Source organism: Carassius carassius, chromosome 48 (genome assembly GCF_963082965.1).
Source record: "Carassius carassius chromosome 48, fCarCar2.1, whole genome shotgun sequence".
In the NCBI taxonomy this organism is placed as follows: domain Eukaryota; kingdom Metazoa; phylum Chordata; class Actinopteri; order Cypriniformes; family Cyprinidae; genus Carassius; species Carassius carassius.
In genome coordinates this window covers 8,280,905-8,531,888 of record NC_081802.1, presented here as the reverse complement: position 1 = coordinate 8,531,888, position 250,984 = coordinate 8,280,905, and the positions used below count along the sequence as shown (strand labels likewise).

At 38.0% G+C, this 250,984-nt stretch overlaps 3 protein-coding genes across 22 annotated transcripts in view; 2 read left to right on the top strand and 1 right to left on the bottom strand.

Moving 5' to 3' along the window:
* The first annotated feature begins 27,648 nt into the window (after positions 1 to 27,648).
* On the top strand, positions 27,649 to 177,671 carry LOC132131578 (nuclear factor 1 A-type). 6 transcript variants are annotated; one of them, XM_059543636.1, is made up of 12 exons: positions 27,649 to 27,814; positions 62,106 to 62,634; positions 131,900 to 131,965; positions 137,529 to 137,603; positions 143,529 to 143,646; positions 145,500 to 145,627; positions 146,678 to 146,728; positions 153,826 to 153,954; positions 160,861 to 161,039; positions 161,652 to 161,817; positions 162,057 to 162,148; positions 173,787 to 177,671. In XM_059543636.1, exons 1-12 carry the CDS (start codon positions 27,719 to 27,721, stop codon positions 173,799 to 173,801), a joined length of 1,644 nt encoding a protein of 547 aa, XP_059399619.1. In that variant the 5' UTR covers positions 27,649 to 27,718; the 3' UTR covers positions 173,802 to 177,671. The 6 variants fall into 6 exon arrangements, with proteins under 6 accessions (XP_059399619.1, XP_059399620.1, XP_059399622.1 ...); XM_059543638.1 differs by lacking the exon at positions 27,649 to 27,814 and adding an exon at positions 56,573 to 57,516; XM_059543637.1 differs by lacking the exon at positions 146,678 to 146,728 and having other exon boundaries at positions 27,650 to 27,814.
* Positions 177,672 to 203,829: 26,158 nt separating this feature from the next.
* tm2d1 (TM2 domain containing 1) lies at positions 203,830 to 214,332 on the bottom strand. 3 transcript variants are annotated; one of them, XM_059544024.1, is made up of 7 exons: positions 214,175 to 214,332; positions 213,647 to 213,720; positions 211,345 to 211,453; positions 211,153 to 211,244; positions 208,513 to 208,586; positions 205,800 to 205,919; positions 203,830 to 204,237 (listed from the first exon to the last, which is right to left on the bottom strand). In XM_059544024.1, the coding sequence occupies exons 1-6, from the start codon at positions 214,306 to 214,308 to the stop codon at positions 205,809 to 205,811; spliced, it is 594 nt and encodes a 197-aa protein (XP_059400007.1). In that variant the 5' UTR covers positions 214,309 to 214,332; the 3' UTR covers positions 203,830 to 204,237; positions 205,800 to 205,808. The 3 variants fall into 3 exon arrangements, with proteins under 3 accessions (XP_059400007.1, XP_059400006.1, XP_059400008.1); XM_059544023.1 differs by lacking the exon at positions 205,800 to 205,919; XM_059544025.1 differs by lacking the exon at positions 205,800 to 205,919 and having other exon boundaries at positions 213,647 to 213,727; positions 214,157 to 214,297.
* patj (PATJ crumbs cell polarity complex component) overlaps positions 214,274 to 250,984 on the top strand; it is a 106,633-nt gene continuing 69,922 nt past the window's right edge. For 9 of the 13 annotated variants that reach the window (XM_059544020.1, XM_059544019.1, XM_059544018.1 and 6 more), the window contains exons 1-28: positions 214,628 to 214,645; positions 214,919 to 215,078; positions 216,654 to 216,708; positions 216,813 to 216,991; positions 219,855 to 220,028; positions 220,171 to 220,310; positions 220,515 to 220,695; positions 224,673 to 224,801; positions 227,376 to 227,618; positions 228,371 to 228,473; positions 228,575 to 228,663; positions 228,925 to 229,066; positions 229,614 to 229,748; positions 232,100 to 232,179; positions 232,436 to 232,492; positions 233,051 to 233,185; positions 234,123 to 234,299; positions 234,458 to 234,526; positions 234,973 to 235,173; positions 241,015 to 241,224; positions 241,613 to 241,714; positions 243,722 to 244,024; positions 244,217 to 244,289; positions 244,377 to 244,452; positions 245,874 to 245,951; positions 246,060 to 246,131; positions 249,742 to 249,919; positions 250,274 to 250,384. In XM_059544020.1, the coding sequence (XP_059400003.1) occupies positions 216,687 to 216,708; positions 216,813 to 216,991; positions 219,855 to 220,028; positions 220,171 to 220,310; positions 220,515 to 220,695; positions 224,673 to 224,801; positions 227,376 to 227,618; positions 228,371 to 228,473; positions 228,575 to 228,663; positions 228,925 to 229,066; positions 229,614 to 229,748; positions 232,100 to 232,179; positions 232,436 to 232,492; positions 233,051 to 233,185; positions 234,123 to 234,299; positions 234,458 to 234,526; positions 234,973 to 235,173; positions 241,015 to 241,224; positions 241,613 to 241,714; positions 243,722 to 244,024; positions 244,217 to 244,289; positions 244,377 to 244,452; positions 245,874 to 245,951; positions 246,060 to 246,131; positions 249,742 to 249,919; positions 250,274 to 250,384 (3,459 nt within the window). In that variant the 5' untranslated portion in view covers positions 214,628 to 214,645; positions 214,919 to 215,078; positions 216,654 to 216,686. Of the gene's footprint in view, positions 214,378 to 214,434; positions 214,525 to 214,627; positions 214,646 to 214,918; positions 215,083 to 216,653; positions 216,709 to 216,812; positions 216,992 to 219,854; positions 220,029 to 220,170; positions 220,311 to 220,514; positions 220,696 to 224,672; positions 224,802 to 227,375; positions 227,619 to 228,370; positions 228,474 to 228,574; positions 228,664 to 228,924; positions 229,067 to 229,613; positions 229,749 to 232,099; positions 232,180 to 232,435; positions 232,493 to 233,050; positions 233,186 to 234,122; positions 234,300 to 234,457; positions 234,527 to 234,972; positions 235,174 to 241,014; positions 241,225 to 241,612; positions 241,715 to 243,721; positions 244,025 to 244,216; positions 244,290 to 244,376; positions 244,453 to 245,873; positions 245,952 to 246,059; positions 246,132 to 249,741; positions 249,920 to 250,273; positions 250,385 to 250,984 lie in introns of those variants that run through there. The other 4 variants (XM_059544011.1, XM_059544012.1, XM_059544022.1 and 1 more) reach the window with 4 other exon arrangements.

Here is a 250,984-nt window from a genome sequence, read left to right as displayed (position 1 = left end):
ATGGACAGCAACATACTCTTGGTTAAGACATGTAGATGGCGAAGCAGAGAGAGCTTTTTGCATTTTATGCAAAAGCAGTTTTTCTGTGGGACATGGTGGAGAAAACGACGTGAAGAGACATGGTTCATGTGAGTAACACAGAAAAAAAGCACATCATCAAGAAACATGCAAATCAGTGCAATCGTTTTTTCAGTAAACCAAATGACCCACAGGCTGACAAAGTTTCGGCAGCGGAAGTGACGAGCGTTTATCATGCCATACATCACACACATTCATATCACTCGACTGCAGTAACAAGTTAGCCCCAGTCATTTTTTCAGATTATGAAATAGCTAAGAAAAATGCTGTAGAAACTTTGGATGATATTTTGGGTCAGGTGGTGTCTTAATCTTTTAGTCAGTGGGTTTAAAAGGAAATATAGGCAATATATTACAGAAAGCTAATGTCTGGCCTACTTTTAAACGAAAATATTAAAATCAAAATAAATGGCTATTCTCTGATTATGTAATCCATATGAAATGTGCATTTCTCTCTGGCGTTCATGGCGAGTCCGCATCGTCAACTTCATCTTTGCAGTGACACAGAAAACACCAGTTTATTACTAAACAATTAAATGTCTCCTTGCTAATTTAGACACATTCATAATCATTACCGGTTCTTTGTGGCAAGCCTTATATGTGTGGTCATATCGCTTATTATCCTGTAGGCTATAGCCTTTGTAAGTAATTAAATTAATATACAGGGGCGACGCTTTTACTACTTAAAAAAACGCGAGTCTGGAAGCGGGTCATGAACAATATTTTCTTTTTCTTTTTTTGCGGTCCGAGTTGCGGGCGGGTTAGTTGAAAACATCGGTCGGGTGCGGGTTGTTTATACATTGACCTGCGCATCACTGGCCCAGACACAAAAAATGGCAACCGGCATTACTGGAAGGCCAGTGGAAGGTGGTAGAAACTCTGAAATTGCTGGGCTTGAGAGCCCTGAGATAACCCAGATGCCTGCCACTCGCACCAACATCAGTGGTGGGTCCGTCACACAGGATATCAGTCTCTGTTGCCTGGGCACTATCTTGGCATGGATCTGGTGTGGTGGCTACTGAGGAAAGTAGTGCATACTAGTTCCAGGGCATACTAGTGCAAGAATATTGTTTTAATAATCTTAATCTTACTAATAAAAAGCTATCATGCTAATATAATGTTTTAGTTATGAATGAATGGTAATACCATATTTTTGGATGTATACGCTATTATTCAACAGTTTTATGTTTGTAAGATAAGAAGGCTGCATTTGTTTGATCAAAAATACACTAAAAACAGTAATATTGCGAAATATTCTAATAATTAAATTTAAAATAACTATCATATTTTCCTTTGATGGCAAAGTAGACTTTTCAGCATCATTACTCTAGTCTTCAGTGTCACATGATCCTTCAGAAATCATTCTAATATGCTGCTCAAGAAATGTTTATTTTTATTATCATGATTGTTTTTTTCATGATTCATTGATGAATATAAATTTCAAACGAACAGCATTCATTTGAAATGGAAATTTCATGAAACTGTTCACTAAAAGGTTCTCTGTGGGACCCAAAATGGTTCTTCTACGGCACTGCTAAGAAAACCCTGCTTAGTTAATTTTTATGCACAGGCCATTAGATGAAGAATTACATGACTGTACTAAGTAAATGCATCTTACTAGCATATCAAACAAAAGCACTTGTACTATTAACACTAATTGGGGCTCTTTGAACGCTAACATCCACCTTGGGATTGTGGGATCTTACCGGGGTTACTCTAAGACAAGCCTAAAGTGTGAGTGCAAGTCTAAAGGCCACGAGAGGATAATTGACAAGCTCCTGCAGTGAGGACTTGTCAAATGTAATGTGCACTGATGAATCGTGTGTGATATGTGGAGGGATCAGGGATAAATGAAGAGTAAATCTGTAGAGGGGATGCCCACAGTCTTCCCTGAGGTATCAGGTAAGGGATTCTGCTGCATGCTGGGTATTAGAAGAGCAGTGTAAGAATTTTGAGATGTGAGGGGGTGGTGGTCTTGAGGAATCATGGGAGATGTTGACCATTGCTGGCAGTAAAAAGGGAGTAATCCCACAATTATGCAAATTAGTCTTGACTTTGATGCAAAAAGGCCCAGACTGGTCACTAATGTTCATGGCTCGTGAAAGGGCAATACTCCCTTGGTGAAATAACGCATGTTAGCTGAGTGGATGAGTAGAGAGAGAGAGAGAGAGAGAGATGTGGATTAGAGCAAGGAAACAATTAGGGTTACACAGACTCTTAATTAATCTTAGGCGACTCCTCCAGCACAATACATTATCATATTTCCACGTAATTAATTTTTTTTTCCACATGAAATGAAAAAGCGGGTTGACGGTGCATTCAGTGCTAGAGGGTTAAGATGGGGTAGCCACCCTGCATCCACCTTTTCCCTTAGAGATGAACTTTCACCCCACCAAATAACAACAACAACAACTCCCAACCTCCATTATCTGGCAAATGACATGTTCATATTTGGATAAATGTAATTAATGTACAGTGAGATCAAGTTTTCTCAGTTAAGGATCTCATGAATAGTGTATGCAGGCCAATCAGTTTGGGTGAGGGGCATTTTGAGAAGGTGAGAGTATATGTTAAAATGAGACATGAGCAGATGACTGCTGGCACTGTAGCTCTGTATCAAAACCCATGAGATCCCTCAGGGCTCTTGACTGGGAACGCTTTACTTTGAAGAAATTCACTCAAACTTTTCAGTTGAATTTAAGCAAAAAATCATAGTGTTTACTCTCAGAAATTACAAAAAAAAAAATTGCTAAATGGTCTTAAGGAACTTTTTACCCTCAAAAAAAATATACAAATAATAGTTATAAAAAAGGAAAAAGAAAAAACCTATTAAAACTCATATTAGTAGACTTAAAAAAAAGTTTTGTTATATTTTACTGCACATGGAGTGGGGCATCTCATGGGGTTGACATGCATTCAACTATGTATTGACAAAAGATGCAGCATAAGTCATGTGTTGTGTTCTGGATAAAGGTTTGACGTGACAGTCATGCACAGATTTACCAGCGGCTATGGTAGCCATGTGTCTTCTCTAGTGCGTGCTGAAGCAGCAGCGCAGTAACTTTGCATTAGAGAGAATGGCTGGAGTAAACTTGGCCACTGTCCTACTGTCGTGCCTCATTGCTTACTGCCTAAAGAGAATAGATGCTTCAGCCTCTGTTTAAATAGATCTCAATGAAACGCATAAAACTTCAAATGGTCTAAAATGTAGGCTGTTTGGCCTTATACTAATTGTATACATAGCCAAGTTGTAAGAATCTAGATCGATTTGTAGAGCAGTAGGTTTGTTTTTACAGATCACATTTACTCATGCAGTACATTGTAGTATGCAAATAAATATTATGGACACAGAATTGCATACAAAATGTACAGTTTATAAAGACAACTAATGCAATCACAGCCTTGATTGTGTACTGTGCATCCTCTCTCACTTCCTTTTTGTTGCAGACTTGGTCTCACCAGGGCTGGAGAATCTTGGCATTGTGGCTTGCATAGACAAGGGCAGCGTGGCGTTGGTCCAGAGCTCTGGCCACATCCCAGTTCAAGCTTAATCACAGTCTCTGGTCAGTACAAGGCCCTTTACCTTTCACAGCCAGCTGACATCAGAGTGATCTGGGGCAGGGGAGCAGAGCTGGCTGCTATCTGCGCTGCTCTGCCTCCATCCCTGACTGCTCACAGATGCCAGACAGGTGTGTAATCTTCAGTTGGAGATGATGGAGGATGGTAGGCATTTCAGATCTGCACACATAGCCCTGGCAAAGAGGGGGTCTGGGTGGAGTGGGGAGGAGGATGATTGGGAGGACCTGCCAAAAGCACGAGCACAGATTGCGTGGGAAAGCCAAGCCTGGGTGACCTAGTCACTATCTTTGTCCAGACGCCGGGTCTCTCAAGGTGTCAGGTGGCTTGTGTATTTGTGTACAATCAGAATGTAAATGCGTCTTAGGTTATGCTGTCCACGTAAAGCAAGGAGGCTGACTCATTCTGATTAAAACAGGGAGGACAATGTTATACAGACAGCACAAGCAGAATACGTCACATAACAGGGAACACAAGGTCAAAAATGCAATCTCATCAAAAGCCATTCCTCCACTTTCGGCATAATCAGTAGGGTAAGACGAGGGAAGATGCCCCCCTAAAAACAATATGGATTTACTTTTTAAATTGAAAAATTTAGATATAAGTGTAGGATGTTCACAATGATACATTAGTCAATGTTTTACTATAGGAAACATAAACATTTGATAATTTTGCTATTATAGCACAAAATGTAATATATTAAAATAGGTATAAGAAGGCTACCCTGGATACAATTTTACAGAACATATTAATAACTTTTGATATTGTTATTATTCATTTCTTTATTTTTACAGCATTCATGTAAAATACTAATTTAACTTAAAAATTTTATTTTTACACTATAAATTAATAACTAAATAACCAATGACAGACAATGCAGAATCCCAGTATAAGAGATTCATTTTAATCTTAAATTTATTCTATTACTTATGTACAAGCATACAAATATTTACATATTTAATAGCTCATATTTTATTTGAAGAAATGTCATAATAGCAACTCTATGAATACAAATTTAACCTCTAGGTTTTAATGAATGTTAAAATGTCTGAAACGTACATCTAATTCATGGAAATATTCATTATCCACCCCGAATGTCCATAAAATCCTTTATAGTTTCTTTATAGGTTCCAGTATCTGCATTAACTATTTTGATATCTATTACGTCCTGTGATGTAGGAAATGTTTCACTGTGACCCGCGTTATCGTTTCAAAGGACCCATTATAAACACTTAAGGTACCAGTGCTTTCATATGCTACAAATAATATGTGAGTAATACACATATATCATTATGATTATGATTACACCTATGAATGTCTGGTGTAAGCAAATAAATAAATAAATAGTCTGATGTGAAGGCCATGTATGCAAATGAGTAAAGAAATGTCAAATTTGCATACATTTTCAGTGAACCCATCGCTGTCTTCCTCCCAGCAAATGCTTCCATCTCCTCTGACAGCTCGGGCCATTGTCCTGACTCCTTGCTTTGAATACGGCCTGTCAGAGAGAGTGAGTCTGATGCAAGGTGACAGCAGATACAGCCCGAATGACTGACTGGCCACTGACATGCACACAGACACACGCCAAGGATGTGCTCTGGGCCTAGCTGAAGTCCTATAAGAAATACAGAATAAAAGCCACTCAATTATGCAAATGTTTCTGTTAACTTAATCAAATACAAGTTGACTGTACATCAAAAAAATTTACAAGTAACCTGAGGTCTCATATACAAAGAAGTGTTGACTGAAGCTAGAACAAGCAGACAAGAGCAGTCTTATAAGATAGAATGTGCATGGACAGTCGGTAAAAATCTTAAATCAAAAACTTTTTACAGACTAATATATGCACTTAATTAAATAAATAAAATAAATTAAACTCATAATATGAGTTAAAAATAAATACAGCTACCATAAAGCCATGCTTAAATGAACACACCTCGATTAAGGTGTATTGCATTTGGATTCCCTCTGCTGGACTTCATTGGCAATGCAGAAGGATGAATCCTTGCAATTGTGCTTAATTTATTCAGACCATCTCTTATAGTCTGACCCTGATTAAATAAACAAGAAAGCTACTCGGTTCACAACTAAGTTCTTTAAAATGCATGAAGGCTTGGTAATTGTAATTTAAATCTGCCTAAAGTAGGCTAGGATTTCGGATTTGCAAATTTGAAAACAATGGTTTGATCTGCACGATTAATATATTCATTTATGTTCTAGGTCCCCACCTTGCATTACGCTATTTAATTTGGATGGAGTCTTGCTTGGAGGTGATGAATTTTGTAAGCCAAATAAATCAGCGATAATATCAAAAGTCTGGTGGGCTGGTTGCCAGGAAAGAGAAAATGCAAAAAATAAATGGTTATATTTATTTTAGCTTTCAACACAGACTGCAAAATAATGGCTTTTATTTAATGCAAGCAAATCATATGCCATCATCTATATACCTTTTTAGCGATACTGTATAAAGTAATATACAATAAATACATTTAAATATTGATGTAAATGAAAAACCCTGATCATTAATAAACCTTATATTTAATATTTTTTGGTGTAATTTAATATTCATACTTTATTAACAAAAAATAAATAGTTGTTAACAATATTGTATAATGTATATTAATCTATGATTAAAATGTATAAGGTAGATTTTATAATATAAATTACAATCTAATAAAAACTGATCAAGTAAAATTAATATTTAATATTTTTATTACAAACAACAACTGAATGAAAGAAAATAAAGATTTTATAGAAGATATAAAGAAGTTTTTGGTGTAATTTAATGTTAATTTTTTTAATATCTATATATTAAATAGTTAATATTCATACTTTATCAACAAAAAATAAATTAAAGATATGTTTAACAATGTTGTATAATGTATATTTATGTATGATTTATGAGGTAGATATTATAAAATAACTTCTAAGATAAGAAATTATAATTAGATAAAAAACTGATCATTAAGTAAACTTAATATAGATTTTTTTTATTACAAACAACAATAGCATAGTTGCATATAAAGATTTTAAAGAAGATATAAAGACTTTTTTGGTGTAACTTAATATTCATATTTTTTAAGATCTATATATTTCTGAAGAAATGTGGGCATTAATTTTAAGTGTTAAAATTAAACTAATTTAAGATTTAAACATTTTAGTTTTACGTCAGGAATATTTCAAATCAGAAACCCGTTTTTAACATAGTCTAAAAGGTTTTGATTTATTTATTTAAATAAACATTGCATAGTTTTGTTTATGGTTCTGAGGGCAAATATGACAAATTTGTCTCCCTCTGCCAAATGACAAATTAATTTGTGTCAATATACTGTTAAGTTTGACTGGACACACATACACACAGCATTTTCATTTTGTGTTTTTCTGTTCCTGTTTCCTAGTAGTTATGGACTACAAGACATCTTGCAGACTTCTGCCAAGTGCTTCGGTCTCGACTCTCCAAATCTACAGAGGTGTGTGGAGCGGATATAATTTTATTTGACTGCTGCACAGGTCACCTGAGGCGTCAGCTGCTGCCTGACACGCTGAGAATTTAGGTAGCTATTATATATATACATGAAACCTAACTTGGCCACAAAGATCAGATGTTGCCAAAGACACAAGTTTTGTTGTCGGCTTAGTGCAGGGAATTGTATAAATAGGGCACATGGATGCCCGTACAAATTTATATGGCTTGCAAATGGACACATGTGCATAACACCCCATGCAGATCCAAGGCCCTGGATGAGATAAGAAACAGCAGCGAATGTGGCCGGACGGAGTGGGAACGGTTATATTAGCCACAGTTGAAGACCTGGCTGTGAGCTGTGTGGACAGGAAACAGATTTCCCTCCTCAAACACAGCCTTCCTCAGCCAGATCCAGACTGTGAGTTCGCTGCCAGCCACTGTTCACAACCAGCCTGGCCACAATTGCTGTGAAAACCCATTCTGTTTGTTGTGTCGACGTGCTGTACCAAAAAAGAATAAACAAAAAAGCTTAAGAGCCTAAAATGGGATAGCTAAGCGGGGTTGGGTTGCCCACATGGGACAGGATCCATCTCAAGCTGGACAGGTTCCCCATCATATGGCAGTCTTACACACAGCACATGGTTCTTGCTGAATATGACAGCCACAACATCTCTAAAGCCAAAGACACCGCGATAGTGCTCCGTGCCATTTTGGAACGCGCGGATGGCTTTTCTTCAGTTGATGACTCGAGATGGCATGCGGTGTCTTGATAGCGGATCCTTTGTCTGAATGTTTGTTGAGTCTTGAGTGCAGCCAAAGATACAACAAAAAGAACAAAGCTGTTTCTTTCGGAACTTATGGATTATAAATAATATTTCCGCTGCATGTGGTCACAATTTAAGAGTTAACGGCCCATAGGATAGTTTTTTTTTTTATTAGACCTTGTTGTAACTTAAAATAAACTCTTTCTCCTAGAGATGAAAAAGAAAAAAAAAAGAGCGTCACGTTGTGGTCCAGAGAAATCCAGTAATGATCTGGCCGGTTTCAAAAATGCCTCAAACTGCTCTTTTGAGCAAAGTCTATAATCAAAGATTCTCTCTGTATATTAATCTTGAACAGAATAAAGTATTTAACAATGAAAAAATAAATAAATAGGAAAACAGATTTTTGTTTTAAATAAATGTTACTTTCTATTTATCAAAAAATTCTTCAGGGTTTTCACACAAAAACATTAAGGAGCACAAGCATTTTCAACATTAATAATAATAAGACATTTTTCTTGAGCATCAAATTAAACTGGAGTAATGGCTGCTAAAAATGTAAATGTATTAATATTTTATTTAAGAGACTTCTTTCAAAAACATTTAAAAATCTCACTTGGAACAACAAATGTTCTTATCACAATCAGTCTGAGCTGCCCACATTCATTTTAAAGCTCTATACTCTTTCGCATTTCTATACATGTATGTCTTCAAGTCTCTTTGTATTTGTGCTTGTCCTAAGAAGTAATAATTCTAAGACTTATACTGACTAATACTATGTGAATCTTAAAAGAATATAAATCACTGGCTCTTCAGTGAATCTAAATTGTTGCAATAATCTCAGTATCACCAGGATGCTTGATATTTAATATACTTAATATGGTAATATGGAAAAACCTGCCAGTCAAAAAAAAACAAAAAAACAAAAACAAAGTTCAGTTTGTTAAAGTGTGCAATGTTATTGTCACTAACTATACTAATGCAAAAATAATGACTGTTATTGAACAGGTTTCCCAATCACTCGAACAGATAGCCCTGCCCCTCCCATGCTATCAGTCAATGCTGCTGTGTTGACCACAGTCGAGCCACAATATTTATACTTTTCTGAGCATTTTGTATTTATGATAGCCTTCTTAGAGTCACCTCTGTATACTAAATAAAGTATTTAATTTACCAAATTGCACACAAAAATATATCTTTTTTAAGAGAAGAACATTGCAAAAAAATTTACACATAAAACTACAGCATTTGGCAAGTAGGGAAACAACAAGAACAAAGCCAGTTGTTCATTTATTTTTTTTTCTAGGGGCCAAGGGCCAATTTCTAGCTCAAATGCCAAACCTAGAGGCAGGGAGAGGATGATGGGATTGCAGCAGTGGCCAGTTGGAAGCTGCATTCAAGTGGAGCTGCAGAAGCCTGATAGCGCTTCAGCCAGCAAAGGGTGACCAGGGCCAAAAAAAAAACGCTGGCCTTCACCTGACACAAAACTTCAAAGGTGACAACATGTTCTTACAACTTTATAAAAAGCAATATTAGGCTGATTCTGATGGTGGGTTGTACTGTCTAAACATCTGAACCTGAATCCTTTTTCTATCTGCCTGTCCAGACACTGCACCTTTCTGCACCAGATTGCCAGGCCCCCTCTCTCCGCCACACATCAGTACCCAGCCTGCTGCCTGCTCCCTGAAGGATGGACAAACACCTGCTGTTGGCAGGCATTGCCTCCCCCTTACTCATTTCCCAGTGCACCGTCTTCATGAGCTCCAGCGCTTCAGGGTGAGATATCATGGGGCAAGAGGAGGCTTTTCCGAAGAAGGAGGGGTTCATTGAGACCCTGCTTGCTTCGTTCAGTTGAACGGTCCAAGGTTCTTCCTCTTCATTGCCTGAAGCCCCTAGGGTTCTGTCCATATGGTTGTCGAATCTTTTATGATTTTTTTTTTGGGGCTTGGTGGAATTACTGGATGGTTGACCTGACCTGCATACATTTGGGATTAAGGGGTGAAACTAGCCAGAATAAAAGAACGTAGGAATAAATATAGCATGTGGTGAATACATAGTCATGCGCAAGAGTCAATGAGCCTCCATCCTCATTGATTAATGAGTCATATTATGGTGCATTAATCCTGCTTCACATTAATTCATGGCTATGGTTGTGTATTCAAGAGTTTGAACCAGAAAAATCTGGTTATAATTTGTATAAACTGCTATGCTTTTTTGGTAACCATAAGCTTTCATTGTATAAAAAAGGGTGAGCTAATTTATAAAACTAATTTCTACATTAAAAAAATTAAATAAAATTATATATATATATTAGTGGTGGGCATAGATTATTTTTTTTAATCTAGATTAATCTCACTGAGATCTAGAAATTAATCTAGATTAATCTAGATTAATCTAGATTAAAATGGCTCATTCGAATTCTGCCGAAGGCATTCAGAATATGTGTGTTACCCAAATAAAATTGACAAACAGTAAGTCTTTGAGAAGCGGTTTATCAAGCTAGCTGGTGCATTAGAAAAGGGGCTCATCTCCTGTTTCCAAAATGCATCACAAAGTGCTTGAAAAAGCTGTAAACTAATTCCACATTGCACAAGGTGCAAACAACCTTATGCCTGTTTCACACATACCCTGTCTGCAGTGCGTATGCGTTGCATATTTTTTTACGCACCCATGTTAACGGATTCCAGTTGCATTCCAGGAGTGTTGCGTCTGCAGCAGTGCAGCGATCGTTTACATACTGAGTAGCGGACTGCAAACGCGTCCTGTGTGAAAGCACATCGAGTCCGTGCTGCACCACATACGTTACACACGGACTGCATACGCACTGCAGACGGAGTATGGGTGAAACAGGCGTGAGCAGGGCCGTAGCTGGGGTCAGCGGGGACCCGGTGAAGGTTGTACCAGTGGGCCCTGTTTGAAATTGTTTAATTTGTATGTTCGTTTATTTTTATTTATTTGTGCTATTTACACAATGTTTAAGTTTTTTTCAAGTTTGTAGGTGTCAAGGTACAGAAACCAAATAATTAAATGTAAAATAGCACCGGATAGTCTTCAATGTAAAAATGAAATATACAATCAAACCTACATTTATTCAGACACCTTCAACATTTCTCACATTATTACAGTTTTGCTATATATATCAAAAATTATATCTGGTGTCTGAATAATTTTTGGTTTGACTGTTAAAACTACAAAGTAATTCAGTCAAGAGCAGTGAGTGATTTTCATTTTAATTCTCTTGGACTAACATTACAGCAGCTAGCAGCTAAATTAGACGCGGACGACGAACGCATCCAATATAATACACATCCCATTTTTTTCCTCAACTGTTTACTTTCACTTAAGAAATAACTGACAGTTTTTTCGAGCATAATTTCCAAGGTGGATATTTTGACATATTTTGTATGTATTTGTCGGCACAAGAGCAAAAATAAGCAAATTCGGTGTTCAAGCGTTTTGAGACGACTCTCTCTGCGTGAGCCCTGAACACCAGAACACCGCAAGTACTGAATTGGGCTCTTTCACATCTTTTTGTTTGTTCAAACTGCGATTTGTATTTGTTCGTTCAGGTGCAGGGGGGACTTCGAGGAGAACTTCGCAGAAGAGAGCTCGGTTCAGTGTCGCTGTCCGTGAGACGCGGCTCTCTCTCGTGCGCACCGAATACAGCGCGCGAGTAACCAGCTACTCTGTTCAGCTTTTCCGCGTCTTGTTTTTGGATGTTTTAATGTTTAAATCGACAAGCGGTAAGGCTTAAAAACATGTGAAAAAGATAAGCTTTCGTGACGAAGCACAGCAGTGGCCCGTCAACTGTCCTGAGCATCTTTTTAGGCTGGCCTCAGCCAGTCGGTTATATAAAATATCAAGGTGAAAGTCATCATAGCTTGCTTAGTATAGACCCAGCTCCCAACCCAACTTTGAGAATAGATTAACGGCGATATTTTTTTTATCGCCCGATAAGAGTCTCACGTTAACGCAGCACGTTAACGCAGCACGTTAACGCCGATAACGGCCCACCACTAATATATATATATATATATATATATATATATATATATATATAAAACTTCTAAAATACAAACAAATAAAATCATACAAAAATGTGAAGTAACAAAAAAAATTATAGTAAAATAAATAAATAAATAAAAAAGATTTTTCATTAATAAATCCTGAAATACATAAAAATTTAAATGTGAGCTAGAATAAACAAGGATATCTAGATATTCTGTGTCCAGGTCCAGTCTGAATTAGGGTTGGGAATCGTTAGAAATTTTCTGGTTCCGATTCCGGTTCCGGTTCCACCTAACGGTTCCAGTTCTGATTCCGGTTCCATTAAAATCTTTAAACAATTATTAAGAAATAGTGGTAAGGAAAAATACACAATACTCAACTACTCAATGCTCAATACTGTTTATTACTTACTGTCAACTTAATTTAAAGGTTGGCAATGTCAAAATGCAACATATATTACAGTGTACAGATCTTCATAAGTAGGGTGGGGTATTTTTTTAAATTTTCTGGTTCGGCTTCTGGTTTCATTTAAATGAATTATGTTTTTTTACTATTTTACCTTCACTGAATGTAGCGTTGCTGGAAGGTAGTAAGTAATGCTGAGTAATGCTAGTCCATCAATCAGCATGTGTTTCAAAGTTGATGTTTTTTACTCTATTAATAAAGTTTTGCTTTTCAAGCAGGAATAAGCTTGTTTGGCCGAATAGTCCCTGGAGGGCTGAGACACTTGTTAATTTCCCTTAATTAATGAAATATAAACGGTTAAACTTATACACACTCTCCATAAAGTCCCTATTTTACAAATAATAATGGAGTCAGGAGATGGTGTGATGCATTGAGTGGTTTCCACATTTTTAAACATTTAAAATGCATTAAAATAAATATTTTCTATTTCTTTGCTTATCACTCTTGAAATGACCTGTACACTAAATAATCTAACCCTCATACTTGCATAACAATAGCAGTCTATTTATTTAGTGGTCCAAGTTGAAGCCAGTATGTATATTAATGACAATATGGGACAAATATAATGTAATTTAGTGGCGGCAGGTGCAGCGCGCTGCTGTTAGATGTACAGTCAGACAAAACGATGTGCACAGTTATCAAAGGCGTACACATACAGTCGTGAGAAACAATGTGTGCAGCGTCTTTAAACATGGACAACTGTGACATCATATACCTCTGTAAATCAATACAATTTAAATTCACGTCTTTCACACTTAAATGCACTTTGATTGGAACATAGCTACGTTCACTTCGAAATGGAATCATGGCTGAATATCCTGTGATGTCCACTTCGCAGGGCACTTATGTTTGAATAGAACAAATGTCTGAAGCACCAAGAGAAACGTTCAAAATGTGCAGAGCAGTGCGGCATGAGGACTGCAACTGAGAACCGCTGCTTTACGGGAAACGCCGAATATTCAGAACACCGGCGCAAGGCTGCTCACAGCGCTTGGTCACGTCTTGCACCAGAACCGTTTTCGGAACCGAAACTTAGAAATTGCTCACAGTTCCGGTTCTTTTCAAAGAACAAAACCGGTTCTAAATAAGAACTGGTTTTCGGTTCCCATCCCTTGTCTGAATATTAAAATATTTGGGAGTGCAGTGACAAGATGGAATTTCAGCAGCCTTGGCTCAGTGTAAAGACAAAACATGAAACCTAATGAGACCAAACACAAATGTGAAAGTCCAGAGTTGTTGCCAAAAATAAAAAAAGAGAGAAAATTTAAATTAATTTTTTCCTCCTGAGGCAATATCTCAGAAAGGCCATTGAGCTCTTGCTAAGAGCATCTGCTGGCCTATGCTAATTTCAGGCCTGAATTTGTGAAGCCCAGTATGGAAGAGTCCTTTGGCTATATTTCATGCACGCATCTAGGTTAAAGGACAAGGGGAGGTTGAAATGACAGGGGACACAAAGGCCAATAGTGGCCCTGATCTTTAATCCCCACAAAGGGGAAACTAGGACATTGGATGGAGGAGCAAAATCTAATCAGTGTTGTATTAGTGTTTGTGTTCATACAGTAGTTCACATACAGTACAACCAAAAGAGTAAAAAATGTGAAAATTTGAGTCTTTACAAAAACATATAACCAATTAAGAACATGTACTAAGGAAGTTAACTAATGATGTTTCTGCTGACAGCTCTCCTTCATCATGTCATTTAACCACTTATTACCCACCATCTGTCTGAACGCAGTATAGAACAGCAGGAAAATTTGAACGAGAATATGTGACATCAGCCAATGTTGTTTCGGCTTGGAAAAATGCGAATCTGGTTATTGAAAAATCAGGCTTGATGTTCGTAAAAATCTTTTAAAAAGGGACTTGCATTTACTGGATAAGTTCCTCCCTACTATGCTAATGTTCAATAAAAAAAGTAAAATTTCCAAAAATTACATTTACTTTCAGTTAGCTTACTTTTATCATAATATCACAATTAGGTGAATAAAATAGTGAATTTTCCACGATGCACTTTAAAAAAAAAAAAAACTTTTTAAAGATATATTTCAGTAATTTACACTAATTTTCTTAATGCATTCCCTGGTTATACTTGTGAAATGTATCCACACAATTGAACACAATCAACTATTTTAATAAAAATTACAATAAATAATGTTTAAATGCTTGAGAATGACCACAGATTCATATATATATATATATATATATATATATATATATATATATATATTATAAAAAGACTTCCCATATCACAACAAGCACATCAATTTCCAAAACCGGATTGGAGGAATGACCCGAATACAATCACATGATCGCTTCGTGACTATGTGGAGCGTTTTGAGCAGAGGGAGCGGTTTAGACGCATAATTGAACATTTAAAGAGGACAAGCTTAGGGTAATTACGCTAATTAAGAGCAGTAACTAATGAAGTCATCCCTCCTGCGACAGAGTCACAGTCCCTCGTACCATTACTCACCATTAATCTTCCATAATCACCCATGTCGTACGTTAGGGACAATCAGCCACGAAGCAAAGCATTATGTGACAGCCAGCCAATGGGAGAAACATTTCAGTCCTCACAATGGTTTGTAATATTGTCCAACTGGACTAAAGTATTGTTTACAGGCCAGGCATACTAATTTAGTAATGTACTGTACTGCTCACTGCCAAATAAACTGGTACACACTGCCTCTTTCTAAAGTGATTTGAACTGTTTTACTGCAGGGCATTCTGGGCAGGGACCACCACTCTAAAACAACCCTCAGTGGCTGCCATCCAGCCTCCGCTACTTTCGAAACATATAAATGACAAAGCCAACAGTGTTTTACATAATAATGCACAGCAATTGAATGACAGCCTTAAAAAAAATGTATTTGACTATGCTAAAAATGTTCACGTTGTGAACATGGATACAAGTATAGAAGTACAATTATAGTCAGAGACATGTGAAAAATAAGAAACAGTTCAAATCAATGAAAAAAATCAGTTCAATAAGAAAGAGTGTAGAAAGAGAATCTAAAGGTAAGCTCTATAGGCATAAGTGGGGCCAGTTGAGGAGACTTTCAAATTTCGTCTCAGTCAAATGTGTTTTGTAGTTGTTGTCGTTTCAACTTTTAGCTAACAAGTTATCTTACAACAAGGTATCTGGTTCATCAAGCCAAGTCAAGTCACCTTTATTTACATGGCGCTTTATACAGTACTGTACAGGTTGTGTCAAAGCAGCCTTACGGTGTTAAACAGGAAAAACATGCTGTTAATGCAAGGGCACAATAGAAAGCAGTCAGTTTATCAGTTAAAGTCAGTTCATTGTTGATTCAGTGATGTCATTGTCCTGCTCATCTCTGTTATCTTTCAATAGTGTTGGTAACAGAAATGAAAAAAAAAGGACTGGATCTTGGTGGCTACGGTGACCTTGGAATAAGAATAAAACAGACTATTTTTAGCATAGATGCCATTCAACTTACAGTGTAACAGGTACATCGGGTGTTCAGTCTAGATTTAATCTAGATATAAACTGATAGAATCTGATGCAATACTGTGGCTGACAGCTACACGGTTAATAGTGTCGATCTTGGAAGTTATGAAGTTCATAAAGTCATTATTGCTGTGCTGTTGGGAAATGTCTGCACCTGCTGATGCTTTTTTATGTTAATTTAGCCACTGTATTGAATAAATACCAGGGGTTGTGTTTGTTTTCTTCTAAAAAAGACGAAAGGTAAGCAGCTCTAGCACTTTTTAGAGCTTTTCTGTATGTAGAAGTGCTTATAATTAGCTATATGGAGTATACATGAGACTAGACAATGATCTGAGATATCATTGCTCTGCTGAAGAATTTCAATACCAACGACATCAATTCATTGTGATAGTATTAAATCTAAAGAATGATTATGACAATGAGTACGTCCTGACACATGTTTTCTAACCCCAATAGAATTTAGAATGTCTATATATGCTGATCTAAATGCATTTTTTTAATTGTCTACACGGATATTTATCTGCTGCCAGCACTAGCTCAGATAGACAATCAACAAATTCTTTGATAAAGTCTTTATCGTGCCCTGGTGGCCTGTATACAGTAGCCAGTAAATATGTTTATCTCTGTTGTTAGTTTTGTATTTTTCCTTTGTATCTCATGTCCCTTTAGGGGCTCAGTAGAAACCTGTAGAAGTAGAAGGCTGTAGCTCAGCACTGATCTCAGACAGCGATGCTACCTATTAACATTTAAACCTGGTGGATGGCTGGATGTAAGAAGAATCACTTTACAGGCCAGTGGTGACAGACTTTAGGCCTTAACCCCGGTGTCCAAGTCCAGGCCTGTTCCAGCAGTCACCACCTGAGCCTGACACCAAACCTGAAGGCCTGCGGAGAGGTAACGGGTTGTGAGGGCAGCTTTCCAGGCAGACCAAACCAGCCAACTAGACTGAAAACAAATTAAAGCAGGTTTGTTTAGGCACTAAATATATCAGTTTATAACTTAAAACAATGAAGAAACTTGCATAACTCAACACAGACTGCAGGGAACACAAGATCAGAGCTAAAACACACTTCTGTCATCAAAGCAGAAAGGTTGTTTAAGAAATCTAACATCCTTTAGGTTTGTGAAAGGTGTTATTTCTGAACAATGGCAGTATCACAAAGTGCAGAGGCTTTTTTTTTAATGCCATCTCTGGGGGGGGCGGGTTGGTGTTGCCAGACAGCTCAGCTTGTCTGTTAATCTGCACTTGCTGTGAAAGGGGGGCAAGCGGACGGCTCTGCCAAACACGAGACACACTGCAGATGGCAACACTTCCATATTCTGTTTCTTTTCTGGCCGACTCTACTTCTCACCCGCCGTTATTCATATGTATGAATGTGCTGTGAAAAAGTGAGCCATCGCTTTCCCCATTTCCTGTTTCACTGTTTTCCCTGCAGAATCCTGCAGATTCTTGTGTATCAGATAACAATTTCACAATCTGCAATTTCATGTTTCCAAAATGTTAAGAGTAAATGTCTCAAACGAGCATGATGGAGATGTTACAACCAGAGTAAAGCATGCCCATGGCACACTAGCTCAAAGTGCTTGTGATGCCCGCATGCTTTTTCTGGGTTTGTGCCGCAGCACTGCGATGGACATCTGCTGGGGCTTGGTGAACATATGTTTCCACAGTGCTGAAAAACAAAATGTCTGTCCAATTAAATATGCAAAAACAAACACCTTTTTAACTAGCTCAAAAGACATTTTGTCATTTTTAAGTTTAATATTTTGATTTTATGACTCTTCGGGAACTTTTCTGAGATACACTGACAACTTTGAAGAGAGTTTCTAACAGGATATTACGAATTGAAGAGAAATTCAGCTGAACTTCCAGCCTTTTTAACAGTATTTTATTTCATAAAAACATTAAAAAATAAAATATTTGTGAAGTGAAAAGCTGTGTGTTTAACAAATCCATCAAGGCATTTTAACTTAAAACTGTTGCTTCTGGCCAAAATAACAGGCCATAATAACACTTTCTCCATTGAAAAATGTCCTGTCCTCTGTTGTCCTCTCGCATAAAAATACACCAACATATTTGTTTAGAACTGTTTTTGCTTTTAAACAGTGCTTGATCTGCGCATATTTCTCTCCTGATTCAGAGATACATTTTTTCACTTGACAATATTTTGTATAAAGGACTTGCATTTTAGCTAGAAGCAATGGTTTGAAGTTAAAAACATTTTAATTATGTATTTGTAATAAACAAATACGCTGCTTTTCACTTCACAAGACATTCATTGATGGATGAAAAGGTGTGGATTACTTGTGGATTATTGTGATGTTTTTATCAGCTGTTTGGACTCATTCTGATGGCACCCATTCACTGCAGAGGATCCACTGGTTAGCAAATGATGTAATGCCACATTTCTCCAAATCTGTTCCAATGAAGAGACAAACTCATCTACAGCTTGGATAGTTTGAGGGTGAGGAAATGTTTTTTATTTTTTGTGAAAGTCTTAAAATACAAATATCTTTCTTTTCAAATGAACATAAAATTAAAATGTAGCTATCGGTTTTTAAATGCAAACACATTGTATATACAATAGTTTAAATAAATAATTGTTATTTCTAATAACTATACAAAACTCATCACCACTAACGCAGTGTATTGTTATGATCCCGACGACGACAAAATTAATTGCATTGTTTGGTCCCAGCCAGTCCAGCGTGAAGTCTGTTGTTTGTCCAGTTAGCACATGGATATGATTAACTGTGGCAGGAGGCATGAAAGCACCGAGCCTTACTGTAGGCTGATCAAATTATTTATGCTAAATAGTAAAATTATATATAAATTTTAGGCTTTGTTGGCAGGGGATCACCTTCAGTAGCCCACTGTCCTTCTCCTCCCCTCCTCTACAGTTCCTTTCTCCATTTTTCCTCATTTACTCTCATTTTTCTCTCCACATCTTATTTTGCACACAAGGCCCTCCTTATGCACCTATAGTGACGATTTTCAATTAATGCCTTCATTCATCACTGTACAGTGATCTAATTCTGGATGTCCCTGTTCTAGGGGGAAGTGTGCTACGATTTGCCTGGGATACAGTAGCTCAGTTTACCCTGATGGACCTTTTTTAATTCCTGCGGATCTTTAAGATATACAATCATTTTATTATTTCCAGGTATTTATTCCTAATATTTGTAGTCACCCGAGGCAAAAACAGCAATTGTAATATTCTGTATGAAAAGATATGTTGTGGCTATTAGGGCTGGGCGATATATCTAACGATATGATCATGCGCATTTAGTCAGTAAACCTGGTTCCGTGATTAGCGCTAAATCGTCATCACCTGCATTCAAATGGAGCGGCATTTACAACCCGAATTCCGGAAAAGTTGGGACGTTTTTTAAATTTTAATAAAATGAAAACTAAAGGAATTTCAAATCACATGAGCCAATATTTTATTCACAATAGAACATAGATAATGTAGCAAATGTTTAAACTGAGAAATTTTACACTTTTATCCACTTAATTAGCTCATTTAAAATTTAATGCCTGCTACAGGTCTCAAAAAAGTTGGCACGGGGGCAACAAATGGCTAAAAAAGCAATCAGTTTTGAAAAGATTCAGCTGGGAGAACATCTAGTGATTAATTAAGTTAATTGATATCAGGTCTGTAACATGATTAGCTATAAAAGCTTTGTCTTAGAGAAGCAGAGTCTCTCAGAAGTAAAGATGGGCAGAGGCTCTCCAATCTGTGAAAGACTGCGTAAAAAAATTGTGGAAAACTTTCAAAACAATGTTCCTCAACGTCAAATTGCAAAGGCTTTGCAAATCTCATCATCTACAGTGCATAACATCATCAAAAGATTCAGAGAAACTGGAGAAATCTCTGTGCGTAAGGGACAAGGCCGGAGACCTTTATTGGATGCCCGTGGTCTTCGGGCTCTCAGACGACACTGCATCACTCATCGGCATGATTGTGTCAATGACATTACTAAATGGGCCCAGGAATACTTTCAGAAACCACTGTCGGTAAACACAATCCGCCGTGCCATCAGCAGATGCCAACTAAAGCTCTATCATGCAAAAAGGAAGCCATATGTGAACATGGTCCAGAAGCGCCGTCGTGTCCTGTGGGCCAAGGCTCATTTAAAATGGACTATTTCAAAGTGGAATAGTGTTTTATGGTCAGACGAGTCCAAATTTGACATTCTTGTTGGAAATCACGGACGCCGTGTCCTCCGGGCTAAAGAGGAGGGAGACCTTCCAGCATGTTATCAGCGTTCAGTTCAAAAGCCAGCATCTCTGATGGTATGGGGGTGCATAAGTGCATACGGTATGGGCAGCTTGCATGTTTTGGAAGGCTCTGTGAATGCTGAAAGGTATATAAAGGTTTTAGAGCAACATATGCTTCCCTCCAAACAACGTCTATTTCAGGGAAGGCCTTGTTTATTTCAGCAGGACAATGCAAAACCACAAACTGCAGCTATAACAACAGCATGGCTTCGTCGTAGAAGAGTCCGGGTGCTAACCTGGCCTGCCTGCAGTCCAGATCTTTCACCTATAGAGAACATTTGGCGCATCATTAAACGAAAAATACGTCAAAGACGACCACGAACTCTTCAGCAGCTGGAAATCTATATAAGGCAAGAATGGGACCAAATTCCAACAGCAAAACTCCAGCAACTCATAGCCTCAATGCCCAGACGTCTTCAAACTGTTTTGAAAAGAAAAGGAGATGCTACACCATGGTAAACATGCCCCGTCCCAACTATTTTGAGACCTGTAGCAGAAATCAAAATTGAAATGAGCTCATTTTGTGCATAAAATTGTAAACTTTCTCAGTTTAAACATTTGCTATGTTATCTATGTTCTATTGTGAATAAAATATTGGCTCATGTGATTTGAAAGTCTTTTAGTTTTCATTTTATTAAAATTTAAAAAACGTCCCAACTTTTCCGGAATTCGGGTTGTAATAGACAGAGCCGTAGATCACTGACAAGCTACGCAATTTTGCGTTCATTATCGAAGGCGATTCATCTGCAATAATGAACGCGATATTGCGTAGCTTGTCAGTGATCTACGATCGACATTTGTTTCCCGCAACAACCAAGTAGTTGCCAGTGAGAAAGAACTGTACCTAACTGTTGCAAAAAAAATTATTTCACTGTTCATTTACGAAACACGTTTCGATCACGTAACAATTTTACGCATTTTGTGAACTACAACCGTCACTTAAACTGAGGTATATGGCAAGCCAAAAGAGTCAGAAATACTCTATAGATAAATTGCATTTACATACAAAATGCTGTTTTTTTATGCCGTTTAAAACAGCATTAGCGCAGTCAAATATGTGATTTATCTATAGCATAATTCTGACTCTTTTTTTTTTGGCTTGCCATACGTTCCAGGAGCGCCGCATCTGCAGCAATGCAGCGATCATTTACACACCGAGTGTATTTTTGCTATGCTGCATGCTTTGTTGTGATAACTTTTAGATAAACAAGGCAACATAACAGATGCACTAGCAGAAGTAGAAAAACAAAGTTCTTTAAGACCAGCGGGATTGCTTGAAATAATAATTTAAATGCCAAAGAAAAGGCATGAGAGCCGACTGTTTCTGTCTGTGGTGAGTTTTAATTTAAAATGTTTTTAAAATGTTCGCTTTTAACAAGAAATGTAGGCTATATACTGATAAAATGTGTTGCCACTTGCTTGAGCAACTTATTACACCAACCTAGAAGTCAAATGCATGAATACTACATTGTTTATATTTGAGTTTAAACTAATGTCTATGAAAGATTGTTACTGTACTCCTGTGATAAAAAAGGATCACAATGCTGAAAAAGCTTTTTCAGTAACAATGTTTGGATTTGAATCAAAATAATAATGCAATAAATGTTGTGTTTGTGGCCTAACAAACAAGTCCTGTGTGAAAGCACAATGAGTCGGTGCTGCTTCTGCACCGCATACATAACGCACATGGACCGCATATGCACTGCAGACAGAGTATGTGTGAAACAGATATGATTTCGAGATGACAACATGTGACATTCTACTTGGAGCTGTTCACACCCTTGGACTCAGAGCTATCACACTATCAATGCCTAAACATAGCGCCTAATGAATCTGAGATGGTCAGGTAGTAGTGGTACAAGTTGTAGCTCTCAGAAAACTCCCAGTTCACAAGTTGTAATTAGGAGTTCTACGAGGACGTGAACAATTTTTACAAGTTTACAAGAATCTCGTATTCACAGTAATTATGATATGGTGTGAACGCACCTTTAGAGCATATTTGACACACACACACACACACACACACACACACATATACATATATATATATATATATATATATATATAGTAACTCAAATAATTATCTATCGATCTATCAATCTTTCTAATGGAAATAAAAATAAACAAGTTAATATAATTAATAATAATACTAATATATATATATATACATATATATATATATATATATATATATATATATATATATATATATATATATATAACATATATATAACATATTTATAACATATATATAACATATATATATATATATATGTTTTAATAAATGCTATTAATTTAACAGAACTGAAGAGCTGATGTAATGACTGGGTAGATGAGTGACGGTCAAGACAACAGTGCTGAGGATGCTGCTGGCTGACATGGGACATCTCAGTGACAGCTTTGGCCGCCATTCATTGCCATTCTCTGTGATTAAGTATGATGTGCCAGGATGGACATCACAGAGGCAGGTTATTGTAGGGCAAGATCCCTGCACCACGCAAACTGCCAATTGCCTTAAATGGCACCACATCTTGTTTTGGGTAGATGCAGCACTGTGGCATTTGGCATAGCTTATCAGCATTTGGCTGCCTTTCATAGTGTCTGCAGGGCTTATTTTCTTCCAGCGTCCCAGTTTTCGTATTCATGCAACATAGCAAATCCTTCAAAAGTTGTATGTTTTTCTTGACTCAGCCATCAACTTTCCTCTAACAAAATTGATGTATGCCTTCAAATGATCCATTATGGTATCCTTAAAGATTTGTGTGTATAAATAGCACTGAAGGACACTTCCAGAGAAAGGTTATCTGCCAACCAGTCATTAATCTGTTGTGAGGGGGTTAATTGTCTCTGAGCTTGTTCTCGTGTCAACATGTTAACAAAATGACCATCACTTTAAAGGCATTTATCAACTCCAATATTTACAGGAAAAGTTGCCTGGGTGTGATTATAATGAACATGAAGCTGATATAGCACATCTTGGCCACGTGTAGATGCTTGAAGCAGATGGTCCTCATGGCCGTAGCTCAAACCTCTTCTCTTTACCTGACTTTCTTTTCTCTGCCAGGCCCTTAGTCTCAGGCTGTGCGCTTCTGGCACCTGTCACGCACAATATTCTGTTTTTCACGCACACAGGCTGTATCGACCAGAAACACAAACAGATTTGTGCATATTGGGACCAGCTGTCTCTTTCGTTTCCCATTCTTTTATTTGAATAATTTTTCTGAATTGAAATTAGAACTTGCACCAATACTGTATATAAATCTCTATGAATAGCAACGGCCGTGTTTTTCCAGACACATGCTGTGCAGCTCCAGTAAATTGTTCTGGATTTCATTCTCATTGATTCCAGACAGGTTTTTTCCAACAATGGGTGCATTATTGGATGGTTTTCCCTGGCTTCCCTGGCTTCCTACCGCGCTATAGGGCAGACGACCATGCGGTGTGTTTCTAATTGGTGGAGTGCATTTGCAGCAGGTCCCTATTACTTTCTTTGTTTAGCATTTGTCTAGCAGGCGAAATCAAGCAGAAGGTTTCCACAGTGGCATTAGGCTTCTATTTCTCTCACATGAATGGCTTATTGGAAAGTATTTCTGTCATCGCTTGTCTGCAGTAGTTTAAGTGTTCATATCTTTGGTGTACTCGTCTTATACTGTTGCAGGCCTAGAGAATTTCTGCACGTGAAGACATTGTTGAGGTATCAGTCATAACAGCCGAGTAATATCTATGAAGAGGAACTGTTTATTTGGCTTCATGCAATTCCTTTACAGTTTAATAACCTGGAACATAATGGCATCTGTCAACGATCAGAAGGGAGACTGCATGGAAATAAACACTGGTGCTTCCTGGATTTGCTAGACATTTTTTTTTTTTTTTTTTTTTTTTTTTTTAGAAGGTTAAACTTTCAGAATATGCACAGGGATATTTTTTCAGATATTTTACTGAAAGAATTTAATAAATTCTGATTTGAATTTGGAATCATTTTTAACAGAATGAAAACTTTACATTTGGCATGAAATGATCATGCACTTTATCTTGTTATTCTTGGTATTTTTAATCAAATTTTTTTTAAACAACAAACTTCACATGACTTCTCAAGTCATTTTGTCTGCTTAAACCCTGTCCAAAGTGAAAGTTTGCATTCAGATCTGCCTCCATCCAACTAAAAACAATGGATAGAACGGTCTTTTTGATAATCCATTTTTGTGTGTGTGTGTGTGTGTGTGTGTGTGTGTGTGTGTGTGTGTGTGTGTGTGTGTGTGTGTGTGTGTGTGTGTGTGTGTGTGTGTGTGTGTGTGTGTGTGTGTGTGTGTGTGTGTGTGTGTGAGTGTGTGTGAGAGACATATCAAACGGGAGGTGTAGGTTGAAGTGTTAGCTAATTTCACCAAAACTTTTTTTTTTGTAAGTGTTACTTCCACCACTTCATTAGAACTTCACACCTTTCATAAATTAATACAATTGCTTCCGGATTTCATAAACATATATATAATTCAAAATTAATAATTTATGTAACAACTTATTTTTAAAGCCCCCCCCCCCACTCCCATTTTCTTTCTTTCCTATTTTTTAACCCTTAATTCATGTCATGTTTATTCCACAATTTCACATCTTTAACAGATATACATCTATTTGTTTTTATATTCATCCTTGACCTTATTTTTTATTTGTATTTATTTCTTTATTTTTATAATTCCTGTTTCCCTAAGTTCATATTGGCCTGCCAGGTAATAAAACCAGTGTGTTCAGCCTGTTGTTCGTTTTCGTGTTGGCCAAAATGTCGTAAACAAAAACATGAACATTATTAGAAAACACTTAGCATGTGGAAACGCTAAATGTGCATGAAGAGAATTATTTATTTAAGAAAAAAATGAATTTGTCATATTAGCAGTTTGAAAACAGTTAGTAATGTCAATGTAGTGTGGTTTCACGAGCATGTCGTTCAGGGTTTGCAGGCTTCCAGCTGGTGTTTTCTGAATTCGCAGCTGAACAGATCTTCATTGCAGCACTTGTAGAGCTCTAAACCTTGTAAAATTCCGACCTGTCTTTGATTTGCTAAGTTTCCAGTAATATTAATAACTGGGCATTGCTAGGTGGCAGAGTACTTTTCCATTGCAAAGCTTGTGCCAGGTGAAAGAACAAAAGAAAAACCAGATGTAGACAATCATGTTTTGGGGCATCTGAAGTAAAATAAGGTTAGTGAGAAGATGCCATACATACACGTGGTTACATTTTTGATTTTTCACATAGTTTAAAATAGACTTTCTAACCACTATATGAATGCACCCGGATTAGACAAGTCTTAAAAAAAATTTACTGCAAGCTTCTCTATAAGGTATTGACACCAAGATATTAAAAATGTAATATTTATGGCTTATGATGGAGATAGCAGTCATTAGAATGTCTAAACACTTTATTTTTTGTGAAAATCCATGTCATCATTGATGCTAATCCACAGTGTATGATAACATACTTGAATACAGTCCTTTCATTTTTGCTTTTTGATAAATAAGGAAAGGATAGCCAGCTATATATTCAAGTATGTTATTTTCAACGTCAGGAGAAAACTTATTAAGGTTAGATTATACTATAAAATGTTTATTCAAAGCTGATCGGTTCAGTGCAACAGTGCCTTCTACTGGGCAAAAGAGGAATGGGAGAATGATACCATCAATTTTCATTCTTAATTATTTGTGTTCAAAAGCATTTTGCACAAAAAAAAATACAAGTTGTTAATTTCATCATTAACATTTTTTTAATCATTCTAAAATATGAGTTTTTAATATAAATAAAAAAGCTAAATTCTATAGCCATTTAGTCGAATCTTTTTTTTTCATTTATAGTCGTTTTCTTAAAATTGTTATTTATTAAGAGAAATTAGTTTTTAACATGTAAATACATATTTTACACTCTTATAGGTTTGATCCAGTGCTTAACACACTCTTCATTTGAATGCATCTCTCCTCATTTATATACTATTTGGATCCTCAAAACTGTTCATAAGCAATAGACAGCATTGTTGAGATGATCACCCCCCCAAGCTTTCATAGTGAGAGGGCTGTAATTGCATTCCTGTGCAATGTTAGCCCTTTCTTTGGCTCTGTGTGGACCCTGATGACCTGAGAGATGTATATAGTAAACAGTACTTGCTGGCCGTATGGCACGGATCCCATTAAGGGCGAGTGTCCAGACCCCCGCTGTTCTGTTTCGTAAGATTATCTGCCGTCATTTCTCACCGAGCCCAGTCTTGCTGTGTCCGACCACCAGTTTTAACAGCCATGGGTTTTATTTAGAGTTCATACTGAGAGAATCTAAAACAGAAGAACTTAATAATAATAGTACAAAATATATTTAAATAATTAATATCGCTAATTAATTTAGTCATGTTGAATCTGATAAATGTTAAGGACATTGAGTATTTAAAACCTTACTTTCTAAGGAATTTTCTAGACGTGTGTTTTTAGTGTATTTTCAAAAGTCTAGGAGAAAAGAAAAATAGTGACCACCCATTGATCGCCCATTCTAGGTTTGCCACTCACTTTTGCGATTAGTGACCCAAACCTTCTGATAAGGGTTACCTGTGGTGCTCCACTTCTCCTTTCCCAACAATGCTTCTAATATCTCCAGCTAAATCGCATTCCTCAGCCATCGTCACAATGGGACAACTGTTTGATGCTTACTCTCTCCCCCTCTCGCCCATATCTCAGGTATTCCCCTTACTTAGGAACCTGAAGCTCCCAGACCTCTCATAACCTCCGTCGCTGTATAACTTTTGAGCTTAGAAGAAAAACAAAATATCGATTTTAGAAAAGAGAATATAAAATAAAAACGGGTGGCATTGTGTTTTAATAAAATCGTTTTCAAAAAGAAATTAAAAGTGCTTTATTTAAATTAGAAACTGCTACAGAAACTTAAATTGGTTATATTAAAGCCTCGCCGGAACTGATGTGATGGTCGGTGCCTCAACAACTGAATCATTTACAGCAGTATGGTTTCAACATCGTATAAGCAGTCAAATATTTTTGTTGGTGCGCTCTATGATTTCAAAACAAATTTGCCCCCCAAAAAGAATCATTTTCCGGCACAGGGGGATAAAGTCCAAAACAAAACATTGCATGATAGTCTTTAAGTAGTTCCATCTGTCCAGCCGAATTTCAGGCTAATAGCCTGTGGCGCATCAGTCCGTTCCCTTAACTCCCGCAACCTGACTCTGTCCTATTAAATCTCTCCACTCCTCCAAAAAAGAAAAAACAAGTGAATGAAGGAGAAAAAGATCTTGAGCAGACCTAAGTCAAGTAAATTGTGATAGTGATGATGATGACGGCTGTGATGAAGCGCAAGCCCTAATTAAGGAGAAAAAAGGACCTCGGGCACTCAGTGATGTGGGAAAAAGAGCTCATCATTGTAGTGTATTTTTTTTTAAAGACAGCTCGCTCTGTGAGCGGATGACTGCCGCTCACCTTGCCACGGGGTCTGCGTGAGATTGGTTCATTGTCAAGGATTTTTTTTTTACCCATGATTCCATATGGTATGGAGTGGGCTACATGTTGCCCAACATGCCAGTGCAAATGTTTTCTCAATTAGGTGTCTTATCTCCGGTGAGTGCACTAGCATCAGATGAAGCTTGCTGACAGCGTAATGGCAGCTAAAACCTCGGAAGGCTCCATCAAATGGCAGCTCTGCTACGACATCTCGGCCAGGACTTGGTGGATGGTAAGTTGGCAGTGACTGAACCTTTTTTCTTCTTCTTCTTCTCGTTCTTCTTTTACCTTTTTTTTTTAAAGTAAAACTTCCCTCTATTTTTTCCATGCAGAAAGAACACATGTTCTTTTCGTTTTATTGAAACGCCACTTTTCATTTTTACATCCAGCTGGTCGAAATTAGTGTTTTTTTTTGTAGTTTTGTTCCACTTAATAGCTCCTCTGTTGGTCCTGTCACATTCCTCGTCTTTGTTTGCTCTTTAATGTACTCCTCTTTTATTGTCCACTTTGTTAAAGATGTCAGATAACAACTGACTTGGTTTTTTTGTTACATCCACTTCGAAACAAAAGCTCTTTTTATCACCAAGTGACATTTCTCATTCATTCACTACTTTCCTGCTGTCAGTCCATATCCACAAACGAGACGTCCCATGTGTGTGTGTGTGTGTGTGTGTTTTCCCCTTCCTCGAGTCTTCTGCTTTCACTTGAAAGAAAAGTTTTGCGCAGGAGTCCAAAGAAGGAAAAACTGGACAGAAAGGTCTCGCATCGATTCTTTTAATCCCTTGTTTACACTGAGGTTTTGTGGTCCACGCGTGGTCGCTCTGTTCTCCGCTCCTCGGCTATGACACTCCGTCGCTGCAATTAAAGCATGGAGAGGAGACAAAAAAACAAAACCCTGAAGTGTTCTGGGACAAATCAGACTCTTGCCGGGGCAGATTAACTTGCTTGTTGTGGTCAGAGAGGCCAGACAACCTTTGACATAACTGCCGCTCCACCAGAAATGAGGAGAGGTGAAAGTGGGAGAGGAAAAAAAAAAAAAGACCGGTTTGTAGATCGCCGCGAGATGAGGAGGGGTAGGGATTCACAATAGTCTATTGTGGCCGGCAGTTACAAATGAGCCGGGTACATGAAAGGCTTTTGAGAGCGTCCTGGGTTCATTAGGCAATGATTCATTAGCCCGGCTTGAACTTAAACAGCATTATTGCCTTCATTATTATAATTGCTATTTTTTGAACATTTTTTTTTTTTTTGCACACACTCCTTATGTACAATGTAGGCTAGTTGTGTTGCACTGGGACAATAACTGTATTGTTTCCCAGTTAGGGGAGCATTAAACTCAGATGTCGGATTGTGTCTCCTCACTAACCCGGGTCACACAAGCTTGTCTCTCTGTGTGACTGCTGAGGAAGGTCGGTGAGAGAGAAACTAGTGTATTTGTCTTTTTTACTGCCTTTGTGGGACACTATTTGAGCGCCCGGATTAGAGGAATAGAAATGTTATATTCTGGTTTCAAGGGCTTAATGGGATTGCTGCCGTTTCTGTGCATGAAGTTGAGGGTGGTAATGTGTATGAATTCTTCTCTGCGGTACACACTGGGGCATTGTGGGAATGTGAGGACTTTTTTAAAACCATTTTAAGTTTTAAGATTTAAGTACCTTCTCATATTTGAGTTTTTAAAAATATAGATGTCCATTTTGCTAATATGTTTGTGTGCATTTGATTTTTTGTGTCGATCATAAATTGCAGTTTGTGTAATATCATATTAATTTGGATTGCAAAGGTAACAGAGCGAAGTATATTATATTAGAATAAATCTCAATATATTACACAGCCTTTTAAAACCTGAATGCTGATATTTGTATGATGTATATTAGAATAAATCTGTGTTTTCCTGTCTCTTTAAATAAAATGAGTTAATATGGTTCAAAATTCTGAAATCAAATTCTAAGTTTCAGTATGTTGGATGGTTTTTTTTGAAATATTGTAAGTTGAAATATATGTTATATATTCATATTGCCATCAGTTATAGTAGCAATGTTTGGATCAGTAGATTTTGTATGCATTTGTACCCATCTTATTATATTTTAACACATAGATTAAAAGTTGATTTTAAATGCAAAAAATCTGTGCCAAAAAATACATTTTAAATGGTATAAAATAGAATTTAATATTCAGTTTTCTTTTTTTTTTTGTGCTTACCATGTGTTTCTCTTCTTAAAAGTCTTAAAAACTCATAAACGTATCTCCTTCTGTTCTTATTCCTAATTTCATTTGATATTTTTATCTGATTAAATAAATAGTCTGCTTAGGAATTAATTTTTATTAGTTCAAGTGGTTGCTTTGTGTATTTGTAAAAGAAAATACTTTTTTTTTAAGTGAACATAAACAGTATTCATTTTTTTAAATTGTAGTTTATTGTAGTGACCTTCTCAGCCCACCTTTTCTTCGAGTTTTTATTCAAATGCAATTTCACTTTTCATTCGTTTGTAATGAAATCCTTCAGTTTTTTAGTTTTTTGTCTTTATTGGCAGTTACTCGGAAAATCGACATCCTGACATCCTCACATAAAAATAATCATCCATATATCTTAATAAAGCTTATTTAATTGCCGGCATGCGTGTAGACATTGTTTAAAAATTACCTGCTGCAATTAACGCCGCTTGTTCTCCTGTAATGCTTGAGGTTTTGGGGTAAAGAGGTGGAGCAGATCAGGGCTGATGTCCACTCACCAGTGCACTAATGCTGCTATGATGGGATCCCTTACCACCCGAGGGGCTAATGGGATTTTACCCTCTGTACAATTGGCACTTCTCTAATCTGCTTGTAAGAGAGCAGACACCCCCGAGAGGCACCACATTTGAGGTTGAGAGTCGGAGGCAATAGGTTGAGGATATAAAATCATTATGTTCTCTGCTGTCAGGGTCCACTGGTGTACACCGCCTGCAGCGCTATCGTCACAGATCAAATTAGGTTAAAAGAGAGACAAAAACACTGTCAGATTTCATAAGCCCTCCGTGTTAATTCTTTTCACACATGCCGTTTAAACATGTTCAGGGTTATTGCAACTTTTGAAGAGAACCTTATAATTATAGCATAATTGTGTGCAGCTTGTTAATTACAGGCTTAAGGCGACCTTGAGTGTATGCAATGGAAAATAAATGATTCATGATTTTGAGATGATTTTTTTTTTTTATTGGATTTCGATTATTATCACTTTTTTTTAAGACACTTAAAGATGAGCTATTAGGTTTGATTGCTTGCCCCTTTATTTATTTATTAATAAATCAAATGAAATACTGATAAATCATTGAACATTTGTCATTTAATTGTGTTTTTTTTATATATATATGTAGTAATAGAAACGTTCTTCCGTTTTATACTGAATAATGATTCACCAGTGAAATCAGCTGAATGTCATATAGTTTATTAAAACAACACACAGCTGGGGTTAATTGCATTAGGATGCTTGTTATAAAAGTAGTTCTGCTTTTAGGCTTAAATAAAGCGGTTTTATTTTATTACACACATTTGGCTTTAAAGCGCAAAGACCACATGACAAATCCTATCGCAAATCTATCGTGGCATTTTTGTTTTACACAGCGTCCCATTTTCGCCGCATGTTGTCCGGGCAGTGTGTGTGTGTCATGTCGGAGTGGAAGATGTTTCTAATTTGGCCTCCACCGTGCACTGCGGAGAAATGATTAGAGTGGAGGAAATTGGAGGATAAGAATTGTCTGCTTGAACTTCCTGAGCACTGCATGCTCTCTCAGTGTCTCTGCTCTGGGACGTCCAGGCCGAGCCCTGAAGCGAGGGAGCAGCTTCTCTATCGCACTCGCTCAGACCTCCAGAGCTGGGCTGGTGCTCAGGGCACACACTGAGAGGACAGCGACTCTCAATCTGTTCATGTGCGCCGCGTTACCAGCCCTGAATGACTCACCACCCACCTGAAGGACTGGGAATTAATTTGTCAATGGGTGACAGAGCAGCACCTTTAAAAGAGCAAATTAGAGCTATTACATGTTTGTTCTTCTATTTCATATCTCCCTTTATATATATGAACACATACTGTGTTTTGTCTAGATATTTATTGTTACTTTGAAGTCATTTTTAACTTTTAGAGACATTCTGCTTGACTTAAGCAAAGTCTCTAATATCCGTTCATATGTTTAATGTCTTTTGTCGAAAATGTGCCTGAGGGTGTCTTTGCCTCTTTTGTAATGTGATGTATATCTGCTTCATGAGCCTAGTGTTTTATGTCCAGTTTCAAGAGTTCATTTTGTTTTTATCTTCTGATTATATTTATGCATATATACCCCCCCCCCAAACACACATGCACAAACACCTATTGAAACTGCCAGAAGCTGTGAAATGCGTGTTTGAATAAATTAATGCAGTGATGGGCGCTGAGAATATTGACAGGTGAATTTTAGCATTCTCTGAAGCTCGCACTTGGCACGCGGCTGTGTTGTTGGCGTTTCATCAAGAGATGCGAAGAAACGAGGATCAGATTTGGATGTGGCTTTGTGTCCAAAAAAAAAAAGAGAGAGGAAAAAGAAAACAACAGAGGAAGTAAAGGAAGCTGAATTTGGAGTCAGTTCAAGATATTAACCGAGAACGCTTTGTGTCTTATCAAATATGCTGAACCGTTTTGCTGTGCTTTTTAAAAATAGGTGCTTCGTGTCGGATTCTCACTGTTGTTCCTTTTAAGAGCGACATACTTTCTCATGAAAGTTTTAGAAGAAATTACATAAATGATATTTCAATATTTTGACATGCCTTTAATATCTTGCTCTTTAATGCATTATACACATTATGCATATTACATGTATGATGTGCTACATTCCTCCATTATAGTGACACGGACAGGTTGATGGCTGTTCCCAGTGGCCGGGTTGTCACTGCTATGTGACACCTATACCCTTGCCAAGGCCAAATGGCCTTTTCTAAGCATATACTGTAGAGCGAGCGCAAAGACAATTTGGCTCAACTGCCACAAAATAGTCCTTCCGCAGATGCAAAGTGTCTGTGTTCGTCTATATTTGACCTGATGCTATCAAAGCTGTTTGTGAGACGGTTCGTCCCGTTGTCTCTCTTCTAGCTTCCCTGCCTCCCCCTCTTTTCGATCTAAGCTCGTCTCTGTGAGTCTGTGCTGTGGAATGAAAGGATCAATTGTGTGGAAGAGATGCGTGTGAAATCCCTGCTGTCTAGTGGGGGTTATGGTCGCTATGTGAGCAAAAGGACCCCTTTCTATTCCTGGCATGGCTCTGTGTGGAACGCCACTCTCGGCAGGGCAGCCCCCCTCCCCGTCTCTGTTGCTCTTTCACCCAAGTCCCTCACTTTTCTCCTACTCTTTCGCTCTCTATCTGCCCCTCTCTCTTTCGCTCCCTAGAGATCCGTGGCTAGTGGCCAAGACAGCTGGGTCTTTGGGCCAGTCTGGTGCCTTTTCTTGTCTTGTTTAGGACAAAAAGAGCGAAGATGCTCCGTTCAGATGCTTCTTTTAGGGAGTTTAGTTCTACTCTTAAAAATAACATTTCTTTATTGGTTAAATGGTTCTTCTAATCTATACCATCGCTATTAAAACATTGGAACATTTATTTTTAAGATTTATGATCAAGATCCCTCATTCTGCTTTAATCCAGTAGAAATTGTTCATACCAACAACTGTTTGGATTAATTTATTTATACCCAATTATGCGTAATGTAATATAAAATCCAGTGACATTTTCCAGTGCAGATCTCCCTTTTAGTACTTTTTCCATATACTTTATTTTTTACAGGCTTGATGTAATGCTGTAGAAAGGCTGATATCAGCATATTTGAGGACTTTTTAAACCAGGTATGGTATGGTATATTCATCTACCAATTATGGCCTCAACCAAACACTCTCATCTTTGCAGTTCGACGCACTTTTTTTTCCTCCTTGTCTGTTTTCTTGTTCGCCAAGCCGCAATCATCAGTTTGTTTATAAAGTTTTTGCTGTCATGTCTCACTTGATACTCATCTTTCCGTGAACGCAGCGGCGGTTGTATAGATCTGTACCCAAGTATGCAGAATGCTTGTTTCTTGGTGGGAGTTGTCTTTTTTTTTTGTCATGAAAAAAGAAACAGATTCCAAAAACACCATCTGGTATTTGGAAGGGTATTTTTGCGTCTGTGTGTACGTGTGTGTGTGTTGGTGGGGTGGGAACTGATTTTTCCTCTTGGTCTCCAGCCACCCATCGTTTTGCTGCCAAAAAAAGGTGTAAGTCGCCAATTGAAGCGGGGAACATGGGTAATATTTGTGGGTGCAGGGCTTCACTGGTATCACTGGATCACAGCCAGAGCTATTATCCCTTCTAGTCTCCAACAGCACCACTGCACTCACCTGCTCCAAAATATTTGATCTCCAAACATTCGGTTATTTGATTTATGAGCTTAGTTCATAGCCGCTGAGCCACACCTTCCTCTGTGTACGACTCAGTGCATGATGCTTACTTCCAGGACTAAACAGTCTTGAAATTGACTGAAATAAGTTGATATTTACCTGACATCACCATTTATCATACTGGCAATCATGCTGAAAAGTATTTGGACACTCGCATTGCATTTGATCATTTCAAGTGGTATTTGCAAAGAAGTTTTCTCAGAACTATATCAGTTTCTTTCATCAGCTTAATAAAATGCATTGTGACTTTTAGTGGATGTTTGAAAAAAAAATAAATAAATAAATAAAACATGGACATGTCCCACTATTATTTTACAACAGCAAAGTGTCACATTAATTTGTCAAGAATCTAAACCATACATCTGAGGTTTTGTTTATTTTATTTTAATTACTTATTTTTAGTCTAAAAATCTTTTTGGAAATGTTTTGCTTAAAGTGTCTGTACATTTACATTTATTTTCTTATTTTCAAGAAATACCACTTGTTTTGATATTTTTATAGAATGCAATGACATGCATGCAATTACATAATGTAAGCATCATTTAGATATAATATTATAATTCTTCGCATTCTCTGCATGTAAAACTATACATCTGGTGTTTTATTTTAATACACTTTTATTTACGCTTTAAATTAAATTATTTTTTTAACACATTTAATTTAGTTTCAATTCAAATGTAAATCATTTTTTAATTCTTTTGCTAAATGCATGTACTTAAAATATTTTTATAAAAATATATTAATAATAACACGATATAAAAAGAAACAAAGCAGTGTCAGTGCTTATTCGGTTAATATTATTAATAATTATTTAAAGCAATAATATCTAGACATTTTAAATTGTTGCTCAAGTGTCCAAATATGTAAATACAAATTTCCATTTCTCATTTTGGCACAATGAGTTCAGTCTTCACATCTCACATAATGCTTGATTGTGTCATAGTGTTCTACAGAATTGGTACTTTCCTCTTATTAAAAGCCAGTAAAGTCCTCAAACTGTGGCAGAAATTATTATGTGGGCTTTTCCACTTGACCTTAAGACTCATGCATAAAACCATGAAATATGAACTGCATTTGTAGGGTACACAGCTGGTTAAGCTGAGTGTAACACAATGCCAGTGTGTGAGAGCGTAAGAGGTTGATGCTTGTAGCAAAATTCAGCCTATAACTGCATTTGTTTTTCTTTGTAGTAGTGTAATGTCCCACATGTGTCCTACTTTAATTAGGACATGTTAGAAGAGTTTTAAACTCTAATTTAAATTTAATTTAAATCGCATATGTGTGATGTAGGGCCTGATTTTACAATCAATCAGATGAGTGGATGATTACTGAAAATCAAATCTAGATTGCAACTTAATTCATTAAAATTCATCTGAATGGATTAGGTGAGATTACTGTTCAGCAAACAATCAGATATGAGTGTGTTTGTTGGGTGACGATGCTGATGGAGACAGGACATACAGAGGACAGAGAGTGTGTCTGCATGTGTGAGAGAGGCGGTATGGACAGATGTCACTGAAATCAGGAGATTAAATATGATAAGACCACCACTGCAGACACTTCTGTGAAACACTTCTTGTTGCCAGATAATGAGAGAATTGGCCTACTTTCATAAAGTCAGAGATATGCCACTTGCACATAGTCTACCTGTTCAACCACTGTCCCCCGGAAATATTCAAGGGTGGATTGAATTAGAGGTTGCAAAGCTACAAAGACTTCCCTTTTCATTTTCATATTTTTTACATTTATTTATTTGTATTGTGTTTTATTTTATAGGTTACATTTCAGTTAAAAGTAAATATAGCAATAATTATATATACCATTACTACGATGTTGGTTGCATTTGTATTGTTTTTAGACATTCAACTTTGCACTGTGCTTAATAACATCCCTATAATGTGGAAATAATGCACAGTGTCTCATAGTTCATTGGTTTCTAATGGTGGAGGTGTTCTGTTCCGCCCATCTAATTAAATTGATTCAGAGCTGTGCTTTCCAAACAGGGAGGCCCCATTACTTATGTCTGCCTGGTGCAGGGCACCTCATGACCCCCCTGAGCCTGTCACCATGTTACACATGCTGCCAACAGGGGGTGCAGCTGACCCCATGACTCTGGGGAGGCTTAACAGCTGCTGGGGGCATCTCTGGGGCCCAGCATCCCTCCTACAGGAATCAAGAGTCTCATTTAGGTTGCTAAAGCAAGTAGAGGATCACCAAAAGCGATATCCACATGGGTGATCCTGTACGACACGCTGCATTCCTGCCTGGATCTCTTCCTCTCTCCCTCTCTCTGGGCAGATTAAAGTGGGAGCCAGCTGGAGCCAGGGGACAAGCTGCCATGGGCCTCTCCAAGGTGACCCCTGGCAAAGCTGCCAGCACATCTGTAGCCCTGATGCATCCAGGAACTCTGTCGACCCCTCTGTGTCCCAGGGATGCTGTCTGGGAAGGGCCACGCTGGAGGGCACGGGGCGAGAGCTGGAATATGCTTAAGTTATGGTACTCGTAAGTGCAGCATTTGGACTAGACCTGGTTGGACTTTCTGAGGTATAAACAGAGTTTTAGATTGCCAAGAGTGGCATTATAAAACTTTCATGTCATGTTTTATAGTAAAGTGAGGAGCAAACAAAGGTTCCCATCTGTCTGGATGAGCAAGGCCACAGTGGGCTCAAAAACAAATCCACACCGATTATCTCCTTTTCTTTAACTGGCAGACTTACAAACAAGGTTTGTAGCTTGAACTTTTTTTTTAATTTAGTGGGTCCTCCTTTAAAAAGTTGAATGGGTAAATCAGCAGTGTAGACTGGACAGCAATCCGACTCTTGTGTGGCAGCCAGACCCTTCATCCCGGAGTCTAAATGATGTGGTGTGGTCGGGAGAAGGTGAGGGCGTTGCCTTCCTAAGTGGAGACATCCTCTTGCAATCAGTTCGCCAAGCTGGAATCCTCCTCCAAATCCAAGCCATCCGCTGGCACACTCAGGTCCCATTTAACTCTAATTGTTTCCATCTTCCCGTGTCTAAATATGCTTCCCCTGACAAAGATCCTCTTCTTTTCCTCCCATACTCATTGACTTGGAATATTTTACCTATAGCCAGGGCTGCAGTTAGCAATTCTTGGACCTGGTACAAAACATTAATCACTTGCCTCCTAGAGTGATTGTTCAGTCGGCATCACAATCACTTTCTGGGCCCCCCTAAACCAGGGGCACGAGGCAAAGGTTTGTTAGTACTACCTGTGGCTCTTGTTAAATGTGTACTGTTAGCTTGGGCACTGGAAATAATATTTTTGTTTGTTTAATTAGAACTCATCCATTTCAGCTGCATGTTTTACACTTTGCTGCAGTGTCAGTTTCTTTTCATTCCACTATGATGGGGTGAAATACCCTTTGTTAAGACATAATTTCTTTACACTGGTGTTAAACGTGTGCAGAGCAGGTGATGGCACAGGTGCACCACTGTCGAGCGGTTGAAATCTGAGCTATCTGTGGGAGACTGGCCCTGATGGTCGACTGGGAGCGTTAATGAACCAGATTAGGTGTCCCAACAGAGAGTGGCCTTTCTGTCCGGACCAGATATTTTCAACCAATATCTAAACTCCGCATTACACTGACTTGTGCTAACATAAGGTGAAATGTTTTGAGAAGAATGGAGAGGTTTGTTAAATAACAGCGCAGTGAAATGTGAGAGCCAGTGAAGCTTCATCTGACCTGCGTCCAGTCCAGCTGGAGATCTCTGGTTGAGCGCTTGCTCACTCTGGCCAGAGCTGATTTGTGTGTCAGGTTGCTCTGGGCCTTGTCATCTGTAAATATGAATGTTTCATGCTGAGACATTTGGTACCCCCTACTGGTGCATAAGTGAACTTTGCCCGCTGTGCATACAGTATGAGAATCAGTTTCCTAAAACTTCTTTTTTCAAGAATAATTGTCATACATATGTATGTCTAAGCCCCTTATCCTTTAGGATAGTGGCATCATTATTACCTGACCTTTTCATGGCATGGCTTCTCTCCCAAATTGCAGAGTTTTGCCACTGAAACCTTTGCCAGATGGCGTCTTCGCTCACGACTCCATTGGCTGATTTGCTCTTCTCCTCTCCCCCTTGCTCAATGTGGTGTCAGGTAGACACTGTAAAAGAGGTGCAGGGGGATAGTTTTTCACCTGCTCCTTCTGTAAGACCCCTGCTGAGAGCAAGCTGTTGTCCCAGTGCCCTCCTTCAAAAGGCACCGGTGCACTGACACACCTGTCCTCCTCTTGTTCCTCTCCCTGTTTCCACATTTAAGGTATATGGACACATAATATTAAATGTTGTATTGAAAGACTATATAATATATGTGACCCTGGACCACAAAACCAGTAATAAGGGTCCATTTTATAAAAATTTAGATTTATACATCATCTAAAATCTGAATAAATAAGCTTAAGTGTGGTTTGGTAGGATATGACAATATTTGGCTGAGATGCAACTATTTGAAAATTTGGAATCTGAGTGTGAAAAAAAAAGAGAAAAAAAATCGATATTAAGAAAACCGCCTTTTAAAGTTGTCCAAATAAATTCTTAGCAATGCATATTACTGATCAAAAATTAAGTTTGAATATATTTACGGTAGGACATTTACAAAATATCTTCTTGGAACATGATCTTTACTTAATATCCTAATTATTTTTGGCATAAAAGAAAAATGTATCATTTTGACCCATACAATGTATTTTTGGCTATTGCTACAAATACACCCCAGCGATTTAAGACTGATTTTGTGACCAGGGTCACATATTATTTGCAAACCGAATCAGCATATTAAAATGATTTTTGAAGAATCGTGTAACACTGAAGACTGGAGTAATGATGCTTGAAATTCAGCTATTAAAATAGAAAACCGTTATTTTAATTGTAATAATATTTGAATGGTTTCATGTCACTTGTGTTTTTCCTTTTTTTTTTTTTTTTTTGGTGGCAATTTTTGGGGCTTGGTCTAGTTCTGGTTCACTTCACCTTTCGACTTCTGGTTTGGACGGACATGAGTGTGAGTAAACAATGACAGAATTTGGGGTGAACTGCTTTTAAGGTCTGGTTTTTGGGAAGGTAATAACACTTTTGCAGTGCATCAGCACTGATTAGTTGGCTGCTGTCTAAGCTGCACCTGGAGAACGTACGCCTGGAAGATCTCTTCAGAGAGTGGATGTTTAGGATTTCTACAGGCTTGTATTGAGCGGGGTAACATGTTCACGTGCAGGACTAAGAGAGAAAGGAGGGGAGCCAGTCATTGTTTAATATCTTTACAGGACTGTAGCTAATAAAACTAAACTGGACCTGAGGGGAAGCGGCTGAACTTCCTGTAGCGGTTGTATTTATTTATTCGGAGGGTCCGTTTCAGGTCCCTTGAGCAGCCAGTAAACAAAGAGCTTTCCTCTGCTCCAGATTGCCTATTTTATTCTTATTTATTTATGATTGCCCTGAAACCACTTTAAGTTGCAACTTGATAGCTCCTAGCTTGTGAAAACGCCGGTTTCATCGAGATCCCTCCCAAAAAAGACTAGCATGTCCTTTATTACTTTTGCGGTGTTTTAATTCCGGCCCCTGGCCACTCATGCAAATAAATACCTTTCTTCTTAAACATACATTGGGTAATTAATCTATCCCATCTGCTTTGGCGCTCCACATCACGTCCATGGCACATAAGTTTCCTGAAAGACACCATGAAGAAAACTGGAAAATAAATTTGAGCCGAATTCACTGTACAAATAAACACAACCTGATGCTTTCCTAGTTTTTACAATGCGTAAAAAGATGTCATTATTTATATTACACGAAGGAAAATGCTTCTAAAGTTACTTTTGCATTAAGCTATTTTTAAATCTTTATTTCAGATGAAAGGTCATTCCGAGTATTCCAAAATATGCCATTGTTTTCCTGTTGTTGAGAACAGATGACGCATCTGTGATCTTTGCACGTCTCTTGAGGAGCGGCAGGTTTCGCAGACAGTTGTTGCTGGCTGCTGGAACATCTGGTCGGCCAAATGAGGATTTGTCTTTATTCCCATCGGTAATGGGAGTGAACGGTACAGTTGTAATATTTAAAGGAATAGTTGTTTTTGGAACCTTATTTAACCCTGAAACAGTGTTTGGGAACTTGCTTTAGGGCTCGCAGTACAACATTCCCTGAACATGATCGAGATGCGTGAAAAAGATTATTCAAGGAAAAGGATGTTAACTCTATCCTTCCTGATGCATTATTTAATTTGCGCGGTTTCAAATGCTTCTATAGATGATTCATATAGCTTTTGCTTGATATAAGTATTAATATTAAATGTTATACATATTGTGTCTTTTGTAAAAGCTATAGGTGGGACTATGGAGCATATTCAGAAGCCTTAGGAAATGCTGTTGAACAGTTTCAGAAAATAACATGGAAATAAATGACAGAGAGGAACAGTTTAAGTATATATATCTGTCATCTCCTTCTCTCTTTTTGATATGCAGTCCTCCAGCAGAACCAGAAAGTTGCCTCGCACAACTGCTTCATCCAGAGGCTGGGCCTGAATATTCATGATGAGTGTATTCCCATGGCCCATTGGCTCCAGCTGTCCAGATATCAACCAACACACATGCAAACATGCATTTTCTTACTTGATCTGTATCACTATTAATGCCTCTTGGATTGCCAAGATTTGTTGTATGATTCCAATTTTTTTTTTTTTTTGTTATACTTTATACTTCACTTACACAGTCTTTAGATTTGAACAAATGTCCCTTTATGTCCCCTCCTTGTGAGGTCTTCTAAAGCCTTGCATCTGAAGGTGGTTTCTGCATCATGATTCATGCATGTCCTTCCATACCCACTCTGCCCTCTGCTGGGTCACGTAGCGTGTAGATAAGAGGCAGAGAGGGCTTGCAGGAGGCCTGTAACCTGCTTATGAGTGATTTTGCCAGGCTGACAGATGGTGCTGGAGCTGTAGTCAGATGTGCCACATCCTTCACCGGTTCCCTGGCCCTGTCATAACTCCTCCAGCAATACACTTGGCCTCTTTTGCTTGCCCGCATACATGCCTGCTCTTGCCGGGGACACAAGTCACTTCTTAAACAAGCAGCTTTCTGTTGGTCAGAATTGCAACCTGAATGCAAAACTCACCTGGAACCTCACACAAATCTCTTGACTCCCATTGAAATGACTGGAATTCGCCTGTTCGATTCTAAATGTGACCACCTTAAAATGGGACCATGGACGCCATATTCGGCGTTGCATTTTCTTCCCCTTCGTCTTTGTTTATAAGAGGAGGTAATGCTGTCTTATTGGGAATCGACAGCAATGCAGACGGACATATTTTTCACTTGGCATCGGCCTCTGGATTCAGGCGGTTTTGTGTTTTCTTTCGTCTGCTGCCTTCAGGGTTGAGCTTGGTTCATCATCCATCGAGAGCAGGAGTAAGTTTGGCAAGAGATGGATGAACCAGAGGGAGGAGGAGGTCTGCTAAAACAGGACCCGAGCCATGTGCTTTTCATTAACTTGCGCGGAAATAAGTGCTGACCCACTCCTTCGAGAGGGCACATCCATTTAATTCTGCAGTGAAGAAAATTCGATACAGAGTGCACTCAGGTAGCAGACAGCGCTAGAGATGGACCGTATGCGTGTACAGGGAACGGGTCAAACGCACACGTGGTGCGTCAGCTTTATTGAAAGTGAAGCTGAAAACTAAACACTTCCTTCGGAATTCCTCTCGAATTTGTCCAAGTTCTGTGTGGTCTGCCGGGCCCGTCACCTCCGAGTTTAGATCCTCGTATTATTTCGCCGTCATACTTCTCTCCTGCCGCATACAGTGAAGCTCACACTTCGTTTTAGCAGGTTGTGTGTCAAGAATCCATAAATCAGTTATAAAGCTGGTGGTGAATCACTAAAGATACATGTATCCAGTTGACAAAAAAATTATATTTCATATAAACCATATTTTGCACCCGGGGGTCACTGAACTTGAGATATGAGTACATCTGTCCCTCACAGCCTCTTAAAAACAATATGAATTTTATTATGTAATATGTTCATTATATAATTAGAATAGTTTTTTTTATTCATTCGTTTTTAATGTATTTATAATATATTTAGTATTAAATGTAATGTTTCAAAATTAACCATTTGTTAGAGCAGACTGCACTTATTTAGATAAGCATCTATCCACAGTCTCAGCTAAATTGTTGAATAATTGATTTCTTTGTTTGTTTGATCGTTTATTTACTTCATGAATATTATTATATTTTAATACAATCATTTAACATTTTTAATTATATAATATATTAACTGTAATGTTCCTACATTGAAATTATATATTTAATTAATTAATTAATTTTTACATTTTACAATATCAGTATTACAATAGACCATATTTTGGCGTCAGTTATACATCTAGCCTTCACATCCTCATTTTCATTCATTATTATTTAGTTTTTAGAATTCTTTTAATTTCTATTTAATTGACTATTTTGTATATCTACAAGTAATTTATATTTAATGTTGTTAAATAGTAGGATATATAAATATATAATAATCTTTACATTTTTTACAATTTTGCTTAGCTTCTCCTGCAGATGCTTTGATACAATATTTAAGCTCTTGCTGGACTCATACCAAAGAAGAGTATGAAATCGTCAACTAAGACTGGTATGAGACTGAAGCTGTGTAGATTTTTAGATGTGGAGACAGACTTGCCCTGTTGCTCCTTTCCCACCCCTCACTGAGCTGGGTGAAGTAAATGATGTTGTCCCAGTTCTCCACCTGTATCCTTCATCCAGAGCCGAAGTCTTTGTAGGTTATTACATCATTCTCCTGCATCAAAGAGTCACTTCATTCATTTACCTGGCCATCCACCTCTGCTCTCCAGGAGGCTTCAAAAGACAATAAAAAGTGATGTGGATAAACTTATAGGTACTCAAGTCACATATAGCTACTGATCTGACTTATATCTCATAGTGCAACATTTACAGTAAGGTAAACGTATGTAGTTTCTTGTGTGGAATGTCTAGGAATTAAAAGCTAGGGGAAAGAGAAGGGAAAGGAAGCACATATACTGTGTTTGAACATTAAACTGGAATTCCTCCTTACATATGAGCACATCTGTTCTCAGAACATAGAGCTTCTGTGTTCAAAGCGGTTGCTGGGAGTTTATTCTATGGGATTTATTCTAGAAGCCATGCAATCCTGGCTTGACCTAAGGAATAGTTTGAAGGAGAACCAGAAAAAGTAGAGAGAAAGCAAGTTCAAAATGTTTGTCATAGTTTGATTGATACACTGATACTTAATAATTATATATATATATATATATATTCTTTTTTTCTTGCATAGTTAATTTGCAGGCCTTTTTATAGTCAAAATTTTATGGTCAAATTCAATGACACAATTTTAATGCAATTACCATGATTGACCAATAGAGGGAGACATTGCTCTAAAACAGAAGTCAAAGCAATCTCCCGCAACTTTATGGCTCCACATACATATTTAACTAAAATAATAAATAACATTTATACATGATTGTAATTATTAGTGTATGTCTTTGTTTTACTTTATAATAACTATTACATATGATAAGATGTACTTATAAAATGAATGAACTGTAGAATTGTAATAATTGCTAAAGCTTTTTTCTGCTACCATTGTGCTTACTGGAGGCCTTTTTGTTGTTGTTGTTGGAGTTGTTGATCTGGTCGAATAAGAGATCAATAAATCTCATCAGCCATAACATAAAAATATAGGTGATATATACTGATAATATGATCTCCGATATTATAAATTCAATCATTTTATTTACTTATTAAAATGCTTAATTATGTATATGAATTTTGCATGCTTAAAATAATGTATATAAAAAAAATAATTCAGTGTGTGTATAGGTATGTGTGTGTGTGTATATATATATATATATATATATATATATATATATATACACACATACATACACACAGTATATAAACACACACACATATACACACAATACAGTATGTGATCACTGATCGATCAGTGTATGTGATGCATATAATAATGCCAGCTCAAAAAAACATTTTTTTCAAATAATCACAAATAAAGGCTTCAGTTGTGAACAGACTCGCACACACACAATATTAATATAATATTTCTATATTTTATTCTTTAGGTCAAATAAAAAAGGTCCAGTGTATTTTCACCCTCGATCCTCAAACTCAATGTTTTAAATGCTGCTGTTTTTCCCTCCCATCTGAGATCACCAGAAAAACAGCCCTGTCCTTTTTCACCCATTCCCTTCTCTCACCACATTAGTACATCACAGTATGAACCACACGTATCAAAAGAAAGAAATCCCTCTCCTCCAGTAACCAGAGATAGACAGATCCACACGGCAAATGAAGACATTACACACATAGCTGCGAAAAGTGGATTTCACGTTTCTCTTTTTTTATTTTCAGTGGGATATTGCCAGTGTGCGTTTGATAGAAGCACATGTTGTGGGAAGATAGTGAAGCCATAACAAAGGCAGTCTTCAGTGGAGGCAAGCAGCGGTGGTTCCCTTGGCAGAGCCGGGGCCGGGGCCCTCTTCTTCCCTGGCACTGTCGTCATGAGTTAGTCACACCGCAGGAGAGGCCCCTGAACGGCCTGTCTGTGGCAGATGGGCACAATAGACCTGGCACTGCCACACACATCTGATTGTATACACATGAAAGCCTAATGATCGCGCATCAGCTGCGTTACTCTCGAAAATCATTGACTGTGGAGTCTTTTCATGCGCCTTATCGAAATGACAAATGGCACTACGTTGGCGCGCGCCCTGTCTGAGTTGAAAGTTAGGTCATTCTCGCGTCATTTTTTCCTCTTTTGGTTCTTTACTAGAATGATATAATTGAGAAAAGCAGGAAACGATCGAAAAGAGAGGTCAGTTTTCAGCTGACGTAATCCGTGTCTGCTCTTCAACATTACTGTGATCAACAGAGTCTATTTGTATTGAATCATTTTCAGTGGTGTAATAAGGGAACTCATCCTTGTAGTTAATTTTCATCTCCGTCACCTGGCGGTTCCTGCATGCTGAGAGCTGGGCGTGTGTTTGTTGGGAGAGGGACTTGTTTCCATATCCAGCTGTGTGCTCCGAGCTGAAAATCGTTCCCTTTCCGTTTTTTTTTCTCTCCTCCAACCAGGAACAGCTGTCAGGTGTCTTGTAGTGTTTTTTAAAGTGTTTAGGGTGGGTAGGTTGCTTCACACATCTGGTTGTGTGTGTGCCTGATGCCTTTGCATTCTCACCGTGACTCTCTCCATTGATGTCTGTGTCTTTATGCGCACGTATCTGTGCTGAATGAACGCACGTATGCGATGAACAGTGAGCATGCGGTCTGGTGTGCTCCTGGCGGTCTGCGCCGCGATCAAACAGAAGGAATGAGGGGGTGGGTGAAAACGTGTTATATATACCCAGCATATGCCTAGCTATTGCAACAGCTTGTAGATGGACCGTACTTGCCTGAAGGCTTGTTTTTAAGAAAGATTCCCTGTGAGTTCTGGACATTGGCGCACATGTGTGGCATGATTTCTTAAAACTGATTTTTTGGGATTCCCACATATTCAGTTCAGGGATGCACAGATTTTTCAAATTTTTTTGTTATGGCCGATAATGTCAATATTATTAACTTCTGTTTTTATTTAATTCTGTATGACCATTTTATTTAATTCGAAAAAGAATTATGCATCTTTATGAGAAGTTTGCATGCCTATTTAAAGTACCTCAAAACAATAAAACAGATATTTTTAAAAAAGTTATTAATATTGATGTTAAATATAGACATTTTAATGTTCTGTGTACAATTCATGGTTTCCATATTTATGGAAAAATGGAAAGATCACATTTTTAAAGTGATTTTCCAAGCCTGGAAATACATTTAAATTAATTAAAATAATAATTTTTTATTTTCATTTAAATTAGTTATGGAAAGTCATTCAATTATATATTGAATATATATTTTATTATGCACAGCTATCAAATATTTAATCAGCTAGAAATTGCTCTGTGTGAGTGCAATCTCTGTTAACTATTAATTGATTTTTATAATCTAATAATAAAGTTTGTCATATAGATTTCCGATAGTTAATAGTAAATATATATGTGTGTATATATACATGTATATTTTTATTATTCTCAACTAAAATACACTAAAGTTTAAGATTTGTTGTTGTTTTCTTAATGTTTTTGAACATGATCAGTGTTGAAAACAATATTTTTGTTGTTGTTGTGGAAACTGTGAAACGTTGTTTTTCAGGGTTCTTTGATGAATATAAAGATCAGAAGAACATCATTTATTTAAAACAGAATTCTTTCTAACATTTTAAATGTCTTCAGTTCACTATTATTATTATTATTTTTGTAAAATCTTTCCGACACTACTGAGCAATAGTGTATAATTCACAAGAAATTGCCCTTTTTGAGTACATTCTATGATAATAATAATAATAATAATAATAATAATAAAAAACATTTTAAGTTTTGAAAAATGCATTTTTTCAATTGTTGCAGCAACCTTGATAAGCATTTAGTACTTGTTAAGTTTACTGATTAAATTGATAAAAATGAATCCTTACAACATTTGCTTGTAATTCCGACCTTATCTGCTAGCAAAAATAAGGACATTTTATTAATATTGTTAATAATTAATCATAAACCCTGTGCGTTTTTTTTTTTACAGAAGATGATTGCACACACACACACACACACACAGTCATTGAGTTACTCTTCGTAACTCCTCATGTGTGTGTTTCCTGTCTCCTCACACTATCGTAAGGCCCATCTGTCTCCTTTCACTCCTCTTTATTCTCTCGTCTTATCAAGGCCTCTGTCTGCAGCGCACCGCACTCATTAGAACCGGCGTAAGCACCACTCTTCATTAATCTACGCCCAATCTGTCTGAGTGAAAACAGGCCTTTAAACATCACATCACTCCTATTGTTCACAGTATTTGTGGCGCTTGGAAAAAAACTCACTTTATTTATCGAACAACACACAGCGAATGTGAGCGGAGTCATGCCTGTAAGCTTTGTGTTTGTGAATGAGGAGAGAGTGCACATCTCTCGTGTGTGTGTGTGTGTGTGTGTGTGTGTGTGTGTGAAGGGGGTAATACTGTGGGCCAATCCTGGCTGTTTTCCAGCGCTGGCATCTCAGTGGCAGCAGGTGGAGCCCACTGCTTCCAAACCAGCACCAGCACCAGCACCAGCACCAGCAACCCTCCCCCACCCGTCTCACCCTTACAAACACAAACACACACTGCAGCCCCCTGGACGCATTCTCTCAATGCTGATTTAACTCTAAAATACTGATTCTGAAGTCGTACAGGTCAAAATATGTAGAAAACTGGTTTATTTGAATGATTTGTGAAATGTTAAAGGAACATTCCAAGTTCAGGTTAAGCTAAGTTGACCGCATTTATGGAATGCAGTGTTGTTATCAGCTAAAACGATTATAAATCTAAAATCATTACAAAAGTAAATGTGAAATAAAATGATCATATGAAAATTTTTATTTAAGAGCTTAAATGACAATTAGAAAAGTTCCAGTAGTGAAATTATTAAAACTAAAACTAAATTAAAAATAAAGCTAAGCTCATTATAAGTAAAAATTGATAGCCTGAATGTACTGTAAGTCGCTTTGGATGAAAAGCATCTGGTAAATGCATAATTTTTTTATAAATATTTATATTAAAAATGTAAATTAAAGCAAATGGCAAAAGTACATAAAAAAAAATTAACACTAAAATTGAAATGAAAACTGAACATAAAAATTAAAATTCAAAATGCTAATAAACAGTATAGTAGTATATAAATAATACTAAAATAACACTGGTGACAATGTTGATAAATACGAAAAATATTCCGTCCCTTAAAAAAAAAACTCGAGGTTACATTGTAAAAAAAACAAAAAAAGTAATTTTCACAAAAAGATGACAGAAATAGCTCTGCTATTTATATTCAGCTACACTGAATTAAATATGGCATTTTGAAGTGAAAATCTGAAATAGTATTTTCTTTTAGAATCTGTTTTATTTACTATGAAAAATCTTTGTTTTTAGGCATTTGAGGGACTTTCAAAAAAAATTTAAATAGGGTTAAAATCTGAAATATGAATCTTATTTTATAAAACTACTTTGTGCATTAATTCTCTTAAAACGTATGTACAGTATTAATTGTAAAGCTGTTTTAAATAATTGTTTTTACAGTCATTCTAGGCTTAAATCATCTTAACATATAAATTGTTTGCATCTTGTGGTTATACATTAGACATATTCACCCCATTTACTTTCATTGTAGTGCCTCACTATAACAAAATCAACACCATACATGAACCAAAAGGTTAGAAAGTACAGTATTGATATTTTATTCTATAATCATGTAAACACTCAGTGTTTCTATAACCCATTATAATCAGATAATCGTTCTTGGAGATAATCAACATTATGCATTAACTACTGAACCTGGAATATACTTTTAAAAGTAAACCGCCGGTATTTCATACATGTTTTCCTCCTACGTTTAAAAGTCACCTGTCGTTTCTCAAGCATGCAGACTCTTGAGTGTATTAAAGCTTCGGCCTATTTAAAAGCACAATAGTGGTAGAGTAAGGAGATCCTCTGTTGTGTTTCTTGTTGTTTATTCATAAGGCTCGGCTTGGCAAAGCCCCGAAGGCAAGCTGCTGTGGCTCTGGATAATGTTATTACCCTCCGGCTGCCTAAGTAGAACTCTAACCCCAGATGCAGCGACTCCACACAATCCCCTCATCAGCCCCCATCCCACAAAACCCCTGCCCCTCAATGCCGACGCTCCAGGTGTGTCCCGTTTGAGCGTGGGACTCCTGAGCTTGAGTGGTATTTACATTTCGAGCAGGCAGAAGGCCACCTGGATAGAACAGCGTTTATTATTCCCAAACACGCATCTTTAAATCAGCTTCATTTGGCTGAACAAAGAGCGAAGTGTGCATGGCACGTCACCTCGGTTTAAATAAACGAGAAGAATGTCTTAATTTCCAGCTTTCCTTTATTGCAGTGCATGTGATATTTTACAACACTGACGGACAATGCATTCATGCTTAACTGAAGGGAGCTCAGCATTACAACCTCTCAGTCTGGAAATCAAAGGGGCTTCTGTATAGAAAGATCACCCTCTTGTGGCTTTTAATGGAATGCAGGGAAAAAGGTGAATTTAGTTACACATCTCCAGTTCACTCTGGTCTCCAGGTCTTTCAGGCTGAAGCCAAACATTACCTGTCATCAGCTTCTCATTACTAAAATACAGCAGTGTATTAGTAAAACAAGTCGTTGGACTGATGAAATGGTTTGAACAGGGCTTAACCAAAAGATTGACCATTTTCATTGTATGTACAGAATAATAGTTCTATCACAATTATCTGTAATTATTATTACTGACATTTTCCACAGTTTGCATAATAAGACTATGTGTGTTTCTTTAATGCAAATAAATAGTTTGCATAAAAAAACACCTAGTCCTATTATACAAACTATTTATGATTCTCCAAACAAGAATTTAACCTTTTTACCATTTAAAACATGCATAAGCATAGCATTTGTTATCTTAAATTACAGATCCATTTAAAATGAATTATGTTTTAACAAGTGTGTCCGAAAAGGTAAGAATGGCTTATTTTTATTACTTATTTCGTCTTTTTTAAGTATACAGTAAGACGTGTGGTGTCGGTTCAGATTGCAGCCTCTAGGTGGAGTCTCTACCTATATTTCATGGCTGACTGGTTAGAATGAGGAAAGACTTCGGGCTAAATTAATGAATTATGATGAGCATTGAGTCGATTATAATTTATAAATAATCATTTATATTCTAAATTATATTAATAATTACAATAACAGCTAATAATGAAATCCTTAATTATTTGTATGACACTATTACCATAACACAATGTTTCGGGATTATATGCATGAGGTAATACGTTTATTAATCTTTACTGTAATAATTAAATTATTATTGTTTAATATTATTATTATTATTATTATGTTGCACGATTAGTACTTATTTTTTTACTTCAATTTTAAGTAATATTCTCACATTTGGGTGTAAAAGGCATAAGCACTAGCCTATTTTAATCTTTTTTTATCTATATTTTAATTAGTTCTGCAAAACATTAGATGTTATATATTTTCACTCATCTTTTCAAAAACCTTAACTAAAAAGATTTTTCTTTCTTTCTCATTAAATGGCTTTTAATTAGTCATTAGACACGATAACAGTGAAAGCGGACATTTTTTCACATCAGAATAATTTAACTCTTTATTGGATTTGTGTTTCTTTTATTGCTAACACTTTCCTTTAAAATCACTTGGCATGTATGCGTGTGTTTTTTTTTTATGAGTATGATTATGAGCTGGAAATCATCATTTTACAATTAATTTTCAACTGACGCGTCCTGCATAAAGAGAGTGGGTGGATTTGACAAAGGATGCCTTTATGCAAACTACATTTATTTAAATATCAATATTTCAATATGTCAATATTTCGATTTGCTGCTTTAATTTATTTGCATCTAAATTAGGATACGTGCTTTATCTTGAGAATATGCGTTTCCAAAAGCACTATTTACACTCTTCGAATGTTTTTAAAGACAAGTTTTTTGACACTTAAGTATAATATTTAAAAATTTCGTTTTTTTCTTTATTCTTTAAGTAGCCTTAAATGGAAATTGTCATTCATGCGAAGTTATAAGTGCTAAAGAAATTATCTGTATCAGACTTTCTCAAGTTCAAGTCAGCTGCCTGTTTAAGTGATTTATAAAAAGAAATGGTTGCTTAATTGTTATTTTTGTTGGGTCCACTTAACAACATTAACCAAATGGATAACTTCCCTTAGGCCTATTTTATTTTTTTTACTTTTTTTTTTTTTTTTACTTCTCACACAATAAGATTTTAGTCACATTAAGGATAGTTTTTCATTAGATGGCGATGTTCATTGTAACTTCCGCGCGCACTTTTTCCTCTCCACACACACACACACACACACACACACACTGATAGATTTACACGAGAGGACTCGTCTGGCAGCGCTAAAGCCCGAACGGATTCTCAAATAAAACCTTGCAGATGTAGCCTATTCAGGGTTTTTTTTCTTTCTTTCTTCTGTGCTAATAATGAATAAATAGATTTGTACTCACGTGCACCACACAAGTTAGGAAGAAACTCTATCCAAGTGGGTCAAGTAGCCTACCTTACCTGATTTGATTTTTGCCACATTTAAAAATGAGCTGAGAATGAATAAAACCCAAATTAGGCTATAGTTTTTTTCGAAGAGTCCAGTCCCTGTAGTTCGCTCCGTTGTTCTAAACACACTGCAGTTTTTGCTTCGTCTTTGCCATTCTGCCTCTAAAAGCCTTGGCACAGTTGCCTTGGCATTCAGTGCCTTCTCGTAGAACTTGGCAGAATATACTATAAAGGCGTCTCTAACGTCTCCCACAATGAGACGAGACAAAATTATGTTATAAATGATAATGATTTTTTATTTGATTTTATCCGAGATGGTCGCTTGATGACATTCGTCTTGCTTCACGATTAAAGGGCAACAGAAAACAACCATGAATAAACGGTTTAAGTTTTGCTGCTCATTTTATTGTTAAGACAACACACAGCAATATATTTCATTTTTAACGTTTTTATTTCATAATAGCACGATTTGAATTAGGCCTACAGTCTAGAGTCTGATAAATTAATTATTATATTTAAGCCTAGTGTAAAAAAAAAACTGGGTCATTCAGATAACAACGTGCAATGACATTTATTTTTACATGTCAATTTCTGTTAAAAATTTCCCTAATCTATTCATTTGTCATTCTAGAAAAAAAAAAATTCTTAAAGTTTTCAGATGAGGCAGTTCACCTGACTCTTCCCTCAAACTTCTTTAAATGAACAGTTCGTCAGTAGTGGAAAAGAAAGTTTTTGTGTTTTTTTGAGAAATGCAAAAGCAGATTTTTCTTTGCTAAACTACTGTGTGTGTGTTTATGAACGATCTTTCCAATCAATGAATGCAACAACAACAACAACAACAAAAAAAATATTATTTGTAAAGCAAATGTCTTTCGATATTGGAAATGTTCTGTTAAAGATATTTAAGTTCTAGTATATTTGATTGTGCCATCTGAAGGTCAATTTAAGAAAATATATCATATATGGGCTATTCTGAAGTGACAGGTTTCAAGGTCAAGACAAAAGGAAGATATTTGAAAAAAACAAATACAAAGTAGTTGCTTTTATTTACATTAATTTGTCATTAATACATTAATCTGTCATCAAATGTGTCAGTTTTATAGTAGGCCACATCATAAAGTTTGAGACGACACATTTCAGCGTCGGGTCTGAAAGAACAAAGTGTTGCACATTTCGAGGCTTGCTTTCCCGTCAGGATGCCAGAACAACTCGAAAGTCTGATATAATGAAGAAAAGCGCTCTCTCTAGTCCCAATCTAATGTATTTACCGACAAACCGACTGTCTGAGGGAGCTCGTCTCGCGGCGTGCAGGAGTGGTTGCTGTCACATGCACATGTTTTGTCCAATCACAGAGTAGCTCGTGAAAACACCAGCGGGACGGACGTGCACCTGGAGCAAGTTAGTGTGACTGTGAGCATAATTAATATCCAGATTCCTATCTTTTCTATCATACAGTGTTTTGTGCAATCATCACCTATCTTAGATTTAACAAAACTCACCTTGATGTTTGTTTCGCGGGTTGATGCTCACACAAATGTTGATGCACATCAAATGCTTGACTTTATGGAACATAGTGTTCATTTTTTTCTCCGACAGACTGATATTTAATTTAGATCATCCTGTTTTTATGGAAAGCACTTTTCTGTGTGTGCTGAAATGAAGCCTGCACGTTGCCGTTTTCTAGGGGGCGCCCAACTGACTTACAGACGAGAGTAGATGTTAGCCAACCAAACTAATTACATGAACTAGGTTTGCTTATTAATGATGTTTGCACGTTCTGTACACGTGGTTAGAAACATAACATTGCATTTGGCAGTCGCTTTCTTATCCATCGGTGTCCATTTCTTACTTTTAAATCACCGAAGTTGGCTATTTCAGATTCATTTAACTGTTTTTTTATTTATTTATTTTTTTATGGTCTATTCCATTGGCTCTTTGAAATATCAAAATAAATATGAATAGGCATATGCTCATGTCAGCCGCACATCAGTATGAAACACTTTCAAGACGGGCCTCAGAAATGAAAGATGGTACACTGGTGCACATAACAGGCTTATAACAGTTTTTAAAATATTCTGAAACAATGTTCAGCACGTGAGGAAAGAAATGCTTTATGTGAAATAATTGGGTTTGGATAAACATACGTGAGCACAAGGAACAAATATAAGCAATCATTTATTTATTGCTTTTGTAGCAACCAAAACAATGCTTTTCTAGCGTTATAAACGATTTATCTTGCGATAATTCGTAACACAATGTTTTTTTGTAACGCAACGTTTTTGTCAGCTAATGCCTTTGCCGCTAAATGTTTTCAAACGTGCATTGCAGTCTACTTATTTTAAGTGAATCATAAACATTGCGCGAGCAGTATAGTCTGATTACCAAATGAATGACACTCTTTTTAGTGAATTTTAAACGTAAAGAGTGCCCCTGTGGCTCAAATGGTAGAGCATTGCTATAGCAGCGCAAGGTTGTGGGTTCGATTCCCAGGGAGCACATGTTAGGTAAAAATGTTAGCCTGAATGCACTGTAAGTCGCTTTGGATAAAAGCGTTTGCTAAATGTAAATGTAAAATGCAAAAAGTGTAGTCCGATTTTTACATGATTGACTCTTTTGAGTCGATTCTTTTAGTGAATCGACTGCACACAGCCTGACCATGCTTGTTCTGTTCCCCGAAGATTGACTCTTTTGAACCAGTTCATCAAATCATTAGCAATAAGTATGGATTTCACGCACAAACTAAAGTTATCACTTCAGATCTGACTCAAAATTAAGTATTGTGTTATGTTGCACTTAAAGGGTTAGTTCACCCAGATAGCAAAATTATGTAATTATTAACTTACCCTCATGTTGTTTCAAACCCGTAAGACCTCCGTTTATCTTTGGAACACAGTTTAAGATATTTTAGATTTAGTCCGAGAGCTCTCAGTCCCTCCATTGAAGCTGTGTGTACGGTATACTGTCCATGTCCAGAAAGGTAAGAAAAACATCATCAAAGTAGTCCATGTGACATCAAAGGGTCAGTTAGAATTTTTTGAAGCATCGAAAATACATTTTGGTCCAAAAATAGCAAGAACGACGACTTTATTCAGCATTGTCTTCTCTTCCATGTCTGTTGTGAGAGAGAGTTCAAAACAAAGCAGTCTGGATATCCGGTTCGCGAACGAATCATTCAGTTCATCAAATCGAACTGTATCACTTTAAACAGTTTGCATCTCTAATACGCATTAATCCACAAATGACTTAACTTAACTTTTTTAATGTGGCTGACACTCCCTCTGAGTTCAAACAAACCAATATCCCGGAGTAATTCATGTACTCAAACAGTACACTGACTGAACTGCTGTGAAGAGAGAACTAAAGATGAACACTGAGCCGAGCCAGAAAACGAACAATAGACTGACTCGTTCACGAAAAAATTCTAACCGACCCTCTGATGTCACATGGACTACTTTGATGATGTTTTTCTTACCTTTCTGGACATGGACAGTATACCATACACACAGTTTCAATAGGGCTTGGGCGTCGTGACGTCATTACTTGGCGTGGCCGCCACGTTGATGGCCTCCTTTACTGCTACTCGGACTACTGCGCAGTGTTTAGACATACTCCCTCTCATCTGTGTGTTTTAATTTGATTAATTAAAAATCTATTTCAACCATGGTAAACCGTTGATGTATTGTGGGGTATAATAGCGCAACACATAATCGCCATGGGGAAAATAAAATGGATTAACTTTACACCGCTTTCCTGCTTGGAGGCGTGACCACGGAGACCATAACATCTGAATATTAATTTATATAGCTTTAAGTCAACATTGAAAAAAAGGGAAATTTCTCTGGTTACTCATTCAAAATACGGGAAATTTCAACATTCATCTTTTTGTTGCTATCCCTCTGCTGACAGTAAAAATTCGTACTACAAAACTGCTGCATTAACTAACGTTAAGCGATTTGTGAAGCTAGGTCTAACATGACTTTAGTTACAGATTGGCGTGAAATCGTGCTCTCACAACAACCACGCTATCTTAAAAAGCCCAACATCACGCTAAGGTTGCTTTCAAGTAAGCAAAACGATGCTTTGAAAACATATGTTTCGCTGGAAGGGCAAGGAGTAGCAACAGGACAACAACACAGAGACTTGAAAGGTCCGATCGAAGGGCTAACGGGATATTTTACAGGAAAATACTAAAACGGGAAGACAGCGGGAAAAGAGCTCAAATACGTGAGAACCCCGGAAAAAGCGGGAGGGTTGACAGCTATTAACTACACTTTTGAAACACATTGTTAAAAGTCCATGTGTGAATCGTTGCTAGCACTAAGGGTTACTAAACTAGCAGCTAGATAGAGCGCAGCTTACCGGATTACTGTATACTGTTTGCCGCTGTTCCGGTTCTATGATTTGCAGCTCCTGAACCCATCCATTCGTGAAGTGTACATGAGACTTCAATGACTTGTAGCTTCGGAACTATTCTGAAGTGTAGGCGCTCACAAAACAAACAAGGTAGCCGAAGATATCTGTAATGCAAAAGTGCGGCAGCAAGACATCGTCGGTACTACACTCTTTGTTGGGAATTTCATATGGATCCAAACCATTAATAGTGCAGATTTTGTCCGCATACCGGTCCCTGGCATCCCTATTTAGCGTATCCCTATAAATCCCACAACCTTTTCGCGATTTTAACATCCTTTTTCTTTCTCCCAACTCTGCTCTTCTCGTTCAACTTGCTGTATGTTTACATTCACGAGGCTAGCAACATGGCCGCCACGTCCCAGAATGCAACTTGACGCCCAAGCCCTAGGAGGGACTGAGAGCTAAAATATCTTAAACTGTGTTCCAAAGATAAACGGAGGTCTTACGGGTTTGGAACAACATGAGCGTAAGGTATTGATTATATAATTTTTATATTTGGGTGAACTAACCCTTTAAGGCTTTTAAGACTTAAATCTTCTGTTCAAAGGACAACGCGTAGCCTATTTAATCAGCATTTTTTATAATCAGTGTTTTATTTATGTTGTATTATTATCAAATGTTACATTTGATTTAATATTTTAACGTATGCATATAAAATCAGTTGCACTTATGCTGCCTCTAAACATTCACGCGCGAACGCACCTTTCGCAAGAACTGCATTAAAATGATTGTTTATCATTCAATTATTATATTATTTAGCAACACACTACACACTAGGGGAGATACGGATGTCTTATTTTTCCAGCCGTTTATTTCTCAAAAGTACTGCTTTATTTATTCGTTTAAAAAGAAAATCATCGGCGCATAAGATATCAACTGCACGCTAAAGATGTAGGCTAAGTTAAATTCATCATCATGCTTTCTGCGTTACTATACTTGGTGTACACGAAGTGCAACGGCATTGGGAGTGCACATTGCTCTTGTCCCGTATGTGAATGGCTCTCGTGCCGATACTGAGGGCGCTGTGCTGATGGAAGAGCCCAAGAGTTTAAACGGCAAAAGTGAACGGGAGCTCGTCTCAGCGGAGTCGAATCTTGCACTTGCTTCACTTTTTTCCCCTCTGCCTCTCTCTCTCTCTCTTTCTCCCTCCTCTCTCAGGTCGAAACTAACCGCGACACAAGTGGCAGCTTTTGCAACAGGGGGTTTTAAGGATATTACAATCTTCCTAAGCATGCCGAGCCCTCCTCGCAGCTCGTAAATCCGCCTCAGTTTTGCTTCGCACTGCCACATGCCTCACGGCGGATGCCAGCGCGCAGCGCGGAGCGGAGAATGAACCAAGCGCGAGTTTTGTAACGCATCCGGACGACTTTTTCTATCCATCTTTTTCTATTCAAATGACCGCAAGATGAAATAATCGCTCCTCTCAGCGCTTCATCACCACAGTTTCACTCATGGCTCTGTGAAATCTCCGTGCGCTTCCATCCATCCGTCGTCGGGACTTTTTTTGTCTAAGGCTGCACTTAAAGATAATGCCGAAAGTTTGGATATACGGCTTTAACAGTACAGAAGGCTACAGTAGATGTGTGTAACTCGAGGCGGGGTTAAAGTTCAGCTCTATGGAGCGCTGAAGCGTCGCGCGCACTTCGCAGAGTTGGAAATGTGAAAGCAAGAAGCAAGGCTTTATTTTCCCTCTCTCCCTTCTTCTCTGTCTCTTTTTTTTCTCTTTTCATACACACATATACATACACACCCCATACATTCACATACACACACCCTCTCTCACACACGCACACACACACACACATACACACACACACACACACACACACACACAACATATACATCGCCAATTCAGGAGTTAAAACCGACAGATATGTATTCTCCGCTATGCCTAACACAGGTAAGTGACATTTTCGTCTATTATTAACTCTCTTTGTTGCGTTTTAGCGGTGTCTTTGGCCGGGACAGCACGGATAAGGACTAACCTTTGCTTAGGACAAGTAACTTAGTGTGCACTAACGCATTTCTACTCTGACAGAGCTAACTGAACTACCACATGGCGGATGGCGCCCACCTTATACACAAATGTTTCTTGTGCACATTTATGTACAGCTGAATTTGATTCTAGCGGCTTTCTGCATGGGGACGGACATTGATATTTAGCAAGCTGAGCGCTGTGCATGAAAGAAAGCGTTACACTGAGCTCGCAGAGTCAACGTTATGCACATTTGATCTTAAAATAACGTTTTTTAACGATTCAGCAGCGTAAGCTCTTCTTATTAGGTTGCTTTGTGGTTATTTGGAGATGAAAAAGTTCTTGACGTTGCATTTGTAGGGTTTTCACAGCACTCTGGGTTCTTTAAAGCACCAGAGCTCCAGGAGTACAACATAACAACTCTTTGCGTGACTTAAAAAGCTTCTGCTATGACACCAAGCTGTTTTGAGTTTAAAACGTCACATAAACGGGTGCACCTTTAAATACATTTTCGAGATCAGAATAGTCAGATTTATGTGCGTTTTGTTATTGCATATCAATACAGCTATGCGGTTTTCTGTGTTAACTTTAGTCTGAACCAGCTGCCGGTGTTCTGACAAATAATGCTACCTATCAGATTATGCTACCAACACTGTATTTATCATACTGTAAGGGTAGGTTTAGGGTTGGGGTAGGTGTACATGTTAATAAAGCCTCACACCTTATTAATATCATGCATGAAGCAAAATCTGATAGGTAACACTTTTCGCTATCGAATTATGCTACCATTGGTTTTAATGGGAGGTAGCATTTTTCGACAAGGCAGCACAAATCGACAGAACACCGGCAATAAAAAGCTTGTCTGCTGTTTACATGAGGCTTTTTTTTCAAGGCAGCAGAAACTCTTTGATTTTGTCTTTTGCAAACTTCACAGGCTCTATATTTCTGATATTTAGCAGTAGTTCTAAATGTTGACAAGTTGAATATATATATATATATATATATATATATATATATATATATATATATATATATATATATTATTTTATTTTTACTGTTAAAACTAGATTTGGTGCTGTCATGCTTAATAACTCACTTTATATTTTTGCTTATTGCACTTTTGTAATTAGCACAGAATAAAACTAAAGTTGGACACAACTGAAAGGGTTGAAGGAGGTTTAAAAAACGTTCATTGTGTGAATCATGGTGGCAGGTGAAGTGAGGTGACAGTTCTGGAAAAGCTGTAGCGTTACACTTTATTCTTGATGTGATTTTAAAATATTTAGTTAAGTGCGTTTTATTGAACGCATTAAAACAAAGGAGAAGGCCTCAGTATTGTGTCGCATAGGGACATTCTTTTGACCGTTAGTTAACAGTCTGTTTGGAGATACTGAAAAGGATTCATGCGAAATCAAGAAGAAAAATGTTCTCAAATTTCGAAGTCGTCTTTTCATCGTTTTGATAATGTAAGACTCGGATAAGATAGCAAAAAGTTCTTTTATAACTATTTATTTCTATTAAATCCATGCAAAACTGTGGGGAAGCTTTTTTAAATAATTTATCAGTCACAGTAAATTTAACAATATCACTAACTTAAAACCTCACATAAGAACTTAGATATAGTTCATATATTTCATGAGTACCAATATTTGTTGCTAAAAACAGTTCTTAAATTAAAAATAAATGACATTCAGATTTTTGAGCAATAATGCACTCTGATAAACAGCATACAGTCTTACAAAAAAATAAAAATGAAGCACTATTTCCTTTCTTTTAAATAAGCAATTTAACAGTAATATTATTAAATGTCTAAAAATCTTAGTTGCATTGATGATAATTGAGATGAGCAATTGATTTCCTCTCTGTTGCGGTGTTAAGGCAGTATGAGGTCTATTTGCTCTCTCTCTCTCTCTCTCTCTCTCTCTCTCTCTGTGTGTGTGTGTGTGTGTGTCATTTTTGAGGACTCAAAGAGTGCCAAAAATCACATCTGTACACTGCTTTAATTTTATAGTAAAATCCTGAAAATCCAAATAACACCTTTTCAACACATTTACGTATTTTAGTTTATGCATAAATATACACTGGCCTTTCTTTGTATTCGTGTCATATTAGGTGAACTGTGTATTTACATAGTCTGTTTTGCGTAAAAGTTTTGCATGTGTTAAAACTCTCTTGTCTCTTTTGGCCACGAGGCACTATTGTTCCATGCCGAGGCCTTCCTATAGGACAGCGAGGTTCAGCTTGAATCATTTTAGGAGTCTGAAAAAAACCTGACATGCTAACCAGACCCTATACTGACACTCAGGCACGCTCCAAAATGCGAAGAGCTGTTTGTTCTGCCGCTGCGAGCGTGTAGAATTCGGTTTTCATGAATTGCTAGAATTAAAACTAAAGAAGAAAACAAGCTTTGTGGACGCTCTCCTAATTCTAATTTGCACGTTAAATTATGCTCTGTTGTGTATCATCCACAAAATAATTCTAGCCATCGGTTGTTTTATTTAAAAACATAGCTAAAAGTTAACATTAGATTTTTTTACAGTAGAGAGCTTGATTCTCGTCTGGAGATTTTCCATATTGATTTTTTCCCCCCAAGCAATTTTACAAGAAGTCTAAGTGTAGACAAGTCTGCAACTAATCCTTTATATAAAGAAAGAAAGCAATAATAATAAAAGCACATAATGTATAAAAACTACAATAGACGATATCAGTAATTGAGGAACAACATTTTGCAGATTTTGGATTAAGTTACTTGGAAAGTCAGTGAAAGGAGATAAGGGAATTCATTCACTGGTTTGAATGCTGGATGAAACAATACAGTTTTTATGCCTCAGAGGCAAGGGAGTTTGATTCTTGATCAAGACAGGAAAGAAACAATATGATTAAACATATACTGTACGTTCTCACAGGAGACACACACACACATTGTGGCGTACTCTATAATAATGATATATGCTTATGCAAATCCTCGATTTCCTGTGGTGTAACAAAAGAGATATGACAATATGTATCCATATAAAGTCTGCTGTTGAGTCTGCAGCTATAATTAATATGACATGTAGTAATCTTACACAAACACTACATTTATTTCAATCTACAGCTTAATAAACCTCTATAATTATTAAACTATTTTTTTTTCTGTAATAAATATTTATATAATTTTGCTTGACGGCATATTGGGATTATTTTTAATTACCAGACAAACATTATCAGCAGTGCTTGAAATTGGCCTGAGAAATGAATTTAATTAATGTTCCTAAATTACGGCGAATTAATTGTTAAATTTCTAAAGGCACTAGTCCGAGGCCCAGCGCGTTATGTTCATATCTGAGCTTATTCAAATGAAATCTTCACTCAGTGTCTCACATAGTGCACTTTGCTTGCTCGCTGGCAGCTCTCTCATGCTCTCGCACGGTCGGTTTTGGGACGCGATGCAGGGCTATTGCTGTTTGTGGAAATGTTATTCCAGTGATTGGCAGTCTGCCATTATTCTCTCTATGTAATAAAAACCCTGAGTTATTTTCTGTGTAAAATCCCAAATTATTGCATATTAGAAACCGCACGTTATTTATTTGCCAAGTTGTTAGTGTGTGTCATTTTTTTAAGGCATTAAAGAAATGGAAATGCATTCCTACAAATACAGAAAATAATGTATAGGATATTTCATATTTTAATAGCCAAGGTTATGTACGGTATTAAAATGCTTCCAGTTTTATTCTAAAAAAAATCCTTTATTAACAGTTTACATACATTTTGCAGCTTTCATAAATAACTGCATTTCAGGTTATACAAGAATATTCTGTAAATATGAAAATATATTTCCTATTGTAGATAAGATAAAATTAAAATCCCTGCATTAATATATATACGGAAAAAAAATGTTTTAATTTCGTAGGCGATATTTCACGGATCTTTTTGGCATTGTATTTTAAATATTGATTTTCTGCCAGGATGTGCACCAGCGGCAGGTGAAGGGATCCCAAAACCCGGCACAATCTGCCCCGCACACACTCCTGTGTGAAAACAACACACTCCTCACTGATAGCGAATGAAGTAGATCCGTTTTTTGGAATCTTGTGTGCATTTTTATGTAGAACAGATAAAAATAGCCACTCTAATTTTCCTAGTCGGTTGCTGCTTTTTCTCGGCCCTGGCAGACCCCTACAGACCAGCATTCTTGCCAGAGAGCCAAGATATGTCCTAGACGAGCTTCACACACACACACACACACACACACACTGCCCTGCTTGGTTCACAGACACAGTCCTGCCGTTGAGGGCCATTTTTCAAAATAATCAAATGGGATTTTATTTAGACGTACATGTTTCGCTTTCATGGAGTCTGCTGTTATTTTTTAACTTTAGCTTGGGCTTTTTTGAAAAAATATTATTATTATTATTATTATTAAATTTATTTTTAACTTTGTTTATATTTTTAAAAGATATTTTTAAGGATGTTTCTAAAACTTGAAGTCTAGCCATACAGACTAATTTCTGCTCCCTTGTCCTTCTTCGCAGGATGAATTCCATCCTTTCATTGAAGCACTGCTGCCCCATGTGAAAGCGTTCGCCTACACTTGGTTCAACTTGCAGGCCCGCAAGAGAAAATACTTCAAGAAGCACGAGAAGCGTATGTCTAAGGAAGAGGAGCGAGCCGTGAAGGACGAACTGCTCAGCGAGAAGCCGGAGGTCAAGCAGAAATGGGCATCGCGGCTGCTGGCCAAACTCCGCAAGGACATCCGGCCGGAGTTCCGTGAGGATTTTGTGCTCACTGTCACCGGGAAGAAGCCCCCTTGCTGTGTGCTCTCCAACCCCGACCAAAAGGGCAAGATCAGGAGAATCGACTGCCTGCGTCAGGCGGACAAAGTGTGGCGCTTGGACCTGGTCATGGTGATTTTATTCAAAGGTATTCCGCTTGAAAGTACTGACGGCGAAAGGCTGGTTAAGTCTCCGCAGTGTTCGAATCCAGGGCTGTGCGTGCAGCCACATCACATAGGAGTTTCCGTAAAGGAGCTCGACCTGTACCTGGCATACTTTGTCCATGCAGGTAAGTCCCGTTTTGAATTCACTAAATCTGTTGAACGTATGCAAAATGTGTAATGCAAATTATCATAGTAGATTGCACTTCAATTCTTTTAGGATTTTACTGTTTACAATCCATCAGCAGTCAATAAGGCAGCTGGGAAGTATAGGATAAGTGCGTTGTATTCAACTCGAACCAAAAAAAAAATGTATATGTAAATGAGAGTGAATTGTCTGTTTAAATCAAACATATAATGTGATTTATTTGAAGCTGATTGCTAACTGCAAGAAGCTAACATGGAAAAGTCCAGTGCAAATGTCTAACGGAGAAACTGTTATTTGGCAGAAGGCGGTAGGGGATCCATCTTGCACTGACAGCGGGAAAAAAACACAAGCTTTCACTTGGAAGTCAAGAAGCGCACTTTGTTTCGCCAGGCAAACCTTAGCACCTTAATTACATTCATTTCCTCTCGCACAAATTGTGCCACTGAGCGAGTTGGCAGCGCGCGTATCTGCCGTTTCCTGCGTTCCGTACGGACGCGCGCTTTGATGAGGGACCGATAAAAGAGTGAAAACGCAGTGTAACCTGAAGACGGTGGAGATAAAGCTGTAAAATGTGAGCTTTAGCGCCACATCGGAAAAACGGGGTATCTGGCAGACGGCAGGTTGCAAAACGGGAGCGTGTGAATTACTTTGGCTTGGTGGGAACACAAAGGCCCGGAGCCTTTGAGCTTTTTGTGAGGATAAGCATAACACCATCACTGAAACACGGTTCCCCCGCGGCCCACTGAAATCCTTAGTTTTGATGTTCTGAAAGCCTATTCAGTGGGGAGCGTCCTGCTAACATCCTAATCGGCGAAGTTACCGTTTCTTTTTGATTCGATGGTGAATAAGAGACGTCCGCGAGAGAACAAGAGGAAGAAAGACGCGGGAGTCTCTCTCTCCTCATCTCTGACATGCATACGGGCCGATCAGGTTTCCTCCTCTGTCTTATTTAAAGCAGTGGAGCGTTGCTGGAGACCCCTTGATTAAAAGCCATCTGAAGAGAGCCTGACCTCATACACAGATGGCGAAAGTGGGGCTTCTGAGAGGAGCTAAAGTCAGTAATTAAATTTATCCTACAGTCTTGCCAGGGCAAAGGGGTGCAGGCCAAACACACCCACTTCATCTAGACAGTAATACAGCTACCTATCGATATTAGGGGAAATTTCTGGAAGAGAGGATTCAGTTCAGTCTAAGTAAACTGTAAACTCAAATACACTAGAGGAACAATTGAAATAAGTTACGAGTTTGACTTTTCAGTTTGTATTACTGGTGTAATTAGCTTTTTACCAATATTTTTCTTATAATATGTGAGCTTGTTTGTATTTCCAAATTCTTTCAATATATTTACATTTACATTTATGCATTTAGCAGACGCTTTTATCCAAAGCAACTTACAGTGCATTCAGGCTAACATTTTTTCCTTACATGTGTTCCCTGGGAATTGAACCCACAACCTTTTGCGCTGCTAACGCAATGCTCTACCACTATTTGCATGTTCAATATGTATAAATTTAGGTCGGTCCTTTTAACATTTTTAAATGTTTTTCCTAGAATATGTAAGTTTAAGTTTGGATTTCTCAGTTCTTTAAATATTTCTTTAATATTTTCACTAATGTTTCATAGTTTTTAAATATTTTTGTATTCTTATCATTTGCAAGGTTAATTTGCGTTTTAGTTATGTGAGCTTAGTTTTTCAGAAAAAAGATAAATTGTTCTACTGTAAGTTTAAGTTTGTATATCTCAGTTCTTTCCATATTGCAATATTTATCAGTCTTTTTAGACTGCTGATAGTTTTTCATATAACATGTTTAAGTTTAAGTAATTTTTCAGCATTCAATTTGTTATTTAATATATTCCCGTATTTTTGAAATTGATTTCGTAGAACATGTATTTAAAAAAAAACATTTTTCTAATCTCAGTAGTCACAGTAAATAATTGTGTTAAAGTTTATAATTTTAGTCAGATTCCATAAATCTCTTTGACAACATGAGAACAAGAAAAAGACACAAATGTGGTGTTCACTGATGTCTGAGGATGTGTATCCATGGCTAATTTACGACAGGAGCACTCCACACGTGGGAGAGGTCAGGGCTTAAGATGTTAGGGTCGTGACCCATCTTCAAGGCATTTGACCTTCTAGATAAACATCCACTCCCATTAGCAGCCAGTCAAGCGGAGGGCAAGCTTTGGTTTTGGGTTGCCCCCATGACCTCCTGTTAAAACAGGTGGTTTTGTTTGGGCCACAGAGTGGTGTACCATGTTAACCAGCCGAAAGGGGTTAATAGCCGTGGAGACCCAGACTAACATTACTCCAGTGACTGTTTCCTTTTTAAGAACATGAAAATCAGGCAGCTTGTTTCTTTGTTTTATTTGTGAAATCATAGTTACATTGCATTTAAGACTGAATGTTATTTATTTATTTATTTAAGTTATCAGCTCACAATCCTTCCCTTGCAATTTTAATTTAATTAATACATTTACTTTGGGGTATTTTATCGTATAAGATACCTTTAAAATATTTTTAAATATATATATTTTTAGCTATTCATTTTTAAAATCATTTCTTTAATTTTTTAAATCATCTTGATGTAAGATTAACATTCAGTTCCCATTCAAATTCAGGTTAAAGTCTAAATTATTTATTTTTAGGGGAAAAGGGATATTGTGTTGTCATAAAGAATTAAAAAGATGCATTAATAGGTACTTATTTTGCTGAAAAACTCAATTATAATTCTTATTATTATATATGTCAACTTCATGCAGTTTCACTTGCTGTGAACTGTAGTTGTGTCTTATTGCAGTGTTTTCAGTCTCACTACACAATTGAAGGATACCACTGGTGTAGATAGATAACAAACGCTTAACCAGGCCTGTGTGTACATTTCCAGCCAGGCTGATAGATATTTATACTGGACTTACCTTAATTGACCCGGAGCCGCGTTGAACAAACGGTTTGCGTGTATAATGTTTGTAAAGACGTCTGACCCACTTCCATGTGAGCTCTTAAACAGATTTACTGTACAGTGTGTCTTTCAAAACTAGTTAGCTTTGATGACGCATGCTCGAGGCGCACTGTCATAAGTTTTTGTAAATTCATATTAAGTTCTAGGAAAGTTTTTGCAAAAGCCAGTCAAAGGCTACAGCAAGCCGTCGATTCATATATCTTTGTTTTTTTTTTGCGCCAGTAACCGAATCTGCTGATATCTTCAGGCTGGCTTTTGGCACATCTTGTGTTACAGCCGTTTTATATTCCTCTTCCTTTCCACAGGCTGAGGAATAACAATAATTTGGATCTATTTAAGGCGATTGTGGGATAAACCACAGCCTTTGTTGTGGTTACTGCAGTACACATTGTGGGCTGGGATCTCCCTACCCCCTTGCACCCATCCTCCCCTGCTTTCTGCTCGCTAAATCCCACCGACCAGCCCTGTTACTGCAACAATGACCATGCCACTGTGCTCTTTCACACAGTACCATTCATTAAAAACGAGGTTGTCGGCCATTCATAAAAATACATCATGCAACAAGTTATCTTTTCTGCCCGGATTGTGCAAACGCCTCTTTGGCATGGACCCAGTGCTGAAGAACCAGCTCGGATCCAATGATGGGATACAGCACAGTCAGTTTTAATATCATTGCATTTGACCTCCTTTTGAACCATTTTTCTCCTGCTGCAATGTGATTGGATTAAATGAAGCAGATGGTTCTGGGACTGGAGAAACACTAAGATGTTTTGTTGCACAGCCACTTGCCTTCAGTGGGTGAATTTCTCTGAAACCTGATTGCGGGGCAAATTTGTGTAATCCGTTTAATGTGCATTGTCAGTGCCGATCTTTCCTTGCAGATTTGGACCACGTTAGTTGGCGCCCAACAAAGGGTCTCAACTGTGCATCGCTTTCATTGTTGTGGTTCAAAAACTATTATGTTTTTTTCTTTTCTGATGTGCAAAACATGCAAAATTTGTTTAAAATGCTGCTCATCACATTCATTTCCTCTCTGACATAACTGCGGCCTGGGGAGTGCAGTGAAGAGTTGAGAACATCGAGGCAGTGGGCAGTAATCTAGTGCCGGCGTGAGCGGTACACCTGTGCTCTGGGCTTACCGCTTTCACCCTGCGTAGTGAGGCAGGAAAAGGAATGAGGGGGGTTGGCACCAGTCAATTTTTGCTAATTAGTTTTTTATTAACTCCTCAGTCGTCCCAGCACACGGCCACTGAGAGAGAAACGGCCTCATGATGGGAGCTCGGCTATTTTTATTTTTATCCTCCTTTATTCCCACATTTATTTAATGCTTCTTGTGTTGGAGTTGCTACAGATGACTTTGCTGTGCTAGAGTGTGTTAAGTAGGCCCGTATGGAATACACGCTTTTTGCGCATACTTTGGGTTTAAAATATGTTAATTGCCGTTTATGTTGTTAAGTTAGCTCAAATATTTATTAAATGAACACACAAGTGTGTAAAACTTTGAATGACAAAAAAGATTTTAGTACTAATAGTAAAATAAGTTTTCTACTACTGCTGTGCTTCTAAAAAGATTTTCTTTTTTTCTTTTATAGAATTAGTCCTTATGCATGAATGTTAGCAGTAAAGAGAAACAGAAGAAAGGCATTGAAGAGTTTATCAGGTTTTGTTGTTTGAAGGCTTGCAGTTTGAGCATTTGCTTAAATGCCTTGTCGCAAGAAGTCTGCCGTCGAAGTGATTAAGGGAATAGTTCACACAAAAATAAAAATTTGCTGAAAATGTCGTAATGCTCAATTGGTTCCAAACCTCTATGAGTTTTTTTTTTCATCTGTTGACCATAGAAGACGATATATTGAATATGGGTAACCAAACAGTTAACAGTAGCCATTTACTACCATAGTATATTTTCCATACTATACAAGTCAATGGCTACCGTCAACTGTGGTTACCAACATTCTTCAAAATATCTTCAGAAGAAAGAAACTCATGTAGTTTTGGTAGATGACGGAGTAAATGATGACAGAATTTTCATTTTTGGAGAAAAGCCAATTGCGAAATTTTGAAAGAGATGACGCAATCCCTCCACACCGTTTAGCTTGCGATATTTGTTAGCGCATGAATGTTAGCAGTATAGACAAACAAAACAAAGGTTATGTTGTTTGTTGCTCCAAGTTTAACTGTTTACTGTTTCCTTTTATCCTCGTTTTTTTGTGAGCTTATTGCTGGTGTTGGGGAAGCGTACGCAGTGTCTGCTAACGGATCAGACTGCTTTAGACTTCCCGAGAGCAGACATCTCGTTCATTACAGAACAGCAACTTTGGCTAACTTCTGAGAATGGAGCCTTTGTGCTCGCATGCCATTCAACAAGAGTGCCGTTGTCTTAAGCCCCAGCCTGCAGTAAACGAGGCATTGCGAGGCCTTTCCTGGGAGAAACTTTGATTGTATTGATGAGGACTTCACAGGGAAATGTGTTTTTTTATTTTTTATTATTATTATTACTCAGGAACAACACCGTCAATTTGTCAACTAGGCTCAATGCAACACATTTGAGTTAAGATTTTATGTTTAATAAGCTGTTAACAGCATTTTAACAAAGGTAAAAGAAAGGTTACAGTAGAAGCCAGAAATGTCCATTCAGCTTCAAATGAATCCCAGCAAGCAAAAGCCTCTTAAATGGGGTTTAAACTGATGGACTGAATCTGCTTCATTGCTAAATCTCAGCTCAAACTGGATCTCTTCCTCATCACGTGGAGATCGATCTGCATTATAGTGTCCGATCGGTACATCACTGCCTATTGATCACTGTGTTTGCAGTGTTGAGCAATACACGTCTGGATCTTACAAACCAGCATGCTTTAGGTTCGTAAACCGTTTAATAAACACAAATTCAACTGTTTGCCCTAGCTGGCACCCTGGTATCATGAAAGGCCCACCTCCCACTGCCAAGAGAAGAATGCAGGCCCAGTGATTGAGGCACGGGGTGGCATTGTGCACCGGAATATAAAGGAGAGCACAGACATGAAACAAGACAGCTGTGAGTGTCTGTGGGGAGAAAGTTGCTACAGATGGTAAAAGAAGTGGAAAATAAACTACCGTATGGCTGGTAAAATATAAAAGAAAGGCTTGGGGTGTGTTGCCGTACAGGATCCTCTCATGTCATTGTTGTGTGCGTGTTTCTGGGATTTTATGTGTGTCTGTGTTAAAGGGCATATGTTACCGCAATTGTTTGTTTGTCCCAATACCCGTTATGCCCATCTGCTGCTGAGCAATGCAGAGATTTGGTCTGCGACTGACATGTGCTAGTCATGCAAAATCCCTGTTTTCATGGAATTTCATTACATTATATTTGTATTAGGGATATTAGCAGAGTTAAAGTGGATTTGAAGATTATTTTTTCATAATAATCTTTTTTGTGCAGCAACTTCTTATAATACAATTCCAACAGTAAAAACATTGGATAACTGATATAACTCTTTTTTCTGCCTTTTCGCAGTCACTTAAACCCCAAAAATAAAAGCATAATATGCATTACGAATATTTGAAAAATATATTATGAGGATGAAGATAATAATTTATTTGATTATTATTAATAATAATATTAATTAAATAAATAAATAAATAAATAAATAAATAAATAAATAAATATTATTATTATTATTATTATTATTATTAGTAGTAGTAGTAGTAGTAGTAGTATTCAATAAATTTTTATATTATGTCTGTTATGATTATTATTAGTGGTATTTGTTACAGCAGCAGTATTTTAAAACAAATAATGTATTTATTTATTTATAGCATGTATGGCTAAAGGTTGAATATTTTTTTTAAGTTCTTATACATATTATATGTTAAGAAATAATACAAGGAAAATACTTTACTCTAACATTTAGTAATATTTCTATTCAAAATCGTGGCAAAACATAAAATTCCAAGTATTTGATAAAATTATTTATAGCATGTATGACTAAAGGTTGAATAGTTTTTTTTTTCAAGTTTTCAAATTTAATATTATTATTTATCATTGTAGTACTATTGTGTCCTGCACACTAGTATACTACATTTATTTATTTGTTATGATATTATTTAGAGATAGTGGTACTAGATGGAATTTATCAGTTGAATCAGTATAGAAATACCGATTACATTTGTGAAAATATACTTTTGAGAACTTTTTAAAGTTTTTCAAGATCTCTCTCTATGTATTTATAAATAGCAAAACTTTCGAGTATTTTTCTGAGTATTATAGCACATTTGCCAGCAAGGCTTATGCTCTCTTAGCAAGATTATGTTTGGAATTTGTTGTGTTTTTTGCGTTCATATTGTCAGATGTTGTTTTTAATTATTGAATGCAGGGGGAGGGTGTTGGGCTAAGTATGGAATTGACTTTAAATTATTGAACTATTTATCTCCAGAACTTCCCTCGGTCCCTCCATCTGTCTGTTTTGCAGAAATATAAATAAATAATCAAATAAAGATAATAAAGCTATGGTACACTCCTAGCCAGACCCCAAGTTCTGGCACGATTCTGTTCCTTATTTCTGCGGCGCCCCTTTGGGGGAAAAAAATCCGAACACACTCCCAAAATTAGCCTGCTTTGGATTTGGATAGAATGTAAACATCATCCTTTTAGGGGCTTTTAAATGATCATGTTTGGAGGAAATTCCAGTGCCGTAATGAAAGAATGTCACAAATTTTAACCTCCAACCTGTTCCTTTCATTAGGCTGCAGTCCTTCCACTCCCAGGCCAACATGGGAAGGGATATTTTTCACCCCACCATGTGTTTGGTGATTTAAATAATGTACCTGAAATGATTTGTCTTCATTTATTCAGTGGAATACTAAAGATACTGTTTAATTAGCAGTGATTAGAGCAGGATCTCTAAATCTTTCCCTTCCATCTAGTCGCTCCAGGACTCGGCGTATGAGTGAGTATCACTCATTAAGAAAGAGTTTTAGGGGCATCGATCCATTAGTCATGCGTCTGAATTACACTAACACAGAAGTTTTTGTTTTCGCACCACCAAGGGATAGCCGAGACTCGTTAAATTGATCACGAAGCGCATATTCACCCACACATCCAAAACTGTTTTCACAGACAAAACAAAAGCACCACTTGATTAGCCGTGAACCATCTGGGAACAGGGAGCTGTGTGACCAAGCTAATTGGTTCGATTTGAAAAAGAATGGGACCGTCCCTCTTGTCGCATGCGTGTTTGAATGAGACCCCCTAACCGCAAGTTGCGTTCCACACTCCTCCCTCTTCACTTTTGTTATACGTTCCCCGTGATGAGCTCCGGTCTGGTGCGTCTGCGCTGGGAAACCTCCCGCTCCTGGGGATTGTGTTACTTCACAGTTGGGAAACAGCTGGCAGAGATGTGGTAGAATGTGGCACTGGGTTGTGAAATCCAGAATATTGTTTAGAGATTCTCTTGTCAGTGTTAGTCGAAGTTCATAGTGATATTAATTGGCCGACGGTAGTTGAAGGCACAGACCGTGTGAACTGTTGGTAAGTGGAGGGCTTAAATCTCAGTGCCACCTGTTGGCCGTGGTCTTAATCAATGCGTTAGTGATTTTACACAAATATAAATGATTCGGAATTCAGTTGGTATGTGAGCACAAGCCATGTATGCAAATAATTCGCAAAAACTATTCGTTAAGTAGTATTTAGTAGTATCCCGTTCTGTGTTCAAGACAATTAAATCATGTCAATAATAGACAATTATTGGAGCGGCAATGACTTTTTTGACCATCAAAGAATATATTTGGTAAAGGTTATTCAATCGTTGTTTATGTCGTACTTTTTTATACCAAAAAAGTACGATATTTTTATTTCTCCACTCATTTAGATTATTTTTGGCACACTTTTTTATATATATACTGTAGTTTTGCTGCAACTTTAGTATTAGTCAATCATCAACACTGGGATTGCATTATCCGTGGTAAAGGCTATCACTGTCTGCCACACTTGTTAAATACACATTTCAGTAGATAAAAGTCAATATTCCAAGAACTGGTACAGGTATGGAGCACTTCCTGTGGGAGACGCCAGACATGGGCCTCCCACTCACATTTGCTGCAGGCCATGCTTTGCCCCACAGTTGGGTTGGGAGGAGCCAATGTATGGTTCAAAGTCAGGAGCTCAGAGATAAGACAACATTCAGATTGAGGAACTGTGTACTGTAACCAGCCCGATTGCTCTTGTCGTGACCACACAGACAAAAATGAGCAATTAGGCTTTTTACCAACTAGATCTTCTACAAACTTGTCTTATACATATTATATGTTCAGAAATAATACAAGGAAAATACTTTACTCTAATGTTTAGTAAAAATTTTATTCAAAATCGTGGAAAAACATTAAATTCGAAGTCATTGATAAAATTGCCCAGCCTTAGTCATGAAACATAAACCTGATATTATAAAATACCCTTTCAGTCATTATAGCAGAAAATCGAGTTATATGATGAAACACAAATGACATATTATAGTAAAGTTTGAAGAATCTGAGCGAATTTTTCAGTCCCATGAAGTTTTTGATCATCTAGGAATTTTTTCATTAAAGGTGTCTCCATCATAGTTTTTGCCCATGTTCTTCTTTTCACAATTATCTGTGAATAACACGTTGTGTAGATTGTAAAATTATTGTCACACAACGACATGCTAACATGTTAAAAACATGTAAAATTATGCCATAAGAAACAAATCAGCACCTAAACGAGCTGTGATTTCACTTTTGATATTGTTAATAATAATATTTGTTTTGAACTGATCTGTGTATAATACATCAAACACCACAGTTGTGAAGTGTGTAGATTGTGAAATAATCTTCACACAACAACATGCTAACATGCTAAAAACATGCAAAATAGTGGCCTAAGGAAGAAATTATTGGCTAGACTGATCAGCTGTATTTCCCCTTTTGATATTGTTAATAATAATGTTTTTTTTTTCACAATTGTTTGTGGATAATACAGTGACCACCACGGTTGTTCTGTATAGTCTGAAATAATCTTCACCTAGTAACATGCTAAAAACACTCAAAATTATGCCATAAGCAACAAATGCTCATCTAGATTGTTCAGTTGTAATTCCATTTTTGATGTCCATTTTTGATATAATACAGTTATTGGTGAATAATACATTGTCCACCACAGTTGCAGCGCAAATCGTTAGCCTGATAGCGTCCTGTTGTCAGATCCTCTGTATGTCAGTGGCCGAGACACACACACAAACACAGGGACACACGCTGCTTCTCCGTTTCCTCTGCCCTGGGGATTCTTCAGGCCGTCGCTCTGCGGCTTCCTGCTAATTAAATTCCTACGCTGTCCATTAGATGGATAGAGTGAGCGCGCTGCTGACTCAACACAGGTAGGGCAGCGCACCGTAATGGGAAGAGGAGCTCGAGTGCCCAAGCAATTCATTTGGACCCCATTTTACACATCCCTGGGTCACCACATGCTTTCAAGGGTGGAGAGATTGAAGAGAGGCAGCGGAGGGGGCGCATAAGCTAATGTCTTCCAAACACTTTAATTCAGAAACAGACGCCACGCAAGGCTTTGTCCTCTAAAACATGCCGAGGTCGGAAACATCTTTGCTTGTATTTGTGTGCTCAGCGGTGTACGGCATTGTTTGTGTTTGACGTTAAACGCCACTAAAGGTTTAATCGAGCATAATAGCAGCTTTTAAAAAATGATTATTTTGGTTTTGCAGGCTGAAAACGGACCTTTTAACATTTATGTTCTGGATTAGCCAGGAGGAGGTCATGGAAAGGGCTTAAATGAAAAAACCCTGTGACCAGTAAGGGAGCAAGCGTCGAAATGAAGTCTGTAATTTGGTTGGTCAGAGTTTGGATGGAGTCCCAGACTTGACTTGGTTGGATGCGGTGCCGGATACTACGCCAGGCATGGAGGCAGGGCTGTCGATATGTCATATGCTTTTACACACTTTCATGTCAACAGGAGTGTTTGCTTTGCTCAGAAGCTGAGCTGACTGCATTAAAGGAACATGGGCTTGAAACTGAATTGTTAGAGTTGTGTTCGGCTAAAGCCTGAAATATCACCCTCTTCTAATTCTAGACACAGCCAGAATTATTTGGCTTTTGATAGCCAGTAAACATATTTTCTATCAGTTGCAGCTGTCAGAGATAAATACTATAAAAAAAAATATCAATGATCAATTGATATTTAATATTTAATAATTTTTTTGCATTGTTTTGGCTTGGGCCCGCAAGTACTAAAACTAAACTAATTTATTTAAATTAATTTATTTTATTATATCTTTAATTGCCCTAATTTAGTTTACATTTTACAAGTTGAGTGTATTAATGAATTTAACTGTAAATTAAATACAGACAGACATGCACATGCTCTATAGTAATTTCCAGTAGAATTTAGTGTTTTAATTAACCATTATTAATTAAAATCCTATCTGTAAGTTTTTGAATGGACAATAACTTTATTGGAACTACTAGAAAAGCACTTGATTTTAGTAACGTTGCTGTTAATACTTTAAACTGTTATAAGTTGCAGCATTAGTTTTAATTGATTTATGCATACCTTAAAACTTTTTGCCTTAACCAATAACAAGCTCTTTACTTTTAGCATTGTAATGACGCATATCCTCGTCCTTGTTCGTTTTTTTTTTTTGCACTTAAGCCGCATTTACGCATCCCTGTGAAAGTGTTAAATTAGAAAGCTGCGGTGAACAAAGCGCTGGTTGAGCGGGCAAGAAACATTGAAAAATTAGAGAAAAACAACAAAACTTTCCTTTTCCTCCTCTTTTCGCATTAGCATGTGAATCACCATTCATTCATTTATGTTCCATTATAACCTCATGAGTGGCCGTTTCTATAGGGCTTGCCCAGCGAGGGTTGCACACTAAGGCTTTGGCGAAGATTTAGTGTCAAGCGAAGAGAAGTGTCTTTTTCCGTGCACACCTTTTTCTCCCTTCAGCATCGGTCAGGCCGAGGTGACATTATGCATCAGGCTATCGCTCAGGCAAAAGCCACAATATGTCAGTGCCCTGCAGGGAGGCACAGGGTACAAGTGAAATGTCGGGGTGGGAGTTTGAAGAGGGAGGGGTACAGCTGGCTCACCCGGCCTCCCCATTCCCACACTCCCATTCCAATAGGCTGATTTGTACTGGTATATTCTAATTCACCATTTGCCTAATTAACATCTCATTTGCATAACTTGTTGCACCCCTCCACCACTTTTCCAAAACAATGCAGGCTGACTGAAGAGACCTAATCCTAAGCGTCTCTCATCAAGATAAAAGCAATCTGCAATTTTAACAACCCTTTTCTGCTCCACAATTAAAGCAGCCCATCAAAAACAGCCTGGTGTTCTTCATTAGGAAATGCACATATCTCATCTACAAGATGTAACATAATGTGTACTTACTAAACATCTTGGCATAATTTTGTATGTCACACTTAATGTAGAATGCTTTATCTTTACTCTCATACAACTAGACAGTCACTGTTTTATAGTACTTTCCTAGCTTGTTTTTATTTTTATTTTTACCTTTTAGTGCTCAACAGTAAAGATTATTTCCCCCCAGTTTAGCCAGTGGTTCATATTTCTTGTCCTGTCAACTTTTTCTTATTGTCTCCAACAGTTTTAGTTTGTTTTTGTTTTGTTGTGTTTTGTGCTTTTTGTTTTGTTTTTGGTGCTTTGCTGTATGTTTTGTTCTTTTTATGTTATGTTTTGGTTTTATTTTGTGTTTTTTAAGTTTTTATTTTATAAAAAAATAAATTATTACTATTATTATTATTATTATTATTTTGCCTGTGTTGTCTTTTTTTTTTGTTTAATTTATTTGTTTTTAAAGTATTTATTTAAAAAAATTGTTGAATCATTTAAAAATATTATATAAATATTATATTTATATTTTTTCCCCAGCCATGTAAATGTTTTTTGTTTTTTTTTGTCAGTGTTTTGTCTTTTCTTTCTTTCTTTCTTTCTTTCTTTCTCTTTCATTCTTTTTCTTTCTATAAAGTGTACTTTTTTAAATTTTTTTACTATTTCTGAAAAATTGCTTTACATGAAAAAATATATATATATAATATACCTTTTTTTTTTTTATTTTTTTTTTTACTATTTCTAAAAAAATGCATTACATGCCAAAATTTTATTGACTGGTTACTGGATAATTGTCAGCCCATTTTTATTTATGCTATCAAGACAAGTTCTTTCTGCAATTTTGACCAGATCTATATCACACATTTAACTAGAATTCACAAGAATAACTGCATCCAAACACTAAAGTTTGCAAGATATAAAACCGCAAAAATCCTCATTGTTGAGCCCTGCCTTCTATATTTAAACTTATCTTGGGTGTGAAACATGTGAAAAGACTAAAAAGAGCAAAACACAGCACTGTTCTGTCCGTTTAGTACCAAATGCTGGTTTGGCTGTGATAAGTATGGAATGTAAAAGAGGTTTGAGCATTCTCGTGATTTGAACCATATGCGAAGCCCTTCATTGCTGGCGTGCTGTCATATCCCACAATGATGCGACAGGACCACAGTGTTTCAGACTCCTTAAACTTCACATTCAAAAAATCCTCAACTTTTCTCCAAAAAATTGAGATGTTCATACTCTATAAAACTCATTTTTGGATGGCATATCTCGATGCGTAGGCCTCCGAGTGCTCAAGGTCTTGTTCGTGCATGCATGTATGTTTCATCAATCAGAAAGCCGAGAGCATCGCTCAGCTTAGCTAGACGTGTTTGTCTTCTGTTGCATTGAAATTTTGCGCTCGCTTTTTTCCCAATCCCACAGCTGCGGTTGTACCGGGGCGAATGCCACAGTAATATTTATACCCCAGAAACTGGGAGCAGATACATTTGTTCCTCTGGCTTCTCTTTACGAGTGTTGCACAAAGACTGGTGATGCTTGAGGTTTTGGAAATGAAAGGGAAATGAGAGGGGAGTGTTTCGGTCAGGCCAGTATATTTTCGCAGGCCTTCTGCACGAGGACTGCTGTGCTTCTCCGTGCTACCGCAAAACACATGAAGACAAGTGCTCGGTTCTACGCCCCGACATTTTCACAGTGATTCAGCATAAGGCCGTTTGGAGAAGTTACAAAGTTTAATAGTTCAAGTTTCTGCTTGGGGATGAAATGATAGGCCTCTAGGTTTGTCTTCTCAGGCCGCAGGTAGGAAAGCAAGACAATGAGTCCACGTGGACAGGCCTCACAACCATAATTCAGCTGGCTGCCTGTTTGTTTTTGTCCGTGGAGAGATAGCTTTGATTCCACAGTGTGCTTTCATGACACCAAAAGTTATTGCGCACTAGAAGCTGAGCTAAGCAGTCCAGCTTTGCGGTCTCAGCTTCAAGGGTTGCAGGAGAAGACGCTTTAGGTGCAGTAAGACCAATTAAGCAGTCTTTCATGACTAGCTTACGTAAACCTCCGAAAGCCTTTCTAGGGTCCAGCAGCTTTCTTTTTGTGGTGCTAATCAAACCTCAACACAAGCAGCTGAATGTTGTGATGTGTTTCACAATGGCACTTCATTCAGTTCCAACTACACAAGCTCAGGATTCGTTATAAACGTCTTAAATTCACATTTTGCACGATTCGCTTTCTTTTCAAGATAAGATGCATAAGCTTGATGGCTTCCAGTGTGCCAGGCCTTGATACGAGACTTTCTTTTTGGATTAATGGGATATGTGGGGTCTGTTCAAAGCAGTCAATGGAATGACTGTGTCTTTGTGTAATGTGAATTCATGTATTCAGTTATCAGAACAGCATGAGTCATTGATCTGTTTATGGCTATATGATTCGGGACGGTCGTCCTGGCGAGAGAGGATTGTACTGTAAATATCCGTCAGCTCAACTGGGAATATCCGAGGCAAATGCGTTCTTCCCCCCTCAGGGGTCCGGCCTGAGACTTGACTCTGTTTATGCACAGCTGGTGAGATGGTCGTGGCACCAGGATGACCGGTTCACCCCAGAGTGTTGAAGAATGCATACAGACAGAGGACTGTTTTGCTGGCTTGAAACATAATTGGTAGCTTCTTACGTCGACCTGCCTTAGTTTTGGATCCTTTTTATTTTTTTACCACTTTTAATTCCACAGAGACAGTAGAGAGAGATTGGAAATAAGGATAGAGGAGTGGTAACACTTCATTTGAACACATCAGTAGCTTTCTCCCACTGTGCCTGGCACTGTTTGCTAAAAATAAAAGCGTTTGTATAGGAAAGCCCATAAAGTGAAACATGAGGGCATGATTTGAGTCAGTGCGATGTCATTAGATTAAACTCCATAATTAAACCGAGTGCAGCAGTCGAGCACGCTGGGGATGTCACAGAGAACAGATCCGCAAAAAAACAACGGCGAGAGAGATAGAAAGACACCTCTCTGGAGTACAGGCCGTTGTCTGAGAAGATTCCGCCGTTGTCCCGCTCAATATTTTTGCGCTGTACAGAGGTCTGTATCATCTCAGCTCTCACCTTAATTTGCTTGGGAAACACAGAATTATCTCCTTTTCCCCCTACATCCCCCTGCGCAGCACATGATATTTAATCCGTCATCTTTGTTTTCAACAAACACTGCGCAAGCTGTTGCTGGCAGGCCATGAGGCTCAGGGCCCATCTGGAAAGCGGGCTGTGTGCAGGGGAATTAGAGGGGAATTTAAGTAGGGGTTTGCTTGGGAAAGCCTGATAACAGTGCGGTACCATGGCCCATTGGCATCGCAGTGGCTTCTTTCCACCCCCTTTCCCAGTCTGCAATGTATTATTGATGCTGGGAGTGGTTTGGGTGAGGGGTGTTGGGGGGGGGGGGTTGATAGAGTCTGCAGCCTTTTGTTTTTGTTTGTTGACATTGGCTTCGTCTTATTGTGTTGGGTTTACTGGTTTTCAATAGTGAGGGATGGCGGGGGAATCCCCTGGTTTCTCGTTCTCAAGATATGTTGAAGCTAAAGCGGCTTTGGTTAAAGTAGTACATGCGATCATTCAACGCGCATTAGATTTCCGTCCCTGTCTTTGTGCAGCAGTCGAGCATGTATCTCACCTGCAATTATTGCGACAGGCCGTGATGAATGGGCTCACACCAGTAATGCACGTATCAGCTGTAGCCGTTCCCATGACTCGAGACGCCTTTCGGTGCTCGATCAGCTGCCGCGATACAAGTTTCTCAATCTGTATCAAGATTAAATCGATAGAACATGCTGACGGTGGGCTCTTGAAGTCCGGGCTTTAGTTTGGATTCAAAGGATTAGCTTTTGATTTGTTGAAATTGATTGGAATTAGAAGCATTGTGACTCGGCGTGCAAATAAATATGGAGCTTGATTCTCACGGTTTAATCCGGGAGCGAGAGAGAAAGATTATAACGGTTTATTTGAACATCTGTTAGCAATGAGGTTTCGATAGTAACTAGATTTTTTACCTTATTATGAGAGAAATGCTGCAAGTGCCTATTAGGCGATTTATAATCTATGTTCTGACAGCTACATAATGCAGAAATTTATCTCAGGAGTGAAATTACTGGTTACTGGAGTGAAATTGGTTTCATAAAAAATTTATATAATTTAGCATTTTGTCAACTAAATTTATTTTTATTATTGCATGTAATTATATTTGTATTTATGTTGTATTTGTTTGATGCAGTTCTAGTGCCATTTAGAATAAAATTAACCTACAAATTGTAAATATCACAGGACGAAGTATTTAAATCTTACAATTAAATTTAAGATATTTACATCTGAAGACAAAAAAAAGACTAAATATATGCCCTGAATACTAAAGAAAAATACTAGAAAAGTTTTTGAAGAAAATTGTATTGGTTTATTTTGTAAGCGTATCCAGGGATTCATTTCTTGGTTGCTGGTTTGCCATTTCTACGCTTTCCGTGAGGTGCAAGAAATACCCATCATGTGTTAAATTTTTCTCTGCCTTGGGGCTCAAGCTACTTTTGTTCTTGTAGCACGCCATGCCAAGTTAACCCATCTGCATCATAGTGTTATCTCTGTTTTTCTGTCCTGAACCTTCTGGCATTGCCAGGTCATTAAACTGTATCTCCATGCAGCTGAGACTGTTCTTTAGCCATAATAAGCATCACAGCTATTTATTAGAGTGCATTTCTGCTTTATTTATCAGTAATTGGTTGTGAAGGTGCTAGCTCGAGTCTCACGGTAAAAGAGATCCATATGTAGCTCTCATTTTTCTGCTTGTTCAGTTCAGCTCAGCCTATAAAAGAGGCGTGTGAAGTGGTGGACGCTACGGTGAAGAGTCCTGCAGGCCTGTGAAACTTTAGAGGCATACGTGACAAATCCCCCAACCTTCTTCCCCCTTGTCTCATGCCCCTCCTTTTCCTTCCCTGCACTCTTTCACTCTAAGAGGGGATAAGTCTCTGATGAGAGCCAGCCCAGTTTAGATTTCCCCACCAGGAAAGCTTTTTTCCATCCTTCTTCTTCTCTATCTCATTGTGTCTTCCTTGTTTGTTCTTTCTTTTTTCACTCTTAAGGTGCCCATTTTTCAAGCAAAAAAAGGTCCAGTGTCTGTAGTCAATATTATAGTGATGTATAAAGCATTTTTCGGAAATCTTGATTGCGTGGATTTGTATTGGAATGACTGGATTTTGTCTTCGAAAATGTGCAGAACAACCATAAATATGACCAAACTAGGGCTGCACAATTAATCTGATTTTTAATCCCGATTACAATCATGGATGCCACAATTACCTAATTGTTCAAAGCGGCAATTAATCGTTCAAAGTCCACTTATGTTATTCTGCCTGCTTATCTTAAGTTTTTTTCCCATTATTTTAATTTTAGTTTTAGTATATAATTATAATAACATTCATATTTTAACTTTTTTATAATTTAAAGAAGAAACCAATCCGATGTATAATTGACACTTGAGGCTTAATACTATAGAAAAGCACTTAAAGTTTTTCAGTTAGTGTTTTCAACTTGTTTATTTTCATATAAAAATATGGCATACAGTTGCATCAAACAATGGTATAAACATTATTCAATGTAAATTGTGATAATCGTAATTAATAATCGCAATTACAGTTTCAAGGGAATAATCGACAATCACGATTTTTGTCATAATTGTGCACCCCTGGACCAAACCTTTATATTCATTAAAACTGTGTTTGAAGAAACTCTTTTCGTAAAGCCCAGGTTTTTTTATGTTGTGCTGTTTTAATCTTAAAAACATCCATACTTGTTTGTCTATGCATCCCACATCCACGGTTAATTTGTGTGTGCGGGAATAAATTTGACTTAAAGTCTTTACTTAAATATCATTGCACACTCCGGAAAAAACCTTCGCAAACATAGTCAATGTTTACAAAGAACATCTAGTTAAATCAGGGCTTGTAACTGGGTTCAACCAACCCTTATCGGATGCATTTATTAGGAGGGTGTTTATGTAAGACATATTGTTGCGTTCATTATTGCGCTATTTTCTTTACGTGATTCACCAAAACATGCATACATGTTTGTCTACGTATGTTTTTAACGTTGCGCATGTGAAGTCTTGGCTGAAATGTCTTTGCACATTCTCCAAAACAACCTTCGCAAACAAAGTGAATGTTTATAAAAAAACATCCAGTCAAATCAAGGCTTGTGTTTGGGTTCAGCTAACGTGGATTTATGTCAGACATGTTGCATTCAAAAACACTGAGGGTCTTTTGTGTTTACGTTGCACTATTTTTAATCTCATTTGAATGTGTATGTTAAGACTTAAGACTTGACTTTTCAGGGATTGAATACCAAATAAAAACTAAATCTAAATCTACATAAACTAGGTAATTGACTAGTCAGTTGTTGGACTAGCATAACCCGTCCCTATTTGGAAGTTCTCCGTTCAATGGCCATACATGGTTCCACTGGCAATTAGGAAATGAGAAGTCTTCTGAGCGTGTTTCCAGGCCATTTGGAGTCAAGATGATGCACTTTAGACACACTCTCAGACACCCATCGCTCACTGTAAATCCTAAGCACTTTAAGAATGCTCGCCCGTGGTGGGGGGTGGAAACATAAAAGCGGGATCAACAGAAGGGTTGCCTAGTAACAGTAGACGGCGGTCACAGTAGCTCATGGGAGCCCAGACGAGGAGCAGGGTCGACCCTGTGCCCTGACGTGACTCCCTACTGACTTCATACACTGAAAAACAGTTCATATCACAAACCTACAGGTTCAACATGACCTTATTACTACTAGCACTCTATTCAGCGGAATAATAAAAATATTCATTAAAATTTATATTTAAATCTTTTTATAGTGTTTATAGTATGGTGTACGATTTTTATTTATTAATAGTTTTAATGTGCATGTTAATTAATAATTTTTTTAGTTATTTTTGTTCAAGGAAATGTGTTTAATTTTATTTTCAATCATTTTCTATTGTTAATTAGCAAATTATAAGCCCTTATATTATATACAAAGGTTTAAATATACATTTCATTAAATATACATGAAAATAATAATGATTAATAATTTATCATTATACACATTTATTTATATACAGTTCTATAGTTTATTTACTTTTTAATTTTTATTTATTCAAATTGTGTTACTTTATATTTAGTTTTATTTGAATTATAATTATAAGTAAATTATTTATACAAATAATATACAAATAATTGTATTTATTTGATTAAAGTGAAAATATATATTAATTTATGTTGATTAATTTAATATATATATATATTAATAGTTCATTTAGATTTTTACATGTTTAAGCTTTGAATTGTCTAAATATAAGCCATTATTGTGAATAATTAAATTATATCATTATTTATTCAGTTTCAGTTTTTTTTTTCTTTATAGTTGTTTTAATTTAATTTTTAATTATTTTGTTCAAGTGGCTATATTAATTTATACTTATTTAATTTAGCATGAATTAGCAAAATTTTAGCTTGTTATAATATATTAGATATTTTATATTATTATTACTTTATTATTATTACCGGTGACATCTGCTTAGCCAAACCAAAGAAAATAATAATAATTGTTTATGAGGTGACTGTGACATTGGGCTTTTATTATAACATTTCTAGTGTGAGTCAGTGTCCTATAGGTACAGGTAGGGTTCTGGAGCTGCATGTGTGAAAGCCATGCACTGCAACAGCTGGCTGGCCAATATTAAAACCCCTATGTCTTCCACAGCACTGCTCTTCTCACAGCTGTGATTAGTGGCTGTCCGGTCTGTCCTGTAACCTTAAACTCAGAGACTGGACCTCTGTGGACAGGAAGTGCGACCAGCGAGTTAGTCCGAGACGATACACAGCAGGAGAAAAGAACACAGGGGAGAAAAAAAAGCAAAGCTGATTGATTTGATCATTTTTTATCATTGGCCTGGGGATCAGCATGCTGGCTGGTGCGGGTGGTGGAGGGGTGTAGCTGATCCACCCGGTAAGCTGATAAATATTTAAGAGCGTTTGGAGCCAGAGGATGGTACAGTTGGAGCTGCTCATCTGGGTTCTTTAATTAGGACGCATTCTGCTCCAGTGCCCTCTGCCTCCTGCATCCAGGGAGACGTGGGGTAGAGAGAGAGAGAGCGGGGCAGCAGGGCGGCTTGCCTGTACTCTCAACCAAGAGAGAGAGAGAGAATGAGAGAGAGGGTAAGTGAGAGAGAGAAAAGATCAGCACAACTCTGCCAACGTCTGCTGGGTGACATTAAACATCAACAGATGCTGTGCACATATTGCGGGCTGAGATGCGGCGCTTCCACAGAAGGCCCTCTTTTTTTTATGTGTCGTAATCACAACATCCGTTCAAACAAATGACGAGGAGCAAAGCCCTGGAGTAAACAATTAAAAAAATGCAACTGAATTGAAAAACAAAGGCATCGGCGACCACAGAAAACAAAACAAAAAATGTACAACCCTATCCAGCTGTGTCTTGCTCCCATCTATTTATTTGGCCCGGTTGGAGCCATGCTGGAAGTGTATGTCGGGCTGAGGCGGGGTGATGGATATGATATCTTGGCCCTGTGTAAGGATTGGTGGGGGTTTGGAGAGAGAGCTGAGCTCTGATGTATGGCGTCCCACCTGCTGCTGCTGTTGTCACAGACCTGCTTGATCACAGGGTTTGATTCTGCCCACAGATGGGCTGCTAGCTGGCCTGCTCTCCTGCCCCACACAATCTGTCTATCTATCTATCTATCTATCTATCTATCTATCTATCTATCTATCTATCTATCTATCTATCTATCTATCTATCTATCGTTCTATCTATTTATCGTTCTATCTATCTATCTATCTATCTATCTATCTATCTATCTATCTATCTATCTATCTATCTATCGTTCTATCTATCTATCGTTCTATCTATCTATCTATCTATCTATCTATCTATCTATCTATCTATCTATCTATCTATCTATCTATCTATCGTTCTATCTATCTATCTATCTATCTATCTATCTATCTATCTATCTATCTATCTATCTATCTATCTATCTATCGTTCTATCTATCTATCTATCTATCTATCTATCTTTCTATCTATCTATCTATCTATCTATCTATCTATCTATCTATCTATCTATCTATCTATCTATCTATCTATCTATCTATCTATCTATCATTCTATTTATTGTGCTGTTGTTCTATGATTCCATTTTTCGTTCTGTTTTATTATATGTATTGTTCTGTCATTCTGTCCATTGTTCTGTGGTTCTACTTATCATTCCATCCATCCATTTGTTGTTCTGTCTGTCCATCCCTTTGTCCGTATTCTATATAGATTTCAAGGCTTGTTAAAACAATTAAAAAAATGTTTTGCCAAGCGAAAATTTTACTTTTGTCTCGACAAACTTGCTTGTCTTTTAAAAAGTTCTTTTAATTTCCCTTCACTGCCGCCCCGCTGCAATGACCTCACACAGTCACTGCGACAGTCACTGCGCCTGTAAATAATACTGCTGCACATTGCTTTGAAATGACAGCGTCCCTCTGCGTCTCATAAATGATACTGTCACACGCCTTCCATTATTGAGGAGGCTTGCGGTACCACTGTCACCTGCGAGTGTACTGTCAGAGGTGGATGCTGTTGCATAAACTGTGTAAATCTCCTGGTTCCCTGCTTCTCGGCTCCTCGTTACAAGCCAGTGTGCATGGAGAGTCTTAGTAAGCCTGGAAGCGGCGTAACACACGGCCAGTAAAGCTATGGGATGTGTAATTAAACAGAAGCCAATACAAAGGGCCCGGGCAGTGTGTGTGCATGTGTGCGTGCCTCTTTGCCCCGCCACGGAGCTCAGGTGGGTGGCAGGGAGCACGGAGCTGCTAGAGGAGGCCAGGTTATGCTTGCATTACAACTCATGAATCTTTCAGATCACCCTGCTCAACAAGTGCATGCTTTCTCTTGCACACAAATATCGTTTTTTAAAAATAAATAACAGCTGAAAATGGAGGTATAGTAATTTAAGAACTTTCAGTAGGATCAGGGTGTTGTGCAAAAATGAGGAAAAGAAGGAAAGAAATAAATGCAAGCCGTATCCTTTGAGGTGTGCCCCTGACCTCCCTGCATCACTGTGGTCGTATTCACCGCCTCGACTGCTGCAATAAGGAGGCTTTATGTGCACTAAGCCCGGGGCCATAGCGTCAGGAGCTGAGGACCTCTGCACCAGGAAATGCTTTAGGGATCTGCTCTTTCGCACAGTCAGTCTCCCACGGACTCCGGGAGACCATTTTATCTCCAGTTGCTAGGATAACAACTCTAAGCTTCAAGCAGTCAGAAGGCCTGCTGGGCCTTTTTCTGTCAGACAGAAAGAATGCAACATTTTTTTTTTTTTTTGAAAGGGTTTGTTATTAAAAAAATGATCTTAGCAGTTCATCCCAGATCTGAGCTTTATTTATTTTTTTTCAAAATACATTTGTACCATTTTGGGGGGAGGGGTTACATTTTTTTAGATTAGTCCAAGATTGGGAGGAAAGTATTGTTTGGCAACCTAAAGAAATGCCTTTTTTATGGCTAGGGTTAAAAAGACAAGGAAATCAAGGTTCGGTGGGGCGAGGTACTAATGAACCAGATAAATGAGAAGTGTGAGAACCACAGCGACTGACTGACTGCGGCCCGCCAGGTTTAAGTGGACTCCTCCTGTTCCTTTTGTGCAGGTTCCCAGCAGCACAATTGGGTCCGAGTTGCAAGCAGAAGTGCTCCGCAAAAAGCCACACAGCAGCCACTTTGGTCTCCATTCTTAGGCCATGGCGAGACACGCCGGTCTGTTATTACAAGGCTCTTTCAGTCGCTCACAGACCCTTCACTCTGACCCAGACACCCTGACAACATCAGCCTGAGAGATACTGTCAAATTTTGGTTAAACAGTCACTATGCTGCTTTTATCAGACAACTGGTTTCTTTGGTCTTCATTCAAAGATGCAGCACACTAGATTTCAGGTTTGAAGAAACCAAGATTTGCGTTGAATTGGCCACATCCCACAGGAAGCTGAATTAGAACCCTTCTATTTAGCATTCTGTCTTTTGTTCTCTATCTATCTATCTATCTATCTATCTATCTATCTATCTATCTATCTATCTATCTATCGTTCTATCTATCGTTCTATCATTTCTGTCGTTTAATCTATAATTCTATTGTTCTGTATATCGTTCTATCTATTATTGTTTCTAATGCTCTGTTCTATCATTGTATCTGTTGTTCTATCTGTCATTCTGTTTGTCTGTCTATCTGTTGTTGTATCATTATGCCTATTTATCGTTCTTTCTAGTTGTCTGTTCTGTTCTCTATTAGTTGATCTTTCTTTTGTCTAGACATGACATGACTGTGTCTGTCGTTCTGTCTGTCATCCTGCCTGTCTGTCTGTTCTGTCTATCTTCTGTCATTCTCAATCTGTCGATCTTCCTGATATCTAGGTGTCAATCCCTCCATCTGTCTTTCTGGGGTGCGTTTCTCAAAGTTCTGTCGTTACTGATAGAGTTCAGTGGAACTTGCGAGCAGAGTTAGCTAACGATGCTTTTGGGAAACGCACCCTGTCTGTATGTCTTTTCTGTCTATTTCTGTGTTTCATTCTATTGTTTCATCTGTTCAAAAGGCCTGTAAACCTTTTTTTTTAAGCTTTAACAAAAGCTTTATCAAAATGGCCCACAACCCTGATATAAAGACTTTATGTTTGTTAGGAAAAGGGGCACTGGATCGTTTCGGGCACACATGAAAGCACAGCCCAGGTTAGTGTGTCACACAGCCTGTGCTCCAGGCTGCTTCCATGGCCTACTTCCCACCATGGTCAGTGGGTCGGCTGTCCCAGAGTGAACCCTTTCCACTCTGTACCCTTCCTCTGTCTAATGATACTTAGAGCTTAATCGCTCAGGACTTTCCAATTACGCCAAGGCTTTAGCGCGCTGCTTCTTTTGCAGCAGCAAAGCACTGGAGTTTTTCTTTCCCGCTTTAATCCAGGTGGTGAAAATGGAGCCATTGTTGCAGAGTTGTTGCAGTTATGTCAAATTTACAGTAGTAAAGTACATCCCTGATTGCTCAGCCTGTGGGCAGGGATTGTTCTCCCAAGAAAGAGGTGGAAAGGATGTGAGAGAGAAAGAAAGAGGCTGCTGTTGGCCCATAGGGACAGAGGGGTCGCGGCGGAGCAGACAAGAGGAACACACTTTTTTTGTGAGGGTGTTGTGTTGGTGGAGAGGGGGGTCAGTGCGAGGGCAGCGCTGAGGGAAGATGAAGGATACGCCACAGGCTGACAGCCACACAGGAAGTACATCACAGTCAAACCTAGCGAAGACCTCCCAAAGATCCTTTCTCCCATATATCGCCCCCAGCCCACTTTGGGATCTTCTCACCGTTGTGATCTCCACTCTGATGTGATGGGGAGACGGGGGTTCAGTCGAGGAAATCCAAAACACAACAGCAGGCATCATTGTCTCAGATGATGTTAGTGTATTTGTCAAACCAGCTAGAGACTTTAAACATAACTTTATGAAGAACAAAAGAGGTGTAGAAAAGCTCCTCACACAGCTAGACTCTTTATTTGGTGTTCATAGCATTGTGCTTTTTAAATTTATTTAATAAATGGTGATATAATAATTGATGATTTGGCACCTTGTGCAGCATTGAGAATTAAGTTTTTGAATTTGAGGATGCAAACGATAATTAAAATGTAGCTTAATATAATAGTTTTAATAAATAAAATAGCAGTTTTACAAGGCATGTGAAGGCCAGTTTTTAATTTTTAAACAATTAAAAAAAAATGTTTTTAAGAAGTCTTGCAGACAGATAAATCTGGTATCTTACAGAAATGTACTTAAATAATATTTTATTGTATCTTTTTAATTTTTGTAAATATTTTTATTTTCATTTAATATAATTTGTGTTAATTTCATTTTATCTGTATTGTATTGTATTATTTTATTTTTTCATTTGTATGTTTTTTATATTAATAATAATTTTGTTATGTATTACAAATGTAACCTATATATATATATAGAGAGAGAGAGAAAGAGTGAGTGCTTTATTTATTATATCATATTCAAAAACTTTATAAAAGTGCAGTTTATTATTGCTTTTCATGTTGATTTTTTTCTAAATCTAAATTTTATAAATATTTCTTAATGTAACTGAAAGAAGATTTTTTTCTAGTAATTTGTGTTTTAGTTTTTTTAGATGACTAGCAGTTACAACTGGAAGACTCAGAAACTGTTAGATAAAGATGTGGACTCTTTTTGTCTATAGCTGTTCTTCTTTCATTTCCCAAGTTCTTCTTTTTCAAAACCTGATTGTTTCAAGATCCAAACTCTTTTACTTATTGGTTTATTTATATAGAGTATAAAAGCTGTGGACCCTAAAATATCTCCTGAGGTTTGACACTTATTCACAATCACCCTTTGCATGCAGGGCCTCCTAGTGGAAGTGCTTTCTTGGTGTTCGGGTCACATTTTAACACCCAGGTCACAGGGGTCAGATGCGCCTGCTGTGGAGCAATCTGGGTCAGCGCGGCAGTGACGGAAAAAGAACAGGTGGCCCTCTTTGACACCACACTCAGTTAAGAGCGGGGCCGGGGGAACTGGAGTTTATGTCCAGTTCGGGACAGCTATTTTATCCAGCAGCAGGTCGTTTTCCAGCACACCTGCCTTTAGCTCGACAGGCTCATGTAGCTGTTTAGCCTTTATCACAGGCTGTGTAGTTAGTCTCTTTGCCTGGAGCTATTATTATTCACAGAGGGAGATCAGAGTGTGTAGGGAAGTGTTTGGGGGTGGGGGATGCTTGCAGGAGTCCGCTTTGGCTTGCAGATTAACAACAAACCAAATCTTGGAGCAAGCCACTGTCCGCAGCGAAGGGTTGTGGTTGATTCTGCACATTGGGCCGTGGAATATTTGATAGGGAGACTGGGAGGAAAGCCATGCCTGGTGTTGGCAGTCAACTTAAGAAGCCTGTAGGAAAGCGAGAGGGAGAAGGAAACAGTTGGCTTTCAGGAGCAGCTGTGATGTGACCCAAACTCACCCGTCTCTTCTGTACACCATTCAGTATGGCTTAATCAATTTGATTTATGAGCTCAGTTTGGTTTCTGATTCATAAACTTTTAGGTGTAATTTAGATTTAATTTTATTCTATTTGATTTAGATTTGTTAGGTAGGCCATGTTTCATCTCAGCATTGGCTGTGTATTCATTCTGATTCTTTTTTATTCTGACTCACAAGCTTGATTGATTTATATGTAATCTGATTCACATGTAGATTTGGTTCAGTTTCATTCTGATTCACAGACTTTTGATTTGATTCGGATTCATAAACAGATTCCAATTCTGAATAGATGCTGATTTTGCCTCATTATAATTAGTTATCAATAAAGAATTTTTAATTCGATTCAGATTCACAAGACTAAATCAATTTAATTTGATTTAGATTCATGAACCCTTGATTCCAGTTTCAATTCAGTTCAGATTCATTTACATGTATTTGATCTCAGTTTGGCTCTAAATCGTTTCTGATTAATTTTGATTCTGATTCTCACGCTTGATAGAATTGTTTCAATAGATTTGATTTATAAACTCGATTCAAAGAACTATTTGATTCTGATTAATTTGGGTATATTTTAGCTCAGAATGGCTCTTTATCAATTCAGATTTTGATTGATTCTGATCACAAGCTTGTTTCTATTAAATTGAATCTATAAAAAAAGATAATTCTATTAAAATGAATTAAATCTTATTCTTGTCCCAATTCATAAGCTTTCAGTTTGTTGCAATTCCGATTAACTTGGGTTTATTTGGGCTCAGTTTGGTTATCATTACAGGTTTCCTCATTTGACTGATTGTGATTAGCAAGCTCGGTTTTATCTGATTTGATTGAATTCCAATTAGTAACGTCCTGATTCTGATTTGATTTTGATCAATCTTGGTATACTATAATTGTAATGTTTTAATTCAAATTTTTATCTTCTAATTGTGTAAATTATAAAGTGCAGCCTTTCAGACTAATGCAAAAGTAACTCTATTCATTAAAGAACCGGGCTCACTGGAGTCCTTTCGTGAATCAGACAACTCTGCTTTCACAGTGTTTTTGATTCACTAAAAGGAATCAGTTCATAAGAGTCATTTCTCTCTGAATCATTTAGGCTACATTGGTTATGCTATATATTTCCCTAAAAAGAATCAGCTCAAATGAGTAACTTGTTCATCAATTGGGCTTCACTGTTCATCCTGTCTGTTTTGGGTTCAATGAAAAGAATCAGCTTAAAAGAATCATACACTTGCACTTCAGACTACTCTGGTAATGCAGTGCATTTGTGAGTCATTGAAAAGAATCAAAAACTCATGAGAGTTGTTTATCTTTCTGTTTTGTTGGCAAAGTCTCAACGCAATATAATATGGTCTTTATCACTTAATGTGCATTATACTTCAGACTCTGAGGCCAAATGTGAACGGAGATTCCTCTTGGTTAGGAAGAGATGTGGTACTGTCATGGCTGACAGCGGAGGATCAGTCAACAATCAGTTAACCTCATTTGCTCTGCTGAGGGATAATAAGACTGCTGTTTCTTCCATCTGAAACCTGAGCTCTTCTGCATTATATGGACTCACTTTTCAAAATTATTGCTCAGGTTTATTTTTGGGCCTGGTTTTTACTGGTTAATAAGGTATACAAACAATGGCCCATGTACACATAGCTGTGTAGAAGAACTTGTGCTGCTGGTGTAGCATTTGCTTCTTCAATAGCCAAAGTTTTTGTTTCGGATTACTTTGCCTCTTCCTGAAGGAGCTGCATTCTGGCGCAGTGAGAATTTGAAAGGTTCTTGAGCTGTGAGGAAGCCCCTTTCTATAGGCTCTGATCGTTAATGTGAGGTCGTCCCCCTTCCCAGCTTTTGGCCAGCATGTTATTTATTATTCAGTGAGAGCTATTACTGTGGATAAGAGGCTCCTCTCAGGCCTGTATCGATTGCTTTAATTGCTCCAAAACATTGTCAACTCTTAAGATAGATATTAAAGAAAGAGGCTTCTAGCATGCATGACAATAAGACACGGTAGAAGGAAGGGGCAAGTCAACGCCGTTCAAAAAATGTCCCTCGCCGCCGTGGTTCTCTGATAACGTAATCAATAACATCTTGTGAACATAAGCATTCGCTCATGCCGAGAGGAGACTGGAAGAGCCACATCCAGCGCCTTTCCATGCTGAATCGATACATTTCAGAAAAGAGAGCTACAGCAGCAAGGCCAATGACGTGAGCCGCTTTTGTAATGCATTTCTTCTAAATTACATTCTAAAGGCAATTGATTTAGAAAGTGATGTAAGAATGTACCTCTTCTTTGAGCATATTTATTTATTATAAATTGTTTTGTGGGGCATACATTTTTTTGGCTTTTTATGCCTAAAATATAAAGTGTACATTTTATAATGAATAATTATGTATAATTAATAAATATGTACCGAATTACAATTCATTTAATTTTTTTACAAAAATTGCATGCACTGGCATGTGTTCAAGATGTAAGAAAAATATGTTGATTACACCACATGTAACCCTGCATTACCTGTGGAGCCTCAAATCACCCAACATCTACCATCTCTAATCCAGACTGGCCATGCTTAGTCTGTAAACCCGAATGGAGTGGCACAAGCGTTTGTTGTCCATCATGGCTCTCTGATCTGATTTCCAAACCGAGCTGAGGTCAGCCGAGGCTACATGCCCAGCACGTTCTGTCGCTCTAATGCTGTAGCGCATCAGAAACAGAGACTCTCATGCCAACCAGCTCTGCTTACTCCATGACGTCCTCCTCGCTTGCTTTCCGTTGTGCATGCGCGTGTGGTGCTAATGGAATTCCAAGAGGAAGAGGGACGTTTTCAGAGCGAAGAGAAGGGAGACGAAGAATAAAAGTGTTTAAATAGAATGGAGGAGGTGGAGATTAACATTGAGCTTTAAACGTCTCCCAAGTAGCACAGAGAAGCTTAAAACTCTGGTCCGTCACACTTGCTGCCTGAACGATTTAAGAGCTGGAGAAGAAATGGTAGAAAACCAGTGGATTAAATGCACAAATTTCAACTAATGTAACTGTGACTAAATCCACACAGAAGTGTGTTGCTTTGATATGACTGTTGCCGTATTCAGTCGGGGACGCATGTCGAACTTTCAAGGCGAGACAAAGACCCCTTTGCGCACCGGATCTGTATGTTTAATAAATTTATTTATTTATTTTATTTTTATTTATGTTTAGACCTTGCGTTATCAACTGTGTTGTTTAATTGCATTACGTTCCTCAGAGGACCAGCCCTGATGGAACCCTGGCAGGCTGTGGTCCTTGATTAATCCCCAAGTTAAACACCGTCCACGTCCTGCCCATGTTTGGCTTCCAGCTGGACCCGTCCTGCTGCTCCTTCTGTCCTCGATTACCCACTTTGAGTTTGAGAGGAAGTGCACAGGTGCAATTTACTAAAGGAAATCCACGGGTAATCCAGCAATCCCATCTGATTAAAGCTATTAGCCTGGCTTCCCAAGACAGGACAAGATGGAGAGGCCAAACTCTGTTCCCCAACCCTAACCCCACAGGCTTCTGTGTGCACACGCTCTCAAAGGGTGGCCGTCTGAGGTGGCACGCCTGAACCCATCTGGTTGGCAGTGACCTCGCGCACACTTGGATTAGCGGACACAAAGCAGAGTTCCCTTGCCCCCCGATTGTTCTTACCATGCAGTGCCCCCTCCTATTAGTTCTCAATCATATGGTCCGTCGGTCATGTGATTAATAGCGGGTCAGCTGTCTCAAGGAGGGCCGGTCTTGTGGAATGTCAGAATAGTGGACTGTCCATGGGGGGTGAGCAGGTCTGGGACTCTCTCTCGCTTGCTTTGGCTCTCCGTTGCCTGGGGACAAAGTAAACTGGCGTGACTTACAGAGTTCACAAGTGTGCCATGGTCAAGTTTACAGACAGTTTAAACACTTTTAGTCTAGTCTAATGGCCATGTCACTGGCCTGAACTATAGTTCTTATAGCTCTGATTTTAAAGGAGCTTAGTTCCTAGTACAGAAGAAGCGAATATATCAATTTTGATGTGCTTGCAGGACGTCTTTCTGGTCTCCCACTATAATTTTGGATTTGAACTTCAAAGCTAAAAGTGACACAAATAGTGAGATCTTTCAACATCACTTACACTTTGAATTGTATTTGTTTTGGGGCAAAAATGATAGTGATGCACCGAAAAATGTATTGGATTTTAAAGTTTTAACAGTGTTTGTTTACGTTTTCAACCAAGGTTTTCATCTTTTTTATCTCTTTAAGCCAGAAACCCCAAAAATATGTCATTTTGCAGCCAAAATTTGGCTAAATGTAGAAAATACAGTCAGAACTTCCACACAGGTCCCATAAGCTGTTTCCTATCTCGAAACAGAATCACACCAAGAGGCTGTTTTCTTACATCTAGTAGCTCAGAAGTACACATCAGCGGTTTCCACCCACATGAACGCTTTTAACCATCGGTCCTACAATGTTCTCTTCACCCCACCATCCTCAGCGCTCGCTCTCCAAACCCAAAGCATCCGAAATATTCGAGAATGACCTTGTAGAGCTGCTTGTGAGAGTGCCTGGGATAATTTATATATAAAATGTGGGGTTTGAAAAATTGCCATTTCCATCTTTAGGTGGCCAGGGCTCTCCATTACCAAAATGGGCTGAGTCACCACACCATGTGAATCTTAATAAGCAGCCTGCCCACAGCCTGGACCGCCTTGTCTCTTTTTCCCCTCTCTCCCTCCCTCTCTTTCTCTCCCTCCCATCCTTTTCCAGATCAGATGAAGCTGACTAGCTACTTTTTCTTTTACTCCTTTTGATTAATAGTTTTACGGATATCTGGACAGAGCAAAGTTTCTCGAACAATGCCCGTTTCTGTTGGATCCGTTTTTGCGCATGTGCCATTGTTTCGCTTTCAATAATAGATTGCCTTTTGTCTTTTTATTAAGAGCCTTTTAAGAGTCAGAGAGTGCGATGTCAATGTTTAATGTCGATGTTTACTTTTTATTTAATGAAAAGACTAAAGAGCACTCTGCAAATTGCCGAGCTGGAGAAACGTGGCAGATTCCGATATGGTTTGAATTAGCATGTGTTTGTGTGTGTTTTCGAGTGCTTTGGTGTGTGTGTGTGTGTGTGCACATGGTAGAAGGCATCGCCCGAGAGAAAGGACTCTGGAAATGTGTCGAACACAAGCTGTGGTTTTCCCTCGTCTCCCACTTTCCCTTTCCCTCTCGCGGCTGCCTCCCTGACCACACATTTCCCCCGTCACCCCAGCCTAAGCCAGAGCCAAAAAGAAACAGCCCAGCTCGCACTGCTGCGCGTTTCCAGACTGATCGGATGTGGTCGAAAACGTATGTATTGTGAGCAGAATGCAGGGAATTCTCTCTCCATTCTCAGCCTAGACAGGAAAAGCAGTTTCAAATCCCCTCCATCAATAATGAGCCTAACATTGGCGCATCAGCCTCCTTATCCCAGCTAAGGTCATTAGCGTGCCGGAACAAGTCGTTTGCTGCACTGTAAGTACTTTACAAGGGAGAGCAGCTGTTCAACAAATCGTTGAAAGTATTTCTATCGTAGGTCTTTACTTAAATAAGATATTCGATGGATAAAGGAGGCCCTGTAATATCCGCAATTAATAGATAATTGCCATAATTTTCCTAGCAGTACTGCGTCATTCACATCTGCGTCCAACAGGCTCTCCAAATTCGGTTCTCCACCCTGGGAAGGCAGTTGCTTGCTGTGATTTCATATCTTTAGTACTTTGTATGTAATGCACATGTTTCCTTGGCGTAATCCTGCTTACGGAGATCGGCCATTCTGACTTTAAAGCAACAAGGGAGAGTGAACATATGCACAGTTAGCATACGTTTGCCCATTTCCTCCGTTTGCAATAATGATTTAGCACTAACCCAAAGGAGTACACTGGCACAAGAAGAGACAAAGCTGTAACCTTGCTTAAGGGCTGATGGTGCAGCCGAATGTGCTTTGTGGAGGTTCAAGAAAAAATATACCAAACAGAAAGATGCTGATTGTGAATCTTCACAGATAATTTACAATGCTTTATTACTCTATGTTCAGGACTTAATAGTCATATTAATTAAATCTGAAATGACTTTGAACTTGGAATGAGTGTAATGTTTAATCGGATGAGTAGTTACAATATGTGGCCGCTGCTTGCATTGTTTGAATACAGTGCAAGTATTTTAAATGAAACAACATTTCAAAATTAATAATAATTTAATTACATTGGGGAAAATATTATTATTAATAATTTATGATGTTGTATTACATTTAAAATACATATTTTAAAGTCAAATTGGTATTCTGGCTTCTCACTAAATATTGATGATATTAATCATTTTAATTAATAGCAGTTATATTGTTTGATTTGTATTTATTTACTTTTTTCTTATTCTCTCTATTTCTCGTTGGATCTCAATTATATATTATAAATTTTAATCAATAATAATTCTAATAAATTTTTTTAAGTCAAATTAATACACTTTCTGAAATTCATACAATTATTATTATTGATGTTTTTTTTAATTAAAATTACTTTATGATTTTCTGACTCCGTTATATATAATTTATCATTCTGATTGTTATTTATTTTTTTATTTATAAATGGCAAAATATTTAAGTTGAGATCTTACTGTAGCTCGATACTGCTGAATGTTTTTTATTTGACAATAATAAAATTATACTAATCTGTGTGCCACCATGTCACATCGTCAGTAACAGGGTCTCGAGCATGTTATTATCTGCTTGAGGTGGTCATAGCTCGGCGCAGGCTGTTATTGTCAGCTCCTGTTGTACAGATGCGGCTGCAGATGGGATTCCTGTACCTGCCTGCATAGCTAATGAATCCGAATGGCATTCCCCTTTATAAAGCATAAATATGTAATTTGTTCAGCTGTTGTAATGAAATATGTATGTGTGAAACAGCGATTGTTTGGGTCATTAACAGCATGCCACTGTGTATTAGCAACTTAGCAGGAAAAATATGTAATAGCTTGAAAATTCATCAGAGAGAATGCATTGTGGACGGGGAGACTGCATCCCCTTCTCCATCACGCTTTGGGTATTCTGTCTGAACTGAGGGCATGAGGAGGAAGACAGAGATCCCTCAATCAGATGCCATTACGTCTGCCGCAGAGGAAGATGACACTGATGTCTTTTGTGGAACAGCACCAACTTATGACTAGACTGAGCAGAGGTCCGGTATCTGCGTCTTCATTCACAGGTGTTTACCTGTTCATCGTCAAACCTGACCTACAGACGCATGGCAAAAGTTAAAGAGCAGAGGTGCGAGATCGTTTTATAAGAATCTATTTTTATAGCCGTGGACCTGTCGCGAGGCCGCACTGAAAGATAATCAGTTTGACCCGGCCCCTGCGGTTGGTGGAAGGGATCTATGGCAGGGTTAATTCCATCAGGCACAGGCCTCTGGGAAAAGAACATTCCACCGTGATCCTCTTTCATATGAGTCACTGATGCCTGGGAAGCCAGAAGACATGATGGGATTAACCCATGCACCTCTTTACGCGAGCGCCACTCGCCCAACAACAAAACAAACACCAAAAAAAAAAAAAGGTACCCTCCCAGCTGGCGTCTCTCACTCGGTTCACCTGACCTGGGCTAATGCCTCCAGCTGGTACTAGAAGTTGGCGTACAGATTGTGAATCAAATTAAGTCGCTATAAGTAATCGTAATCAGACTTTTCAAATCCTAATCTGCCTGCAGGTAGATTGCGTCAAGCTTTTAGGAAACCTAGCAAGGGCACTCGTGTCTGTCTGTCATGTGCTCGGAGGATTGTTTCATCTGTTCTCTCCGAACTTGTTTCTGAAATATGTCCAATATTGGCAGATGGATTGGCTTTCCTAAATCGTTGCATCGTTGTTTACCTGCCATAAATATCTATACTGCCATGGACGTGTCTATGTAAAAGAAATAATATTTCACGGCATGTATCATTGTGAATGTGACTTTGCAGACTTGATGTCTTTCTGTTGAACACAAAACAGCTTTTTAATGAATCTAAACATACAATTGATTCTTATGAACTGGTTTATTTTAGTAATACCAAAAACATACAGCATGACCAGTGCAGTCAGAATCAGTAACAAACAGCTTTTATTCACAAGCTCTCGATTCAGTTTGATTTGGGTATATCTAATGCAAGCTGGTAACCTGTCTTTTTGAAATAGTCATTTAAGAATTGATTCGTAAGGCCCATTTGACCCGGACAAGCATACAATGTGACCAGCGAAGTCAGATTCATGTTCACAAGAGTTGGTTCTTTTTGTGAATCAAAAACATAGAGCTCAACCAGTAAAGTCCCATTCCTGATCCTATTAACCAGTTCTTTTAATGAATCGTAAATATAGAGTGCAACCAGTGATTTACAAACAAATGACTCTCATGAACAAGTTTGTTTTAATGGGGAAACAATGCAGTGCAACCAGCATTGTCCAATCCAATAACAAATGATTCTTATGGTTCTTTTTAGCACTTTCAGTGTAGACTGATTCATAAACAAATGACTCATACAAACAGTTCTTTTTTAGTGAGACAAAAACGTAGAGTGCAATCAATGTAGCCTGATTCCCAAACAAATGACTCCCATGAACTAATTTGTTTTAGTGAAATACAAAAATAAAGTGTGACCGGTGGTCCGATTGTCAAAACTAATAACTCTAATGATGCCGTTCTTTTTAGCACCACCAGTGTAGCCTGATTCACAAGCAGATGATTCATATGAGCTGGTTCATTTGAATAAATCAGAAACATACAGCGAGGCCAGAGTAGCCTGATTCACAAACAAATGACACCTACGAACTGGTTCTCTTTAGTGAATTAAAACCATACAACATGACCAGAGAAGTCCAATTCATGATCCTGGTTCTTTTTAGCATGACCAGTGAAGTCTGAACTAATGAGACTCCTGAATAAATTCTTTGCGGGTTGCCAGCTTGCATTTCTCATAATAAATAACCAAATCAAACTGAATCAAAATAGGAGTCGAGGGCTTGTGAATTGCTATTGATACCTGATCCAACCAAAATGTTTCAGAGCCACCTGTTAGTGTATTTTTTTTTGTCTCTGTGCATGTTAGTGTGTCTGTTTTGGTCTAGATGTTGACGCAGCATCCGTCCCGAAGTCACCCCCTCTGGAGGGGGACTAAGCCTGTTAACGCTAGCGCTATGCTAATGCCAGCCAAAGGAAAGTGTCCTCCTTCCCCTCGGCAGCCTGCCGGACACAGCACAGTTAATGTTTTTTCCTGGCCCACTGTCAAAGTTTCCCCTTAACTGCCAGTACCAGCCAGTGCTCGACAAAAAAAAAACAAGCCCACTTCATCTGTTTTTACTCAAAGCTGTCTCTCATTCTTCTCTTTGCCGTCTTTTTTTTTGGATTAATAAAAGAGTCTTAAAGAAGTGTTTAAAAGAAAAAAGAGCATCAGGTTCGCTCCCTTTTTGGCAGACTTTTCCCCCCAGCCGCCATTTTAAGATTGGAGTAAGAGAGAAGCAGAGAAGGGAGGGAGGGAAGAGAGAATGTCGCTTCCAGCCCTCCTTACATGGCGGACGAATTTACTCTGCTTCCTGACCAATAGGAGATGGTCTTGATCACGTGATATGCCACGATAGCAAGGAGAGAGAGTCTCCATCTAGCACTTGGACTCTGTCCCGTGTGTCTCCCCTCCTCTCTTTCTCTCTCTTGTTTTGCTTCTCTTTTTTAAACACACTCAACCCACTCATTACTCTTGTCACAGTGCAATTAGATAAGATAGTTTTCGCCTAGAAGTTGGTAGTGATCCTTCCCGTGAGGCTGGCGGAAATTTTGTCCTGTTGTAGGGAAAGTTCAGTGCAGTCGCGCAGCTCTTTTGCCATTCGCATTCTTCATGTTTCATGGATTTCCCTTCCTGGCCTGCATCCAGAAAGCAAGGGATGGGGCTAAGGTGGAGAGATGAGTGAGAGAGAGAGAGTAATCCTCGATGGGACGACTTCAGAGGCCTTGAGACACCATTTATTTATATATTTTCTAGAATTGAAAGCTAAAATTGGGCGGTGAATCTTACGATTCTTTTTAGTCAATCAAAAGCATGCAGCGTGATCAGTGTAGTCCAATTCCTGAATAAATGGCTCTTATGAGCTGATTCATTTACACATACAGCACAATCAGTGTAGTCTGTTTCCTGAACAGTTGACTCTTATGAGCTGGTTTATTTTAGTGAAACAAATACTTTGTAACCAATACATTTTAAATCCCCAAACGATTGACTCTTATGATCCAGATTGTTTTGGTAAATCGAAAACATACAGCACCACCAGTTTGGTCTGATTCACAAACAAATGACTCTAATGATCCATTTCACTGCAACCAATTCAGCCTCATTCCCAAAATGTATGACTCTTATGAGACAGTTCTTTTTAGTGATAAAGGATCCAGTACAAATGGCACTATGCTCTCGGAACGAATGGGAAAAAAACGTTCTCGAAGTGCCGACTCGGGGGTTGAACACACAATCTCTTTTCCTCAACTTTCTTCCTTTATTTCTTCCTCTTTGTTTGCCTGCCAAGCTCCATCACCAGGATGGCTACGGATTTGTTTGGGAAACAAATTGGCTCTGTCTTTGGCTGGGAGGTGGAGATAACACAGGGTTAAGAAGTCAGACAGGGCACTCTAGTATTCCCCCGGAAAAAAAAGAAGAAGAGAAACATGATACACTGGGCCTGCAGATGTTTTGCTTCAATATCTGATCATCTCTAGTCCAATTGGCTATAATCTCTCTCTAATGTTCAATGAAGTATTGTGTGGCGAAAAAGCATTAGGATTGATTTTTAATGGAGTACGGAAGCGGATTGGAGTGGAACTGTCTGCGTCTTTTATCAATTTTAGCTTACTCTCATTTACTTCCCGTTTACAATTTCAAGTCTGTTGGATTGTTGCGTATGGCTGGCAAACTGCCGGTTCTTTTGCTGATCTTCAGCAGTGGCAACAAAGGGCTTTGTGGTTGTTTTTGTTTATGCATCGAATTTATTAAAAAAATATTATATTAAAAAAATTTCTGATCAGCCCTGTCTCTAGGCAACGGCACACGCAGATTCATTTTAAATGAAAATAAAACCAACTAACCTTGTTGTTGCCCACTTTACACATTGGGAGAGGCTTTTCATCATTCGGCTTCCAAATTTGTCGCTTGCCCAAAAACACGAACTGGGAACTTTTCCAAACTCACCATTTTCCGACCATTTTTCATGGAGCAGGAAAACGGAGGTGAGGAGATTACAAATCTGATGCCCCAGATGAAATTTTGGCAGCCTCTCTGGTCTCTCCCCTCCATCCTTACCTTTATAAGAAAAGCTTAACTAGAAATACCAATATGATCTCCCATGATCCTCTTCGATGGATAATCGGCCTCTGCAGTGACCGTCTCTGCAATCCTGCTACGGCCTGATTAGCAGCTAGCGGATGATCATCTACTTTGATCTGTTCGTTTTACCTCAGAGCTTATGGCCGGAGTCCTTTTGGGTTGTGTATGACAGAGTGGCCTGTCTGCAGATGCCTGAGGTGCTTTAATCGTGGAGCTGCTTTAAGAGGATTACAAAGCCACTCATTAATATGATCAAATTCAGGGATTGATGGATAAGCCAGTGATGAGCACCTGTCAGCGAGGAGTGCCTCGGATAATTGTAGCGTAGTAGTACGATAAAGTGATTTCATCGCTAAGCTGACTTTACTGTTTTATTGTTTTTGATAGATCTGATTTGTTGTACATGCAAATTTTCTGTGACAGGAATGAAAACAATCCTGTGAATTTATTTCTTTTTAAGTTATTGTTGTCTGAATTCGCGACATATTGAACTAACAGGATTTCTACCCTTCGTAGATTATTTATCTTTTTTGTCAAATTAAATATGGCATTATGTAGGGTTGGGTACAGTATAAGATAAAGATTTCCCAATTCCCAATTCAGTTCAACAAACCTTCAATTCAATTTGATTTTGACTCGGTTTTATTCCAATTCACAAGTTCTCGATTTAACTAGATTCATTTGGGTTTATGTTTTGATTTTGATTCTATTGTATTATGATTCACAAACTTACATCCTATTTGATTTAGATTTAGTTTGATTCCGATTTGCAAGCTCTTGATTTGATTTGTTTCCAGTTTTGATTCAGTTTGATTTGACTCATTTGGGTATATTTGTTTTATTCTGATTGTAATTAAGCATAATTCCAATTCACAAAACCTCCTTCTGATGATTCTATTTTTCATAAACCCTAGATTAGATTTGATTTAGATTTTTACAAAATTTTAGTTGATTCACTTACATAGTAGGTATTAGCTATTAGCTGTTATGTTTATTTTGATTACACATTAAATATATTTTCACCTAGCTAATTCGGGAAATTACACAGGAAACCATAATTAACCACATTCTAAGTTAAATATATATATATATTTAAATAAATTATTCTTTTAATTTCCATATATAAAAACCCTTATAAAAGAGTATGGAATGAATCTTAATTAGTCTATGAACCATGTTTATCCTTGCAATAATATATATATACATATATATATACATATATACATATATATATATATATATATATATATATATATATATATATTATTAAATATTAAAGTAAATTATATCTATGTAATTAATAAAACTAACAAGTCATCATCTACACTGCTGTGCTTTTAATAAGCCATATTGAAATGAAGATCTTGATTAACATGAAAATCAATCAAGGCTTTTTGTTAACATCGTACATATGTTATGCGTTGTGCCATGTGGAAGGTCCAAGTGTCAGTGGAGGCATTTTCAAACTCCCATGAAACACTGCTCATGGGTTCTGCCCACAGCCTTTCCTCTCGTTCCACATCTGGACCATTCCATTCTCAGTCTGTATTCCCATGCAAAATGTGGTTCCCAGGATTTAAACGAGGAGGAGGAGGAGGGTGAGGAAAAGAGGGAGAGCGCGAGAGTGATCTGTGGTCTAAACATGCCCAAACTCTTGAGTTTAGAGGCTGAGCTGCCTGGGCCAAAGCTGTGGAAACAGAAGCCAGGCCTGGCCAGCCTGAACACGAACATGCCGCCTGCGTGTGCGGATGGCTTGTGTTACTGTCATTCTCCAGCTCCATCCATAACCATGTCTAATAGCAACCACAGCTTTTTTGGCAAGTGAGAGTCGTCCTCCCAAAAAAACCAGACAAACGAAAGGGCTGCTTTTTTCTCCCCGCAGACATGAAATGAGACAGAGGAGCTTTGGGTAATGTAGAATTTCCTGAACGAAATATAGATTTTTGTACATCTTAAATATAAATTAATTAAAAGAAAAAGTTTAAGAGTCTCAAGCTCGCACACTTAAGTAGAGTTGGAGTAATGACTGTGGAAAGCTATTATTGGGCGCAAATGAGAGGGAGGGCTGGACCCAATTATGGATGGATGTGCTGCATATTTGCTGATTTATTTGTGAAATGGCAGACAGGGTAATGACTTCACCGAAGCCCTGGGCCTCTTCAGTACGATAATGATTGGGGTCCTCAGACAGATCACATTCTCCTTATCATTGGCCACACGCACATAAGACGAGCTACATGTGCTAATCACAGTTTGAAAAACACATTCCAACTCTCAAGAAAGAAAATCTCTTCGAGATGACTTCTACGTGACTTCTACTCAAGTATTTTTCGTCAAATTCATCACAGCCGAGCTCTCAAGATTGACATTTTGGCTAAATCTGGCAAATTTTGATTGCAGACTTTTGTATCTTGGTAAATATGAGCACAGTTGCTGAGACATTGCTGAGATCTGTTCCATGAAAAGCAATGCTTAGAATATTTAGTGTTTGTAAATTCAGTGAGAAATGTTGGAGTTCACACTGAAGTCTTTTTAGTGCAGACTTTGGTATCTTTGCAAATCTGAGCAGAGTTTGAGACATTGTTGAGATCTTTTTGTCGCAGATGTTATTGCCCAGATAAGAGTGCAAACGAGAACTTTGACCAATGAGAGGACAGTTTACTTGCACGTGACTTGCATGAACAATTTTGGTCCGTTTAGAGGTTTTTCTGTGTGAAAGCGAACCGCACCAAGAATAAAAAGCAACATTGTCACAATTTGCATTGCTGTTTTGGAACAAAGCAATCAATCTACAGGTGTGAAAGCACTCTATTATTTTGGTATCTTTGCAAATCTGAGCAGAATTTGAGACAATCTGCAATTCAAAAATTTCCGTATGACCTCAAATGTTTCTCATCGAATTTCTTCAAAAGAATTTGAAACACCTGAATCTTAAAGAAATCCATGTGGAACTCTTCTGGCCTATAAAAGACCATCCTTTGAGCAATAAAAAAACTAAATGTAAGCAATTCTAAGCACATATTGTAAGTCAAAACCTCATTTGCACAAGCTCGTTCGGTATCAGTTAACCCCACTAGACATACACAGCTTGACCCCACGTGTGTCTTGCAGATACGGCTCTCATTGATGAGGGATTAAGGAGTGTCGAGGAGAAAGTTTTCCGGTGGGCTTCGAGTCTGCCAGGCATTCCTTTTCATTTATGCCCACTTTTACCATTGCTGTTTTCCCTTTTCGACATAGCTGGATAATGAGAGATCTGTAAAACTGCTGTAAGGAATTAAAATCCTCCACGTAAATGAGAAACGCATGAACACGCTTGTTGGTAACAGCAACCCCGAAACACAGCAAGATGTCACCTTTTATATATATATATATATATATATATATATATATAAGCACAGTGATAGCATATGTTTATCTTTGGTTTTGGGTGAAGCCAAAGTGTTGTACCTTGGTATTGGCTTTTCCAAAATAGACATTCTGCCATTTGAGGGTTTGTCGTGTTTTTTTTTTTGCTGTTTCTTTTTTCAAGCCAAACCACAGATCCTTAAACCCTACTCTTTAATTCATTTAGCTCAGGCTTGCAGAAGGAAACTTAGATGAGGGATTCCGAAAAAGAGCGTTCCTGATTAATAAGGGCTGGAGTGGAGTGTTTATAAAATGCTGTGCTCCGTGAGGCCTGCGGTCAGGAGAGGACGGCGCAGATCAGGAGCATGTAACCACTCTTTTCAAACAAAAACAGCAGGGAAGGGAGCTAGAAAGAGAGCGCTCTTCATCAGCAGCACCTAGCAGAGTTTGAGAGCTCCTTTGTATGGGTGAGGTATAACCGAAAGAAGAGAGAGGCTGGTTTGAATCTTCAGTGTAGTTGGAAATTTGTTCGAATTTGCTCTTGGACACGTGGGATACAAGAAAATGAATTCTTTGCTTTTACATTAGTGGTTCTTAAACTGTGGTCTGTGAGTTGACTGGCTAATTTCAAAAACAATGAATCAAACTTATTTAAATATGTATGTTTTTTAAATAGTAAGCGGGACAACATCCAAAAAGACATAAATTATTAGGTGGGCTGCTACAAGAAAATATTTGGCCCACTGATTTAGACTCTATTATGTGATTTGGCTGATTTGAGATTGCTTACTGAATTAAGTTGGTTTACTTTTTACACTACCATTCAAAAGTTTAGTCTTTTATGCAGCAAAGATGCATTAAACTGATCGAAAGTAACAGTACAGACATTTATTATGTTACAAAAGATTCTTATTTCAAATAAATGCCGTCCTTTTGAACTATTCTACTCATCAAAGACTCTTGGAAAAAATCTTTTTCACAAAACTCTTAAGCAGCACAAACGATTTTCAACATTTATAATAAGAAAAAGAAATGTTTATTGAGCATATTAGATCTCTGAAGGATCGTGTGATACTGAAGACTGGAGTAATGATGCGGAAAACTCAACTTTGCATCACAGGAATATATTACTTTTTAAAAATATATTCAAATAGAAAGCAGGTATTTTAAATTGCAATAATATTTCAGATTTTACTGTATTTTTCATCAAATGAATGCAGCCTTGGTTAGCTGAATAGCCTTTCAGAAACATCTTACCAACATCAGACTTTTGTAAGGTGTATTTTTAGTCTATTTTTCTTTTCTGTCTTCATTGGAGAAGTGACAAAAATGACTAAAAATGACATTGGTTTAAAAAACGAACATGCTCATCTCACCTCTCAAGCCAGCACGCTCTGCAATAGACTAAAGACAGAATTATGTATGTTGTTTTTAATTCTTGATAAAAAAAAAAATGACAAGCCAAAAGAGGATCAACTTTTGCACGGCCAGCTTAGTGAGCCGTTTTCATTCACGCCGTTAATTGGGGTGCAAAAGCGAAGAAATTTTTTTTTCACTCTTAACTAAAATAGGTTATCAGTAATACCGGCTTTTTATTTTGTTTGTCATTTTTTTTTTTTCCGAGAGGGACCTCTCTGTAACATGCATCTTAATACATGACTCATTAAATAAATCAATCCATAATGTTCCTTCCCCCTTACTCGCTATTAATAGTAAAGAGGACAGCTATGAATCCAGACAGGATTAAAATCTCTTTTGATGTGGTTCCATTTTTTTAAAGAACGTGCTTTTTAGTTATTTATTAATTTTTTTAGATGTTTATTGCACAGAAACTTTAGAACAGAGGCTGATGATTTGGATGTGTGTGATACAATACCGAATAAAAGCAGTGTGTGTGTGTGTGTGTGTGTGTGTGTGTGTGTGTGTGTGTGTGTGTGTGTGTGTGTGTGTGTGTGTGTGTGTGAATGAGAAAGAGCAAGAGAGAGAGAGCGAGAGGCCTGGGGAGGATCAGAGAAGGAATTTAGCAGATTGGAGTGGATTGAATGATCAGAGGAATAAACGCTGCTCAAGATGGAGAGGGGAATCATCGGGGTGGTACAGCAGTATATGGCAGAGATATGGTAGAAGAAAGCACGCGTCCCATATCAAAAGAGCATCCGTCATTGTTTTATTCAGGCCGAACACAAATGTCGATCTGCCAAATGATTCTATTTATTTGAGCATCCTTTAACTCAAAAGACGATTTTTTTTGTCCCGGTTCTTTTTTTTTTTTTTTTTTTTAGCCGTTTTGTAAATCACTGTTGTTTGTGAGTTAAACTGATAAAGTGATTTTAAAGTCACATAAAGATGTTAAAGTCATTATTAACTCAAACAGACATTAGAAATTGTGTATTAAAAAAAAAACAGATTTAATCAATATTTCTTTTAAGGCTGACAGACATAAACACATGCAAATGTACTAAAATTTACACAACCATTAAAAAAATTGTAATAATGTACATTTTATTTAGAAAGAAGTCTCTCACGCTCCAAAAGGCTTAATTTATTTTATTAAAAAAATACAGTAAAAACAGCAGTGTTGTGAAATATTATTGTCATTTAAAAGAATTGTTCTCTATTTGAATATATTTGAAATGTAATTTTAATTCTGTGATGACCAAGCTGAATTTTCAGCATCATGACTCCCGTCTTCAGTGTCACATAATCCTTCAGAAACCATTCGCTCAAGAAACATTTCATATTATTATCATTCTCATCAACCTTTTTACTGCTTAATACTTTTGTGGAAAATTTGTAAGTTTAAAAAAAAGAAACAAATCCTTTTCAACAAGAATGTATTAAATTGATCAGAAGTGACAGTAAATACATTTATATTGTTAAACAAAAGTTCTATTTCAAATAAATGCTGTTCTTTTGAACTTCAAAAAAAAAGTTCAATTCCACCAAAATATAAAGCAGCGAGAAAGTAATAAAGCAGCAACATTGAAATTAATTATAATTAATTGATAAAGCACCAATAATAATTGATCACCTAATCATTTGAAAGATAAGTGAACGAAGTCAATTCTGATTTTATTCATACCGTGATTTGAAAGCCTCTTAACTATTTTTCATCTGTTTTGCAGTACTACAAAGTCACAACAGTCTAGGTAGTTTCTCATGTAGCTTTTATCTGTACTGTTGAGAACAGAGCTATCATCTACACTGGAAGTCCAGGCGGACACACACAGTGGAGTTTCGCAGTGAGTTTAGCTCCATTTACAAGCTGTAAGACTCTGCCTTCAGAACTCAGACAGGGAGAAGGGCTCGCCACAAAAGGATAATGGCCAAACATTGAGCCGAGGCTTGAAAGAGCCAACCTGCCCCTCGCTCACCGGGGGTGGAGGGGGACGTCTGGGTCGCCCGGAGCTGCGCTGTGAGGATTTCAGCGAGCCACTTGACCCCTTTAAAGGGCCTCTCGTCTCTCCTTGTCTCCATACTTTTTGTCCCTTTCGCCACATTTATCGATGGTACGGTCAAAAGTGGCCGCGTATGGTTCACAGTGGTGCTCTAATTATCAGCAGCATGTGGAAACGCAGGCCAGAGGAAATTTCAGGAGGCTCATCAGCATAAAAAAGGAGGCTCTCAGGAGGCACACAATTCCACCATCAGTGCTAAAACCAGATAATGATTCAGTAATGATGGAGTATTGTACTGTACATACCTTAGACACACGGGGCGCAGGAGGGTGAACGGAGGAAGACTTTGTCCAATGTTTTTTTTTTTTTGCAAGATTATACAATTCATAGATTTTTAAGAACATTGAATGTTTTTCAGAATCCGGAATCTGATCAGAAGAACTTTGATGGAGATCGCCACAAAAAAATGATTGCGACTTATTCTTTGTTTTTGGTAAAAATGCAAAAACTGAGGTGAGACGCTAACAATGGAAGTGATTGGGGGATTAAAAAAAAACAGAAATGTGAATCTTACCATTTTAAGAAGCACTATATGTGTTTTAAGAAGAATTAATATTTTATTTGAGCCATCATTTTTACAGTCTTTTAGGGTTTATGGTATTGTCATTGAGACTAAATTGTATTATTGGTTACACAGAAAATGTTAGTAAGTGAATTCTTCCACACTCAAATCATGCTAATGCTTTTATTGTTTATGTTTTGTGGCTATAGTATTGAAACTGTGAGTATTTTAACATTATGGATAGGCCTCAATAACTTCCATTAAAAGTGCCTCACCGTAACACAGAGTTTATTTTTTATCATAATCAACATTAAGCCTGAGCTTAACTTGTACTTAACCTGAAATGTTCCTTTAGGTGTCTGGAGATCGTTTTGTAATTTATTTATTGATTTCTGACATATCTAACTATGAAAGTGATGGATTGATGACACATTGTTACAACGTTTATTTCAGCCATTTGCATGTACTGTATTGAATTACTATAGCAGTAACATGAGCACTGTTATATAAAGTGTGACCGAGTGACTCATTTGCAAGATTTGAAGCAATAGGAAAATGTCGGTGATATTGCCTCTTTACGTCACTGTGTTGCTACATAATAATCTATTGTGCAATTCATAGTTTAAGCTGAAACATTTAATGATATATATATATATATATATATATATATATATATATATATATATATATATATATATATATATATATATATATATATATATATATATATGTGTGTGTGTGTGTGTGTATGTGTGTGTCTGTGTGTGTCTGTGTGTGTGTGTGTGTGTGTGTGTGTGTGCATGTTTCTGGAGGTCTTTGGTGTGTGTGTACATCAATGGAGCAGGGAAAGGGAGGGTACGTCTTCGCTGGGTGCAGACAGCTGTGAAGCGGGGCTTGGCGAATCCTCCTCCATATGTTCTGGGAGCGTTTCACACAACCACAGAACCTGATTTTGGGCCCCCATAAACCTGGAACACAGCAGGGGATTTTATTTTTTTCTTTCTCTCTCTCTCTCTTTTTTTTGAGACCGTTTTAAGCATACAACTTGAAGTTTTTCCACATTCTCTTATACATTTGCAATCGATAGTGAGCTTATGGAATGGAACGGAGGGTCCACTGGGGACTTTCGGATGCCATGGTGATGGTGTCCCAGTATGGCACGGGCACACGCATAAAAGCAGCCTGGCACAGCTGGCATCTCCTTTTCGTTTTTCCGCAGAGGTCTGAATCGTTAATTCAAAAACAACTACATTCGCTTTCCTTTTTCGCATGTGTCCTTTGAACCTTGAGGGAGGGCATATGTCCGACTTTGCGTGTGGACGCATTAGTAGAAAGAAAAGGAGACGACACCTAAAAAGGCGGCGATAGGAGCCATCTGCATAGGGCGGTGTGCCAGTGTCTTGCCAATGTGCCCAGACCACCTGGCCATGACGCTAGCCAAGAATGCCAGCCTGGGCCCTGTAGCCTCCAGACTGCTGCCCTCTTTCACTTCTTTGAAACTCCAGTGGCCCTGGAAACAGGGGCTGCTGCCGCTCCCTTGCCAGTAGCTTTGTTTGAAGTGAGACAGGCTGTGCGGTGCTGGGGGAGACCAGACAGTAAACAGTGCCCCCTTTCAGGACCCTCCCCACCCCCGAAACGCACACATACCCTGGTCTTTGTGTGACTTGGTGCTGTTTGGTGCACATTTTGGGGGTGGGGGGTGGATATTTTCTCAACATCACCTCGGTTTTATTTTGTTGTGCAACGCCCGTGCCCGCATGCGCCCCCCTCCACCCACGCCCGCAGCCTTGGCAAGGGCTCCCTGACAACCCTGGGAACCAGTGATTCCGAGTGGCACTCGAAGGCCGCAAACACTGGCTCCGCTGCCCGCTTCTGCCTTTGTTCTGTTTGTCTGCGCTTGAATATCAATGAGTGCGCACTTGTGTCGTCTATTCACCAAACATTTAGTCAGCGCTGACAGATTTATGTAAATGCTCGTTTGCAATTACCGAAGCGCACTTTGAAATTATGTACATGCCGAATTGATACCGAGAGGAAATGGGATTAGAAGGTATTGCAGTTTATATTAATAAATCCAGAATTAAAACCTGTTTTGTTTCAGACACAATTACATACACGTCTGAGAAGGGTCGGGAGTAGTTGGTTCTCACACAAAATGGAAGGGAATTATGTTACGTGGAAGTCGTGGCCTAATGGTTAGAGAGTCGGCTCCCAATCGAAAGGTTGTGAGTTCGAGTCTCGGGCCGGCAGGAATTGTGGGTTGGGGGGAGTGCATGTACAGTTCTCTCTCCACCTTCAATACCACGACTTAGGTGCCCTTGAGCAAGGCATCGAACCCCCTACTGCTCCCCGGGCGCCGCAGCATAAATGGCTGCCCACTGCTCTGGGTGTGTGCTCACAGTGTGTGTGTGTGTTCACTGCTCTGTGTGTGTGCACTTCGGATGGGTTAAATGCAGAGCACAAATTCTGAGTATGGGTCACCATACTTGGCTGAATGTCACGTCACTTTCATGTCACGTCACTTTACGGAAAGTGCCCCAAATTAAGAAAATGTGAGTTGGTGCTTAGCAGGGCGCTGCTATACATTTAATAGTATATAGTTTGCTAGGGAGGTTAATAGAGTTTAGAATTTGATCTAGTTTTTATTTTATATTATATATATATATATATTTTGTCTTTTCAATGTACTTTTTTTAATTTTTGCATAGTTTTCTAGTTTAGATTTATTTATTTTTTTATAGTATTATAGCTGCCAAAATATTTTACATTTTAATTAAAAGATTTTTATTTTTCAATTTAATTTAATTTAATGTGTATATTGTATTATATTATATTGTATTATATATTATTCTGTTGTTTTATTTTAATTTTTTGTTTTTCTTTGCGTTTTCTAGTTTCAATGTATTTACATTTTATTTTATTATATTACTTTATTTTAGTTTTAGTATTTTAGATCTGGCAAAGTTGATATGCTTATTGGTGTAATTTAATAAGGTTTTCACTTTTCAGCACAGTCTAGTAGCATTTTCATCTTAATGCAGTTTTTTTGTAAAAGTAATATACCATTTATTTCAACCTAAAACTAAATGTGGGGCATTTTTATTTTAAGTTAGCCTGAGTAATGAAAATGTTTTCCCCATTTATTCGTTTTTTTATTTGCTTATTTCAATCAGCGGAAAAAAAATATTAGTTTGTTTAGTTTTTTTAGTTTTTGTTATTTTCGTTTTTGTTTTTATTTAGTTTTTGTTTTAGTTTTTACATTTGTTTCAGTTTTCGTTTTAGTTGTTACTTTCATTTCGTTTTTGTTTTAGTTTTCCTTTACAATAACACTTTTTGCTAAGTGGCTGCTTACTAGTTGAAGTCTCTTTGATGTTCTGTAGATATGCTTCTTATCTTATCTCTCGTTATAAATATTAAATGTTTTCCTTTGCCCATTGTAACTCTAAGGCAAAAAATATGATCACCTAGACAAGTAATAGCACACCTCTCCTCAACAAACCACTTGATTTGAACTATCATTCATGTGTGGTTATGTTGGTCCTTCGTTGACCCTACCATCTGCTGATAACAGACCTGTTTTACCCCAAGCACCAGCTCACAGTGCCGACCGAGTTAGAGGAAAGGAGGGAGAAAGAGAAACAAGAGAGAAGTTCAAGCCTTGCGATTCCAGGAAGGCAGGCTTGTAACAGGTAGTGCCAGGCCGGAGGGGCCAGGTACGCCCACTGAAAGACTAATTGATTACTGCGGGAACGGCTGGGTGATAAATAGCCTGATGCATTGCCTCCCTCCAGAGACACTGTCCAAAGGCCAACTGAGGATATTCTGGTAGAAGAGAAGGTGCGAGAGAGAGCTAGAGAAAGGGAGGGATAGAAGGAATGATTGTAAAGAAACAGGCCTGACATTGAGTTGTTGCCTCTGCTGTGTTGCAACCTGGTCCGTGGAGTGTAATCCATATGGGTGACAGGGTGCTGAAGTCGAATCTAGCCATGAATTCAGGTCGGGATATTTGACAGCTCTAAAAGTGGCCATACATGACGGTCAGGAGTCTGCTTACATTATGTTTTGCACTGCAGTTTACTCTTAAAATGTGCACCCGATTAACGTTTTGTCATTGTTTACTCACCCTCATGTCGTTCCAAAATCCATCTGAGCATGTTTAACGGTCCAAAATCATCACCAATTAACGGGAAAAAAATCCATAAAAGCGGTCCAAACAACTATATTCCAAGTCATTTATTGCATTAAGCAGACCCTGTGCAAATATCTGCTTTTGTATTCAACTGAAGAAAGACAAATATCGGGTTGGAACATTATGAACGTAAATAAATGTTGAAAGGTTGTTCATTTAGAAGTGAAAATTAATTTAAACATTGAATTTTTAATGGTGCAACAGTACGTTATCACAGACAATCTGAAAGATTCAGTGGCTGATATAAGTAAAAACCTCTGTCAAAAAAGAAGGTGTCCCAGTAAGCGGTGCAAAAACCCAGAGAAGGAGACAGAAAGAGTGGAGTGCAGTGAGCATGAGCAGTGCCCAGAAATCCTAGCTGCACTACTGCAAATTCAGTCTCAATTTCCCCCAGCAGAGATCGATATGTTAGTCGATGGGCTGGGCTGATGTTGTCCACAGCTCAACAACCATAGCCAGCCAATACACACACGTCTGTAGATCTGCAAGTTCATTCAGTCACTGTGACATTTACAATCCAATAGCTGGTGCTACTGAAATATTACAAGATGTTTTGGCCCTTGGGTGAAGAATCATTTATTTTTTAATTTTTTTGAAAGTTAGAAATATTAGCTGTAATGCTAAATGGTTATGTTAGGTTATATTTGTAAACCTTTTTGAGGACTAAACATTCAGCAAACATTTTTTGGTATTTTTTTTTTTATAAATTATTAATAATAAAAATTCTATAGTTTTTATATTATTATTGTTAGACATAATAATAATAATAATAGTAATTATTATTATTATTATAAACCAGTTACTGTTGCTACTAGCTGTTTTTAGGTGCAGAATTCAAATATTTTTTTGTACATTAATATTTGTAAAAAAAATTATAATAAAAAGTCTACATTTTATTTAAACATTTATTATCATTACAAATAATATTTATTTGCATTTTATATATAAAATTATTGTTGTTATAAATAATAAACAATAATGTATTCAATATGTAATATTTTTTTATTAATAATATTAATTATTATAATTATTATTTATTTTATTTTATTTTAGTTATTGTAACATTTTTAGTTTCAGTCTACATATAAATAGAGGGAAATCAAATTCTGTTGTACTGCTACAGAGTGGACTCCACAGGATTGGGCTGTTGGGGGGTGTGTGTGGTCAGAGCAGAGCTCCAGACGTGCTCGTGGGCAACACACCCCGTAACCTGAGAGACGGCAGTCCCTCACGGCCTCATCGATCTCTCCACACAACCCTTACCATACACTCCTCTCACTTTTTCTGGACCGTCATCCAGTACCTGTAGAACTGTTTTATAGCAAACAGAATTTATGAGTCAAATATTAATCTTTTTGAAAATAATTGAGCCGCTTTTGTTATTATTTCATATTTGATCAAAAAAAGACTGTTCATCTAAACTTAGCTTACATCCAGGAATGTTTTCACTTTTCAGTTTTTTATTATGGTGTTTTACTACTTCATAAACTATGGTTTGACGTAACACATGGAACAAAGCTGCAAAAATGTCTCTACATGACCATACTAGCACTATAAAGGCTTGACTCAGTATGTAACAGAGTCTTCTGAAAGGAGACTTGCCAGGAGTCCCCTCTCTCCCTCTCTTCTCAACCCAGGGGGTTGCAACAATACAAGAAGTCCATTGTGAGGCTCATAGTAACCTTTCTCTGGTAACATTTTCTAGTTATCAATGACTGAGACGCAGAGAGAGGGGGGAGGCCAGCTCCACTCTCCTGCTATGAGTCGGCACTTTGTGTCTATGTGGGACTGACATTGGCTGAGAGGCAGTGCACCGCAGAGGGTCACACTACAGAAGTGACATGGAGAAAACATCGAGATAGTAGAGCAGTGATGGACTGAGATGGACTGAGCTGTGATATATGTATATATATATATATATATATATATATATATATATATATATATCCTTGCAAACTCTATTTATATTAACTCTGTATGATATTTTCAAAATATGTATATATATTTGTATATGTATGTGCTATATATAAAATTTTCTATATACAGTATACAAATTTTCTTTTTACTTCATAGTAAACATATAATGTATCCGTAAACCTCAAACACCTCAAACACCTCAAACAAATTTTTTTTTAATATACAGTCGTGGCCAAAAGTTTTGAGAATTACATAAATATTAGTTTTCAAAAAGTTTGCTGCTAAACTGCTTTTAGATCTTTGTTTCAGTTGTTTCTGTGATGTACTGAAATATAATTACAAGCACTTCATACGTTTCAAAGGCTTTTATCAAAAATTACATGACATTTATGCAAAGAGTCAGTATTTGCAGTGTTAGCCCTTCTTTTTCAGGACCTCTGCAATTCGACTGGACATGCTCTCAATCAACTTCTGGGCCAAATCCTGACTGATAGCAACCCATTCTTTCATAATCACTTCTTGGAGTTTGTCAGAATTAGTGGGTTTTTGTTTGTCGACCCGCCTCTTGAGGATTGACCACAAGTTCTCAATGGGATTAAGATCTGGGGAGTTTCCAGGCCATGGACCCAAAATTTCAACATTCTGGTCCCCGAGCCACTTAGTTATCACTTTTGCCTTATGGCACGGTGCTCCATCGTGCTGGAAAATGCATTGTTCTTCACCAAACTGTTGTTGGATTGTTGGAAGAAGTTGCTGTTGGAGGGTGTTTTGGTACCATTCTTTATTCATGGCTGTGTTTTTGGGCAGAATTGTGAGTGAGCCCACTCCCTTGGATGAGAAGCAACCCCACACATGAATGGTGTCAGGATGCTTTACTGTTGGCATGACACAGGACTGATGGTAGCGCTCACCTTTTCTTCTCCGGACAAGCCTTTTTCCAGATGCCCCAAACAATCGGAAAGGCACTTCTCTGAGAATATGACTTTGCCCCAGTCCTCAGCAGTCCATTCACTATACTTTCTGCAGAAGATCAATCTGTCCCTGATGTTTTTTTTGGAGAGAAGTGGCTTCTTTGCTGCCCTTCTTGACACCAGGCCATCTTCCAAAAGTCTTGGCCTCACTGTGCGTGCAGATGCGCTCACACCTGCCTGCTGCCATTCCTGAGCAAGCTCTGCACTGGTGGCACTCCGATCCCGCAGCTGAATCCTCTTTAGGAGACCATCCTGGCGCTTGCTGGACTTTCTTGGATGCCCTGAAGCCTTTTTGGCAAGAATTGAACCTCTTTCCTTGAAGTTCTTGATGATCCTATAAATTGTTGATTTAGGTGCAATCTTAGTAGCCACAATATCCTTGCCTGTGAAGCCATTTTTATGCAACGCAATGATGGCTGCACGCGTTTCTTTGCAGGTCACCATGGTTAACAATGGAAGAACAATGATTTCAAGCATCACCCTCCTTTTAACATGTCAAGTCTGCCATTCTAACCCAATCAGCCTGACATAATGATCTCAAGCCTTGTGCTCGTCAACATTCTCACCTGAGTTAACAAGAGGATTACTGAAATGATCTCAGCAGGTCCTTTAATGACAGCAATGAAATGCAGTGGCAGTGTTAATTTTGACACAAAATTTTAATTTAGTTTTAGTCTTAGTCTTTTGACTATAATTCTTTTTAGTTTTAGTCAAGTTTTAGTCATCTGATTTGTTTTAATTTTAGACTTATTTTAGTCGACTAAAATTGCTTGGTATTTTAGTCAACTAAAATAAGACTAAAATCAATAACAGATTTACTAGACAATTTTTTACAATTTTTTTTTAAGTTTGGTACAGGAAACAAACTTAACCAAAATATATAAAACACAAATTCAACTTTATGTCAACACAACTGTGTCTTTATTTCAATTCAAAAGCTTTTATGCAGCAACAAACACTGTCATGGTAATGTAAACAATAACTAGCTGCCAATTCACCATCAATAAAAGAAAAATAAAGTTAGGTCCAGGACCTTAAAGCTTACAGCTTAGCTGAACAATAAGTTCCAACATTTTTAGTTTCGAATCTAAAGTGCACTGAAGACACTTTCTTCTTGCTACCACAATGCTGGCAATTCAACCACAGAATACTAACACTTATTTACCTCTATTCATTTTCAAGAAAGCACTTCGTGCTAAAGTGACTTTTGCTCTGTTACGCTTTCCCCTGGTTAGGTCACCTGTGACACTGAAAACTCTCTCTGCAAAAGCTTGCGAAGCCGCCATTGCTAACAGATCTAATGCTAATGGTTTCAAGCTGTGATAAAATGTGTCACATTTCCCAAGCCAAAACTGGATTCCTGAATCACAAGTAATGGGCTGTGAGAGCTCCTCCTTATACTTGCTTAGTTGCTGCCTGATGCTACATGTGGATGACTTCGGTTTAGGCTTTGCACGGCATTTGGACAGAAATCTGAAGACTGGCTGCCTTGAGGAGGAGGATGGTGGTTCAGGGTCAGGCTCTGGTCCATTCAGTCCCTCCACATCATCATCAGGGTGAGTCTCTTGACTCTGAGTGCACTGGACCACATACCCCTCTGCCTGCTTAAAAAGTTCCTGAACACTGTCATCAGCCACATCAAGGAGAGTATCACACACAGTAGGGTTGAGAAAGAAAGCAGCGGCAACAAGTGGAGAGAACTTTTCATCTGATGAATCCAATACCCAGGCAAAGCACTGGTTTAAATTTACTTTCATTTTTCGTGCTAGAGTGGCAAAATCCCGATGATTTGTGTTTTCTTCAAAATCAGTAAGGTGGCTATGCAAATCTAAGAGGGCAGGGACGATCAGTGACATAGACATCGTGTCAATCTGCCACTCACTAGAAAGTAAGTTGTCCCACCCCATCTCGTTCACTATTTCGCAAAGCGGATCTTTAACTTTGAGGAGTCGTGCAATCATGTAATATGTACTTGACCAGCACGTGGGACAATCATTCACAACAATTAGGCCACACTTATACAAAATCTTCTGTGTTGCAACAGATGACTTGCGAAAGAGCTGCACAATTGATCGTGCTTTGTCAAGGATTCGCTTCACACTTGCCTCCTTGTTTAGCATGTGGACCACAAGCTGCAGCGTGTGAACCACACATGGCATCCTTTCCATATCCATCTCCATGTTTTGATAGCTACCAAAAAGAAAGTAAATACATATCAGGTAAATGAGGTAATACATTATCTTACTGTCAAATGAAATTATGAATAACAGTGGCTTACCGATGGTCTTCAGTCTCCTCCTCTGAATCACTTTCACCTCGGGGGTACTCCTCTTGATCATCTGAGCTAGCCTCTTCTTCTTCTTGAGTACGGTGTTTAAATGCTGCTACCATATTGCTACCATTGTCCGTTATTACAGTCAGAATTTTGTCATTCCTGCATGCACTTATCCACGCAGGCCTTAATTGACTGGGCAGTGTGTGGATGGGCAACTTGTTCAAGAGCGAGCAGGATGTGTTCTGGATTGTTTTGATCAACACAAAAAAAGCAACAACTTATGCCAAGGAATGATGCAGACAGTCCCTTTTTAGTCCATAGGTCAATTCCAATTGACACTTTACAAGCACCACACAGTCGTTTCTTAAACTTTGTCATTTCTTCCTCATAGTGTTTTTCAATCAGATTGTTTATCTTTGTTTTCTTTGGCACTGTCAGCTTCTTATCAAATGCTTCTATCATGAGAATAAAGTCCTCATCTTCTACTGTAGTCAGTGGTAACCCTGAACGTCCAATCCATTTTGCTATAGCCTCCTCTTTTACTTGCTGTTCTCTGGCATTGCTTTTGTACTTTGTAGTACCTAACAGTGCTTCTGCAATGTTTTGATTGGACATTTTTGCCTTTTTTGCGCTTGGTTCACCGCCTTCATCAGGAGACTTCTGTAGCTGTGACATAAAAAAGGAAAATAGTTTAAATATGTTTATATTATTTATTCATTGCAAATACTTTATTTGTGCAAGCAGTAAATATTAAAGCACTAAACGCACATAAAAGCGTGAAAAAAGTAAATATTTAATAAGTTGGCAGCTAGGTGGATAAAAAAAATAACAAGATTTTATAAGGTATTCATTTGTCTAGCAATATTGTATGTTTTAAATACCACAATATTGCTAGATTAGTATGTATAATGATAGGATGTGAACAGTCACGTTTCACACGACTAATCTAGAAATATTTGTGATATTGTCAACAAGTAGAACATTATAAAATATACTAAATATTAGTATTAATCAAATGTATATAGCATAATATTACGTATTAGTATGGTGCTCTTCTAACTAGAAGGGGCTATTTTACAGTACTTTTCAGTTCGTAATATTTAATGCTACAACATCTACACACTACAGTCTTCCAATTTTGCTTAGCTCAATAAACAAAAGAACATCGTTGTGAATTTACCTTTGAGAAAATATCCAGGTAGCTCGTCTGTAAATGTCTTTTCAAATTGGTTGTGTTCTTGCCACGAATGATGGCTCCGCATGCCTTACACTGTGTTTTGTTTTGTTCGTCGTCAAACGTGAAGTGAGCCCACAAGTCTCCCCTTCTTTTTCTCCCAGCTGTGGACCTTTTGTCGCTCTTTAAGACATCGCCTCTTCGAATGCCGTCTTCCCGGGAGCTCAGTCAAATAAGTCAGTCTCTGATTGGTTCTCTTCACTCATGCAGTTTCGCCTGTTCCGTTTTGCCGATTGGTTCTTTTGTTCATCTCTCCCGTCTGCTTATTGGATTTTCATCACAGTCTGTTTTCGTCTCGTCCTTTATTCGTTGACGATAATGTCAATCAATTTAGTCATAGTTTTAGTCTCCATCAGTGACTTCTTTTCTAGTTTTCGTTTCGTTTTCGTCCGCAAAAAAATATTCGTGACGAAAATAATGACGAAAATATTTAGTCAACGAAATTAACACTGTGCAGTGGAAAGGTTTTTTGGGATTAAGTTCATTTTCATGGCAAAGAAGGACTATGCAATTCATCTGATCACTCTTCATAACATTCTGGAGTATATGCAAATTGCTATTATAAAAACTTAAGCAGCAACTTTTCCAATTTCCAATATTTATGTAATTCTCAAAACTTTTGGCCACGACTGTACACATTCATAACATTTTTTGACTCAAATGCATGTAATTTTTAAAATAATATAAAACATATGTATATATTTTCATAACCTTGAAAGAAATATTGATATTAAATGTCTAAGGTATTATTCTAAATATGTATATATTTATATTTATATATCGGTTTATTTTGTATAGGTAAGCACACACACACACACATATATATATATATATATATATATATATATATATATATATATATATATATATAAATAATATTAATATAAATAATAAATAATGTATTTATGAACCTCAAATGTATATATTTTTAAATAAATATTACTCAACTTGTGTAAATTGAAAAAAAAAACATAAAGTGTATTATTTATTTATTTTGAGAATTGTTTGCTAATTTTTAGACATTACAAAAAAAAATATATATATATATATATATATATATAGTTATGCATTTTTACTCATTGTGTCATATCTAATGCATTTATTGTAATCCGTTTCATCCAACATTTTTGGCCACTGTATCACATCTTGTGCTTTTTAATGCCTCAAAGCAGTCAAACTTTGATAAGCGAGCTTAGATATACCTTGTTCGCGTCTGTTGCACTTAGTATAGCTATTTTTCAATGCAAGAATGTGTTTTATGTAAGTTCACCCTAAGAGAGTCCAGCAATCAGGTTCAGGGCTTCCAGTAAAGAGCCGTTTTTCACAAGTTCAGGGCTTCAGAAGAATATAATTTGCATCTCTAGGTTTCCGATCCACAACCGTATGCATGTTCATACAGTTCCCAAACAAGTTCAGAAGTGGAGAGTTAACGAAAAAGGAAAAGATAAAACAAAAAGCAGCAGCGGTAACGCTATCCATTACAGCGCTATAATTATGCTAAGTGAGGCAGAACTGAATCAATATGGCAATTCATCAATTGCATTCCTAAACTATTTTGGTCTGGCTTATGTCATGCCACTGCTGATGGCGTCCTTCACTGGCGCAATATCTCGGGCCGCACGTCAAGGTTCCTCTCGTCCTAATCCACTTTCCCGAGACGTCCATTATTCCACGGCGCTCTGCTGTAATGTTAATCATGCTTTGGTTAATTGATCCGCCGTCACTGCTGGAATTGCCGTGGTTGAGTGATTCCTTGAGCATCTTAACAGAACAACAGGCATTATAAATGAGACTCGGTGCTCCAGGTCTGGGCAGAGGTCCACACACACACACACACACACACATGCGTACACCACTGCAGTGCATCAGCCGCTTGCATTGCTGTAAAACAGACTGTAATATGAAACGTTATATAGCTTGTGTTGTGAATTCTGTGTAATGGCAGTCAAGCAAACATGTACTGTCCAGTGGTGCCTTGTAATGTGAACTGTGGAAAAATTCCTTGTTTATGCAAACTACTTTTCATTCTGCCATCTGCACAAGTCTTCAAAAGATGCTTTTTGGCACCAGACAGTAGTTCGGCTTCATTGTTGAGGTTATCAAGAAATTATAATATTGTAGAGAAGTTTATTTTAATGTTTTATTTATTACGACTTATTTTAATGTAATATTTGAAAATGATTAGCAATTTGTCATCCAAGAAATATGTATTTTAATTTTTTTAAAGAAGTCTCTTATGCTCACCAAGGCTGCATTTATTTGTTCAAAAATAAAAGTAAAAACAGTAAAATTGTGAAATTTTATTTTTTTTAATTTAAGGGAACTGTTTTCTGTTTGAATTTATTTTAAAATGTAATTTATTCCTGTGATGCAAAGCATCATTACTCCAGTCTTCAGTGTCGCATGATGCTGAAACCATTTGTTTTATGACTAGGAAGTTAAAAAGATCAGCATTTATTTGTAATAGATCTTTTATATTATAATAAATCTTTTGTAACATTATATATGTCTTTATTGTCACTTATAGTATTAACTATCATTTTTAGTATTTTTGTGTTTGGATTTTAAACTAATATTAATTATATATTTTTGCATTTTTATATATTGTGTGTGTGTGTGTGTAATATAAGAATTACAAAATTGTACATCTTGCACACAATAAAAAAAAATCATACTTTTTCACATTTTTAGACATCTTTTTGAGAACATACACTTCCTACATGCATGCAGATTATATTTCAGAAAATTTTGCTTAGATTGTACGTATTGTATTGTTTTGCAATATGATATTTTGACTTTGTATTCAATCAGTTTTATTGTTTGTGGAACCACAGACCATAACATTAGGCATCGTCTCTCAGTTTGTATCTTATTAATCTCAGTTTTTCCCATTTCATATTTTGTTTGCCATAAAAAAAATGGCGAATTATGGATTTGGCCACCATGGTGGCTAAATCCTGAGTAGCCTATTGTTCGACAAAGTGTGGCATGGGGGGATGGCAGGTGCTCAAATAAAGAGAGGGCACTTTTAAAATGGTTGCCAGAGCTTTTAAGATGGCTGCCAGGGTGTGAAGTATTAAGTGGAGTGAGGGTGTATTAGAGATAAATGGTAACATCTGCAACTCTGCGTTATTAATGAATCTCCCAAAAGTAATGGTTATACGCGCCTGCGTGTGGGATCGGACTTTTGTTTTGTTTTTACCATCCTTTTTTTCAAATCAGGATGCTGTTGAACTTGGCAGTATAGTTCTTGGCAACGGCGTTTTCTGTGTCATCCAACAATAGGAGCAGCTAACGTGATTCTCTCAGTATTGCTGTGCCTGGCAGGACGGTTTAGCAGTTATGGTTGGGATAAGCTTGTGTGGCAGAGAAAAAAAAAAGGAGAGCCAACAAGATGCTTTTAAATGGGGATTTTGGCACGTTTTCCCGGCCTTTTGTTTACAATTACATTTGTAATTATTAGAACTATTGTGTTTGAATAGTCTGAGGTACAATTGCGACAAACAGACGAGTTTCTCACCTGACAGGCCCGATTGTTTGGTCCTGTGTTCCTGTCGAGAAGCGACTGCCTTAAAATGGTGGCACACTAATCGGCACAAAATGGAGGTGGAGGGGAGGAGCGACTGTGTGGGAGCAGAGCGTGATGGCGTTATATTTCCACTCGTAGGGTGAAAATGAAATTCAACATCCTACGTGAAATTGTCAGTGTGTCTTGATGGGAGTTGGACGCTGTTTCGGTTTCTTGTCCTTCAGCCACGATTGAGACAGCACATGATGGTTTTGTTTTTAGACGGCTGCTCTTATCTGTTTTTCACGCTGTCCCTGTTCTTCTACCCATTTCACTGTTAGTTTAAGGGCCTGGAAGGGTTGAAATGACAACCTAGAGCTTTGGCTGGCATCTTCATGAATGCCTCGGGCGTACGCCAGGGACTTGGACCGAGTCGCTGTTCACAACTGAGCATTTGTCCAAAGGCTTTTCCTTCCCCAGCCTCTCGAAACGATCGCGTTTGAATTCTAATTCACGACAGCATTAATATAAATGTCTCTGCTTCCCACGTCTAGACGATATAGAGCTCGTGTCAGGGCTTTGAACGGAGTGCCTTGTTTGTGGGCTGTGGAGAGATTGTTTATGCAACACTTACTGTGCGTGAAAAATGGACACAGGTGATTTACGTGAAATTTAGAAAGTGCACAGGAAGATTGTAGCCCCCGAAGAATCAACCGGTTACATTTTTAAATTAGTTTTTATCATCTCCATTCATCGGGTGAATTAAATCAAATCAATATAAATTGAAAAATCAATAAGAAAAAAAAAAAACTTTATTTGTCTTTATATTATGTAGGCTGGCTGTTAGTCCTTTAACTAATAGACCAGCAAGAAATATATGATGAATATAACATATAACAAAAAAAAAACAAATATATATATATATATATATATATATATATATATATATATATATATATATATATATATATATATATATATATATATATATATAATGAAAGCATTAATTCTTAATCCAGCATAACTCCTGTTTTTTATTTTTATTATTTTCCTCAAATGTTTTGGTCTTTTTTTTTTTTGCATTTTGATGTGTGGGTGGTCACTTTTTCTAGCGGCCAGGCTCTCCTCAGTGAGAAGCGGCTGGAGAAAAGTGTGTTTCAGGGGAAGTTGCGGGCTGGGTAGTGCATCCCTGGCGGTGTACGCTTCAGCCTTGGCAAGTGTCTTCCAGTTCGTGCCAAACTCGGGCTATGGCCAGCCACTCTCTAAGGAAGAGAGCGAGCAGAGAGCGAGAGAGGGGAAGACAACGAAAGGAGAGGGAGTGAAAAAGTTGGCTGCCAAATTGAATCACCCCATCTTTTTTTCTGCAAACGTCCTACTGCCAAGATCATGGAGACTTTCTATTTTCACTCATTCTGAGAGAGAAGGGAAGCGGGGGGTTTGAGACGAGGCTTCTCTGCCCACAGCATTGTAGTTGGTATCAGTGGCCCGCCAAGCACACCCTCCTGTGCCATGAATGGTGTAAATGTCTCCCGCCAGTTATTGATGTTCTCTGGATTTACTTACGGTCATGTTTATGGGTAAAGTTGACAGTTTGTGGCACTGTGCTGAAACAACTGAGGAACCCATTTTGTGGATTTTAGTCCATGTCTGGTAGATTTTAAGCCATATCTATGTTGGTCCTGAAACAATTAAAGATCTAACTTTGGACCAAAGTATTGATGACTCATCTTGTACTATGCAAATTATGTCCAGTCAGATTCCTCCTAAAATAATAATGTCTTCTCACTCTAAATTACCCCCCAAATGCTCCCCGGGCGCCGCAGCATAAATGGCTGCCCACTGCTCCGGGTGTGTGTGTGTGTTCACTGCTGTGTGTGTGTGCACTTTGGATGGGTTAAATGCAGAGCACGAATTCTGAGTATGGGTCACCATACTTGGCTGTATGTCACTTTTTCACTTTCACAAAGCATTGTTTGTGATTACATTCCTTCTTAGTACAAGCTGTCAAGAGTTTGTGTCAAAAAACATTTTGATTTAGCCCGCCTCAACTTATTATTGAAGTACATCGAAAAGGTTCCCTTTAAAAACTTACCTTAATGAACCGAAAATGTTCATTATTTTCTATATTAAAGTTAGCATTTTGTGAATTTGAAAACCTGTTTGTGTAACTCCTTTATTTAATGAGTAATGTATGTCAAAAAAAGTCTCATCTTACACCTCACTGTCAGCATGACGATAGTGCAAGCATTGACACCTCTGTAGTCAGTTGGAGACAGACTACCTAGCTACAGGCGGTGGTTGTTGTGGAGACAGGTGTGTCGGTGATCCTGACAGCAATAAACACCCACAAAGTCCGTTGCACGTTTGCAGCTGGAGCCTGTCTGCTGGGCTCTTGGAGAGCGTTGAATTACAACACGCATGTACATACACACATAGGCACCCGTGCCACAAAATGAGAGTCTCATGGTACTCATTGAGATTAGATCTCTGGCAAATGACAATCAAACTGACAACACTTTTTTTCTGATTCATTCCCGCATCCTCAAACACCAGGAAATCAAGCCTGACAGAGGTCAAACGCAAACATTCTTCTCTCCTTACAGCACACATAGGCTTAGAGTCAGGAATAACAATGCCAGTAATACCTATTGTGTTGTTCTCCTGGACCCCAGGGCCTACATGGAGAGCCCGGTTCTTTTTTTTTCAGACTATATTTGTCGAAAGATCCCCCTGTCAGAACAAGGACAAACTCCTCTACCTGTGCCATCATGTGCGTTCAACTAGGGCAAGCAAGAGACGCTCTGAAGACAAAGACAGGATATGTCTGGAGCTTGCAGATGTAGGCATCACAACAATATGGGTTTTTGTTTGGAGTAGCGTATGCTACTTTTGGCCCAACTGTTTCGAAAGGTCAAATTTTTGCCTAATCACTACATTCTGGTATTTTCAATATCACTGTCAAAGTCTAATGTTTGTTGGTTTGGTTTTTGTTCTTTTCTTGTTTGGTGTTGCGGATATTCCCCTTTCCTCATACTCCCTTTGAGGAATCCGTGCTCACACAGACACTTGACCCATTCGCGATCTTTCTATTTCTCCACATCAGGGCTACAGTAGGTCGCAATACACATTAGATCCCTGACAGCTTCGACTTCTCTCTCACAGTCTGGCTATTTAGAGAGGGAAAGAGGGAAAGAGAACTGCAGAGAGTAAATTGAAAGTGGCCCCAGGGCTGTATATTTCACCATATCCCAGGGCAATTCTGGGATTCTGATTCTCTCTGGCTCTCCCTTCCTGGGAAAAAGCCAAGAACTTTTTCTCCTCCTCCTCCTCCTCCTCCTCCTCCTCCTCCTCCTCCTCCTCCTCCTCCTCATCCTCTGCTTGACTTTCCTGCCTTTTCCTAGAAACTGTAGTTCATATCAGGGGAGTCGAGAAGCACAGCTCTCAGGAAACAAGAAAGGGTTTGCTTACAGGCCAGGGGAATACATCTTTTCCCATAGAGGAGCTGCTAGCATTGAGGACGGTCCACTTTTTCCTTCGCTCCCTCTGGAACATTTCGACCAGCCAGGGACGATGGAGAGACTAAGGTTATGTTCCAGTGGCTTGCGTAGTGTAGAAAGTATCAATGTTCGGTCCAAAGGGCACTGCAACATAGGGAATAGGTTGACATTGAAATATCACAGGAAGTGAAAAAGTAAATTTACCCACTAGTCATTGCGTACCAACTCCATACTACACAAAGTTTGGCTAAAATAAATGCAGAGATGAAAAGTTGCATATAATTCATCTCAAGTTTGGTTTCTAAAGTTTTTTGTTGTGTTGGGGAAAGTTACTTTTTAAAGTAATGCATTACAATATTGTGTTACTCTATGAAAAAGTAATTGTGTTAGTTACTTTTTCTGAAAAGTAATGCATTACTTTTTTGTTACTTTTTGTCACCTAAGCTGGGCTTATTAATTTTATTAACAAAAAACCCAAAAGTTATATTTTTAGCAACTGTAAAGGCCCTTTTACACCAAAAGTAAAATGAATAAGACTCAAGCCTAAAGGAAGTTCCTCTGCACTCAACAAAGGGACAGGAGAGCTGTCAGTGAATAAATGGGAAAATCAATTAACTTGCGTTACTTATTTGAAAAAGTATCTTAGATATTTTCTTGTAAATGTAAAATAAATGCTGTACTTCACTAGTTACTTGAAAAAAGTAATCTGATTACGTAACTCATGTTTCTTGTAATGCGCTATCCCCAATACTGTTTTGTCAAAAGCGTATTATATAAATTAACAATAGTTCTTCTTTTGTTAGACATGATAAAGTTTAGATAAAGATAACTTAACCTGATATAAATGAACTCAATTATTTGTCATTGCAAAATTCACTACAGTCTTCATCACTAAATTTTACTTGTGCATGCTGTGTATTTTCATGCTTGCACTGTTAGATTAGCAACATGTTAAAGTTTGGTTAAAATAATTCCAGTGAAAATGAATAGTTCGTAATTCATTTCAAATGTGTTTTCTACAGTTTTTCACAATTATAAAGTTTATGACAGATCAGCAGTTCTGCATTGTTAGCTTAGCAACATGCTAAAAGCTGACATAATTCATCTGAAGTTTTTTTTTTTTTTTTGTATGAAACATACAATGCTACCTGATATAAATTAACCAAAATCTTTTAGGCCTATGGTCATTTATCACAAAATTTAGGACAATTTTAGCCCTAATTTATGCTTGCCCTGTATTTTATGCTTAGCATCATGCTAACAGTGCACTTGCACTTTTGAGTACCTATAAACTTTACAAATTGCCCATTTACTGTACAGGGTCACGTTTCAGTTAGGATTTTGCATACATAGACAGCAAGACAGGTTTTGAACCATGCTGTTGACTGTTCTGTGTTAAATTTTCATTACTCCACACTCCATCTTGCATTAGCTAATAATGATATCTTGTTCCCAGTGCCTCTGCCAGTCCAGGGGGAACAAGGATTCAAATAAATCAGGAATGTCCCGCTTTTGTGTCTTGGTAACGGTAGCTTGGCAATTCAGACAGCTTGTCTTACACCACTAGCACAAGAGCTGATTTACAAGTTCAAGTAGGGAAACCTGGCATTCCTTTACTTTGCTAGCATTTATTGATAGCTTTCTCTTATAGTCTGGTTTGGCTTTATATTTGCTGGGGGGAATAACTCAAGTCACACTGACTAAAGAATAAATGAGACTCGGGTAGTTTTATTACTTTTTGCCGGATTGCAGTTGGTTTACTGTACCACAATGATCCCATAATGTAATCGCTGGGAGACCGCAAAGTGGATTCTGCTCATTTTTACACACCCTGCTCTGGTGTACAAGCTTGGCTGAAACACATCAAAGCTACTAGGGCTCCCTACCTTCTTTACTCAAAAGTTACTGAAGAATGAAAGAAAACACACCAGTATTACTATTCAAAATCCAGACAGGATCTGTAAACACGGCCTGTAACACTATCCTCTCCCGTCTCGCTTCCCGGTCCTCCGAAAACAGCAGTATAAACAAGCGACGCTCCACGAGAGAAGAAAAACAGCACAAGCCTCCACAACAGGCTGATCTATAGAGGAGAAGCAGAAGGGTCCTGTCTAAACACTGCCTCTTATTAAATACGGTGTGACGTAAAAGCGCAGGGGGAGAGGTCAGGGTTACTCAAACAGTGAACACGGGCAGCAGCCTGACGGAAACAGACGTCTTTCTCCACTTCCCCATGCAGAAGAACCTCTCTTGACCTCTCTTGATATGAAATGGTGATAAAGTGTGTGTGTGTAAATGTACACTAGCATTCAAATGTTTAGGATCGGTAAGATTTTAAGGATGCATTAAATTAATCAAAAATGACTTTTATAAAGACATTTATAATGTTACAAATAAATTAAGTTTTTTTACATTTACGCATTAAAGAATCAAATCATAGGTTCCACAAATATATGAAGCAGCACAACTGTTTTCAACATTTACTGTATATGTTTTTTTGAGCAGCAAATCACATTTTAAAATGATTTCTGAAGGATCATGTGACATGCTGAAAATTCAGCTTTGCCGTCATAGGAATACATCACATTTTAAAATATATTAAAATAGAAAATAGTTATTTTAAATCGTAAAAAGGTTTCAGAATGTTACTGTTTTTACTGTAAAATAAATGCAGCTTTGGTCTTCTGACACAAAAAATATTTTCTTGTGTCATTTTCCTTTATTATAATCCATTGTGCTTTAAATGGCTTTCTAATTCAAGTGAAACAGTAAATAAATTTTATTAGGCAAAAATTAACAAAACAAAAAAGTCAAACATTTAACCAAAATATTTTTTTGTATTAACCTTTTTTTTTTAAAAGCTTTAAATGTTCTTCTTTTTTTTACGCATATTCCACTTGATTTACTCTTCCTGCCTTGCCTTTATTCCCTTTTCTCTCACGTCGCTCACAATTTCAGGTTTCATCAGCATGCTTCCCATATGTGACTCATTGCAGTTCCCAGAAATTATTTCTTTTTTTTTTTCTCCCCCATGTCTTTTTTATGTAATGTGCATCATGGCCCAAATATGCTGCTCTCCAAAAAATAAAACATATTTGTGTTGCTGTAGCCATCTTTCTAAAACACGTTCCTTCTGAGTTCCTCGACTAGTCCAGATAGTCTTGAGTGTGACCACGCAGGAATCCGGCACCCACCATCTCATAATGTCTATGGTGGCCCAAAAGGGAAAAAAAATCTGGGGGACGATACTTGTGGAAACAATGCTCCAATCCCTGGAGCCTCACCTTCCATTGATACTCCAGAAAGGCCCGTTTGTATTTCTAAATTAAGTTTCTGCCTCCTTTTATGGGCCTTCGTGTTCTTGAGCCCACTGTGTAAAGGGCCTTTTGAAAGCAGGGTTTTAACACACAATTGGATTACAGCAAAGCACTTGGTGAGAAAGCGGCGGGTTGGGACGAGCAGACCTGCAAGAAGTACAGATGGTTTAGTGCATGCATAATGAAACAGACCAGGCGGTGTGTGTGTGTGAGTGTATGCACTCGCCCCCCTAAAGCCCTTGGCCTGGCCTGGGAGGCAGTCGGAGTCAGAGGCAGGCCAGGGGGTATAACGCTCCTACCCAACCTGCCCGCCGCTGCAAGCCGGTCCTAATGATTTAATTAGGGAATCACCTCTCCGACTAATTCAGCCACATTCCTTTCGGTGAAGCAACCTGAGCCTGTCTCAATTATCCCAGGCTTGTTACCAAATGCTAAATGACGTCTTTTTATCTCTGCATCCCTTTTCGATTGTTCCATAATGAATTCCATTGTGGAATCAAGGCGGAATAACACATTGACTGAGTCACTCCAGTTTGCTTTTCTTCTCCCACACCCGAGCGGCGTCCCCATCTTTTTGATGGTGTGAGAACAAAATTAAAGATACGCAGGAACCATCTCTCTTCTGTCTTTCAATCGGCGGCCCATAGAGTGGCTTGTTATGCTCTTGTATAGAGGATTTAGGCCTGGTGAATGGGCCTGTTTGTGCACGGTATTTAGTTGTTTGTTGTTTAGTGTCTTTTTTTGTTGTTTATTTCGGGTGGGAGTTTTTTTTTGTTTGTTTCCCCCCTCGCTCTCCGAGGGCCCTCGACAGGGGGTAAATGCAGATGTGACACACGGAGTCTGGGTCTCACGCCTCATTTGCATATTTAATTAGCAATGGGCACTGTGTGAGAGAGCACTTGGTCCGCGAAGGGCAACTGTGAGAGTGTGTGAAAGTCCCCGCACACACGCACCCACCCAGCACCCGGTTTCCCAGCCCCTTTCGTTGCGCTTTCACATATCTCTGGGCTGTTGCTGGGGTGGGGGGTGTTGCTGTGTGTGTGTGTTTTTGTTTTTTGTTTTTTTTCGTCCCACTCTTCAGATAGCCTTTGTTTTAAACTGTTGATGCAGACGTTACCGCTGAGCTGAATGCAAACAAGGCCCTAAATTGTTTACTTTGTCTAGGAGCAGATGAAGGGGCTGGCCAAACTTTATTTATTAATTTTTTATTTTTTGAATTTTTTGTTGTGTCAGGGGTCTGGTTTTTGCTTTGTTCTTCTTTTATCAAAAATTACTTTCTGAGATTTATCGTTAACTGAGATTTTAATCATTTTGTATGCTAATTATAGCACAGTTTAGCCTATTAGTTACATTTGTGTTCCAAAGTGTTGTTTTAACTCGATATGCACCGGCCAATAATCGGTATCGGCCGATAAAAGCAATTTATTTAATTATCGGCCATTGGTGGATTGTTCATGGCCGATTCTATTCTGTCATTCAAAAGGCGGCAGAAAAACGTATCAGACTGCAACTCGTACTGTGTGTGAAGAAAATCTCTCTGTTGAATTTAGGGCTGTCAAAATTAATGTGACAACATTAACAGTTAAAAATAGCGACATTAAAGCAAGCTCTGTTTGACTTGACCATAGTTCAAGTCAAGGTTGCCAGATCGGCACTTTTTCTCTACACCAAACATTTGTAACGTGCCTCCCATCCAATAATCGCAAAAAGTGTGCTTGTGCTTTCTTACTTCTGAAAATAAACAAAGTCTCAGCTTTCAAATCCTGTATATTCTACCACAAATGTAAACAATGAATGCCTTTGTGATGCTTTTAAATGACTTAACAGATCGCTGTAGCACCTTAGTTCAAGCAGCAGTGTGAAGCGAGTAATTATTGTGCAGTTAAGCCTATTCATTACATTTGTGCCCCAAAATGATTTTCCCAAAAACTAAAGTGGAAAAAGTCTAAAAATTGTTTTTTTCCTCTGTCATTTACTGTAAAATTAACTGAAATTTTGAGTATTTTTGTACACAAATATTTCTGACATTTAGCCTCTTAGTTACAGTTGTGTCCAAAAGTGATGTTTTAGCATATTTTTGGGCAAAACAATTAAGAGGAAAAAGTAATAAATCCTTTTTCTTCTTGTACCAAAAATAGTTTTTCTGTGAATTAACTTAAACCGAAATTTGAAGCATTTTATAAACAAATTTGAAGTTTTTTTTTTCCAGAGTGATATTTTTAACGTGTGTTTTGCCAAAAAATGTAGTGTAAAAAGACATTAATCAGATTCCGATCCCAAATTCGCCAGCTATTTTTTTTTTGTGCTTGTTAGCGTGACATACTGTAGGTAATATTTCTCCCAGCACAACTATTTTATCTCCAGTGAGAAATCAATACTCACCCCAGTGCCTAAATCAACTTAAAGAGTGTTTCTTTGCCATTTTTGGCTGTCATAGAAGAGTTAAAGGATCCCGGGTGAATCTTTGCGAAAGTTACAGCACGAATCATTGCTATCGAAGCTAATGGCACCGTTAAAGAGCACTTCTTGGGAGAAATCGGAGCCCATCAAATTTATAGGGCCTTTTTTATGCAGTACACCCAAGTCTGAAGGCTTTCTCTCTCTAGACTTATTTCCATAAGTGCCTCGGCTGCAAATAGCACACTCAGTGTGAATTCACAGCCCAGACCCCACTGTTGGTCTGACCTACCAAGCCGTGTGCCAAAAGGACATTGGCTAGAGTACAGTCAGACCTTCTATTCCAATAATTTCCCTTTGCATCTGAATGCTCTTACAGTTAGGTCTGTCAGTTGATTTACTGTATATAATCACATAATTCACTTAAATTTTATTTTGTATATTGTATTTATTTACACTTTATTGTAATTCTATATCTTAAAATATAAAATGTAGTTTACCAAATTTATTTATTTCTTTAATAAACCACATTTATTAATAAGTTAATTGCATCTGCAGTTGTTTAAAACGTAGAAAGACAGGGAGTATTTTTACAATGCATGCTGTTGTCTGTCAGCCTATACTGTGGCAGCAGTCAGCTCTATTGAATCGACAACACGGTGGCCTCATGTATACACACATCAGCGTAAGGTTTCACCTGCGCGACCAGAGCCGCTTGGCAGCCAGACTGCACGCTCAGCATGGTGATTCTTTGGTACTCTGGACTAGATGTTTTCTATCCGAATCTTTGGGCTGCAGAAACAGTTTTTGGGAGGCTGTCAGTGGCTTGATTTCAATGTGGTCTTGAAAAAAAATCTCACTTTCTATGTCTCTCTTTCTTTGTGTGCCTCTCTACAGAAACAGGGCAGTCTGAAAGTCCGAACCAGCCCAGTGAAAGTGACATCAAAGACCAGCCGGAAAATGGTGAGTGTTTCTACTCACATTTCCCAACATATCTAGAAATATGCATTTACAAGTCCAAAACATTATCCAGGTTGTTTGGAGCCTCTTGTTAGCATACTGTATATTTACTCCAGATGACCTTGGAGCTCATACATTCTTACAAATAAAGAAAATAAATGGAACCACGAGTCTTTCTTCCATTGCATTTGGTAGGCTCTTAAAAATATAGGTTCTTTATTGGAATTGATGGTAATTTGAGATGTTTTACCATCCATTAACCCTTTGTTGTTGTTGTATGTTCTTCACAGTGGTTTTAAGAAAGTTCTTTGGGAAACCAAAAATGATTCTTCTGTGGCATCACTTTTGGAACCTTTATGTTTAAGAGTGTAGAAACTTTCCATAGCACAAAAGGTTCACTGAAAGGTTCTTTGTGGAACCAAAAATGGTTCTACTATGGTATCACTTCTGAAACCTCATTTTTGATGAGTGTGTGGGTAGTACAGGTTTGAATCTGGCCTAGATTATTTTGTCCCCAAAGTATATCTAGTTGTTGTTAGCTAGTTCAGCTATAGTAAGAACAAGTTTGCAAATTTTTCACATTGTCGAAGCTCTAGAATTTGCTCTCTCCTCTGAGAAGTTTAGTGTAAGTGTGTTAGTAAAAGCCAGAGGTGGGTGATTACTCTTAAGAAGATCACGTCTGCAGAAACTTGTGTCGAAAAGTGGCATCTTTCCATCGCAGGAAAATTGTTTTAAATGAGCTCTTTTAAAACAAACACAGAGCAGCAATTCCGCTGATTTTGTGTGTGTTTACAAATTATTAGCGGACAATGAAACAGTACGCGTCGACTAATTTGCAGTTTGAAAAAACATAAACACAATGATTGAATGGCCTGTTGGCTTTAGTTTAAACAGAGAATGATGTCAAAAAGTCCCGCTTTATCCTCCCACAACCCCCCTGGAGCGCTGTTACGTATGCATCCCTCAACACTGCATTATAAAACATATTTTCCTCCTAACTTAAAGATTATTGCATATGTTCACGCGAAGCTTGAGCTATTATTTCCACGCCCTTGTGTGTGACACCAACATGGCCCTGTTTACTCAGATTAGAGGATACAGACAGATGAGCGCATTCCATCTCTCTCATCCTGCATGTAGCTGATATTATCTTTTCATCTCTCTCTCTCATGTTGAACTGAAGATCACCCCTGAGTTGTGCTGATATAGGCTGCACATAATCACTCAGCTAATGTCTTTTTTTCATATTTTCTCTCCCGTACAAACTTGCTCCATCTGGCATCTGTATCTGTCATCATGATCTTCGGATTATTTGATCTGAAGCGGTACAGGCCAGTCCCAATCCAGTCTGAGAACCCTGGTCTTGTTTCATCCTTTTTAATTCACAAAACTGGACTCAGCAGCATTTGACCCACTGGATCTAAAAACAATGTATGCGACTTTTATTGAAGACCTGAAACTTTACTTCACTGCCTCATAAAAGCATTTTTCTAAATTATAAAAGGAAAAATTAAACAGCATTTTTACTATGCTTTTTCATTAGATTAAATTTAATGTATGATAACTGTTGTGTGTAATATCTTTGCAATATATGTAAATATATCTATATATATCTATATCTATCTATCTATAGATAGATAGATAGATAGACAGATGTGTAAATATATTTATGTGCATATGTTATCATGTTTATTGCACTCATTTATAATATTTTAAATAATTTGAAAACTTAACATGTATGAATTCATAAATCACATATTTAAATATGTAATACATTTATTCATTTAAAAAACAATAATTTCATTTATAATTTTTTTAAAATTATTTAATAATAATGAAATTATTTAAACACAGACACTCACACACACACACACACACACACACATATATATATAGAGACTTATTTAATTATTATATTTTGTCTTCTGAAGCCAAAATTTATATTGTTCTTCATGTGCAAATCTCAAATCTAAGTATATCGTGTAATGAAGAATGACATTTAAGAGCTACATAAGAATGGAAAAGAGCAGTCAGGAAAAATATGATATATTTGCTTGCATGGAAGAAGGACAGTCATACGGGTTTGAGATAACATGCGGGTGAGTAAATGATGAGAGAATTTTTATTTAGAGTGAGCTAACCCTTCAAAGACCACTGACTTCTTTCACTGCCTGTTAAATACTGTCAGACGTAGCTTGAGGCTATCGCACAGTTCCACCTTTTCCCTGTCATCCCCTCTGTTTCTCCCTTATTTCTGTCTCCCTCTCATCCCCGATGCAGGAAAACATGATCAACTTTTATTTGTCCATGGTTTGTTTTTGCTGGTAGACCTTGACCCTTGTGCTCCATGCTACGTGCACTTTTACAGAGCGGGCTGCTGTCTTTCTGGGATGAGGCAGCTGTTGCACAATCCGCAGACTATTAGATAAGGCCAGAGGATATCCTCTTCTTTACAAGCCCAGGAGAGAGATAGGGGAGGTGGGAAACCCATAACACAGGGCACAAGAAAATGGCAGACTGTGAGAGACATTTGTTAAGAAGCTAGTAAAAATTGTTAAACAGTTCTTTACTGCCTCTTGAGAGGCTTGTTTATGGGTGGCTGTCAAATGTCAAGCAGTGGAGACTTCATCTAAGACTATTTGAAAAGAGATTTTTCAGGTTATTATGCTTTATACATGTTGTTGATGATGAAATGAATAACTGAGAGATATGAAAGTCGATAGAAAGACATATGAAAGACAATAAAAATCATATTAACTCTATTCTGGTATGTAAACACACACTTTTCACTATCCAATCATCAACATGCTCAGCCACTTAAACAACTTCTAGTCTCTGATGTCTGTCTTCATTCTGATACTTAATGAATACTTTTCACTAATCGATTCTTGGTGGATAAAATCAAGCGGCGCCCCCTTTTTTCTCATTGAATATCATGTTTTACTCATTCCTGATTTCTTAATACACATTCCTTATCAGTGCACATAATTCTGAAAAAAAACACTCTTTGTAATTCGCAATCAGAATTAAGTAACTTGCTCCACCCCTTCAACAACTTTCCGTCTCTGATGACATCACCAAGGCCAGTGGCAATTTGCATAAATGGCAATTTAGTTATTTGTTTTTGCCAACACTCATTCACGTCGCATAGCTCCATTCTGGTCCTAAACACACTTTTCACAGTCCAGTTATAAACTAATTGATTAAAAACAAGACCCTTTTTTAAATCTTGTTGTATATTAATTTTTACTAATTTAAAGAAGCAAAAAGGTCATTAAAATGTTGTTTAATAATGACCAAAGCACATAAAATATACACTTAAAGTCTTGATGTTGAATAAAAAGTTTGTTTTGTCAACTACCCAGATGCAGTATAGGTTTGCTTGTCCCGAGGCCCAGTGTAGTTCCACACAGCGCTCTTGTTGCTGTGCTGGAGGCTTGTTTAGGTCTCAGTGCTGCCGTGAAAGGCGAACCCTGGCTCCTCCCTACATGTGTGTGTGCGGCGCTACAGTGGACACAGCTGGGAGTGATTATCCATGTTGAGATATAGAAGCCCTGCCCCTGCCCCTTCCCTCGCCCCTGCCTCCCTATATGAGGCACTCATGGAAATGCCCTCAGTGAACTCCGGGTGCATATGCTCCCTATACTGGAATTCTAGTGACGAACGATCCTTAACTCGCCCGCTCTCTCCCTCCTCAGCTCCATTGCGTCATCCCTCTATTTTCCAAGTAATGGTGCGCCTCGCTTCTGCTCTGTATTATTGTTGTTTCACAGTATGTACAGCTGTGTGGAAACGTTGACTTTTTGTCTTAGTTGCTCTCAACCCTGTAGCCCACTGTCCTCATTGCTTTGTCATTTTGTAATCTACCTTAACTTCATGCCACATGCCCTCTAACATACTGTACGTCTGCCGTCCTTCTGATACCTCCCCAAACAAACTCTATTTCACTTCTTCTCAATCTCAGGGGCATCTGTGCAGGAATGCTCTCCAGGTCTGCAGTCTTTTAGCTCATGTCAGCACTTTCTCTTGCAATGAGCTGTAGATATTACCCCTCCCTCTGTCTCTCTCTCTCTCTCCTTCTCTTCTCTCGCTCTGTTTTTATTATTTATTATTCCACCCGTCCACATGCTATACGTCTCCTCATCCAGCCAGTCAAGACTAAACTCATTTCTATTGTTGGTTTCATAGCTGGTCAGCCACCGAGCAGTGCAGGAAGTCGTTTAATAGCTACAGCAGGATAAAGAACCTGTACGAGCATCGCAATGTCTTGTATATATAATATTTGAGATCCTTATGGTTTGCATTTATTTACATAACGCAAGTTATATTGAGTTTGATCATTTGCCATGTTCTTGTTGCCGTCTTTGAGGATGGAAGAAGTTTGAATAAAAACTAGCTTTTTTTTTTGCAGTAGAAATTATCAAGAACATTTGAAATTATTCAAAAATGAATATATATTAATATATACATGTTTTTTTTTATTTTATATGTTACACCAGTAGTTTCAGTTTCACTCTAAATAAATGTATTTAGACTTGCAGTTTATAAAAAAAAAAGTTGTTTATAATGAATAGTGCAATATTTTATATTTATACTTATTCCTTTTTTATACTTATATTTTTTATACTTATTTATTCCTGTTCTGAATAGCATATTTTTTTTGTAGAGTGAGGACAACTGAAATACATATTTAAAGTTTTGGTACATTTTTTGCTTTATTTACTAGTATTTTACATTATTATGTATTATGTAATAATAAAATGTGACCTATAACACTAATACAAATAATTTGGCTTTCTTAACAATGCCATTTGAGAACTTATTTTCTGTTATTTATTTATTTGTGTTTTATCTTACAGTTCTCACTTTTGCAACTACCACATTGATGTTGCAATCTATTAACTTCTAATCTAGTGCATACTGTATGGACCATATCATAAGCTTATGTCTAACTTGTGATGATCGCTGCCATATAATCAGTTTTCACACACTATATAAAATCAGATCATTATGGGATATGCAGTACACACTGACTGCATGTTTTGATTCTGTGGTGTCGAATGGTAGCAAGTTTAGGGTTGCCTGGTTGTCTGTGGTTGAATCTAAGGCTTATATGGGTTCTTCAAGCAGAGCAGCAGCCCGCAGGGTGTGTGGCAGGTCCTGGGTCAGCCGTAGTCAGCACAATGAACACAGTAATTTTGGTCTGTCTGTCTGCTGGAAGAGGCAACCGATTTTTCTCTGCCTCACAAAAAATGTGTTAGACCGCGTTTCCACCACATATCATATGTAAACACATATATAATCAGGCTTTCTTGAGCTTCCTATACAGCTGTTTGTTTATGTGTGTGCGCCACACCACAAAGTGCCTCTTCCCCACTGTACTGTAGACACTCATGGGACCAAATCCAGATGTGCTCTATCCTCAGTGTCCCTCTAAACACTCCCTATTCCCTTCCCCACCAGGACTTTGTGTGCATGTGTTGTGGACATAAACGTTGTCTATCCTCTGTATTTTGTCCTGTTCATTGCGATAAAATGTTTTCTTCTTTTTCTTTTTGTCTCCTAGGGCACCTTGGCTTCCAGGACAGTTTCATCACATCAGGTGTCTTCACCGTCTCTGAGCTTGTGCGAGTCTCACAGAGTAAGAACTCAACAACTCTACAACATCGCATGAGATATTAAGACTTGTTTTCATATAATGTGTTTTAAATATGAGTGTAGTTTTAGAAATCTGGGTCAATAACATGACATTAAATTCATATTTCAAAATCATATTTTAAAGTTTGTTTTTGTTTTTTACAACTTTTTAACTGAAAAAATTGAGGGTCCCGATCTTGGCATGATTTAGGGCTTGTTACACACTAGTATGCGAAGGCCAGCAGCAGAATAAAACTGCAAGGTCTCAAACACCCTAGTTCAAGCATCTTAAATCAGCCCAAAGGTAGGATGAGGCTAGTTATTAACCAGTGTGCTGGAGGAAATCTTCTCTGGTTTCTCAGCGCTGTTTTCAGAACAATGGGCTCAATCCACTATCCCTCCACTCATTAGAAATCGAAACACTAGCAAAATGCAGCAGTCAGCTGAAAGTGCTTCGGTGCAGTGCAGTTCAACAGTACTTGGACTCTTTAAAGTACAAGCTAAGTTTTTTTGTGCAGTCTTTTTAGACGGTGTCTCTTTTATGAGCTCAGATTATGTTTTCCGTAAATAAGCTGTACTTTTATTGCAGATGCGGCTTTTCAGATGTTAAATGTTTGGTGTTTAAATTTATTAATAAAGTGAAGATAGCGAGAAGGTGAGTATTTTCACAGTTTGAGGAAGCAATCGAGTCATTCTCAGATTGACAGAGTGATTAAGGCCGAACACAGAACAAGAAAAGTAGACTTTCCACCGAGGAGGCATGGAGCAAGAAGGAGGATGGGATGGGAGTAAAAAATGTGACCTTTAAAAATTGCAGACGTTCACGGTGGAGAGTGACAGAGCGCAGCGCGATCCATACGTGCCTGTCGATACCCGCTAACAATAGCCGATTCAAAGCGCCTGTCAGCACTCGCTGGAGCCTTCTGATCAAAGGTGCATTGATCACACGCTTTCGTGACCTAATCCTGGCCGAAGGAGAGGAGAAGAGGACTCATAAGGGCCCAGGCAAAGAGCCCACTGTGGTCTCAACTCGCAGTCTGTCTACAAAAACCCTCAAAGTGCCTGCCAATGCAAAGACAGTGTCTGGTGAGAACAAACATTTGGGTGCCACCACATTCTGGCATCTTGACAGCAGACGGGAGGAAGGAAGTGTATGGGTCAACGTGAGTCCAGCTTGAGGTGGTGCAAAAGGATGTGATGGATGCGGAAAATGATGAAAGGTATCAGAAGAGAGAGGAAGATAGGATATTAGATATTAAAACTCAGCCAGTACTGTGCTGCATCAGAACTCCTGGTGTATTATGGTAACAAGATTAAGGAATATGCATAATTGATCCAGCTCTGCGGAGAGATTGGCTTTTATCCTAACATCTGTGACACACTGAGAAGAAAATGCTGGGTGGCATATGCTGGATGTTCAGTTCAAATCAAAGTGTTCTGCTCTCTTCTCCCCATCATTCTCTTTATTCTTCTTAGTCGGCTGGGGGTTGCTGATGTTTGTCTAAAGAGCATTTTACTCTTGAGCCCCAAAGGAAGTTGAACAGGAAGAGGATTTTAGTGACACAGTGTATAGTGTACACTTTCTTTTAAAGTTGTCAACACAAACTTTGAATGTTGGCTTGTTTCAAAGTTTCGAAAAAAAGATTAAAATGCCTAGATAGATGCATAGATTTTACAAAATGCATTACCTTTGTTGGATATCTTTCAATTTTGTAAATAACCAATTCAAGTTTCTGTGGGACGTGGCCAATTCACTCAAATTCACACTCATAAATTGAAAGGTATTTAATTCTTCAATTCTGAATTTTGCAATAATCCACAACAGTAGTCCTTTCATCACCTCAGCGGGACATCTTAAAAACTCCTTCACCTCTTCGTCCACTCTCTGCGGAACGCCGGGACAGTTGACAGAGTCTCACCCTCCTTTGTCAGCCGCTTTCCTTCCTTAATGGGCAATATCATCTAAGAAGTTCAGCAGTCAGCAAAGCCCACAGTTAGCATAAGTCCTCTAACAGGATTGCTCCCTATGGAGTGACTGTGAATTAAAGTGCTGTATGCATGCACACTTATGACTTTGGTAGCTTCTTTTGGAAGGTACCGAGATGATGCTGTTGATTGAAATGTAGAGGGTCAGTGCACCAGATTAGAAGATGGGTAGAAGAGGGTAATCTGGTATACTGAAGTGGCGTATGAATTGCCCAGAGGAGTTCCAATGGAGCTTCTGTGTGGGAGCGTCTGGCAGATTTATTTAAGCGAACGCAGAAGGGGTTGAGTGCAGGGTCGTGCCTGTTCGGAAGATGAAAGGTCGTGATATTGAATGGACAATGGGCTGCCTTAGCTCTTCCCATACACTATGACCTTGGCTTTGTGCACCCATTACACAATTCAGTGGCAGCCCAATCGAATCTGCTTCTGTCGATCAATATTCTATTAAAGCACCACACAAAAAAGGAGAGGAAGCGAGCAAGAGAAAGAAGGAGGGGTTGTTGGTAGTGGGGGAGAGCGAAATGAAAGTCTCCATAAAGTTAGTCGCTGCAGCTACGTTTTTGTAAATGGAACTCCACATAATTGGCCAGTCGATACCAAGCTGGGGTAATTTCAGAGATTGGGTCCGCCTTTCCATATCCTCCTCCCTCCCCTGCTCCTCCTTCATCAGCTATTCCCTTCCAACTTCTCAAGTCTTGCAGTGTACGTATTCTTAAACGTTCCCAGGAACAGCCACTATCAGCTAGAGTTTGATTTTTCCTTACAGCTGGCCCCCATATGAAGTCGGACACTGTCACGCCACAGCTTGGCATGCCGTCAAGCTCAGCTGAGCAAGAGGACTTGTACGTGAGCCAGTTTTACTGTTGCTGCCGCCCACTCAGAGCCTCTCCAGAGGAGATTGCGAAGGCTGCAGGAGAGGATACGGGATTAGGATGAGGTTATTGTTATTAGGCCGCCTGCAAGAGCCTCTCAGAAATGTTGGCAAACAGCAAGGCAGCATGACCCAGGGGCAGGGACACCTGGAAATCCCTGGGTGATGGCTGGGCGCTGGCACGGACTATTTAGCCATATGACCGAACAGGGGGAGCGGATGAATTATGGAGTAGGAGAGGAGGTCGCTGTGGCAGAGACACTGCCGAGCAGCACCAGTGGGGATACGCCCACTAGTCTTGTCAGCACTGTGCCAACACTGGACCAAAGCCTGCGAGTGGGCAGTGCCATCTGCAGTGAAATGCACACATGGGGCTTAAATCTTGTCAATACTAGCATGCCACAAAATATCCTACATTTCTACTATAATAAAAATGGACAAAAATAAAGTTGTTCATTGGTATACTGTAAAAGTAGGGATGTGCCAAAATGATGAGAGTCATAGTTGGGTAGTTGGTAGATAGTTGGGTGAACTATCCCTTCAAATCGGACCAACAGAGTGTCAAATCAGCAACCTGCTGATTATCAGTCCTGTCCTTCACAGTGTCTTTACCAGGAGTAGTAATATGCTGAGTACAGGACTACATTGTCTTATATTTCTTGACCTTCTTCAACCGGACGCCGACCTGTAGACTTCACCAGCAAGGTTCCTCTTGAGCCTTTTCTTCTCATTTGGTTTGATGGGAAACTACGCAGTGAAGGTGTAAGGTCTAGCTCCATGTGAACCCTCTTCTCCAGACTGAGAACTCTGGACCTATGCTGTAGGTCTGTATCCACACAGGAGCTGATCTAGCAGAAAACCCCACCGAAGACCTGTCAAAGCTCAACAACTTCAGACCATATTCTAGATGAGATCCCATCACGCCATGGTCCTCTCGCTCAATAAAGCGATGAGGAGTAAGGGGGGTGGGGGGAAGACGGGGTGAACAGACGTCCAGGGTTTTGAAGTTGATTGCTGCTGCCTTTGTTGTCAAATGCTTCAATTTGAAAATCCGACCTGAACAAAAGCCAATTTTTTTCCTCTTGTCTTTTTCTCTTCCTCCTCCCCCTGCTCTTTTCAAATGAATAGCCTCCCCAGCTTTTGTAGATGCTATAGCACGTCCAGTGTTTGGGTGGAGGGGAGGAGTATGTCTGTGTGTGTGTATGTTAAGAGGGATTGTCAACCCTTGATACCAGGCTACACCAAAAAAAAAAAAAATACACCACATCCAGCAGACACTTTGGTCACTTCGGTCACTTTGCTGTCAGTCAACAAACTTCCTGTAACTTGCCAGCCTTCAGTCTAAAACCTGTTTGAAATACTTTTCCCTTGCTGTAAATGTTTAGAAGTTAAGGGATCGCTACCATATCAGTTATCAGTGGATATTTTACATTTTTTGCATTGTTGAACATAGAACGTTTTTTGTAAATTTTATATAGTTTTGGACAATACTTTTACATTTAGAATTCCTTTGCCATCATCTAACAAAGTTAAAAATAACCACATTAAATAATTCGTAACTTTTTGTCAACTTGTTTGGACAATTTTTTTTGTCCCCGATGCACAGCTAAGTAAATCCACTTGCTGCACTGCCATTCCTCTGCACTAAGTAAATAAGAATAAATTGAAACATTTTGCTAATGTACTTTGCGCCCAGCAGCTTGAAAGGTAAAGCAGTAAAGATCAGAGAGAGAGAGAGAACAGAAGGGAATGGAGAGAAGAGAAAGAAAGATCAATGCAGGCCTGATAGCCACAGGCTTCATTTGGAATCCTCCAAGCGAAAGCACTTGATAAAGCCTTTAAGAGGTAGAGACTGCGGATTACCTTTATGATTGATTTCCATTCCAGTCAGATAGACTGCAGTGTGGTCATTTTTCTACCCAAAATGCAGCAGGGCTGGCCGCTCTCGGCGTGAGGGCTCGTTTGTGTGGATGTGTGTGCGTGTCGAGGGCCGGCTGAGTTACTGCAGCCCGGTGCCCAGGTTAGCTCTCACACAAATTACTTCACATCTTACTATTAGCCATGCAAATGCAGCCGGCTTTACTGCTCGTCATAAATTACCCACGCTGCCACTTCTATTAGAGCGAAGGAACGCCCACCCCCCTCCAAAAAAAAAGTTAACATAAAGAGATGACTCAGAAATTATAGCACTTCCTTTCTCACTTCCTATGTGTCCAACTTTTTGCTGTTGGCTAGTGAAATTGCTCTCTCTCTCCCTCCCTTGGTCCAACTTGCCCCTTTAACCGTGTCCTCTTCCAATGTTAATTAGGCAGCCCATTACCGTGTCTATCACAGTCTTCCATGCTGTTGCCCCCCCCCCCCCTTCATACGTACATCTCTCTCTCTCTCTCTCTCTCTCCGCCTGGGCCCGGCCTATTAGGTATGCAGGACCAGGGCCGCTCTCTTACACATTCGTGCTGTCCTCATCAAAAAATAGTGGTCTCAGTCACCATGAATATAAAGAGGCATCACGGCTTTATGTACTGTATGACAAAGGCGTTTGATAGAGCACTGCTCACCGATGACCTACAGAGAGGGGCACGGGGGGATTAGCAGCTTGAGGCGACTCACTCAGGGAGGAAAGTTTTGTAACCAGCACAAGTGTTTCAGTAAGATAAGCAAATGTCAGTAAAGTTATTTATTTATTTATTTATTTATTTTTATGTGAAAATTTTGAATTTGCCACACCCAACAGGAAGTTGAATTTGAATGACAGGAAGAGGAAGAATTATACAGAAATGTAATTCATTAAATATGATGAAATAAATACAAATATATGAAAAAATAACTATCTATCTATCTATCTATCTATCTTTTTAGCTGAACTAACATGAAAATTTGTTACAATTTTATTGCTGTTTTATACGTAAAGAAGTAAACTTGTTACACAGCCGAAATGGCGAACGACTGAACCACCTCAAACTTTACTTTTACTTCAGACGTGGAAATGAAGATATACTGCATCAGAATGTGACGCTTAAGACTGTTTTTGTTCTCCGGGTTAATGATTGTTCTCTTTTTTGTGTGTGACAGCCCCCATCGCAGCAGGGACGGGGCCCAACTTCTCGTTGGCAGACCTGGACAGCTCTTCCTACTACAGTATGAGCCCTGGGGCCATGAGGCGCCCCCTACCCAGCACTTCTTCTAGCAGGTATGCACTCTCTCTCTCTCTCTGTCTTCCTCCTTCACTCTGAGTCTTAATTAATCAGCCGAGGCAGAGATTGATGTGTTGGCTGAGCATTCGAAGAGGCTGCAGGAGTCTGAGCTACACAAGCTTCCAGCATATGTGTGTCCACCTGGAAACTTCTCTCTCCGCCACCCGCTCAGCCTACAGGCCAGTCGCACACACATACTGCTCTAGATGTAAAACCGCACTACGTGGCATCCCTTGTGTGTGTGTGGACAGATGTTTGGATGTGTGTGTGTGTGCACAGCTGAAATGCAATGTATAAATGGCTACTGTGATTTCACTGATGGGGCAAATTTCGCTGTCAATTTTACATAACGCAGCATACCTAAAATCCACACACATACAAACATACATAAACATTTGTGCTAATATTTAACACATTTGAAAATACAAAAGTCATGTGTATGTTCATTTCCATTCAATACATTTGTTGAAAATGACAGAACACACTCATCAGCAAGGTATTTTTGGGCATCATGGGTACTTTTGATGCACAAAAATCTAGTTTAGAGCGTGAGCTGGCTAACTTTGGAGTCCATGTGTGTGCGATCAAATACAACTGTGTGTGTGTACATGTGTGCGTCTGCCCACATGCTTCAGTGGCCTCTTCAGCCAGGCCTGCCAAAGCAAACATCTGGAATAAGGACCCTGTGTGTGGCTGCATGCTAGAAACTAATTAACCGATTATGAGTGAAAAACACCAGTAGGCCTTACATTAACAAATAAATGTCAGAGCTCAGCTCACAGCAGATAACTCACACACACATGACCGCCAGCCTCCAATGACTCCTCACTTCTTGAATGTGTGTGTTTTGTAGAACGCGCGCGCGTGTGTGTGTGTGTGCGTGTGTGTGTGTCTGAATAAGCTTGCACGTCTTTGCTGTCCAACTTTTTGATTTGAATAAATATCTTTTAAAAAATGTACAGTCAATATGAAATAAAATTTTACTATTTAACTTGTTAAAATGTTTAATGATATAAAAAAAGTTTTTAATAATTTTATGTGAAACATAACTTCTCTGAAATAACTTTTCACACAAATATATATATATATATATATATATATATATATATATAAAATTAAGTATTTCAATAAATACATCTCAAAATATAAAATAAATTAATGAATACATTCAATAAATTAAGCAAAATGTCAATTATTTATTTCTATTTTGCATACTGCATTTTGTGTTATATTTTGATTTATTGACATGCTCATTTATTTTAATATATATTATTATTTAATTCATTAAAACGTTTTATCATATATATTTATCTTTTTAATAAAAGATGTTTTAGTATTGCACACTTTGTGTATTTAGTATTGTATTTATTGATATTTGTTCATTTATCTTCCTATGTTTTATGATTTAATTCATTAAAATAAATTTTAGCACGTTTTTAATGTTTAATAAAAAAAAATTTTTGTAGTATGGCAAACTTGCAATCTATGTTCATTTATTTTAACATATTTTATGATTGAATTTGTCAAAATACAATTTATCACATGTATATATTTAGTTTTTAGTGTAATACTTTGTCCTCCACAGTGTTGATGGAAAAATATTAATAAATGATATCATAACACACTTTTCATTAACCAATCAAATCCTAATGCGTATAATTAGTCCCAGCCCCTAAAATACATCACGGTAATACATTAAATGCTTTTTGAAAGTGGTTTAATGCTGCCTTTAGCATTTATCTGAATCCAAACTACAGTCCTCCACACTGGCTAACAAAACATGCTGGGAGAAAATCATACATTTGCAGAATGAAAGAATGTTCTTTTTTATCTCTCTTTTGTCACACAGTTCTGCAAAGCGTATCAAATGCATGGAGGATGAGGTGGACAGCCCGGGAGAGGAGTCCTACTACCCAGGTCAGGGACGCTCGCCCGGAAGCGTTAGCCAAGCCAGCAGCTGGCACGAAGTAGAGCCAGGTAAGCGTCCACCCTGAAAGGCAGCCTCCCCCGGCGCACACACACACATTCACACTCTCACACACTGTGGGGTTGCGGGTGGAGAGCGAGCGATCGGATCTGCTGTGTGTGTGTTTGTGCATCGTTGTGGGACGGAAACAGCTGTGCTGGGATTATTTCTCTTTCTTCTTCTTATGTTTTTTTGGGGGGGGTTCAGCATCTCTGACCCGTCTCTGGGTATGACATTTCGGAGATGGCACCCTCTAACTCAAATGGCACCTCATTTGTTTTCTTTTTGAAAGATTTACGCTGTCTGCCCCCCTCAGTCCATCTCAGAAGTTAACCAAAGATGGCCAGTCTCATTTAACTTCACATCCACGTGTCTACTAATAATGCTAATAATGGACGAAGGGTCCCGTATGTGTGTGGGTTTGAATGCTTATACGTGCTGGATTGTGTACGTGTGTCCTGTGAAGCTCGCCGCATTGCCACAGAGCAGAGGACTGTAAATCTGTCCCGCTCCAAAGCATCTTCAATCAAGTCTCGCGCGCCCTCGATATTAGAAATCGACGCCGCGGACTGGACAGAGATAGAGAGGAAACACACGTCATATATTACAGCCAGATCAGGACAGAGCTCGAGCAAGGGAATCAGATCATTATTAACAAAATCATTCAAGGAACCGAATGAATCTGATTCCAATCCCATTTAAAGATTCTAGTTTATTAAAGATTCTTGTAGTACTTCCAACAGGCATTTAGTACCAGTTCTCATGAAACAAACAAAAAAAAACAGACATGTGGATTGGGTTACAGACCTATTGAAAGAATAAAGTGTGATGAAAGTGAGGAACATGCAGAAAAGAAAACCTTATGAAGATGTCGCCTGCATAAGTGTGTGTGTGTAATCTGAGTGTGTGGTTGTCCGGAAGGTTCTGGACACATCATGTCTGACATGAATGGTTGAACTGCTGAGGTATTGCACATTTGCTTCTACACCTCTTATTCACCCTGCCTTTTTTGTTCTTTTGTCCCTCCTTGTTTCTTTCTCCTCCTTCCTTGTCTTTCAAAGCTGGATATAAACTGCGTGGCTCGCTAGCTAGTTCGTTCATCTCAAGACAAGGTAAAACTATATCAATATTGTCACCCTTCCACACCTCACCTTCCCTCCCCACCCAAAAAAACGGAGCTCGTCCATTGTGCCGTCTAGTTTTGTCATCATCGTTGTTGTTGTTTCGTATCTTATTTTTTGTTGTTTTATTCAGACGATTTTGCTTCCTGCCTTTCACCTGCCTTTCCTCCCACAAACACCTTTATCCCAAAAAAGGAACAGAAAAAGCCTGGAGGATGTTTGCCCACCTGAAACAACATGCACCCCCTGTCCCATGATATCCCTATGATTTTTGTGCATGATGTCATCCACATCCATCAATGGTGCATCTGGAAATGTTTGCATTAAAGTGACATGTCTTTGTGTTTTTGAGAATGCAGTGTTAGGAAAAACTTGGGGTAGTTATATTAGGGATGTGCAAAAGTATGCATTTTCTATTTGGATGGGAGTCGTGTATAATTGTATATATTATAAAATATTTTTTTAATGATTTAAATCTTTTTTTGGTAAATTTCTTTTAGTAAAATCATTCAATTATAATTATTTATTTTTTAGAATTTATTTATATGTATGTGTATATATATATATATATATATATATATATATATATATATATATATATATATATATATATATATATATATTCTTATATATTTCATATTTAATTATTATTATTTATTTTAATATAAGGTTTTTAATATGTAAAATATTTTGTAATACTTATATATTTAGATGTAATATTTGTATAATATATATATATATATATATATATATATATATATATATATATATATATTTGATTTTTATTCAATATTTTTGTCTTGTATATGTGCGTACTATATAAACTATTGATACCTTTAAATTTATTTTAATTATTTATTGATATATATTTTTAATGTATAAATATATATTTACATTTTAAATACCGGTAATGTTTTGTATTTTATACATATATCATTTCATATATTTTATATTATTTTAATTATGTTCTGTATTTATTTTTATACAAGTAAATAACTTCTAAATTCATCCACGTTAAATCAGTTGCACTTTATATTTACGATTAAAAAATCTGGATTAATTTACTTAATTTAACTCACTAACAGACTACTCTGTTATTGGATGATTAGTTGACAAGTCTACAATTCTGACACATCCCTAATATATTTAGGTGAATATATTAAGGTATTAAAAAGGCAACACAAACGGAGATACGATTTGACCTCCCGATCACTTGCTGGATCACATTTCTCGTCCAATCAGTGACATTCGTTAATTTTTCAGCCATGGTGTTGAACTACTGTGGCATCTCGAAGTCTTGTTATGCCTGCCATCTGTCTGATTTGTGTCCCTTTCCGTGAATCTCCCCCGAGTGTGCTGGATGTGTGTTTGTGTTTATGTATGTGTACGTGTGGGCCTCTGCTATCTTTATTGGATTGCGGAGACCTTCGCAATGTGTTTAAAATTAGCCAGCCTTTCTAAAGTATGTCTGTGGCAGCAGCGTGCTTGTCATTGCTCAGGTAGCGGGTGTCAGGTGGTAGTCCGTGGTAGGGGCTGTGGGGTGACGTCTACCTGTCGTTCTGCTCGCTGCACGTAGCCGAGTGTCCCACAGTCAAACTCCTATGACCTCTCCAAACCAAAATTTACAAGCGATTCTAAGATTCATATTTTTTTCAAATTCTTTACAATCTAAAATAACAAAAAAATAATATAATAACAAATAATGTAATAATAAACTATAATAAACTGTAATAAATAATATTAAAAAGTTAATTAGAATTATCCTTTTTTGGTAGTCTAGTTCACTGTGTGATTAAAATAGTCAAAATATGTACATTTAATTAAAATAAATGTTAAATATTAAAATGTATATATATATATATATATATATATATATATATATATATATAGTAATAAATTATAATTAAATTATATATATATAATTGTTTTATTTTATATATTATATTAATATTATGAATAAATATTTGCCTGTGTGTTTGATAAAAAATTGTTAAATATATATTATTTTTTCATAATATATATAATATACACAATTAAACAGTAATTCATATATAAATATGTAGTTACCATATATTAAATTTAATAATAATATAAAAAATATATATATATAGTTTTTTTTTTAAATGTACTCAAATTATTAAAAAAAAACATATTATCTATTACATTTTTTCAAAAATATAATAAAAAACTTTTATTATTGGGGGCGGGGGGGTTAATGTAGAACACTGAAATTAACAGACTTCAGTGCTTCATAATCTGCAGAACTTTGTGTCTTCAGTTTCTGTGTGGTAATTATTTACATCATAAAAGAACAATCAAGACAGCATTAATTATATCTATATTTTGAATAATTAATAACCCACCTGTAAATTTTAGTGAGTGTGTGTTTAGGCTAGTTTGGGTAGATTCACTGCCGACTGCAGCCAGGCCAGAGCTGACTGATGGGCCGGAGAGGACGGCGAGCTCTACAAGACGAGAGCGATGGAGAGCGGCAGAGAGACGCACTCAATACAGAATTGCCTCCTCGCCCGTCTGGGTTCTGTCAATTTGTCAGCCGTGAGGAAGGAGGAAGGGAGGGAAAAGGAGAATCGGGCCAGGACCAGTACCCAGCGTGTAATAATGCCTCGGAAAGGAAAGTGCTGACTATGGCCAGGCTTTGATTCTAACTGACAGAACATTTTCAAGTGTTCATTACTCACTATGAGACATCAGACCCTGTCCACAGCAAACACAGACACTTGCACACACACAATCAAAGCAAACTGTCCGCCAACCCACAGGTTTGATTCTGTTTTCTCGTTGGACTTCCCCACTCTACAGGCACCAAAATTTCGCCCCTCAGAACCACATCCAGAGCTCAATCGAAAAACTCAGCTTCCTATATAGTGTCTAGCTGGTCTAAACATGGTCAATAGCTGGTCCAGATGGAACCACAAACAAACGCTAACAAAATAGCATTCTGGCAACATGCTAAGTGATAGTGAAGCTGAATTTAGCATTAAACTTCCTGAACTTTCATCAAACCACATTCATTAAACACGCACTTTTTGCAAAACTCCGCCCTACAGAAAAGTATAATATAACTGAGTATAAAGCAAGTGACAATTTAATGACAGATGAAGCAGGAGGGCAATAACAAACCAGCACACAGAATGCTAACAAAGTAGCATGTTCGGCTAACTGCTAATGAAGCTGAAATTGGTGCTTAATTTCAGTGATTAACTTCAACTGACCCGTGAACACACAGGCAACGTGATTATATAACTTGACAGGCGATCACAACCACTTCAGATAAGCTAAAATATTGATAAGTCAGTGAGTAAGATATCCAAAGTGAAGCTGTACTTAAGAAATAGCATTAGCGATAGCTAATATGGCGATAGCTAATGTTATTTGGCTCCTCTCCAGCAGCTTGTGACAATGGGAGTGTGTGTGTGTGTGTGTGTGTGTGTGTGTGTGTGTGTGTATGTGTGACTTAACCCCTTGTTTGTCTTTCCATCCTATTATCCTTCACTTCCTTCCATTTTCCACCACTTTCTGTCTGTTTATTCTGTCATCGTCTCTCTCTCATCTATGTTGGTCTCAGTTGAGTAGTGTTTGGGTTACTCTCGGCTCCATGTCCATCTGATGAGTCTGTCCCAATGACACAGTATGTTTCCACTCCGTTCTCTCTTCCACCGCTGTCAGCATACTCATTAAAATTGATCTTCTGACGCATTCTGTGCTGAACTTGTGAGTGTGAGGAGAAATTGAGAACAGCTGAATGGGGAATTTTGCACTTGGTATGTGTGTCTGATGAATGAAGACTGGAAATCATTGGTAATTTGTGCTAAATGTGCTTGATGGCTTCTTAAAATCTTTTACCATATTTTATTGAAGTAGCAACCATCTCTTCATGGTTTCAATGACCTCTTAGCTGACCTTTTCATGACCTAAGGTGACCCTTTTAAATTACAAAGCCAGTCTCTAATGGTCATTGATGCTGGGAAGGGATGCTGTCTTTCTTTCCATCTTGTTTTTTTTTTCTCTCTCTCTCTTTTTTCGCCTGAAAGGGGAAGGAGTCTGCAAGGGCTGGAGAAACCAAGGATGACTTCTAATCACTCACACGCACACAAAAAATCCAAAACACACGCACCTGCACATTTTACATCCTCATATCTAAAAACAAGTTAGATATAAAGCAGATAACTGCAATATGGTGGAACTGTAGTGGATCTGCAATATAGTTATATATATCTGCAATATAGTGTTGATAGTGGAACACTTTGAGCTATGTGGTGGTTATTATTATTATTATAATTTAATATTATTAATTATTTTTTGTTAGTATTATTAATGGAAAAGGCATTCAAACATTATTATTAATATTAACTTTAATGTTGTTTTATTTAAGACATTCTATATTGCAATATTTTTAATTTTTAATTTAATAATAATAAAAATGCAGAACAGAATATATTAAATAATATTGTTAATATTAAAAATGATTCATAATTCATAATATTTTGAGTGTGTCTTTCAAATCCTTTTTTTTCATCCTTCAAATTTGTATTTATATTTTATATATTATATATTTTGTTATATATTTTTCATTGAGAAACTGTAAATCTGGTGGGCACTAGCAAGTAGATCATTTGAACGTTACAGTTTTCAATTTCTAAATTCTTGAATGAATGCCGTACTTAAAACGTTTAGTTTACTTAAGTATGGTGTCAAATACAGAGCATAAACAGTTTATTTGATATAAAATTTCTCTAGATAGTTTCATTTAACCATAATTGGCTCATAATAAGTGTGGTGGCCTCCATATATGATCGGAGGCTGTGGGGGGCGTCCCACACACCAGTGCTGTGATGTAACCAGAAAGAGACATGTGGGCAGTGCGAGGAGAGTGAGAGCTGCTGGCTAAAACCATTAATACAGCTTTAGCCACACATGATTTAATTGCACTGGTTTAAGTCATTTACTATCGTCTGGATGAACTTGTTCCTCTGGGGTGGTGGGGGGAGAAATAAGATGTAAGACCAGTGCTTATATCCTGTCCCAGTGCAGAAGAATGGACTAAAAAATGCTTTGACCGGGTGACAAATGGGCCAGCGGTGCCTCCTAATTGCCCCTTCTATTTGCAGTTCATTCTTATCAATTTGCATTCCTAACCTCAAGCGGCTAATCGGCCATAGGTTTCCCTCATGTCTGTCTATTTTTACCACGAAGTGAGAGGTAGAGTGAAGCAAGGCAATATGGGAGCACTAATGCAGGAGGGAGGAGTTGGACTAACGTGGCTGAGCATGAACTAACAGACTTCAGTCATTCTCAGTTAGCTCATGTTAGCCTGTGCATCTGAACTGTTGCTCGCATTAACCCCTGCCAATGCACATCCGTCTGGCAGACTGTGAATGTGAATGCTGTGTGCTTTGCATCCCTAACCCCTCTTCCCTCCATGTCTGTTCAGCTTTCTCTTTCTTTTTCTCTACCACATCCTGTTACGCTCATCGCTACTTCATTTCATCCTGCTAGCCCACGGGTAAGGTGCATAAGATACTTTAAAACGGCCTTATGGTTTTGTTTTCACATTTTTAGACGACATGTTTACCATTAACAACTAACCTCACACTCATCGCCATTAATTTGAACCAACTGTTTAGAAATTAGGAAATGGAAAAACCTATTAGACTTTTAAAGGAATAATACAAAGCTAAACTTAACTACGCAGCCCCTAAGGGGACATGGTGATGAAAAAAAAATATATGGTAAGAAAAATTATATTTAAGTGCTTTTTCATTCTCACAGAAGTATTGCATTCCTGTGAGAAACGCTGCATTCACTCCCGAATGTATTGCGTTCCCCCAAGAAGCTTTGTGCTCACTCACAATATTTTTGCATTCTCTTGCAAAAGTATTGCATTTCCTCAAAAAAACTTTGTGTTCGCTTGCAAAAGAAAAAGAAAAACAGTCCTTTGTATTATTTATATCATAAACAAATGAACAAACAAAAAAGTTTTTTCGGGGGAACTGCTAAATTTTGCGAGCAAACAAAGTTTCTCTAGGAAACGCAAATGTTTTGTGAATGCATGCAAAGTTTCTTGGGGAAACGGAAAAGTTTTGCGAACAAATGGAAAGTTTCCCTGAAAAATTCAAAAGTTTTGCAAGTGCACACAAAGTTTCTTGGGAAAACTGCAAAGTTTTGAGAAAAATGTCAAAGTTTTTCAGAGAAATGGCAAACTTTTGCGAACAAACACAAACTTTCTTGAGGAAATGGCAAAGTTTTGTTAGTGAATGCAGAGTTTTTTGGGGGGAACAATAGTTTTACAAGCAAATGCAAAGTTTCACACAGAACTCAAATGCTTTGTGAGTCACTGCAGAGTTTCTCAGGGGAATGCAAAGGTTTTGTGAGAGAAGTTTTTTTTTTCCATCACCATGCCTCTTTAGGAGTTCTGTAATAAACTGAGAGAATTTGTGGCATAATGTTGATTACCACAAGAAATACTTAGTCATCCCTTTTTTTCATTAATGCAAAAAAAAGCACCCACATTAAATCTTTGGTTAAAACTATTAAATTATTTAAGTTCTAAAGTTCTTTTAATAATTTTTACCTAGATTTAATAGGTTTAACACAGTCAAAACTAGGGACAACTGTAAATTATTTTTATTGGTAATCAACACTATGCTATCAAGTGAGTTTGTACTGAACCCATAATATTCCTTAAACATCGCCTTTGAAAGTCTGATTGGACTCGTAATGCACAAATTTACACAAAAGAATAAGAATAACGATTACTTTTATTTTGAGAAAGGTCATGAGGTCATGTCTAGTGTGCATGTCGGTTGACGTTTTGACATCAAGACATCAATACACTACATAATCACTTGATCTTGCGTTGCACTGGGAGAGTGACCATTTGGCCCCATGTAGTGTATCCTGTGCCACCCGCTGGGCCTCACAGTCTCTCCTCCGCTGTCTTGATCTCCATCCACTCACCCACCCAAACAAACCACCCCAACCCTTCTATCCACTCTCTCTCCTTTGCGCCAGCCAGTGTCTCCATGACCTTGCGTTATTAAATTGCACTTATCAATCATTCTTGCCAGGGATGCCATCGCCTACCACATTAAAGAAGTCAGAGAAGTCTGGTTTCAGCAGCCATGTGCCTTCGCAGACCGCTTCCCCTCGAACGGCATTCACACACCATCATCGACCTGTCATTACAGGACCCAGAGGTGAGGTCCCAACACCCCACCCTACTCAAACTGCACCACTCTTCTTCCCCAAGCCCCTAATCACAGCCAGCAGTTCTCCCACAATCCTTCACACTCCACACTGTCCCTTGCAACACTAGACCAGACAAGCCGGAACCTGAAATCTGAACGGACTCTTTATAGAGGGACGTTCACACTGGCTGCGATTTGTAGTGTCAAAGCATCCGGACGTGATGCGACCAGTTTGAGTAGAGTTCAAATTTATGCAAATTAATAGGAACACGACCTCGATATGGACTGGCATTTTTTTTTTTTTACTTTATTAGATTTGATTGTAATTGGATTCTGATTAAATTCCAATTCCATTCGGATTCATTTGGGTATATTTGAGTTACAATGTCTCTCAGCTAATGCTGTACATTATAAAGCGATCCTAGGTACATTACAAAATTATTAATTTTAAAAATTAGCAACAAAGCCCAAAATCAGCAGTTCAGTTATTATTTTATTGATTGATTGATTGATTGGAATTTTATAATCAGCACAACCAAAAGATTTTCAGTGAAGTTTTAAGTAAACTTTTTCGGTACGTACCTCGGTTTTAAAGTCACGGTTCGGTTCATTTTCGGTACAGTAAGGGAAAGAAATGCAAACATTAAACTGCAGGTTGTTTATTACTATAAACTTTTTTTAACAATTTGTTTACACTTTTTTAAAATACTTTTTAATAAAATATCTATAAAATAAAAAAAGAATAAGAAATAAAATACTGCTGGAAATTTCTCCACTAAATAAAATACTCTCAATCTCAAACCAATATCATATAATAAAATATAAAGAAAAATATAAATAAATAACTATGATTACAGTGCAGCATTACCAATCCCAGCTTGTAGGCCTGCTCATATTTAAAAAATATATATAACTTTTCCAAAGTGTAAAGTGCAGCATCAACAGTTTCAGTTTTTAGACCTGCTCAGATTTCGTTATTGCGAAATATTATATATATATATATATATATATATATATATATATATATACAGTATATATATAATTATACTTGTTACAATAAGCACTGCAACTTAAAGTTCTTTTTTTTATTTGTTTGTATGTTTGTTACTTAAATTATTTTGAAAATTAATGAGAATTTTTATAATTTAATATATTAAATAATGTTAATTCAGCAAGTAATGTTTGCATGTTTTTAATCACTTAAATTAACTGTATTATAATGATTATTTGTTCATGAATTGGACTACACTTGTTGTGCTGTATGCTTTTGATTTACTAAAAAGAGCTATTTTAAAATAGGCTTATGGTTTTGTGTGTGTGTGCGTGTGTGTGTGTGTGTGTGTGTGTGTGTGTGTGTGTGTGTGTGTGCGTGTGTGTTGTGTTTTGTTTTGTTTTGTTAATTGTTATTCTTGCCAGGATTTTTGCTGTCAGTGTGAACTGGGCTTGAGGCAGTGTGGGTAAAAATGTAGCTCGTTACAGTCAGACAGTTCTTGACAAATACGCTAAGGACGTGAGTGCGGTCACTTTATGAGTGCAACCCACAGTGTGTATCACCTCGTCCGGCTGCTTGATTTACATGCGTTCAATGTAAACACTTAACCGGATCTCTGAGTGTGACTTACACATGGGTTGGTTTACCCAGCGAATGAGGCTTTATCAGACGGAGGCCTGGATCAGGTTATCATGACCGTATTGTCACTGGCTGTGAATGGTTTTGTCATAGATAAGAATGGTTTTTAATCAAACCCAGACACACGCAGTGAGCAGCGGCTACATATTGTTGTCTTCGCAAGGTTGAGTTGTAGTTAGGAAAATAAACTCTGATTCCTGAATTCACAGTCTGTTAGCTTGTTCGTGGATTTCCATTGCATATTCAAAGCACATTTTGTCCAGTATTCGATTACTTCTATGCAAAAGTAAGGGTTTGTCTGGAAATGTACCTGTTTTTGCTTTTTATCTATTATTGATATTCTTTATTTGTTGGATATAAAGCCAAACGGCTCAAGAGCCTGTTTCCAGCATGAATTACCTTGAATATGTTGAAACCACGACTTAACTTGGTTAATTTGTTAATTTGTATTAAATCATGCTTGGAAGTGGTATCGCTGTCATGTGAATATTTTATACCCACGTGGACATGAGGTGCAAAATGGGCAGTGATTTCATATGTATACGGGGCAAGGCTTGTCGCCTCTTGAATCTATGATTGATTTAAAGTGCCTCCCTCTTTTAAGACATGTTAGTCAAACCCGGTTTATGCGGTTAGGTGGGGCGGCCGGAAAACCATTAAAGAATATTTAAAACCGCCTAAATCTGTCCTCCCTTTCAATTGACCGTGCGACTTAGTAACACTTGCTCTCCCCTCCTTTTTCGGTGTTATTAAAACTGGGTGAAGTGGAGACCTGTTGCCTATCGCATCAGAAAAAGCCTGTTATTATCACCTTAGTTATTATTTTGATAATCCACCATTCATTGAAAGTTGGCAGCAATGGGCCAGTGAGAAAAAATAAAGAAAAAAGATCAGTGAACCAACACGATTTGCAAAGTGGAACTAATCCGGAGCCTTTTCTATTACGAGCGGGTGGCGGCACAATGGCAACAGAGGAGCCGCGCTCAACCAGCTGCTGGAGTCTGCCTCCTTTTCAGCGCATCATTATCATTTCCATATTTGCTTTGGGAGGTATGTGTCTGCTGGACCCCCCTCAGAATAACTTTTAGGGCCAGCTTTTTACCTCTGCGGTCAGCCTGTGCCTTTTTTGCCATCAGTGACACCATTTAGTAATGGAAGTATAGAGGTCAAACAGGTACTTCAAACTCTTTTAAATTATAGACCAAAGACTAAGGCTGCACCAGCCATTTGCAATATTTTTTTTACATTAATTTGGTTCCATATACAGCAAGACGCTACAAATATGTATTGGAAAGATGTTCATATCAGTTATCTTGTTGCAGTTTATTCTTTCATTCATTCATCCATTCATCCATTCATTCCTTATGTAACTGTCAGTGGTAATGCATTTCATTTCCATAAAAATAATTATTTATGTACTTATATATTTATACTAATATGCTAATTATTTTATTTAAAAATTAATCATGAATAGTTTAATAAATAGGCTAAATATTTATTATTAATTATCAGGAATAAAAATATATAATAATAAATAATAAACATGTATTATTAATAAATAAATAAATAATATAAACTTAATATAATTATAAACACTATTTTATCAAATAATAAAGTATATAATAAAATAATTGAAGCAAGTACAAACTATAATTTAACATTTAAATTTTGTGTGTGTATTGAATCCTGACATCAAGTAACAGGTTTGTCCTGGAGAATGACTCAAGTCAAGTCAGTTATTCTCATGACTAAGTTTAATGGTACATAGCTGAAACATTTAGCTACACCCGAACATGGTGGCGCCACACTTGTGAGAACAGCCCGCTGGTTAATAAAGCATTTCTAAGGATCAGACTCTTCTCCTAGGGCTCCCATGATCTCCTGGTGTCTATAGTTAAGACACGGCTGCTCTCGGAGCCTCTGTTCTCCCTCTCACGCTTGTGTTCTGGTTTTAGTCTCATCACCACCCCTTTTTAATTCATGAAGCCTCTTTCAGCACATCAGTGGGGCTTTCCCCGTGCGCTACATGAATATTAAGGCGCAGGAGACGGTGTCTTGCATTTAGCAGAATGGGAAACATTGAAGACGGAAGAGTTGACGGCCTTGAGAGTGAATTATGTCGTCCAGCTGCTTTGACAACTCGAGACACGGTCAGACTTTGTTTACTTGCAATTTTCTGTCCAAATAACCATCATTAAATGACTAAGAACATGACATGGGAGCAAGCCATTTAAGTAATTGGCTATCCACAACACTTTGATTCTGTCAGCGATTGAAGAAGAATTTTTTTTTTCTCCGCACTAATTGACTGAAGCAATTTGCATAATTGACAGGGTAGGTTTTGCTGTAGCTGACGTAAGCTGGTTACCAAACCTGTAACACTGATCTACGGTTCGTTTGGCTCTAGAGAACAGACTCCGTGATGATTTAAAGGCAGAACAGGTAAGCGTTTGTCTTCGCGAGGGCGAATGATTGACGACATTTGAAAAACCGTTTTGTTTGGCGAGGAGAAACGTCATGAAAGCAGTCCAGTCTCAACATGTTGCCTCCAGATAGATGCAGCGATGCCAGTTGGATCCACTTCTTAGAATAATGGAGCAGAAACCATATGCTGCTCAAGTGTTTCATTAAGTCAGCTCTTGGATTGCAGCTAGCATCCGTGAATTTCATGGAAAAGGCCGTTTAATGCCATCTCTGGGCCAGTGGGTTTCCAAGTTCTGCTCTGGCTGTATGTGCTGCGCTAATGTGAACAGAGTTTATCTTATTAGGAAAATAATAAATTAAATGTAGTCAATATTTTTAAATTAATCATACATTTTATAATCATTACATTTAGTGCGTTTTACTCTGCTTCTAGTCAACAAAAATAACATTTTATTTGATGAAAACTAAATCAAATATTCAAACTTTATATATATATAATTTAATATAACTTAATATAAATGTACAGACTTTTTGTTATCTTCATTATTACTGACAAACAAAAAAAAACTTATGAGCACTTTTATTGGTAATTGCGCTGACAAGATTACTTGTCTGTGACGTGACTAGCAGTTTTTGTGTCTGCTGGTTCTGAATGTGTGATTGTTTGTTTGTTTGTTAGCATTTGTGCTAAGTACCAGAGCGTCTTCCACTCAAATCCTGACTCAGCTTTGTAAAGGTTGTGTCTCAGCGGGGTTCGGTCTCTACGGCAGCGCCTCGGTCTAATCCAATCCGCCAGGGACAGTAAAGACACCGCATGAATGTTTACACCTTTTCACAGATTGTGATGTGTGAAGCGTTTCCACAGTTATTAATATTGTAAATCTATCAAGTTTTTATGTATAACATTTAACTCACACACCATGCTATTGTATTTGCGGTCTAATCCAATCCGCCAGGGACAGTAAAGACACCGCATGCCTGTCTTAACATCTCCTTTATAAAAGTTTGCGTCCTACCCCAAACAGAAAGAGTCGGGCCGTGAAAAGACGGCGCCGGGGAAAGATAAGACGGCGAACGACACCAAAAGAAGAGCAAGAGGGAGTCATCCATTCCATTATTATGGCTACATCGCAGCGCCAGTGTCCAGAGTTTCCAGTCACCCTCTATTGACAGAGCCATAAATCAAGGCCAGAGCTAAGTGAATTACTGCAGCAGGGGGCTGTGGTTTTAACAATGTTTATGTAGTATCAGCTTACCATCTCTCCTGAAAGAGAGCGAGAGATTGGAGAGGGTGAGTGCGGAGTCTTATTAACTCCACTGCGATACATCACGGCTTAAAGACCCCGTGCTGCCGCACATCCCAGGCATTATACTAATGACCAATAACCGAATATTACCTCTATTAAGAGCCCCCTAATTAGATTGTGCCGGTTACAATTAAATACTTGATAAGGTTCGATCCATTAAAGGACTGTAAGTCCCAGAGCGCTCCGAAGACCTGCCAGCAAGGTGCGAGAAAGCAGAGGACTGATGCGTCACCGAGACATTTTATTAGTCGCATCGGTTGTAATGACACTAGATGAAAGAAGGTTCTGGCGCTCGTTATGTTACTAAGTACCACGCTCTTATGTTCTCCGTCGGTGCTCGTACGGTTTTTAAGTGTTGTTGACTGAACAGCTGGTCGTTGCAGTGCATTTCCATTGTTACGAACAGGTGGACGCATTGTATGTGTGAGTGTGCGCTGTCACAGACCTTCTGAGTTGGAGTAGATGCATTTTTTAAATTGATTTGAACAACGACAAGACCGTGTGGGATGAAAGAGCAGCCTGTGTAATATGGCGGAATGTCTTCAAGGAATAAATTCATTCAGAAAATGTGTAATTGATCATGAAACCTTTTCACAGATTGTGATGTGTGAAGCGTTTCCACAGTTATTAATATTGTAAATCTATCAAGTTTTTATGTATAACATTTAACTCACACACCATGCTTTGTATTTTATGAGATTCAGTTACAGAAAACTGGTTAACACTGCTGTAGCAAATATTTCTAATGTGACAGCTGAGGGACTAACTTGATTTCCCAATATTTTTGCTATTGGTGCAAATGGGAACACAAAAAATATATATATTTGTTGCGGTTTCTGTGCACCACTATAGAAGTTTACACAACTGTGATGACCTCTGCTTCTCAGAGCCCCAGAAATGTGCAATGTGCCCGTTATTTACTCACCCACCTCACATTGTTCGAAACCTGTATGATGTACTTTCTGAGAAACCCAAAAGAAACCTTTTGTCCTTACAATTAAAGTCTGTGTTGCTCTCATTTTTTTACAGTGTTGTTGTTTTGGACCCCACTGACTTTCATTATATGGAAAAAAACAACTGAAACATCTTTATCTTCTCACCCTCATGTCACCCCAAACCTGTATGACTTAATTTCTGAAAAAAAAAGGAAAGCTTTCGTCTTTACAATTAAAGTCGTTGCTCCACTGCTGTTCTTCAGTAACTTCTTTTGTGTTCCATGAAAGTTAGTAACTCATACAGGTTTGGAATGACATGAGGGTCAGTAGATATTCTGTCCATCATAGTCTTATTTTCATTTATATTAACTCAAATATGGTGTCCACTCTCAATATAGTCCCTCTATGTCACTTTGTGAGTGTGTGTGTGACTATTTTGAACCAATAAGCCCATAAAACACACTTCACCTTTGTGTGTACATCCCCATCTGCATGAGCAATCCAACCAAGCACAAACCCTCCACAACATCCACATTCTTTCTTCATGCAGTCCTTTTTCTCCATCCTTCCTCTCCCTCTATTGTTTTCTGACCGAGCCCCTCTGTTTGTCTCTTTGCAGCGAGTCCTCACGCCACGCCGTCAAGTCTTCATTTCCCAACATCGCCAATCATCCAGCAGCCTGGCTCGTACTTCTCCCACCATGCCATCCGCTACCACCCCCAGGAATCACTCAAGGAGTTTGTCCAACTTGTCTGTCCTGACAGTGGTCAGCAAGCTGGTCAGGTGGGCTTCCTTAATGTAAGGAGCATTTTTGTACATACATACACACTTCCACTACATGTTTTGTATCCATATAGACACCTAGTTGGCTAGATTGTCTTGTTTGTAGTAACTTTTGAATATTTGTGGATGAATAGAAGGATGCTATACAAGATTAGCACTTATACCCTAACTTCACCTCGCATTCTCAATAATCGCAACTCGCATTCTCAATGCTGCCACAAGGGGCACTATTGCAGGAATTAGCGAAAACTTTTATCTTCTTTGGTTAGGTTTCCCCCCCAATATCTTTAATGGCAGGTGGCATCTAGTACCTTAAATTATCTGAAGTTAGTTCAAATGTTTCTCTCTAGCTACCTGAATAACACGTTAAGTGTAATTGCGAAAAAAAATTTAAGCTAACTCTAGCCTCTGAAAGCCGGAGGAGAGACAGCGAGTGGTTTGGGTCATAGATAATGAACAGTGAAGTGCGCACAGCAGCATAATTATTCAAGACTAGGAGTAGCGAAAAAGTTCTGAGCACATTCTACTGACGTGCATGTGTATGATACTTCTGTTGTGCCTGTTAGTCATACGTGTCCGGAAGTTGAGTGTGTTTTCATGTTTTTTTATGTCCTCTTTTTTATCAAGCCCAATGGGAGCAGTCAGGGGAAGGTGCACAACCCGTTCCTGCCCACTCCCATGTTGCCACCTCCTCCACCTCCCCCGATGGCGCGACCCGTGCCCCTGCCCGTGCCAGACTCCAAACCTCCCTCCACCTCCACAGAGGGAGGCGGCAACTCCCCCACCTCGCCAAGTGAGTACTTCGGCCCATCACCTTCCATCACACACACACTTAACACTTGATCCTGAACGTAAAGTGTCTTGTGTTTCCCAAGCATGTGTAAGCTTATCTTCAGTGTTTTTCATAATGAAACGTGCGCAGTGTCCATATCAAGCCTTCCTCTTAACAGCTGTACTGCTCCCGATACAATATTGATATTCATTTTGTGTGTGTGTGTGTGTGTGTGTGTGTGTGTGTTTAATTCACCTCAGCCTACTCCACGCCGAGCACGTCTCCCGCTCAGCGCTTTGTCAGCGTGGGCCCCAGAGACCCCAGCTTTGTAAATATCCCTCAGCAGCCTCAGGTGAGTACACATGCACAGATCCACCGAATCCCTGAAAGTCCATCAAGAGTGCTTGTTGTCTTGTCATAATAGGCTTTCAGCACTTTTATGCCAGCACATATAACTCCCTCGCTCGCTGTGAGAGCTCATAGCTGATTTATTGTGTGTAATTGGTATGTTCAGACTCGGATTAAATGGCACTGTGGCCGTAACCTTGATTGATACCCCTCGCACACATGTACAATCACTTGCATGCTACAAATTAGTTGTCATATGGTACAGTTTATAATTTGACATTGCTGTTACAACATTTGGTCATTTTGAGGTTGTCAGCATCAGCCAATAGCTGATAAAACAAGCCATTCATTTTTAAGGAACATTTACGCAACGTTTATTCAACATTTACTCAAGCATAAACTATTTGTTATGAGTCAGTTCTATGTTGATACAAATGCAAACTTGTATACAATGCACAATTTGGTTCAAACTTACATGCCCATGCAACAATGCAAATCGTTGAATCTTACCATCCCTAGATGATAGATATTAAACTAGTCTGTAGTTATCAAGTTGTGCATGAGTCATTTAAATCTCACATCGCTCAACAGCTACAGTTAACATATTCATAAATGGACATCAGGATCACCCTGTTAATGTAAATGAACTTGTGTTTGTTTTTTGTCGTGTAAATGCTAATGCCTCTGAAATGCCACCTGTAACCTTAATCGTCACACACACATATCTACAATGACAAATACAGCCTGTACCGCCACCTGCACTCGCACAAACAGACAAAAAAAGAGCACAAGTTACCTCTGTAAATGCAGCTATAATACAACAACACACACACACACAACTGAGATGATACCACGCTCATAGAGAAACACTCAAGACTGGATTGGATTCGAGAGAGATTGTGTGTGTGTGTGTGTGTGTGTGTGTGTGTGTGTGTGTGAGATATGTCTGGAGGCCTGCAGCAGCCTCCCATCGATTTATTGACTGTGTCGCAGGCCGCAAGACACGCATCCCCCAGTAGAATGGAGGCAGGTGTTTGTCAGGCCAGCTGGGAGGAGAGCGGGGGGTTGTTATTATTTATTGTTTGTATTTATTTATTACTTCTGGCTGCCTCCCCTTCCCTTCTCTCTCTCTCTCTCTCTCTCTGTCCTTCTCTCTATCACCTTTTCCTCTCTGCCTCCCTTTTTTTCGAGCTCATTTGGTGGCTAAGGTTCCGTCTTTCTATTTTATGTCTATTTGTGTATACTAGATTGCTACTGCTTTTTATCTGTTCTTATGCTTGTTGCCTTTTTAGGGAGTTTGACAAATGGAGTAGTTATAGTTTTTTGTTTTCATTTTGTAGTCCAGAACACATAATTGCACATCAGTTTTTGTTGTTTTGTAAACTTTTTGTTGTTGTTGTTTTGTTTATTTCGGTACAAAATATTTTTTAAAGGTCATAAATTGCTGTACTGTATCATATAATAAAATGTATTAATAAATCTCTATATATTTTGGGGTAAAAGCACATAATTTTTTTTATTATTGATATGAAATGATATCAGTATTAAATTTATATTAAATAATATTTATTGTATACAGACACACACAGACACGCACACATTATTATAATTTCTTATTTAATTCATATTTGGTTTTGTTTTATTCCCTAACACTCTAAAACAAAGTTGCATTTTAGGTTTGTTTGTTGTTTTGTAAACTTGAGTTTTGATTTTTAGTTATGTTAATGAAAATATTTTAGTTTGTAACACTCTTAAACAGTCACTTTTGTTTCAGTTTTCTTTTGTTCTGTTTGTTTGTTCTTCCATTTGATGTTCAGGCCGATTCGTTTTAACATCTTAAAACTATGCTCATGTGAAAATTAACAAATAATCAGCCTTTCAAACACCTTAATTGTTGCAAGCAGGTGCAATGCAAAACACTGTGCTTGTTTGCTAAATTCATCATACAATACTTGTTTAAAAAGCACCTTTATCATTTATCATTAATACATGTCTGAAGTTGAAGTTTAGGCCATAACCTTGGTTTTTAAATAACTATGAGGATTTTCATGAGCTATTTATTTTTGTATAGAAGCGAGGGCAGCGAAACTCTAGATCAGCTGCGAGAGACGTCTCCCGAGTGCCGTCACCCACTGTGTCAGTGAACTCTTTGAGGCTCTGTCTAGCCAGACAGTGATTGGACTGTGAGTTTATATTAAAGCACTGTATGAGTTTCAGACTGGCCATATTGACGAGCCTGTGACCCCACGGCAGGGTCCGGTCGCACCATTTCATTGGCCTCATAAGCTGGTGCGGACCACCCTGGGGTGGACAGGACAAAAGTTACCCGCGGTGGCCAGCGTGTTTTGGGGGTGGGGTACAATAGAGTGCGAAAGTGACGAGCAGACGAGAATGATGTGACCCTAACTGTAAACATTCCTAGTGGCCTAGCCATGGTAACCAGGCAGAGAGTGAGAGACGGGACAGTATAATGGAGGGGTCTGCCACGGGAGGAGGGGATGGGAATGAAAGAGCAGGGTGGTGGGAGGGTGGCAGCGCCCTCAGGGGTTTGCTGTCATGGGAGCTGTTGGCACTCGCCCTCTCAGATGGAGAGGTTGGCACCACATGCAGAGATATACAGACGCAGGTTCGGGAGCAGAAGCGTTGTGCCTGTTCATACTGAAGGGCCATTTTTTTGCCAAATAGATTTATAAGGCAACTTCACAAAAACAAAAAAAAAGTATATATATAAATATAGACAGATATGTGTGTGTGTATGTGTATATATATATATATATATATATATATATATATTAGGGCTGAAGCGATTCCTCGAGAAACTCGATTACAAAAAAAGATTACTAAAAGCATCTTTTAATTTATTTTAAATCTCACGTCAGGGTCTTTTGCAATGATTTTTTCAATGTGACTCAATGCGTTTACGTCACCCACAAAGCGGGAGGAGACACAAGCGCTGTGTCCTAAATGGCATACTGCAAGGAGTCAGCAGTGTTTTGATTTGAGGGCCCGGGCAAACGTAAAGAGAACGTTGTGGCGTGTGTCCATTGCAAGATAGGGCTGGCATACCAAAACAATGTTTTATGTGTTTAATGTTTAATGTGCATCTCAGAATTTTTTTTATTTAAAACCCCAACTGAATGGCACTTAAATGAACTTAATTCATCTGTCAAATTCATTGTCATTGTTCACAGTACAAGTACAGACAGAGAAACAATGGGTAATAATTAAATGTTTATTTTTGATATATGCATTGCATTCTATGCATCTAAAAAAAAAAGTTGTTCATTTTAGTCGTTCTTAATGGTGCATTTTAAGAGACACACACATATATACACACACACACACAGACACACACACACACACTTTTTTATAAATCTTAAATAGACAGTTAGATGGAATATATATATATATATATATATATATATATATATATATATATATATGTATGTATGTTTTTATATTAAATACATTATAAATCATTACACATTATGTACAATATATAATTGTGTACAAATTGTATATGCATTATGACATTGTATACAACATAAATATTTTTATAATATTAAATAAATTCATATTATAAAAATTTGACTTTTTAAAATAAAAATAACAAATAATTTTGTTATATCATATTTACATACACATTAAAGGTATTATGTGTAAATATTACATTTCTTATAAAAATAACTAGATTAATTTTTTATTAATATAAAAATATTGTAGTAATAAAAATGATAAATGTTTTTATGTAATATATAATATTATATACATTTTCTAAAATTATATATAAATATATATATATATATATATATATATATATATATATATATATATAGAAAAATCTAATATATATATATATATTAGAACCCTGATCTGCTTGCATGCTTGACAAAAACCAAAATCAATCAATCAATCCATAAAGCACACAAAAATTGCAAACACACATGCCCAGGCCCATAATCTGCATTTAATTGTGCAGCATTTAAGTACTGTAGCCTGACCCCGGTCCCGAAGCAGAGCAGATAAAGCAATGATTCATAAACAGCATTTTTAATCAGAACATGCTGGGAGGAACTGAGTGTGATGGGGAGCACAGATAGGCACAGCAATGTGACACATACACACACACACACGCGCAGGCAGTAAATCGGCCCCATAGATGCCGAGATGAGAACGACGGGATCCTTGGCTTTTATTCGCTTTCTATAAACGTTAGCATGCGGGAGAGATAACATCAGTAATTGACTCTTGTCCTCCACGTCAATTTGCCATAGTTAAGCATCTGCGGAGACGTCCCCACAAAACACGCCTAACGATTATTACTCTAATTCATAATAAATGTTCATTCCAGAGACAAAGAAACCCCAAAAGCCTGCAGGGAAGGTGATGTCTCCTTAATAGTGTTGTTTAAACTCATTTTCACCCACGTGCGTTTCCTCCCAAAGCCAGAAGAGGGCAGCGCGCCAGACTAAGGGACACACAAATTAATTACCCAAGATTGATTTCAGCTCTATGCTCCTTGTCACACCCCAGAAAATCACAGGCTGCTGTTTCTGTCAGAGCACATACACACTTCCACTAATCTGAAACGAGGATAAGAAGAGCAACCGTTTCCCTCACACCTGCGAACACCGCCACTCCTCCACCGCTGCCGCTCTAATAATAAACAAAATGAATATGTTTATATCCCCCTCAGGTGTGAGCTGTTTGTTTGGGGTCATCTAATGGACTGTCGCACTCCGTTTTCTTTTTCCTCCGTAGCATCTGATGGCAAAATGTAAATAAATAATGTAGTAAATGTCTGCGGGGTCCCACAGGGAGCTGTAATACGTGGCTGGGCAGTTTGGGTTTGAGATGGCTTTTATAAGCACTGCTCTCCAGGCCCGGGCTGGTTTGCATTACATGAGGCTGAATTCCTCTGAGATGATTCTCATCCTCAGGCACTTTAGTGCTGCTGCTGACTCAGCACTCCTCCGTCCTGATGAGATTACTCCTGCCATTGACTGCCAGTTAAAGGACCAGACCAAGATTCCCAGCCCCCCATTTCTCTTCTATCTCTTCGGATCGTTCTTCTTTAATCTCTACCACATGACTTTCTCGCATTTCTCATTCCTCTATGCAATCGCCCTAACTTGTTTAACTCCCACTTGGTTTTAACTGGAAAAATTCTGGCATGTCGTTGCAAACTTGTATGATTTAAAAGAGATATTTTGAAGAATGTGCTAGTTCCATGTGGATGAATGAGGATTGAGGCTTTCGTAAAAGTGGTCGATGCGACTCGTCTGCTGTGTTCCAAGTTTTCTGAAGATTCACGATACGTTTGTGAAAAAAATCAGGTTGTTATTCACTGATACTCTTCCACTCAAGTGAGCTGGTGAGTCCAATTCATGAACGAATCATTTACTAGTTTAGTCAACTGAATCAACTGATTCAATAAAAAAAGATCAGTTTCAAAAAATTGGTTTGTTCACAAGTCATTCAGACCAGTTTTGAGAACATTTTTATTATTAAAATTAAATATTTACCAAAAATATTGTTATTCTTCCCTATAGGTATTAGATGAATATGTATGTGTATATTATCAGCTGTTTGTTTTTGAAATCATTTAGTTCTATGAACTGTATCAGCTGATTCAGTGAAGAGATCGAATTCAAACAAACAATCTGTTAACAAATCATTCAAACTAGTTTATGAACTGCACCAACCGATTCACTAAAATGATCCACTTTACAAATTATTCAGACTAGTTTTGTGAATTGAATCAACTGATTCACTCTAAATATCTTTTTTAAAAGAATTATCCATTCATTCGTACTGTACTTTTCTCATGAATGAATTCATATATTTTTAAATATATCACATGAGTCACATGGATCACTTTAATGATACTTTTATAGTTCCTTTGTGAAGTGTGCACACTTCAGTCCCCATTCATTGTTCATTGTAGTGTTAAAAACTGACTTTTGTACAGGTTTGGAATGGCATGAGATTGAATAAATCAGCATTTTTATTTTGGGTAACTTATCCCTTTAACTGAGTTTCAATCTGTCTCTCAGTCTATTAACCATTACCGTTGCATTTCATTTCCTTTCTCCTTCCTTTTCCTCTCTCTGAAGTCTATTTCTGCGTGTCTTACCTTGTATCGCTCTAGCAGATGTGCTGCAATGTGTGTTTGGTGTGTGTTATTTGCATGAGGTTCCTTCCCCTCCGCCCCTCTCCTTTCACTACATTAATACAGCTTTCACCTTGAAGGCTTTCAAACAGGACACTAAAGCTATTGATGGGTAGACTATAGCTATCTATCCATCAATTACAAACGCTGACCTACGTCTTTTAAAAACCAAGCCCACTCACGCCGAGAGCTACGATTCATTTTAGCGAATAAGCATGTTAGGACCGATTGCTTCAGTGATTAAAAAAGTCACTCAATAGTCTTATCTATCCATCTCTCTATACTGACACTTACTGTATTCTTTCAAATTATAGACATATATATAATTTTGTGCATATATATATATATATATATATATATATATATATATATATGTATACACATACATATATATGGTAAAAATACACACACATATATATATATATATATTTATACATATATAGCAAAACTGCAGTTATTTCTAACACAATAATTTACAATTTATACGTATAATGTTTATTCATTTTAATTGTTTTATATTTTTAAATTAGTACATTTTATTTATTTATTCTTTACAAAATTATAAACAGTATACACATATTTTATGTGTTATATTTTTATTTTATACATGTGTGTGCAAACCAAACAGATGTCTAATTAAAATTACAATTTAATATTTACAACAATATAAATATTTATAATAATAATAATATGTATTTAAGTAACAGTGAAAGTTTACAATTTAATAATAATATTTACTTATAATATGTAATATAAGACATCTGTGAGAGCTATAGAGAGCAGACGCTCCTTATGCTTTCGAATCGCTCTCACGATACGTTGACGTTGAACACAGATCGATCTGCGCAGTGCCGCTTCAAGTCAAATGAACCAACGAACACATCTAATCTGTGCATGCATTTGCATCGCTTTGACCATTCTCTGTAGATCCAACCTTCTCACGTGCCACGATTGGTCGATTATGTACAATGCTTGGACGTGATTGGTCAAGATACTTTTCGATCATTACCTTCAGCAAGTATGAAAAAAGAAAAAAACTAAGCCAAATATAGAAATCCTGGCCAAGACGTGTTCTGTAAAAATGGCATGTATGACCACCCTATATATATATATATATATATATATATATATATATATATATATATATATATAAATGATTTAATACAAATATTTTAAAATGCAAAAAAGCATTATATATTAAATATATGGAATACATAACATATTAAATATTTAATATATAAATTATTGTTTTTGTTATTATTAAATTATAAATAAATATTATAAAAATGTATATTTAAAAAAAGTAAAATTCTGAAATATTCATAAAATATAAAAATAGTTACACTTGATGTTTTACTCCAGGTACGGTTTAACACCGATCTAGGTTCTGTCACCCCTAATTAAATCTTAACATCATTCATTAGTTAAGAGTCTATAAAACTGATACAGATGTGTATAAAAAGACTTTAATTCCTCTGGCACAGCGTTCCTCTTCACCACAGAGGACTTTTGAGGACTTTTTGGAGCTGAGAGCCAGTGAAAAGTTTCATTAGTACTGCTTGCTAGGGCAAGAATCATCATTATTATTGATAATACTTGTTTATTGTTAAAATAATTTAATATTTTCATGTGTTTGCTTACATTTTTCTGAATGATTTAAAGATTTTACTGATTTATTATTATATTCACAGTGCATTTTATTGATTTGTTTAAATATTTCATGTTTTCTACTTGTAAATTATTAATATTGTTGTTATTAATAATAAAATATAAAGATAATAATAATAATCATCATTATCATCATGATTCATTTGTATTGTAGTTTACTGTTTAAATATTTTAATGTGTTTACATAAATTATTCAAGTTGTTTATATTATTATTACTACTACTACTTAATAATAATAGTAATAATAATATTCATAGTTAATGTTTGTTATAGTCTGTTGTTTAATTTATATTGTTTTTTAGTATTTATAATTAATAATTTTATTAAATAATAATAATTATATAAATATTATTTATACTTTTATTAAATTATTTTTTTACTATTACAATATTGATAATATTCACAATGTATGTTTGTTGTAGTATTATTAAATACCTATTTTAATGCATTCATTTATTATTTTTACTGTTAATTATTAATTATTGATCATATTTAGAATTTGTACTTTTATTGTAGGAGTCTTGTTTAGCTTTGTGTATTGTGTCAGAAATCAAGCATTCATTAATTTGTTTTTGCACATTGGTTATTGGTTGGTTATACAGTAAAATAATCCGTATTATATAAGTCGATCATGAAAAATGATTATTAGCTGATCTCTAGCAAACACCTCTGATATTCCACAGAATGTGTCAAAATATAGTTTCTAATTGATTTATACAAGATTGTTTTTTCTTTATTTAGCTGCATTTGTTCTGGTTCTGAAAGGTCGCCCGTGTTGCAAATGCAAGAATGACAGGTTGTAATTTCAAACGTTTTATTGTCTGTCTGTCTGGTTCCCCTCTGTGCTCCTGCGTGCTGCGTATCTGCAGACTAAATCATAGCTGTCAGCTCAGCCTCTGTGCTGTAACATAAGCCTACTGTCCACAAAGTTACGGGGAGTATCGGAGAGAACCCAACACGCTCCTGCTCTCTGAGCACAAAACGCCATCTCCTAAAGTCTTCTTAGGACAGGAGAGGGATGGAGGGAGGGAGAGTTTCAAAGCGGTCGAGGCTATAGACAAAGACACAAGGAAGCTGCACTGCACCGGAGCGCAGAAGTCCAGAGTCAGCAACTTCTATTGATTAAAAACTAACCTTCCAGTTTCTCCGCTGCACTTGCGGCGAGCAATAGAATTTAAACGAGCCGTAAGCTACAGCCTTCCACTCCGATGTCTAGGACATTTCCAACCTGATAGAAGCCACTCAATCTCACCAACCATTTCATTCTTCTTAACTCCATTATATCATTTACCAAATTAGCCTTTTGTGAAGCCTAGACAGTATATGTAATGAACTATTTATGCATTCATTAATAATACACATTATTAATCATATTTGCTAAGAAATAATATGTAATATATGTACACACACACACACACACACACGTATAATACATTAATGCAGTAACAATTATTTACGAGAGCATAATTATGATTATAAACAATTATGAGACATTGCAATATCTTTGTCTTTTGAATATATTACAATTTCTTTATAGATTTTATATAGTGTCTTTGGATGTATGGTATATAATATTCAATCACAAATCTCATAGGCCTAAACAAGTTGTGAAGTTATGTGAATATAATGCATTATGAAAATATTCAAAATGCATATAATTATTTAAAACAATTTAATAGTATTCAAATATATCTGTACTGTAAGGCATCATATTGTATGGGTGATATAAGAAAAAGATAAATTGCACTTTTTATGAAGTGTTTATATAATACATTAAAATATAAAACAATTCATGTAATTATTTGAAATAAATAATACTGACATACTTTTGGTGTCATATGTATATATTATAAGTTATTGTATCACAAATATAAATGTGCATGTAAAACACATTAAAACATTGAAAATCCAAATGATTAAGTTAAATTTACATATATCTTTATAAATAACTTTTTTATATAACAAAATATGCACTTTATGTACTGTCAATCTATAGTGCAATAATGTATTATACACACGGTCTGGCAGGAAACCGATCTTAACTGAATAACAGTTTGCAATTAGTTATACAAAGCGTGCAATAATGACAGAAAGTCATAAATTGTGACTTGGTGTGCAGGCTTGTTTTGTAATTAGAAGGCAGTCCTTCAGCGCTTTATTCTGATTGGCTGAAAACTCTGGGCTTAATTAATCATGGCTGCTGATTGGTGGACAGCATGCACGCATGATGAGCTGAGCAGTGGGAGGAGCGAGCGAATCCCTGAACACTGTGAATCAATAGCGTGTGTATTTGCAGCAGGGGCTGGACGGGACGGGACTGGGTGGATCGCATCGCATCACTCGGACAGAACACCAGCCAGAAAGAGAACAGGGAAAGAGGGATCAGACAGGGAGAGAAAGAAAGAGGGATAAGGGCCTTGCTAATGATAGTCACGTATATGACTGTCTGGTTGTCCCTGGCAACCAGACATGATGTAACACCAGGATGAACTTGAACTTGGTGGGAGGAGGGAAGTTGGAAAGGGGAGGGGAGAACGGAGTGAAAAAGTAGGCGAGAACCGAACGACACTTGCTCACTTGCTGGAAACGTGAACAATGGAGCACAGCAATCAATAAGCCCATTTCACTGAAGGATTACAGGGGTGCACAGACAGCCGTGCGCTCCGTGTGGCGGAAAGCGCTGCAAAGGCATTCAGAGACGAGGAACAGATGGACAGGAACAGGAAAAGAGACAATGTTGTTGAGCTGAGCCTTCACAGAGTCAAGCACCGTCTTAAGACCTCACCACACTGATACATAAGTGATGCGTTAAGAAAACAACAAGCAGTTTACGCTTTTCTTTTTGCCATTATCATACAGATACTGAATGAATTACAGGTCTGGGGGTTATACCAAGACTTAAACCTAACAAAGAAGGTAAAAACAAAAGAATTGGGGTTCTAAATTGACATGAAACTGCAGTCACTTTTTTTTGAATGTTTATATTTAGCTAGAAAAGAAATGCAGCACAAGACATGATTTTATCCTTTAGAATTGATTGAATCAAGAAAGTGTTTTTTTTTGTGGCAGGTGGTTGGAGAGGACGGGTTGAAAATACATTTTGATGATAAAACAGATATTTTTTAATTAACATGCACTGATGAATCTTGCACAATAACATCAGGAACATGTTAATTAAGGTAAAAAGTAAGATTATTATAGCTTTACATATTGCAATTATATCACAAATGAACTTTAATAAATACAAATGAGAAAATTATACAATGAAATATATAATAAAATGCATAAATATTAAAATGCAATTAATATATTATAAATTTATCAGCGTCATTACTTGAGTCGTCAGTGTCACATGATCCTTCAGAAATCATTCTACTTTGCAGATCTGCTGCTGAAGAAATTTTTTTTATTATCAATGATGAAAACAGTTGTGCCGCTTCATAGTTTTGTGGAAATTGATAGCCTACATTTATAGGATTCTTAAAAAAAAAAAAATAAGCATTTATTTGAAATAGAACTGTTTTGTTCTTTGTAAATTTTATGCATCCTTGCTGAAAAAATTTAATTTCTTAAAAAAAAAAAAAAAAGCTGACACCAAACTTTTTAATAGTAGTGTAGTAAAATTTGAATTTATAATGATTTTTAAAAATCTGATTGATGCCCAAAATGAACTAAATTAACCAGCTTAAGACTTGAAAGTTGTCATATAGTTCACACACTGCTGATGATACTTATTGTTCGTTGAAATCATTGAAGTTGCACACCAAACCTCACCGATCTGTTCCTCTCTGTCTCGTTGCAGTGGTACCTGGGCTAAAGACTCCCGACACGGACCGGACGCTCCCGAGGTCACACGACCACCCCCTCTGTCTCCCCTGAGTACGACCCGCAAACATGTACACCAGTCTGAACAGAGAGAAGCCACTTGCTGCCCCAGTACAGACCCACAGCATGGCTCCAGCAGAACCCCGCCAAGCCCTGGAACAAGAGGAACCGAATCAATGCGCTTACACCCACTTACTATATATCTATATAGTCCATATGTATTCTTCCATATGTATGGTTTACATGCCTATATTCATATATAGTAGCTGTCCAGCTCTTCTGAGGGTGGAGCTCGGAAAAAAAATGAAGAGCTTTGTTTTTTCGGAAATGTGCACGTTTTTTTTTGTTTGTTTGTTTTTTTTGGTTCACCCTCACAGATAGATGAGGAAAACATAACATGACGCAATCAAAGAGCTTCCCGCATTTGTGCCTGTGGTCTTAAACTGAATTCTAAGGCGTTTCCAACACAGTCTATGGCCAAGGGTCGCAAACCCACAACCACCTGGAGGTCGGAGCTCTGCCTTTCAATCACTCGTGTTTTGACGGATCAATCCGGTTTCCTTATCGGTGAATGTTGGAGGTTTCGCTTGGATCAGATATGCCACCAGCTAAAATCTCTATTGCGTCTTCTGGCCAGGACCATTTCCTCCCCTTACACTATCATCATCACCACCATCAATACCATCTCAGATCAAGAACTGTCAAGGACTTAACCGAACCCAATTTTTTTCAGTTGTTTTGTGTCATTTGGGGGCAAGCGATGAAGTCATGAACGGTGATGTTTGAAATCAGGTCATTTTACGGTATGCTAACGGGAGATCTCCCCACTTGGAGGCATGTTCATATTTTGTGTTTTTCGTACAAAAAATATTGCGATTCTACTAAACCCCAGCGGAAGGTCTGTCGCAGGCCAAGGGCCTAGTAAATGTTCAATCTTCCATAAACTTCAAGAAAAGGTTAACAGTGAATACTGAATTGAGGAAAGTGCAATTTTGTTGGGTAGATGTTGGATTGTTAAATATCTTTGTAAGCTAGATCGTTAAAGCGATTGTTGAAAAGTATATATATATAAATATATATATGTATATATATATATATATATATATATATATATTTCTTCCTAGTCCATTCACACCTCCAGGACTCTAAAATATCGGGGTACAAAAAAGAAAAAAAACACATAAAGAGAAAATTAGAACAAATAGCCTTGTGAGAAATAAGGGGAGCTGTAATTGATTTTTCTGTTGTTGTTTTTTATGTGTTTGTTTGTTCATCTTTTGTTAGCATTGTAGAACAAATATCCCTTTAAGAAATTTCAACGTTTAAACAATCAATTTAGTTTTCAAAATGCTACAGCAGTTATTTTGATTTAACCGAGCACATACTGAAATACATACTGTAAGAAAAATAGTCATTTGCGAAATCATGAAAGTAAATATTGACTGTTTAAGTTTGTTTGAACATGAAAGGCGAAATACTGAACTAACTTCCTTGTAGACACTTATGAAAGTGTCGTGCAAAAATGTGAAGATCAAAAAATGCATCCAGCTTCTCTCGCATGCAATTTTTGTTGCTTTTTTTTTGAGTTTCATTTTTTGTTTGTTTCCTGTACGAAACATATATAGATATATATAAATATATACACTTACAGTCTCATCCACCGTCGAACAAAGCTCAGTAAAGTTTTTTTTTTAAATTAAAGAAAATAATCTGCATGTTCTAGTGTTAGTGACAAATTTTAACATAGATTACGTAGAGTTAAAGTAGTGTGAAAAATATTGTAATCCCAACATCGGGCACTTGCCGATCAAGTATTTGTTTGGTCAAACAAAAGGGTATTTTTACTGCTGTTCTCACAATCAACCAGCTAAACATCTCTCTGACTCTTCTTAGCTTGTCGTCATTTCTATAAAGTCTCCCTTCCTCCTTTATTCCCGTCAGAACAATCATTTTCATATGTACACACGTCATCGCCCCTTTCAAACTGCACGAACAATTCCACATCGATGTGCCTTGAGCGATGGTCTAGTTCTGAGTTATTGCACAAGCTGCAATGTGGAGACTTTTTTTACCACACCTTCCACATGTAGTCAATTTGGAGAGTGTGAAATTAGTGTTAATTGATAATACACAGTGTTGCTCTCCATTTAACTACATATCGCCACTTTCAGTTATCCATTGCTTCGAAAATCCCATGGTTTACACTTCACTTCAGAAAAAGTATAATATGAAGGTTTTTATGTCATCAAGCCCTTTTTCTCTGATTTATCAGTAGTAGATTGATATTTATGGATGTTGCTGCAATTTCTAAATGACGACTACTTTTTCTTTTCAGTCTTCCTTTTTTTCTGTTCCCAGAGACGAATAATGATAATAATGAGATTAATATGCAATACTTGCTTGCACTCATGTAGATTTTTTTTTTTCTTCACTTTCATTTTTTTACGACCAAAGTGAGCACTTGACAGGTCAAGTGGCTGAACGTCAGTGTGTTTCTCATGCACATGACACGAAAAAACGCCATTGATCAGCCTCACTTGGGTTTCACGCAACCAGTCATCAGTGTTTCCGTATATTTTGTGTTTTTCGGTCATAATCAAGCCTTAAAAACAAGGAAACTTCCTTTCAATCATAAACACGCAAAAGCGAACACGTCCAGGACAAAAAATATGCCCAGTTTTTGTACATTTTGACAAAGTTCCATGTTATATTAATTGTTTACCTGTTTATTTTCTATTGCATATATCATATAAGAAAAAAAAATTATGGGGACGAATTTCCCAGACATATGATGTGATGGTTTAGTAGTTACACTTGTGTGTGTGTGTGTTTTTATTATTTTTATTTTTGTCATTGTTCTTGCCTACCCTTTAGAAATGAGTTGGGCATTACTTTCTTAATTGTCTGCACTAAATATAAAAAAATGAAAATTGTGATAATTTAGAAAAAAATACAGAAGATAAAGCTTCCAGGACTTAAAAGTGCGAAGGGAAACATGATTGCACGGATATTTTTTTGTCACAGAGACCTTGTTTAGAGCAGCCTGGCATCTAATCAGCGAGATTGGCTGTGTGTGTAAAATAATGACAAAATTGCACCCTTTTTAAAGAAAGAAAAAAAGAGAAAAATAGTTTTTAAGCAATAGTTTGGGCAGTCTGTTTTGTTCTCGTGTTGTGTGTGTAATTAAGTTTTTTGGTACAGCATTGGAGAAGATGCAGGAGAAGCGAACAAACTGAATGGATTAGATACGAGAGTTAGGGCGGACACACCCGAGTATGGGAGATTTGATGTTTGTATATTGTATAGTTTTATTAATTACACTGATTTTAAAGCTGCCCTATTTTATAATGCAGGACTTTTGTAACATTGATTAAATGAGGAAAAACTAGCGTTGTGAATTTTCTGATTGTTTGTATTAAGGCCACAAATATAGAACTGGTTTTGTTTGTCCTCTGGGGAACTGGATTTAAGTTGAAAACTTCCTGTTTCCTGTTTTTCTTTCTTTTTGTTGCTTTTTGCTTTCCTTTTTGTATGTATTTAAGGACTTATTTCTTCTTTCGATGGTATAGAAGTAATCCTATACTTGAAAAGTGTAGGATGTTGAGGTGAAAACCCCATTGTAAATGGATGTTACAAGTATGCTGTATGTTTTGAAGGTTATTTGTTGCATCAGTGTTGATGAAGCTAAATCTAGATATTCTGAGGATGTTGGTAAGAAGAGAACGTTTTTATGCATTTTAAAATTAGTTTTAGGCAGAAGACAATGACATAGACAGCCAAAGGATGCCCCTATTATAAATGCATCTAGGCATCTTTTTGTGTTCACCATTCCATGCAGGAAAATAAACCGCTTGATATGCAACATGATTCTTTTTTCTTTTCAACTTCTTCATCTTTCTTCCACCGCCCACCAGCACACAAAGACACTCGAGCAACATTAAATGATGGGAAGGTCAGTCACGATGGGCCGTCGATAAAGCCATTCCTCACTTGATTCTACATTTCATGTAAAAGCGAGGCCCTCATGTCACATAACTCACACAAATATCGCCTGATGGTGGTTTAAAATACTGAAAAGACATACAATTACATAGATTTACTATGTACTATGTTTAAATACAATTACTCAAAAAAGGGAAGAACTTTGACTTTTGTTGAGGATAAATGGACAATGTTCAAAAATAAGGACATTCTAAGACCTGCATGTCCTGTTTTACAAAAATAATAATAATCTAATTTCCCATCCCATTTTGTCACTTTTTAGTTTGGTTTAGGTTATGCTGTCTTGTTTTGTTCACACAGATTATATTAAATATTACATATAATAGTTCAATAGTTGAGTTCAGCCAAAAATGAAAATTGTCATCAAATTTTTCCAAACATGTATGAGTTTCTTTGTTCTGTTGACGGAGAAAAATTGTTGATGGTAGCCATTGACTTCCATAGTATAGAAAAAATAAATACTATGGAAGTCGATAGCTAATGTCAACTGTTCATAAAAGATGACCGAATTTTTAAATTTTGGGTGAACTTTTCCCTTGAAGAATAACATCAATTTAGTCCTGAAACAGGGTTGAATAAAGGTCCCGCAGACCTTTATCATTTTTACATCCCCATTTTTGTGTGCCTTCTTGTTATATCGCTTATATTCATTTGAGGCGGGAACAAAGCATTGGATGGTCTAAGGCAGAAATACGGCTTGTATCAGGGTAATATTCAATCATGAGACATTTTAAAGTCTAAAAAACCAAAAACACAATAAGTAAATCAATTATATGTCCATTCACTGCAATGGAGAACTACAGATTCGACTACAGGTACACATTTTTCATTACGCTAAACAAACCCATATTTCACTTTCGGGGGTAGGTCTGCAGAACAGGACCCAATGAGGACCTTGAAGGGCCTGGGTTGACCTTCAGGGGCCCATCATGTGAATAAACATGCTGTCAGCTTCATCATACCATGGATTTAACCCCATCATACACCATTGGCGGGTGGCTTGACTGCACCAAACGGTATCATTACAAGGTGCTAACTCTTGCTGATAAAATGAAGGCTAACTGGAAACGACCCTGCTTTCTGATAGCATAGCAGCGTAATCCGCATGAGAACTATGCACTGACGACACGCTAATCTAATCAGAGTCTGGTACTTGCACCTTTGCCTTCCTCTTTTTTTAAAAACTTGTATCGAAATCAAAGGAATATCTAAAAGCAAACCAGCATTTTACCTGATGTATTTAAGATCAAATGTAGTGCCTGTGAAAAACTGTTATATCGCTCTCTGAATATCAAACCAGTTAACAGTTTGTAATCGTTTCCATTTTCTCAACACCACTATAGCTGTTCAGTAACCACACTCTATAAACTGCATGCGCCTTCATAACCAACTGATATAAACATAGATGATCTAATCCAGCTCTGCTAGCAGTCAAAATCCTCCAAGACGCTTTTCCAATTCATTCCATTTACTTGTTCACAACTAGTTTTATCATAGTATCATTGCATAATGAAGTCAAAGAAGTGTTTATCATCTACTAAAATATAGTGTCCAGAAATTCTGATCCATGACTTACTGTAGCCCTCAATATATCTCCATGATCTCCAACAACAATCATGAGGGTCTATGTTTCCTTCCTAAGTATGATATTTATTCTGTGTCGGCAGAATAAAGTACATGTCAGAACCGTTAAAGAAATCAAGTAAATTTCAGAAGGTCCTCAAAAGAGATGTTAGACTTGGATCCAACTAAAAGGTAGGACCAAGGAGAGTGTTGGGAGTCGAAAGAAACTCTAAACCTGAGTGTAGTTTGCATACCTACAGCATCCAGGACTATCAAACCCAACCCCAAGGAAAAGAGTCTTCTATCAGCCAATAATATCCATAAACATACACCAAATGGTTCCGATTAAAGAGTTTCCTCTTTGTTTCTACAGATTATTACTATTTTAAGGAAATGTTGTACCGCACTTTCTTGTGCATTCCCTAATCGTAAAGAAGACAATCGCGGTGGTTAGCGTGAAAGATTACACATGAATCTCTGGCATGATGAAGACCCCTGCAACCACCTCCACCCCTCCAAATCTTCATGTCCATCATCATCCTTCGTATATCTTACCCCAACTTATGAGAAAACGTAACTATTTTACAAGGCGGTGGTTTTGTTTGAACAAAGGTAGTAGGTGTAAAATAGTTACGAATCACCATGAAAGAGTGGTTATTTCATACAGCTCCACCTCACATCGCAGAATCACCATATACATACTTTTTAGATACAATCGAAAAAAAATGCAAATAAAATAAAAAATCTATAAAACCTTGTGCCTCTAATACATTTCCTGAGGAAAACTTCCCATTGTATTGGTACCAGCTCCATAACTAGTTCCACGGAGCTTCTGTATTTGAGCTGTGAATGACTTTGTTTGCTTTTCATTTCTTTCTCTGAAATTTCTTCCTTGTTTTCTCTGTGTGTAGTGACATTCCCCCTTTCTCTTGGAGCCATTAGTGTCCACTTCCATCGACTCAATTACTAAAAGCGAGATGTGCATTTCCTATGCAACAACAAATGAGAGAAAAAAAACACTGAAATAAAAGACGCTAATGCTGTACACCTCCGCGTCTGGCTTTATTCCTTCGCAGGTTCCAACCCATTGCCGTCAAAACCGCCTCACTTCTCTTTATACGAGGCATCCAGAATGAGTTACTCATGTGGATGGTTTGATGAGTACAAAGTGTGCAGTGTGTTGGGAGGCTTTAAGAGATGTTGTGTGTAATCCAGGCACTTTGTGGTTAGTTTGCTGATGCCAGCTGTCTGAGCACAGATGGAGGCCTGGGCTGCACTGCCGGCGTTCTCTCTCGCATGCTGGTGTCTCGTGTTCATGCCTCGTTTGATGTTGAAGTGCCCCGTGGCCTACTCTCTGAGAGCTGGTTACGGCTCGAGGAAGTGGAATGAAAGCACGTTCGGCACAGGAGTTCATCGATACCTTGAGAATGTGTGGAAATAAATGGCCAAATAAGATTACGATTCCCTGAGGTTTTAATTAGGAAATGATGTAAACGTTTACTCTGAGAGCATTTAACACAAATGAACTCTCGCAAACAGGCGATTCAAATGGAGGGGTGCAAAACAAGCTGCCATTACGCTAGCGTGTTATAAATGTCGATAAGCTGTTCTGAGACAATATCCAGTATATCTACATCGGTGGCATCAACACACAGTCATGAGACATAATGGTAAAGGTAAATATAAAAGTAAAATATATATATTAAAATTCCAAACTATACTTTCAGTGTTTATTTCGATTTGTAGTATTATATTATTTATTATGAGTCTTGTTATCATTAATCAAGACTTTTTTACAAAACATTTTCTATAACTGAATTAAAATAAGTCTAAATATTAAATGAAACACTTAAAAACAACCAGAAATTAGAAATGTTGCTTTGGCGCAAATTTGCTTTGAAGTACTAAAATTAGTGAAATTAAACCAAAAATAAATTAATAAAAACTATATAGAAATATATATATATATATATATATATATATATATATATATATATATATATATATATATATATATATATATATATAAACTACAGTAGTATAGAAACAAAACTAAAATCATTCTGATTAAAATTTTGTAAATAATTTTAATAAATTAAAATATTTTAATTAAAACTGTTATTGACAAACAAATGTAAATACAAAACTATCCAAGAAATAAAAAACAATATTCAAAATTAGGGTTTTAGAAAAATAAAAATAAATAGAAATTGTCTTTAAAAAGTCATGTAATTTTTCATATTGTCAGCTAAAATATCACTGTCTTAAAATTATGTAAGGGCCCCCCCCCCCCACCCATTGTCCACTAGGCAAAAAGACGGCAAGTCAGATCACTTAGAAATGTAACACAATACTTATCAACTCCCAATTTGAGGTATTTGTAGCACGGATGGATTACGAGTTATGCAACAGTTTAATATTTAATGAGAAATAGTAACAGTGATGCTATCCTTAGTAAACACACGAATACCCAACTCTGTATTTTAATGTATACATCTTGTTTTGAAAACACATTATATGTAAAACAAAATGTAATGGCACCTGAAGAAAGATTTACTGCTATTTACAGCACAGCTGACACATGACTGACATGAACTGACTTTAATTTGTGGTCACGAGCGTCTTAATCACTGCAGGTTTGTGATGCCGTCACCTCAGCAGAGCTGCTGACCGTACCGCTACCTCTCGCTCACTTTCCCTGAGAAGTGGTGTGACAGTGAACTTGGATTCCCTCAGGGGAACGGCGCAAGCGAAGGATTGGGTTACAGGGCGAGAGACAATCCTGAGACGAAACCGCAAGAGGCCCCGTGAATAATGCACAGGCAACACGGGGCTTCGGGTTTCCTCAGCGGGATCGGCTTCGTCTGCACTCGCCCTGCCCATCGTGCGAAACACGCTCACACACCTGAACCCATAACGGGCAAAAGGTCAGGTGGTCCAGGCCTTCATTGTTAAAGTCACTGCTACAGGAACACCTCAGGTGAACAGACATGTACGTAATCACTTTCTAGTATGTATTACATTCTGACAGGCCAGACAGACGCTTCAACCGAGATGACTGATTATTTTACTATGGTGAATGTAGTACAGTGATGAATTATGACATACTACTCAGTTATACTATAAATTACATAAACACACTTATGAACTGTAAATAACCAGGTCATAATAAATAATAAACAGGTCAACCGAAGATGACATCAGCATGTACGTATTGTAAAACGAGCCAAAATTGGTTAAGAAAATGTGTATCATAAATAATTATTGCATGTCTATAATGCAATATACTAGGGCACTAAAACTAATGAACTTTTCAGCGTTATACTGTATGACCCTTCACAAAGACCCGCCTCCTTAGTTACTGTTGCTACATCCAACAAGCCATACGTCATGTTCATATATATATATATATATATATATATATATATATACACATATATATATATATATATATATATATATATATATATATAGTATATACACACACACAAACCTGGAAAATGGGTGAATCTGGTCGTGTCAATACAGACACAGTGACTTTATGAATGCATCTACTACGTTTCCTTTCTTTTTCTTTCCTCTCTCCTCTCCTCCTCTCGTATTTTGCAGGGTGTGCAGCCCTCATTAAAACCATAGATCATAAATTGAACACTGACTTAGAGGGGCTAATCTGGGATTTAGAAGCCATTCAGTGAAAAAAGATAATTAATTTCACTCACATTCGCCGACCACAAACTGGGTGAAGAGCTTAGTGAAGATGCACATGAATTAGAGCAAGTCTTTAGAAAGTTCTAGGTAATCCCATGCAAAACGACTTTGGAAACGGTGTTGTTGACATGGTTGACTGCAGCCTCCGAGCAGGACCGCTTCACACACATTAATGCTGTGAATGAACTGAATGCAATGTAAAAATGAGGCATATTGAAAAAATCACAATCCACTGCCCCGTGCTAAGCTGAAACTACATCTGTAACAATCATGAACAAGCAGCAATGTTTTCAGTGAGCACGCTGGTAGGGAAAAAAAAATAACAACACTGATTATAACATTCATAAGAACAATGAGCAAAATGTGATGGAATCGGGCAAAACAGTAAGTTAGCAGCAATGTGAAACCATACTGTCATATAATTTTTATGTCAATATGGTCTTAAAGAATAGGGGTCCTGAGTGCTGACAGTTTTATAATTTGCAGGTTTTTTGTAAGAAATGTTTCTTTAGGTTTCTAGTTCAAGTATTTAAACACTCCTCATATGAGTTATATTTCAAAGCAACATACAGTAGATTTATATGTTTCCAGAAAACATTGTTTTCTTGTCTTGTTCCATTAGCAGGTGTTTTCTCTTTTAAGCTAAATCCTAACCAGGCAGGATGTAATGAGATCCAGTCTTTTAAGTAGTTTGTCTATCTACAGTGAATGTGAAAAAGCTGTGCAACACGACATCAATCAGAACATATTTGGGGGATTTTGGACCAATGATATTGCCGTCCACACCTCAGAGCAGTATAAATAGAAACAGGTCATCAAAATTTTGTTGCTCATCTTAGTCACGGCTGATTAGAAAAATCTAATATTTTAGTCAAAAATATAATATATTATTTTGCAATGTAACAGCTAATTGAACCTTTAGACAAAAGTTTTTTTTTTGCATAATGTGTATTTTGTATAATATTTGTATTATATTTGATACATCAGGCTTTTTATAGCTCACATAGTAAAATATGAGAAATATAACTAATAAAACAGGAGGAAAAACAATCATTTTATTCAAAGGCCCAAACTGATAAACACACACACACACACATATAAAAATATCAGTCATAAAAATTTCACTCTGTCTCCAATTAGTACTGTATTTCCTAGTAAGATGTAAGAAGATGATAGGTTAAGAGAACCTTAGATAGGTAAGATGTTATAATTTACCGCTTGTCACTTTATTACCATTCATTTAAATGTATTATATAATTACTTACTTTCAAACAGCCATGGTTTTCAGAGCAAGCAGTTTTCTAGCATTTTCCTTTAAATGTTAATGAGCTCTTCAGACCCCGCCCCTCTCTTCAGAGCTGCTCTCTGAGGGACTGTTTACTTTAGCTGTGCATTCATTGTGAAACATGCTAATTAGCACATTATTACGAAAGGCAATTTGCATTAAAAAACCTCACTTCTTCTGTAGGTGAAGCTGGATCACGAATGAATTGGGTGAATTTATGTAGATGGGGGCCTTTCTCTTCAAAAACTAACGTAATCCACTGCGTCTTTAGCGGCTCAGATGTCGGGAGTAAATGACGACTGCTATGTTCATTATTACATCCAACAACAGAACACCTCAATCACTTAGGAGTCATTATTGTCCACATCTTTTCCGGCAGTGAAACAATGTCGGATTGATGACAGCTCACTCTGGGCGGGTCTAAGGTAAGATGCCAGTCCAGTCTGTGCTGAAGCGCTACTGTCAATCAAATCTTGTGGTAGGGGCCTGTTTTTGTGACATCACATAGACAGGCATTTGAGATCAGCTCCATTTGAGAAAGGGGTAAGGATTGAAGCAGATAAAATATATATATATATATATATATATATATATATATATATATATATATATACAAAAAAAAACACTGGGTGGATTTTTTTGTCATTTTATGCTGACAAAACACATTTTAGTTCAAACGTTGTAAAAGAGAGTGATAACTGAAGTTCTGATTGCACACATTATCAGAAAAGAGGTTCATCACACTTGCTGTTTGCGTTTCCATAAACCTTGAGAGTGAATCCAGGGTGCCGTCATCCTGAAATCCAAAGCAGATGTCACCTCACGACTCTACTGTATATGAGCTGTTTTTAGTGACAAAAACATGTTCCAAAAAGTTTAACAGAATATGGAGTTCATTAAAATGGCCAGAGTCGAGGTGACCTGAAGTCTAAAAAAAATACATCAGGAAAAGGGAAATAAGGTTTGCCAAAAATGCAAATCCAAAGGGAGACAAAGGCGGTCAAAGCTTATTTTTCCTCTTTCCATTTGTTTGTTTAAATTTCACTATGGTGTTCTATAAGATTTCGGCTGTAGGGGTTAAAAACATCTAAAAAGTATTAATCATTGGCGGCAAAGCAACAGTTACACCTGTGCCTTTTGTGTTCCCCACACAAATGAAAGCTCCTGTCCCAAGTCCGTACTGCGTGTCCGGGATTACTGTGGCTCGTTAATCAAAGAACTCCCGGCAGGACAGGGCAGGCCTCTCCATGGCAGAGAAAAGTTCGCCCTGGGTGATAGCAAGCCTATTATCATATTATCGCCTCAGGCACTGCTATTAAACTGGAAATTGCAGACCATGGTTTTTAAAAAAGGGACATTCATGTGGAGATCAGTGGAACAGCTTGCAGCCACTTCAGGCCTCTCTTGTCCACGATTTCCTATGTTTTGTCTATACCCCCTTTGCTTTGCCGTCACTTAGTTTGACTGCTTTTTATAAAAATAAAAAAAATTGCTTCGTCTCTTTCTTTGATTTTCTTGAACTCTCATCGTCTGTGTCTTTGGCTCGTGTCAGTGCTGTCAGTTGGAAGAATTAGATGTGCTGTCTGGCATAACAGTGGGTCAACGGTCTGGCCAAATCCTAAAATAAAAGAGCACTTCTGCCATTACAGCTCCACCTGTCTCATATCAAAGTTACAAAGTGGTAAACTCTCAGCAGAAAAGTGCACAATACTCAACTGAATTCCCTTACATAAACTTGATTAATATAGCCTACAAAATAGTAAACTGATAAAACACATATTAGTCATATTGATAAACCAGTCATTGACTCCATTTACACTCTTAGAATAAAGGTGCTTCCCAATGCCATAGAAGAACCTTTTTGTCTAAATGATTCCATAAAGAACCTTTAACAACTGAAGAACCTTTCTGTTTCAAAAAAGGTTCTTTGTGGTGGAAGAAGGTTCTTCAGATTATAAAAAGGTAAGAAAGAGATGGTTCTTTAAAGAACCTTTGACTGAATGGTTCTTCTATGGCATTACTGTGAAGAACCTTTTAAAGCACCTTTATTTTTAAGAGTATGTGTGTTTGATTCACTAACAAGATCCGGGTCGTTTGTTCAGGAATCACACTACACTGGATGCACTGTTATGTTTTGATTTACTAAACAGAAATGATTCATCAGAGTAATTCGTTCAGGAATCGTGTTATACTGGCTGTGTTCAGTATGTGTGTGTGTGTGTCTTCACAAAAAGGAACTGATTAATTCAGTCCTTTATTCGGAAATTGCACTACATCAGTTGCGCTGTAAGTTTTTTGATTTTTTTCTAATTCTAGTATTCTAGTTTCTAACTTAGCATGTGTCAGAGAGTATTTAAGGACGGTATTCAGAATATTTTTAACAGTTACCTGGACCAGACTCTGGTGGGGGTGTAACACAATGTAAATAAACTAAGGCTGTTTCCATCATTTCCCTCTCAAAAAGACATCAATATTTCATCCGAACTGTGATTTATATTTTGTGCAGCCCATCACATACACTGCCCTTTTGCCAAATGACTGGCTTTTGGATTTCGGAGTCCCTCATTGGATAAATTACCCGGTTTCTGGTCAGTGTATCAGACATTACATGAATAATACCCCTCAGAGGAGTCCAGTATTGAGTCCAGCCCACTAATGTGATACATGAATAGGCATGGAGGCATCAACACCTCCCCTGGCCACAGCTAAAGCAGAGGTAACAAAGCCCAGGGTGATAGAGGGCCCAAACCACGCCTGGCCCCATAACGATGGGTAATTAGTGAGTGGGATTACAGCCCTGCGGTCCACCGAGAAATTAGCATTAATCAAAGAGTTGGTCAGGAGGAGAGAATTATTGGTCACACCGGGGTCTGACGATCCTGCTGGACTCTGAATGGCAATGAGACGCCTAAGGCACAGACACAGCACGAGGCCCTTTAATTGCCACCGGTGTTTTAGAACCCAGGCGACAATCAATGGCTTCCCATTGCTTAATGGCACTTGGATGGGGAGAGAGGGGAAAGTGTGAATGCTGGCAGGTGCTTGAGGCCCAGCGAACGGACTTCAGGGAAACATGATCTTACTCTGTTCTCCATGTGCTGTGCATTTGGTGAATAATGCGTTTGGTTATTTGCGTGAGGTTTATATTTTGGGCATGACCTCGGCTGGAGCCTTTCAGTGATTATTATTCTATTTCATGCTTGTTTTTGGCGCGTAGCAAAATACATGCTGAAAAGTCCCTTCAAAGTGTCCCTATGTAAACCCACTGGTGGTAATCCGTGTGGCGATTTCCATCCAGTGGCCACCGTGTTTTGTAGTAAATGTTGGAACGCTTTACCAGCTATAATATGAATTAAAACAGCAATTAAAGCTTTGTTGCAAACGATTAAGCTGAGGTCACATTAGCAAAAAGGCCCATTGTCTATTTTTAAAAAAAATTATATGCCTATTGAAATGACTGGATTTTGGCCATGAACATTTGCAGAATTTAAGCTTATAAGTGGTGACTGTCAGTTTGTGCATATGACAGGATTTTTCAGAAAAATTAATACAAGACATAGTCAGCCAGACGATGAACATTATTAACAGCAATTATTATATGATGCAGTCACACTTGTAGCAATATTTGTTAGTTCTGTTGTTGATTCAGGGTTAGCATCATCTGGGGTCCTCTGAGGGTCAGCATCATCTCTTCTCAGGTGTTCTGGATCCAGACTGGAGCTTGTGTAAATCCTAGTGGCAAAACATAGAAACAAATAGAGACATAATTAGCGTAGCTTCTGTTCCAACAAAGTAAAATTAATTAGTTTAACCCAAGCTAAATAATAAAAATGCGCATTTGATCAGATACAACTTAAGTCAATATTTAAGGGATGCATTATTCGAATGCTTGGCGAAAGAGATGTGTTTTTTATCTAGATTTAAACAGAGAGAGTGTGTCTGAACCCCGAACATTATCAGGAAGGCTATTCCAGAGTTTGGGAGCCAAACTCTACCTCCTTTAGTGGACTTTGCTATCCTAGGAACTACCAAGAGTCCAGTGTTTTGTGACCTTAGGGAGCGTGATGGATTGTAACCGTGGTCCAGCGTCTGGCGGTTTTTGTATGTTTGTTTGCCTTGATTTATGTGTGGATGACCCACAGAACGTCAGTTCCACTGTATATTTACGCATGCTTTTAAAACCCCAACCCAGCTGGCCAGTAATTATGTCCGCTTTGGGTGATATTCCAGAGAGAAGGGATCCCTGCTGCGGTCAGTCTGGATCCAACCTGAATCCAGTCCACTGTAAACACAGCAGAAGAGCACAAGATATCTCTCTGTTCGTCTACTCCCTTATGCCATACATCTTAAGCTAGCTTTAAAGATAACATCCATACAATGCCACAGAAATAGATCTCTACAGACCAAAAAGTCAAGGTTTGGCAGGTTAGCGTGGCTCTGTTAGCCATGTTGCTATTAGAAAATGTAACTAAAGAGCTTGAAAAATCATCACAGTTCATTTAGAAGTAGTTGTGTGTATATAGTATATAGCCTTAGCATCTTGTATAGAAATGAATGGGAAAGTGTACAGATAGCTTGCTAATACAGACTGCAAAGTCTATATGCTGCAAAGTTTTTCTTATCCCGTCAGAAAACTAGGCAATCAGAAACATTATCTGTCTTTCAGTCATTTTGTGTGATGATATGAGGTTGGCTGACATGTGTTTAGAAAGTGGAGTTTCATAGACAAATGGTGTGAGGTTGAAGTTAGCAAAATAGCTAAAGCGCTAACAGCACCTTTATTTTTATTCATTAGCCTTTTTCACACTTCTCGTATTCTGATTTCACACTTAAAATGTTTCTGCTATGTGTGAAATACATCTTTATATAGAAAATGGGTTACAACATTATATTTACTTTAAAAACTATACTTAAATTTTCTGGATTTAGTCAGATTTACTGAATACTAAGTATTTATTTACATGTGGCATCAAGCCAAATTACGTCTTTCTGAAACAAAGGGTAAGTGGTTCACTTATTTTATAATTTTATATTTCTTTATAAAAAACCAACAGTGCGTTCATAAATATGTTTACAGGAATTATTTTTTTACCCTGAACTTTAGCCTGTTAATGCACTGCTAGCATGCGCAGCATGAAGCAGGCCTTATTTTTACCTTTTTGTATTATAGTTCTATATATTCACAATAATTGTCCTGCCACATAGCGAGCTGCAGGTGATCTTGGCTGTCTGGTAAACTTCCTGTTCTCTCTTACTGCCTTTTTTGCAGTCTCACAGATCCCTCTCAGAGAGCAAAACCTGAGACATTGCAGCAAAACCCCAAAACTCAGCAGAGTCCAAATCAGCAGTATTACGAACAGGATCTTCCCATCTGAGGGAGCGACGCACAGCGGTGGGGGACACCAAGCAGGTGTGTGTATGTGTGTGAGTGTCCCACCGGTCAGGCATCATTAACTCTCCTAGTGGCCTTGGCTCTTAACCCTCCCCCATGCCTGGGGCCAGGACTGTGATGGCACCCTGACAGCGGGTGCAGGTTGTCTGAGCCGAGCCCTCATGGTTTGTGTGTGCTGTTCACGCTCCACTGAAGCACTGCGGCCTGACAAATGAGAGCCCTACCCATCTCTCCATATCTCGCCCGAGTCGCCCCCCCCCCCCCCCACCACCCACCACCCATTTGCATTCTTACCCCGATTGAGTTACGCCACCGATGAGCAGTCAATAGAGTCAGTGTTTGAGTTTTTGTGCAGTTTCATTCCAGTTGGAGATAGTGGCAGCCTGTGTGAGCATGCCTGTTTTAAACCAAGTGCATCCTTTTTAGTCCATCGTCTTTTGCCATTGTGCCCTTAATTGTTCAAATGGAGGATGTTGTTATATGAGGTGTCTCATATATTGGACTTGTCTTCCTCACAGCGCTCCATAAATCCCCTTTGGGTGACATACGAAGGGACGCTGGAACAAAGCAGGACTGAGGCCAAGAGACCTCTTACTTTTGACATAATATAGAAACATCGCCTCCTATAGGTCATATGAGAAACAGCAAATTTTTTTGGCTCTATTGGGCTAGTAATCAACCACCCTAGCAAGAGTTGTACACATACAGTCAAGCCAAAATGTATTCAGACACCTTCAATATTTCACACATTATCACAGTTTATTCGCTATAGTTTAGATAATAAACTATGGTAATAAATGGTAATAAAATATGACAAGAACTCAAAACAAGAAGTCAAAGTGTCTGAATTATTTTTGGTCCCAATTGTTTTATCAGTTTTACTGGTAGTCCACTGTATGAGGACGTTTTGGGTATAATACTGTATGTTACAGTTTACTTTATTTTGCTATCCCCCCTTACATAAACTATAGTGTCTTGCACCCACTAGTAAAAAATAAATAAATAAATAAATGCAAATGATAATTTTTGGTTTGATTGTAAAAGCCCCACTCATTTTCTTCACTAGTGGTCTCCAACTGTTTCCTGATAGCTGTGTTGGACCTACACGAACCTGCATTTAACGCCTCTTTACTGGCCAAGTGATCTTTGCAATGAGCTACAGTGATCCCTGGGACACATTTCAGCATTTATCTTATTAACAGGAGCCATTCACATCTTTACAGCCTTACTCATTGTTTCTTGTTTCTTCATTGCATTTCATCAGACGGCTGCCAAATGCTTTAATGCACAAACCATTAGTCTTTGCAATGATCCAGGATAGTGACTTACAGCTCTCAGTGTGAGTTGCATCTACGAGGACTGATATCTGAGAGAGATTAGAGAGGCACAAACCACACATATACAAACACACGAACCCGAAACCCGTGTGTAAACTCACTGACTAGCTGGGCAGCGAGAGTAAAAGGTGTTGCTGAACAGGTGCTGTTCATTTCACGCAGACTGCCCTGTTTTAAGTGGATTGGCAGACACGGAGCGGATAACATCCAACACCAGATAAGAGTCTTTCCTTGTCGACTTGAGTTAGGGTCTTACATGCGGGCTTTCTCTGTGTGTGTGTGTGTGTGTGTGCGTGTGTGTGGAGGCCTCGGCTGAGCCATTATGGTTATGGTTGTACGGCTGATTATGCTCGGAGAAATTATTCTGACACTGTACAGCAAAGATATGGGCAGTTCACATGACATATCACAGCAGTGACAGCCGTGCGCTCCGGTGTCACATGCTGAAATCCATATAACACAATAAATTTCTCAATAAATTAATAGATATTTACATAATACACAAAGAGGTGTATTAGATGCTTTTATGTACTCAAAGCTTTTATGCACTTAAGTCCTTCCTGAATTGAGAGATTATACATTGAATATTTATTTATTTATTTGTGTATTTTTAATATTAGAAAATTATAAAAAAAAAATACAAAATAGTAAAATAAAATGTATATTTATAATTTTTTTAAAATGTACAATTATATATATATATATATATATATATATATATATATTCATGCTTTTAATTTTTTGAATAATATTATTTATATTATGAATATATTATATTATAATTATTTTATTATTATTATTATTATATTATGGTTATTAAAAAAATACCATGCTGTCAGCCTACTTAAGAAAATTGGCAGAAGTAAAAAAAATAAAAAGTCATTAAAAATAAAAATGTCAAAGAAATAATGACCAGTCAAACAAAGTCTCACACAAATATTTGTCAGTGTTTAAAATTGTATATAAAATATCTGTTTTAATATTATAAAATAGCAATAAAATTACAAAAAGATTTAAATTATATTTAAAATAAAATATTGCAAATATATTTAATCATTATTTTTTTATCATATAAATATATATTTTTAATTAAAAAATTTAATAAAATAAATATTATAATATACAACTATGGGAAAAAATGATCTTGATTTATTTTTCTCTGGATTTATGATTTATAATTATGTGTTTTAGTAAAACATAATTTTTGTTTTATTCTGTTAAATTACTGACTACATTTCTTCCAAATTTGAATGAACTTGAAATGACAATTGGTCAACAAGATGCCGTGTTTTCAGATATGTTAATATTCATTTTTAGTCAACACAATACCAATGCTTTAACTTCAGAAGAGTTTAGAAATCAATATTTGGTGGAATGACCCTGAAAACATTTTTATTTTAACTAGTTACAATATTTTTCTTTGAAATTTGGAAGAAATATTATCAGACCTTTTATAGAATAAAATAAATATTAACATTTTACTCAAACCCATCCAGTAAATCCAGAGAAACTGATCATTTTCAAGTGGTCTCTTAATTTTTCCATAGTTACATATATTAAAAATATCGCACTTATAATTAAAATAAAGATCTAATATTTAAAAGTTAAATATTTATTTTTATGGTTATAATATTTAAAGTTTATTATTAATTTTATAATTACATTTTGACATTTTTGTCAGGCTGCAAGACTACTGCTAAAGGCTAAATTTGTAATGTATATATAAATTTATATACATGATAAAAAAATAGCAATCATTCAGAAAGAAAGTTATCATTTAATAAATTCATTAACCCATTGTGAACTCCCCACAATGTGAGTTATTTCTCTTTGCTAATGCAGGCCGAACCTGACTCACACCCACTCAAACCTTCTGGAACACACAAGCTCCTCAAATGCCAGGTGGTGCCCGTCCTCCCTGGCAGGGGAGCAGAGCATCAGCTGAGAAACTCACGGCTGAGCCAGCGTGAGAATATTGAAGCAACTTATCAGGTGACACGCCAGCGCCAAACGTGAAAATTAAAATAAAGGATTAGAGGAGGGGGTTTGGAAAGGTCTGGCCCCAGTATTTATTTATTTCTCAATCACCATTTCATGAAGCCTATCACCTTATCATTAATTCCTCTTGACACTTTCAGTTCCAAGCGACACAACTGTAATTTCAAGGGGTATTGTGTAACCTGGGCAGGCATGCTGGGGGGTGGGATGGTGGAGGTGGGGTAGGACATTTAGAAGAGGATATTTTATGAACTTCTATTTGCAACAGTATGTGTGTTCTTGTGGTGCCATTAGCCAATCAGCTTTTTCTGTGGACATAGAGTCATCAGTCAGATGACACTGATTACACTTTGATAAAAGATCACAAAGACAAACATTTCTCTCTTTAGAATAACGTGCTCTGATGAATCATACACAATAAGACCAGGAACTGAATTAACAAAATAAATAGGGTCATTTTTGATTTCATATTGACTTCAAGGATGACCAATGCAGTCTGAATGAGGCCTTGGGATATTCATCTTGGGTAATTGGATTACTCTGAATATCAGATTGCATTTACATCACTGTTTAGTTTGAAATAAATGTTTCGGGCAGCTAAGCTTTACAAACAATACTGTGGTGGTACCGTAGTAACACTTTTATTTATAATCCTAGGCTTATAAACATACATAGCCTACTGATAAAAATTTTTATAAAATAATGTATAGCCTGAATGCACTGGAAGTCACTTTGGATAAAAGCATCTGCTAAATGCATTAATGTAAATAAATCACAAAAAGATGTAACATTTACTTCAGAAAAGCTATATACACACACAGCTTTTCTGAGGTAAAAGTTTTGTTACATTATTTACAAGCTGTTTTATTGACGTCTTTAATTTTCATAAGAAAAAAAATAAATAAATCGACATGGGTAATTCTGCGAAAAATTCACCAAAATTCAAACAATGAATGTCGTTTTGATGCTCTTCAATGTTTACTGACAGATCACTGCATGCTGCCTGCCCTGGGTGACATAAATGCTAGAAAAAATTGGGCAACGGGTTTGTCGTTAAACGCTTGTTTCCCTTTCATAGGTCACTTCGATGCTGCGGTGACGTCACCACGTATGGGAACACCTTCGGTGTGACGAATGTCTGAAGCCCTATACCATCCCGCCAATCCTATTGGCCAAATAGCGCGTGGCACCGCCCAGCATGCGTAAGCATATATATACCTGGTGCCGCGCGCCATTTACCTCAGATTTCATTCCTTCAGTACGAAGCGAATCTTCTGTGCCCTATTGTCTCGCGTTCTCAGCGATCATCTACGAGCAGTATACTCCTCTGGCATGGAGTTTGAGGACAGTTCAGCGATGGAAAATTATTCTCCACATCGCTCGCTCTCCCCTACCCTAATACACAGAAAAACTTTTGAACCTGTCGTCTTTTCCTGTGAGGATTTACGGCCCACACCGGGGGCATGTAGTGCCATCTCCTTCGGTTGTGACCGCCATGATGACGACGTTCTTTCCACTGCGGCCTCGGGGTCCGAGGACTTCGCGGCCGACACGAGCCCTCTCCCTCCTAGTGGACAGGAGAGGCGTGTTTCCCCCTCCTACAGTGAGCTGTTGGAGGTGGTTTCCCGTGCAGTGGGTACATTGGGGCTGGAATGGGAGGTTGAGAAGGCCGAGGCCCAACCTTCTTCAAGTTGGACGACCGTTTCCTAACTAGTCGGACACCTGCGCAGCCCCGGAGGCCTTTACCCTTTTTCCCGGATCTCCACCAGGAGGTTTCGAGGTCCTGGAAACAGCCGTTTGCGGCGCGCATCACGAACGCTGCGGCTGCGGATTTCGCCACCATTTCGGACATGGCGGGCCATGGCTATACAGCGATACCGCCGGTGGAAGAGACTCTCGCCGAACATCTTGCGCCTAATTCGGCCGCGGCGTGGAAGTCCCGCCCCCTCCTCCCCTCGAAGGCGTGTCGAGTCACGTCTAGTTTAGTGGGAAAATCCTATATGGCCGCTGGCCAAGCGGCTGCTTCGCTTCATTCTATGGTGGTCCTTCAGGCCTACCAAGCGGAGCTGTTAAAAGGATTGGACGAAGGGGACGGCATTACACCTGAGGCGGTTAAGGAACTACGGTGAGCAACTGATTTGGTGCTTCGTGCTACCAAACATACTGCTCGAGCAGTGGGCCGTTCCATGGCTGGATTAATTACGGTTGAGCGCCACCTCTGGCTTAATCTCACCGATATAAAGGAAAAGGATAAATCTTTCCTCATGGATGCCCCTGTGTCTAAGGACGGTTTGTTTGGAGAGGCTGTCACTTCAGTGGTGGAGAAATTCAGAGCAGCGAAACAGCAATCAGCCGCTTTCTGCCAGCTGATTCCCCGCAGACCCAGGGAGGTTGAACGCCGTCAGGCGCCCGCGCGTTCTCGCTCAACCTCCTCTCACCGCCAGCGAGTGCCCTCTCGGGAAGAGCCTTCACCTATGGCGCCCCCTCGCAAGGATTGGGGCCCTAGGGTTGTTCCACCGGCTCAACAACGCCAACGAAAAAGGTTGAACCTGAGTTCGACGGCCAATGCCTCTCGTTCTCTGGCACCGAACAGCAGCTCCTGATTTTTTTGCTGCCTGCCAGGGACTGTGCCCTCCGCTAGAGAGCGCTGTTGGACCGCTTTCGCGCATCCAACACTCTCATTGCAGTCCCCACGCTCAAACCCTGACTGTTTCGCCGCAAACAGCGCCTCGAACAGCATTGGAGCGAACTGTAACACCAATCGCTTCCTCAGACACTCTGCACGATCCAGTTTTCAGTTCTCGAGGAGCGCTTCAAAGGGTCGTCATCGAACGGCCCGTCATGACGGCTCGCACAGCCGCCGCTATTTCGCTAGCGGCAGAGCCCGATGCTCAATCTGTAGGCCTAATTCCTGCCGTGGACACGTTTCAGGATTACGTACAACGAGATGCAACGGCTGCTATGCATATACTTCCCCTGTGCACGGACACCGTGAGTCTTTCGTGCCCGGACATCTCTATGTGTGCAACAGCGTTGCAGGAAACGAACATTTTGAAACCGCTAATATTGTTTCGGGCCGCGTGGGAACGCTTGCCCGGCATTTCTCAATGGGTGTTACGCACAATTTGTCACGGATACACCATTCAGTTTCGGAAAGGCCCGCCCCCTTTCCGCGGAATTCTCTCCACGGTGATGAAACCGATGGACATAGCGGTGCTGAGACAGGAAATGTTAGCTTTACTGAGCAAAGGGGCTATAGAAGAAGTACACCCCTCTCAGATGGAGTCAGAGTTTTTTCAGCCGTTATTTTGTGGTACCAAAAAAGGACGGCGGATTACGACCCATTCTGGATTTACGCCGTCTGAATCTTGCACTCAGGTCGAGCAAATTCAAGATGTTGACGGTAAAGTCTATTTTGTCTCAGATTCAACCAAACAAGTGGTTTGTCACGATCGATCTGAATGATGCTTATTTTCATATTCAGATCATCGAGAGACACCGGAAGTTCCTCAGATTCGCTTTAGAGGGCAAAGCGTATCAGTACCGCGTTCTTCCCTTTGGCTTAGCGCTAGCTCCCCGTACGTTCTCAAAATGCATGGACGCAGCTCTGGCCCCGTTGCGGCTCCGGGGCGTCCGTGTGTTGAACTATTTGGACGATTGGCTGGTGTTAGCGCAATCTCAGACTCAAGCACACTCTCATCGAGATATTGTGCTGAATCATTTACACAGCCTGGGCTTACGCACGAACTTCCAGAAAAGTGTGTTAGTCCCCTCTCAACGGATTACTTTTCTGGGAATAGAATTGGACTCTCGCGCGATGACAGCAAAGCTTTCTGTCCCGCGCGCTCAGTCGATTACGTCATGCGTTCAGCACTTCAGGGCGGGTCACACAGTGACGGTGAGACTGTGCCTCAGACTGTTAGGTCTAATGGCAGCGGCACTTCCCGTGATTCATCTGGGTTTGCTTTACATGCGCCCGTTTCAGTGGTGGACGAAACGACAGAATATTTCACCCCGTTGTCCTCCGCATCGAACGATCTCGGTGACGCGGAGGTGTGTGATGTCGTTAAGACAATGGACGTCAGCCGAATTTCTCCTCACCGGGGTTCGGCTGGGAATTTGTGCTTCCCGAGAGACTGTCACGACAGATGCGTCTTTGACCGGGTGGGGAGCTGTTTGTCATGGGCGCCCAGCCCACGGAGTGTGGACAGCGGCACAACGCAGCTGGCACATAAACAAATTGGAATTACTGGCGGTTTTTCTGGCTCTCCAGTATTTTTCGAGTCTACTGATCGGCCGTCATGTGCTTCTCAGAACGGACAACACTGCGGTCGTGGCTTATCTGAACCATCAGGGAGGATTGCGTTCTCGCCCCCTGTGCAGGCTGGCGAGGCGTATTCTTCTTTGGTCTCACGACAGATTTCTGTCGATCCGGGCTGTTCACATCCCCGGACGACTGAACTTCGGAGCGGATTTACTATCCAGACAGGCTCTGGAACAAGGGGAATGGAGATTACACCCCCAAACGGTGAATCACCTATGGCAAATTTTCGGGGAAGCGAAAGTGGATTTATTCGCGTCGAGCACGACTACGCATTGCCCGCTATGGTTCTCCCTATGCCCTCCATCACCCCTGGGTCTGGATGCGCTAGCTCACAGCTGGCCCAGGACCAGTTTGTATGCGTTTCCTCCGATTCGTCTGGTCCCAGCGGTATTATGCAGAATACGGCGGGACAGAGTGGGACAGCTGCTGCTGGTGGCTCCGCGATGGCACACACAGCCGTGGTTTGTGGATCTCATCAATCTGTTAGCGGGCTCTCCGTGGGAGATTCCCCTCAGACGGGATTTATTATCTCAAGCACAGGGATGGATCTGGCATCCGAGGCCAGATCTGTGGAACCTGTGGGCGTGGCCTCTGAGCGGAGTGAGTTGATATGTCCCGGTCTTTCTGCTGAAACTACCGAGACCATACTGAACTCTAGAGCAGTTTCTACGAGACGCTTATATGCTTTCAAGTGGAAACTGTTTATGACATGGTGTGAAACTCATGATGTGGATCCAGTTTACTGCCCTGTGGCTTCAGTACTGGAGTTTCTTCAGGACCGTTTTTCGGATGGATTGACACCAGCCACCCTGAAGGTTTATGTGGCAGCTATCTCAGCTCACCATGAGCATATAGGTGGTGTTTCAGTGGGTCGTCATCCACTGGTTTCTCGCTTTATACAGGTTGGCCTATGAGGCGCGCGGGCTCGCTTCGCCCTTAGGAGTAAAAGGTCATTCCACGGGGCAGTGGCTTCTTCTCAAGCCTTTCTCAGTGGATCTTCTTTGGATGATATCTGTGCTGCGGCAGGCTGGTCCTCACCGAGCACTTTTATCAGGTCTTACAGTCTGGATGTGAGGATGGCTCCTGGCTCCCGGGTTCTCTCCGCTTGAGCAGATGCTTCCTTGGATCCAAGCTATCAGGTACGTCAGGCGTGATGGTATAGCATTCCCATACGTGGTGACGTCACCGCAGCATCGAAGTGACCTATGAAAGGGAACATCTTGGTTACGTATGTAACCTTGGTTCCCTGAATAGAGATGTTTTATCCTAAATCGCATCTTCCGCGGAACTTGAAAAATTGTCACGCAAACCAATCAGTGAAGAGCTTACTGACACGTCCGATTTTATCAGGGTTTTTATTCGCGCAAGTGACGCGAAAATCATCTTGCGAGTAACATGATGCCAATATTCGCTTCGCATGCTCTCGTGTGAACATGTCTTTGCATTGCTTTTGTATGTAATGTACTTGCGCAACTGGAGCGGGAAATTAGCATGACGCATTGTCATGCAAGCCAATCAGCGAAAAGCTTATTGACACATTTGAGTTCCTGGAGAAGAGGATGAAATTCATCAAGTTGTGTGCATGCAAGGGGGCAGGGTTTCATATTTTATTGAAGCACCCCTGGGCGCCGCCATCGGCTAGCGGACCCCCACCTGCTGTTAGCATTCCATTGACTCCCATTCATTTTGGCGTCACTTTGACAGCGAATAACTTTACATCTGAGGCGTTTAAAGACTCCATTTGTCCATTAATTATTTCTAAAGATACACGTAAATGTATAAAAGGCTCCATTACCTTGTATCTTACGTTATGGTCCCGTAGAAGCAGTTTTTCAAAAAAATAGGCTAACGATTGCGTCATAACCAGCGACTCTCTGTCGCACAGTAGAGAAATTACTGTATGGACAGGAGGAGAAGCTCGCAGACAATCTTTTACTGTCTATGAGGTAATCGGGGGGACGTGGAGGCATAAACTCAAGGGAGATAATTAATCAGAATTCTTGCCAAAATTTGCTCCTGTTCACGCTCGCCTTCTCTGGAAGATTCGGTGGGTGATTCAGATTTCTCTTGGCACAGCGATTAGAAGACTTACAGGTTGCTCACGTGACATCTACGTCATCAAGCTCAGTTTGAGTCTGCGCAGTACGCTCAACCCCCAGGAAGTGCGTGCTTCTAATTGACTTCACTTGTCTCCATTGAATCCAATGGGGTCGCTGTGTCCATTTCTTTTACTGTCTATGTGTGCACCTGTGGATGGTGCTGTGAACCCAGACACATTGGCATATGCTTTCCGGCATATTTGGCACTCCCACAAAAGGTCCAGGGCAGCAGTAGTAATCTCCAACATGATGGATGACAGAAAAAATGGCAGAAAGAAATGTAGTTGTTGTTCTTAATGTGCATGAAGACACTCCTCATCGCACAATGTTTTTTGCCCAAGTGTAAAACATCCAGCGAGTAGTCTAGAGCGAGTACGTGATGAGAATATTCGCTTTGCTTTTGGTAATTTAAGCAGCAGCACTACGAACACATGAACCAATACTCTCATCCACTTTACAACTAGTTATAGCATGAAATAAACATGACTGAACATCAGAAGGTACAAACAGAACAACTTATTGAAATGTATCGTGTCTCTTGTAATTGGCCAATTAGTTTCAGAAAGAAAAGAAAGAGGTCTATATAATGGTTTGTTATAACGTTACATTTACCTCAGAAAATGTATGTGTGTATGTATGTATATTTAAGTACTTGTAATACTTTTTTGTGAACATATAATGGTAATACACTCAGATCATGGCCTAAAATCTAAACCAATCAAAATGTAAACCGAGTAGCAATGAGTTGTGACAGCACCACTGCAGCGCTCGCAACATGCCTGACTCTAAAAAAACACCACAACCTTGACCTGCATCCCACCGGACTGATCAGAGTCCCGTAAAACACATGTGGAAAGATAGAAAACGAGAATCACAAAAAGAAAGAAGGAGACCAGGAGAAAGTGAGGAGGGGATGCTGGACTCGCATACCTCCTGCACAGGAAACTATTTATCATAACATGCTAGGGAGATATTGGCTCCATACTGAACCAATTAGGGCTGGGGCCTGTTTCATCATACTTCATAACCTGGGCTGTGGGGTTTTGGAGCGTGGTGCCGCACGGTAATTGAATTTTGATTAAACACACATGATGCGTGACCCTGAATAGCTATAGCGAGCGCAGGACCCAAGTTTGCACAGGATCTCCCAGCCAAAAACTTGGCCAAAAAAACAGGATGTACTTTAGAAGAAATGGGGAAAGGTGGTGGTGGTGGGTGTAAATTGTTAGTAAAATCAGAGACAGCTGGCGAACAAAGATTTTTCTATGCTGTCATGGCGTCTCCATCAGCGAGGATGAGCTCTGCCCACGCTGCCGGGGTGTTTGACTCAGAGGTGAGACGGCACGGTACGCCAGCACCATGAATCTTCTCTACCGACATGCTGCGTCCGCAGCTTTATTGCAGTGGGGCTGTGCGGGTGATGGGAGACAATGATAGACTGCGTTTCTGCTGAGTCATAGACTGCGTTGAGAGCCACGACACAGTACTCGATTCGTTTCTAGCAGGCTAACACACACACACACACACACACACACACTGAGGAGCCAAGCAGATTAGCTTACAAGACCACGAAGGTCACAGACACACACACACACACACACACACACACACACACACACACACACACTCTTTGTAAATGGTGACTATTGGGAGTCTGACCTATTAGTACGTGTGACTTGCACTTTTTTGGATATAAAGCATAAATTACCAAAAAGCAAAAGAAGCAGGTACCAGAATTGATTGTACTTATGACTTTTAAAGTTGCAATTAAAAATAACATTGAAACAGGCCTCCATTTATTTTAGTATTTTAGGAAATGCAAAGCTTTGATCAGAAAGAGTTTATCAAAGAGGACAGAAATGGGTGGTATAACTGAGCGCTGTTACAGAAGGAATTTGTTCATCATTTTCTTTACAGGCTGTTGAGAGTGACAAGGACAGCTTGCTTGGCACAGTGTCAACCAGAAATGCTTGTCAATATCTCGAGTGTATAAGCGCTCCATTCATGATTGCATCTGCACTTCAATGCACCACAGGTTTGGAAGATGAGAGAAAGACAGAGAGAGAAAAGTGGTGAATGCAGGGCAGGGGTTTCTTGCTGATCACATTTCAAGACTGTTGAATTCTGGGAAGGGAGCAGAGATGCTGCACTCACTGTGGGATTTCGCAGCTGTGGACCTTTCCACATCCTATCACATGCAACAACATGGCTAGTGGCCCCAAAAAGTATTTGGACACTTAAATCACACTTTAAACAAAGTGTCTGAAAGTCATTGAATTTAAATCACTGTTGTCATTTTGAAGTGTGGCTTAAATGTTGATATACTTTTCGCGGCCATCAAATGACCGCAGAAATGTCCATTTAGACTAACACAAAACTTCACAGGCCCCATGATCTCAGCCATTTCCCGTTTGCTCTGTTTAGTGTCATCTTGGCTCTGTGCATCAAACACCTCAGGTGGATAGAAGGCAAGTTCAGTCATAGGCCTTTGACATTTTTTTTTAAATGCGTAAATCTACCAAACATGCATTAAAAAAATCACTCATATAGTACACTGTATGGGGTGTATTATTTAAATACTGTAAGCACTTAATTTTCTTATACAATTCTCAACCCAGTGGGGAAAAGGCTGCTGAGCTCAAATAAATAAATAAATATGATTAAATACAGACAAAGATTTATTGATTTATCATACCATCCCTAAAAGCAAAAAAAAAAGGAAAAAAAGTTGCATATGTATTAACAAATTAAACTATTATTGTAATTTCCCACTACAATATTTGCATAGAGAGCATTTTTTCTGTTGCTCTTTAACACCAGACACCACATTCACTCACTCATTTTGGTACGTGGCATGCACCATACTGGAAATAGTGAAAGAGTAAAGCAAAAATAAATTTTGGACCCATTTCCCCACCTGATGCAGCTGCATAAAGAATCATTGTGGTCTGCAATGCAGGATTATTTCACCCCTCCTTTGGGAGTTTGTTGTTTTTGGACGGGTAAAAGAAAGGGAGCACCCCACGCCTCCTCAGAGCTGTTTCCTCCTCTTAATTTTTCTCCATCTCAAAGGGCCTGAGAGCGGGAGAGGGAGAGATGGAGGTTGCACCTATAAAACACCAGGGCCGGATGAGGAATGGCCTCCTCCGCACTGAGGGAGGGGTGCAGTCCCAGAGCTGCTGCTCTCTCTTGTGGGAAGTGCACTATAAATCTCTGGTCTCTTATCCGGCTGGTCTATTGATAAGCCCTGTACTGCTGGGGAACAAGAAAAGAGCTTGAGAGAGGAGGAGAAAAGAGGTACAAGAAAGGGACGGAGGGGGTTAGGAACACATTTTGCACATGAATCACTTTACAAGATCAAAGTTATCTTGTTTTCCATTTTTCGGGAGACATTTAACAACTCTGACAGTTGTATTATATGATATAATTAATCTAAATCAATTCAAACTCGTAGAGGTGCATTGTTATTATTACTTATACTTATGGTTAAGGGTTTTAAAATCCCCAAACATCAGTTCAGGGCCTAATTGACACTTCAAATTGAACCATGCAGTTGCTTTCAAAGCCACTGAACATCTTAAAATGAATGCGAATCCTCACGGTCCAAACTATTGTTTCATGGAGATTTATGGTGATGCCTAAAGCAGGCTCAGGAGAGCTTGGGCAGAGTCCCAAAGCAGCACTGGTCAGCCATCATCACAGACGCTGGGGAACGTGCTAAATCTGTTTTTACATATTCAAGCAGAGTCGTATGTGTTTTAGCAAGGACACTGCAGTTCATAAGGAAGTGTGCTCATATGCACATTGGCATAGTCGGGCCTGCTTCGCCATCACTTCATTGTGATGAAGAGCCTCTACAGGAGTCAGTATTAATGGTGATGTGACGGACTGAGACAGGGCAGACAAGCAGACGCACTCAAATGAAATTGAAGGAGCACTTGACATTGGTCCGACACAGACCGCTTGAAGATGATAGGGGATAACGATGGACCACTTTTAAAAGACACCTAAAAGGTGTAACAACCCAATATTATATGATATCTAACAATTAGAGATTATTTTGGCCGATACCAGATATTATTCATATGTTATGGCCAATACAATACAAATATGATGACACACGCACACACAAAAAATATACAATATACAAATATAGCATCTGAATCAGAAAAATTGCCTTACTAATATTGGCCAATTCAGGTCAATGACAAAAATCAACATTCACTAATATTGTCCAGTACCAATATGAAAACCCATGGGTTTGCGCATTTCTACTAACTATGCAAAGTAGAAAACATGTCAGCACAGAATATGATGATAAAACTTTATTTACAGTGTTTAAATAACATCAAAACATCATACGGGGCCCAACAATATGTAGCTAGTGAGGACAGGAATGAAAAGAAACAAAAGATGGATGACATTCCAGCAGCATGACTCAAAGGAAGAGAAAGATTGATGGAGAGAGAGTGATAGAGGACAGTGGAAAAAACAGCTACACCAGGATACGAGCAGAACTTGGACAAAGGGACCAGCGCTAACTCAGCATATGCATGAGCCATGTTTACAGACTCCAGATATGGGCTAGTCTTTCCCAGAGCGTAGTTTGGCATGTCCATTTGTCTTCGTGTTTGGAAACGGCAAATACATATCTAAAGAAAGGATGGGATTTACATAACACTATCCTGTTTATTTGGTGGGTCATCTCATTGGGATCCACCTGAAATGGCAGAATGGAAAGAGTTAGTTCTGTTTGGGAGCAGGTCCAGGATAACACAAGCAGAAGATAAATCAGTCTCTTCCCAAACTGGAGAAGACACATGTGGCAATGGAATGTTTCCAATGCTGAAAATGGATCAGTGTCATTTTTCCTATATGAGAACGAACAACATTTGTATTTCTGGATTCATTCCAGAGCTGATTTAAACAGGGGAAACCTCTTTATAAGGATGAAACATAGAAAAACAGAAGAAGGATTAAGTTGGCTCTAGGACATTTATCAAAGGTTTAATGCCCTGTATATTGTCAGAAAAAATATATAAATACATAGTAATTCTAGGGGTACAATATCTTGTTGTTGGGGCAGAACCCTCAAAGGGACATATCTAAACCTTATTTACCCTGAAAGATTCATAGGAGTAAATTTATTGTTTATATTATTACTCTAAGGTACTAATATTTATCTTTTAAGGTAGCTAAGGTACTTTAAGGGTACTGCCCCAGTGACAAGCCATTGAACTCTTAAGATACAACTGGACCATTTGACACGTAGGTTGCTTTGTCTATATCTGGCAAACTTTATCTAGATCTACATTGAGTTCTTCTAAATAAGGGATGATTGTCTTGATATAGCACTAGATATAATGTTAGATCATCTCATCTAGATCGGGTTATAAGGAAATAACAAGGATGATGGTCAGAGGTGGAGTCCTAATATTTTTAAGTCAAACATAGATAAATCTAGTCTTGGACTTAAGTTTCAGTGACAGTTCTCTCATGAAAATGCATTTGCTTTCAGACTAGACTTGCATGAAACTCTGCTAGTGAGCTTTGGGTGAAAGCAAGTGAGATATAAAAGAAAAGAGGGGCAAAGAGACAAGAAGATGAGAGAATCAGGGACAGAGACCTTGTCTCTTTGGAGGCTTACACTAGAACAATGTTAACACAGGAGAGCAAGTAATGGTCTCCACGTGGGTCCCATTCCACATAACACCCTGTCACCGCCATTACCACTGCGGCAGCAAATGTTGACCAGAGCGCCAAACTGGCAGGAAACAGAAACTGATAGGGGACAGACACAGGAATCGTCTACAATGCAGCCACTATTTTCTTTTGGATATGGGGGATGTCTGCAAGAGCATGTGTGTGGAGTACCAGGACAAAATTCAACAGATGCAGCCCTGGTGCCAGCCATAATAAGTGCAATCTCACGACCCCGTTGTGCTTTCCCAACATCCTCTCAGCACGTCTGATATTTAATCATTCTCTCTCCCCAGAGCAGGGAGCCCCTTCTGGGGAACGGGAGAGTGAGGGGCGGTGGACAGGGGCTTAGAGCACAGCTGAAGGTGTCCTTGGTCTGCCAGTTTGCTTTGATACCCCAGGAGGTCACTCGAGATCACCACTGACCTTGACTCACATTATTAAGAAGTCTTTGAAGAACTTTCAAAATATGCCGCTTACCCAAACGCCCATTGTACTGTTCTCTCTGCTGGTTTTGTGTGACAGGGTTCACAACTATCCCATCCAACCTTGTATAGTTAAGTTGTATAGTAAAGTTCTCACCTGGTGTCTTCACGGAGAGAGCTGCGTTCTTCTGTAGGTCTCGTTTGTTATCGTAAGACGGGTGAGTCGTGCCCCGTAGTGGTCCACAATGTAATCTGACCCATCTGATGGACCCACGATCTACACCAGAGCAAACGGAATGAGTCTCAAATGTCAGAGCAGCGTAGGGAGACCTACAGAACAATGTAATCTTTCACCAGACAATTACATGATTCCACATTACACAATGATGAATACCAGGTGGGTTGGTAGGGTCTATCATCCTCCTCAGATGGCTCATGCTCATATAATTGAATTGTAAGACAGTAATGCCGAACTGGAAGCAATTTAAGTTTAACCCCAGGCAGTGCTGTAATTGAGGTTGCTTTTGGAGTCCTGGTGAGGAGGAGTGTCCCGAAGGACAGTCCCCTGATCAGAGCTTTAGCTATGAGCCTACAGCTCAAACTGGGGCCCATGCCAGTTCTGAGATCAGCTACTACCTAAACAACATGCTTGGACTGATGCACAAACATGGTGAAACAGCTTCCTGCAGGCATACGTGCCCAACACCTGGCCCGGCCGGCTCTGCTCCACTCCCGCTTTGGGACGGGATGATAATGAGAACACACATCTGGTAGAGGGAGAAATGTGCCCACCAAACACAGACACTGAGTTCTACCATGTCAAGATTAGCGCTTGTCTGACAGCGGCCCAATACAAGCTATTTCCTTTTGCAATGGTATCGGCCGAGAGTTGTCTAGATCTGTGTGGCAGTCAACTAGAGTTTCATGTTCTCTCATAACGTTAACATTCAATCCATAAAATTTGCTTGATGCCTCCACTTTCAAACCTAGTTTCGCAGCAACATTAATCTTGCATCATTACTTCCAAAAGGAAAAACGTGGGGCGACTTGCGGGAGGGGATATAAATAACAGTAACGTCCCAGGTGTTTATTCATTAGTTGTCAAAGATGCATTTCCCGGACGACGTTGCTCTTAGCGGAGGTAGTTTGTGTATAAAATATGAGGTTTTAGAGAGGAGCGATGTGTGCAAATGGGGTCTTGAGGCAAGGGTATACTCTTTATCAAAAGTGTCAAAATTTTAAAAACGAATAGGCCCGACAGTCGACAGCTAATTGAGAATGTTAGTGCGTGACAGCTTTGGCTGCTAGAGGCACTTCTTAAAAGCATTGCTCTCCCAGGGCCTTCAATAAGACATTAAGAGAACAATAAACACTGCAGTGGCTCTGCTAATCAAAGCCACCCGGCCATTTAAAAAAATAAAGGCCTGCTTTATTTATCCACTGCGACTAGGAAAAAGCGGGTATTTCCGAGGAGGAACACAAAACGACTGAAGGAGTGATGATAAACTGGCAGGAGCGTGAAATTGTCAATGAATGGACAGGTATTGTTTTGAGGTAGTGCGCTGCAGGCGACTACTAATAATCAAACAAGGTATGGAGGATTTGAGCCGCACACTGTTTATTGAATCAGTAAATTTGAAAGAGACGGAAAGGCCAGAACTTTTAGTGCTTAAAAATGATGCATATTCCTGATAAACATGTCATTCTTGAGACGAACGGCAAATTTGGTATCATAACACACTGTCCTGTCCTGATCTTTTCCAACATGTTAAAACATGTCTGATGACATCAGGTCATTGTTCCCCCAGTGTAGAGTAGCTCAGACACATCTGAGCAAATCTCCAAAAAAAAAAAAAATGTTTATTTTCACTAGCAGCGGGAGACGCAAACATTTCCAACATATGATGCAGAAGTCCGCCAAATTCTAAAGTACATGTAATAATTATTCCTGGAGCCATCCTTTAAACACATAAGAGCTTTCCATAAATATCTGTCACCAGTGGAGTGTGGAAGTGAGCAAACGTCTCTTATGTATAGTTTCATTCAGGCCAGTGAGGCCTAATGAGAGTAGAGTGGGTGAGGTTAGGCCTAACAAGATGACAAATGGAGCTGCTTTTTTCTCTTGTCAGGTGTAGGGGGCCTTTAATAGGGGTTAGGGGTGTCCTGTGGGACCGTGCGACTCGGGACAGGACGAGGAGGCGGCGAAAACAAACCACGCTCTCATTAGCTCCTTTCACAGTGCTGGAGGCACTGGAAGAGAGACACAGGTGCCACTGAATACAAACACAAGCATTCAAGTACAAGTCAGTGCTGAGTCTCTGTGTCTGCAGCTCAATTAGGGGATTGTGGGTAAAGTGCCTCCCCTGCTAACTCCCCTAATATGGTAAATGTAATCTCGTAATCATTTAGAAGACACTTTTAACCAAAGTGACTTACAGTATATTTATGAAAGGTCTTGATCAAATGGCACAATGAAGATAGCTCATGCATCCCCCCTTGCAGGATTTTGAAGAAATGTCATATTTCACTGCAAAATTTAAATAAATAATATACATGTATATTAATATTATTGATAATTACAGCATAATAAAAAAATTAATCTATTTATATGATATAAATGTAATTTCTTTTTTTTTAATGACATTCATGACATAAAAAAAAAAAATCCAAAATCCAAAAACAGAATTCTGCCCTCAGTGAAAGCAAAGTACAATGTGAAGCGACACAATTACAACCAATCAGAAAGAAAACATTTGGGCAATATAAAAAAACTAAATCCTGACCAAAATGAAAAAATAAAATGGATCAACCTTTGAGGGAAAAAAAGCAGAAGGAAATGCATACATCAATAAATGGGTCAAAAGCCTTACCTGCATGGATATCAACATAAAGTCCACTAAGCTTCCAATTCCACAGAACCCCACAGTGCAGAATTTCAACAGGCCTGGAAGCAAACAAAGAGTGAGCCACACGTTAACCAGGAACATACTATCAAGCCTCCCGTCATAACCAGTCTGTGTCCAAAAACACTTGACCACAGAAAAACAATTTTGAGGGCAAAGCTATTTTTCCGTGCACCTAAGGAAGTGTTTATTTTTTCATGCTTGCAGTAGTGCAGACTACTTCTGGTGAAGTTTTCAAACCACTGTGCAAGGTTGTTTAATCGGCTTGTTTCCATCTAGGATTTTGTGTGGAATGGTATGTCATTTAATTAGCATTTATGAGCAAAGTTTATAATGTCCATGCAACTGCCACAAAATAAACAATTTAGGTTTAAATTTATGTAGGCCTACTTGGATGTCCACTGAGTGCTCATTTGAAAAACACAGATCTACAGTCCATTAAAAAACCTCTTCCATCCTGCGATTCAAACATAATTGCTGCTAATCATCCCTAATATTACTTATAATTGGTCTTTGAGGGATTTAGGCATGTTGATTCCAGGACGGATATCAAAAAAGCCACCTGCAGAATGTCTTCTCAACAAGTCCAGGCCTTCCTTTGAATCACACCTGGTCTGGACTGACCTCAGAGCTGCTGGGCAATTACTCTCTCAATGAACACGTCTATACACCCGACTCCTGCGCAGTGTGAGCCTGCCTTTCACAAACTCCGGTGCTCCTGGACAAAGAAACCGGGAACAAGGGGGACCTTCAAATGCCCAGGCCCTTTTGTGCTAAAGCAGGTGCTTAATTGATCAGGAAGTCCTTAAAACGTGGAGAGAGGCAAAAAGACAGCTTCCCGCTGCATTCCGCCTTGGGATTTAGATGTACGACTTGAACTCATCTGCAAGCAATGACAATAATTGCACTATGGGATAGACGAACACCATGAGATCTGATGGTAAAGGAGAACTGTTTTAGTTAATTAGTTGTTGCATGCTGATTCGTTTTGTTAAAACAGCTGGTGCCAAAAAAGAGCAAGGTGCTCGGAAAAGGGTCATCGGTGGGTTTCTCACATGTTCTGAAAAGCAGCGCGTGATCTACAGTTCTATAAGGACTGATATTGTTGGCCTCACATGTGAACTTTTCTTTAAAGCGCTACAAACCTGTTACATGACGTCAGTGTGTGCGGGGATTTCTCTCAGGAGTTTATTTTCAAAACAGGCGTGGACCTGGTGGGGATTGTTAATACTGTTGTCAAAGGGGAAGGTTTAGAGTTCCTCTAACTAACTAACAGAAAGGCTAAAAACCATTTTAATAACCAGTCTTTGATCAAAACTTTAAATCAATGTTTTTTTGGCTTTTAAACCATGGCTGATGGAGGCACTCCCACACAACCTATAAAGAACATATCCAGGTCACATGTCTACCTAAATTCAAGAGCATTTTTATTTATTTATTTGTTTCATTTAGACATTATTTTCATGACAATTAAGCACATTTACTATTCCCTATACTGATTATCATTAATATGATGTGGTAATTATTTATTGCATTGTAGTAAAAAAATAAATAAATAAAAATATTAGTGTTGTTATCATTAACTAAAACACACACACACACACACATATATACATATATATATATATATAATTATTATTTTTTTTATTCAAATAAAGCTGACATAAAATATAAATATTAGATAAAAAAAAACTTAAACTAGCCAAAAATTTAAATTGCTGCCTTGGCAACTATCTTAAGTACTAAAATTACTAACTGAAACAAAACTAAAACTAAAACAGAAAGAAAATTATATCAATTTAGAATAAAAAAAAAAAAAATGATGAAAGCATAAAAAAAACTAAATATTAAGCAAAATAAGATGAAAACTGAAAACAATAAAAACTTAATATATCCTAAAAAATAATACTTATTCTTTTAGTTACTTTTGCAGAATAATAATTAAAAAAAACAGAATTGAGATAATATGAGACACCCTGCTCTCTAGATTGCATTACGAGGTTTGTGCATTAGGAAAAAACATATATTGGTCGATCATTAATATACAGTTATTTTGGTTATTGTCGTATCTTAATCATAATATTTATCAGTATATATATCCATAATTATCATATCAGACCAAATTTCCATGTCAGTGCTGAAATGTGCATCTGCCTCTTAAAATCAAGAAGTGCAAAAAAAAATATCAAGATCAGTGCAAGATCCAAAAATCCATCTGTATGATTCTTATTCTGAGAACATCTGGTGAAAAGGTGTGTCCTTGGATAGGATACAAGAGATGATGTCAACAGCAGAATATCCAGGACTGATTGTGTCTGTTCTAAAGGTCTCTGGTGTTTCAGCGCAGCACAGGCATGAGATATTTTCATTATTGATGGGTAAATGGGTGCCAGAAAAAGGTGATTTGGGGCTACGGCACACAGCCAAAAAGAAAAAAAAAGCAGCGTTGGATCCATGGCCTAGCGGCCTACACATTTAGCCAAGTTTGAATCTGGTTTGCGACATTTACAGATTTTACTTTCTATTGTTTCCTGTCTTAAATCTCACAGTGTCTATAAAGAATGGACCAAAAAGACCAACAATAAATGTCAAATAGTACGTTCTCACCCAAGGCTGGATATCCCAAGTAAAACCGATCCGCCCCAATCCATCCCAAGAAGAGTGACAACGCAAGAGCTACTTTGTATGAGTAACCACTCCTAATGAAAAACAAAACACATCCATATTATTCAAAGATATTCACAGACTATTTACAAATAGGAATAATCCATACTCAAAACCAGAGTAAATTTGACTTACACATTTCGACACGGGATGCTTTTGTTGAACCCGACCTCTTCACCACTGAATTTAAACTGTGTTCCATTTGACAGCCGACAGCTGATGTTTGGAGCTGGTAGACATTCCACTGTAATGAAACTAATCCTAAGTTTCCATAGTCTATTACAACATTGTAGTGCATAATATATAATTACAGTGAATAATTATAATGATTGAAATATTGTATGTATGTATGTATATATATACTCACCTAAAGGATTATTAGGAACACCTGTTCAATTTCTCATTAATGCAATTATCTAATCAACCAATCACATGGCAGTTGCTTCAATGCATTTAGGGGTGTGGTCCTGCTCAAGACAATCTCCTGAACTCCAAACTGAATGTCAGAATGGGCAAGAGGTGATAAGCAATTTTGAGCGTGGCATGGTTGTTGGTACCAGACGGGCCGGTCTGAGTATTTCACAATCTGCTCAGTTACTGGGATTTTCATGCACAACCATTTCTAGGGTTTACAAAGAATGGTGTGAAAAGGGAAAAACATCCAGTATGCGGCAGTCCTGTGGGCCAAAATGCCTTGTTGATGCCTTGTTGATGCTAGAGGAGAATGGGCCGACTGATTCAAGCTGATAGAAGAGCAACTCTGACTGAAATAACCACTCGTTACAACCGAGGTATGCAGCAAAGCATTTGTGAAGCCACAACACGCACAACCTTGAGGCGGATGGGCTACAGCAGCAGAAGACCCCATCAGGTACCACTCATCTCCACTACAAATAGGAAAAAGAGGCTACAATTTGCACGAGCTCACCAAAATTGGACAGTTGAAGACTGGAAAAATGTCGCCTGGTCTGATGAGTCTCTATTTCTGTTGAGACATTCAGATGGTCAAAATTTGGCATAAACAGAATGAGAACATGGATCCATCATGCCTTGTTACCACTGTGCAGGCTGCTGGTGGTGGTGTATTGGTGTGGAGGATGTTTTCTTTGCACACTTTAGGCCCCTTAGTGCCAATTGGGCATCGTTTAAATGCCACGGCCTACCTGAGCATTGTTTCTGACCATGTCCATCCCTTTATGACCACCATGTACCCATCCTCTGATGGCCACTTCCAGCAGGATAATGCACCATGTCACAAAGCTCGAATCATTTCAAATTGGTTTCTTGAACATGACAATGAGTTCACTGTACTAAAATGGCCCCCACAGTCACCAGATCTTAACCCAATAGAGCATCTTTGGGATGTGGTGGAACGGGAGCTTCATGCCCTGGATATGCATACCACAAATCTCCATCAACTGCAAGATGCTATCCTATCAATATGGGCCAACATTTCTAAAGAATGCTTTCAGCACCTTGTTGAATCAATGTCACGTAGAATTAAGGCAGTTCTGAAGGCGAAAGAGGGTCAAACACCGTATTAGTATGGTGTTCCTAATAATCCTTTAGGTGAGTGTATGTATATATATATATAGCTACAATAGATACAATATATTACATAATTACATTAGTACACAACATTATTACAACATTGTAGTGCATTATATATAATTATAGTGTATTATTTTAATTATTAAATATATATATATATATATATATATATATATAAATATTAAATATATAATGTTACAATAAATATATTACATGATTATGTATAATTATTATATAAGTTTAAAATAATTATCTATAAAATGTTAATGTTCAATATAAATGTATAATAATATTGTAAAAAAACTATTAATGTAATATTTACTATTAATTATACATTATATAAATTATATATTAAAATAATCATATTGTAATATTATTTATAAAATGTATATGTACACACTATACTGATCATAATATTACAAATATTATAATATATGTATACGTTAAGTACTATAATACACTTTTTAATTATACATTCTATATTATTTACATGACAAATGTACACACTACATCTATATATAGTGTAGAACAATTACATTTTATAGTGTACATAATTTACATAAAACATTTTTCTAAACATTTAAAAACTTTTTACAATACATAAAAGTATTGTAATTATATATTATATGTATTATATATTACATGATTATATTATTAAAGTTAGTATAAAAATGTAACATGATAAAAAATTATAACAAACGTATACTATTAAATGTGACCATAAGATTATTTATATTATGATTATAAAAAGATATAATGAAACTATTTATTATAAATTATATTTTATTTTATATTGTTATAACATAATTTAATTATTTACTAAATGTTTATTTACACACTACAATAACAGCATTTTAAATAGTAAAAATGTACACAGCTGACCCACCCCAAGCCAACCGGTCCTTGCAGTTTTCTGGTTCTTGAGTTGCATCATCTATTTTGGGTTCTTTACACACATACATGAGCTCTGTTAAGGAGAACTTAAGTGCCATTTAATAATGAAGCAACATTGAAGCTGATTTCCAATAGTTATGGGGGAATGACTCATGAGCAATCAGTGGCAGTCAGTGGCGTTTATTATTCGTCCGTTTAACACTTATAGATATAGAAAATTTAACCAGTGTGGGTATTTTTTAAACAAAAACATCTGCAATGTTCAAACAGGTCTAAACCTAATTAAGCTCATGCAATGTAAGGCATAATGAGTATAACTTTCTGTATCACTCAATATAAGATTGAATCACAAATCTAAAACACAACACCTAATATCTGTTCCGTCATTATGTCAAACAATGTTTTGTAAGTTAAATAAGTACATTTATATTAAAAACAAGCACCATTAACAGCGACAGTTCTAGCTGACCGACTACTGTTTAAAAGATCGCTATATATTTACGCGGTTTTGAAAGGATATTGTCCCAGCTGCAGTTTATCACAGTTGTCCACATCATTCCCCAGGCTGTGAATGACAGTCAGGCAGAAGGTGAAGATGATCAGCAGCCGTGTTTTTGAGCGAAAGCGCAACAAACTCCTCCAGTGTAACGCCATGTTGAACTGTCACGTGACTGACGGAGCTCTTAAAGAAACAGTGCACTAGATTCGCCGCACACATAGCGTGTAAGTCTCTCGTAATTCTCTTATTTAACGCCTTTAACTTAATGTATATACTTAACAAAGCCAGCTTGTTTCGTTAGAGCAAGTTTGCATTTAAAACCAAATATCGGTTCAACTTATTCGCGGTGTTTGATGCTGATAATCAACTTTGTAAGCTGCTAACTGCGCTAGCCTGTGTCACATAATGGGGATTGTATTGCGAAGCAGGAGCACGTTTGTGTATTTTCATTCTTTTTTAAGTTATTATTTATTATAGATATTTGAAAACAAAGTACGTTTCGATTTATAAAATTATTCATTAACGTCTCGTTGTTATTGCACTGATTCCAGAGCGGTGACTCGGGTGTTTTATGCGTATGCACCTGTTTGATAGCGTTTATGTAATTTATATTATATGACATTAAATAAATAATGCTTTAATTGAAGAGTATTAATATAAACATCTCATTATCCTTCAGTTACATGGTGGTTTCTTTGTTAACTTGTGTTTAAACTTAAATAAAGTTCACGGAAACGTGAATGCTCACGCACTTCCTGGTTCCAGGTGAGACTCGCTCAGGTGTAAACACACACGAACAGACAAAACAGGACTCAATCTCAGCCCTAAACACTACCTGGAATGCTGGATTGTGTTTGGTGAGGGATTCCAAATCGACAGAGGTTTGATTCAACCTCAAGACCAAGTGCATGGGCGAAAATTGTAGGTAAGTAAGGTAGATACTCTCACTTTTGTTTAGTTGGCGGTTCACGTGAACTGAAACTACCAACTCCTCTTTTAAAAGATATCTTTACAGGTTATAGAAAAAAATACTTGAGTCCTACATAATAAGATGCATTAATTTCTGTTTGATCACATGAAAAGAAATGCATCATGCCAGCATACATTAAGTAAAACTAAGATTTGCTACCATCTTTTGGAGAAAGATTGATGATTTGTGAATTATAACCTTTGCATGGTTTCCATTTTTTTATGGAAAGTGGAAAAAAAAGTCAAAGTCATCATAGAAATTAATATAACTTTAAAAAGTTTAATTATGAGTTACTGTATATTTAATTTGTGTACATAGAATAAATATGAAAATGTTTGGTACAGCTCATAAAATTATTTTCATTACTGATATTAATTACAATAACAGCAACTATTACAGTTGCATTGTTTTTATATATTTCTCTACATAACAAATTTGAAACTTCAACTATTTAGTCTGTCAACCATTAAATTATTATTATTATTTTTATTAGTAGTAGTAGTATTACTTACATTTGTAATAATTTTTTAACAGAAATTACACTCAAAAATAAAAATTGTAATGGATATATTTTCCCTAAAATAATTTTAAAAGGCAACTAAGTAGCCTCATTGAAATTAGTATTAGTAAATGCCATTATTGAATTGAATTGGACGCCTTTATTGTCATTGTATTTTTCGGCATACAATGAAATTAGGAGCACTGCGCCTGACTTGGCGTTAGAGAAACAAACACATGACCAAAGACAATAAATAAGACTGTACAGTACAATACAATTTAAATAAGTAAATACAACAAGTGACTGAGTCTTGTTATTCACATTTAGCAATCTGAGTAAAGTGACCATTTATAGTATTGCACGTTGGCCTTCACATTGATATGCACATTAAGTTCATTAAAAAGTACAGTTTGAATGGAATAAGTAACTGTGGGGATTTAGTGAATAGATATATCATTGCACATATTATTATTGCAAGTGAAGCTATGATTAACAGTGGAGTTGCTATATACAGTATTGAGCAGAGTATATACAGAATATAAATAGGAATGCAATTTAGGGATTATATCTACATTATAACAAGCAGCAGCATAAGAACAGTGGTAATAAATACAGTTGGATGAGTGTGCAATAGTATTGTTAAACAATGTATTCTATGCAAAATAACAGTAGAGAAATAGAACGGTAACAATTTTAGACAGTTTACAGTGTGATAGCTTGAACAATGTGCAGTCTGTGCAAAATATGATTAGTGCAAATACATGTATGTAAAGTACTGTGACCAGTGCAGTAAGAGAGCAGGTGCAGGTTAGATTATAAATACATGTTAATTTAATGTCAAAGCTCAAAGTAAGGCTGTCTTTAAAGGTTTATGTGTTACCACTAAATATACTATCTATCTCATTTAGTGCCCCTGAGAGATAATGGGAGTGAGCAATGATTTCCAGGGAGGGTAGTGAGCAGCTAGTGATTAAAAAAAATATATATATTGACTGATACATTTTGAAATGTATTTCCATCCACTTTCACAGATCAATCTGCACTGAATTTCCAAGATAACGACGATGTATGAGAACGTACCGACAGGTATCACTCATTTTTGTGATTTTTTTTTTTTTTTCATCCAAGCAAGTATATAATGCTTTAATCCGACTTAGCATGGTTAATATCTTGATTGTGTGTGTTCTCAGTGTCTGCTTCCGAGCGGCAGCAGGTGCTCCAGGCCTTGGAAAGACTTCAGTCCAAGCTCGTGCAGAGAGAAGAGTGGACCCACAGCGACAGGCTCGGCACGCTGAAGGAAGCCCTGCAGAGCCCTCTGTTCGGCCACATCCTCACCCTGCAGCACTCCGTCAAACAGCTTAAAGACCAGGTGAGACTTCCTCTAAATGAGATGGATAGTACAGTATATTCAGTGGTAACACGTCAACCTTTAAAGACAGACTTACCATCTGCTTTGAAATTAAATTAACATTTATTTATAATATGCATGTTTTGTGTTGTAGTTAATGCACTATATCGTTCAAAAGTTTGGGGTTGGTGATGCTTTTGAAAGATGCTTTTTGGAAGTAATCTCCGGTGCTCAACAAGGCTGCATTTATTTGATCAAAATACAGTAAAAACAGTAATGTTGTGAAATATTATTACAGATTAAAAGATCTGCTTTCTATTTTAATGTATTTTAAAGAGTAATTTATTCCTATGATGGGGAAGCTAATATGCTGATTTGCTTCTTAAGAAACATTTCTTATTACTATCAATGTTGAAAACAGTTGTGCTGCTTAATATTTTAGTGGCAAGCTTGGAAGTGTCAGGTTTTTTTTTCAGGATCATGTGCAATAGTTCATGGGATGAGTAGTTTATTATAAAAAAAAAATAAATAAAAAAAATTATTGACTGATTGGGTTGTTTGGTTAATGTCTTGTCATGCAATTATTAAATGTTTTTTAAATACTGATGTATAAAATAAATGAAAAAATTAATTTCAGGAACGTCTATACAAATAAAAATATGAATACATCAGTAACCCTGTACAATAGCATTATATATATATACATATATATATATATATATATATATATATATATATATACATATACATATACACACACACACACACACACACACACACACACACTTAACAGACGAGCGGTTCTGGTATATTCAAATAGGAATATGAAAATCATAGTCTCAAGATATTTCTAATTATTTTAAAGTATTGTTGTATTTCTAACTAGATTTTGAAATTTTATGAAGACAAAAAGTATATATATATTTATTATTATTAACTATTGAACATTATATAGTGTTAGAAATTTGGCAAGTTATTGATGTTGACGGTTAAATGCACTATTTATGTTTCAGTGCATTAAAATGGTAAAGAATGTCCAAGGTCAGACAAAAGCGCATTATGTTAATGCCAAATCAGGATAGAAATCACGACATTTATTTAGACTCGAATAACTTAAAAATAAATGTTTGTTTTGCCTCCCAACACAGTGTGCTGCAGTGAGCATGTATTTCTTATCCAGATACTCGAGATGCTGAAAGTCCCTCTTTGTATTCAGTCCGTGTTTTTATTGACACAAGAAACCTCTTTACAATAAACAATTCGCAGACCAATTTAAGATAATGGCAATAACAGAAGCTTGCCTTCATATTCTAAGTGCTGGGAAGGTCAGACGTGTGCCTATGAATGCGTCAGGTGAAAAACCTATCAAGTATATCGAGGCGGGCAACAGCCAGGGTTTATATCAAGCCTTAATATCTACTGTCTCAGTTTGAGTAACTGCCTTGTCTGAGATGTATCAGTGAAATAGGCTGGAACCTGCTCTGTCAGCCCAGACTAAATAAGCACTAGACTGATAAGTTCCCACAGTGAGAGTCTAAAGGTCATTAATACATTACCTGTTGGGGACTAGCAAATACTGCAGAGGAATTTATTGATTTTTTTCCCCCCTTTTATTTTTTTCCCTTCCTTTCCTCTGCCTGTAGGACATAGTTGTCCCTCTGTGGGCTGTTTTATATTTTAGATGAACTGTAAATGATTTATCTTAAACTATTTGGATCAGCTTTGAGATCGTGGTTGAAATAAACTCTTATTTATTTATTTGTATACTTCAAACAGCCAGGTTTTCATTTACAAATTCATAAATGGGCACAATTTATATTTGTATGCATAAACATAACTTAAACAACCATGTATTTCAGCAATATGCGTTTTATACAGTATTTGGTAGAGGAATTATTTGGATAAGCTATTTGAACGATAACGCTTGCGTCTATGTATGTGTTAATTTATTTCTTTATAACTGTCAGGGCCTCTCCACTTCATAGCTTGTTGTAAGACAAATTTATATTTGTCTTTATAACTCATTTGAAACATTTAAATATTTAGTCCAACTCAATAATAGTAATAATTATTATTATTTTTATTATTAAGCTGCATTTCAAACAAATTTTTGTTGCTGTTATCATTGTTGCTGTTTTTGTTGTTATTGGTATAATAACATTTATTAATTATATTATTTTAATAATAATAATTTATAACAAATTTCAATTTGTTTATAAATAACATATATAAACAATTTATATTTATCTGAATAACACATTTGAAACATTTAAGTATCCAGCTCATGCATTAAATTAATAATAATAATAATAATAATTATTATTATTATTATTATTATTATGATAATAATAATAATTATTATTAAAATAGATTTCAAACATATTTATAAATAGCCATTATTGTTGTTTTTGTTATATTTTTATTATTGTTATATTTCAAACTTACTTGTAAATACTAAGTGCAATTTATGTTTGTCTAAATAATGAATATGAAACATTTAAATATTTGGCCTAACACGTGCATTTAATTATTTTTAATAATATTACTAATAATAATGATTATGATGACGATGGTTATTATTATTCTTAGTCAAATAGATTTCAAACATATTTATAAATAGCCATTATTGTTGTTTTTGTTATTTCTATTATTATTATATTTCAAACTTACTTGTAAATACTAGGTGCAATTTATGTTTGTCTAAATAATGAATATGAAACATTTAAATATTAGGCCTAACAACATATCCATTAAATTATTATTATTAATAATCATTCAAACGTATAGTTGCAGTAATAATAATGACTATTATTATTATTATTACATTTCTTTAAATTATTTTTTGAATCGCTTTAGAATTAACTTTTTCCTCTCCACTTTGTAGTTAAACAGCTTGCCGCCGGACACATGTACTGAGTTCAGTTTCTCCAGGAAGGGCCAGCTGATCGTCAGTGCGAGTCGTCCGTCCAGCAGCCTGGGATCCGTGCTGTCTAACAGTACAGCTGCAACTAATGCATCTTCTGAGCAGCTTCAGAGATGGATACACACGGCCGCAATGGTGGGATGTCATTTTATGTAGTTTTTCTCTAGATAAACTGTTGATAAAATGTTGAACATCATTTCTATTATGTTTTGGTTCAGCTTGCGTTGTTTATACTATTAATATCAACGGTGCTTTCTCTTTGGATTGTTTAACGCAGGGAAGGAAGACGGAGCTCATCAGCCTGCAGAAGCCATTATCTGGAGGTCTGGGTTTCAGTGTGGTGGGCCTGAGACCAGAGGGGGTGGGCAGTCATGGTGTGTTCGTCAGACAAGTGCAACAAGGGAGCGTCGCAGACAGGTGAGACGAGACCACTGTACACGTCACATTCGACAAATATCTGCATGTTGTTTTAGATCATTTTCTTTGATTAGGACATACTGGAATAGATGTTTCAGATAAATTAGATTTGTATACAGATATAAGTTGTACCAATTTATGAATTTGTTTATTTAAAACTAAATGAATCACATAGATAGTAATAATGATATTTCTTATCTCCAGGGATGGAAGATTGCAGGAGAATGATCAGATTCTGGCGATTAATGGGATTCCTCTGGATCAGAGCGTGACGCAGCAGCAGGCCATTGCTCTTCTTCAGCAACAGAAAGACCGAGTGGAGCTGGTGGTGGCCAGAGACACAGCGGTCAAACCCCAACTCTCTACATCTGGACCCCTTCAGACGGTACGGCTGTTTGAAATGTCACCGCATTGTGTTGTCCACAGTGTTTAACTTGGAATCTGTATCAATCATAGTTCTCCAGCAGTTGGGGAATATACTTTGAAACTGTAACTTGATAGTTTACAAATCAAAATCAGAAGTGGCGTCTTTATGGCGCAGTAACATCAAATACTCACTCACTTTTTAGACGTGTAGCTAAGTCCCTACTGTTATCGAGACTCAAATCCATGACTTTTGGGTTACAAGTCAGACTCTTTTACAATTATGCCACGACTGCCCATCAATTCTCTCATGACTAAAAATCATTGCATCAAACATTCAGGATATTTGATAAGACATCGAAATTGCAGCCTGTGATCACTTCAAACTATCATTGATAGGGGGAAAAAAGCATGTTCTCTTCCTCAGAAAAAAATAACCACGTTTTGGTTTGAAATGACAAGAGGAAGCGTAAATAACAGTATTAGGTAAACTGGCCCTTTAAGTTAATAGCTATATAAGCTGGTTTCCGCCACGGAGTCAGTAGAAAATCTAAATTAGGTAATTTCTCGTGATTCAAAGATTTTATCTCCCAGTTCTGAGATTTTATCGTGCAATTCTGCTTTTACGTTTTTTTATTCTTTATTCCATCGTGGAAACAAAAAACAATCTCGGAATTGCAAAAAGAAATTCAAAATTCTGAGTATAAATCTTGCAGTTCTGTCTTTTTTCTTGCAGCTCTGAGTGAATTGCAATATATTAAGTAGCAGTTGCCTTTTTTACTTGTAGTTTTTTTTATACAGTGGTGGAAACGTGCTTCTATAAGTAGCATGAGTACTTTTATGTAGGAAGGGGCTATTAGTATTAGCAGTAACAAATTTACTTTCTTTTGGTAAGATTTCATTAACATTTTTAAATGCATTAATGAAGTGCAAATGGGGTTTTTGGCTTTGGTTTTCAAGTTTAATCTCACCTATTGAATAAGGCCAGCATTTCCTAAGGCCTAGCAAACTAAGCTTAATTTTTATATTTGTGACGTTTCAATTTCAACCAGTTACACAAACATATACAGATTATCAAATCCAGTGACAGAAATTATAACAAATTGCTTAAGGGTCTCGATTTAACCTGCCTGATCTATAAACAGTAATTCAACCTAAACTAGGAGCATATTTATTTGTCGTGTTCCTGTTCTTATAATGTGATCCTCAGGAAAATAAAGCCATTAGAACATCCTGTTATAACCGTGTCTAAAAGAAGGAGAACGAAATGCGCAAACTTTCTCAGGTTCATCCGAAAGACCTTTGTACCACCGAAAGAAATAAACTCGGAAGAGGAAGAAAATGAGGCTGGAAAGACCAACAGCCAGTAGATGAACTGCATTAACCCTAGCCTTCAACAATAAACACAACGCTTCCCTCTCGTCTACTTTAATTAAGTACCCAAATTTAACCACTCTCAAATTAAAAGTGACTGCACACAGCTGGAAAAATGACAGTAGTTTTCATTTGGTCTTTACATTGCAAACTAGGTTGTGTATTTCTGCTCAGTTTCTGCTTATTTTTTCGATTTGAAATGTTTAAAATCCTTAATTCGGGGGCCATGTCCTCCATATCAGAGCCAGACTTTGGTTTAATTCATGTGCTGTTCCATTTCAGAGCTGTTTAATGGAGCAAAAGTCTGGTTTTCGTTTGATTGCTTGTAGCCTAGCCAAACTCTCTGTCACCAGATGTCAACAAAGTAGTCAGTGCCGCTGAACTTGTTTATAAGCCATATTAAGTGTCTGTTTGTTGCTCTCTATAAAATAAAATAGATTTTATCGCAATCATGACTCAACACTGCAAACGCAGAAGGCAGTGGAGGGTGCAGAAGGCTTTGCTAACACATGATTGTCAGATTGTTGATTGTCAGCCATAATTTATACACACTTGTAGTATTTGTTGTTGCATATTTAATTCATGCTAATTAAAAATAAAAATGTCGTATTTTTATTTTTTTTGGTGATATTTTAATGTTTTGTTATGTTAAAACAAATGAATAAATTGCATTTATTTATTTTTAAGATATTTAGAATTGTAAATTAGTGTGATTAACGATTAATTTGCGTGCACTTTTGTTAATTTACTATTTTTAATTATCAGCCCTATTTTATACTTATTTGTAGAAGTCCCACGTTTAATTTATACACATTCAAAATGTCATTTTTTTTTAATTTTACTTTTTAAAATTTACTTTTTAAGTAAAACTCCAAATGCATTGTTTCTTTTAAATACCTGTCAATCTGAGACTTGGGAATCACTAATGTCAATCATCATATGTCGGCTTAAAAGCTTGGCAATGAATACGTCACTCTGCAAGCATGTGTTATGTCCTCTCACTAACCCCATATTCAAACAAACCTCCGCCATTTCAATCTATTCTCTTATCGTTTAAAGCTGAGAAAATATTTATCTATTTAAGATTGTTAGGACCCCAAGGGATCACTGCTCCATTCCTTAAATGGAGGAGAGCGAGAGCAAATGTAGCTGAGGTATATTTTTCCTCACTTCCCCTGCCCTTCTATCTCTCTGTAGAACCAGACCTCTGAAGCCCTTGAAAATATCTTGGATCCTAATTATACCCTATTGGAAAGTTTCATGCATGCTAGACTTGTTGCACTTCTTTGGAATTCCCACTACTGGAGGAATAACATCCAAGCCTTTTCCCAAGGGAGATGTTTCCTGCCTCCCACAATGGCTTTCTCATTTACCATCGCTAATGTATCGATGTTTATGTAAGCTGCAGCCTGAAGGAAATGCAGCTGTGTGTGGAAAGAAATATAGCTGTATATGTTGGGTTTGGGTCATCAGTGTTTGCTGTGTTTAAACAGATTTATTGTAGGATTGCCAAGTATGATCAAAGGAATAGCATACTTAAAAATGAAATGAAATAATAAAAAAATATATTGAATTATACTTTTTGAAGAGCTATAATTAGTTAAATGGTTTTGTATTTTTTTTATTTTTAGATTTTTTTTAATGTTGCCTTTTTATTGTTTTATTTTTAGTGTTTGTTTATTATTTTATTTTTAGTATTTAAAAATATATATATATATTTTTATAAATGTGTTTTGTTTTGCATTTTATTTTTGTTCTGTCTTTTGTTTCTTCTGTTTTGACATTTTTATTTATTTTTGTTTTGTTTGTTTTTTTTGCATTTTGTTTTTGTTTATCAATTTATTTTTTAGGTTTTTGGTTTGTGCATTTTAGTTTTTGTTTTGTTTTTGTTCTGTTTCCTCAACTCAAATGTTTAGATGTTTAGCTGCAAAAAAGCTCAAAACACAAAACCCAGTGCTAACCACATCCATATGTATGCATTATGCAACATCATACAAATTGCATAATATTGACTGATTTTGAAGAATGACAGGTTTTTTCTTCTATGATCTGATCTGTACACTGATGAATCATGACAGAGGTGAATTTCAACACAAGTCAAGTAAATCTCAAAAAAGGACTTTGGGGACTCAGAATGAGACGACTTATCTCCAAAACGGTTCTTTTCTCCTCACTACTGGACAAGCGCTAGTGTAAAGCTTTGTTTCGAAAAAGAGCGACAGGACGAACAGCAGAGGAGGGGTTTCATTAGATAGTGAGAAAATTGCAGAGGTAGTCACCCGGCAGATAACGGCCTGGTAATAAGAGAACAGAAATGTAATGATTGCAATCCATTTATATGAGCCCAAGGAGACTTGGGTGATTAGGAGTGCAGCTGACGTGAGATCACAAATACACTCGTGGGCTTTCATGACCCTGACATTGATTGGCCACTGCGGGATCACACCATTAACACGTTCATTAGCATTCTGTGCCCTATTACGACTCTGAAGCAGGAAGTAGTCACAAGTCTAGGATTGTCAATTGCTCCCTATTTGGACAATCAAAGGTGATTGAATGGATTATTATGACCAATGCCCACTGACCACTGACCTTGAAAACGGTCTCCTCTGTGTCTTTTTTTAGGATCAGTGGGGACACGTGGAGGAGATCGAGCTGGTGAATGATGGCTCTGGCCTGGGATTTGGGATTGTTGGAGGCAAGGCAACAGGAATGGTTGTCAGGACCGTGTTGCCAGACAGCGTGGCCGATAAGGTTTGTGTTTGCATCTTCTACACGTTTCCTCAATGCATTTTGCTAAAAATTACAGGTAATTTCTGAACCATTAAGTTGAGTTTATATGTGATTCAGCAGTGTTACACCCAATGCAATTTAGAATGTTCTTCACTAGAATCACAATGTCTGATGCATGAATGAATCATTCTTAATTTTTTGCAAAAGACAATTGGGTTGACATAACTTTGCGTTCCTTTGCAAAAATGTGGTGTTCCACAGAGAATTTGCACTGTTTAGTAAATCTGGCCTAAGTGTTCACTTGCAAAATTGTTGTGTTCCCCTGAGCAACTTTGCGTTAGCTTGCAAAACTGTTGCGTTGCTCCAAGAAACTTTTCGTTAGATTGCAAAACTATTGAGTTCCTCTAAGAAACTTTGTGTTCTCTCGCAAAAATGTTGTGTTCCCCAGGGAAACTTTGCATTCTCTCACAAAACTATTCCCCCAATATATTTTCTATTGTCACCCTATTGCATTCCCTTGAGAAACTTTGCGTTCTTTCGCAAAACGGTTGCATCCTCTCAAAAAAACTGTTGTTTTCTCCTCCTAGTTCATTTTTATTATAATTTTTTTTTAACCATCATCTTGTTTCTTTAGGGGCACTGTACATGTGGAATTTTGTGCATATATTTATATATAATGTATAATATGTATTACTTTTTTTTTTGTTAAACTAATACAAGTGTGTTATATTGTTTTTTTTCCCAATATAAAAAAATATGAAGTTGACATTTAGATGTTTAATGACAACAATAGGGGAAGAGTTATAAGATGAAAAGGTACAAAAGTGACTCGTGAAGTAGACATCATGTAGGACGGTGTACAGTATTTGTGTGTTTGCAGGAATCTTATTAAGATGACTTTTTCTGTCCATATCTTCAGCTCTACTGCAAAGTATTTGACGTGGGAACTTGAAAAGCAGATAGTTCAATACACACCTACTGATGTCAGCTTTACTCTCTTCAGTGCTTAGCCAGGAGGGACAGAGACTGGAAAACAACCTGTCCTGGTTTAGACCCCTCTCACACACACACACACACACACACACACACACCCCTCCTCTTCTCCCTCCCAGTGTACAGAGCTCAGGCAACAAACCCCTTCTTGTTCAAAAGGCACATTGCTTGCATTTCACACATCAGTGGATCTTATGCTCCAAAAAAGCTGTCAAAATCAGGGCTTTGTTATCCATGGCGTTTCCTATTTCAACCTTTAATGGCTGCGGCGGGCTTCAATGCACTCCCGCTGTCCCCTGCACAGTGGCAGGAACAAGCTGCCGAAATTTTCCCTACGCAAGTTGATGTATCAAACGGCTTTCATGTCTCGCGCTGCACAAAGACGGCTGTTTTCCTTTCTGCGCTTTGTGTAATCAGGCTTTAGTCCTCCCCTTCCTCTCGCCATTCGTTTGGCCAGTCTGCCAGAGTCCTAGAAAGAAGAATACATCTCACAGCTTTGGCTGACTGGAAAGGGCTGTGAGGAAAGGCCACGTAAGAGTGACACAGTTATTGTGGATGTTAGACTTTTGGCTCCTGCACCTGTGAATGATGGAAACAAATTAGGTTGTAAATGTGAGATTTGGTTTAGGCATGCATTGGGAGGTAAATTATACTTTGGGGGCCTGTAATAATGACTTGCCTGCAATTGTTAACAGGTATATATAGATATATATATATTATATATATTAAAATAAATGAATAATATATGTAAATGTATTCATTGAATTTTAGAATTGTATTATTTTTATTAACATGCATCACATTAATTAAAATAATACAATTCTAATATTTATATACATACGCTTGCAGTGTATATATAATATTATTAATTTATATGAATAATTGTCATTTTTAGCAATATAAAATAAACTATATTTTTGTACTACCAAAATGTACTCCTTTTAAGTAATAATGTACTACTCAAAGTTTTATATCATAAACGTGTGTCATATATAGATGGTAGTATTCAGATATAAACAAGTATTATTTTTAACAATATAAAAAAATACATTTAAATAAATCTAAAGTAAATATAAACAGCGCATATATATATATATATATATATATATAAGAATATAACATTCAATATAAAATGTAAAGAGAAATATATCATTTTATATATTTTTTTACAAATATTTGAGAAATAAACATCAAATTTAAATATAAACATTTACTGTGTGTATGTTTAGCTATATAACGAATTGCATATAAAATAAAAGCATATATACAAATATTCAGATATATATTTATGATTTAAATGTAAATATTTCATTTTACATTTTCAACAATATATAAAATCATTATTTAGTTTAGTTTTGCAACAATCATTGTGAATAATGGTAATTACAGAAACAAAAACAACTGGACGCTTTTCCAAATTGTCTTTTTTATTTTTTATATATTTTTTTTTTACAATAATTTGAAGTGGGGGGGGGGGGTGCGTTTTATTTATTTTTTATTTTTTTCCTGGATGGATGGATCTAATATAGATGAATGGATGGATAGATTCACCTCATGTTCAATGATGTCAACTTCTTCCTCTTTTCTTTCATTCACCTCCAGGACGGGAGGCTGAGAACAGGTGACCACATCCTGCGGATCGGTGACACGTCCACTCAGGGTCTGGCCAGTGATCAGGTGGTGCAGGTGCTGCAGGCCTGCGGGACCCATGTAAGGATGTTGATTGCACGAGACCCTCTGGTGGCGACCCAGCCTCCTCCTCCACCTCCACCTGCCCCCGCCATGGCTCCCGTCACTTCTCTGCCACCTCCACCTCCTGTGCCATCCCGCAGGGGCAGCAAAACGGTATAGAATAAACCACCTTTACATAAAGCCATGAAGTAATATACAATTATATTTTTACATTTTATATTTAGGAAATTTTGCAAAAATTATAATAAAATTTTTATGATGATTTTATGATATTTATGATGCATTTAAATTATAATTGTTTATATAGCAGAGTAGTATTTGTTTTACCACATGTAATTTTTGCTCAACTTAAATAATAAAAATTGTTGTAATAAAAATTTTAAATATGTAATTAAAATAAAATAATAATTGAAATATTCAAATAAAATAATCACTGAAATAATTTTTAAATAAAATATTTCAGATGTATTTCTGCGATGAGAAATTGGAGGAGGAATTTGCTTTATTTTATTTTACTTTATAATTTCTTCTATCATTATTTGGATTATATTAATTTTCACCCCCAAATTCTCTTAACTGTAATGCAAAAATATAATATGAATTTATTTATAACTATTTAATTTTTTTGGTTGACAAAAAAACAACAAAAAAACATTATTTTACAGTAATTGTATAACTGTTCTATAGAAATGGGAATCTAATCAGAGTCACTAAGACTTTTTCATAATGTACGCCTAAAGTACATCCGAATGCCTCATAGTAATTTCTATTAATATTTCTATTGATATTGATTCTATTGTTCTAATAACGGGGCCAAAACATGTTTTTGTATTAAACCTGTAACAAAAAAAGCAATGTTTGGAAACAGTTTAACAAATGGCAGTATGTGATCTGTAATGTTGCAGCCAAATTTGGAGGGCTTCGAAATCCATGAAGTTGCATTAAAAAAGAAGGAAGGCCAGAGCCTCGGGATCTCCGTAATCGGACACAACGCTTTGACCACTAAGGGTAAGAAACATATTTTGCCTTGTTTTCCCAGAAATCCAACAACTTATCAGTATGCGGTTAATTAATATTTTCTTGCATCTCTCGTCTCTGTTGCATGTCAGATGCGGTGGGGGTCTTCGTGAAGAACGTGGTTCCAGGCAGCGCCGCTGAGCAGAGTGGGAAAATCCATGTCCACGACAGGATAATAGCTGTGGGTTCTTAATCACTTTTTAATGAGCTCTACCTTAATTAGCCACGTATCCATACAAGCGCACTGACAAAACAGAACGCCAGCTAAGCGAGACTTCTCTTTCATCTCACGTTGATTCACAGTTTAATAAGAACGAGTTTGACCGCATCCACACTCTCCCCAGCTTCACGCTAGGCTAATCAGTCCCACTGAGGCGACTTGGAGAGCCGGTTAGCCGGGCCTGAAGTGACTTCTTGATTGTCTTTGTGTCTGTTTGAACAGTTGGATGGCGTGAACCTCCAGGGATTCACCAACCAGGAAGTGCTGGAAGTAATGAAGCGGACAGGAGATATCGTACACCTTACCCTCATTAGGAAGATCAACTCGCCCATGAGGACAGTCGTAGAAAAATCACTAGATAAAGGTAAAGTGACATGGATTGTATTAGGATCAGATCTGTACCTACAGAGCTGTCATTCAATTAAAAAAACATTTTAAAATAAAATTGGTTAACATTTTATCAAATAAAATAATAATAATAATAACAATAAATGCATTTGTAAGAAAATAAATAACGTGCAAATTTATACATGCAAAGGATGCAAGCTTGTACGCGCAGTGAGAAGATCTGTGCGTGCGCTCATCCGAAGCAAGCAAACACGCGCCTCAGAACGCATGCAAATATTAAGATATTGTGTTTAGATGGACAAATTCCCACAAAAATTATGTCAAAATGCCCGTCTTGGTAAGTATCCTATAGCATACATAACCGGTCTTTATATTAATTATTTTTTTTTTTTGAAAGTATAGTTTTTCCATAAACTTAGCACATACTGAACTGTACCGAAACCGTGTCTCTAAAACCGTGAAACAAACCGAACAATGAAAAAGATTAAGATTTTTGCCTAGTTACGAATATTTGTTGATTCAGAATTAAGTGTGTATATTTATATACTGGTGTGTTGATATAGTCCAGAGAGAGTCGTCACGCGTGTCTCTGAAGAGATCGTCTGAGATCAAGGCACGGGCAGATGTTCAGAGGGGCTCTGTGGTTGAGTCTATGGACCCTGCTCTGAGTGGGATCAGACAACAGCTGCAGGGGAAAAGTGAGTTCATACAACACACAAACACTTCTGTTCGCTCACATACAGGTGCTCAACAATGTGGTCGATATTAGTGATTGACTAAGGCCAAGACCGATATATCGGCCGATATCTGGCATTTTTTTTATCTGTTGATGGGGAATGAAAACTTGTTTTCCCTTAGAATTAAGTGACATTTTCAGAGCCCGTTGGCAGATTTTTGTACTATTAAAAAAAAAAATATATAATTCAATTAATATTTTTTTTATTCTTGTTTTTATGTGAAACAGCTAGCCAGGGCAGCATTGCTTACTTTTTTATCACAGAAGCTGAGCATACAGGCAAAGATTTGACACATACCACATTGTTGGCTGCATTACGTTATGCACACTGTATGCATATACCCTATCATACGCATAAAACCCAAGTATACTTTGGGCTTAAAACTGATGAATCCATTCCTTGGCGCTCCCCTCTGGATGGAGGTCAGATTCAGGCCAGCTTCTACACCGAGCCTAGCATGCATCGTTTCAGTCATGTTAGCCGGCAGAAATAAATATGGAGATAGGCGACCTGTAAGCGGAAGCCGAAGCAGCCCAGAGCTCTGGTAACATTCTGCCCTAATTAATCCGGACAAGACCCGGTACCTGCCAAACTCCTAAATAAAGCGTTCTGTTGCACTGAGCCAATACATGCCCGGGATAACAGTGATTGGTTGTCAGGGACTCATTTCCCAAAGCTGGAATCATAGCACGTGTAAAATGATAGCTGCCCTCGAGTCAAAACACACACTGCTTTAATCATACTTTCACCTCCCGCCTTTTTTCCCCTGTGGTCTTAAGAAATGATATTGCCATGTGAGTGTGTAGATGTTTAAATATTTTCTTTATGGATAATACGCAAAAATTATTTTGGTACATTGACGTGACATTTGATAAGAGTAAACTGAGAGGCTTCGCTAAATTTCACCCGTCGATTTTAAAGATAACTACTCTGGAAGTGCCATTATATGGCTTCTTTTGTGTCATGTAATGTTGAAAGTCTCTGAAAACAGATGTGTTTCAGCCCTAATGGTACAAAAATGTGGACAACAAGGACTAGTTGCTGCAGGGTTTTCTGCACTTTTTCCAAGTTCTGTCACACCGGCGGTTTCGACCTATTAAAATCATTGCAAAAGTTGACAGCGAGAGCGCTCAGTCACAAAGAAGTGGTGACAATCGGTCCACGCTGGTATAATTATAGTCCGCAGTTGTTCCAGAAATGCCTACAGCAGTTAAAAACCACAGGAAGTACTATGTAAAACCTCATTTACTTAACTTTTGTGGGTCTGTTGTAACTTCTCCCATGTGACGCCCTCTTTTAAATGTTGAGTGACGTTTGGATGGGGGGTGAATATTTGTTCTCGGTGTCAGCAGAGTTTTTCCTGATACATAAACATAACAAGCCATTGCCGTGATCAACATTTACCCTGTTCTCCATATTTTCCATTGTGCCGCACCTGGGCTGCAGATGTTGGCTGGGGTTTGACATCCCATGTGTAGAAGCGATGCATTGCTGTATTAATATAGTCAAACATTTGTGATGAATGGTGTTGTGAGTGAGGCGTTAGAAATGCTAATTTAATCAGGTCTGCATCCCTGACTCTCACTCACTCACTGAATTTACTTTTTACCGTAACGTGCTAGTAGTATACCAGTCCACAACAGGGCCTGAAACTCTTGAAAAAGTAAGCTTTTTGTATAAGTGGTCTGTAAAAGAAGCTTTTTGAATGAATGTTTTTCATTCTTTTTATATGATATTATATGACTACATTACATTTTAAGGTAGTTTTCTGAAATTTGGTGTTTTGTAAATGGGTGCTATCATGTAAGCTTATTTTTATCAACATATTTAATGTGTCTCTATTGTTTGTAGTAACAGGAGACCAAATTGTACATTATTCCTTGCAAATGTCTGTTAAATTTACTGCTTAGGTTACAGAAAAACTTTATTATTTTCTTACCCAGAGCATATTTCTCTGAAACCCCGTGCTATTCCCACCCCATATCATAGTTAAGGGTCACAAGTGCCCATAAAAGCAGTTCCACCCATTTATTTGCCTCCATTGTCCTCTGGGCTTCCAGCCGATACTGTTCCCAGGCATCCCGTTGTCTTTTTCTGCAGTATCACTGCTGACTCCTCTCTCAACTTTTGCCCTCAGCGCACTCTCAGCCCTCTGATTATATTCATCCGTCAGATTGACATCAATCCCATGCTAGTATGCGGCACCTGACATTAATGTCATACGTTTCCACTCACTCTGTCACGGACAGTGGGCACCCAAATGGCGGTAATTGACTTTAAACACTGCTCTCATTATTGTGTGTGTGTTGTAGTGCAAGAGCCAGCCCCGCTGACGGAGATGGAGCTTCGTGTTAAATGGGAACAGGCTCTTGGTCCACATTACGATGTTATGGTAAGCAAAATGTAGGAGAAGTAATGTTAACAGATGCTAAGTGCGGCTTTCAATTAAACATGAAGCAAACTGCACATCAGCAAGAACTGCCTGCACTTACGCATGCTGTGATAAGAGATGTGTCGATCGACCAGCTTAATTTGGCTGTAAATTGCGTCAGTTGACTCCTGTTGGATTTGAGTTCATGTGCTGACACACTGTTATTTGGTTTTATTTACCAAAAAGTAAGTGTGTTGACGGCATTTTATTTTTACAGGTTGTACAGCTTGACCCTGTCATAGATGATGATATTGAGCTGCAGAAGTACTCCAAGGTAACATGGAAACCGTACAATTCATGGTTCATTCATCCGTTCATTCCTCTCTATAGTAGGGCATGGCAATCTATCAAATATTCATGATATATAGTACAGATGGTAGCGAGTTGGACACGTGTAATTCTTCTTTGTCTCACGACTTGGAAATATGACAGCATTAAGATATCAAGATGGTTTTTAGCTCGTCACAAGTTAATTCATTTCTTTGAATCAGTTTTTTTTTTTTTACAATGAATCGATTCAAAACCCTGAACAATTTGTTTGAATTATCACACAAAAAGATCTATTGAAGGTCCCAAAAAGCTTTGATCTATTCAAATGTTTTTAAAAAAATATATACTGTAATATTGGTGCATATAAAGAAAAAATATTTTATCCTTGGGTTCGTTTAGTGAAAAACCATGTAGAATTTTGATTTTACTGTGTTTTAGCACTTGCAAGAAACCCTTCTTGAGCAAACACTTAAATATCAAGATATATAATTAAATCTCGCCCAGCCATGCTCAGTAGTGATCACAATGAGTGAGTCAAACCATAAAAATTATGTTTCTACAGCTTCTCCCAATACACACAATGCGCTTGGGCGTGGAACTAGACTCTTTTGATGGACACCACTACATTTCCACAGTGGCTCCTGAGGGTCCAGTAGCAAAACATGGACTGCTTGGACTAGAGGATGAACTTCTGGAGGTAAAGTCATTTTAAAGTGCTTTAAACAGAATCTACACTGCCGATGTGTGTCTTTCTTGCGCCCTCACTCTTTGGCATTATGGTTACATGGGCTCCCAGGGTTTGGCCAGCCTACATCTTTGCTCTTGGCTTGCTTTGGTGAGCCTCTTCTCGGATGCTTTGATAACACTGACCTTTGCGTCCTGCCAGCACCAAGCTTCCAGGAAGGCTTGCGGCTGCTGTTGCTGCTGCTGGCCCATGGATGTTCTGGCAGGAGGGCTCCAGAGTCTGACCGAGGCCATCTGCATGACTGTCCCCTGCCCTAACCTCCCCACTTGCCTTGCTTCCGGCCCCTTCCCTCTAAACTTCCCCCTCCCACCTGACCAGGTGGCTGAGGGCCGCTGTGCCTTCAACCTGTTGCTGTTGGCAGGAGCCTGGATGGTTAAACCAGGGGAGATTTGCAAGGCTGCAGGAGAAGTGGCTTATAGAGAGATGTGGTGTACCTCAAGGCTACGTCCTGTGGACAATGTATTTGTTGAGTCTCTGAAGAATCATTTATGAAAATCCCACATTGAAGTGTAACTTAAATATCTTAATGTACTCCTCTTTGCCTTGCTAGATGCTTTAGATGTTCTGTGGGACAGCGATTGTGTGTGTGTGTGTGTGTGTGTGTGTGTGTGTGTGTGTGAGGGAAAGGATGTGTGGAGACTATGGCTTCCCCCGGTTTGGGCAGATGGCACAGTGCCGCCCGATTTGACATAGCAGCTTCAGGCTTGCCCACTTCATGAAATAGCAATCAAAGATGGCCAGTGAGTGCCACAAAGACAGAGTGTATTATAGTCACCAACCTAATAAGCTCCCCATAGGATGTTAATATGATCTGTAACATCCTTGACAAAGATTTTCAGTACGCTTGAGAGTAAAGTTTTTCCAAATAAAATGTGTGTTGTATTTACAGGTGAATGGCGTGCAGTTGTATGGGAAGTCCAGACGAGAAGCTCTTGCGTTCCTCAGAGAGGTTCCTCCTCCCTTTACTTTGGTTTGCTGCAGACGCCTCGCGGAAGAAGGCAGCGAATACCACCCTGAATCTGAAGAGTGGCACTCATCCAGCCCCTCAGCCAGCCTACAGGAGCAGGTAACGAATTCATCCACATAGAGAGTCCAAAATTAACTCGCAACATCTGCCAAATGCAAGTCAAAATTGGCTTTGGCAAGTTACTCTGCATTGGCCAATACTTTCAAAATAAAACTGCAAAATAATGTATACCTGCTCATTTTGTAATAATTTTACAGATTGAGAATAACCTCTCCATGTTTGCCAAAGATACAAATCTACGTGACGGCATGAGGGAAGAGTTTCAGGTTTGTCCATACCTTCTAATGCAGGGCTCTCCAAACAGGACCAAGTTTGGAGACCCCTCCTCTAATTAAACTTCATACCTGGATTATAGCTCAGCGGTTCTCTACTGGTTTTGCTTCAGGATCCAGATTTTTAAATGTGGCACCAAAATTGTTTAATATATATAAAGTTAAAAAATATATATATTTTTAAAACTAAAACAAAGTAATTACAAAAAAAATACAATTAAAATAATTATTATCCAATAAATTTATTAAAATGTATTTTATTTATCCCAGAAAGCTAAATTACAATATGAAAAAATTGTAACAATGCATAAACTTGAGCAATTGATTGATTAAGTGACCCCAACAGAACAGACCTGCAACCCATTTTGGGGTCACAACCCACCAATTGAGAACCACTACTAACTGGTTGTGATTTGTGCTTTTCTTTTCATGCCTGTCAGGCATCAGCAGTGGAGCAAAGAGTTAGCGATAAAGAAGAGCCCCTAGAGCCAGGTGACCCTGAGAGAGAGCAGATGGATGAGGAGAAGGATGATGATGATGAAGAAGATGAAGGTGAACTAGCTCTGTGGTCTCCAAATGTGCAGGTGCTAGAACTAGAGAAAGGAGAGCGAGGTCTTGGCTTCAGCATACTAGACTACCAGGTGGGGAATTAACTCATTTCTGTTTTGTTTTTGTTGTTTTTTTTTAAGTTTTTTTGGGGGGGGGGGGGGGGGGGTAACTCTGAGAAAAAACTTAAGTTCAATTTACATTTCAGGAAGTGTTTACAAGAAGTGTTGAGTGTTGTCATCTCCATGGAAGAATTGACACAGTCTCCTTGCACCATAAAACCAGCTAAAAATGAATAAAAAATATGTAGTAAAAACAAGACCAATCAAAGTTCAGTATGCAAACAGATTAAAGGACAAGAGGTCCAGTCACAATTAACTATACAAGTATTATGATGACGTCTTCATGGTCTTTTACATTCTAAAAATATTCCATTATTGTGAACATGTATGTTAAGTTTAGGTTTAAGTAATACCGGAATTTTTGTCATCTGCAATTTAGAACAGAATAGGGCTGCAACTATTGCAATTACTTTGATAATCGATTAATCTAATGATTATTAGAACGATTGATCATCGATTATTTCACTGATAAATCAATTAGAACTTTGGTTAAAAAGAAATTGGTTAAAATTCTGAGTTATACATATTCTAACAAATAAAGGTAATAATGTCAGTTTTTGAAAATCATATTATGTAATTTTCAATTATTGTACAATTAATTTATACAAATAAATATATTTGGCACACAAAATGAGATGACAAACAGAGAAACTCTCATTCACCATTTATTTAGCTATTTGAAAAAGTAACTTCACAATTTTCTATGAACTATCCTTTAAGTGGGGGAAAAGGAGACCAGACTCGATTAATCACAGGAGTGATCACAGGAAACGTGCGTTGCTGTCACAAGTCATTGGACACTGAACAAAAGAAAGCAGTGAAACCTTTCTGACTAGGGCCGCCGCTGTTTATCTGGCCTTGCGCCAGCCATGAAACCCTTTGCTCTACTCACTTAGAACGAAAAGCTGCTTTCCTCCTTCCTTCATTAGCCCTCTAATCAGGGTTAGTACATAACTGCACGTTGATCCTGAATCAGAAGTGATCATGTAATGAGGCCACTTAGAATGCAGAACCTCTCCTGCAGACCTGCACTTCTCTGGTCCTGTGGGACGCCTCGTGTTTTATATTATCCAGCAATGGGTTCCAATTGATTTCATGCAGGAAACAGTATTGGCAGGAGAAAAGCATGCCTATGCTTTCGCAACTTCATCAGGACTATAATAAATGGCCACTGCATCGTGGCAAAACTGAACAGAGATCATATTTTAATGGTAAGATATGCTTCTTTCCTCGTCAGAGGCAGCTGTGAGTGATGGGGGGGGCCACGGCGACATGGACAGAATTACATTTGCTGCTTAATGGCAGTAACCTGAGCAGTGATCCTTTAAATTCTTCCTTTCTCTTCATCACTCTAATAAATGAAAGAATGAAGATAGAGCTGGGATGAGGAAACTCGGAAGAGAGTCTATAGGCTTGATGCGATGATTTGCTGACTCAAAGTCCTTTTTTTTTCCTCTTGTTATTATGAGATTATAGTTTGTTTTTGCAACATGAACAAGTACGAACGAATTGCATCAATACTGCATCAACACTGAATTTGAGATCATCTCATCCCCACCAAGGCGAGCAGACAAGAAATTCACAGCCTTGCAACTTGGATCATAGATCATTGTCGTGAAAAGGTTGAAGCACTAAAGCTTACTTTGCAGATCTTCTGGAGCAGTTGCTGGTGCACCCTGGGGTTTATTGGAAACCATATTGACCTGTGTAGCTTCCTCTCTGTCAAACTCACCATCTTTGCTCGGCTCCAGCTGAGCCCCCTCCACCTAGCCCTGTCTGTTGGCTTATCTACACCAAAACTAACGCTTTTCAACCCGAGGGCCTGATGCATGATGGGTGGGAATTGATCCAGAGGAGGGGGTGTAGGCGTTTGAAGTGAAAGAAGTGTTAAAATGTCCATAAATGTATGAGCTGTAAGGAATTGCCAGAAAGACGAAAGTGAGCAACTCAAACTATGCAATGATGGGTACGGTCTTCCAGCTCTTCTAATGGAAGAGGAATCTCTCAACCTTTCTTCTTGACTTCTTTTGTTTCCCGCGGCGGATGGGCTAGGGCCTCTCCAGTCTGCAAGGGGGAAATTGATTTTGCCACTCTCTCCAGTAAGAGGCCTGAGCTGATAAGGCAGAGGAGGCAACCTCGAGACCTGCAGACACGCTCGAAGCCTTCCAGAACCTTCAATCTCTCCCTCCTTCTTACCACCCTCCTTCTCTTCTTCTCATCTCAACCACTAGTATTACCCCTAATGCAAGCAGACCTTGTAACTGCAGCTAGATTGATGGGATCCCATGCTCACACTGACAGCTGGAAACCAGGGACTTTTTTTTTTACCCTAATGACACCCCTGACTGTGACTGAGTGACGTGAAGTGGCGACGGTGAAATCATTTGAGTCACGCCTCAGGTTTTTGCTCTTACAAGTAGGAGATCTCGAAGTAAGAAGAGCTACATAGCAATATGAGAAGGACCGCTTGGTAGTACTAGCAATCCTGGTAATGGAGATTAATGAAGGTCTTCTTGAAGCCAAACAACTGATCTGAAGGGTCGGGTTGTGGTGGTTTTGTTTTAAGTAGGATTGTACTCTCATGGCCATTTAAAAGTCATTACTACGAGTTTTCGCTAACATTTGAAGTGTGCATATGAAGTCACGGTGCAGCCAGGCACAACTGAAATATGACTGAGCAGCTCTCCCGCGAAGGGTTTAGGATAGATGTAAGCTGCCCAAAGGGAACATGGCTTAGCGTAACTTTCTGTTTGGGTAGGATGTCGGCCCTACACCAGACTCAAAAAGTGAAATGACTCCCTTCACAAAAATAATAAACTTAAAGAACAGGAAGAATTTGAACCGCAACGTTCTCCGAAGGTTCTTGCATTTACAAATGCCATTTTCCACGGAATCATATACATTTACATGAAAGGCCTTTTGCAGGTGGGCTGTAAACCTTTGGTGGGCAAAACAAATTAGTTTGAAACTTCGGTAGTGAATGTATGGCTCCAATAATTCATGCTGTCCAAACAGAAGAGATCTGAGGGAATGCATTTTTGAATCATTTCGATGGTTCAAAGCGCCTAACCTGCACATCAATACAGCATTTAGTCTCATCCAGTGAATGTTTTAAAGGAGAGTCATAAATCATCCCAGAGTGTTATTATTTATTTATTGTTGTTTATTTATTCTGTGGCCTGAAGCTGCAGAAACTGACCAAGGGCTGTTTTATAACTGTCACAGGAAAATAAGCTACCAAATCGACTATAGGACACCACCCTTAATTTGAATATGTTAAAGAATGATATGCATTGCGCTTTTCAGCCGTGAACAATTGTTCTAACATTGTGTTGTCATTTCGCAATGGTGTCTTGCAATATTAGGATCCAGCTTGTAGCAGATCCAAAGAAAGAGGTGTCTGGATTCACTACCATTGTCATGCCTGCACTGTCTGTGTCGCCTGTTCTTATGCACACAGCTCTGCCTACAGCTATAATGAACAGCTCCTAAGAGCCATTACTTTTCTTAATGTGAACTTTTCATAAATTAAAGGACCTTTTTCCACTATCAATAATTTTTGTGCAATGGAAAGATTCAATGGAGGTTTAATGTTCTTCATGGAACCATAGATGCCAATAAATAATCGTTATTTTTAAAGTGTAGTTTCAAGGAATTTATCTAATTGTACAACATGCTTGTCCATGCCATGGAAGTGGTACCCTATGTTCTTTTCTCAAAGCAACTACAGTGAGAACAACCAAAAGATGGACTGAAAGAGAAAAGAAAGCAAAAGGCAGATGTCCTGGAGTTCCTGGTATTCTGTTCAGCAAGATTGAAGGTGATGCAGAGCGCAGGAGCAAAACGGATGACTTGACCTGCTATTGATTCCTGTGAAACAGCAGATTTACTGTCGGCCTGACACCACGCTGAAGAATTTCAACCCATTTGACAAGCAGGGCCAGCCAAGGGAATGCTTGGCACTCGGAGGAGACAGTAGCCAACCTTAGCCCAGCAAGAAATATGGGATTTCCAATCCGGCCGCCAATGCTCATACCCATCTGTTAGCTAGCCAACAGTTTCTGCTTGAGCAGTTTCCCATTGAGAATGGGCAAAACATTTCTATCTAGATATTTTAGATCGGTCGGAGGCCCTATGTCTCACCTGGTTGCCCGTTGACGGAATCATTGGCAAACAACATTGCTCTAAAAGTTGCCCTGTGTATCATCACCTTAAGGTTATGTAGTCCACGGTAAAACATTGTGGCATGTTCGTTTGCGTTGACCCAAACTAATTTAATCCAGTTTTGATTATTTTATGCTGTCAGTGGTTGTGTGGAAACTGTAATCTGCACCACCCGCTAGGGACTTCTGGGATTGTCGTTTTCTTTGGATCTAAAAAAGTTATTCACACCTTTAACATGGGAGACAGCTGCTCCCCCAGTGAGCCATGTACTATATGCCATCTTAATCATATGTGCACTCAGATAAAAACATGAATAAGAAATGGAGCAACCTAGCTCACTTTCTTTCCATCTCTTGTGTGAACATCCTTACTGATCGGTATCTTTATTCCCTAGCAGGTGACGTATTGTCATATTAGGGGGCCCCTTGTGCTTGCCTGTTCCCCTTGCCTTTTTTCATAGCTGCTCTACTGACATCACTGGCCATGTGGGATGAGAGCAGGGCTTGGAAAGCAAAGCACGCTTGGCTGGAACCCGGCAGCCGGACAATGCAGCCTGTGTCCTCCTAAAGCGCCAGCTGGAGTGGAACTTCAAATCCTCTCTCCAACTTTTTCCTGTCTTTTTTTTTCCCTCTTTCTTTCCCTTCTAGCAGGCCTCAGTTCATCTTGCTCTGAAATTGCATTTCTCTTCTCGTCTGCTTCCCGTGCAGCAGTGGCTCACTGGGTAATCAGGGGGCAGTAATTACCGGGTTTGCTAACCCACTTTTAATGGTTGAGCTGGGTGAAGTTTCCCGATCTGCTGTCCGCAGTTTCACTCAAAAATCCTTGTCAATAATATATTATCTCCTTTTTTTGAGTGGTCATTGTGGTCTGAACCTTGACATGTCTTTTGTGGTCTTGTCCAAAAAACAACTCCAGATACTGAAATGATTAAAAAACAACATACTTTTCATTTATAACATTACAGTAGAAGAGATTCATGTCAGAAATCTCAAAAAATGCAAGGATCGCCCATTTGTCAGGTCTTTTGACATGGTTGGATTGTAAATGTTCATGGGCAGATAGATGAGATTACTAATGACTGTGCTCCCGCTTCAGTTTTTACTCTGAAATAACTACTTGTTAATCACTTTTATATTGTCATTCGCCACATAAAAGCCGCCCATATGGGTCATGAAATATATTGTTGGAGACATCAAATCGGTTGAATTGCGGTTTTATGGCAGAGCTCCCCAGAGATGTGATTGATACCATAGCGCTTGGGATGTTGGAGTTGGCCTCATTTGGCCTTTCACTCTTTTGGAAGTGGATTTCAATGCAAAGCTAGCCAAGTCATTCCTGTTGTAAAGTACATATGTGTGAGGTTTTCTCTAAGTAGCATTCAAAAGGTACCGCATAACAGGAATGACCCATTTGCTTGTTTGTAAATTTTTATGCTCTGCTTACACAGGTGCTGTTTTAATTAAATGTTTGTATTACAATTCAAGCATAAATGAAACTTCAAAAGGCAGTCTTCTTGATCTGCTTTTTGATGTGACTGTGATGTATAGGTTAAATCAGGGTCACCATTGCTCCTCACTTTGTTCTCATGTTTCTTTTTCCCCTCTGTTTTTCTGTTTGTGTGTTTGCGTTGGTCTGCATTGCCCTCTGCAGGACCCTCTGGATGTTGCACGCTCTTTGATTGTCATCCGCTCTCTGGTGCCTGGGGGGGTGGCGGACAATCACGGGGGGCTTCTCCCGGGTGACCAGCTGGTTTTCGTCAATGACACTCATCTGGAAACATGCTCTCTGGCCCAGGCCGTAGAGGTCCTCAAATCTGCTCCGCCTGGGAGAGTTTACCTTGGAATCAGGAAACCACTGGTGGTAAGAGCCACTATGTAATTATGGCCTCATACTGTTAACATTCAGAGCTGGAAGTGTTTATTTGAGTAAATATTTAAGATTGTTGGGTATTTCTTCAACGTATTACTTTGGATTGTGGAGCTTTATAGTGTTTAAATGAGTGATTTTATCTTATTTTAAACTTTATCTCACAATTTTTCATTACATTTTTGTGCTATGTAAATCAGATGTTTACCCATGAATGTGAATTAGGTTACTGTAACACTGTTAGATGAACATTATAAAAGCATGTTTGGCTTTTGGTAGTTAAATGTTTGGTTCATCCTGCTATTGGCACAGTGTTATATATGATATGTCCGTTTAGTCACTAAGTTTATTTTGCATTGTTTTGTGTCTGTGAACTACACAGGCAGAGGTCAAAGGCAGTGGGCAGCAGTCCTCTTGGGCTGTAGAGGGCGCTGATGAGCAAACAACAGCAAAGCATTCCGTCACTCTACCATCTATGCAAGAGGTATTCAGAATACTCTTTTAGTTCACTTTTTTGAAAGCAGTTAATACATATTTTAGCATTAAAATGACATTTACAAAAGACTTCTGTTTTAAATAAATGCTGTTATTTTTTAGATTTCTATTAAGTAAAAAAAAGATCATAGTTTCCACTAAATATTACACTGTAACTGTTTTCAGCATTGATGATAAGAAATGTTTCTTGAGAAGAAAATCAGCATATTAGAATGATTTCTGAAGGATCATGTGACTAAGACAGGAGTAATGATGCTAAAAATTAGGCTTTGCATCACTGGAATAATTTTAAAATAAATTAATATAAAAAAATGCTTATTTAAAATTTTGATATTTCTCAATATTACTGTTTTTACAGTTTTTTCAAGCAAATAAATGCAGCCTTGGTGAGCATAAGAAACTTCTTTCAAAAAAGTACACATTTTACAGATCCAAACCTTTTGAACCATAGTATATATATGTACATTACATAAATACTATAATCTTATATTCACATATACAGTATACCTTATAAAACATCCCACCGTCTTTTATACATATAAACTTTTAATAACAAAAAAATCTAGTAAACAGTTATTGTATATATATGGTACTGCAGGGAGGTTGCCAATTATAGACTCTATATTTTAAATAATTTTTAAATCAAAACAATGTAAAAATACAACATTAACTTTAGCAAAAGCAGAAGTTAGTAAGCTAAAGTTAGGCTAAATGTTTTGTTGTTGTCATGAGAAAAAGTTGAAGACCCCTGGTCCAACATCTGAAAACACACTTATGTCCATCAATATGTAGCAAAGAAACCCCAACCATCAATATGTAGCAAAGAAACCCCAACTACAGTCGTTATTAAAAAAGAGATCCCAAGCGAGAAAGAAAAAGAGCTCGAGCAAAAGAAGATGAGTGAGAAAAAAGAGGAACAAATGAGCAAGCCTCATGAGAGAAATCTTTTTAGAGCTGATGCATGACCCCCTCTATGGGCCTTTGAAATGTATCATATTATCCTTGAATTTTAGCATAGATGTAATTGAGGCAGCCGAGTCAAGTGCTGCTGTAAATCTACTCAAAAAGAGACTAATTACGCCATTAAGATTTTAGACTCGACACATTTTTCATGGCAAATTGGTTCTGCTCGCTGCAAGGGTGAGTGAGAAAGGCAGTGAGTCGGCTTGTTGGAGCATCGTAGGGGAAAAGTGCGCTTTCAGCTCTTATGATCTGTATGTGTGTGGAAGAGGGAGAGGAGGACAAGCTCTGGCACCCTGTTGCAGGGATAGAAAGAGCTGCTTTGTATGCAGCAGACAGATGAGAGGTGAGATGTCTCTACCCTCCACGCCCACTCCAACATCAGACGTTTCTGTTAGCGGATAATTTAGGGGGGAGAAATGTTAAAAAGGGGTTTAAAGTAGCAAAAGGTTTCACTATCAGGAGTTTCGGTGTGGGGGGGGGCGTCTCAAAAAAATTATCATACTGTAGTACTATTAAAGGGATTTTTCAACCAAAAATGATCTCCTCAGAAAGTAATACATAGTCTTGGACTGAGTTTAGTTTAACTCTTGGACTAGCTTTCTATGAAAAAACTAAAGATGCCATTTTTGAGCATGAATTATATAAATATTAACATTTAACAGGTTCGAGTTTAGCACAGCTCTTAGGCCTTGCTTTGACTAAAGATTGCATTTTTTTAGCATTGTTTATATAAATATGGACTTTTTAGCTTGTATTTGGTTAATATAGCTCTGTGGTTCAAAATTTTGGATTGAATTTCTTTAGAGGAAAATCTCTAAAAAATATAAAAAATATTTTACCTAAAATGCAAATTCTGTTTTATTTTTCCGTTTTTCTGTGGAACCGTAAAATAGATGTTTAGTAGAATGTTCAAGCTGTTCTTTTCCATTTAAAAGTGGTGGATTTATACTACTTTACTAACTCTTCTGACTTTTTCTTTGAGTGAGTAACAGACTAGAAATTTAAGATGAAACATCATTTTTGTTGTGGATAGGACTTTGGAAATGGCTCTATCTTATCTGACGACCTGGATGAGGAGCCAGAGCTTATCCTGGATGCTGAGCCCCGCTACACCTCTCCCCTCACCACCATTGGCCTCCTGCCCGTCCTGGAACGAGAGATGCCTGTAGATGAGGATGATGAAGAGCAGGAGATGGACACCATGAAGGATCAAGGGAGCTCCAAGGTCAAGGGCGACAGTCTGCCTTCATACTTGAGTGTTAAGACTCGCTCCTGGGAAGAGCTAACACCACCCAGCCCATACCAGTTCAACAATCAACCTGATGCACAAGAACAGGTTTTACATTTAAATATTTTTTATTCCTATACATTTAAATGAAAACCATTACAACAAATGATACCATACACAAAAATGAATGCATTAAATTAATGAGAATTTTATGTTGTCACAGTGAGAATTTTTTATTAAGAATATTCAAGGTATAATTAATTTTTATTTTGGGGTGTATTGAATTCTTGTGTTGTTTAGTTTCCAGAGGTGGACAATGAGCTTTGCACAAGCTTTGAGAAGATTCAGTTGCAGCTTCCGCAAATTCCCCTTAGTGAGTATTTGTCTTCAAAGCAAGGCTTATTTCAGTCTTAATATACTGTAGTTCATTGCAGTTTGACATTTATACATCTGTTCTCAGGTCAGTCTGCCACATGGATCGAGGCAGCAGACAGCGAGGCAGACTCAGAGCTTACCTTGACCGACACCGACACAGAGTGAGTCTCCATCTGTAATAAACACACACACATCTCTATCCATCACTCAGCTAAGTTCTGTTTATGAACAAATTGCCATGTTGTCTTTGGTTTAGGGGACAACGTTTTAAAAACACAACGCGATTATGACTTATGCGATTATGAATTTTTGGTCCTTGTTTTCATCAGGTGCCCTGTGTGGAATTTTAATTACTGTGATTGTTTACTAATGGAACGATAACTCCACCTGCTGGACAGATGTGGTGCTTAAATATTAACAAGGGCCGTTAATAAACTAGAATTTTAAAGATGTAAAAATAAGATATTCAAATTAAGCAGGTAATCATAATTTAGAGATTCATGCTTTTTGATTTGCTACAAGTATTAGAAAATGATCATGCTTATCTTAATTATGAAAATGAGTTAATTGTGATAATCAATAACCCAGGTGTGGTGGAGAAATTGAGGAAAAGTGAGAAACGGATATTAAACACCGTTTTAAACTACAAAATGAAATGTGTCAAATTGGTGTGAAATGCAGCTGAGACTCGGCCAGCTGTTTATTATGACATCAGTGTAATAGAGAGTGTGTGTGTGTGTGTGTGTGTGTGTGTGTGTGTGTGTGTGTGTGTGTGTGAGAGAGACTGCTTTTTGGTTTATGCACATACATGTTTATGGAAATAATTAACACATTCATTATTTTTTCACTGCACAATATTGATCTTCCGAAAGGGAAAATATTTGCACTCTTATTAAATTATGAATAAACTATAAATGTTCTAAATAAATATAATTAAATAACATAAATCTAACAATAAATAATAAGAACAGTAATGATACTAATTATTATTAGTAGTATTAGTAGTGTAGCATTTTATAAAAATATTTTAACACGAACACTTTATAAAATAGCAATATGATAATGTATTTTCTATAATATAATAATTATATTATTATTTGTTTTCTAGAGCACCTTCTCTGCAATTTGCTAAGCTCAAAGCACATAAAAAAATAAAAAAAACTCTCTTCTAGTTGTATGTTCTAGCTCTGTTTATGTAATGATTTTAATAGGGACAGGAAGTAATGCTGATTGATTTAATGTTTTTGTATCAGAGATTTTAAATCAAGTAAGTTTATAAGCTGTTGGATGGCTTTCCTCCGCTCCTCTTTATACATTATTAATCATACTTTATTCTTCTCTGATATTACAGTGGAATTTGTTTGTTCATGCTGTTTAATCAAGTGAAATATTTAAGAAATAATTTCACTTGCTTTTGTGAACGCAGACCTTACGGATCTGAGATGGTTAATGTGAGTGTGATTAAGTCAGAATCGCTGTTTATTCTGTGTAAACCTGATTCAATCTAGCATATGAGACTAAGACTGAGTCTGGGACTGGAATACATCTTTGAGGGATTTGTGTGCTCGATTTCTCTCTGCAGAACTGCACAGCGCACTTCCTCTCGCAGCAGGAAGAGAAGAAAACAGGGGGCTGCTGGTTCAATGAGAGAAGGCCACAGGTAGCAACTTTGCATCATTTAGAATCATTTGTGTTTTAGAATTTGATGGTAAGTTTAGGCATGATGCTTTACAGTATTATGACTGTACAGTAAATGTATTGTCTGCAGTGATCTGCCTGAAAGAGAGGAGGGAGAAGGTGAGGAGACACCTGCGTTCAGTCACTGGGGTCCCCCTCGCAGGTAAAAACAATCAAGAGTTTCTGTGAATCAGGAGATTTCCATGGAAAGGAAGTAACGAAGTAGTAACAAAAATGTAAATGGAAGCAAAAAAAATAAAATAATGATAATAATAAAATGTAACATTTAAAAAATGATAGCCTATGAAAAAAAAATCTAATTATAATAACGTCAGCGCGATCATCCCTTCTTCTTTACTATTAGTTTTAACGCAAAATAAACATGAATGAACATCTCATGCCTCATGGAATCGCTCAATCGGTGTTTCAACCACAGAAAGACGGCAGTAAAACAGCTTGTAAACAAAACGTCACGTAGCATTTAATTTACTTCAGGAAGTCATCAGTGTCAATGGCTCGTTATTTCTTTATAAATGTAGTCTAGAGCAGGGGTTTTCAAACTGTGGGTCGCGACCCACTTGTGGGTCACAGAATGGAACAAGGTGGGTCGCACAAAGTCACTTGGCTGCAGCTAAATTTGCGTTTCAATGACACACACACACACAGTTCAGTCTAGGGCTGCACGAAAGTGACGAGTGGGAACGGTGCGAGGCCGGTGGAGTGATTGGAATTGAGCGACACCTGCTCGACTCACCAGTCTCGAGAACCACGGAGGAGATCGGAAGGATACAAAAGAGGAGCGTCCGTCTCCCCGGCAACTCACTCCAGCCCACCGCCTCGAGCATCCTCCTTCGCCCTACTCGATGGCACTGCGGATTCACCTCAGTGCCGAGGGATCTTCGGCAGCGCGTCCCTCCTTCCTCCCAGGCTTCGGCACCAGTCTAACACATTAAAAACTTCTCAATCACGGGAAGGAGGAGGCGGGAACCGGGAACCCACTCGTCACAATGATATAGCCCACCAACATTAATAAGGACTGCAATATCCTTAGTGTGATTTTCGAATTGCAATTAAGTCCGCGTGCTTTGCGTGTTTTGAAGCGCGGGCGCGCACGAGTTGTAATAACAGTGAAGGTCTCAGAGCAATGTCATTAAAAGGTTCAATCGGTCCGCATTATTAAAAGAGAAAAACTTGCTCACTTCAATACACTATATTCCGCATGAGATTGCATACACCAGAAAACAAATGTTACGAAAACGGTTTCAGGTAGGCCATGTTCATTCATTTCTATCGTCCGTTTGAGCTCTGTGCACTTTTTTCGTTCGGGAAACGGTTTGTAAAAAGCATTTCACATGTACAGGGTGAGCAGTGCACAAACGCAGGGTTAATTGTAACACTACAAGATTTAAACATTTCCACATAACAAAATGCACAAAAAAATAATGCAATACTCCTTGACGTATCATCTCTTTTTAGAGAAAAATTTGCCAAAGTTCAGAAATCTTTTGAAGATATTGCTGAACATTAATTTAACCATTGCTAAAATAAATTTCTGCCTGAACTTAATGTCATCCAGTTTTTTTTTTTTTTGTTTATTTAAAACGAGACACATGTTTATTATTATTTTTTACCTATTTCACAATTATTTTAATCTCCAAACAGTTTTAGATAGTTCTGCTTTGCTTCTTATGCTTTTTCTAAAAAAAGTGTTGGATTGTGCTCCGTTCTCACCGACACACACGGAAGGATCGTGAATGCATTTTCTGCAACAAAACACAGCAGCGCAGATTACAGTTCACTGGAGTGAGCCTGTTTAACGTTTTTATGGACACTACATATTCTAAAGTCTGTAAACAAAAATTAAAACTTAAATATTAATAGTGATTTTTTTCAGGTGTAGGCCTACTCTAAAATAAAAAGTTTTTTTTTCTTAAATACTTCATTTCTGTCATCAAACTTTTAAGTAAGATTAGGCTTAAAGTAATATCAACCTTTTTTTTCCTCAAATATTGTGGTGGGTCATGAAATAGATTACACTTGTCTAGGTGGGTCGTGGAATGGAAAAGTTTGGGAACCACTGGTCTAGAGAAGAGCTTTTTGCTAATTATTGGACTATATACTCATTATATTTTACTTTACCTGTTAGAGATGTCTTAATTATTTAATGTTTAAATAAACAAGATGTGAGAGCCACTGTGTAAATTAATATATTTTAACAACAAATTGAATTTTTACAATTTAGAAGTTAATTTAAAAACTGCATTGTGCAATTTACTTGCGTGTGTGTGTGTGTATATATATATATAAAGTTAAGTGTTGATTAGGTTTAAAAAGAAATGTATATTCATTCAATCCTTCGTGTTTTATAAATTGTATTTTTCATATAAAAGTATTTTGATATTCTATAAATTAATATTTAAATGATTATTTGCAAATAGTGACATCCATAAAGGTTAAAATAAGTAAAAAATATTCTTATTTTATATATAGTTCACCAAGGAAGGTTATAAGGCTTCTATTAAATGCTTGTTTATTGACAGATTGTTCAGATTTAATATTTGAATAATTGTATTATTATCGTTATTACTATTTACGTATTATATTATTATCGTGTATCACCCTTATGCATACAAACAAACAAATACAGACATTTATTTATATATATATATATATATATATATATATATATATATATGATGATATATATATATATATATCAGACGGTTTCAACGGCAACAACATAAACAAACGTTACTGCGCATGCGCGCTTTTTTGGACCTAACTTAACTTCCGGTAGACTTCCAAATAGAATCAATAACAACAGCCAAGTCCCTCTAGATTAGATATTTTTTGATAACAAACAAAATATGTTTGCTGTGTGGATCAGGCGGACTTAATGAAAATGCAAATTCATTCTTTGCCAGGAGGAGATGTTTTAAAGCATAGACATAAAGCGCGAGAAATAGAGGTTTCCCCAGTAACAGCTGTAAACAAAGCAGAGCTGGTAAGCTCACACGCTGCTTTATCAGGCATATAACATGCAAGTCTTCCTTCAGAAATACAGCGATTATAAAAACACACCTGTGCCTCGTTTTGATATTTAAACATATAAATGTAAGGAATTATTATTATTAAACGTGCAGTACGTAACGTTACTCATGTTTATTCAACAAAGCCTTTTTGAAAATCGATCAGTTTTAAAATTGTGGCGAGTCTCCAAAAATAAATAAATGTATGGGAAACACATCCCGCAGCACAACCACCTGAGCCCAACTTCAGTCTACTCATCACCTTGACTTTAACTGCGTTTGTAGAAGGCACCGCAGCCAGACCGATATACACAACACAGACCGGAAGTTAACTTAGGTCCAGGCGCGTGCGCCCGATGAAACAGTCTATATGATAAGGACAGGAAGTGATGTGATGTTTTTGTATCAGAGATAATTAATCAAATGAGCCTCTGCTCTTCCTTTTTTCTATTATTATATGATATGATATTATATAGGGATGCACCAAAATGAAAATTCTGCGCCGAAACCGACATTTTTGGATGCACTTGGATGAAAACTGAAACCAAAAATGCTTTTTAATAATTATAATATAATATATTAAATTATATTATATTATACTATGTCTTAGTGTTTGTGTGTGTGTGTGTATATATATATATTTTAATATATATATTAAAGTTACAATAAATAATAATTAACAATTATATTTTTTATTATTTTATTTATTTTAATAAAATTTTAATAAAACATTTTTTTCCCTAGAGTGGAGGTGTGGCCAGAGCCGCAGGAGTCTCTGGGTATCAGCATAGTGGGCGGCCGCACCGTTATAAAGAGGCTGAAGAACGGAGAGGAACTGAAGGGCATTTTCATCAAACAGGTGCTGCCAGACAGCCCAGCTGGACGCACGGGTGCCCTTAAAACAGGAGACAAGATCTTACAGGTCTGAGAGCCACACACAGACACCTTCAGACGCATTTGCTCTTAATATAGCCGCTTCATCTGTTGACATTACATTATTCTGGTCTTTTATGCTTCCTTACCATTTTAAAGGGGCCATATTCTGTGTTTTGTTGCTTTTATTTATCCCCGAATCTGCCTAGAAAGGTTTTCTTGCATTAAAAATGGCTTTACTTGATTTCCCACTACTTTTGCTACTATACGTTATACCTATAACAATGTGTAAATTACCTTTTTATGATGTGCACATCAAAATCCTGCAAGTCCATTTTAAATCCCCTCTTATCTCTTTCTCCTCCCCTTCTTTTTTTTCTCCTCCGTCCTTTGTATTAAATAGGTTTGTGGGGTGGATTTGCAGAATGCCAGCCATGAGGAGGCAGTACAGGCTATCAAAGCGGCACCCAGTCCCGTGGTCTTCGTCGTGCAGAGCCTGTCCTCCACTCCACGGGTAAACCTGCCATTTCAAACTCCATTTAAAAGGCCGTCCTCTACTCCTGCCTCTGTGCACCTCAGATATGACCCCCTCCCTTGTTCATGCTTGAGTGCTCTCATTTATGAAAACGGGGCCAATTCATTTCCAGTTCAACAATATTAAATCCACTCAGGGCTGGTAAATGACGGTGAACTCTTGAGCCACTTCCTGACGCCGCTCTGCCATTAAAGATCTAGCTGACTTTTGATTGCTTGTACCCCCTAGTATTTTTCTATAGCCCCTTTCACACATATAATCTGTAAGAATATGACCTTTTAAAAAATACCTGTAAATTCATTCTGACGCAGATGGCGCATTTACTCTGCGTTGTTTACGGAATTCAAAGAAATGTCTAAAGTAGTCTAATACTATGGGCCAAAAGCTTAACAAAACACAAATAAATGCTGTAGTTGTTCGCTGACACATTTAGCCACGCTGCTCGTGTAGGAGATTCAAGTTGGAAATCATCCTGTGTTGTATTTTCATGAAGCTGTCCCTTTCTTTTATTTCTGCTGTGTGACTGTTAATTAAAACGTCAAAAAGATGCCCCAAAATAATTGTAGCAATAAAAATACA

Excerpts from the sequence above, each read along its gene's own strand:
- LOC132131578 (XM_059543636.1), top strand. The coding sequence starts at position 27,719 with ATGAAGCTTGCTGACAGCGTAATGGCAGCTAAAACCTCGGAAGGCTCC. Across the intron at positions 131,966-137,528 it reads CAAAGACCAGCCGGAAAATG|GGCACCTTGGCTTCCAGGAC; the intron begins GTGAGTGTTTCT and ends TTTGTCTCCTAG. Across the intron at positions 145,628-146,677 it reads CTGGCACGAAGTAGAGCCAG|CTGGATATAAACTGCGTGGC; the intron begins GTAAGCGTCCAC and ends TGTCTTTCAAAG.
- tm2d1 (XM_059544023.1), bottom strand. The coding sequence starts at position 214,308 with ATGGCGTTACACTGGAGGAGTTTGTTGCGCTTTCGCTCAAAAACACGG. Across the intron at positions 211,454-213,646 it reads CAAGGACCGGTTGGCTTGGG|TGGAATGTCTACCAGCTCCA; the intron begins GTGGGTCAGCTG and ends GTTTCATTACAG. Across the intron at positions 208,587-211,152 it reads CTTGGGATATCCAGCCTTGG|GCCTGTTGAAATTCTGCACT; the intron begins GTGAGAACGTAC and ends GTTTGCTTCCAG.